This window comes from Triturus cristatus, chromosome 4_2 (assembly GCF_964204655.1).
Source record: "Triturus cristatus chromosome 4_2, aTriCri1.1, whole genome shotgun sequence".
Lineage (NCBI taxonomy): Eukaryota > Metazoa > Chordata > Amphibia > Caudata > Salamandridae > Triturus > Triturus cristatus.
In genome coordinates, this window is record NC_140586.1 from 719,984,060 (window position 1) to 720,272,417 (window position 288,358).

The 288,358-nt window shown below is 46.9% G+C and overlaps 1 protein-coding gene across 2 annotated transcripts; it reads right to left on the reverse strand.

Annotated features, from left to right (window-relative positions):
• Positions 1 to 34,274: 34,274 nt before the first annotated feature.
• Positions 34,275 to 240,076, reverse strand: LOC146834961 (enoyl-CoA hydratase domain-containing protein 2, mitochondrial-like). Of its 2 annotated transcripts, XM_085602605.1 has the most exons (10): positions 239,623 to 240,062; positions 150,731 to 150,798; positions 148,489 to 148,576; positions 140,794 to 140,880; positions 108,537 to 108,629; positions 74,567 to 74,623; positions 74,211 to 74,398; positions 66,729 to 66,779; positions 46,385 to 46,432; positions 34,275 to 34,771 (listed from the first exon to the last, which is right to left on the reverse strand). In XM_085602605.1, exons 1-10 carry the CDS (start codon positions 239,909 to 239,911, stop codon positions 34,694 to 34,696), a joined length of 1,047 nt encoding a protein of 348 aa, XP_085458731.1. In that variant the 5' UTR covers positions 239,912 to 240,062; the 3' UTR covers positions 34,275 to 34,693. The 2 variants fall into 2 exon arrangements, with proteins under 2 accessions (XP_085458731.1, XP_085458732.1); XM_085602606.1 differs by lacking the exon at positions 108,537 to 108,629 and having other exon boundaries at positions 239,623 to 240,076.
• Between the last annotated feature and the right edge of the window lie 48,282 nt (positions 240,077 to 288,358).

The following is a 288,358-nucleotide window of genomic DNA, read 5'->3' on the forward strand; positions in this document are numbered from 1 at the left end:
AGGAGAAAACTATCCCTGAAACTGGGGGATTGGCCTGCAGTGGTTGCCTTACTGCCAAAGAGGGGAGAAAGGAACTTTGTGTGTACTTTTGCTCCATTTGTGAAGGATCTCCAAGGGCTTGGAAAAGAGCTTGCCTTCTGCTGAAGTCTCAGGAACAACAGACTTCACCCCCCAGCTCCCCAGAGTTCTTTGGAAGTGCCTGCTGCTGTTGTTGGGCCTTCTCAGGGACTGCGTGTCGCAAGGAGCTGGAAGCACGACTCAAGAAGGAGAAGCGCGCCGCCGTCGGAACTGTTGTCGTCGCATCTCGTAAAGTGTGTCGCCGCTGCAGCATCGCATCGAGCGGAAGCGTCTCGCATCATCCAGGAAGTGTCTCGCAACGCCGAAGTGTGTCGCCATCGCAGCCATCGTAGCTGACGCATTGCACCGCATCAAGAGAAGAGTCTCGCATCGAGGAAGAAGCGTGTCGCCATCGCAGCCATCATAGTTGTCGCATTGCACTGCATGAAGAAAGGCGCCTCGCATCCACAGAGAAGCGTGCAGCCGTCGGAGCTGCTGTCGTCGCATTGCGTAAAGGGGTGTCGGCGCTGCAACATCGCATCGAGCCGAAGCGTCTCACAAACGTCGGAGAAGAGTGCCTCTGCCAAGGCCGCTGTCGACGCATCGCGTAAAGTGTGTCGCCGCTGCAGCTGAAGCATCGAGTCGAGTCTTCTCGCAACATCGGAGAAGCGTGCCGCATCTGGAAGATCTTCACGTCTTTATTTCTTTGCACCAAAATCTTCAACGCATCAACATCGTTGCAACGCTTTCATTGCCTGTAGCATCTAAAAGGTACATCGACTTAAAGTGTCGCATTTAAGATCTAAAGAGAACTAAGCAAAATTCTACCATCTAAAGTAACAGTATTGTGTGTTTTTGTTGTTTAATGGTCTTGTGGTAAATCTATATAAAGAAAACGTATAACCTGTGTGGTGTCCATCTGTAGTGTTGTCACTTGGTTACTGTATGTGTTCACAAATGCTTTACACACTGCCTCTGAGATAAGCCTGTCTGCTTGTGCCAAGCTACCAAGGGGGTGAGCAGGGGTTTTTAGGAGTGTACCCCCTTACCCTGACTAGAGGCGAGGGTCCCTATTTGTCATAAGTGCATACCTGTGCCAACTAGAGAACCCAAGTCTAACAAGTATCTTCCTTGTGGGAGTCCTGGGGACATTGATGAGGACGGCTGGAGGCCTCAGTGTTCTGGGTGGGGGGGTATTCTCTTCCAAATCCCGTGATAACCTTGATTTTGGAACAAGTGTTGACCATTGAAGAAGCGTCATAAATGGGGAATGCCAGACTATACTGAAGAATTTGTACTCTTTTGTCATGAAAGAGATAGGTGTTGATTGTCTGTTTTAAAACAAGCCCATGGGGAGACTAAGCGCCCCATCGAATACTTCTCATTCACTCTTGATCCGGTGACAGCAGCTTTGCCTGGTGGTCTCAAAGTGATTGCAGCAGTGAGACTGGGTGTAGGGAAGGCTCCAGACGTGCATAGAGGTATGATAGGATATTGTTGATGCCCAGTATTGCGATCTCCAATTTATTTTCAAGTATCGTCAGTCTCCGAGTCAAGTTTCGAAGGGGAGGGGATGGTGGAGTTCAGGTTTTTGGTGTCCCCAGCGGGGCTATCCAGGGAAGGGGGGAGCTTGCTAGTGAGAGAGTGTCTCACAGTGTAGGAGTTGCCTGAATTGCCTTTGGAGGTGTTCGATGACGTGAAGCGTGGCGTCACCTGTCGTGGTTCAAGCATCAGCTTCTTGAGAGTCGTTTATAGGTAAGGGTTGGGAGTCAATGGCTGGGAGTTGATTACGTTCGCTGCTTGTTGTGGATGGAATTGTGGAAGGTGGGAGGGGTGGAGCCCTGCATGGGGATGGAAAGTCTTGGGAAAGATTTACTCCAGATTAGTACTGGATGAGAGGTATGTGTTGTGTGAGTCTGGGGAGGAGTGGGGGGAAGGTGGCGGCGGGGGGGTGTAGGTTGGGGTTGGGGAGGTGTGTCATGAGGTTGGTTTGAGAAATCGCCGTGGGGTAAGTCTGTTGGTGGTCAGTGGGCTGTTCGAGTGGGCATATCGGAGATGGGTGAGGGCATTGCGTAGCATGGGGAAGAGGGCATCAAATGAGTCTAGATTGTCATTGTTGGCTTGGGTCAGTACTGTACCGTTGCTGTAAATGGTCACCGAGGTGTTGTCACAGCGTTTCGGACCGTTAGAGGTTGATATCGTCAGTTTGCAGCTAAGAGGGGTGCTGGTTGTTTTGGATATGTGGAGGTGTGTTCTCACAATGGTATTCCAATCCACAGGTCTCAGGGTGTGGAAAATGAGATCCGTTTTCTGCTGCCCTTTTGAGGAGCAGTGATAAATATCAGCGAATAGTGTTTCCGGGTGCTGTCTAATCAGCCTGTGTTTGAAATATCTTTTCGCTTTGAGTGAAAGATTGGGGGGGAAAGATGATGGAGAAGGAGTTTGGGCCATGGGGTTTCATGTAGTTCGTTGAGGGGGCGTGGAGGGAGGTTGATGTGACAGTAATCATTTTGTCCTCCATTTATGGGTCGGGCACCCGGGATATTGAGACCTGTGTTTCGTCGTCACCGCGGGCCACACGTCGTGAGTATCCACACCGGGGATCCGGTGTGTAGCCCCTTGGCTCGGCCTTTCTGTCACTCCCCGAATCTGTTTAGGTTAGGAGTGGCGTGTGGGGGGGCACAGGATCCTTCATATGTCGAGAACGCTGGTCATGGGGCAATTCGGAACCTACTATGTGTGAATCGCTGGTCGCACCTCCGGGACTGCAGTTACCGACCTGGAGGCAACAAGCTGCGGATCAATGTTCTCTGCCGTTGTATGTCGTGAGCACACCACTTGGATTGTTCTACCCCCTTAGATTCGTGGTCCGGAGAGTCACGGTTGTCCGGTAAGGTCTCTGTTACCCCAGTGGTGGCCCTTCGATTTGTGTCACAAATAGGTGGCCATCTTGGGGTCAGGAACCAGGAGTTGCCCTTTTTGTAGTCACCTCACGAGGAATTGAGGTGTCTCCAGGCATGGTTAGTTTTGGCCAAGAGTGATTGTAGCCTGATTTTCAGAACAAGAGCCTATTTTTAGAAAAATAAGTGGCATCTCGCCGTTAAATTGGAGGTATCAGGTCACAGGGAGCCGCCATCTTAATGTCAGGCATCCAGGGTTACGTGAACGTGTCTCGACATTGCAGAGTCTAGCGCTTCTGAGGTGGATGTCAGAGGAGCCAGTGTGAGAAGGAGCATTCAGTGACAACAACGGAGCCCGGAGTCTTCAGAAGCCTCACCTTGTTTTTATTATGGGCTGCACGGTGGAGGTAACAGGTCACAAGGGGCCGCCATCTTGGGGACAGGCATCCGGAATTTCTCTATACCGCGTCTCATTTGTTGCAGAGTCCGGCGCGTCCGGGGACTGGGGTGGTTGTTAGAAGAACTGGAGTGACAGAAAGCATTCCACAGGGCTCATAGGAGGCCGAAGTCTACATAAAGCCTCATCTCGCCGTTGTGAGCTACACAGTGGAGGTGTCCGGTCATGAGGAGCCGCCATCATGGGGTCAGGCATCCCGGGATTTGTGGCCACGTCTCTTAGTCTGCAATGTCAACAATGTCGGGGCACTCTTAAGTCCCGTGCAAGGTTGCTCCAGGTCACCCGATGAGGAGTCCGCCAGTGCAAGGTTGCTCCAGGTCGCCCGATGAAGAGTCTGCCGGTCGCTCCCCTCCGGGGCATCTGTTCTGGTCCTGGAGGCAGCGAGGCATGGATCGACGTTTCCTGCGGTGAGGCAGACTTCGAAATTCTTTTCGCCCCCTTTGCCTTAGGCTCCAGGGGTCTTGGTTGCTGTAGGGATCGCTGTGGATGGGGCAGCAGGGATTTGCACTGCGGGGTGATTCCGGCGCCCAGGAGCTCGGTCTTGGAGCTCCTTCCCAGTGGCCATCTTTCTGTATGTATTCTCAACTAGCAGGGCATCTACCGCCTACAAGTCTTATTCCCCTCCACTGTTTCCCTCCCCCCAGTTCTTTCTCTCCTCCTAATTTGTGCTCACACTTGCTTTGATTCATTTAGGCTGTGCTGATCATATGTGATTTCTGCTATATTTTAATGCACCTATTTTGACTTGTTTCAATTCAATTCAGCTGTATTGATTATATGTGTTCACTGTTATAAACATGTACTGTTGTAAAGCGCTCTGAAACCCTTGGGTTTGCCAGCACTATATTAAACTCCAAAATAAGTTTTAAAAAAAAATAAATTTAAATCAAAAGATTCGATCCATGCAATCCATCTGTTGCCAATATTCTGCTTCTTTGGCAGTAACGAAAGAGAGGCAGTGGTTTAAGGAATGCTGCAGAATTATAACCAGTGGAACTTCTCGCTATCGCAAACGGAGCCTTCTCCGGCAGTGTCTGCTACTCACTTGGACCTGCTGCAAAAATGTAGGTTGTCGTGCCCGCTGTCTGTTTGTGATGCACTGTCTTCTCCTTTGGCGGTGAGTAGTGGCTTTGTTTCTTCACCACCCTCACCTCTTTGCATTGTACCTGGTTTCTACTGCCATTAGAGTTTCTTTGTGTCAGAAATGTCTCCACTTTTAGTGGTTCCTTGCACTTGACTAGCATTGCCTTTAGCGCTTCTCTGTACCTGGTTTCCACTGCCTTTGGTTTTGTCATACTGTATGAATAACGGTTCTGTGTTAGGCTGTAGCGCAGTATCTCCTGTCGCGACTTTACCAGCAAATTTCTAGCCGATGACAAACAAACTTTCTGTAAGGCCTTCACTTTCTTTTCAGGCCTTGCACTGGCTGGAGTGGCTCTTTGACCCCACATGTGCCAACCGTCGATTTTTCACTTCAACAAAGGCACAAGTGGAACGCACAAGCAGTTTGGTGGACCAAGGCAAACTCTCTGGGAGAGCACTCTCGGTTCTTCGGGTTACGTGATCCTCTATCTCATCACAAGTTGTAGTGTCAACCCAGCCCGGGGACATGCACATGATCAAGCAACACACGGAGCCCGGTATTACACATCTTGCAACCGTGAACTGAACGTACTAGATCATAAAGGTTCTGAACCAAACCCAATCCCATACGTCACTAATATAGAGAGTCCTTCAGAGACCAAAGGGGTCCCACTATCTCTAACACACACAAGACTACAGCAAAGAGTCAGTTTCTCTTTGCGTTTTGGTTCCAAGAGAAGACTCTCAGATGCTGTCGCACTACTCACTGATTTACCAAGAGTCTCTCATACTTCAATCAGATACTCAAAAAGAACCTGGGATCTTTGCAACAACTATGCAGTTCGACCTTGATTCAATACATCAATGGTCTTTTGATTGCACTGATGGCCAAGGAAGCTTGTAAACAAGACACAATTTCTCTGCTCAACCACCTGGCTGAGAATGGGCATAAGGATTCCCCCAAGAAATTACAGCACTGTCAGAAGGAAGTGATGTATCTAGGGCACCAGATAGAAAAGGGAGTGAGGCGAATGTCCCATGAACGCATTGAGACAGTCCTTAAAATTAAATTCCCCACCACCCAATATGTGTGAATGTTCTTTGGCTACTGCGGACAGTGGATCACAAACTTTTCCTTTGTGGCAAAGCCTTTACTGAGGCCGACGCGCACTGATGTCAGTAAACCTGTGCCAAAAGATGAAGAAATCATGGAAACCATCCAGGATCTCACATATTTACTTTAGTATAGTCTGGGAATGCCAGACTATACTGAAGAATTTGTACTCGTTTGTCATGAAAGAGATAGGTGTTGATTGTCTGCTTTAAAACAAGCCCATGGGGAGACTAAGCGCCCCATCGAATACTTCTCATTTACTCTTGATCCGGTGGCAGCAGCATTGCCTGGTGGTCTCAAAGTGGTTGCAGCGGTGAGCCTTAGCATTCAGCAAAATTTAGTGATAGTGGCTGGTCATTCATTAATTGTTATGGTTCCCCACTCGATTGAAATTCTCATCACCTGCATGCAACATTTGACAAACAGCCACTTAAACCGCTATGAGAGAATCATTCTGGCAGTCGAAAATGTTGCATCAGGAGGTGTAATACACTAAACCTTGCTTCTCTGTTGTCAACCCCAGAGGATGATTTTGACCATGACTGTGTGAGTGTTACAAAGTGTCAGGTTTGGTTATTCTCGAGATCGGATCGATGGGCCACCTCCTAAGAACTCCAACCTCTGAATACAGTGATAGTACAGACTGTTGAAGGGATCAAGCGATGGAAGGAAAGGAAGGGAACAGCAGGGAGGGAGACCTGTAGGTTACAAAGAATAGAATCACTATCTGGAGCTTATGGACACCGGCTTTAGGTATTTCTAATGATTCTCAATAAATACCTGTACAAGAGAGACTTTATCCAGGCACCTTCAGATTCCTTTACAAAACCATAACCATCTAGGCATGATTGTTCATTGCTGTAACATGGGGAAAAAAAACAGAACCAGCATTTATCAGGAACCACTTATCTCCATTGATTGCCAGGTAGGTCGCTCCCCCCCCCGTTGCAGCTCCACCAACGCTCTTAGTGTTTTGTGCCCTGTGATCCTCAGTGCCCTACTGACCATTGTCTTTTTCCCTACTTGTGTACCAGTTTACTTTTGTTCCTTGCTCCTCCGTGATTCTCTGTGCCCCACTGACCATTTTATTTTATTTCCCCTTTCTTGTGTAACCTTTTTTGCCTTTTGTTCCTCCGTGCCCATTCCTCGCAGTTCCTGCCGCTGCTGCCCCTGCGGCCCTGCCCCCGTGCCATTCGCTGCCCCCTGTCACCCGCCTCCCAGCTACTCCTCCCGCCTACTAAAATGGCAGCCGCTTTGCGGCCGCGCCCAAGGCAAGCCCGTCCGCACCTGACCACGCCCAGCGCCAGAACCCCTGACCCCCACACCAGCCATGAAGACCGCCTCTGATACGACACCAGCACCCTCATCGCTCTCAACCCAGGACGGACCCCCACCTGCTGCAGGGCCACTCCGAAGCGCACCCAAGGTCCCTTCACCTGCCAGAACTGCAGCTTCTCCTGCATCGAAGACACAGAGACTCCCGCCACGACAGAACACAACAAGCTCCGATGCATCCTGATCAACACCCGCTCCGCACGCAAACATGCCGTCGAGCTCTGGGACCTACTCGACACCGCATCACCAGATGTCGCCTTCCGGACCGAGACGTGGATGAATGAAGCCTCCTCTCCAGACATCGCCATAGCCATCCCCGACTGATACAAGATCGTCCGCAGAGACCGCACCAACGGAGTCAGAGGAGGAATCGCCATCGTCCACAAGAAGACCATCAGGGTCTCAACAAACACCGATGACACTCTCAGCACCGCCGAACACATGCACTTCCAGATCCACACGGACCCCAAGACCACCCTAAGAGGCACCCTCATCTACAGACCAACCGGACCCCGACCACAATTCTGCAACGTCATCGCCGACTTCATCAGCACGCACGCACTGACCTCCACCGACTACATCCTCCTCGGAGACGTGAACTTCCATCTGGAGAACAACAATGACAGCAACTCCTCCACCCTGATAGACAACTACGCCAACCTCGGACTGGAACAGCTCGTCACGACGCCGACCCACATCGCCGGACACACGCTCGACGCCATCTTCTCCTCAAGCCCCCACGTCTCCTTCAGCCACGTCTCCGAACCCACCTGGACCGATCACCACTGCATCCACTTCACCTTTCGGAAACCCGTCACACATCACCTCACCCCACAGATCCCCCGTCGCTGCTGGGGCAAAATCACCGAAGTACAACTACAGACAAACCTCGCACTCAACCCACCAACCAACCCCGCCAACCCTGACGATGGTGCGCGCGCGCGCCCTCAGATGATGGATGGATGACTGCGCCAACACCCTAGCCCTGCTGAAAAAACAAACCCTCAAAGACACCAGCAAGAGAGCCAATTGGTTCACCCCGGAACTCCTAGCGTCGTGGCGCACCTGCCGGAAGCTGGAGAACATATGGCACAGCGAGAAGTCACCAGGCAGCCGCACAGCCCGCAAAAATGCCATCCGCAACCACCACCATCTCATCAGGACCGCCAAGAGAACCTCCTTCAAAGACCGCCTCGACAACAACGCACACAACAGCAAGGAGCTCTTCAACGTCGTTAAAGAACTCTCCAACCCCAGCTCCAACGCCAACGACAATCCGCCGTCGCAAGCCCTGTGGATTCCCTCGCCACTTTCTTCCACCGCAAGATCACCGACATCCACAACAGCTTCAACCCCGGACGACCCCAACAGGCCGCAACACGCCAGACCCACCGCACCTCCAGCAGCTCCATCGTACTCCACCTCCACAACATCATCAACCTCTCCTTCGAGACCGTGACCTTCCCGGAGAGCTGGAAGCACGCCGAAATCAACGCCCTACTGAAGAAACCCAAGGCGGACCTGAGCGAACTCAAAAACATCCGGCCCATCTCCCTGCTTCCGTTCCCAGCTAAGGTCATCGAGAAGATAGTCAACATCCAGCTCACCCGCTACCTCGAAGACAACAGCATCCTGGACCCCTCCCAGTCAGGATTCCGCAGCAACCACAGCACCGAGACCGCCCACATCGCCGCCACAGACGACATCAGGATCCTACTGGACAATGGCGAGATGGGGGCCCTCATCCTTCTGGACCTCTCCGCCACCTTCGACACCGTCTGCCACTGCACACTACACACGTGACTTCACGACGCAGGGATCCGAGACAAGGCTCTGGACTGGACCTCCTCCTTCCTCTCCGGCAGAACCCAGAGAGTCCGCCTCCCCCGTTCCGATCCGAAGCCTCCGAGATTATCTGCGGCGTCCCGCAGGGCTCCTCCCTCAGCCCGACGCTGTTCAACATAATCTCCTACGGCGACGACACGCAACTGATCCTCTCGCTCACCAAGGGCCCTCTCCCCGCCACATCCAACCTCCACCAGGGAATGAAGGCAGTCGCCAAATGGATGGAGGATAGCCACCTTAAGCTGAACACAGACAAGACGGAGATCCTCATCCTCGGGCCCAACCCCTCAGCATGGGATGACTCCTGGTGGCCCGCGTCACTGGGGACACCCCCCGAACCCAACCACACACACAACCTGGGAGTCAACCTCGACTCGAAACTCACCATGACCAAACAAGTCAACGCTGTCTCCTCCACCTGCTTCAACACCCTCCGTATGCTCCGCAAGATCTACAGATGGATCCCGAGAGACACAAGAAAAACAGTCACCCAGGCCCTAATCAGCAGCAGACTCTACTACGGAAACGCCCTCTACGCCGGCGCCCAGCCAAGCTCATCAACAGACTGCAAAGGATCCAGAATGCCTCTGCACGCCTGATCCTCGAAGTCCCGCGCCGCGCCACGACCACATCACCCCACACCTCAGGAACCTGCACTGGCTCCCTGTGGACAAATGAATCTCCTTCATGATCCTGATCCACGCACACAAAGCACTCCACAAGACCGGCCCAGCCTACCTCAACAGTCGACTCTCCTTCTACGTACCCAACAGGAAACTCCGCTCCGTAGACCTCTCCCTGGTCACCGTCCCACGCATCCGTAGAACCACAGCCGGAGGCAGATCCTTCTCCCACCGTGCCGCCACAACCTGGAACACCCTCCCCCTCATCCTACGACAAACCGAAGACCTTCTAACCTTCAGGAGACAACTCAAGACATGGCTGTTCGACCAGTAGCAACAGCACCCCCCTTCTCCCCTCCCTCAGCGCCTTGGAACCCTTGCGGGTATGTAGTGCGCTCTACAAATTATTTGATTGATGGATTGATTGATCGAATATATATCAACCATAACAGGGGTAACGTCAAGTGCATGCTACACCTACCCTCTATGTTATGCTGCCGTGACTCACAGGGGAGAATAAACCGAAGCTGCAGAAACTACTTCCACCCCCTGTTAGAAAGGCAAAACAAAACAGAGCAGCAAATGAAAATATCAGATGTCAGTGCATATTAAATATCATAGCACAATTAAATCCAAAGCTTCTGTGGAAATTCCGCAATCTCTCTTTGAGCTCCTATACCATATACCCAGGGTTCGGTGTAAATGGTCAATGACTGATGCAGCACGTTTTCCAATTTGTATGGAGAGACTTTTCCGGTACTGATTTCAAAACCAATCATAGAGAATGATCTTTGTTCTTTTATCCCCCCACCCTCCACTGCATGAGACACACAAGGGTCTTGCCAACGGGGGTGAAATCGCTAGGGAAATGTTCCCTCCAAAGACTCCTCCCATAAGAGGCAACCGCACTCGGGCCTCACCAATGGAGGAGTCCTTTAAGATGCAGCGCTGATGCACGCTGGAACAACTTCTGACATGGGCCGTGAAACCGCCCGGCGGTGTCAGAAGCTAGGCGCAAACAAAGTTCCTAAAATGCATGTGGTGCATGAAGCACCCTTAACGGACCCGAGCGTCTAGTCCTCACTTCGCGCTTCCTGGAAATCCATAATTATCAGCCGCCTCCGCAAACGTCTATTTGAAGGCGTTTTGGCCTCACGCTGGCATGAGTGCGCACCTCCTCCCCTTTCTTGACGTCTGTTCATGGGACTTGTAGTCCCAATGGTCCCTTTTACCTTGGGGATTGCGATTTGGCATGTAATATCACTACCATCAGTCTGCCTAGCCTGGCAGTGTACAGGACTATTGAAGGACGTTAGTGAGTCGCGACCCAGAGTTGTACACAAAACCGAGACCCAATATGATGCATATACCCCTTTCTGCATCTCACCCTTTTTGTTAATAGGTCGGGCTTGAGAGACTGGTACAGCATTTTAAGAGCGGCCTCTGGCATGCACACACCAAGTGGTGTGGTGGAAGCATCCTAACTGCGTCTTGTAACATCTGTACAAGTAGCCAAATGTATTGCCCTTACTAGAACCTTTTGTACCTTGGAAGGTTCACTAGTTAACATTTACACTGACAGCTAGAATGGATTCAGAGTTGTGCACAATTTTGGGCAGCTGTGGTCTCAGCAAGGTTGTATGATCTCTGCTGTTTCTCCCAATCGAAATTGGCAGTATGTCTCGAATTTGATGGCTCTTTTACAGTTGTCAAAGGAAATTGCGGTAGTGAAGTGTGCCGCCCGTAAGAGTGGCAGTGATTCTGTCACCAGGGGCAATCTTTATGCAGATGAAATTGCCCAATATTGTGCTTTTGAGTCCAGCACCTTTCACATCGACGAGCCATGTAATAAAGAGGCAGAGATGAATTTCAGTATGCTACTGAATACAGCACAAACCTTCAATGAGCTAAGAAAATTGCAAAACACTGTCCCAGACGTAGAGAAGGCTAAATGGGAAAAGATGAGATGTGTGAAAGATGTGGGACATTTGGGTGTCCAGTGATAGGAACCCAGTTCTCACAGAATCTATATTACCGTCTATGGTATGGCACATGGAAGGCCCCAGGCATGTAGGTAGAAACAGAATGGTGTCTACGTTTAAGAAGTATTGGTATAATCTTCACTTTCCATCAATACTGGAATGTATGTGTCAACGTTGTGCTAATTGTCAGAAATAAAATGTGGGCAGTGGGTTTGCCTTGACCACGAGCCACATTGGAAAATCTTATGGTCCCCTCAACTGTCTATTCATTGACTTTGTGGAGATGCCTCTATGTGATCAATTGAGGAATATCCTCCTCATTGTGTATTAGTTCTCACGATAGGTCGAGACATATCCCACCTAGAGATGTGAAAGTCGGACAGTAGCTAAACTAATGCTGCGGGAGTTGATACAGCGATTTGGGATTCAAGTTCATCTTGAATCAGATCACGGAACTCACTTTAAAAATGAGGTGATGCAGTTACTTAAATGGCCTGATGCTCTTCCCTTGGTGCAGATGAGCATTTAAAGTACCTCTTGTAAGCGAACAGGATTATCACCCCATGAAGTGTTGATAGTGAGAGCCATGCACATTCCTTCTGCTCCTGCAGCTGCTCTTCTGAATATCACAGATGACCTGGTTCTTGAGTACTGCAAGGGTTAGCTGATGTGGTGCGTTCTATTGCCCATTAGGTTGATGCTGCTACTCCAGCATATAAGACTCCGGAGGACATGATTTAAACCCCGGTGATTGGGTTCACATTAAGAAACAAGTTCACAAGTTTTGTCTGGAGGAGCACTGGAGAGGCTCTCATCAGGTGATTCTAGCCACTAACACTGCTGACAAGTGTTGGGATCTGTTGAACTGGATACATACCTCCCACACCAAAAGGGTAAGTTATGACGAGGAAGAAGGAGAGCCAACATCCACTAATGCCTCAAGTCTCCCTAGGCTTGACGTTTCTGAGGCTTCAGAAGAAGAAGGAGACCTGTCGGAAGGCACACAGTCTCCACCACCAGAGTATCAGTCAGGACATGGACCAGGTGGCGACAACGTTATTCCAATAACCACTGTGATACCAACCAATGCATTGCAAATCCGCATTCACTGAGACAGGGACAACTCATGGAAAGCTGAAACCAACCTGCCAATGCTAAGATCACAGGAGTAAGAAGGAAGTTTCACCTCTAAGAATGAATCAGAACTAGAAATCTCAAGCATCTCCAAGGATCAATGCTTGTCTGAGGACTACAGCCACCCGAAAGAGACTCTTGATCACAAGGGAAACACCTGATATGACATGGGAAGATAGTGAGTTTGAGGAACCAGAGCAAGCTGATCAGCTTGACAATTTGGATGAAATTATTGACTTGACCACTTCCAAGCGACCCAGAGGAGAGAGGAAGGTCATTCGAAAGTATTCAGCCCTGTGTTGGACATACCTTGGAAAAGTCAACCTTGATGATTGCCTGACTGATGTCATTGTACCTCCCTGAGTCCAAGACAAGTTAAACAGCGAGGTCATGTATGTTAATCACTGACAAACATTGAAAAGGATGATTAGAAACCCAGGGGAACAGTCAGAGGACGTTAGAGCCTTATGCATCCAGTTGACGCACAATAAAAATCCCTGTAGCTTTTGCGATAGGGTAGTGACAGTAGGATAAGTCTTAGCAGACTAACTGCTACATCTGAAATTCTGATAGTTCCTTGATCTGATTCAAGCTAACATGGTGCAGCCGAGCTGCAAATTCTTGCTCATGATTCTGGGGGTTGCCATTTCTGTCATATGTTTGAATGGCTTTAAGATTTTTGTCTGCTGGGAGGTGAAATCCCTCATATTCTAGTGAACTCTAGAATTAAAGTTGCTGTCAGTACCCAGTACTCGAAAATAAGGTTTCACAGCAAGCGAGTGTTTACAGTTATGTTTACTTTCAAATGCTAGACGGATTTGTAAAAGTTATGCAAGTGGAAAACTGCTATGTGTGTTCCTACCCTCCAACCTCTGCAGCTAAAGGAGCAGCATATTTTCATTTACCCTGTCTTACTCGTTTTCATGTTCTGTTTTTCTAAATCTCTTTTACTAGCAAAATTCTAATAAACTGTTTTATTCTGATTAGGTTAAACCACTAAACGATGTTGAATTGTGAATGACTCTAAAATGTGTTTGTGGGCTACTAAACATGTTATTCAATCTTGCAAGACCTTTAAGACAAGGGATCAGAGTGAGTATATGATGACATTTTTTACTCGTGTAACTAACATGAGCGCTATTGACCAAAGCATGCATGACGTAACCTGTAGAATTTGTAGAGATGAAAGGGTATTTGTAAATTAATTGAATGACAGGATGAGATTGGACGAAGAGAAAGGGGAGAGAAAACAGGTTCAGAACGCATCACGGGGAAAGGCAAAGAGACTTTGAAGGAACCACCCACGAGATTGAGCACTGAAATTGCTAAGAAAGGATCCCGCAGTAAAATGAGAAGGTAAGAGGGAAATGAGATGGTCTAGAAGATGGGATGGAGCGAATGTGAGCATAATTATTTAGCTAAGGGAAGAACCTTTTCCGAATTAGAGGTATTAAAATTAAATGCATCTATTATGCATGTGGTAAATTGGCTTATTTCCAGTTACCACATAACTGGGAAGGTAGTTGTTATGCAGCCCTAGTCTTCCCTAGGATCTATCATACTAATTAACTAGATTTTTGTCTTGAGCGCTATATAAAGTGAAGTAAGCGTAGTTTTAAGCAAATCCTTAGTGACATATTTGGAACACTTATACCTCCAATAGGAATTGCATTCAATGATGTTAAGATTAGAATGCTATTAACCTTGGTAGATCTGATTGCTACTTACACCGAAGGAGCCTTAACCGTTAAAAATAAATTGTTGCTTGCTATGAGAGCTATGATTATGCAAAATTGCCTTGCACTGGACTTGCTACTCGCAATGAAAAGTGGAGTTTGCATAGTCATTCATGCTCGGTAATGCTGCTTGTACAAATCATGCATGGATTAGCAGCTTGACAGGTACATTACAAACATTACAAACATAACTCATGAACTAACTGAGCAGGAAGATTCAGGGCATGGGAAGGAACAGGTTCCGTGTTGGAGTCCATTGGGAGCGGTGTTGCTAATATAGGGGAATGGCTTGGTGGGATAGGTGGAGGCACTTTAAAACTGTTTCTAACTGCTGTTTTGGTTACAGTAATTAGTTTTGCACGGGTGATTATTGTCCTAACTGTTTGCAAAGAATGTCATCTAGCTTTAAAATGGACTACAGGCTCAAGAAGCTGCCAGCAATGAGAGGAAGAAAAAGAAAGACGATGTAAAAGTTGAAGAGATGCAAAGTGATCTCTATGATGCTCTGAAGGATCTGGAATAATTTAAGAAGAAGAACCCAAAGTTGATGAATGATGTAATGTAGTAAAGTGATAGAACGATGATTCAGAAATCATCGAGTGGGGTTGGGAGACCTGCTTTTCCTGAATTGCATTAGAAACCTAGCTAATGCTAACATAAGGCTGTGTTTACACTGTCCTCCATCTTGAACCACTGCCATAATACACCACGTGACGATTATTATTGTTGATTCCCTGCTCTAAATAAAGAATTTCGAGCTTCACAAAAATAAACAAACCGAGCATTACCAGAGACGTCTCCCACACCATTCTTAACCTAGGACATCCGAGCTCTCCCAGGCTAATGTTGTACAATGTATCCATCTGCATGCTTGAATAAAATGTGAGAACGACTAAACTCAATGTTCTATTACTGTGAGAGAACCCTTGAGTGTGTTCTGTAGTGAAATGTTTCTTCTTCCTTGTCCCTCATTGGTGCAAGCTCTGAGAACCTTATGATGGTATATTTCCTGGATTTTTCCCAGTTAATTTCTTATATAAACTTACTAAACTTGACCTAGTGTCTGTCATTCATATTGAGAATGTTGCAATATTGAATTGGTTGTGATGTATTAGAGACTTTTCCAATCAGGGAGCACCAAAGTCTATGTTGGGACTACACAGATCCCGGTTCTAGCTGTTGGCACGCCAATATAATTGATAATTTCACATGGGGTTGCGTGCTGACATGTGTGTATAAGAAGTAAGCACAACTGAAACAATATACAAAAAGTATGCAACAATAGAAGGGGAAACAAGAAGAAACCACGGTTAGAAAGTGAAAATAGCCAAAATAGAGCGAGAGCTGCCGAGAAAAGGAAAATGAAGTTAAAAAGTAGGCATGATCAAAAGTCTATAAAAATTCATGGCTTGGAAAGAGACAAAGAATGAGAGGAAAAGAGAAATGTCAAAACGAGAGACAGTGCTAGAAAAAAAGAAAAGGATCCCAATATGAGATTATATCCTTAGAGATGATAGGTCTTTACACCATACTACATAAGGAATATATTTCCCCAACGGTACTTAAAAGGAATAATATCTAACCATGTCGGTTCGCAGACATTTTTTCGAACCTCCCCCTCCTGGTACCTCTTTCTATTTCTTCTGCTCTTGCTTTCCCTATTCGTGGCATTCACTTTCAGATTATGTCCTTATCTCTGCTTTTGTTAGCTGTCTGTCCATTTCTCGCCCGCTATATTCCCCCTTCCTTTTTCCTCCCTCTGTTTCACCCTCATTCTGACTGTATCTCTGCTCTCCTCTCCTCCTTCTCCTGTCTATCACTGAATCACTCTGTCTTTCTTGTCCTCCATCTTCCATGGGTGGTTAGTCCTCCAATGTATTTATTTGTTTACCCTGGCTGGTCCCCTCAAAGTGAGTCCACTCAGATGCTTACTTGAGGAAGTTATTTTTGAGGCAACACTTCCTCTCTCCCCCCAAGATGGCTTTCCCAAACCCCACCTTAGCATCAATAGTCACCAAAAGCTCTCTTTCTCTCCCTGAGAATGTCAGTCAGCATGGTACTCCTTCCATCCCTTATGGGCTGCAAGTCCTCAGTGGTGTTCACTCTCTCCACTGGGCAGTCATCAGGGGGTGTTTCCTTCTTCACTGTTAGCAGTCCTCCGGGATTTGTTCGTATATAATAATAATACAAAAATAATAATCTAAATTTCCATAGGTCATCTTCAATGGCTGCCCCATTTTTGACTGACAGCTCTCTTCAAAGGCGCTCCCTCAATGGATGCCACACTCCAGCAGTTGTCCTCTCTCTGTTTCTCTGGAGAGGAGGGTGTGGTCTGGTTTCTATTGCGTGCGTCAGACTTCACGGCCTGCTCTCCCAAACTGAGAGATGGGGAAAGGGAGGGGTCAGTGTCCTTGAGAAGCTGCAGGTGCCTGAAGTTCATAGTTCTGGAAGGTCTCTCTCCCTCCCTCACTGTAGTCCGTCTTCAGTGGCTGCACTGAAGGCCATGGGTGAGAGGTTTCAAGCTACGTCTTTTCTGGGCTGGGGGAGCCGGGTGAATGACCTACTGTTTATAAGAGATGTCTGCTGTACATTAATCCATGAACTAAAACATAAAACCTTTCTATACCTTTGGACATTTGCTGCTGTTTGCATTTACACAAGTTCTAAGGGCAAACAAACATTTGTGTTCGTGTTGAAGAATTAAAAATTTGCGAACATTCGTGACAAGAATTTTCAATTCTATTAAGGACAACGGAGGCGTACGTCAGATACTCATTTGCAAGAGACTAGACATAGAAGCATCGTTAATTTAGCAGAGAGTTGTTTACGGGATAGGTACTTGTTGGAAGGCCAGGCTTCCAGAAATTTAAGGACAATGGAGACATCCCACAACTGAGAATATTTAGGACATGGAGGTTTAACCATCCTTACTCCCCGAAGCAGTTTGCAAACTAATGGATGTTCGCTTATGGGTTTACCATCTAAAGGTAAATGACCTGCCAATATGGCGGACCGAAAGATGTTGACTGTTCTGTATGCCAAACCCGAGGATGCAATAGAGGCCATAAAATTGACAACTAAAGAGACGTGCTGTAGAGGGATCCACGTCCCGTTGAGAGCACCAATCACACCATCTCTTCCAAGAGGAAGCATATCTCTTATGGGTAGTGGCCGACCAGGCCTCGCTGATAAATCTGTCAGCCTCGCGTGAAAGGCCCGAGATTTTCCAGCGGTCCCTGAAACCCGCCATGCCACTAGGGGGAGTTGGCCCAACCTCACCAACGAATGAGGATTCTGAAGAGGGTCCAGCAATAGGTTCTCTATCCGGGGAAGAAGAACTGGGACCGCACAACACATTTCCAAAAGTATTGGGAACCATGCCTACGTCCTCCATAACGGAGTGATTAAGATGAGTTCCGCCCGAAAGGCCCTGGCTCACGCAAGAACCCTGGGTATCATCACAGATGGAGGAAATAACACAGGGACGTTGGCCATTCCTGCAGGAATGCATCCGATGCTAGAGCCTCTGGGTCCGGCCTCCAACTGAAAAAGTGGGGAACTTGTCTGTTGAGGCGGGATGCGAACAAGTCTATCTGACAGGGACCCCAAAGCTGGATCAGATTCCGAAAAACCTGGGGAGACAGCATCCAATCGCTGAAGTCTTGCAGATGGCGGGAATGCCAGTCTGCCACCTCGTTGTTGTAGCCCGGGAGGTATTCCGCTATCACTGAGATCCTGTTTTGGAAGCAGTAATCAGCAAATAGAGAAAATTCCCTTGATTAAACAATTTCTGAGAGCATAAAGTACTATGTCAGAAAGGGGAGTTCTATATAAGGGTTTTTTTATTTAAAAAAACATGTTTCTCGCTGTGGATTAGCACAATCAAAGAATCAATACAGATCAAATTATATACGGATTTATCCATGTATAACAAGCTGTATCTTAGAGCTCATTTTGATGTGCACTTGTAAAGAAGAGTAATTGGATCTTACATGTTGTGTCTGTCTCCATGTTATGCTGGTCATAATTGGGTTATACTGTTTCATATGATTGAGATTGAATTGACTTGTACTGTATGAAGTTTTTAACATATTTGATTTGATGTATTATGAAATGTTTTAGGATTGTGTATGTTTTATAATGAGAAACATGTTTTTTTAAATAAAAAAAACCCTTATATAGTACTTTATGCTCTCAGAAATTGTTTAATCAAGGGAATTTTATGGCGGTCATGGTTTTAGATTTTCTCTCAGCACAATCATTCCTTAGATGCATTGTTATCTATAGGAATTATTTTATCTTCAGACTGACCATTGGCATATGCGAGTGGTTCCTCTTTCTTATATGACTATAACAACCACCCACGGGGCCCATTTTTTGATAGGATCCCAGGCATATGGTCAATAATATACCTTAACTGCTTCTCCCATGATCATCACCACTTAGTGGTTGATATTTATTCACTAGGTGGTGATTGCCCTCGAGATTCCGTTTAATTATATTTCAATTATGCTTAAATGGGCCATTATGGGACGGAAAGTCTTCGATGTCCACAGTATCTATACAAGTATATGTTTGAGCATTGTGACCACTGTCATTGACAAACGGATTACAATTATATGTTTCCCAGCTCCTCTCGCGGTACTCATAGAGTGTGGAATCATGAATCAGAATAAGTCATTTATTCTTTCCGCTGTGCACTTTGCATAGAACTGTTTTTTTATGCCTCCTCTAATACGGGTTGCTCAATAATCAATAATTACTATTTACTTATTGGTTAGATACTCAGTCTTAATTTTTTTTTATTTTTTGTTCAAATGGCCGTTCTAACCAATGAATGCACAGAATCCGTTATATAGTGGTTTCTAAGACAACCACTTACGTGAATTGCCTTGTTCTCGTTTGCGGTTTTTTATAGACATATATCACATAATTATGTGACAAATATTTCCCCTACTTTGAGCTTCCGCACTTATATCAACTGTCCATTTCAATTATTATAGACTTATACATTAGTATGTGATAGATTGCCCATTGTTGAGTTTACATACAGACATTAACCGTCCTCTTCAATATGTTGATTTTTAATATTTTCCGATGGCCTACCTGATCTTACTTTGATCATAGACTGATATTACTTTGTTTTGGGACACTTCCTAGAACTATTACAAGCCATTCCGTAATGGCCGCCGTCTTTGACAGTGATAGATCAGTGCGCTTGGTTACCTTGGAAACGACCCACGTGGTTCGTTTAACCCGCCACCCGTTTCACTATTTAAAGTTTCCGGCATTATGGTTAAGGTTATTCAACGCGTTATCAGACGCTGCCCCGTTCCGGTGTTGGATGCCTGCAACCTTGCTTATCGGCAATTCCTCATATACGGTGAGCACATTATTTAGTTAGTTTTTAATTGATGCACTCGCGCACACTGTGCCGGGCGCCGCATTCCTTCTGACTCGGGCCCCCCCCTCTTTCTGGGTACTACTATATTTACAGTCTATACACATGCTTTGGTGGCTCCGGGTCTTGTTTTCTACTTTTTTAATCACGTTACGGTTCCGGGTCTTTTGCTTCTTTGTATCACTTTTCAAATAGGGCTTTTTAATTGTATATTCACGGGTTCTGTTTTCCCTTTTACTCGGGTTTTCTCACCCCTGGGCATTTCGCCTTTGATGACAAATTATTGTTTATTCCGTGATTTTCTGCCTCCTCGTTCCATTTGGGAAGTAGCTTTCAGTTAGACATATTCATGTTTTGTCTCATGTAATCACTTGACTTTGTTATTTTACTTTCTTATACATACACATTATTCGTTCCTTTTCTAGAAACTTGAAATGATGTTTAATATAAACATATTGTCCGCCTGAGATCTATTTTGACTGTGGAACCCCTGGGATTATTATCCCCCAGATGTTGGCAGCTACATTGCTTACTTTGACGTGGCGGTAGTTTGTAAGTTGCACTTCTCTTCTTCCCTTGTATATATTTTTTACAATGAGGGCTTTTTTAAGTCCGCTTGCTTTTCTTGCGTCATTCTTTTGTTTGATAGTTATATATACGTGTCTCCCCCTCTTTCTTCCTTTTTTCTTGTTTAGTAATTATCTCAAGCCATGTCAGTACAACATTTCGATCTATTACAAGAGGCTTTGGTATGATACATATCCACGAGGAGCGTTTCACTTGCTTTTGACGCATTTAAGTAAGTAATTTCTAGCCCTATTGGTTTATATTTATCATAATGATAGCAATAGCCCCTTACCTTCAACCTTTTTTGATAAACTTCTTTTTATTGTGTTTTGCGGCATAAAGAACAATATCAGGAATAATATACAGCAGTGCAGTGAACAAGGCATCAGTATCTGCAATCAGGAAAGCATCAACAGGCAAGTGCAAAAACCCTCCCGTCCCCTCCCATCCTCTGTCCCCCCCCCCCTGTGCACCCACCCCTCAAAACAGGCCCCCCAACCATTTCCCCCATATCTTGCGAAATTTTTTGGGACAGCCCCGTGCGGCGTATAGCGACCGCTCCTGAGCCGCACACCAATCCACCCCTTTACTCGAGGTAGCCACTCTGGGCGGGTCTGGCTGTGACCACATTGCCGCTATATCTCTTTTGGCCACCATAAGGGCAGTGGTGAGGAAGTACTTTTCATTACGGGACCCGTCCATCCCGTCCATGATGCCCAGCAGGGCCATTCTAGGCTCGTGGGGGACCTCCCAACCCAGGACCTCCGCTAGATCGGCCTCGATCGCTGCCCAGTAGTCCCCCAGACGAGGGCAAGACCACACCATGTGGAAAAAATCTGCCGGAACCTCCCCACAGCGAGTGCAAGAGGCGTCCACGCGGAGGCCCGCACGATACAGGCGGTCCGGGGTCAAATAGGCAGTGTGGAGGTAATAAAGTTGGATAAGCCGCAGCCTAGCGGAGGTGGTAATCGACCGAGGACCCATAAGAGCGTCCCTCCAGTCCGCCTCATCCAGGGGTCCCACCCAAGCCTCCCATCGCTGCTTTAGCCCACTCCAATCCACCGGTGTATTGTTAATTAGGGATTTATAAATGCGGGATATGCCCCCCCTCCCAAGATACCCCAACATCACCTGGGCCTCAGGCGGACTATGGGAAGGCAATCTGGAATCTAAAGGGACGTGAGCCCGAACCGCGTGGCGCAGTTGAAGGTAGCGGTAGAATTGAGAAGGCTGCAGCAAGAAGCGGGTCCGAAGCTCCTGGAAGGAACACATGCGGCTTCCACGCCATATATCGCCCAGACAGGAGATACCGAGAAGATCCCACTGCCGAAAGCCCGTTAGTCCCACCACCTCCCGCAGCCACGTCCCGTGCCAAAGCGGAGTGAGTTGCGTGGACGTCCCCGACCATCTGGTGTGTCGCAAGGCCGCTCGCCACGCGAGAAAGGGAGCCCGCACGACGCCGGGGAGCGACAGGGGGATCGTTGTGCCATAGAGCATGTTTTGGATGGAGGAGAACCCGAGGCAGTTCACCTCGAGTCGATAAGCCGGGTCGCCCCAGCCCCCTGAGAACCAATCGTGGACCACCAGTAGTTGGGTGGCCAGGTAGTAGAGGTAAAGGTTGGTCATGCTTAGGCCGCCGTCGTAGGAGGGGACCCTGCAGCGGTCCAAGGCCAGCCGAGGTCGACCACCGCCCCAAAGGAATTTGGTCACCATCTTATCCAGGTCCCGGAACCACGGGCGCGGAAAGGGGCATGGAGTGTTTTGCAGCATGTATAGAAACTTGGGGAGGATCATCATTTTATATAAGGCGACTCTTCCTAGCGGATTCAATGGGAGGGCCTGCCACCGGAGCATATCTGATCTGGCTTTGTTTACTACTGGAGCCACATTGAGAGCCCAGCAGAGTTCCGGGAGGAGAGTGACCCAGATCCCCAGGTACTTAAAGGAGAGTCTCCGGAGGGGAATATCTGATTGCCAGTCGAAACATTCCCGCGACGGGTGTAGCGGGACTAGAACAGATTTTTTGGGGTTCAGGTGGAGACCCGACGCCTGGCCAAACCGATGGAGGATCTGGCGGACCCGGGGCCCCGAGGTCGCTGGGTCGGAAAGATAGAGGAGGACATCGTCCGCGTAGAGGGCAATCTTATCGGGGGCCACAGCTGGCCATTCCCATCCGCGAAGAACGGGATCCGCGCGAATCAGCGTCGCCAGGGGTTCCATGGCCAACGCGAAAAGGAGGGGCGAGAGCGGACAACCCTGGCGCGTCCCCCGACCTATGGGAAACGGGCGAGAGAGAGCCCCGTTGACCAACACCCGGGCCCGCGGGTGCGCGTACAGGACCGCTACCATGGCACGGAACCGGGGGCCGAAACCCATGCGTTCCAGGACATCGGCCAAGTACGCCCAACCCACGGAGTCGAAGGCCTTTTCAAAGTCAACCAGGAGGAGGGCCAGATAGGGGGAAAGGCGGCCGCGGTGCGCCATCGCAAGATGCAGACGCCGCAGGCAGTGTCTGGTCCCCCGCTCCGGCATAAAGCCGCATTGATCCGGGTGGACCAAGGAGGCAAGCGACGGGCGCAACCGCTGTGCCAGGACCGTAGCATAGATTTTGAGTTCGGTGTTGATAAGGGATATCGGCCGATAGTCGGAGCAGGACCGCGAGGGAGGCTGAGTCTTGGGGAGGGCAACTATGGTTGCCGTGTCCGTCTCGGGCCGGAACGAGCCCGCCTCCACCACGGCTGCAAAGAGGTCCCGAAGCCTCGGGGCCAGCATCTCACAATAGTGAGCGTAGTACTCCTGGGGGAACCCGTCGGGACCCGGGGTCTTCCCAGGCGCCAAGCGGCCAATGGCCTCCTCGACCTCCTGCAGCTCGATCGGGGAATCAAGGGTCTCGGAAACCTCAGGTTGCAACCGCGTAAGTGTCACCGCGGTCGTCCCCAGCAATTCCTCAAGGGAGAGCGTGGACGGCCTGTGGCGGTATAGCTGGGAGTAATAGTCAGCGAACGCCTGGGCTATCGCCACCGAGGCTGTGTGAGTACCACCCGCTGGGTCCGCGATGGCCGGAATGATCCCTCCCGCCCGGGGATAAGTCGCCAGTCGGTGGAGAAGAGTGCCGTTTTTGTCTCCCCACCCGTAGACCCGGGCCACCGAGGAGCGCCATAGAGTCTTCGCCGCCTCCAGGGAATGGAGGCGAATCTCTTCCCGCAGGAAGGCCAATCGACGAGATCGGACGGCATCGTCCAATTCCCCCAGACCGCGCTCTAATTCCAAGGCTTGGGCTTCGCAGTCCGCGAGCTTCTGGGATTGGGCCCGCCGTTGGCGCTGCAGATGCCCCTTAGCGGCGCCCCGGACAGTCGCCTTGCCGGCCTCCCACAAGACGGCAGGGGAGATGACAGAGCCCTCGTTATGGGAGTAGTAGTCGGCGATTTCGCCCCCGACCGCCTTCCGGAAAGCTTTGTCGTGGAGGAACCAGGCGTTCAGGCGCCACATCGGACGGGCAGAGAGGGGTGGGGGACCAAGAGCGAGGAGCACAGGCGAGTGGTCCGAAAGGCCCCTCGGAAGAATGCGTACATCTCGCACCCCCGCGCAGTCGGTGGATGGTACGAAGATGAGGTCGATCCGGGCATGGGAGTGATGGGCCGCCGATGTGTGGGTGTATTGGCGTGCCTGCGGGTGCCAGATCCGCCAGACATCGCAGAGGCCTTGCGATTCAGCCCAGGTTGAGAGCTGTTTTGCGCGGGCGACGCGGGACAGGGAGACCGGGCCCGTCGAGTCCAGGTGAGGCGAGTAGACGGCGTTGAAATCTCCGCCGAGAATGAGGGAGCCCGCCGGGAGTGTCGGGAGTAGACCCGCTGCGTGGGAGAGGGCCGACTGCAAGAGGGATGGCGCCGCATAAAGGGACATCAGGGTAAGGGGTCGCCCCTCCAGACTGCCAGAAACCACCACTACCATTCCTTGGGGGTCCAAATGCACCCGGGACAGGACAAAGGGGAAGGACTTGCGGAGCAAAATGGCCACCCCTCGGGATCCCCGTGCAAAACCGGAATGCCATACCCTGTCATAACCGTAGCGGCCAAGGAAGGGGCAGTTGTTACCCAACAGGTGAGTCTCCTGGAGGAGGAGTACATCGATCTCAGCGCGTTGCGCGTATTTGAGGACCGCCATACGTTTAAAACGGTCCAGAAGACCATTGACGTTCCAGGATAGTATGCGCATGGCGGCCCTAGGGACAGGCGGGTCAGCCATGGTCTAGGACAGGAGAGGGGGCCAGTAGGGGTGCGGCTGAGCAGGTCCCCAGAGAGGAAGGACAACGGGACATCGGGCAGGAGAGCAAGCCAAACAGCACACGATGCCTTAGTATAACAATTAAGAGGGAGTCATCCCCCACCAACAAAGTCTTCCCAACGGGGAAGAAACAACCCCAAACCAACCCCAAACCCCCCCCCCCACCCTACACTTCGAAAACGGAAGCATCTGTCGCCCGAACCAAATGAAAGAACCACCAAGCTAAAACGCTTGGGCTTGAGCGCTAGTGGACCCCTGATACCGATAAATTCAAACCTGAGTTACCTGCCCTGGCCAAGAGCAACCCTGATAACGGAGCATCCCACCCCCGCCCAGGCATCCCCAGCCCCCCTCCCCCAAAAGAAGCAAAGAAAGTCAAATGTTGGGGCTGCGAGAGAGGTCTGAAGAGTCCACCAATTCGACAGGCTGAGTTGCAGGGCCCGTGGGCCGGGGCGGCACGGTCCGCCGTCCATCTGCCCCGGGACTGGCGTGTGCGGCCGAGGAGGCAGAGGAGGCCCTCGACCCCCGGCGTGACCTTCTCCCAGAGCGCGTGTTGATCACTTCCTCCGCTGTGCGCTCCCGGGGTAACGTGCGATGCCGCCGACGGGTCTTCGATGTCCGGGGCCTTCCTCGTCCCCCCCGCATACCCGTAGGCGAGCCGCGTCCAGAGCACTGCAGGGGGTGCTCCTCCGTCAACCAGGCCCAGGCCGCCCGCGGGGTATCGAAGAACAGAGTCTTGTGCTGGAAGACGACCCGGAGGCGGGCCGGGAACTGGAGCTGATATTGGAGTCCCAGAGAGCGCATCTTTTGTTTCATCTCCGTGTAGGAGCGGCGTTGCTCTTGGACTTCGCGGGTGTAGTCCGGAAATATCATGATTTTGTGGTTCTGGTAATGGAGGGCGCCCTTGCAGCGGGCCTCGCGGAGGATGGCGTCCCGGTCGCGGAAGTTCAAAAGTTTGAGGATGAACGGCCGGGGGGGCGCACCTGGGGGCCTGGGGGCCAGGGAGCGGTGGGCCCTCTCCACCACGAACGAGGGGGATAGGCTGTCCGCCGGCATCCAGGACCGGAACCATCGCTCCATGAAGTCGTCCGCTCGGCCCGACTCAACTCCCTCCGGAAATCCCACTAAGCGCAGGTTGTTGCGCCGGGCGCGATTTTCTGCATCTTCGACCCGGCGGTGTAGTTCCTTAGAGTGGGTGGTCAACTCCCGAACCTGGTCCTGTAGGTGGCGGATGTCGTCCTCGGCGGTGGAGATCCGGGACTCGGCCTCGGAAATGCGGGCAGTGGCATTCCGCAGATCCTGTCGGAGAAGAGCAACGTCCACTTTGACCTCTCCCACCATGCCCTCGAGGGAGGCGCGGGAGGAGTTGATGGCCTGCAGGATGGCAGCAAGGTCCGTGGCAGGGGCCGGGGCCGGCGCGGCCGCGGAGCCGGGCCCCTTGTCGGAGGTCGTAAATTTGTCCATCCTGGTTTGGGTGGCCCCGGACGCTAGCTTGCCGGCTTTGTCTTTACCCATATCTGCGGCGGGCGTCCGTGAATCGGGACAACGAGCGAACGTCACACCCGCAGAGCGTCAGGGGGTGTTCGAGCGGACAGGAGCCCAGCAGGGGGGCGGCGGGGGGAACCCGCGGCCGGAAAGGGCCCGACGCGGCCAGCCCCAGCGGTCAGTCTCCGGCGGGCTCCCCAGCGGGGCAGCGAGTCCGATCCCCCGCCTCAGTCGTGGCCGCGAGCCTCTCCCAGCGAAGCAAGGTCCAGCAGCGCAGCCCACAGTCTTCGGGCAGCGGGTCGTTCCTCAAGGGCACCGCCGCCGGGAATCGCCAGGGCCAGCCCTCCGGAGCATAGCCCACCTCTCCAGGGGGGACGCCTCGCCCGAGCGGTCCCTCCGCCACCCCCAAGGGGGGGGCACGGTGTCGCCTGTTGACTTGCGTGATCCGGGGCCCCAAACGATGATGAGAGGGGGGGGGGGGGGGAAACAGCAGCGACACCCCCCCGACCGCCGACGTGCGGCCCGAAGCAGCGATGACCCCTCCACCCCCGGGACCGGAGGCCAGTCTCTGAGCCACGGGGCCGGGGCAGCGCCGCGGCCAGGAGGAGAGGTTGTAGAGAGGGAGGGGGGGGGGAGCAGGGGTACAGGTCTCCCCGGCCGCCGACACACGGCCCGATGGGGGGGGGTCTCCCCTCCGCCCCCGGCCCCCGCAGCCGCCCCGGTGAAGCGATCCTCCGCCGCCGCACTCACCGCCTGTTCCTGCTCTCAGGGGGGGGGTCCCAGCATAGCATGTCAGGGGGCCTCGGGCTGCATCTACGAGGCAGGACAGCACCCCGCCAGCGTCTTCAGCCTCCGCGGCAGCCGCGCGGCCGCCGCGTCCTCGTCTCAGGCCGGATCAGGCCTGCGCCCCTCGTGGGCGCCGCGGGCTGGATTTGTTGCCTGGCCGGATCTTGGTTCCACAGTCGTCCGCATCCGACGCCGGCCGGGCTGCACGTCGTCCAGGCAGACCCCCGGTGGTCACAGCGTGTCAAGAGCCGGCATGGGGCAGCAGGGCAGCCTTACACACCCCAGCGCCCAGGTCGTGGCCGGCCAGGGCAGTCCAGGAGGGGATTAGGCGGATTTGCGGGGACCGGCGTCGGGAGCCTCACGAGAAGGCGTCCATGACAGGCAGGCGCCACCTAGCGCTCCCACCTTCAACCTTTTTTAGTTATTATTCTGTGATTATGACTGACTTTAGTCATGTCTCTTTCTCTTTTTCTCCTTCCCTTTTCCACTTTCCTCCACTTCCCCCCCTTTTTTCGTGTTTATTCCTTTTTTCTCTTTTTTTTTTTTTTTTTGTACAGCTGATAGAATCTTACACTGGACCCTTGCTTATTCTTCACAAGGATTATACTAATCCATAAGGACGTTGCCATTTATGAATTACATCATCAATCTATGGTAGGTGAGGTTCTCTCTTCCGTTGCCCCTCTTCTCGTTCTCCTTGTCTTACCCTCTTCCCTTTTGCAAATTTGTCTGGACAATCATTAGAACCAACACGTCGCTCGGGCTACCTCAAGCGAATGATCTATGTTATAATAAATTACAATGTTCAATAGGATTGAATATACCCCATATCGGAACTATCTTCCATACACTTTAGTAAAAATGTCGTTCTGTCTTGTTGTTGCTTTTAGGGTGTTTATATTTATGTATTCAGTGTTTTTATAAATGTATATTTGTGTATTGGTGTATATATGTTATTTATATGTATATATCTTTGTTCATTGTTTGACAGCCCTGAAGAAGTCCTGTTACAGGACGAAACGCGTCGGCTGGACTGTTCACTAAATCACACTGATGGATTGATTAAATGTTTTGGAATTTCTATTTAAATGAAAATTAAAAATGTTTACAATAAGTGACCTCTGAAGAAAATTGTTATTTACAAAGGACTTTCTTACTCTTATATTGTATATGTGGTGCACCTTTGGGTTTTTTGTTATATACTCTGATTCCTACGGGAATAGGCATTGTTGCAGTGGGTGCCACAGAGTGTGCACACGTCTTTCCCAAATATATAGGGCTTTGATAGGGAGAGTGATACAGGGTTAGGTGCTGGCTTAGTGAAGGTTCCACTGTGAGTGTTTTGTTTTCCAAGGGAATTTTCTCTATTTGCTGGTTTCAGTACCCTATTTCCCTTGAGTTTCAATGGGTCCCTCTCAAATCTTTTTTATATTGGAAGCAGTAATGCCAAAAGTCTTTGGCTATCTCCGCTAACATCCGGGACCTGGCCCCACCCAGTTTGTTGACATAGCGAACCGCCGAAATGTTGTCCATCCGAAGAAGGATACAACAATCCGTCTTCTGAGGAGAGAGACATCGAATTGCAAAGGAGCCAGCTAACAGTTCTAGACAGTTGATATGTAACTGTAGTTCCTCCGGCGACCAGCGACCACCCGTGGACAAGTGGCCGCAGCGGGCTCCCCAACCCCACCGGCTGGCATCGGATTAGATTATCACATCCGGGGCTGATCCGAATGATGCTCGGCCGTTCCAGGCCTCCATGTGGTTTAACCACCAGACCATCTCCAACCTCGCCTCCTCTGAGAGAGGAATCTGTTCTGAGTAACTGAGGCCTTTCCGGAGGTGGCGGATCTTGAGCCGTTGAAGAGCCCGGTAGTGAAGGGGACCCGGAAGATCGCCTGAATGGATGAGGCCAATAGACCCACTGTGCGGGCTAATGATCTCAAGGATATCATCTGTTTGTGCAGTATAGACCTCTGTTCCCGTTTGATAGCCCTGATCTTTGGCATCGGGAGCAGGAGCTGGCAAGACACAGAGTTGACGAGGAATCCCAAAAACTCTATGGATTGAGTCGGGGACAGCACCGATTTGTTTGGATTGACTATGAACCCCAACTTTTGCAACAGACTGATAGCCAATTGAGATGCATCTGAGCAAGTTGGGGAGAAGTTGCTAAAATGATAATGTCGTCTAAGTATATTATGAGACGGACTCCCCGGGCTCTGAGCGATTCTATCACTGGTCGCAGAAGCTTCGTGAAGCGCCACGGTGCTGACGACAGCCTGAACGGGAGAACTTTGTACTCGTAACAAGCCCCTTTCCACAGGAACTGAAGAAACCGGCGATGAGGGGGAAAGATGGGGATGGATAAATACGCATCTTTCGGGTCTAGCCGGACCATCCAGTCTCCTTCCTGGAGTAGATCACGCAAAAGATGGATACCCTCCATTTTGGGGTGCCTGTAAATAATCCATGAATTGAAATCTGAGATTTAAGACCAGTCTGGACCCACCCACTTTCTTTTCTACTAGAAAGACATTGCTTAGAAAACCATGGGGATGAAGAGTGTAAACCACTATTGCGCCTTTCCGTAGTAGGGACTCGATTTCTGTTGAAATAAAGGTCTGATCTTGTTGGGGAAAAAACAGGGGAAGAGGATGAACTGTCTGTGATGGGGAATCGTACAGTTCTAGCTTGTATCCCTGAACCGTGTCCAACACCCAAGCATCTTGAGAGATCTCGCGCCAGTTGTGGAGAAAACAACCTATTCTGCCCCCCAATATCACCTCGGAACAAGGGATCAGGCTCACTTGAGCTTCCGGCGTCCTGCTGATTATTGGAGTTGCCGCCAAATCTTTCACCTTTGCGGAACCTGTTCCGGGATCTTGCCAGGATGTTGGTACCGCTGCACCCAGTGCAATAGCATTCATGAGGAGATGAATGTACTTACACCAGCGCTCTTTATCATTAATGAATATGTCAGCTGGGACACCATCAAGACCAGGGGCACATCCACTAGCCACTGAGCTAAGAGCCATTATAATTTCATTGATACTAAAGAAATTATCTTGAAATTGATTTACACTTATATCTGACCCTTGCACAACATTATTTGGCTCAGCATACTGGTTTTTAAATTTTTTTACCCATTCTTCTTCTGGTACATTGTTATCTGGGGGATCGGGTGAACCCGAACTTCCCCACTTGACAATGCGCCAGAATAACCTGGAATCCTTCCTATCACTAGCTGCTTTTAGCTCGGACCAGTGGTGCTCGTCCCAGGCTTTCTTAGCCTTAGATATACTTACTTTGTAATCCTTTCTAGCAGATTGGATTACAGTAGCTTGCCCACCCTTAATGGCATTACCTAAAGCTAGTCGAGCGTCCCTACACTGGTTGTTATACCACATTGCGGGCTTAAAGGCTCTGGATCCTTTGTTTTTCACAGGCTTAAGGAAATGGGCTTTAATTGTACAAAAAAGGGCGTTATGTATTCCTACTACCTTGTCCAAACCGGTGCTAAGTGAGTTGGAGTGCTCTATGGCCAGTATTGCTTTATCGACCTGTCCACTAATATTAGCAATAACCTGTTGATTGGTTGCTATGTTTACCCACCTTAATCTACGCATGTCATTAGTGGGAACAATCTGGGGAGGAACGATCTCAGTGGGGCCTGTGGACCGGTTGATATGGGACCACCATTTGTGGATTGCGCAGACGCATCACTAAAAGCTTGTCCCCCCAGTTTAGCTCTTCTGACCAAAGGTACTTTCACCCAGTTAGCTGAGGAGGACTGAAGACAGCAAGTGGGAGCATGCCAGCTGAATTTATTCTGCAATGGTATTGGCCCTAGACTGTGCAGTGCCTTGAACGCGACACAAAGTGATTTGAAGTGAACCCTCTGCAGAATTGGGAGCCAATGAAGGTCTACAAGGGCCTGGGAGGAGGAGGACTGACGAGGTCTCATCAAGGCCAGCTTGGCCGCTGCATTCTGGATTCCCTGCAGTCGCCCAAATAAATATTTGGGGGACTCCAGCAGCAAGACATTGCAGTAATCTAACCTGCTCATGATGACACTCCTTACTACCAGTGCGCGAGTATGTATGGGGAGCATAGAGAGAATTTTCGAAAGGGCCCTGATGGGAGAAAAACAGCTCCCAACTGTCTTTTTGACTTGATTTTCCAAAGTCAGCTTCTCATTAAAACAGATTCCCAAATTGCGAACAGACTTAGTAGGTGCCAGCGGTGGATCGGCAGGAATAGGCCAAAAGTCGGCTGGGTGAGGATAGGACACACTCCCACCTGCAATATAAAGGAGCTCTGTTTTATCTGCGTTAAAGTGCAGGGAGTTGTTTCTAAGCCAGTATACCACGCTCTGCATACAGGCATGAAAGTTCTCCACAGTGGATGACTGTTCCCCCTCCAAGGAGAGAATAAGCTGGGTGTCATCCGCATAATTTACTAGGCCTATGCCGTGAGATTTAATAACATCCACCAAGGGGCGCATATAGGCATTCAATTAAATAGGGCTGATCGCAGGACCCTGCGGTACTCCATGATGTATCTTGGTGAACTTAGACTGAAAAGGGGGAGGGCCACAGCCTGACATCTGTCAGACAGATCGGAATGAAGCCACTTCTGAGCCAGGCCCACTACTTCCATTACTTACAATCGTTCTAGGAGAACCTTGTGATTGACTGTGTTGAATGCGGCGGACAGGTCCAACAGGATCAGAATAGCAGAATGACCCTTGTCCGCGCGCAGACGAAGATCTTCCAACACAGCCAGCATTGCAGTCTCTGTCCCATTTCCTGGGCGGAAGCCAAATTTCATGTCATCCAGTACATTATTTACCTCCAGAAACTGGGAGAGTGCCCTGCTTACAAGGCTCTCAATGATCTTCACCGGGTGTGGAAGGAGTGAGATAGGCCTGTAATTTTTAAGACAGGCTGGGTCAAGCGACATTTTTTTTAATAAGGGGGTTACTACTGCATGCTTCCAGCAGGAGGGGACCATCCCACTACCCAGGGATTGATCACATCGCTGTCTTAGCAGAGGGAACAGCTCGGAGCCTAACGCTTTCCAGATCCTATGGGGTAGAGGGCTCAGTGATGAACTGGAGGAGATCCCTAGAGCTATCTGATTAAAATCCTCCACCGAGGTAATATCAAAATGATCTAGGAGATGCCTCTGATCCGAAGCTTTACTCAGCCCCTTCCAGTCCTCCTTCCTATCCTGTGGGGAACCACTAGCCCCAACAACTATGCTATCCCCTTCCAACCCTTCAATGATTTTGCAGATCTTATCTTCAAAAAAGGCAGCCAAACTGTCACAAAGTACCTGCGTAGGGAGAATCTTATTTGTTGTGCAAGCGGGGCTGGCGATATCATTCATTATTTTGAAAACGCTTTTGGTGCTATTGGGAGCCTTCAGGATTACATCTGCAAAAAATTCAGCTTTAGCAGAAGCAAATATTTTCTAGTAGCAGAGGATTTTCTCATTCCAATCAGCTTTGTCTATATCAGAGTACCCCTCCTCCACCGCCGTTCTGCTTGTCTGCAGCCAAGTTTTAACTTTTGCAGTTCAGCATTGTACCAAGGAGCGGAGGATTTGCCAACTTTTTTAACCCGCTTTCGTGGAACAAGGTGGTCAAGTTGATCATTTATATATAGACAAAAGGTGACGTAATTATCCTCCACTTGTTTTCCAGGGTCAAAAGATTCTTCCAGATGGAATACTGGGGCAACACTAGCTTTCCTCAGGAGACCTTTCCAGTCCCTACTAAGAAGACATGTAGTTTCCTTCATAGCAGGGCTGTTCTGCTTAATGTAAAACACATCAAATTGAATTAAAAGATGTTCGGTCTAACCAACCAGCAAAACATTCACCACTTCCATAGAGCGAAAATAAGGTCCAGAATATGTCTCCTCGTATGTGTAGGTTCTACCAACCATTGAAGAAGATGCAAATCCCTACAGGATTTTAGGAGATTATTATACCCGGGGGTCCATGCTCCCATTGGCCCACAGGTTAAAATCCCCTAATATAGATAGTCTGGCGTGTGAAAGAGCCATATTACTAAAGACATCAATCACGTTTTTCTATTGAAGGAGGTTGGCCGTCCCTGCGGGCCTATAGCAAATAATACCAGTCAACATCTGGTTCCCTTGATCTTTTAGAGCAAAGCCCAATAACTCAACCCCTTCAACCTCATCAATATCTATAGGGGAAAGATTCCATGCCTCCTTAAATATAATACCAACCCCTCCACCTCTACCGCAGTGGTGCACAAACAACTAATAACCATGCAAAAATGTCCAAATCAAAATGTAGAATGTGTCATATCTTCTTTATTTTGCCTGTACGGTAACCATAGAAGTTACAGCCAAAAACAGAGCCAACGCGTTTTGTTCGCCACTGTGAACTCCTTCAGGGCATTCATATTATGCATAACCAACATGTTATAATGCAAATCTGGTGAATATATGTTCCATCATGAAAGGATTTCCATATGTCCCTGTTCTGTTTCAAACCCTGCATCCTTTATATTGCAGGCCAGGCTGCTCCCGTATTTGGCACCTCAGTCCGTGTCCCAAATGATACACAAGCCTCAACTTGAACTGTGTAGATCCAAAAAAGGAAGATGGACCGGATTGAGGCAGATTTCACACTGCAGCTTGGAAGGAGGTCCGCAAAGTTGCTGCATTTACAGGACTTGTGCGCCCAAGAATACTGAGCCGACCCTTGAGGGCCCAAGCATCAGGCATCATGCCAGTGGTCTGTTAATTATTTCTGCTGCAGGTGTAAACATGAAAAATCTTATGCACCGCATTGCTGGAGCTCTTCCACTAGCCCTCAGGACAAGCTGCACGCAGGCGTGGATTGATAGGCCCGGTTATACACTAAATACCTCTGACTTGACACAGGCTTTGAGATTTCCACCATTACTAAGACCACATCTGTTACTTTATAGAAGCAGTGCTTAGTTTGTAATAGAAAGAGTGCCCAAAGCTCTACCAGAAGCCCGCGACAGGTGCTTTTAAACATCGGCACACCGAATACCAAGGCTGCATAGTCTTGAATCAATCTCATGGTGTAACATTGACTACCAGACACCCCCGTCACACACTTTATCTATCCTGAAGGTTCTTGCGTTCTCCTTTTACAAAGGTTTATCCATCTTTCTCTTCCTACTTTCTTCTTTGTGTTTTCCCCTCTCTTACTCGCGGTCAATGTCTAATGTGGAAAAATGAGTGTCCCCAAAAAATACACCACCAAATTAAACACTGTGAGTAAGCGAGAAGTTCAAAATAAACTGCAAGTTTTGTGGTTTGCACATCTGCAGAGAACTGGAAAAGAGATCTGCTCTGACTAGTCACCAGATGCACAGGGCTGAACAACCATGTCGTGTATGGCTTCTCTACCAAGCCTTCAGAGTGGACAGGAGTTTAAAACCCCAACTTCTAACTGCTTACACATCACAGCTCTGAAAGAATGAGAATTTTATTTTCCAAGTTAAATTAACCATGTTTTAGATAGCTGAAGATGGAAAACGTACACCAAAGTATTTTCAAGAGAAGTAGGACACATTGTATTTGGTATCTCTGTACAAACTGTTCAAAATGTTCAGAAGCATTTGTAAACATTTACATTTGGTTTGTCAGGCTGCAAATCAGTTGCCAAACCTTGAATTATATTTATTATATTGTGTTTAAGCACTTTACAGTATTAGGAGCTAGGCAAGCTTTATTGTTTACGAAAAAAACACTACTGTAGTGCATGGTTATTTTGTGTATTTTAAAATATACACTGTGCTTTAAGTTAAGAATGTTAGACTATAAAAGTTGTGTAGTTGACTGATTTGCGAGAGCATCTGTAGGTCGTCTCAGCCAGGCTTCATGCCCTTACTCTCCCGTGAAATGTGGAAGTCGTCTCTCGGAAAAAGCAGCCATTCCTTCGATACGGTCCTTCGTAGGAATAACCTGTGTTTTGAGGAGAAAAAAAAAATAAGGTGTTACTATTCTGTGGGGGAAATCAAAATGTAACTTACAAATCATTAATTGCATGCAAGCATGACAAAAAAGACATTCCTGGGACAATTCTGATAATGCTGCAGCTTCAATTAATTATTTCAATTTCTGCTGCGGTTGTACACATGAAATAACTTTGTTATGCACCCCTTTCTGGAGGTCTTCCCCTGGCTGCTGGGTCCTGATGTGCCAGACCAGTGCACAGCCAGAGTGATGGGGCTTTTATGCACAAATAACTAACACAGGCTTTGTGCCTTCCACCACTCCTGAGACTACTATTGTTAATGGCAAATGTGACCTTGGAAAGTGAGTAAGAGCGCAGCACAAAAGAAACTGCCCCTTTTGCAAACTGTGACGCCTGCAGAGAATCAGAAAAGAGGGTAGTCGGACTTTGTGGCGGGTTTATTTTGCCATCCAACATTCTGGCTCCTGCACAGCAGCAACTGTTTAAACAGGAGGTGGCAAAATGCCAGTGGACAGGGTAGGAATGGCGGCAGCAGCATGGTTGGCAACCCCAGCAAAAAGAATAAAAAAAGCGACAATCGCCACGACTCAAACACCAGCGCCAAGAGTGTGCCCTGTGGTGAAATGACCACAAATCGGAAAAGAGAGCTGCTCTGGCGTGATCATCTGTTGCACAGTGCTGGACAACCATTCATTGTATGGCTTCCATATGAAGACTTTAAAGCAGGCTTCTCCAACAAGTTGCTTGTGAGCTATCAGTAGCTCTCCAGCCTACTATATTGGAACCTTTTGCTTGGTTGAATTATTGTCAGTAGCAGCCGATGTTATGGACGAGTGGCGGGAGAGGCGGTGGGGGGTGGGTGCATAGGGGTCGCGGGACGGCAAAATAAAAAAATTATGAAATAACAAAAAAACTTGCCTGCTCCTCTTCTAGCAGGCACAGGCTCCCAGACTGCCCTGCGGCCAATCCTGAAGCTGCTCTCTGAATCATGAAGCTGCTCTCATGCATGAGAATTGGCCTGAGCACCGCAAATTTGTTCTCCCAGACAGACTTGTGGAAGGTGCTAATTTCAGTACAAGGGGCCTGCCTTTGGAGTGGGGGGGGGGGGGGGCAGGACTCAGCGTGAATCAGAGGGAATTCTGGAATCCCATTGATTGAGATAGTGGTAGCTGACTGGAGAAAAGTCCCACTGAGGTCAAAGCCTGTGGGCATGTGAAGAACAGGAGAGAAGGGACAGACAGGAGGGAGGACATTCATTGGCTGGTACCGATTACAATTCGGAGGAGCTCGATGAGGCTGTGTGCTAGAGTTTCGGTGGTGGGTCAAATCCTGCAGTGTTGGCACCTGGGTTAGAGTGCAGCAATGAGGGGGATCAGGACGGGGGACTGGAAGACGCCTAGTGGTGCATGGCGGTCAGCTCAGGGGAGGCCCCCTTTGAGGGTGTATGATAAATTAGGAGAGGAAGGTGCAGGGAAGGGAGTGGCAGTGGGAGCGAGGGCTGGTGTTCCCCTAATCAGGACACAATCCGTTCGTAGTTTTAGACTATAGGTTACTCCAGGGCCAGCATTTATGGAGTCACGAGCGGTCGAAGTTAGTTTGCATGAGTTTGCAGAGTCACAGGTTTTTTCAGAATAGGGATTAAACTAGCGACAGTGGACGACAAGATCACCACTCCCAAGAAGGTCTGGTGTGGCCTCGGCAATGCAAAATGTGGGATGGGTTTAGTGCAACCGGCACTAAAAGCCAGCGGCAAATTGGATGAGTCTTCCTGCAGGGTATGGCGCCCCAGCGTAAGTTGGTTCATGATGCGTTGGTGCAGCATGATATCCGCACACAGTAGTGGGCGAATGAGGATGCCCAGCGAGTGGTTGAAAAAGACACTGTAAATTATGATTATGATGAAGAGAGTTTGGAGGAGAGGGAAGTGAGGGATGAGGATGAAAGTCTGATTGTAGAGTTGAGAGGGTGGCAAGAAAGCTTGGGCGGGGGGGTGCCACTTATCAATCTGGCTGTTTCTCGCAGGATACAGGTTCTCTGCACTTTCAAGGCGGATGTGCTGGCACCTTGCGGCAAGAAAGGATGGCGAGGTGGAGGGTCCCAGAGCAAGCACCAACCTTGGTGCCATGTTAGGTAGCATTTGGCAGGGTGAACACCACCAAAATGGTATCCGGTGGGGAGGAGGCAAGGAAGCCTTAGGTGAGCGGGGAGGCCTGCCAATGGAAAGGTCTTTAAGTAAGGGATACTGGTGTCGATACCGAAGAGCATAACCTAGGAGTGGCACTGGTGCCGAGACAACGGAAACACAAACAGGAGGTTCTGGGGGCAACAGGAAAAACTGGATCGGACAAGTTACAGCCTGGGTCTGCAACTACAGTTTCAGGGAAGATTGCAAATATGGACGGTGGAGGTGAGAACCGGGACAAGAAGACAGAGTGGCCAGGGAAAACAGACAAGCTGTAGAGCAAAGAGTTGAAAATCAAAAAGCTGCCTTATATGGTGATGTCTAAACCATTGGGGGCTCACCTCATGCTGGCCACTAAGGAGAGGATATAGAAGGGGGAGTATGGTGAGATGCTCAAACTCTTACATAGGGAACTAAGGGCCAAGGAGGGTGGTGGAATCAAAGAATGATCCTCTATAGGCAGGCCACGTAGGTTTTATGATGACATTTATTCGAAGATAATAGTCTGTGTTACAGGTTACAGATGTCATGTAAATGCTATTTCAATGTCCAACAAGGAGCAGCTTCCTGCTGCTCAGCCGGCTCTCTCTAACTGATCTCTCAGGCATACATAAACCTACCATGATATCACACACAGAGGCTGAGCAGGAGGTATCATGGCAACTAGGGAGAGAATGCAATTATATCAAATACAGGATAGAACAGAGGATTCAAAGGAGGAGAAATTGGAGCTGTACAAGTGGCCATAGGTGGCGGTGACCATGAAGAATTGGATGACAATATTTATTTATGCTAGTGTGTACTATGAGAAGTACCTGTAGAGGTTGACGACACTATTAAAGTATATGGACTTCATCCAAATAAATTACGGAGGTTACACATGAGTGCAATATGGTTAATACTTTTGGGCCCGTATGGCCATGGATCCAGAGGCACAATGAGGTGAGCTTGAAACTGACTTATGGAAGCACACTATGGGGCCCACAAAATTTGGTTAAATGATTTTTACGGCCAGCAGTTTGCCAATAGTCTATCAGCCCTTTCAGTGTTGCTCCACCCAGGGAAGGGTGGGGGGTGTCCGGAAAAGGACAGGGCTGGGATCTCAACAAAGGTCTCTGCACTGGGGAATATTGTAAATTTTGGCATGAATGTTCCAAGTGCATTTGGAAGACAAGCCTTTGTCAATTGCTTCGGGGATGGAGTTCAAGCAGGCTACCAGGCAGGACATAGGAAACAGGGAACCATAGGGGCAAAACATCAAAGTCAGGTGAAGGGTTTACAGGACAGGGAAGGTTGGACACGGATCTGCTGGCAAAGGTTTATACGCCAATTAAGTTGTACAGGTTAGAATTTTACCTTTCCCAATATGACTGGAAGGATGACGCCAGGCTATTGTTACAAGGATTTACTTGGGGTTCAGGCTGGATTATGAGGGCCCGAGGGTGCGGCGCTGGGTGGCTAACTTGAAAGCAGCCAGCGCGCACAGACAAATGGTGCGGGACAAATTGGTCAAAGAGATTCAGAAATGCAGGATGGCAGGCCCCTTTGACGATTGACCAATGGACGACCTAATTGTGTCCCCTATAGGAGTGGGACCCAGGTGCGCAACACCCATTGGACTCACAGGGCTTCAGCCCCCCCCCCCCCCGTCGTGTGTGGCAGCCCGGGATGAGACTCCTTCCCGGGCAAAAAAGCAGCCGCACCCGAGCACTTCACAGGTCTTTAAAAGACCATTTGCATGTTAATGAGGCCTTGCTGTTGTTTCACCCCTTCTAAGAGCCCTTGCAGCTCCAATCTGCCTATTGCTTAAATTTCAGCCCCCCCCCCCAACATTTTTGCTCAGCCCCTCCCGAAATTTGGCTCTAGTTGCGCCTCTGGTGGGACCCAGAAAGAAACCAGGTCAGTTCCTCTTAATACAACGCCTATCATGGCCGAATGGCCAATCAGTTAATAATTTTATACTAGAAAAGCAAGTTTCAGTGTCCTCAGGTGATGTGGCCTTATTCTTGGTGGAAAGAGTGGGACGGGGCTAATGACTTAGAGCGGCATTAACTCACCTCTCCGTTTGCTTCTGGTACACACTGCCAACTTTCAGCTTTTGGGAATGCAGTTTGAAGGAAAATGGTTTGTGGATATGGTGCTCCCCATGGGCTGATTGATTTTGTGTGCTCTCTTTGAGTGGTTACGCACATTCTTACAACGGCTCTTCTTCACGTGGCATACAGGGAAGAGTATATTACTCATTACTTGGATGACTTCATTTTTGTGGGGAAGCCCAGTTCCGTAGACTTCCAGCGTTAGCTGGTAAGTTTCCAGGCACTCCTGGGGGGACATTGGGTGCCGCTGGCACCAGGAAAGATAGTGGGACCCAGTACGGTGCTATCTTTTCTTGGCATTGGGATCGATTCAGGGCTGTGAATGCCAGAGTGCCACAGAATAAAAAAACTGCCCATGCAGCAGCTGTTAGATGCAAAGCTTGCATAAGCCAAGGTCAGGTGTTCCTGGGGCATTTTAATTTTTTATGCTGGGTGGTGAGAGCTGGGAGGGCTTTTTGTAGGAGGTTGGCTCTGTTACTGTTGGGACTGCCTTTACCACATCATCATGTCAGGCTGTCAGCTTGTGTCAAAGAGGACCCAAGGATGTGACAAGTCTTTGTCCAATCCTTTAATGGGAGTCCATTGACTGCCTTGACGGAAGTAGACTTGTATGCACAGATATTTTCAGGGGCAGCAGGAGGGCTGTTTTGGAGGGTCAATTGTGCACAGAGTAATGGCCATTGGAATCAAAGCGGGGTGACTGCAGCATTCGTTTTTGGGACTTATTTCTCTTGGTGGCAGCAGTGACAATATGGGGAGACCAGTTGTCACATAAGAAATGTTTATTTGAGATTGATATGTGGTACAATTGGTCAGGTCAACAGGCAGTCTGCTAGGGATGCACAGGTTGATGAGGGTCTTTGTGTGGAGATACCTGATAGCTTGTTGTTACACTTAGGAGAAAACGATTTGGTAGTGGAGAAAGGTTTAGCATTGATAAAGACAATGAAGTAGGACTTAAAGGAGATTCGGAGGCAGTGGGCTGGATGCCATGTGTTATGGACACAGTTTGTACCCAGGAGGGTCTGGCATGGGGCCCTTAGGCTGGCAGCAATAGACAGGGCTTTGCGAAAGCTCAACAAAGAGATGCGCTAATTTTGTAAGGATGTTGGTTTGGCTGGAGTGGAGCATTCGGATCAGCATTATTATGACCGGGAATATTCCGTGGGGATTAAGTACACTTGTCTTTCATGGGCAGGGAGTTGTACTTGTTGCAGTTAGTCAAGTATCCCAAGGTGGGGGGGTGTGCAGAAAAAGTTGCGGCGGGGCCCCGCCCCCTTTTTTCTGGGGGGCAGTTTGCAAGAAGTTGCCATGGTTTACCGAAGTTTATTGTTGTTGAGAGCTGTAATTCAGGCTGAAAGGGTAGGCAAGTTCACAGCTGGTGGAGGCGGGAAGTTAAAGGTTATTTAAGATATTTAGTTTGTTAGAGGGTAACAGTTGTAGGAAAGAGGGCGGGGAGTTTGAAGGTCTCAGTTGATCAGCTCTGGAACAAGTACACAATTACAGAATTAAGTTGTTGTGGAGGGGATATTTAGAAATGGAGTTAGCTTAACATAGGTGAACAACTTTGAACAATTTTATATAGAGAGGTTTGTAGTTTTATAAGGCAGGCCCGGGTTGTTTTGGCGATTGTGCACCTGTTCCAATAAAGGGGCCTTTTTCAACAAATCTGGTGTCAGTGGTAGGTGCTGCTCTCCCTCTTACCCAGCCACTCTCACAGAGCGACAACCAAGGTGCACTGCCTCTAATTTGTATAGTGGAGACAGCGGCATCCATTGGTGGTGGTGGTATGGGGGGGGAGGTGAATGCACAGATATGGTGTAGAGATGTAGCAGGATACAAGAATTCGCTTTCTTGATCATGCTTTTAGGATGCCCTCAGCTGTCTAGGCAGAACTGCTTTCTAAAAAAAAGAAAATCAAACATAATATCCATACAGAGAGGGGCTTTTGCTGAGTGGGCTTCACACAATGGTCTGTTAAAAGGTCATTCACATTTTACTACCACCCACCTCAGCGCACAGCAAGGGACAGTGGGTCCGTCAACTTTTTCCATTGTCTCCCATCTCTTTAAATGGTTGCACAAAGCCTCTGCACATTGTTCACAATTCCTAAAATAGTTAATTTCTCTTCCCTGACAAATCTGGTTCAATGTGTATTTTTTTACATGATTTATTTTACTTACTAACTTTAAACACTGTATTTTGTCTGCACTTCGGGTAGCCAGTAAAACAGCAATTTAGCTATTGGAAGTGATAAATAATTAAAAATATATTAATACAAATTCACTGAAAAAACAAAAGGGTAAAGCAAAGCTGAGGTTAGCTTTGGTTATAACACTTAAATGTAGGTTTTAAAAAACTTCAGAAATACACTTGAAAAAACTATATTAAAATAGAGTTATTGTTACAAAGTTGAACCGAAAAAACACTGAAATTCTCAACCTATGGTTAGGATCACAATTAGTAACTCACACCAACCATACAAACCACAACTCACACACCAAATGCAATGTTTATGTCCTCATAAAATGTATGAAAATAAATAACAATACTTAAAAGCGCCATGTAATTACATAAAAACACATACTCAAACCAACAAATGATAGTACCGTCATATTTGTCTCTTTCATTTGTCAAAAGTAATGTGGTATGTAATTTCATCAGTAAGATTACTTCTGAGGTTTGTAATTGAATCAGTCGCCTCCATTGTAAGGTCATGAGCATTTGGTGTATGAGCTGTGGGTTACGTGTTCAAGTTATGAATTCTATTCTCAACAAACAATCACATCCCAAAGACAAAAATGAATTGGGTGAAAAGTGTCAGTCATTATTAAACATCTTTGAGAGATGTATTATTTTGTTGACAATGTCACATTTAAAGTGACACTGCATATAAAACTATTTACATAACCCGAAGATTTTGTTAGAGGATACTGGTCTTTTCAATGTGAATGTCTTTTAGCTATGTTGTCTAGCAGCACAGCTGCTGTGCAGCATGGCTGAAAGACCCTGAAAGCCCAGAATCCCAGGATGTTGAGCCGACGCAGAGTCTCATCGCCTCAAATATAACGTTTATTGCCCTGTCCCTTGTAACACATTAAAGCGCTGTGACATGGCCTGCGCTGGCAGCATCATAACTCTTTTTTCAGTGACTTTCAGCGCTGCTGAACAGCAGATGTGCTGCTAGAAAACATGGCTAAAAACATTCACATTGACAAGGCCAATAGCTCTGGCATGGCCAAATTCTATTGGCTTAGCCAATGCTTGTTTGGTGTTGAGGTGACTTGCTGAACAAATGTGGAAGTGATAGTGAAAACAGTTGAGGAGCAGTGTAAGGAGACATGTACTTGGTCCATGCGCTATGAGAGGGCCAAACAAGAAGAGGGCATGACGCCCACATGCCATCACAAATGCCATCAAAGAAAATTAGAGCGCCGCTGAATTATACCAATGGTATGAGATGGGCACCCTTTAAGCTCATAGATAGAACACACAGCATGTCTGTTCAAGACAGCGCATGAGCTGTCTAGTCGTGCAGCGCTTGCGCTGCCTAGCAGAGACCTAAAAACAATAGATTTCGCCCAGGTGAAACCTACTGGCTTTGCCAATGCTTGTTGTGCTTAGAAATTACGAGATTAACTGGTTTATCCATAATCACAAAATGTGGAACTAAGACTGAGGCTAGGGAGATGGCATGGCACTCTTTCGGGAGAGGATGTGGCGTAAGGGCCAGAGCTGTCGACTATGGAGCTGGTAAACCAGGTTTGAGTTTTGGCGTCAGCCTAACATCCTTGATTTTGGCAAATCACTTAATCTCGTCATGCCTACAAAAATGAATGTGACCTTGTGTAAAGTAACTGGTGCTAATGCAAAGCACTCTAATACCTTCGGGTGGTTTTGGTGCTATTTAAAACTGCACTCAAAAAAGTAGCTACCACTACTGTAAAGAGATTCAATACCTTCCGGTGGTGTTGAACCTATATACAACCGCACAAAGAATAGTAACTGGTGCTTATGTAAAGCAGTCCAATACCTTTGAGTGGTGTTGGCGCTACATAAAACTGCACAAAAAGAATGTGAAAACAGAGTCAGTGGAGGAGGGGATTTGTGCAATGGAGTTCAACAGGGGCATGCAGCGACAGGCGGGAGGTGAAAGGGCAATCAACAGCAAATGCGGGCAGCCATGGGGAAATTAAGTGTTCTGCCCGTAATCACAAAATGTGGAACTGAGGCCAAGGCTAGGTAGACGATGTGGCATCCTCTTTGGAGAGGATGCGGCTCATGAGCAGTAGCAACCAACTATGGAGCTGGGAAAACTAGTCTGAGTTTTAGTGTTGGCTTAACATCCATGGCTCTGGGCAAATCACTTAATCTTCACGTGCCTACAAAAATGAATGTGTCCTTGTGTAAAGTAACTAGTGTTTATGTAAATGCTCCAATACCTTCGGTGGTGTTGGTGCTATATAAAACTAGATACAAGATACAAATGTGAAAAGCAGAGTCAGGTTCGGTTGGTGCATTATCAAACACACTTAATCACAAAGAAAAAAGTAGTGCCATAAAAGGAGGAGGAAAAGTTCAAAGCGAGAACTTGGTCCAAGCTCCTCTGATAAGAAAACACACAAAAAAAGAAACACAACAGGAAATAGCATACTTCAACCAACAGCAAGCAAGGAAAACAGAGTGACAAGCATGCAAACAAATGTAAAGTAAAGGTGGGGTGTAAGCCCTTTTAAAGATTTTTTTAATAAAATACAAAAGACTTCCTTCTTCCATACAATCTGGGAGTGCCCAAAGGTTCAGCCTTATTGGGGGAAAATTATCTCTATTTTGGCGAGGGTGAGTGGGATGAGTATTGTTCACTCCGCGCGGTTGTGTCAATTGAATGTGTGGGAGGCCACAGACCTCACTAAAACAGAGCATACATGGGTGTCTCTGGGGTTTGTCCTTGCTAAAAGAAACATAAGCTCAGGGGTTGGGGACTGGAGATCTACCTTTATACACAAAGTGGGCTAAAGACTTGGACAATGCCATGATAGCGGAGAAGGATGTTTTCAAACATAGAGGTTGTCCTTCAAAATAGGATCACAAGTGGGCTCGGTTTTCTCACCATTGAGTTTGAGGATGCAATCAAAGTTCCTCAAACTCAATGGTAAGAAAACCGAGGTCCTCATATTTGGGAAGAACAAGGAACTCTGGGGCCCTCAACACTGGCCCGGTGAGATGGGTGTTCTTTCTCTGTCAAGGTAGCAGCCACATGCTTTACAATCCTGAAGTGGCTAAAAAAAGTCATCTGGATGCTACCAAAGCCCACTCAGAAAACCGTTGTCCATGCATTGATCACTTCAAAGCTGGACTACGGCAATGTTCTCTATTTGTGCTCAAACAAGGAGGTGACTTGCAGGCTGCAGATTGTCCAAAACTCCGCGGCAAGGCTTTTGTGCTGGGTGCCTAGAAACACCTCTATTTCCGGCCATCTAAGAGACCTGCGCTGGCTCAGGGTAGAGATCCGCATCAAGTTCAAAGCCCTGAGCTACATATTCAAAATCAAAACAGGAATTGCCCCTTAATATCGCCAATCACTGGTCCGTCCTTATGTCCCGCCTCGCAATCTCCGTTCAGCCACTCAGGGGAAGTTTTTTGTTCCGAGAATTAAATTATCTCGGGTAGGTGGAAGGTCATTCTTGCACCTAGGCCCCTCACTCTGGAATGCCCTGCCCATAGCTCTCCGTAACGAGACAGAATACGTCCAATTTCGCAAATCATTGAAGACGTGGCTTTTTAACCAATAGCATGTTGCCTGTTATACACTTTCTCTGATCTGCTTTTGCGGCGGGAAACCCTTTTTGAGTAGCTGTCGTGCATTATAAATTTAATTAATAAATAAATAAGTGGGCGAAGTGGAATAAGTTCCAGGGTGACATATGCATCCCTCCCTTCGGTTGAACTGCAGAAAAATGATCTGGATATTGACCTTCCCATCGTTTAACAATGTATTGTGTACTGACTTGATCTGTGAATGTATCCATGTGCCTTTTCATTTACTATCAAAATGTGGCTTTGTGATTACTCACTGTACCATCGCAACTGTCTAATAAAAGAAGAGAATAAAAAAAAAATAATACAAAGACTTTGCAAGCTCAGCGCAACCGCTGTACAGGTGAAACCTAAAAAAGGGGGGTCCTAAAGCAATGATTTCCCATGTTAATTCCTACAGCAAACTTCAATCACAGATACAGAAAAAAACGGCTGAACACAATATCAAATCTGGCAAAAAGTTAGAACTGTACTCAATGTGTGCGTTTTGTAATTTTGTGTAAAAAGGAGTGTTGGGTCCAGAGCCTCACCAGAGCCTAGCAATGAGTGAGTCCTATGTGTGTTCTGGCTATGACTGAGATGTTATGTTTGGTGTCATTTAACATGTCATAAGTGATGTAATATGTCAGGTCATAAACAGTGCATGATGGAGGGGCAAGTTCTATTTAGTTCACTAAACTAGAACTGTCGTATTTCAGTGTTTTTTGTTTCACGTTAGGTTGTGCCTCATTCCTACACCTAACTATAATGTCACTTTAACCGCTGGGATTTTCATTTTTAAACATTTCATTTGTGTGTGTGTTTCTATAAGAATAATAAGAATAATAACGCCCAGCCCAGCACTGCAGTTGAACTGGATAGATGGTTGACAGATGGTTAGGTCAGAGTCCTAGACAATGGCTAAAATCTCCCCTACCTCAGAACCGCACAATATTATTGACTCCATTTTGCCAAAATAAACACATAAATAGTAATCCCTCTCCCATAAATATTTCTGTTCCACAAGCAGAGGGATCTGTGTGTTGGCTACAAACATCTGGAATTACAGTTGGCGCTATTTATTTAACAACGTCAGTGAATGCACAAGGCGCTAGATAAGAAGCGGGAGATGGAACATAGACCTAGCACTTGAAAGAGCCAATGGACTGGATGCCTATGTTACTTGGCTGCAGTTCTCAGGGAATGATTGGGCCACCTCTAGGGTGCTCCTGAAATCCCATTCAGCATTCAAGGAACATCAGAGCTATACGTTAGCTTTCATCTAGGGGGTCCTCCATATGTTTAAAAGCAAGTTGCCTGGTCCGTGCATAAGAGTAAATAGGAGTGAACATAATTATTCAACAGTACAGAAGTAAAGGCATCAGTTGCATGGACTCAGGCTAGCAGCATCGTTCATGGACACATATTCAGCTGCCTTCCATGCAGTGAAGTGCAGATGTAAGGTTGCACCTGCAGAAAAACGATTCCATGAGCATGAAATACCACATTGGTTTAGGATTACATACCTGTGCATAACACATTCCTTCGATAGACATTCCTGAAGCAATGTCAACCTACAAAAAATGATGAAATGAAGTTGCTCGCATTAGTTCCAATTACGTTTACATTCTGGACTTATGAAGCATAATTTACGACACAGCTCGTATGCCAAAGAAAAACCACCACCGGACAATTATTCTTTCAAATGTATTCTTCAGTTCATAGTTCCAGATTTTTTTAAATTAGTGTCAGTGTGTATATATGTTTGTTTCATATAGTAAAAATATAATTGTGCTGTGCATTTCTTGATGCTAGGCACTCAAATATAGGTTGGAAATTAACAGCAGTTACGGGTCTGTATCCTGTGCCTTACAGCAGCAACGGCTCTTCCAAGCAGTAGTTAAAGGAAAACTAAAATGATAATAACCAAAGTTATTATCATTTTAGTTTTCCGTTTCCTGGGGCGGGGCGGGGCTGGGCTGCCAGACCAGGGGTAAGGGGGAGGACTGGTGAACACACTCAAGTGCGCATGACGGTTTGCCCGGCCGTCTTGGCCCGGCCAAACCGTCATGCACACTTCGCATGTTCCCCACCAGGTTGTAACATGCACAGACTTTCACTCCCTCTCTGAGCGCCGAACCACGGCGCTCAGACAAATCACAACACTGCTTTAAGGCACTGTTGTGATTGGCTAGGGGAGTTAGGAGTCTGGGTGCTTCCCGGTTCAGTGTCTCAGCAACTTCCTCAGCATGTGATATGACCTGCTAGAGTTCTCCTGTTTCCCAAACCGGTTGCTGCCTTTTACTGAATAAGTAATTGGACCTTTTACTGACTGTGTTCAAGTTCCTGCCTTATTATGTTTCCCCTTTGAGAATTGTCTTGGTTGTTGTTCTTCACCACTTTACACCATCGCCTGCCCCATTCTATTTTGACCATTTCCTCCTGATCCAGTGACTCCATCCTTTGAGGGTTCCCTTTGACTGAAACTGCTGTACTTTTGCCAGCTTCCCATCTTTCACAGGCAGGAGAAGTCATCAATTTCCAGACATTTCTCTTGGGGATCTAGATTATAAGCGGAGTGCATTCTGGATGAGTTGGTATACTTGGAAGTCTGGCAGTCGGTGTTGGAACTGCTACTTTCTGGTTGGCTCAGGCAGTGCTACTGCCAGGCAGAACCTACAACTCCTGGTAGGGGTGGGTGATAACACTCACTGTATAACCTGCACTCACCCTAGGGTAGCTTGGCACTGAGCAGTCAGGCTTATCAAGGAGGAAATTTTTAAAGCATTGGCACAGCGCTCTCACACAATTAATACACAGTCACAAAAGAGACTTCACATGTGCTGTATGTAAATAAAGTTTGTATTCAACACACACATTAATTAGCACAACATGAACATCATGTATTTCTGGGCATAAATCGTAGTTGGAATTATCACTAGCAGTACTTGGTCCAACCGTGTTAAAATGACATTGGTAATATGCACACTTGGGAAAGATCCTACTTTACCTCCAGCATCCTTATGCAGTGCGCAATACGATTCGATTCATAAACTTTATTCGATTCAAAAAGAAAGAATCATAAAAGTATACAGAACACCACTAGAAAATCATTCTACAATTTGTACATTAAAAGAATAAAAAGAAAAATGTGTACAATTTTACATAATTTGTCAGAAAGCAATGGGAACCATAAAAGGTTTTTAGACCAAACTAGCTATACCGTTTCCTGATCTGGAGAGACAATCTTATAAAACTTAACATAGCACAACATACTCCAGGAGATGATAATGATAACAAGTAGTCATAGCCTTCTTTATAATTACATGGTTGCTGTTCTTTTAGAATAGGCTTAATAAACCTACTCCTTGGTTCCTCATATAAGGGACAAAAAAGAACAATATGGATAGTACTTTGACTAACTTTGTTAATACAAGGACAAGGGGACAGCCTCTTACACCAACCCCCTTGTTTTGGAAAGGCAAAAAGAAAACGAAGTGTGTTTAGTCTAAACCTTGTCAGGTAAAAACGCCATTGCACATGAGTGGTAAATGTTAGATAAAATTGGTTCTGTAGTGTGCCCAAGCAGTTTATTGACTGGTCTAGACATGACATGCTTAAACTTTTACGATAACTTGTTTTAATTAGAGTTTTCATGTCTCCCTGTATTTTTTCGGGGTTGTCATAAAAGTGGCCCAGACCTATTCTGTGCAAAGTATCGCTGACGTATGAAAGCCATGGGATCTGCATTGCATGGTCAAGGTTTTTGCAGTCTTGGAGGATATCTTTAGAGAGCTGAAGGTCTTCTGATAGCCATATTTTACCCCATAATAATAAGGGCGAAATGCGAATGATGTCAGTCACATATTCCATTCCCATCTCAGTGTGACAGAAACTGTTAGATGAACCTGATGGGATTGACATCAAACGCTTCATAAATTTGTTTTCCATGACCTGGATCATGGCTGGGCTTTCTGTACCCCAGACCTCTGCCCCATAAGTGGCCACAGATAAGCATTTTGCTCTATACAAGCTTTTTAATTGTGCGACCGGTTGTTGCCCTAGTTTACTACAAAAGCGAAAAAGACCCTCTATGGATCGACTAGTACTTTGTACTCGCGCCTTCATCAAGGGGACCCAACTCAATTTACTGTTAAAAAGATTTCCCAAGTAATTAAAATTATCCACTTTTTCAATGGTGTTGTTGGTTACCATAAACTTGCGGGTTTTTGTCCCTTTTGGACCACAGCCCATTGCGAAAGATTTTGCAAAGTTTACCTTTAGGTCCAGGTCCAACATGAGGTTATTAAATGCATCCAGACAAGTCTGCATGCTATTTGCTGTGAGGGTCATTAATACCGTATCATCGGCATAAGATAACATAGGTATCTTCTTGCCGTTTACCTTTGGGAAATCAGAGCAATGATCCAACAAGTACTTTTCCAAGCCATTTGTATAAACTAGGAACAAAAAAGGCGCTAAAATGCAACCTTGTCGCACACCCTCAGTTGAGGGGACAGATTTTGTTTTTCCCCCCCCGGCCCAAACCTTATTGCCACGGTTGTAGCTGCATGTAATCTGCGGAGCAGGGTAACCAAGGGTTCCTCAAAACCCATATCCTCCATCATTCACCATAATTTGTTTCTGCAAACAGTGTCAAAGGCACTGGATAAGTCCATGAGGCCAGATGAACAGAAGAATTCCTGGCCTTCATGTACTTACTCATAATCAGTGCCAAATTTAGACACTGTTCGATTGTTCCCTTTCCTCTTCTGAATCCATATTGGGAATCTACAATTAGGCCCACAGAGTCTGCCCACGTCTCCAATCTAATAAGGATTATCCTTCCCAGTAATTTACATGATGCGTCAATTAATGATATTGGGCGATAACAACGAGGGTCGCTCTTATCACCCTTCTTGAAAATCGGCACCACCACTGCCTCCTTCCAGGATAGGGGAATACGACCAACAATAACCGCTTTAAATACATTCAGCAGCAATGGGGCCCATACAACAATGTTATGTTTAAAAAAAGTCCAATGGCACTGCATCTGGGCCAGGGGCTTTTAGTGGGACACCTTTCCTCAAGGCCTCTTCAACTTCCTGCAATGTAAGCGAAGAACTAAGCAAAGAAGCTGTCAGCGAGAACTCCATATCCTTTGTTTCATCCTGCAGCCCTAAGAGCGCTAGTGAATTGGGATTAAAAATTGCCCCAAAATGGGCCTCCCATGTCTCACCTGTTATCTGCATCACCATATTATCCTTATCATTGCTAGAAAATAGGGGGCGATTTACCACTTCCCAAAAAAGCTTGCTGTCTATTAATTCCGAGGCCTTCTCTAAATCATCCCAAGCGAGGTTTTTTTAAGTCCAACTTCCGTTTTCTAATTGCCTCTTTGTAGGCGCCTCTAGTCGTTTTTACCAGCTCCTTATTCCTTGGTTTTTGTTGCAAAGCCATTTTTAATGATTTTAGAGAGGCAGAACATACAGCATCAAACCATTTAAAACCCTTGATCTTGTCATTACCAATAAATAACCACTGGACACAATGGCAAAGTCAATAACACTCATCGAGCCTCTAGTTCCCTGGAAAGTTGGTATTGGGAGGGGATTTGGGGCAACCCATGGTTCCATTATGCATAAATCGTTAATTACAATAATGTTATTTAACGCATCACCATGGGGTGTGTGCTTAAAGTGTTGCACAGGGTGTTCATTTAGATCTTCCAAGCCACATACATTTGACCCACCAAATTTACACAATGAGCAGTTGAAATCACCAACCCAAATGATAAAAAGTAGGGGTAAATCGCTACGCACCTTGGATATAGCTTCCTGCAAGCTCACAATTACAGATATTTCATTTTTATCAAAGACATTGTGATACCAATTAATCAACAATAAGGGCACAGGAAACAGATTGTAGCAAAAGTAATTGGTACCAGGGAGTGTCCACTATTTTAGATGTTGTTAAATTATTCAATTTTAGGGAAAGTGCAGTCAGTATCCCACCCTTTGCCCTGCCTGCCTGTGATGGCACAGCTAGTACACTAAAGGACTGAAAACCGTCAATATCCTGATCAGTTCTACTCCATGTCTCCTGGAGACACAAGATATCATGGCTACCCGCATAATCCAGCCATGCTTCATCTTGTAGTCTCCCAGAAAGGCCTGCAATATTCCACGAAATCAGGCGGAACCTTGTTTCCCCTGACGGATTACCTGGATGTTCGATACGGGTGGCCCCATCCAACCTAGGGGCAGGCAAGGTCAGCTCATAATCTACAATATCACAAACCTCTGATTCCAAGAGATTATCCCGTTGTACATTACAAGTTAATACCACCTCATTAGTATTATCCCTCGATCCATCATAACTATGTTCCACTAAGGAACTAGCCTTTTCGCTGAATAATTCAATGGGCTTTTGACTGGTTGGTAGTCAGTCTATCCCCTCCATCCCCATGAGTGGGTCAAAACGATTACTTAGGGCAATATTATTTGGCATCCACCCAAGGTATTCCTCACCCCGAAATCTCATTCCGTGATGATTTCGCGGTGGTTGTAAAGGAATATTACTTGGTGTCCACCGAAATATTTCTCACCCTGGGGTCTCATCCTAGGATAATTTTGGGATTGTTGAAAAGCAACATGCTTTAGATTGGGGTAAAAGTATTCTAAGCCTATACATTGTATATCCCCCAATCTACCAAACCTTAGTTTACAACAAATAAAATCTTTAACCCAATTGTCCCTAAAGTTTATGAGGATACAATCCCCCTCCAAATCTTTCTCACTTGGCCCCACCCAAGGAACCCTTCGGACACTTAATATTTCTGTTCTAGAGGCAGGGGGAAGTGCCCTATTTTTATTGAGCCAAAAGGTTACTTTATTTCTAAGATCCATGTTTGACTCCAATTGATTTGGCCTGACTCCTGGGACTCCTGTCAAAATTGCAATAAAAGGAGCGCAGTCAGGGGGTAGATCTACACAAACCGGCTTCTTTAGTGGAGCTTTTTCTCTATGATTTATAAGTCCCTGTTGTGGTATTACCCTAAGCCCAGAAGTGACTGCCTGCTTGGGTGCGGATAACTTTGATGTGGATGCAGCGGCCACTGCGGGCTTTTGCTGACAACCCATAGCAACCACCAAAGTAGAATTATTTGAGGCAGTTTGTAAGGGTACTTTAGCAAGAGTAGCAGTTGCGGCCATTTGCGACACTGCAACTTGATTTTTTGGTCCCACTTTCTTTATAGCATTGGGGTTACCCCCCATGGTTACAGTAGGTTTACTGTTCTTAGCCAATTTCTCAAGACAACGAGTATTGACCGATATAAGATGTTCTAATTGGTCCAGTTTCAAATTTACTATTTGCGTTCTTTCTACAAGAGGCGTCAGAAGCCCTTTAACCAGCTTTTCAATATTAAGCAATAATTCATCATTATTTGGGCAGGAATGATTTGTATGTACATAATCCCCAGATGAAATCCCCCTCTGTTTTGCTGATTTCGATGTTACTCTTAAAGTATTTATTTTTACTGTTTTGGCTCTACTACCCTTATTGTGACCCCCTCCTTTTTTCCGTTTACTAGTTTTTATAATTTCAATTCCTACTGGCTCGGGTTCTAAGACCTGGGGTTGTGTTAATGTGGGCACTATAAGGCTCAAATTACAGTTTTGGATGCTATCCCCACTAGCAGTGCTTGATGATATACAGTCTTCGTTTGGGCAGTCCACCAGGTCACTCGAAGAAATTAAATAAGAATTAGAATTCATTACAGGAATTGGGCTATCTACCAGATCATTTACTAAACTTTTTTCAGGGGTAATTATAGAACCAATACGTCCTAGTGAAGAGCGTTTCCCTGTTACCAGATCTATTGAGAGGCGCTTTTCTGTAAGAGCGATTTCTTTTTCCAATATCCCTGTTGCCCGAATTATAAAATCATCCAAAGTTCCAGTTGCTTTAACACTACTCGTTTTCAATGTAACCTGCCTACCCTTTCCGGAACGTAAGGCCATCATGGGGAAATTCTTTTGAGAGGAGTAATACAGGACAAGATCCCAACTGAAGAAAACAACCTATAAATCAGACCATTAAAAGATAATAATAACACTTAAAAATATAAAACAAATACTTCAGGCCTGTGATGAAAGAGGATAAGCCCGGCCCGTCCTTATTCATCCTTGGACGGCCTTAGACGGCCCGCCCTTTGCCCGGGCGCTCCCGCGCACTCCCGCGCGGTGGGCGCGTGTCCTTCTAAAATAGCAAAAGGAAGGAGTGATGGGCGGGGGGGCGGGGCCAGCAGGGAGAGCAGCCCAGGTGAATCAGATTGGGCTCGCAGGGACTCCTGGGCGATGGAGTCCCTGCTAACGTGCTCGCAGCCCTGCCAGCAACAACACGCCCCAAGTCCTAGCACAAGAGACCGCCCCTCTCCCGACAGCAGCTCCCGCTGATGTCACACGCACTGCGGGACCCGCGGAGCGGGTCCGGTGAGTTGCTGTGGCTTTTCCAAAGGGCAGAGGGTGAAGAAAGAAACAGCAGCAGTCCGGTGGCAGGTCCAATCAAAGGGCAGGTAAGCGTCCCACGAACAAAGTCCTGGAACCTGTTTTTACTCCGTGGGCGGGAGGGCGGGGTCAGCAGGGAGAGCAGCCCAGGTGAATCAGATTGGGCTCGCAGGGACTCCTGGGCGATGGAGTCCCTGCTAACGTGCTCGCAGCCCTGCCAGCAACAACACGCCCCAAGTCCTAGCACAAGAGACCGCCCCTCTCCCGACTGCCGCTCCCGCTGATGTCACACGCGCTGCGGGACCCGTGGAGCGGGTCCGGCGAGTTGCTGTGGCTTTTCCAAAGGGCAGAGGGTGAAGAAAGAAACAGCAGCAGTCCGGTGGCAGGTCCAATCAAAGGGCAGGTAAGCGTCCCCAACGTTTATCAAATGAGTCCTCCATCCTGCACATTCTGGGTCTAGACTGCTAGAAAGCGATCAATGGGAAATGAGACAGGTTTGCAGGTGAGCAAAACAATTACACATTACCTGAGCAGAAACCTGCGCAGACATGTAGGCTCTCTCCTTCCCCTGGGGCGGGAGCGGGGGAGGGCAGGGGCAGATCTGAGGGGGCGGAGGGGGGGTCTGTGAGGGTCTGAAGATGAAGGTAACTGCCCAGACAGGGCTCCTTCCTCCTTTGCAGCACAAGAAGAGGCCGGAAGTGATGTCAGCCACTTCTGCTGGTGCTGTCTCTGCCGCCCCCAGTGCGCAATACTATTTGAACTATACCCACCCTGGCAATTATTATAATTCAATACCACAGAGTTATGGGGAGAACCCCAGTTCACAATGATGTCAGAAAGGTGTTAATGTTAATGTGCAAGTGTTACCCTGCGCCCACGGGTTGGAAATTAAGAAACCCCTTCCTCTGATACTAAGCTGATCGCTCCCGTAGTCCCACTTAGTCAGGGTCCCAGGGTAGAAGGTGGGGGTAGGTAGCAGGGCTAATTAGGCGACAGTCGACAAATAGGAGTTTGGCCACTACTCAGGAAGTTCACCCATGGCATCAATCAATCAATCAATCAATCAATCAATCAATCAATCAGTGACACTTATAAAGCGCGCTACATACCCGTAGGGTCTCAAGGCGCTGGGGGGGGGGGTGCCGCTACTGCTCGAACAGCCAGGTCTTCAGCTTCTTTCTGAAGGAGAGGTGGTCTTGGGTCAGGCGCAGGTCGGACGGGAGGGAGTTCCAGGTCTTGGCGGCCAGGTAGGAGAAGGACCTTCCTCCTGTAGTCGCTCTTCGGATGCGGGGGACGGCGGCGAGGGCGTGGTTGGCTGATCGGAGGTGGCGTCTGGGAGCGTAGAAGTTGACTCGGCTGTTGAGGTAGCTCGGGCCTTGGTCGTGCAGGGCTTTGTGTGCGTGGGTGAGGAGGCGGAAGGTGATTCTCTTGTTGACGGGGAGCCAGTGAAGGTCTCTCAGATGTCCGGAGATGTGGCTGGATCGTGGGATGTCGAGGATGAGTCTGGCTGAGGCGTTTTGGATCCGCTGGAGTCTCTTCTGGAGCTTGGCGGTGGTACCGGCGTAGAGGGCGTTACCGTAGTCCAGTCGGCTGGTGACGAGGGCCTGGGTGACGGTCTTCCTGGTCTCTGTGGGGATCCACCAGAAGATCTTCCGTAGCATGCGTAGGATGTTGAAGCACGCCGAGGAGACGGTGTTGACTTGCCTGGTCATGGAGAGGGAGGAGTCCAGGATGAAGCCCAGGTTTCGTGCATGGTCTGTCGGTTTGGGTGCGGTGCCCAGGGCGGGAGGCCACCAGGAGTCGTCCCAGGCGGAGGGTGAGGAGCCCAGGATGAGGACCTCCGTCTTGTCCGAGTTCAGTTTCAGGCGGCTGGTCGTCATCCACTCAGCTACCTCTTTCATCCCTTCGTGCAGGTTGGCTCTGGCGGCGGTGGGGTCGTTGGTCAGGGAGAGGATCAGCTGGGTGTCGTCGGCGTAGGAGATTATGCTGAGGTGGTGTTTGCGTACGATGGCCGCGAGGGGGCTCATGTAGACGTTGAAGAGGGTGGGGCTCAGGGATGATCCTTGGGGGACGCCGCAGATGACTTCGGAGGCCTCTGACTTGTACGGTGGTAGGCGGACTCTCTGTGTTCTTCCGTCGAGGAAGGAGATGATCCATTCCAGCGCCTTGTCCTGGATTCCGATGTTGCTGAGGCGCCGTACTAGGGTGCGGTGGCAGACCGTGTCGAAAGCCGCGGAGAGGTCTAGGAGGATGAGGGCCGCTGTTTCTCCATTGTCCATCAGGGCTCGGATGTCATCGGTGGCGGCGATGAGGGCGGTCTCGGTGCTGTGTTTGGCTCGGAAGCCGGACTGTGAGGGGGTCGAGGGATCCGTTCGTCTCGAGGAAGGCGGCCATCTGCTTGTTGACGGTCTTCTCGATGACTTTGGCTGGAAACGGGAGAAGCGAGATGGGGCGGTAATTCTTGAGGTCGGTGGGGTCCGCTGTTGGTTTCTTGAGTAGAGCGCTGAGTTCGGCGTGTTTCCAGCTCTCAGGGAAGATGGCGGTGTCGAAGGAGGTGTTGATGATGTCTTGCAGGTGGGGTGCGATGACAGCGTCGGCCCTGTTGAAGACGTGGTGAGGGCAGGGGTCGGTCGGTGATCCGGAGTGGATGGAGTTCATCGTGCGGATGGTGTCTTCGGTGCTGATCGGGGTCCAGGCGTGGAGGGTGGTGGTGGGGGGGGGTGGTTGGTCGGTCATGGTGTGCGTTGGTTGGTTGTTGAAACTGCTGTGTATGTCCGTGATCTTGTTGTGGAAGTATGAGGCGAGGGAGTTGCAGAGGTCTTGCGATGGGGTGATGTTGTTGTTTCCTGCGCTGGGGTTGGAAAGCTCTTTCACGATGTTGAAGAGTTCCTTGCAGTTGTGTGCGTTGTTGTCCAACCGGTCCTTGAATGCTGTTTTCTTGGCGGCGCGGATCAGCTGGTGGTGTTTCCGGGTGGCAAGTTTGTAGGAGGTCCTGTTGTCCGGTGTCGGTTCCCTTTTCCAGACTTTCTCGAGGGCTCGGCAGTTCTTCTTGGAGCTCTTGAGTTCGTCGGTGAACCATGGGGCCTTCTTGCTGCCGGGTCTGCTAGGCGGGGTCCTCAGCGGGGCGAGTTCGTCCGCGCAGTTGCTGATCCACTTCGTGAGGTTGTCGGCGGCCTGGCTGGGGTTCGCTGAGCTGGCAGGAGGGTGCTGGCTCAGGGAGGTGGCGAGCTGGTCTGCTGTGATCTTGTTCCAGCTTCTGCGGGCGGTCTGTTGCTGGTGATGGTGGGACGTCGTTCTCTTGAAGGTGAAGTGGACGCAGCTGTGGTCCGTCCATTGAAGCTCTGTGGCGTGGCTGAAGTCGATGTCTCTGCTGGATGAGAAGACGGCGTCGAGTGTGTGACCGGCGAGGTGGGTGGGGGTGGACACCAGTTGCTTGAGTCCCAGGTTGGCGAGGTTGTCGAGCAGGGTGCTGGTGTTGTGGTCGTTGTTGTTCTCCAGATGGAAGTTGAGGTCTCCCAGGAGGATGTAGTCGGCGGAGGGGAGGGCATGCGGGCTGATAAAGTCGGCGATGTCCTCGCTGAATTGTGTGCGTGGTCCAGGGGGTCGGTAGATCAGGGTGCCTCTGAGGGTGGTGTTCGGGTTGGTGTGGATCTGGAAATGTAGGTGTTCGGCGCTGGTCAGGGTGTTGTCGGTGCTGGTCGTGAGACGGATGGTGCTCCTGTGGATGATGGCGATGCCTCCTCCCATCTGGTTGGCGTTTCGGTCCCTCCGGACGATCTTGTAGCCCTCTGGGATGGCGATGGCGATGTCGGGAGCTGAAGAGGCGTTCATCCAGGTCTCCGTGAGGAAGGCAACGTCTGGAGCTGTGGTGTCAAGGAGGTTCCAGAGTTCGATGGCATGTCTGTGGACGGAGCGGGTGTTGATCAGGATGCACTTGAGGTGGGTGCTGCTGGTGTTCGGCTTGGCGGGTGCTGGTGCGAGGCAGGTCCGGATGCAGGTGAACTTGCAGGCGTGGCAGCTGAAGGGTCCGTGGGTGCGTCTTGGGGTGGCTTGGTGGCATTCTGGGAGTCGGCCGGTGTTGAGAGCGAAGAGGGTGGCGGCAGAGTACGTCAGGCGGGTAGGTCGGGGTCTTCGAGGTCGAGGTCCAGGGGTCCTGGCGCTGGGCGCGGTTCGGTCGCGGACGGGCGCAGACGGGCTTACCTTTGGCGCGCCTTCGGCGCACAATCGGCGCGCCCGCTGCGCGTTACCGCTGCGCGTTCGCACGGTCGCCATCTAAGGCGAAGTGCGCGGGTGGGCGGGGCAGCTGGGAGGCGGGAGCGGGGAGGGTTACAGAAGTCAAAAAGGGGCGGGGACAAGCGGCGGTGGCGGGAAGGGAGGGCGGGGGGCGACGAGGTAGGCGGACAACAAGGAAGGAGAGCAAACACGGAGAATACAATAAAACAGGCACAAATAAACGTTACAACAGGGGAAAAAAGAAGGTTAAACTAAGCAAGCACAATATACCGTCAAAACAAGGCAAAAAACACTCGCAGCGGCGGCAGCCGGCAAACGAGGCAGCAGCGAGGCAGAGGGCAGGCAGGGGGCACACGCAGCAGCTGGTGGCCGTGCGGCGCATGTGGAGCAGAAGCGGGCTGAGGGCGATGGAAGGATTTCAGAATAAGTATTCCGGCACCAGACCAATTCTGCGGAACACGGGGGTGGTCACGCCATCTCTTGACACGCTTTCTGAAGCATTCCGCAACTACTCTCACCACCCAGACCTGATCCGGGCAATACTACCTGGCAATGCGAAGTAGACGGTGCTAGGTGAAGAGAGGGCAGTTGGTCTGCCCCAGTGAGGGCACAAAAGGAACAATCGATGAATGGGGAATGAAGCAGGTGAGCTTCTCAGAAGAAGAAGGCACCAGTCAGTAACACGTCGATTAAAGAAGCACCCAGGCAATCCAGGCACCGGAACAGAAATCTGCTCCTCCACACCTCCACGGAAATGAGGCACAATGTCAAGTGTGCATTTATACGACCAGCACCAGGCAGTTCTGGTCACACACAATAAAGAGTTGCAAATTCCATACCTCCCTGGAAATGAGGCACACAGCCAGCTGCACATTGATTCAGGTCGCACCAGACACTTCCGGTCACAAGCGCTAGTTCAGCAGTGCTGCATGAGGTAGAATGAGGCACTACTACAGATACACCCTCGCCTCAGATGGTCTCAACTTGTGAATCGGACACTGCACACAATGAGCATGCATTCGGCATGTTGCACGAGAGAGATGCGGCGCGATCGACAAAGCAGGCCACATGTGGTCCCGCAACTGGTGAATTTGCTGACCACCCACAAGACAATTAGATTTATATTTAGCCAATGATTGTTCAATTTGAGGCAACGGTTGTGGTCTCATGGGATACACCCTCAGTGTGTGGAGCAGATGTGTGCAAAGAGGTGTAGGTAGGGTCATCATTTTCACCAGGTTTATCAGTAGTTTGCATACAACACATCACTCAAGGTACTCGATTAGAGAAAATTATGATGTGGTTGGTGTCAGGAAGGGAGAGGAAGGACACAGATCTATTGGTAATGCATTGGTTTTGTCTATGAGATGACTAATAAGTGGTTTTTATCAATCACCACCCTGGACGAAGTGACGAAGGAAAGAGCTCCCAGACAAGTATCACAGGAGTTGAGAGGATGAGGGGCTGTGGCCGGAGCTGCTGACTTGCGAGCTGGGGATCCCGGTTCGAGTCTCAGCGGCGCAACATCCTGTGATTCTGGACAAATCACTTAATCTCTCTGAGTGATAAACAAGGCTATATAAATCTGCTAATTTAATTTAAAGTATCATGCAAGCCAAAAAAGCAGAAAGAGGAAAAACTTTGTGAGAAAAAAGTTCCACGAAAGCGGATGCTAACAGTATTTTGGCTACGGGAAACTGATAAAAGTAAATGCAGGGAAATATGCTACAGCCAATAGAAATGGAGGAAAAGTAATTGGCAAGCACAGGAACCAATGAAAAGCCAGGAAAGCGAGGGGGCAGGATGTGAGCCCCTTCTAAGATACATATTAAAAAACAATAGTGACATGAACCAATAAGTGTGTGGGATTTTACTGCCACCCCCGTTCCCAACTGGAGAAAGAAAAAGGTGAGAGCAACAAGTAGCATAAGGGATTTCCCAATGCAAGAAAAAGGACAAAGCTGAAATTGCAGCATTAGAGTTGCATATACCAGTTACTTCACTCTGCACCAAACTGTTTTCCCAACCAAAAGACACTTCAAACAGCACGGTTTATGTAGATATCGGTTTGTGATTTGAACTAAGCTGACATGTTAAGTAAACAAAAAAATCAGAATACTTGAGAAGACTCTGCCTTGAGCACTGCCTAGTATACATTTGGAAGTAGAATTCCAATGAAGGGTTCATGCAAACGTAGTACAGAGGTGTGGCGTAAACAGTATCACCAAATGAATTTATAATAAAATACGAACATTAACCCAAGAGTGTTAGATTGAGAAAATCCACAAGTTTACCACCTGAGGCCTACTGTCTTTAATGTTCACGCTATCACACCAGATGCACACAACTTACCTTTCACTAAATAAAGGCATAGCGAAGCAATTATTCTAGCGCCAAAAAGAATGCGCATCAGTACTATGTGCACTATACACTTCCAATGCTTAGTTAAATTAAAAGCCACATCTTGCACCCTTTTTGACACTGACTGATCTCAGAGGTAAATAGGTTGGGGAAGTAATCTATCATTTGATTGCTTAATGCTTGGATTACTATAGGCAGTGCATGCTTTGGTACTCTCATAAAGGGGAGGATTGAATTGTTAATGTCTCAGGCTATGCCATATCCTAGACAGAGGGTTGAACTACATTTGCGACCCTGAATGAGTAATAATTTGTTAAAGCCTACCCTAGGCACTTGATACTCCCTCTATCAGGAATGCAGACAGGGATGAGTAGAAATCTTCATCAAGCCATGCGTAAGAAAGCCAATAGTTGCCTTCATGGTACCACTGGTCTGCTGAATAAACTGCATGGTATCGGCTCTCTTTCAAAGGGTATGTCCCTGTACACTAAATATCCCACACGTGGGTGGAATGGCAGTCTCTGAAATGCCCCAGAATTTCAGAACCCACATGCCGATTTCAGAACTAATTCACTGACTTTATTGCCAGTTCAATATAATTCATATTGTCGCACTAGTATCTCATTTTTGAAATATACACATCACCTCCTTCGTGATGGGATTCTACTGGTTCATCCTATTGGTCCGCACCATCTTCAAACTTAGATGCATGATCTACCAATCCGCCACAAGTGCCACCCATGTTATCTGGCTGACACGCTCACCATCTCTGGTGACTCCTGCTGGCACACCTGCTACCAGGACACCATCAAATTAGAGATGAATAAGTGTAAAGAGGGGGGGGTGGAAGCAAAGTGCCTTCTTCATCTATTTACCCAGGATTTGAAATGAAGTTCCTCTACTTAGCAGGACTGCCCAACCTTGCTCCAACTTTAAAAAGAGCAGAAGATACATCGCATTTTGTTGTTGTTAAACTGTTTATTGAAATTTATTTTACAAATAATTTTCAACACAGTAAGTTACCCATCCAGGTCATCCCATGTCAAAGGACATATAGGCGTTCAATTTCCGTTGTTAGTGTTGACCACAGAAGGGATCACTCAAAGAAAAATGTACAGCCTAATCCGAGCTAACCGTCCCCAATGATAGTCTTTCCCCCACCCATCCAGAAAGCAAGAAAACAACCCATGGTCTCATATAGTTGGTCTGAATTTTGCAACACTACTTCCCTGTTAGCCTATCACCATCGAGGGTGGTCTGGCGTCCGCTTCACATGAAGACAATCATGTTAGCGCATTCATTCAGAAAGACCTATTACTAGTTAGCTGTTCGGGTGCTAGCATGAACCTAATTAACTGATATCACTGAGAAACTGGAAGTAGGACCTTTTTCTTCCAATTGAATGCTAGTCTCAATTTTGCAGCCCCCGCACACTGCAAAGACCAGTTGCCACTCACACTTAGCTATTGCGTTAGGGGGAAGTGGGGGAATCCCTGGATATTACCACCAAGTGTGTAAGAAGTCTCCTACGGCATCACACCCCTTCCAGCATCTGGGATTTGCATTAGAAAACATCCAGTAAGGACAGAGGGGGAGGTGTAATGCCACCCATATCATAATTTCCATGGGAGTACCCTGCCTGCTATGGATCTGAAAGTCCTCAGCCCTGCTAACTCTCTTCAATCTAATCGAAGTCCTGCCTACTCTGTATCCATTCCCATTCCCTGTTGTGTTGTCAATGTTGCAATATCTAATGTGCAACTAATTCCAGATAAAAACTTAAAATGCTGTCTGTGGTACCTATTAGTTATGGGAAGAGTATCTCAAAAGCCATCTTCTCTTTAGTAGCTGCCTGTCGGAGGCATGGATAAGGGATTCAGTGTCTGATTTGTGCATATTGTAGGCATTCCTTTTAGGGGAGGCATAATTCAGCTTTGGATTGTTCAAAACGTTTAGGATAGGTAAAGCAATACATGCCAGACATTATTCCACACCCCCTCCACCATTGCTGGAATGACTGGCCCTCCAAAGCAGGGGTAAGGTCCCTTGATTACCCATTAATGTGGATGGGGATAGGAGACCACCGATGTCCACACTATCCCAGATCTCTATGGTGCTAATAACTGGTGTACTAAGATAGGCATTGGGAGGCCTGTGCTTCTAATCTACCCATATTAAGTACCATAAGGGCCTGTGTATTATTGCGTGGTCCATATGGATACAATTCTTCCCAGATTCTGCCTTTGACCACACCACAGCTATTCTCAATTGGCCGAAGTGTAATAATGGGGAATACTAAGCAGGACAAGCCCACCATTGTCTCTTGCATGAAGGAAAACATTCTGGGAGAGTCTAGGGTTCTTATCCCTCCACGCAAGCTGGGAGACAAGCTTTAGAATACGATTCAGATAACCTCAATCTAACCAAACCAGGAGGGCATGAAACAAATATAAAAGCTTCAGGAGGACATTTATTTTGATAGTGTTAATCATTCCTAGCCAGGAAATCATAAATGATCTCCAGGCCTCTAAGTCTCATTCAATGGCCGCTATTAGAAAGGGGTGGTCGGTGTCTAAAAGAGCTGTGCGAGATGGAGTAATATTGTCCTCTAGGAATTTAACATATTTCTTGTCGCATCAGAAAGGAAGCAACTGTTCTAATTCTGTAGCTTCATCTTCTGGAAGGGTTAGATTTACAGCCTCAGACTTGTCATAGATAATCTTGTAGCGTGAGACGTCTTCAAAAGATTTAAGAAGATCAGTCACTACCAGGAGAAGAGTGTGGATTCCAGTGCATGAAGATCATCATCGGAATACAGAGTAATGTTGTCTTTTTTGAAGCGCACCTCTTTAAAGAACAAAACAATGATGAAGTAACAGTCCACTTTTGCTCTTGGAAATCAGCTACCACTCGAATCAACACTTTGGCTGTGAGTCTGTCTTTGACCCTGTGCAGTGCTCAGCTGCCTTTTGCTAGGTTTGTGCTGTATGAATTCCAGATACTTACACACACACAAACACGTGCATGATATGTGTCCAACTGAAGGGAAATGTTCTTGAAGGAAAAGTGTTTTGCAATACAGAGAAGTGTTTCTGACATGAATGGAGAGGGATTTCTTAGCAACCTGTGTAGCAAAGCTGGATGAAAACACGTGGGTCTTAAAAGGGGACTTCATACACCAATGGGACGATCAAAAACAGGAGCAATCTCGAAGTGCAGAACAAGAAAGGAAACCCAATGTCCCACTTCTTGTCATTTACAATCCAGAAAAAGAGCACCAACACAGTCAATAAATCAAACAGTTCTTGTATAGCACAGCTTATCACCCATGAGGGTATCCAGATGCTGTGCTGTAGGAGTTTATTCGAAGAGCCAGGTCTTGTGTCCCTTCCTGAAGTTGGTCAATGATGGTGCGGTTCGGAGGAGAAGGGGGAAGAGCGTTCCAGGATTTGGCGTGAGGTGGGAGAAGAAACGTCCTCTGGTGCAGCATAGATGAATGCGTGGTGTCTGGGTGAGGTGAACGGAGCGGAGGTTTCTGGGTGGTTGGTAGAAGTTCAGTCGGTGGTTCATGTATGCAGGTCATTGGCCATGGAGGGCTTTGTAGGCTTGAGTCAGGAGCTTGAATCGGCATCTCTTCTGGATTGGGAGCCAGTGGAGGTCTCTCAGGTGTTGGGTGATATGAGTCCTTTTGGGCAGGTTGAGGATCAGTCTGCCTGCTGTTCTGGATCATCTGGAGTCTTCTTATGAGCTTGCTGTTGGTTCCTGCATAGTGTGTGTTGCCGTAGTCGACCCGGCTGATGATGAGGGCATGCATCACTGTTTTCCTGGTGTTGATGAGCAGCCATTTGAAAATTCTATGGAGCATGTGGAGTGTGAGGAAGCAGGCTGTGGAGAGAGAATTATCCTGTTTCATGTAGAGTCCGCTGTCCGGGATGGTTGCGGGCATGGTCTTTTGGAGTGGGTGCACGGCCGAGTTCTGATGGCCACCAAGAGTCGTCTCAGAGAGTGGTGTGTCTGCCGAAGATCAAACTTCAGTCTTGTCCATGTTGAGCTTCATGTGGATGTCCTTCATGCAGTTGCGGAAGTTGGCTTTCATTGCAGTGGGGTCAGCTGAAAGCGAGAGGATGAGCCGATTGTTGTCGGCATAGGAGATGATGTTGATGTCGTGGGTTCTGACTATGTCTGCTAAATGCGTAATGTAGATATTAAAGAGGGTAGGACTGAGGGATGAACCTTGAGGGACTCCCTAGATGGTGCGTTTGGGCCGTGATGTGGAGGGAGGCCGACGCTCTGCTTTCACATAAACACACAGTTTTCACATGGACACACACTTTCCATGGATTTACAAGCCTTTAAGCAACAAGATAAACAACTTCAAAAAGTGCCCCCAGGTAGGGCCCAATTTGCTGTTCGACAAGGACCCGATCACACAACAAATGACCAATAATAATGGGACTATACCATATTAATACAAGGCGGTTTGCATTTGCCTACAATTAAGTGGTATAATTACACATCAGTGACAAATGTTTTAGTGTGGGCATTATGGGAAACAGCTCAAGAAGTACATGAGTGAATGAATCACCACAGCTTCAAGAAACAAAGAATATAGCTCGAGGGGTGAATATTTCTGAGATCTGAAGAGTGCAAAAGATAAAATATAACTTAAAGACAGACGGAAAGAAAAATATAAGGGCATGCAACTGTTCAATATATTTAAAGATGGCTTGGAACAGAAATGGCAGCTTCGTGATTAACTGCCTTCAGTATTAAAAGTCTACCACTCTCCCTCACAGGCTGCAGGATTCTGACCTGGCAGTTTATACCTTACGGTCTGAGGCACTTCTCCAACATCATTCTGACCCCAGTGCTACAGTCTCATACAGACACGGAAGTGACACATGATTGACCCCATCCAAGACTTGCATTCTCCTAACATAACCTAGAACAAGATCAGCCCTATTATTCTAATCTTCAGACTTACAGGGCTGCTTGAAGACTGATGCCACCAGATGCAAGATTCAAATTGCTCTATCCCAATCAACCATCTAGAAGCTTTCGGCCAACAGGTGACTATTTGTGCCTCTGCAGCCTTCCAGAGCCACCGATATGACATGTGACTAACAGACATAGCATAGCCAGCCTTGAAGACGGATGCTAGATGGAATGTGACAGTCTCCACCCTAACCCTGTCCTCTCTGGAACCCCTGCCTGGCAAGCGATTGACCTCCCTTAGACTTAGAAGTCCCCCAAAGGCTTTGGCCTGACACATGAACGACTTTGGCATAAGACCATAGTTTCCTACTGAGACTCATTGCGCCTCAGCAAACAGGTCCTAAATTGGCACAGACATGACATAACAATAACTACACCCACGTAAAGCAACCTTTTAGAGACCTCAAGTGTGCATGCAAGTGACACTAGAATTTAGAGGTGCTAACCTGAAGTGTGACTGTCTGGCTAGAGATCTCAGTGGTCTTTCAGAGAATCAACCACAGATGTGATCTGCTCTGGCCCATCCTTTTGGGGACCTCACATAGATAATTGATTGACTCTGCTTCTCAGAGGTGGTAAATCGCTCTACTTGTAGCCTTCATGACAGCCAGAAATGCCTCCTAATGGTTCTCTTACTCCACCACATTTCAAGACACACTCCACTTGATTCTATCCTTAGCTGTCCAATTGAAAAGTTGGATATCAGGATGTTTACAAACCTCATACAAACATGTGATAATGTTATGTAAATTGATGCATTTATTAGGAGCCAGCAAATAGGAATTACACCATCATAATGGGTAATGGGAAAGTCTACCTCAACCTTACAACATTAAACATGCCCAGCTTCAATTTCTTCCTGTGAATCGCAGGCTTCAGAGAGAAACAGAAATAAGACATCTTACAGTATAAAGCGGTACATATTTTTTTCAAAGATCATTATTGCGCTACTACGTGGTCTAATTGTCAGCGACGATTGCAAAATTCTTGTAGCCTAAACAGGGTAAACGTTATTTATTTTCAATTAAATTAAATGATTACCTATGTCTGCAGATGCACAAAGATTTCACCTCCAGAAGACATTCCTTAGTCTCCAAACAAGGTTCTACACTATTGAACAACCATTGTCTTCTCCATCACTCTATGCTAGCCACTTGGGATTCGATCCAGTTATCCAATAAGTGATCCTTGCTTCATAAAGACTAGCCCAACTATGTGGTTTGGAGCTTAGGAGTCAATATTCTAATTTCTCCACAGGCTAAATATCTGACAGCTTTAATTTTATTGCACAATCCAAAGAAATTTCCACTGTGAAACACAAGAACCATCTTTCTATATCTTTCGTAAATCCTTTTTCAGCCCCGTAAGCGCCTAAAACAGATTATGACCGGAGTATAAATTGTGCACACAGGAGAATTTGCTGGACAATTTTTGACCAGATAAAACCTGAAACCGGGAATAGGATGCACCACTAGCACATAAAAAATTCCCCATTCCAAGGTGCATTAATCATGATAATATACAAACTGCAAAGCCATAAATAGAGACCCCCATGCCATTGGCATTTATTGGGTGTGTATTTGCACCCAGGATTGTGCCACCATAGAATGGGTCTTATTATGGTAAGAGTTAGCTAAAGATGTGTCTGCTTGTCACTCAAAGTTAAGATGGGGTGAAGTAAGAACGAACTGTTATCCGAGGTGTGCAATTATCAGTTGCGTCCTAGGTCACTTGTTTTACTAATATCCGGACATCAGACATAAATAATTACCTCAATGCCTTTGTTCATGGAAAGTTTTGCCATTTTCACTGCCACTGGAGCCTATTGGAAAAAAGGAGAAACAGGCATAAATATAAAAAAACAATTCAATGGACTTAAAAGTGTTGATGGGTAACGCAAATACCTTGAGAAATTACTACATTCTTTCAAATGCAATGCGGGGTGCGGCTAGAATTCAATCTACCCTTCCTCAATATATACTAAAGTGCTGAATTAAATTTAGGCAGACAAAGTAATTACCATCACCATGGCGGAGTACTCCATCCGCTGTATTCAGAGATGCCGCGGTACCCCTACGGCCATCTCTTGTATTTCCAGGAACCGCGGTTCCTGGGAATGCACTGGAAGTTTGACGGGCCGCTCAGTCAAGGTCTACACACTGAAGGTCTACCCCACTCTAAATAAGGCGGGTGGAACTTTTGGTTGGCGGAAAGGGTACTCCGTCATCATTGAGGAGTACCCCCTTCCGCCAACCTATAAATCAGCTCCGAGTGCACCTATGCAACTATGCACCAGATTGAGAGTACGTGTCTGTGGATTTGCATGGATAGTGAGCTGGGCCTTACACTCTCCTTTCACCTGGAGTACCCCAGCATCAGAGCCCCTCTGCCACTAAATGTCCCCATGAGGTGGCTTTATCCACCTTACTTTGCTGTTCATTCAACAGTAGCGGGGGTGCCTGGGCGGCTCTCGGTGAGGGTCGGCCGCCTGACTTGTTGCTGCAGCACCAATGCGAATGTTCCCATCATGAGCAGTTTTATGTACTCTCTAACATATATATTGCTTCAGGGCTCCACTTTCTCCACCTCACGCATATTAATCCTGGAGGGGCTCATTTTATTCAAACTATGAGCACATATTATACATGATTTAAATCATATGCTCGGCGTCACCAAATATCTGTGAACATCGTTAAACCTGCAAACAAAGTTCATTGTTTCTTAGTAAATAATACAAAGTCAACATATGTAAATGAAGAAAAAGATAAACGCCCATCAGTGTGTACTGTGCTTCCATGCGGTCACGGTAGTGGAATACATTTATGTGAAGACTGCCTCCGTACATATCTGATTTGTTTTTTAAAAGCGGTAACGTATCAAGGAATTTATTAACTATGGATGCACCAACATTAGGACATTTTCCTCTCTGTCGTTTGTTTTTTATGGCGATTCGGTTCAGCTAAAGCTTTCTTGTTACAATAGAACATCATTTATACCCTGTCAAATCTGTCGTGTTACAGGAGAAAAATGCTTTTCGTTCTGCAGGAGCTGTTGTGTTATAGTATAAACATGTACGGAATTAAAGTGAATTAATAAAACATGCATTAAAACCTCCTAAAACATCAATATACTCCCGATATTAAAATTACAAAAAATAAGCATAAACTGGTTTCTAAAAATGAGAAATCCAAAGGACAATGACAACTTAGTCCCACCCGTGTTAAGGGTGGGACTAAATTGCTACACAGCGCAGAGAATTCTGCATAATACACCTATTTGCACCTGACCTGGGGAGGGTTACATAAGCGCTGCTATACAATAAATCCCCTATTTGATAAAGCAATGTCAAATTACTTACTCCACCATCATGCACGGCCCATAATGGACAGAATGAAGGGCAGAAACAATGCAGGTAAAGAGGCAAATTTTTATGTGATGCTGCGATTTTGTAAGGAACAATTTAAAGCTAAAAAGTGAATTTTATGAGTGAGAGAAGTTAAAATTAGGAAAGTTATTAATATGTCCATATGATCTTTTGGCCTTATATCATTGCCAAGTTACACAATTGCTTGGTATTTAGCCATGTGATGAAATCTAAACAATGCTTCCGCCGCCTATGAGCACTCTTCTCTTCCTAGCTTTTTAGAAGTAACCACCCTTTGATCTTCTAACCTCCTGCTCCAAATCACTGACATGAAAAGACAAGCTTTGGTAAATGCATAGGTTTCGCCTATGGGATTAATAATGAGAGGTATGGGAGCAGTGTATGAGTGCAGGGAGAATGGTGCAGGGTGGGTGGTGCATGCATGAAGGTTAGTTAATAAGTGTGTGAGTGCAGGGTGAAAGTGCCTTGTTGCATGGTGATTGATGTGTATTCAGTGCAGAATGAGACTTGTGTCAGTGTACATTGTTCACCTAACTATAACGTTACTTTAACCTTTGGTTTGTTCAATGAAAAAATAAATAAATACAAAAGCAGTTTCTTGAAATACAGCTTTCATTCAGCAAGCTAAGCGGAGCGAGACTGAGACAGAAAGAGAGTGAGGAAGAGGAAGAAAGAGAGAAGGGGGCAGCTGACAGCATCAGAATAGGAGAAGTAGACAGAGTCCTTTTCCTTCTCTGCTCACCCGGCTTCCCCCGAACGGCCGAGCCTTATGCCGAGGCCTCGGCTATTTCTGCCGTCCTGGGACCCATTACAATAAAAAAGTAGGGGAACAGATTCTATCACATTGAAAAGGTAGGGGTATGCGGTGCCCTGCCGATCCCGCCCACTTCGATCACTGCATATATATGGTGATAATAAAAGCGAGCGATGAAGGAAGGGTTTTTTTTTAAAAAATAAGAGAAAATCTACAAAGGATGGACCCCGGAGGAAGAACATGATTCAGTGGAATGTATGCCTGAGAGTGGCGCGGTGGGGTAACGAGGGAATGTGTTGTTAATGATGATGTAGAGATACATCGAGCTCAGACTTCTAAAACCACAAGGATGACGCTCAGTCTGTATACTGATGTGATGTAACAATCAATGTACCTTTATAATTTGTGTAGCCGCTGTATCTACCAGCGTAGAGGGGCGAAAACAGGTGTGTACAGCTGAGATTGTTATGCTAGCCTGTTGTCAAATTTAACTTTAAAAAAAAACATTTGTTTAAACGGTTTTGAAGCAAGACCCTTTGAAAGGATGCAGTGTAGGTGTAATTTTGGTCAAGGGAACTTAAGGCAAATACTTCATGTAGGGCACTCGGGTACTGCTACACATTCCATGCAATCATTAAGTAAGATGCAACACTACGTAGGTACAAGGGTACTTCGATGATATCAAATCTATGAATTACTCCCTAGATCTTTGATTCAAAGGACTTTTTTAGTGTAGGCTGTAGTGCCACTTTTATCGCACAACGTGGCAGGATGGTTGGGTTTCTTTTCAATGGGCCATCCGCCTTTCAAAACGTATTTACCTTACCTTTGCAAAGTTTCACAATAAAAAACATCTTCCGTATGTATACTTTACTTTATCCCTAAGCACTTCTTATTTATGCTGCTCACCATTTTGTGGCCTGGCTTTATCCTATGAAACTCGAAGTAACAAAGCACGATCGGAAGTGTCTCTTCTAGCTCCATTGGAGCAACAAAGGTGCAGAAGAAAAAAATCTAATTTACTGGCTGACAAAGTAAAAGAAAATGTGCTCTTTTCCGCTGCACTTTGGCCGCTGTTGGAGATGTGAACACTGAAGCGACCCTGATTTCAGGTAGGTCGCCCCCCCTCTGCCGCCTCACGGTCCTCCTGTGACGCTGCCTGTGCCTGCCCCGCTGCCTGCTTCAGCCGCTTCCTGACCTCGTGCCACCGGTATACTTGTACTCTATTGTGCGTCTCTTTTGCTGTAATAACGTAATATTGTGCCTCTTTCTGCTGTAATTCTGCTTTAGTTCCTCCACTTGTTGTTTTGCCCTACATTGTACCCCTGCCCCCCGTTTTTTGCCTTCTGTATCCCCCCTCCCGCTCCCCTCCCTCGCACTCTCCTGCCGCTGCGTCCCTGCGGCCCCGCCCCCCTGCGAGCCCATTCACCGCTCCGCTCCCGCCTCCCAGCTGCTCCTCCCTCCCACTGCCCTTCTTATGGCGGCCGCGCCAAAGGCAAGCCCGTCTGCGCCCTGACCGCGCCCAGCACCAGAACCCCTGGCCCCCACAGGAACCAGAAGCCCCACCTGAGATACGACACTGCCGCCCTCCACGCTCTCAACACCGGCCGAATTCCCGCCTGTCATCGAGCCACCCCGAAACGCACCCACGGACCCTTCACCTGCCAAGCCTGCAAATTCACCTGCCTCCGAACCTGCACCGCGCCCCCCAGACCAGGCACCAACAACAACCACCTCAGGTGTATCCTGCTCAACACCCGCTCCGTCCACAAGCACGCCGTCGAACTTTGGGACCTCCTCGACACAACAGCGCCAGACGTCGCCTTCCTCACGGAAACCTGGATGAACGCTTCCACAGCCCCCTGACATCGCCATAGCCATCCCGGACGGCTACAAGATCACCCGGAGGGACCGCGTCAACCAAACCGGAGGAGGCATCGCCATCGTCTACAGGAACACCATCCGCATCACGACCAACTCCGATGACACCCTCACCGCCGCTGAACACCTTCACTTCCAGATACACACCGACCCCAAGACTACCCTCCGAGGTACCCTTATCTACAGACCCCCGGGGCCACGCACACAATTCAGCGAAGCCATCGCAGACTTCATCAGCCCGCATGCCCTCGCCTCCTCGGACTACATCCTCCTAGGGGACCTGAACTTCCACCTGGAGAACAACAATGACAACAACTCCACCACCCTGCTAGACAACCTCGCCAACCTCGGACTCAGGCAGCTGGTAGACACCCCCACCCACTACGCCGGCCACACGCTTGACCCAGTCTTCTCCTCCAGCAACCTCGTCACCTACAGCCACTCCACCGGACTACACTGGACCGATCACAGCTGCGTCCATTTCAACTTCAGGAGGACCACGACTCACCACCACGCACAACAGGCTCCCCGAAGATGCTGGAGCACCACCGACCAGCTTACCACTTCCCTAAGCCAAAACCCCCCTACCAACACTACGGACACAAACGACGCAGCCCGCAACCTCACACAGTGGATCACCAACTGCGCCGATGACCTGGCACCACTGAAGAACCCTCGAAGCAAACCTGGCAGCAGGAAAGCCTCATGGTTCACCGACGACCTCAAAGACTCAAAGAAATCCTGCCGTACCCTCGAGAAAGCCTGGCGCCACGAACAGACAGCAGATAACCTGACTGCCCTCAAGAACGCCACCCGAAAACATCACCAGCTGATCCGCACAACCAAAAGGACATCATTCAGAGAACGACTGGACAACAACACCCACAACAACAAGGAACTCTTCAGCATCGTTAAAGAGGTCTCCAACCCCAGCGCCAGCAGCAACGACATCACGCCTTCGCAAGACCTCTGCAACTCACTCGCCACGTTCTTCCACCGCAAGATCGTCGATATACACAACAGCTTTGGCGCCCAGTCCACGTACCCCACCACTGCAACAACGCCCCCCACCACCACCCTCTGCGCCTGGACCCCCGTCAGCACTGAATTCACCACCCACGTGATAAACACCATCCACTCTGGCTCCCCAGCCGACCCCTGCCCCCACCACATCTTCAACAAAGCCGACTCCATCATCGCACCCCAACTCCGGAGCATCATCAACAACTCCTTCGCATCCGCTACCTTTCTGGAGAGCTGGAAGCACGAGGAGATCAGCGCCCTCCTGAAGAAACCCACCGCGGACCCCACAGACCTCAAGAACTTCCGGCCCATCTCGCTCCTCCCCTTCCCCACAAAAGTCATCGAGAAGACCGTCAACAAGCAACTGACCGCCTTCCTCGAGACGAACGACTCCCTTGACCCATCGCAGTCCGGTTTCGGAGCGAACCACAGCACCGAGACCGCCCTCATCGCAGCCACCGACGACATCAGGACCCTGCTTGACAACGGGGAAACTGCCGCCCTCATCCTCCTCGACCCATTGGCCGCATTCGATACAGTCTGCCACCGCACCCTAACAACCCGCCTCCACCACGCCGGGATCCAAGGAAAGGCCCTGGAATGGATCACCTCCTTCCTCTCCGACAGAACACAGAGAGTCCGTCTCCTGCCCTTCTGCGCCGCGGCCACCAAGATCATCTGCGGCGTACCCCAAGGCTCCTCGCTCAGCCCTACCCTCTTCAATGTCTACATGAGCCCCCTCGCAGCCATCGCTCGCAACCACAACCTCAACATCATCTCCTACGCTGACGACACCCAGCTGATCCTCTCCCTCACCAAAGACCCCGCCACCGCCAAAACCAGCCTCCAGGAAGGAATGAAAGACGTCGCGGAATGGATGAAGCTCAGCCGTCTGAAACTGAACTCAGACAAGACGGAGGTCCTGATCCTCGGACCAGCCCCCTCCGCCTGGGACGACTCCTGGTGGCCTCCTGCTCTGGGCATCGCCCCCAAGCCCACGGACCACGCACGCAACCTGGGCTTTATCCTTGACTCCTCCCTCACGATGACCAAGCAAGTCAACGCCGTCTCCAAGCCCACGGACCACGCACGCAACCTGGGCTCCATCCTCGACTCCTCCCTCACGATGACCAAGCAAGTCAACGCCTTCTCATCTTCATGCTTCAACACCCTTCGCATGCTCCGAAAGATCTTCCGGTGGATCCCCACCGAAACCAGAAAGGTGGTAACCCAGGCCCTCGTCACCAGCCGGCTGGACTACGGGAACGCTCTCTACGCTGGAACCACAGACAAACTACAGAAAAGACTCCAGCACATACAGAACGCATCTGCACGACTCATCCTGGACATCCCTCGTCACACCCACATCTCCGCCCACCTGAGAGACCTGCACTGGCTCCCCGTCAGCAAGAGGATCACGTTCAGGCTCCTCACCCACGCACACAAAGCTCTCCACGACATGGGCCCCGAATACCTCACCAACCGCCTCACATTCTACTCGCCAGCCTGCCAGCTCCGCTCCACCAGCCTCGCCCTCGCCACCGTCCCACGGATTCGCAGAACCACCACCGGAGGAAGATCCTTCTCCTACCTGGCTGCCAAGACGTGGAACTCCCTCCCCACCCACCTACGACGGACCCAGGACCACCTCTCCTTCAGGAAGCACCTCAAGACCTGGCTTTTCGAGCAGTAGCAGCCCCCCCACCCCCAGCGCCTTGAGACCCGCTCGGGTGAGTAGCGCGCTCTACAAATATTCTTGATTGATTGATTGATTGAAGCCCAATTCCTTCTCTGATGCCATTTTATGTTCCAATGGTTGAAGCATCCAACTTGGCAGACAACACTTGCAACAAATACAAAACAGGATGAGTGGAAATATCCTTGATACTCCTTTAAGTAAAGGCTGTTTTAATCCACCTCATGCAAAGGGAAGCAATGCAATGCAGTCTAACTGGAAAAGAAAACCCTTATTTTGTCCAGAACTAAACTGTCACAGATAAAAAATGCTACAATTCAATATAACCAAATCCACGTGGGTATGGCTAATTGCATATATACTAAAAGACTATTTACATAGATTGATAGAAAGACAGCCCATTGTACATCTCACAAAGCATTGATCAGAATTGAATGTAGTGATTTATTCATTCATTCATTCATTCAGTGCTCTTTGGGTAAGCAATTAAGAACCAAAGAGATAAGTCACTCACCCGAGGAACGATCTCCTCCGCTAAGGCCATTGCCTTGTGGTAAGCGGCGTCGCCTGACTCATTCTGCGCTACTGCGTGGTTAACGAGCCCAAGGGAGAGTGCCTGGTCGCCAGTCACCTGTCTTCCGGTGAAAATGAGCTCTTTGGCAAGACCCAGTCCTATGAGACGTGGTAAACGCTGACTGCCCCCTGCAGACAAACAACACACAGCAGATAGTACGTCACAACGCCTGTGATGTCATTACAATTCCATCAACTCTAGGGAAGAGATGTACCATGTGACTAGGCCAGGATGGAATCCTGCCCCTGTCATGTGACTAAAATCTACAAATAAAGAACCAGGTGACGGTATATTACCTGCACCAGGGAGAAGTCCTCTTGTCGTCTCAATGAGCCCTATTTTTGCTGATGAAGCTATTTGGAAACAAAAAGTGCCCATAATAAGCATAGTAACGTTTCAGTTTTTTTAACACAATTTTCAGTAAACCTATTGAGTGTACACTTCCTATGAACTGACTAAGTGGTTTACTCAATAATAACATTGACCAGAAAAACAGCATGTGCGATAGTGTACAAAGTTGTGGTTACAGTTTGTTCACATACATGTCAAGGATTACAAAATACAAATCCTGAGTGTGATCACATACACTGTCTGACTCAATATAAAACAATTGAACTTAAACAGCTTTTCAAGAAATTGAAAATATGCATTTCAAGTCTTGCCTTAAATGTTTCATGAGAGGCTTTTGCCGGTTTGAGCAGGAAATACAGTTCAATACGAACCCACCAGAGGAAACCAACGAGATAGGCGTGTTTGTTTTCTAGTTAAAGGAGGCACAATAAATATTCTGAGGTGTAAAAGAAACAGATTCCACTGACAAATAATACATTTTTGAGGCAAGTATTTCGGGGCATTAGTGTAAAGAGGTCAGTGAATTATGCAGGCCATTCTGAAGATACTGAATTGTCAAGAGGACAGAGTTGGGGTGCTTGAAGTATCATAATAATTTACATTAGAAACTTCAGACTACAAAAGATCATACCACCACAACGGGAGGTGGTACAGCTTTATTAACCCCTTGATCGATATTGCTTACCACCACGTCCTCCCAATTTGTCAATGCTCTGAGGTACTGCCGATTAATTTTGTGCTTTCTACTTTTACTATTCAAATTATCCTCCTCTATCATTTTCTGGGTCAGAACCTCCTTATTGCCTTATCTTTTGATGATTTTATCACACTCTATGTATTCAAAGCCATGTAAAGTATCTAATCTAACAGCTAATTTGGAACTAGCGACACTTAAGCTCGTCTCAGGTGCTACATACTCTTGATATGCTCTTTGCTCTGCTCTTTGCTCCAAAGTGTTTGGCAGCACTTGAGCAACCTATTATGCTTGTGTTTGTGTTTGTTGCAGTGGCGGCTTGCAACATTAATTAATGGTAATTAATGGTGAGGCACTCAAAATAAATGGTGCTGGGCACTCCAAACAGAGCTCCTCTCCCCATGCCGATCCTGGGGGTTGCGTGGAGGGACTTAGTTTCTTATTTAACGCAAATCCAATCAATGCTGGAAATCCAGTCCTCTTCGGTCCAACCATAGGCGCAGAAAGTGTTCTGATAAGCTGGAGATGAGGGGCTACATTTGTAGGACTTGCTAGCCAGTGGGTGGGGTTGACTCCTGCAGACTCTCTAACAATTGAGGAAAAAGTTCCCAAGCGCCAACCCTCCAACTTTTGCAGCACATCCTGTTTGACTTACTACAACCTGTCCTATAGTGCCCTATTCTAAGTAAAATCCAATATAGCAGAATCCTTTTGATCTTGAGGTGGCTGTTGTCCAAGCCAGGGGAATGTCTAGAGAAAAGTTGAGTTTCCTTAATCACAACAAACTGTTTCGAGGACCAGATCCCTCTCCAACGGAGCTGATGCCATGCTGGCTACACTGAATCCTGGGATCTAAGGTGTTTTCTTCCCCAAGTTTTACTTTATACTTAATTACTCATGGGTATGTCACATCGTTCTTGAACGCTTTGTAACTGCTATTCCTGAGCGGAGAGGAGTCACATGCCTCACACTCGGGTCTTTCTACCAAAAAGCCTTAGCCATTGTTTCTGCTCTGGAAGTAGTTTTCATACTTTATTAAGGGAAAAACACTAAAAGGGGGCAACTACGGGCAGACTTTTTTTTTAAAACAATTTTTATTAGTTTGTCCCCAACAACAGCATCGTGAGGTCAGCGTTACATACAGTAGGCCCGTGTAGGAGAACTAGGCAATTAACGACAATACAGGAGAAAGTAGTTCTGCAACAGTGCCATTCCTAACACCCCACCCCGCTCCCCCTCTACCCCCACCCCCCCGTCAGTGTGCCCACAGCGGTCCCCCCCCCTGGTAATGCGTAGAGTGTCCCACGTAGCCAGGGAGCAGAACTCAGAATCATGGGATGAACCCCAGCAGCGTTCTCAAAAGTACCAAAGGCTGCACTCTACCGCTCATAGGCATACCACCCCGGAGCTCGACCACCATGTACATCCTAATAAAGTTGCACAAACAGCGATTATTCTCGGAGAATATTCAAGCGGCCTCCTCCTGAGTAGTCTCCCCGTCAGTCCCAGCAGGTCCCTCCACACTCCTCCCAGTCCGGGCCACTCGCACCTGATCCCCACCCTCCTCTTCCTGTTCCCCCCAGCGACGAAGCTCCTCCACCAAAGCCCCCCACGCCCTAGCAGCAGCCTGCGCTTTGTCATTGGAAGCACGCCTGGCCAACTGTAGGCGAAGTGTCCCCTCAGTCCCCGCCCAAACCAGGAAGCTCGCCCTCCACCTTCGAATGCTCGGCCCCGTTCTTGCCTAGCAGTGCATGGTAAGCTCCCTCTTCGGCATTATCAGCCCAAGATCGATAAATTTGCTCGTGATTTTTATACGGGGGGTGTGTGGGAACCAAAGCAGAAGGCAAGCTCCCATGTCCACTGCCAGCACGCGCTCAGTCACTCGATTCAGACACGCCACCACATCCGTCCAGTAAGAGCCCAAACCCAGACAGGACCAGAACATATGGCTGAAGTCAGCCCCCTCCGTATGGCACCGAGGGCAGCCCGACGAGGAGCCTCCAAAATATTGCAGAATCTTTGCCGGGGTTAAGTAGGCCCTGTGGAGAGTATAGAATTGGACCAGTTGAAATCTAGCGTTGCGCGTGCCCTTCCAGGGTCGCCGCAACAGCTGCGACCACGTCGTCTCCGGGATAGGCCTACCAAGGTCCCCCTCCCACTTCTCCCGTAGGGTCGCCAGGGGCGTGAGCCCTTCCGTGGACAGCCGTCCATAGAGACAGGTGATGGCCTTCACGGTGCCCGCCGCCATAGCGACGTACTGACATCCCAAGGACGTTGGGGGTTCCGACAGCCCCATCCTCCAGTGTTTCCGAATCCCAGCCACCAGGGCAGAATGAAGGAGATAATCCCCCCTCGGCAAATCGAAATCCCTCTGCAACTCGTGGAACGGCAACAAAACCCCGTCCCTATATAGATCCCCAAGCATGTGAACCCCACGGTACTCCCAGCCCGCCAAGGCCGACCAGTCTCCGCCATGGGGGAGAGCCGTGCACATGCCCAAATGAATTTCCGGGGCATATGGGGCCACGAAGCCCGCTCGTTTCTGACTACGGAGCCAGCAGAGCCGAAGCGTGCGCTCCTCGAGCGTGAGCTGATCCAACCGGAGCTTTTGCTGCAACATAATGAACGACAATACATGTCTAGGGATAATCCTACCCTGCGGGCCCTCCGGGCCTCTGAACTCGCGTGCCACGGCCTGTGTAAGGCATTGCAGCTGCGCCGCCAGATAAAACCATTCGAAGTCCGGAACTGCCAGCCCCCCCTCCACCCTCGGTCTCATCAGGGTGGCCAACGCCACCCGACGCCTGCCTGTGCCCCAAAGAAACCCTGTCATCAACGCCCGAAGCTTCTTAAACAAGCATTTGCAATGCAATAGGTCTCGCTTTTACACGAGTTTAAGCTATTGGCATTCTAAATGACAATGCTTTTTACATCTGTTTTAAAAACAAAAATAAAAGGCATTGTTATTTGCAATGTCAATAGCTCAAACTCGCGTAAATGCGAGACCTACTGCATTGCAAATGCTTGTTTTTTTAACCAATGCCTAAATAGCATCGGCAGAAAACACTGGCGAGACGTATGTGCTTTGCCAATATTTGCTTCTTACTGCAGTCAGAAAGGAAATGGCAGATGCGTGCAAAAGATGAAAAAAAATTGCTGAGGCATGAAAAATCAAACCCATCACCCGATCGCCTGCGTGCACCAAGGTCTGTGGTGTCAACTATAAGAGTCGATTGACGGAGAAAGAAAGCAGCTCAATACCGGGCCTGAGCAGAGGAAAGGCAGGCTCTTTCATTGTGCTGGCAATCAACGCAGAAAAAAAGAAGACTAATAACACCAGCAGCTAGCCCCCAGAGAGGGCAAGGGGAGCAGACAAGCTTCTCGTGAAGAAGCACGTGCTGACGAGTCATCTTTGCTATAGAAACAGCAGCCCGGAAGATATGACCAAATGGGCGGTGCTTAATTCGTTAAAAAAACACGTGCAGAGAGCCCAATAATTCCTGTAGAAGCCTGATACCAGTGCTGTTGAGTGCTGGGTTTGCTGAATACCTGAACTCTCTACTTTTGATTCAACCGCATGCAACTTTCTTCAGTCACCCCCCTTTGCTGCTTCTCACGCCTGCAGGTTCCTTTGTATCCCTGCGTTTTCCCTTTGTCGCTCTGTTTTATTGATAGAGTTGCTGCAGCCTCTGGTTTCATTGTATATATGCACGTCAGGTATCTTCAGTTTTCGAGCTAAGTTGTCTCTAGGCTACTATAGGCAGTATACCACACAAGAATCAACCCAACATTGTAAACAAGCTGTCGCCATTGTGAGGGAAGTGGGATAAGGGAGGGGGTGGCAAATGGTGAGCACTTTCGCGGCAGCTTTGATGTTCTCATCAAAGCGGCCGCGAAATGAGCTTTTGTAAACTGGCGATTTGAAAGTGCAAACTAGTGCTTTCAGGCTGCCAAATGGTGCGCGCGCCCGGCGCACATGCACTGTATTTGGAGGCCTGAAAAGCACTAGTTTGCACCTCCAGATCCCCCTTTTACAAAAGCTCTCGCGAGAGCAGTGCTAAAGCGCTGGCTCACGCGAGACCTAAAAAGAGAAGCAACCCTTTGACCGTGACCGCTCCTGTGACTGCTTGCATTAGAGAATCATGCCAGAAGGCTTCCTAGTGACTGGAAATCGTGCTAGAGGATGCCAATTCTCACTCGCCAGCTCACCTATTGGAGGCTTGGATTGTTCCTGTTATCATCATGTTGATCGAAAAGGGAAAACATTTCTGCCATGAGGCGATTAATGGAATTTTGCTGGTACTCGCCACTAAATTTCTCCAATTCCGCAAGAGGAATAAAAAATTCCATCCGGCCCTGAGTAGTAGCACCAATGTCTATCAGGGATGAAATCATTGGCAGAGTCAATATTTTCTCTCTATTATCCAACACTAATGTCTTTGGGTGAAATGACGCCGGAGAGAAATATTAGTACATGGGCTTCAAGTTTTTTTTCGGTGAATAGAGTTATAATATGATAGGTGAGGGTCATAAGGAGCAGGTGAGGTTAATAAAGGGTAGATGCGGTTTGTATGGAAGAGATGAGGTGAGGTTCATAAGAAGTAAATGAGGGTCCTGAGGAAAAGATGAGGTTAATGTGGAAGAGGTGAGTCTTTTTAGGCGTAGGTGGACTTCATAAAGAGCAGCTGACCTTCATAAGGAGCAGCTGAGGTCATAAAGCATAGATGAGGATTGTACGGAAGAGGTGAGGTTTGCGAGGGGTAAGTGAACTTCATAAAGAGACAGTGAGGTTTGTGTAGAGTGTATGAAGTTTGTTAGGAGGAGGAAAAGTTTGTAGGGAGTGAGTGAAGTTCTTAAAGAGCAGATGACGTTCATAACCAGTGGGTGAGCTTTGTATGAAAATGTGAGGTTTGCAATGAGTATGTGAGGCTCATAATGTGTAGATGGGGTTCATAAGAGGTAAGAATGGTTGTAAGGAGTATCTAAGGCTCATAATGTGTAGATGGGGTTCATAAGACCGCTAGAATACAGGAGATGAGGAGTGGGTGTGTGAGAAATTTGTGTAATTTGTTTTGGGTAATTATGTAAAATTCTGTAAAAATGACATGAAATGCTAAACCGGAATTTAGGGCTATATTTTAGCGCAAATAGTGTCCTTACGCCCCTTTTGGACAGGAGAATGCATACCGCACTTTAAAAAATCGCACAAAAGCAAGTGCCATAAAGAGATCGAATAAAGCTGTGTGACTGACTGACAAGTGTCATAAACAGCAGCCACTCACATGCTGGTCGTTCGCATTTTTCACATTTTCTCGCGCCGAATTTTTACCGTGATTGTGTCTTAATTAGGCCACGTGTCATAATAGTGTCAATCCGGGAATTTCACATAATGAGCATAATGCAATAGTTCTGAAATTATGAAAAATGTCCCTGGTGCAATAGAAATGTGACCAGGGCCTAATATAAGGTTGAATGGGCCCATTGGCAAGATCTGTGTCTAGGCCTTTGGGGAAAGCTGGGTGATCGCCGCAACCGTTCTTTAAAGCGTGTCCCTTTATCCTTGCTCCGGCTTCCGGTAGGAAATGGCAAAGGTATTGCAAGTGTGTGGATGTCTTGTCTTTGCCAATGCCTTGCAATCTGTTAATACGCCTACAGTAGATGTATTTCATGCCGTGGCTTACTCTGTTTCCCTCACCCCTGTGCTAAGGCAGAATGCTTCGGGTCCGAACTATGCTTCTACAACCCTGAATGACCACAGTGCAAACTCGTCTATCTCTTCAGTGTGGAAGTGTGCCCCCCCCCCCACCCCGGCACACACCAAAGGGAAAGAAAATGACGGAAGTGCAAAGACAGATAGAGAGAGTACAATAGACAGAGTGAGACGAGAGAGTGAGAGATAGGCAGCGAGAAAGAAAAACATCGTTAGATAAGGGAGCTAAAGAGAAGGTGAAAAAAAGTAAGAGAATGAGAGGGGGCACGTTGTAGAAAGGCGATAGATGTATGCACGGAGCGACTACGAAGGCGAGTGGACGAGAGACATAGTGAGAAGACAAAAGGAAACGAGACTGAAAGAAAGACGGAGAGAGGGGGGGCAAGCGAGATGTACAGGTGGCAGTGCAAAAGAGTTAAGGAAAGCGGGAGTAAAGCGAAACAAAACAAGAAGGGCTGGGCGAGAAGAGAGGGGGGAATGCCAGCAACAGAGGAGCCCGCGAAAGTGAAAGTGATCGTGATTACGATCGCTACGGAGGAAAGACACATGGCGCTGCGCGCGTGCTCGTTCACGTGCACTGTAGCTTTAGGCCACGGCAGCACTTTGAAAAGGCCAGATATAAAATGTCTCTTCGAGCCTTTGGCTCACGAGACCTAAAAAGGAGGCCGGGATCCAGATTGGCAAGGTGCGGAAGAAATAAAGCAAGCGCGGTAGTGCTACCATTTTCAGCAGCGCTATTCGACCGGCCACCGACAGTGGGAGGGTGCGTCAGAACGCCATACTCCCCTTGAGCCCCCTTAGCGCTCCCCCCACATTGCCCTCGAAAAGATCGGCAGGAGCGTGAAATATGCGGACACCCAGGTAAGGCAGGCAATCAGGTTCCCAGCGGAGGTCGGCAAGCGCCATAGGAGCCCGGACCCCAGGAGACTGAGGAAAAAGGCAAGTCTTAGCCCAGTTAACGTGTAACCCTGAAAAGGAGCCGAACTCCTGGAGCAGGAGTCTAGCGCCTCGCAGAGAGTCCCGCGCATCCGCTAGATACAGCAAGAGGTCATCCGCGTACAGGGAGATGTAGTGTGGCTCACCACGTAACTGAACCCCCTCATAAAACCGTCCCCGAAGGGCATGCGCTGCCAAGGGCTCGATCGCCAGAGCAAACAAAAGTGGGGACAGCGAGCAACCCTGTCGAGTGCCTCTCTCTACTTGACAAGCAGCCGAGATAGTACGCCCCGTGCGGACTCTAGCCGTAGCAGAGCAGTATAACAATCTGGTCCAGCGCACAAAGTGGTCCCCCAGGCCGAACCCCTGCAGCACCCGAAACAGATACGGCCACTCCACGCTATCGAATGCCTTTTCGATATCCACCGACAGTACTACGGCTTCCGATGGGCCCTCCTCCCGGTCCCCCATGATCTGCACTAACTTGCGAATACCCGCCGTGGTATTCCGCGTTGGAATGAAACCCGACTGGTCCGGATGTACCAGTGCGCCCATGTGGGCCATGAGCCGCGTGGCCAAGATCTTGCTAAGGATCTTATAATCCACCGAAAGCATAGAAAGCGGGCGGTACCTGGAGGACGGGGCCCCATCTTTCTTCAGTAACGGGATTATGATCGCCTCCCTCAAGGTACCCGGCAGCTCACCCATGTCCCATGCCTCCCTGTATATCGCCTGCAGGCGCGGAGCCAAGGCGCCCAAATACGCGGCATAAAACTCCACTGGGAGACCATCCGCCCCCGGGGTCTTTTTCCGGGCCATGTGTTTAACCGCCACTCTGATTTCTCCCAGGGAGATCTCCGCCCCCAGGGCCGACCCCTGCTCCGGATCCAATTGTGGCAACCCAGCAGCTGCTAAGTAAGCGTCCAGCCCATCAGGCAAATCCAGCATTCTACTCTGATACAGCCGTGAGTAATAGTCCCAGAATTGGTCATTGATCTCCCGTTGTGAGTAGACCAGGTCCCCCACAGGGGTAGCCAACGACAGTATAGGGGTGCCCCTAAGCGCTGGGTTAGCCAGCCAGGCCAATAACGACCCTACCTCATCCTGCTCAGCGTGCGCGCGGACCATGTATTCCTTATAGTCATAGCAGCGAAGCCGCTCCACCTGCGCGGCCACCTCTTCCCGCGCCGCCAAGACCTCCCCCTGCGCGTCCCCGTCAGTGTGACCAGCAAGTTCCGCTTGGCGCAGCCGCGCCTCAGCGCGGTCAACGTCCCGCAACAGAACCTTGCGCGTCCCAGCGACGGCCGAGATACAAATCCCCCGCACCATCGCCTTGAGCGCATCCCATTCAAGGGCTCTGCTTGTCGCCGTCCCCGCGTTATCCGTAAAGTAGCGTTCCACGCCCTCCCCGAGTTCCGCGTGAAACACAGGATCCTCCAGCAGCGTCGGATTCAAGCGCCAGGTCGGAATCACCTGCCGCTGCTGGGACCAGAGGACCGTTATCAAGCAGGGGTTGTGGTCTGAGAGTGTCCTTGCCAGATACTCGCTGTGACACGTAAGCCCCAGGGCTCCCGGGGTACACAAGAAGCCATCCAGCCGAACATGAAGGTCGTGCAGTACAGAATAGAAGGAGTAATCCCTGTCGGACGGGTGATGCACCCGCCAAGCGCCTACGAGTCCCCAGGCTGCCTGCCAGTTGCGCCTCGCCTTGGCCACCCTATGTACCGCTGATTGAGCTAGCGGGGGATGAGAGCGATCCAATTCTACATCAGTGACCGAGTTAAAGTCCCCCCCAAGAAACACCGTGCCCACCAGAAAAGACGCCAGCCTCCCAGATAGCCGCGCAAAGAAAGCAGTGTAGTCAGAGTTTGGGGCGTAAATACTGCAGAAGGTCACATCCCTGCCATCTAATCGACCAGATACCGCCACAAACCTCCCCTCCGGGTCTACCAGCGTGGCTGTAGGTTGAAAAGGAACCCCGGATCGGACCCAGATCAAAGCCCCCCTAGCGAAAGCAGAAAAGGTAGTGTAAAACAACTGTCCCCTCCATCGCCTCTGCAGAGCCAGCCCCTCAGCCCGATCCACATGCGTTTCCTGCAAGAAGGCCACCTGTATCCCCCCTGCGGACCAAGTAGGCATGTACCTTATAACGTTTTCTCATGGAGTTCAGCCCTCGCACATTCCAAGTGATACACTTCAGTTCAAGGCGGGTCGCCATATGAATATATACCACAAATCACATCCCAAAACAACCTAGCGGGCACACTGACACATCCCCCCCACATAAACCTCACCCAACAAACCCAAACCCCTCCCATCCCCAGAACAGGCTCTAAACCACAGTTACCCATCCAAACACCCACTGAACGAAAAAGAAAGCACCCTGGTAGCCACCAGGGTCTCACAATATGTGTGAGGTAGAGGGGGTGACCCAACACCAGCACGGTCCGGACTGCAGTCCAACAGGCTAGTCCGTATGTCGGCCTCAGAAGTCAAAGTCCCCTTCTCCCGGCAGCGTCCCGCCCCTAGCGGCCCCCCCAAAGCAAAGAGCCCCGTCCCCCCACGGAACCCAGGAGCGACACCCCTCAACAGCAACAGCAGAACCACACTCGCCCCTCACTGGACCACAAAGCAGCACTAAGTGCGCCACCCTGTACAACATACAGTTCATAGTGAGGCTGCCTCACGTGTCCAGCATTCCATCCGCAGTGGCCAGCGTGACCTCCAGCAAGCGCCCACCGGCACCCTCAGAATTCACCGACTCCTCTGACGCCACCGACTCCTCTGACGCAGAACTCCGCCGGGATCCCGAATCCGCAGTCGAGGTCGCAGCCGCCGCTCCAGAGATGACAGAGACCGCCTTCAGAGCCGCCTGCCTCTCCAACTCTGTCTGAGAATGCGGGGGAGACCGGCCTGTCACCACACGCCTCCTGTGTCGGCGGGCCCGACGAGGTCCCGTCGGGGCCCAAGCCTCCGAGGCTCGCCGTCCAGCTCCGCCCTGGCCCTCGCGGTACCGCTCCAGCCAGCCCCATGCGTCGGCAGGTGCATCAAAGAAATGAGCAGTCCCATCCACCATCACCTTCAATCTGGCCGGAAAGAACAGGGCATACAGGATCCCCTCCGCGCGAAGGGCCTTCTTAACTGCCATGAATGAAAAGCGACTGCGCTGAACCTCCTGAGAATAATCAGGGTAAAGTGAGACTAGGGCATTGTCAACTTTGTATGGGCCAGATGCCCGGGCCCTCCGCAGAATGAGGTCGCGATCCTTGAAATGCAGCAGGCGGGCGACCACCGGTCTCGGTGGACGACCCGGAGCCGGCTGGCGGGCCGGCACTCGATGGGCCCTTTCAAGGGTGTAAAACTGCGACAGGCCCTCCGGCGCCACCACCTCCCGCATCCACTTCTCAAGATAGCCGACCATGTCGTCTCCTTCGATTCTCTCGGGCAGGCCTACCACCCGAACATTATTGCGTCTGTTACGCCCTTCCGCCTCCTCGGCCCTCTTCTCAAGTAGGTGCACTCTGCGCGATAAGTCTCCCAGCGAGGCCTCCGTCGCCGTCTGGGCCGGCTCCAACGCCACCAGCTTAAGTTCCGCAGTTTCAACGCGGTCGGCCAATTTGCCATGGTCAGCTCGCAAGAGCCCGAGGCTCATGGATACCTGGGCTATGTCTCGGCGTAGCGCCTCCCCCGAGTCAGAAATGGCCTGGAGGATCCGGTCCATCTGTTGCTGCCGCAGTCCCGCCACTAGCACTCCAGCCGGGTCCTGGGCCTGAGGGTCCGGCGGGGTCTCCGCTCGATCCAGCGGGGTAGCCCCCATGCCGCGCCGCGGCTTCCCCATGGGCCGACCACAAGAGCCTCAACACACCCCAGCCGGGAGGAGCCGCCCACGTCCGCCTCGTGTCAGCCGCAAGTCGTCCACCACAGGCACCCTCCGCACTCCCAGGGCGCAGGTCGCAATAGCCTCGGGCGCCTCTGCAAAGTGAGCAGTCGCCAAACCAGGCACGCCATGGTTCACCCACCAGGGTCCACCGCTTCCGCAGAGGAATCCAGCCAGCACCCAGCTTCCCTGCTCAGTGCGCTCCGTCAGGCGGCAGCTCGGCCGGGGGACAAAGGGGCAGTCCACACCACGTCTCCAGGAGAGTTACGGCGTCCCCAAAGCAGGTATCACAGGGCACTTCCCAGGGAGCAGTCCCGCAGGGAAACGCGGGCCAGACGGCACGAGAGCAGAGTCCCCCGCGGCAGCACGCCCTCCAGCCCCAAACGTCCTGCAGCCAGGCCTTCCCCTAGACCATGTCACCAGGGGCGGTGGGACGAAGGGGGAGAGACCCACAGGCCAAAGTTCCTGGCGCGCCTGCACACTACCTCCGTCGCTCGCAGTCCGCTCACCAGGTCGATCCGCAGGGCACCCCCGCTAGGCCCGGTCCGCCTCGGTCGCCGACAGCACCGCGGCCGCTCCCGGGCCTCCGCAGCCGGCACACGCAGCGGCGGCAGCAGTCCGCCAGCAGTCCTCGACGACCTCAGGGGTCCACACAGGTCACTCCGCCTGCCTCCGCAGTTGGGCACCGCAGCGCGGGCCGGATGCCGCAGCAGCCGGGGCAACGGTCCCCTCCGCCGGCCACCAAGATACGCGAGGCCGCGGATGGCAGGCCCCGCGCAGGCCCAAAGTAAGATGGCCGGGGCTCTCTCAGCCGGACCCGCCTCCAGCGCCGACCAGCACAGCCTCCCGGGGCTGACACCCCGCACGAGCCGCAGGCAGGCGATTCACACGCACGGAGGGACCACCTCGGAGTCCGCAGCGCCGCCAGGGAAGTTGTAAAGCAGGATAAATTCAGAGGCCGACACGGAGCTCCCAGCTCACGAGTCCATGCTCGGCCGAGTCCAAGCCACGCCCCCAACTACGGGCAGACTTATGCTCATTAGCCTACTTGTGCTGCAGGAAGGCAAAGTTTAGCTTTCTAAAAAGTATGTTTACTGAATATTTAACAAAAATGCAACTTCACCATTTAATTGGATTTAAAAAATAATAACTATTAACAACAGTGGTTGGACAATTTCTGTAGCTTATCCCAAACCAAAATGAAAAATACAATTTTATTTTAACTTTAGTTTCTCTCATATCATCAGCTATAGCCCTTTACAGTGCAAATTGCGTTTGGGGGCTTGTCACTTTAAGCACATGCCACATTCTTGCACCTACCCTGTGGGCTAAAAGGCTACTTGGAGGCTACTTACTTAATATTTTTAAAAATAGGATCCCGGCCTGTTAAAAAGAGTTATGTTGAGAGGTTCGTCTGCAGATTTAAAAGCTGCAGCCATCAGGCTACATATAGACCTCAGGCTACATGTAGACCTGAAGCCAGGATTTTCCTCATCAGCCTAGCGGATGGCACACTAGGTGCTGCAGTGACGTTTAACTTTTCTTGCCATTGGTGAATTCTCCTGCACCAATTACTATTGCCTTACTGTAAAGTTAAATATGCCAATTAGGGAGGTTACCATGTTGTAGTAGTCAAAGCAGATACCCTGTGTACTGGACAGCAGTGTCCCAGTGTGCTGAGTTAAAAACAGCAAGACCAGTTAACAAAAAATGGAGGTGGGCGCACAAAAAAGGGTTTGCTCACAAAAGGGATCAATCAATTCTATCTATTATGTCACCTTGTATAACACCATTTTTGGTCTTTCACAACAATATAGATTTTAAGGCTTTCTCCCTTTTTGCGTTCGCCTCTACTGCACACCCTAAATAGCACGTCATTCTTCATCCCTGATGCTCATGCAAGTTTCCCAAATTAAGACAACCAGAATGGGAGGAATGACTTTCTCCTACCTATGACGGCAACATCCTCTCAAATTGAGATGCACTGATAAATATCTGACCTCTTCCAAACTCTAAAGGCAGGAAACATAATATGGAATATTGAACGCCTTTGGACAGGCAGTGTCATTTATCAAACCAAATACAGTGAAACAAACATTAATTTACCAGCTCCTGAGATCGATTTGTCATGATAATAAATGTGACAAGTAATGGAGCCTAGCACATTAATAGGAAAGGCCTAAGAACCAACATCAAAACATAGGTACTAAGTTCATCTCAGAATCTGTGTCCTATTTTGGGAATTATCCTGTTTTCAACTCTGCCAATTAATGTTATAGGCAGTTTGTTCTGCCAAAGAAAGGCTTAGCAGTTTCCATTATTTGTATTTTAGTGACATGGTTTAAGAATGTTTTCTTTTCTGTGGTCCTCTTCATCACCAAGGGATTTAGAAAGCTGAAATGGCCACTCAAGTATCTGTATGCTAGAGGGTTACTCTTTTTTGCCTGGAATACATACATTGTCCTTCCGGTTAAATGGCAGTTGGGAGGTTTTTACATGTTGCTCTGAAAGAGAAACACTATTTGATTATTTAAATTAATGTTTTTATACATTATAAGTTGTATTATATATATATATATATATATATATATATATATATATATATATATATATGTATCCAAAAGAAGAGATGCCCACATGCGAAGACGCACACAACAGCAGGCGGATCCTATCTTTGCAGAATCCTTTATTCAGGCAAAAACATCATGTCACTGAACATTTCCTTTGCCTTTCCCCAACGCGTTTTGGAGCTCCTGCTCCTTGCTCACGGGGCCGGTATGCAAATGGACAGATACGCGCTGTGCTGGTTCCCTTGTTTGGATCTCCCGCCCCCTTTTTGGTCTTGAAAAATGATGCGGACTGCTTTAGGAAGGGATACTCTGTTGTTTATTGGTCAGCGCTTTGTTAGGGTCACACGCGCTGTATGTAGAATCTTAGCAAGTCTTAAGGCCACCAGGAATGGAATAGAAGCTTCTTGCTTGACTACTGACGTCGTCTAGGGTATAGGGTCCTTCTTCTCCTAGCGACCAGCACTCGAGGACACCCAAAAGAAAAAGTTAAACAATAGAATACACTTAGGCTGGCTTCTACGGCACAAAAGGGGGGGGGGGGGGAGGGGAGAGAAGTGCACACCGTCACCAACCCTGCTGTCTGTGCTGTGCCTATCGTGTAGGGGAGTTTGTGCTCTACTCAGGTGTGCCCCTCATGCGCGACCACAACCCCTATAGTATTGAAGAGCATACGCCCGTCACTTGCCTGCTTCCACGACCCCCATGGGCCGTGGCGAGGGGAGACCCAGTCTCCTTGGCGTCCAGGAGATCAGTGGTCCCGGGGGCAGCGCTCCTTGAGCTGTCTTTTTCGGCGTCGTTTCCCTCCCGATCCGGAGGTCGATTCTCCTGGGTGGTCCCTCTGCACCAGGCGAAGGTCTCGTCTGTTCCGCACTCTCTCTCGCTCGCTCTCCACTCTTCACCGTTTTCCGCTCCTCCTGTCCACTCGTCGTGCGCGCTCTCCTCCTCTCTGCTGTCCGCTTTTGTCGGCACGTCCGCCCAGCCACCGGAGTCCGCTAGACCGCTGACTCCATTTCCGGGTGTGTTGGCGGTGGCCATCTTGGGTTGGTCGCCGCCGCTGTCGGATGGTCGCGCACCATCACACGCGCGAAAACAAGTCTTTACATAACATATCACGCCCTCTGTTGGGCTTTAGTAATCAAGGTTTGCTGGGACTTGTAGTCTTTGCGTTGAAATATTACCCTGATGGGTTCTGCCTTATCCATCATTCTTGTCAAAACACTCGATAGTGCTTTCAGTGTACGGTCAGTTCAATTAAGCACAAAACCTGCCGTTCTGCTTTACGATCGTGAAAATCTTCGATCAGCAGCCCACCAATTGCTCCAGGTGGCGGTGCTGTCTTCTCGACCTGGACAGGCCGGTATATTTCCAAAAGAAGAGATGCCCACATGCGAAGACGCACACAACAGCAGGCGGATCCTATCTTTGCAGAATCCTTTATTCAGGCAAAAACATCATGTCACTGAACATTTCCCTTGCCTTTCCCCAACGTGTTTCGGAGCTCCTGCTCCTTGCTCACGGGGCCGGTATGCAAATGGACAGATACGTGCGAAAACAAGTCTTTACATAACATATCACGCCCTCTGTCAGGGTAATATTTCAACGCAAAGACTACAAGTACCAGCAAACCTTGATTACTAAAGTGTCAGTCAAGTTTATTTTATTTGCTTAGTTACTTGAAACCATTGCAATAAAATACAGCAGACAGTAAAACAAAAAACATCCCACAAATAAAAAAATATGACAACTTGCATCAGGTATCTACAGCAGATTTTAATAGATTTGAGAATCGCCGCCATCAGATAAACTATGAGCAGGAGTCCAGCGAGTTTAACCACACATATACATATATATATACATGTGATCAAGGCCGAGGGATGGCCGAAATGCGTCATGGCGGACTAACTGGTGGTGTGTAATCAATAAACGAATTTGAAGCACGGATTTGGGTCCACACTCGTTTTTTTCTGGAGAAATAGTGTAACGAGGAGATCAAATATATATATTATTTTATGATCTATTTTGGATTATGAATAGCCTGTTTATGTGGTATTTGTTTTACGCAAATGTATTTGAGTAATTGGCTCTTTAATTAGATCTGCACTGTGTCTGTATTAACCAATTAGAGCGGCAGTAACATGTGCCTGTTTCAGTTTTCACCATATATTTGCACTGATAGGTCCTGCGCGTCATGTGATCAAGACTGCCGTGGGGCAGTCGAAACGCGTCAGGCTGGGCACTTGCTTGTAACAGCAACGTTTTTATCTGCAACAATAAACATAAAAACCTTTTCTCTCATCGTGTGATCCGTACCTGTTTTCGCGCCCGTGACTGGGATTGTTTCAGGATTGTGGATCTCTTATAATTCAACGAAGTACGGCTGTCTTCGTTTTACGGACCCTCCCTCCATGTTGCGGCTGGTAAACTAACGGCTGATATCACGGAAGTGATTCGTGTTGAAATCCGCGAAGGATATTCGTAGCCAGCCCCCCGCAAAGTGATGCCGGAAGTCAGAGCGGTGTCTCACCGATTAGATTGAAGTGTGAAGGTCCTGGAGAGTCGGAGGACGCTTGAGGTTACCGGAGCCGATATCTTTGGAGGTGAGCAGCTCGGAAGGTTAAAGCATTAACAATAGCGGGTAGGAGGGATAGAGAAACATTGTAACTGCACGGAACGGGATATTACATCCGTGAGTTATTGTTAAGAATGCAGAGCTATATAACGCCATGCTATCAACAGCAGACGCGCTGAAGGACCGGGAAGCAGCTGCAGACGCCCTATTTTCGAATATTGTAGAAGTCGAGATATCACAGAATGTTGATACTGCAATCATTAATAACGGTGCCAAAACTCTTCTAAAAAAGCTAGAAAAACTCCATCGAACAGAAATGACTAAATGGTGGGAAAAGAAATCTTTAGAAAAGTATAAAGAAGTTGGTAGAGTGCCACGAGGACTAAGGGTGATGATTGCTCCTTCCTTTGAAAACCCAAATCCTATGATGTTAAAGGAGTGGGCCACTAATAATCGGGACGCCTCAATGAATATGGTGTCAATTTTGATTAAATATGCTGAAATTGATCGAGTGGGAATTCTCAAAGAAATCGAAGATGTGAATGCTATGTTGGAAAGATATGAACATAAAGAACAAATTAAAAAAGGAAGGGAGGAAATTACAGCAAAACTGAAAAAACATGAGGAAACAATAAAAGAAAGGAAGATTTACAAATTTGCACGCGATAAAAGAGATTATGAGACGGGCGTGTTTTTACTTTTTGAAGAAAATTTGATAATATCAAGCGTCGAGCGCTGGCAAATGGAGGCAATAAAAATACTGCAAGTATAGCAAGCACTTCGGTCGCACAAAATGATGGGAACGTTTCCTCAGTAGATTCCAGCAGTATAGAGAGTAGCAATTTTGATTCTGAGCTACGACAAAATGTATCACGAGTACCAACTAATCTGGCACCAGGAGAAGAGTTCTCATTTTTAGTGGAGGACCGCCGGCAAACTCTCAGACCACGCAACCAGGCACTGAAACCAGGTCAAGAAGAAACCAACGGAGAAAACAGAGGCGGAAAATCAAACTTCAGAGGCAGAGGAAGAGGCAGGAAGAATTTCAACAGAAACAAATGAATCAGGTATCTAGCGATATAAATGACAACACAGTGATTAATTTGTCGGACATCACTTTATCTTTGGCAGAACAACAATTATTGTCTTTAGGTTTGTCATATTGTCCTATGAGTTGCTTCAAATATACTCAAACGCGAGTAGATGTTTTTAAATTCATCCATAAATTAAAGCTTAGAAAGCATTTTCCACTTAAAAAAGCGGTGAATAAGGCATCTCAGAGCAAGGATACTCATAGTTTGTGTTCCAATCTTCAAGTGGCAGATGTGGGTACTCTGATTGTAGCACAGGATCTGGCAGATCTTAATAACACACAGGGAATTTCAACACAAGAAAAACTTTTGGAAGTCGGCATAGTCTGTAATACACCCATTACCAGCCCATTTAGACCTCCATCGTCCTTAATACCATTGATGCCAAGGGATGCAATCGATGTATTCAGTGAGTGCATGATAGAGGATTTAAAGAAGCTGAATCGGGAGGTCATGCAACAAAATAGACAACGCAAGCAAGTGAAATCCAATATACTAAACTCATTCAAAAATTACAACAACATACAGAGGTCATTATAAACAAAGCAGATAAAGGTGGAAATATTGTTTTATGGCCAAGAGTTATGTACATGGAAGAAGCAGAGTTGCATCTTAATGACATTAATTGTTATCGAAAAGCCAGCTTCCAAGATTTAAGACTAAATAAGGAATATGTCTTCAGTGAATTGGCACGGTGGAAACGTTCAGGGTTATTATCTAAAAAAGAGTACAGCTTTCTGAAAAATGAACATCCTATGACTCCCTTTTTATATTTTATTCCAAAGATACATAAAAATGTGGTTCCAGTCCCAGGCAGGCCAATTATTTCGGCTCAGAAAAGTTTGTTGGAGGCAATGTCGAAAGATGTTGATCATTTTTTGCATGAATTTGTTGAAAATGTGCCATCTTTCATCAAAGACACTGGTCACTTTCTATGTAAATTGAAAACTGTTAAATGGGATGAGGAATATTTATTAATTGTGATGGACATTAGCTCATTGTACACCAGTATTCATCATAGTGATGGTATTAATGCAATACGTTACTATTTGGATAAAAGAAGTATACACATGTATGAACATAACAAAATGTTAATTGAAATGATTGAGATCTGCCTAACCCGTAATTACTTCCTTTTCAATAAGGAAATTTTCCAACAATTGCGCGGCGTGGCGATGGGAGCATGCTTCTCCCCTAGCTACGCGTGTTTACACGTGGGCTGGTGGGAGGAGCATGTACTGAGAGTTACCCATAAAAATAATTTTGACCAACATGTTCTTCATTGGTGGAGATTTATAGATGATGTCTTTCTAATTTAGAGAGGTTCGATAGAAACTGCTGAAAACTTTGTTAAAGACCTGAATGAAAATACACTTAATTTGAAGTTCACATCGGATATTAGTAAAGAAAAAGTGCAATTTTTGGATGTGGAAATCTATATAAAAGAAAACAAAATTCAGACTAGATTACACAGAAAACTAACGGCAGGAAATTCCATACTTCATGCTAATAGTGCACATCTTAGACACCTTATACGAAGTATTCCCTACGGTGACATTTTAAGAATTAAACGTATTTGTAGCCATGATGATGACCTAAAGGATTGCCAGACAGAAGCCTTCAAGAGATTTTTAAATAGAGGATACAATGCTGGGGAGTTGACCAAAGCACAAGATAAAGCTAATGAAACCGGTCACCCATCTAAAGTTTCTGAGATCCCAACTACTGTGATGCAAATTGAGGTTGATGAAGATATGACCACTATTGAGCCAGTTAACAAGATAAGATTGATAACCAATTTCTGCAGACAAGAGAGAAAAGTCCGCAAAATCTTATATAAGAATTGGCCAATTGTTCGATCAGACATTACAATGTCACGGATCTTGCCAGAACTCCCAAATCTTACTTTTAGAAGAGCGCCCTCTATGAGGGATGCACTTGTAAAAAACAGCCCTGAGGTTATAACCTCTAACACCTGGCTATCAGCTAGATCCGGATTTTTCAAATGTAGTTCATGCCGTGCATGCAAATTTGGCAAAAACACTTCAGAATATATTACAGCTTTTAACTCTGAACCTGTTAAAATACAAGGACATTACACCTGCAGAACAGATTATGCAATATAGGTTTTAGAATGTACATGCCATTTACTGTATGTAGGAAGTACTAAATTGCAGGTGTTTAACCGGATACTACAACATCTCAGAGCAGTGGTCAATTCAGATCCTAACTATCCAGTAGCGAGACATTTGAAACTGGTTCACAATATTGAGCTAAATGATCTGAAGTATTTTGTTATTAGTTCAGTGCCCAAAAACTTTAGGGGAGACAATAGAGAAAAAAAGATTACGGCAAGTAGAATCCGAATTTATTATGCTACTTGATTCAAAAATGCCAAATGGACTTAACAGCGATGATTTGCAAACATTTTTATTGGATTTTAACATCTAACAATTTGGATCTCTATTAGGCTTCTTTTATGGATCTTAAAATGGGTCTTATCATTGGTTAGTGGCCGGTAATTTTAGTCTAGTTTTATCTGGATTTTATTTGGTCAGGTTGGGAATATTGCCGAATTTTAATCTGGTGATTTTTTGGCACAACTGCAATAATTGTTTTTAAGATCAATAGCTGCTATATTTATTCTACTATTTAAATATATCTTAGAAGAAGTTATGGATCTTTCGGTGATATGCCCATTTTACTTAGTTTTATCTGTATTTCGGATTTTATTGAGTTTTATGGGATTTTGTTACCGGCAGATTTTATCTTATTTTAGATCTACACTATATATGATCAACTATTCAAATCAATTATTGTGCCAGTATGGTTATAGGATAAGGATTATTTTGCCTTATCTTATAAAGTTATGTATTATGATATCCTCCTGTTTTTCTTCATCAGATATATCCGACGACTAATTCTTGGACAAAAAAATGGAACACGACATTATATGATTGCTAAATTTATCATGTGACTTGAAACGAAAGAAAAAGACTCTGAAGGGCGTCTCTGAAATATGCTGCGACCTACTGTATTTATATTTATATTTTGTGTGTGAATATTTGATTTTTTTGGCACTTGCACAAATGCACTTTATTTGTAAATCATTTGGCACTTAACAATGTACTGACGTAACTTAAATATGAGTAAATATTTTCATAGTACCAGTGCTTAGATATTATTGAGGCCAAATATTACAATGTATAATATTTTGTACATAAATAGGAGATTTTAGTGAATGAAGACTAAATTCAGAACACTATTCCTGCCATGGAGCACTATGCAATTATTTTATGATCTATTGTGGATTATGAATAGCCTGTTTATGTGGTATTTGTTTTATGCAAATGTATTTGAGTAATTGGCCCTTTAATTAGATCTGCACTGTGTCTGTATTAACCAAATAGAGCAGCAGTAACATGTGCCTGTTTCAGTTTTCACCATATATTTGCACGGATAGGTCCTGCGCGTCATGTGATCAAGACTGCCGTGGGGCAGTCGAAACGCGTCAGGCTGGGCACTTGCTTGTAACAGCAACGTTTTTATCTGCAACAATAAACATAAAAACCTTTTCTCTCATCGTGTGGTCCGTACCTGTTTTCGCGCCCGTGACTGGGATTGTTTCAGGATTGTGGAATATATATATATGCACTCCAGAGTTTAAGTTCAAGGATTTAATCCAGCAACACTCCACCAACGCGTTTTAGCCTTACCACGGCTTTAACCGTGATCAAAGCCGTGGTAAGGCTGAAACGCGTTGGTGGAGTTTTGCTGGATTAAATCCTTGAACTTTAACTCTGGAGTGCTGCGTCGTTTGTGTGCAAAAAAACCCCAAACATATGCATATATACACACATTAACATATATACACACAAATACACATTTATACACACATATATATACACACACATATATATATATACACACACACACACATCTACACATATACATGTATACAAACATATACATATATAAATATACAAATATATACACACACACATATATATATATATATATATTCACTGAAAAAACCATAGGTTTCACACACGTTATAGTTAGGAATTAGCATTTAAAAAACCTTGCAAATTCACTTAAAAAACCATAGGTTTCACACATGTTATAGTTAGGTGGATATTTCACTCGTAAAAAACCAATGAAATTCCCCCGTTGTAGTTAGTTCAGATAACTATAACTCGCGCGCCCGCAATCCACTGCTCATGACGTCACATATTACATCACTCATGACATGGTCAGTGGCATCACTCATGACATCACTGATGACATCACTGATGACATCATCCTTGTGATAGAGTGGCGGTCGCGCGAGTTATAGTTATCTGAACTAACTACAACGGGGGGATTTCATTGGTTTTTTACGAGTGAAATTGTGAATTAGTGCATAGTCACTTCCGCAAAGAAAAGAAGATACCCTCAAATTGGTTAAAATTGACTGGTTTCTACAAATGCAATCATTGTAAAGTGTGCCAAATTGCCAAACAACAGAAACATATTACACTGGTATACAACAAAGTATGGAAGATCAGTCAATACATCACATGTAAAAGTCAGTTTGTGGTATATATAATTGAATATCCATGTGCGTTGAAATATGTGGGAAGTACTGAATGCAAACTTAACAATATATACTTGCATACATGCATATTTACATACATACATACATATATGCATTCATACACATTCATATATATATATATATATATATATACATTCATACATATACATTCATACATATATACATTCATACATACATATATACATACACACATACATATACACACACACAATAAAAGAAAATACAAATTGAGTATAAGTTCTAGTTAGGAAATCTTAATAATTTGACTAGGAGATAGCTATATGAATTTGTGAGAAAGTTAAGACTACAAAAGTGCATATTTTGAGTGAAAACAAAAAGGTAACTATGGGAGCTGAGCAATTCAAACACATGGATATTCTAACAGGAAAGGATTTACAAACTCTGATCAACTTAGAAAATTTCAACAGCAGTTACCATTTGGAAAGTATCACGAGAATGAACATGAGGGTACAGCACATTTCCTGGAACAAACTGGTATTCAACAGTAGCCAACTTTAATCCAACAGCTGGGGCTGTCCCTCAAACTCCACACGATGCCTACGATGACTTTCAGGAGGTAGTAACTAAGGAATTGGTGCAATTACGATATAATCACAATCCATGTTGAAAACACAACATGAGCAAACAACAAGTGCAAGCTCTTTTGACTCTTGAATAATGACTGCAACATAGAAATTAAATCATCAGACAAAGCAGGAAGCACTGAGACAACTTTCAGATCAAGACGTCTATGAAACTATTAAAAGAACTGACAACATGTACAGTATAAAACATTTTATGAATTACTTGGTGATTGCAGGGATAAGGAAACTTTGGAATATGAAGAATATCAATTATTAAAATGTGAATAACTTTCTACCTGTTGGACTTGGCCCTTTTGCAGGGTCATGCCAGAACTTTTTGAATTCCCCCTGTATTTTTTCTGACCTGTGGTCTGGGCACTTTATCACTGCTCTTTAGTGCTAAATTGCATGTGCTCTCTCTTGTAAACTAGGTAAGATTGGTCTACACGTATTTGGCATATGTAATTTACCTGTAAGTCCCTTGTACAGTGGTATCCCATATACCCAGGGCCTGTAAATTAAATGCTACTGGTGGGCTTGCAGCACTGCTTGCGCCAACCACCGAAGTAGCCTTTCAAAACCGTCTCAGGGCTCTACCACTGCTGGGCCTGCGCCTGCAGTTTACTGCTGCAGTGATGTTGTATGTAAAGTTGTTGCCACATCTGCAAGTCCCTTTTACTACATATAAATCATCCCTAAGGTAGGCTCTAGCTAGCCCAATGGGCAGGGTGCTGTGTAGGTAAAAGGTAGGACATGTGCCTTAAGTAAGTGGCATGTCCTGGTAGTGACAAACAGCCTATTTGGTTTCTCACTGCGGAGAGGCTGCCCGCTCATAGGATTGCACTGGGGATTCCCTGATATGTGCTTCAGTGGTAATGTCTGATCTGAGGGGGGGTAGCGTGACCATGTTTGGTATGTTTCGAATAGTAGTGATAAATCCTGCTTATTGGTGGAAGCATATTTATTATTACTATTTTAGAAACACCATTTTTAGAAGTGGGCATTACTGTGTGCTTATGTGTCTTTGTGCCCTGTCTGAATGTGTACTGACCTTCTGCTTTTGACTGACAGCAGAGAGGGGATGTGCATTCACTCTAGACAGTCATAAGGGGGTTTGAGGAGTGTCCTGGGTGACTCAACGCTAGGCGGAATAGACCTAGGCTGAATTTAGAGTAGCAGGGGAAGTTTCCCTTGCACCTGAATAGGCCTGGTCTGCATTTGGAGTGGTGGGAGGACTTATACCTACACCTGAATACGGCTGTGCCTGCCTTCTAAAATGCGGTCTCCGCCCCTGTGGTATGTGTGGGGCTAGGGCTTACAAAGTGAATAGGGAGTGTTGTGCACTTCTACAATGTGTCTGAAACGCCCCCAGAACAAAGACTTTGGCACTATAAGTATAGGGACTCTGACTCCATGAAAGAAAGGAAGACACTGAGTGGACTGCACCTGGCCAGAGGACTGCCAGGAGGAACCACCATTGGACTGGACTGCTGGAAGGGCTGCCCTGCTGCCTGTTGGGTTATGGGAAGGCACAGTGCTATGAAAACAAGTTCCGTTTCAAACAAGGTGCTCTTCCTGAAACATATAGCTAGTCCATTTTCACATAACCACTTTAATATTGTGTCTCACAGAACAAACTGAAAGGCACATGCATCAGTGTTTTTATTCAGCAGTGCTGACTGAAGATGAGGGCATTTCCTTGTAGTTAATGCCTTGGTGGTCGTTAGACTTCCCTGGGTATTAACAAATGATAAATGCCTGACCATAAGTGCTGGTATTCATACTGCATCCATATGAAAATGAGCATGATCAAAAGTGTTTTTCTGATACTTAATCTTTAAATGACTGAGTTACGGCGTCATTTTGTATTCAGAGCTATGGCTCAGAATAGGGTTGTTTCCATTAGCCCCAGTAAATGCAGATTCAAAAAACAAAATGCCGTACTGAAACGGAATGAATAGGACAAATACTATTTAATTTCAGAAGAAGCCACAGAATAACATTGCGAAGCTTCCTCGAAGTGGTAGGGCAGAAACCTTTACGTTGAATATAAAGTGCAAGCAGAGCGAAAATGAATCATATATGGGTGGCCAGCGCAGGGAAGGGATTTATTCCCCCACAAGAAAATTTGAGGAAAAAAATGGGTGAGAATGATGCATTTTCAGCATATCTTTCAAGAAAATCTGCTACAATTATTATTTTTTCAAAGGTGCGAATGGGTTCACAAAGAGACACGTGTCTCCCTGCACTCAGATACATCACTCAACTTGCACTCACACAAACTCGTGGTTCCTCTCACCTTGCACTCCCAGACTCACACTGCTTCACTCACCCAGCACTCACCAAGCATAGCACTCATCCGCCACTCACAAGGGCACATCACTCATCCAGTGTACTCATACAGTCACACAACTTACTCTGGGCTCACCCAGGCACACCATTCATAACACTCACAAAGGGACACCCTTCACTCTACACTCATTCTTACCATTACTCACCCTGCATTCATACATGCTCACCACTCACCCGCACTCATACAGTTAAACAACTGACCGTACAATCATACAGGCACGTCACTCACTAGCCACCCTGAACCCACATACAGATCCCATGCTGCAGCAGCGCTAAGCTCTACCTGGCCCCCACCTACTCGAGCAGAGTTCAATGCGTTGTGGAGGAGGTGTTGTCTTGACCAGTGCAAAAATTAGGAAAATGACCGAAAGCTGGCTCTTTTTCTCCACTACAGGATCACAATCTCCAAGTGAATGTATAATTCAATACATAGGCAAGTATTTCTGCGTTCCCCGTGCGACATTTTGAGATGAGAACTATTACTACGTAGGTCACATCACAAAATCAGAGACAGATCGCAAAAAAGTGGTGGGCTATTTGCTGCCACGTTTTGCAACCTTTCTCTTAGTCCATCAGGTCACATCCCTGCGCAAACCATGTTGTATCTGTGTCATGAGTCCTGTTTGTAAACGTCGTCATTTGAACTTTAACATTCAGTGTACAAGCCACTACCCTCAGGCCCGACTCCTTTATTGCGGAATACGACCAGCCTAGCAAGCCATCTCACTTCCTTGGTGGGTACGCGGTGACCTCGGCATGCTTCAACACTCTCCGCATGCTCCGCGAGATCTTCCGCTGGATCCCCACCGATACCAGGAAGACCGTCACCCACGCCCTCGTCACCAGTCGCTTGGACTATGCGAACACTCTGTACGCCGGCATCACCACCAAGCTGCAGAGGAAACTTCAACGAATTCAGAACGCGGCCGCACGGCTCATCCTGAACATACCCCGCCACCACCACATCTCCGGACACCTGAAGAAACTCCACTGGCTCCCAGTCAACAAGAGGATCACCTTCAGACTCCTCACCCACGCACACAAAGCCCTGCACAACCTCGGACCAAAACTCATCAACCACCGCGTCTCCTTCTACACTCCTCCTCGCACCCTACGCTCGAGCGGACAGCCGTACCTCGCATTCGCAAAGCCACCGCCGGAGGCAGGTCTTTCTCTTACCTAGCAGCGAAGACCTGGAATTCTCTTCCCAGCTACCTTCACGCCATACAAGACCACCTCCCCTTCAGAAGGCAGCTCAAGACCTGGCTCTTCGAGCACTGATCCCCCCATCTCCCCCCCTCCCCCCAGCGCCTTGAGACCCATACGGGTGAGTAGCGCGCTTTATAAATGCAATTGATTGATTGATTGATTGAATCCTAATTAAAGACTTTGGGTTTCTCACAAAGATCGAAATGTGCATTTTTCGAAGGAAAGAAGTGGGAGGTGGGATAAGCACGACTGGCTTCGAACAAAAGGGTAGCACATACATACACAGGAGGAAGGACACTGAGAAAAACATGCAAATATGCTAAGAAACAAACATACTTAGACATCTCTACTCGCAAAGACCAACAGACCTGCAGCCAAGAACACTAACTTACCACCTAATATGCAGGGACTTTGTGGGCTCGTAGTTCGCCGCATGCTCAAAACTTTCATCCGTCCATCAATTGTGTGTCTTTTGCTTTCTCGCCCTAGGTGCGCCGGGTATACCTAGATGTAGGTCCCGGGCTCACTGTGCCACTGGATTCAAGCTATCCTGGCTGAAGAGGGGTGAAACCCCGAAACCGGTCCTAGGATGCTTGTGTCCAGTCCAGGGAGGACCTGGCTTGGCAGTTCGGGCTGGACTGTTCCCATGAGGCACAGGGTCAAGACTGATTTGCATATGGCCAGGTCTAAACTGGGGTGGCATGGTGAGCAAAAGAATGATGGATTTAACCCAGATCTCTTGACTGGGTGAGAATGTTTTGATTTGTTCTGCATTCCGTCTATCAATTGTGTGTCTTTAACTATCATCCAGCACTACTAATGTGCTCCAGAGGCTTCAATTATAGCAGTGAGTCACACAGTTCTAGAGACTACGAACAGGATCCCGCTTCACCATAACCAAAGGGCTGGCGATTGTCCATAAAGCATCTCCAGACAGCACAAATAGATGTGCAGACGCATCTGAAGCACTTGCAGCAATGTGATGCTGAAGACACAGCAGCCTGTCCTTCGGTGTCGCCCAGGAGCAAGCCATGGGCTGAGCCAACTAAGGGCTGTCCCGTGGACGACTAACGGGAAGGGGTCACCTTAGAAGCCACAGGCACCAGCACTTTATTGAGTGGAGTCGGAGAGCTGTGCGGCAGGCCACCCCATCCCCCTGAGGTCCCGGGCCATCACTGCAAGCAGGGTTGAGTCAGGGTGGGGTTACAGAGGAAGAACACCGGATGCTTTGAACCCCCCACCCATAATGCCCTGCGACCTTTCAAAGATGCTGTGTTATTACCAGATTAAACAGCACTGACTGGAAAGAGCCACTGTAAACAAAATTAGATTTAAATTTCTGTGCAATTTCGCACAAATTTCAATGTGGCCCGAAAAGAAATCAATCGGCGCATATAATACTTAAAAGAAATAAACCTTATGAACATGACAAAACAAGCAATGACTGGAGAGGGAAGGGTAGGAGGGATGGACACGGTGATAGATAGGTGAAGTAAGGGCATGGAGATGTAAACAACATTGGTAAAGCTAAAAGGGAATGGGATGGAGCAGCCATTGTGCTATTCGACTACAATTAAAGTCCACGAAGTTGGTTGGGTGAAAAGCACATGTGTTGCAGCTCCGAGCAAGGAGAGTATGATGCGGACAACACTACGGCTTGTGTGTCTGTTGTCAGTTTGGGGCATTATGTGCCCCTGACCCTCACCACTGCGAAAGAAGTCAGAGAATTAAATTCATCAACGTGCGGGAGGTTGTGTAGGATGGCGAGCGAGCGGAGGCAAAAAAAGAAAAGCAGCATGAAAGGCAACAATGGATGGGAGGTGGTGTAGAGACGGCGAGCGAGCGGAGGCTAAACAAAAACAAGCATGAAAGGCAACAATGGGCGGGAGGTGGTAGAGGGATGACAAGCGAGCTGAGGCTAAAACAAAAAGTAGTGCTCCAAAAGTGCATAAGTGGCTAAAAGTAAACTAATGCATGTAACTGGGTCAGTCGCCAGGGTGGAAACAAACAACCAAAAGGCGGGACAAAGACAACAAAGGGACCATTGAAAAGCAAGATTTTAGAAGAGGTACTGCAAAGAACCACTTACAAGTGATGGGTGTGGCCAAACACCACAGATAAAATACACCATGCCTTGCAGCGCATTCGCACTGCCTAGGCTTGACCTAAAAAGGACCCTTTCAACACCATAATCTATATCCCTGCCAAATTTAATGTAAATCTGTTCAGCCATTTTGTCACTATGTCTGCTTAATTTGTCTATAGAAAATCCATTGGTGGAAAAACGTGTTTTGAAACCCCTTCTTTCTTTGCAACTCCCTTAACTAATTACCACACAACTTTGTATCATCAGCCAATGTACAAAGTTTTGTGATAGGAGATTCCTCAAACGGTGACAAAGTTATTATCAATCAAATATCACGAGAAAGCCTAACTTGGAATCCTAACTGCAACTACAGAATGGCTACATCTGTAAAAAAATAAGTAAATAAATAATACATATTGATTTTTTTTACAGAGGTAGCCACTCTGTAGTGTGTGTGTGTAGATATATCTATCTATCTCAGTTGCCACTCTGTAGTTATAGTTAGGTCAGAGTTTCCATTGTGCAATAGTACAAAAAATAACATTTAAAAACAAAGAAAACCACTGAAATCCACCAGGTGTATTTTACCGAGCCAACTAGAACTTGCACCCCTGTCATGCCCTGCTTATGAACTCACATATTACATCACTCATAACATGTTACATGACACCACTGATTAGATCATTGATGACATCTCAAATTATGTCATTAAGGCATGACTGATCACATCAGTGGTGACATAATCCAAGCTCTCATTATTTATGGTAACATTTATGTGGTGCACTCTTTAGCTACCTGTGAATTTTCAAGTGCAAGCACGGCTTAAACAAAAGTAAGTAAGAAACTCCGCGTAAGAAATGTCAGTTGCAGTAATACCTTACAAATAGGTTGTGTTTTAATTGAAGGCCTCTTACTAGAAATATATAATGAAAAATTAACGGTTCTCTTTACAATTCATTATTTTCTGTGGATGTTTGTGTGCAAGCTGACATAAATGAGTTGTCATGTAGTGCTACAGACAGTTCCAATAAAAACTGGAGATTTTTAATGTGGAAATACTAATTTCTAAATGTTCACAGGTAAAACTTTAATAATCTATCCATTTCAAGAAAAAAAAGATTTGTATGTTTGTGGGCTCTAGAGAAATTTGGCGGGACACGAAATTTACAAATGTTGACTGACTGCAAGCCACCTGTCTTTATACTTATTCGAGAGCATGTGAGGAGTTACATGCCTCGCATTGTTTGCTTGGCATTAATGATGGTTCAGTATCATTTTGACATTCAACACAATTCGGGTGGTATGAACCGCAAAGCAGATTATTTATTGAGATTTCCTCTTCAGGGTGAGGGGGACATTGAAGACAACAAAGAGTATAAGATTTGTTTTATTGTGCCTGTAGCTGCTAAGTTATCCTTTGCAATATCTGAGAATAAGTGGCTTGCTGCTGATAACAATGTGGTGTTACAAGCCATCATTTTGTGCGAGGTGGTTGGCCAAAGGGAAGAACTTTCAAGCAGGCATGCAAACGTATGTAAACGTTTCACATAAACAAACTGTGGAGGATGGGTTACAGATGCGAGCTGACAAGTGGATCCTCTAGAACATTTGAGACCCATTATTCTCAATGATGTTTATGAAGGATATGTGGGATTCTCCTTCACTCAGTATTGAATCCTATCTGCCTTTTTGTGGCAAGGCTTGGATATGGACGTGGAGGAGTTGGTGAACGATTGTTTAGTGTGCGCTGGGTGCGAGATGAAACTTTTCAACCTATTAAGTTACTTTATGGGCCTTGAATTAAAAACTAATTTGATTTGCAGGGTCCTCTCATTCTGTTATCCACACACTAATGGTACGCGGTTACCTTAGTGGATTACTAATAAAAGTGGCCAGAAGTGCGTGTATCAGACCCTAATACCATGGTGGCTGTGTGAATTTTTGAAAGATGTATTCTCCAGAGAGGATTTCCCAGAACATTTAGTTTCAGACAATTTCACACATTAAAAAACCCACTCATATTTGTAAAGGGAATCCCAAGTTTGATGATCCTATCGTCACTGACAAGTGTGTATGAGTGCTGTGTGCATCACAGGTGGACACTGGTGGAATGCAGAGAGAGTGGTCAGGGTGAATGAAATACCAAAAAGCAGACAGAGGAAAGTTCTCAATTTGAAAATTGTTCCTGTTCATTGTAGTGTGCAGAAATGAAATCTTATAAGGTTCAGACCAGGGGGCGGTGTCTCCATTAGGGCTCAGGGGCTGCGTTCCTCTGAATTCCTACACATTTACATAAAAAAATATTAAACAGATCGATTTATTTAGAGATACGATCGTATCTTTAAATAAATTGATGTATTTAAGTCTGTGCTATCTGTTTCAGGCTGCCTGTCCCGCCTCGCTCTGAAGCAGGAGACGGAAGCCAGGCAGTAAATCAACATTCTTAATGGTGATGCACGACGCATGGCTTTCTGTTTTAAAGCCCTTCATTGTCATTGTGGTCTCTGGTTGCATGCACTCTGAAGGCTGGTGACGCAATTAGCGTCATGGTTTCGGGCATGCGAGACTTCATCCCTTCGTGACTTCAGACGTCTGTCATTCAAACTCGTAGATCCCACCCTTTCGTCATACGTGAGAGTGAATGCAAGCACGTCTTATCCGGTGCCTTGTTCTTGGTAAGGGTAAGTGTTTGCAAGCTTAAGAGGTGTTATGTATATTGTGCTGAGACCCCTTCATCACGTTAACCTCCACCACTGTGACACCCCACGCCCTCGCTGTACATTGCTCGCTCCTTTAAAGGTGAAGCTGCAGCATTTGCTCTTCCGCGAAATGGATTCAAATAAGGAGCAGGGTTCGATCTTGTTCCCTTGCAAAATGGATCCAAATGTCCGATGCAAGCCCAAAGTGAAAGATATGGGCTTACTGTGGAACATGTGCTTACAGTGGCCAGTTCTCTGATGTACGACATAAAAACTGTCCCTGTCTTCATGCCCCGAAGTTAACCCGGATGCCAAAGACACGGATTGACTTGCAAATGAGTGTTAAAAATGTCAAGGGAATGCATTTCAGCAATTTAGTTCCTCTCTTTTTTCACATGCTTTACTTAATCTTGCATTCCCCAAGAGTTAGCTATTTTATAATATTTTTGTTTCTCTGTATTTTGTTCTGTGCATACTTTGATGCTTGAGCCATATCAGGTGTTTATGAGAGGCTTTGATTGAGCGCTAAGGCTGAAGCCAAACAAAGTGCCTGCCAGTGGGTTGGCCTCTCTGCAGAGCACACAGAACAATGTTTGTGTATTCCATTTGCAACTGAAATTCTGTGGATAGGAGTGTGAAGGGGATATATAGATGTCGCAATATTTGCAAGGCAAAAGTAAGGGAAATTAAAGTGCTTAAATTTGAGGGTGTGCAGTGCATGTTGGGGGCAGTGAAGTGACCGAGATGCGAGGATGTGCATTCGGGGAAGAGTGGAAAGAGAATGCTGAAGAGGAAAAAGAGGGGGTTGAAGATGTGCAAATGGACAAGATATGCAGAGAAAAAGAGGCTGCATATCTAATATATAGCACACATAACTGAAGGCCAAATTCCTTCCACAGGCATCAATGCTATTTAATTCCCAGACTCACTATTTCAGAATTTCAACATTTCCAATGTTAATTATTTATAAGAAATCATTGTTGTTTCTTGTTATTTATCTTAAACAGCTAATACCCAGTGACAAAGCCAATCACACTGACAGGCCTTAGGTGTATGGCAGATGTTGTGCCATTTATCTGGATAAAATTACATCTCAGACAGAAACCAAAGTACCGGTTAGGTGGCACACTACGGGAATCATAGAAATGTATTTGACATGTTCCTTTATAGAGAGCACCCGCTTTTTTCATCTCCAATAAAGGCTTTCACTGTCACATGGAAACAAGGTAACTTTGTCTCTTGTCCCACATGTGGGTATCGTCAGGAATCAGTGGAACACTTGGTATTTTTTTTGCCCACAATATGGCTACGCATGCCATGAATGGCTAAGACCGATTTGCCTCAAACTTGGAATCAATCATTATCTGTCAGCTTTAGGCGGGTTAAAATCAGATACCACAGAGTATATAGTTTTCTCTTTATGCAGATTTCCGCACTCTGCATAGAAGGCTGAAGGTTTTGAAGATCATGTACGACCTGATGAGGCAGCTGGTCTTCTATTAAAACACGAAGGGATAAAGGAGAGAAAAAAGCAATTCTGTCTTGTGGGGGGAGCTGCTTGAGGAAGAGTATGAAATGAAATGAATTTGTACTTGTATAGCGCACTTTTACCCCGGACCAGGGTTTCCTGGCGCTGAACTCATACCGCTGTGGAACCCTTCCTGGCTTTTTCCTGTGAAATGTCCACTCCTGGGCACCCCCAAGGAGAAGCCAGGCATCCTAGCGCTGTTGGGGCCGTTGTGGAGATTAAGCAAGCTATTGCCCAGAGTTGCAGAGTGGGACCCATGATTAGAATAGATACCGAGGCGAGAATGATCAGGTCCGAGGAAATTGAGCCCAAGACCCGCCGAGGCGGGAATAGAACCCTGGTCCTCTGCATCAGGGTCTGCCGCTCTAACCATTGAGCCACACTTCTCCGTATGGCATTCAACAATGGGCACTAACCTGGAGTTGATAACATTCTTGGCACTGACTCATGGAAGTGGTAGAGTGTACTGCCATTCAAGATCCCCGATAGGTTTTCAAGCAGAACCCATACCTGAAAGAGACAACTAAATACTGGAAAGTTCCAAGAATTCCCCTTAAAGGCTGCCCTGCATGCACAGGAGTTGGGGGTGGGGGGTATCCTAGGAGCTCCACGGTGTCCAGGGGCCTTAGGGTACTATAGGAATGGAAGAAAGACCTTCTCTAGGGTAAGCATGCACCACCAACAGAAGAGAAATCCCATTGATTCCTTTGCCGGTAACACACTGCTGCAGCACCGAAGGGTACCCGTGGCTGTGGATGTCCCTGACAATGCAAGGTGGAGAAATCCTGATAGATGGGGAGAAGGTGCACTAACACCAGCTCCGAGCTGCCAGGCCCCACCATCACCCCGCTGCCACCCTTCGTCCTCCCAGCCAAGCCATGTAAAAACCGTATGGAAAATGACGTAACCCCATTGTAACATACTGGGGGGTTGGCAGGGCGCTGCAGGAGACAGACACCGACATATTATTGCCACAAACCCGCCTCCAACCCGGTCTTTTAATTAGTGACTGAGAGACAGTGGCAATAGACGAAGGCTCATGCCTCCTTTTGCCACAGTCTAAATATGACTCGGTTGGTTGGCTAGGCAAAACAAACATATTTCTTTGCTGCCATATCCATTTATTCAATAACATTAAATTGGTATTTGTGGCTATTTTCAGTTCAATTGCTGATTTCGATTTAAATGCCAAACGTTTACTCAATATTTTCAAACATAGCAAGATGTTGTAATTCTGCATTACTGCAACAACATTTATGCCACAGTTGTTTTCCTACAAAAGTTCCCTTGAAATAATCTGTGCATATTCAATTATTTGCATCGTGCTGTTGAAGCCAAACGAACAGGAAAAACGAAAGTAATTATTCTGCAAAAAATGATTTGGAAACGTGTTTTTGTTATATTCATTCATACCTGCTGTCCTGAGATCACAGGCTAACGCCAGCTCCAAACCTCCGCCCAGTGCGTGGCCATCAAGAGCAGCAATTGTAGGCATGGGCAGTGCAGCTAATTAAAAAGAAAAAACACAAATATACCATTTTCTTTAAACCTTACCATGGAATTTTTTTTGCCAAGAAACATGCGAGTGAAGTTCATTGGCTTTCACTAGCAATTGCCTTTATGACTTAGAAGCCACAAGAAATAAACATTGCAAGGAGTCACCAGGATATTCTATTTGCAGGGCTGATTCTACTGGTCTATTAGAGCAAAGATTGGACTCAGGAAACTCAAGGACGGTTGGCCCAACAAGATCAATCAAACATGGTCTGTTCTAATGTTGCTTTGAAGGCTGAAGGAGCAGCCACGATCCAGCCCTGAAAAAGCCCATGACCCCATTCTAGCCACAACCCTCTGCCCGTGTCCACATATGGCAGAGCAGAACATGCACTGCTGACTCCGAGCAGCTCACTTTTACATGTAACTGGTTTAGCTGGCTTTGAAAAACAAGAGACATGTAACAAAAGTTACCAAAGCCAATAGGTCTTGTTTTTTGGAACTATTGGCTTTGGCTAAAGAAGAACCCCCCACCCAAAAAAGGTAAGAAGCAGCCACAGCAGCCGTGTAATAATTGCTTGACAGGGGTAAGATGAGGGTTGCTTTTATTTAGTGATCCGAGTTGGATTGGTTAAGTAAAATAAAATAAAAAAAGTTATGTCAACGTTCTTTAAAAATGTTTTTAACAAAAGGGAGCTGGAAGAAAGCAAGAAGGAGAGCTTCCGTGGAAGCAACATGGAGGCCACTGGTGGGGTGGGGGGGAGTGGGGGGAGGGAAATCACAGAGGACAGGGTAGAAAGCAACATGGAGGACGGCAGGATAAGTGCACAACACAGGAAAAGAGAGCAACATGGAACAAAGGGGAACAGAGGCACGCGGGTGAGAGAGTGCAATGTGGAACAGGGAGAAGCATAGGGGCCAAAAAGCAAAGCAGGGGAGAAGCACAGAAGTGCAAGCACAACACGGAAGGGCATGAGTGAGAAGCTCAACATGTGCGATAAACATGGAAGGTGATGGAGGGCAGAAGAGAAGTACATAGGGGAGACACTTGAAAACCACATGCACTCTCATGGAGTGCTTAATTAAAAAAGAAAAAAAGGAGTGTCTGAAAAGTAAGCAGTGGAAGGGCACAAGCAATGAGGATATGATCCAGGGGAGGGAGAAACACAAGAAAGCACACACAACCAGTGTTCGAAGCAGGACTGTCTGGATTTGTCAGTTGCTTTATTAAAATCATGCCACGTAATGCGATGAACACTACATTTTCTTAATCCCACTGCAAAGCAATTAAAATGTATAAAACAATCAAATATGAATTTTATGCAAATGTGAATCTGCTCAGCGAGCACTTGCACTAGGGTTTACAGCAACATCTGGCCATAAAGTTCCTTCTCAACTATCACATATTGATTTCCATAACAAGTTGATAGATATAGACAGTATGTAATGGTTCTTAATTACCTACTGGCGGTCGCCAGTAGGTAGTTATAGTTAGGACCACGTTTCCATAGGAAATCCGCAACATTCTATTTTGAATAACTTTGGCGCCGGTCGACGAATCCTCGCGAATTTTTCAAAATAGGTGGGGCGCTACGCTCCGCTCCTACCCTGAAAGTCTCGGGGGGATTCGTCAAGCGGGGGCTGAGATAAAAGGGGGGTCCCAAAACGCGTTTTTCCCATGCATTTTTCCATAGGACCTTTAGACAGGGCTACAGCCCGAACGGCTGAACAGAATTACTAGAAATTTGGCAGAGAGGTAGTCCTCAGGTCAAGGAAGTGCCTTTTGTAGGTTTGGTGTAAATCTGTTCAGTAGATTCTGAGAAAATAGCCTTTAAATCAATATATATATCTGAGCCAGCTTACGGTGCGCTTACGGTACGCTTACCGTACGCGTACGGTGGCGTGCGCGAGCACGATTCTGATTGGCTCTTAGATCTAAGTAAACATTCGAATCGGCCGAAACCAGGAAGCGGCGGCCGCCATTTTCTCTCTCGCACTGAGAGTGATTTTTAAAATATAAAGCCCAAAAACATGTAAAGGGGCTGTTTAGACAGCTCCCACACACATAGCCATGTTGAGGGAGTCCCCAAAGATCCCCCAAGGCCAAAAACGGAATTTTTATTTTTTCGGTAATTTCGCCGATTACGCTTACCGTACGCGTACGGTAAAAAATTAAAAAAAAAAATAAATTATCCACACTCTCTCCACCCTGTGTGCAATTGGTGCCCGCAGGTGGCTTATTACACCTGAGATAAACTAAAATATTTTAAAAAAAAATAATAAAAAAAAAAAATTATCCACACTCTCTCCACCGCGTGCCCACTGTGCGTGCACGGCACTAACTGCGTAAAGTGGGCGTGCGGTGCGCGAAGCGCACCGCGTGCTCACTGTGCGCGCACGGAACGAACTGCGTTAAGTGGGCGCGCACGCCACGAATGGCGTAAAGTAACTTAGCATTTAAAAAAACGTACAAATTCACTGAAAAAACCATAGGTTTCACACATGTTATAGTTAGGAATTAGCATTTAAAAAACCTTGCAAATTCACTGAAAAAACCATAGGTTTCACACATGTTATAGTTAGCGGAAATTTTACTGATAAAAAACCAATGAAATTCCCCCGTTATAGTTAGTGCAGGCAACTATAACTCACGCGACCGCAATCTTCTGCTGATGACATATGTGTCTTTATGAAAAAAAAATATTTGTAATATATGTATAGCTAAAAATGTATGGAAGAAGACATGGGCAAATAAGTGTCTAAATACAGTATTAGCATCAGCAGAGGATTGCGGTCGCGTGAGTTATAGTTGCCTGCACTAACTATAACGGGGGAATTTCATTGGTTTTTTATCAGTAAAATTTCCGCTAACTATAACATGTGTGAAACCTATGGTTTTTTCAGTGAATCTTGGATATGAATTGGCTTTACTGAATACTCGGATGCATAGTTTCAGATGTGAACAAGTCACTCAAGAGTAAATAAACGCAAACATAGACCACAAATGTCCATGAAAACAATATTTAAGTAATGAATTTCAAATGTTTGGCATAAAATGAGGAACTGAGAGCCATGTTTAGTGAAAAGGGCTGGTGGTTTTCGTAAGGAGGTTCGGGTTGTGGTGGTGAGGTGGTGGTGGTAAGGCTGGTGGTAGGGTGATGAGTGGTGGTGGTAGTTAAGGCGGTGGTAGTCAGGCTGGTAGTAGGGGATGGTGAGGGTGGTTAGGGTGATTGTGGTGGTTAAGGTGGTAGTGGCTGTAATTAGAGTGGTGGTTCGGGCAGTTGTTAGCTGGGCTGGGTGGTTGTGAGCTGGGTGGTGATGGGGTGGGTGGTGTTTATGGTGGTGATGGGGATGTTTGGTGTTGGTGAACAGGGTGATGGTTAATAGGTTGGTGGTGGTAGCTAGTAGGGTGGTGGTGGTGGTGGTAACTAGGGTGGTTAGGGTTGCGGTAGAGTGGTGGTGTTAGGTTGCTAGTGGTGAAGAAGGTGAGAGGTAGTGTTGGTAAGGGTGGTGGTGATGTTGGCGGTAGGGTGGTGAAGGTAGTGGTGGTGGTTATGGTAGGTTGGCCTGTAGGGTGGTGGTGGTTATGGTGGTGGTAGGGGGATGATGGTGGGGTAGGATGTTGGTGGTAATGGGCTGGTTAGGGTGGTGGTAGTTAGTGTGGTGGTTGGTTGTGGGGGTTATTGTGGTGTTTAGGGTAGTGATGGTGTTTAGGGTGGTTGTTAGCATCAAGAGGTGGTTGTTGTAAGGATGGTGGTTATTAGGGTTAGGTGTCAATGATGAGGGTGGTGATGGTTAGGTGTGGTGTTGGTGGTTAGAGTGGTTGTGATTAGGGTTACGTGGTTGTTAGGACTTTGGTGGATAGGGTAGTTGTAGCTAGGGTTGGTGATAGTGGGTGGGGTAGGATGGTGATGGATACTAAGGTGGTGGTGGTTAGGGTCGGGTGGTGGGGGTTAGGCAGATGGTAGTGGTGGTTATGGTGTAGTAGTGAGGGTGGTGGTGATGGGTTGGGGTGGTAGTTAGTGTGGTGTTGATGGTTAGGGTCGTAGAAGTTAGGGTGGTTGTTTGGGTGGTGGTTAGGGCTTTGGTTATGGTCGGATGGTGGTGGTGGTTAGGAGATGGTAGTGGTGGTTGCAGACTGGTGGAGGTGGTTAGGAGGGGGTGGTGGTGGTTAGCGTGGTGGTGGCTAGGGCATGATGGTGGTGGTTAGTGTAGGGTGGTGTGGTTGGTGGTGGTTAGCATGGAGGTGGTGGTAGGGGTAGTGCAGCTGGTGGTGGCTATGGTACTATAGCAGTGATTAGGGTAGTTGTTAGGTTATGGTGGTGGTGCTTAAAGTAGGGTGGTGGTTACCATGGTGGTAGTCAGGATGATGGTGTTAAGGGTAGGGTGGTGGTAGGCTGGTTAGTGTGATGTGTTTAGGGTGGTTGGGGGTAGTGGCCATTAGGGTCTTGGTTTTGTTTGGTGGTGTTAGGGTGGTGGTGGTTCAGGTGAAGATCATTAGAGTGCTGTGGTTTAAAACGGTAGTGGAGGTTAGGATGGTGGCTAGGGTGTTTGTGGTTGGATGGATAGGGTGACAGTGTTTAGGGTAGGGTGGTTGTGTTTAGGGTAGGGTGGTGGTAAGGTGTTCATAGGCTGGTTACGGTGGTAGTGGTTAGTGTGGTGGTAGTTAGGGTGGTTAGGTGAGGGTGGTGAAGGTGGTGGTGAGGGAGGTGGTGTCGGTTACAGTAGGGTGGGTGAGACTCAGGGTGGTGGTTAGGTGCCTATTAGGTTGGTGGTGGTTTAGGGCGGTGGTAAGGTGGTGATTCTACAGTGCTTAGAAACAGAGAAGTGTAGTCAGAGCAAGCAGTGAGTGAAATGTCAGCTTCATCACTGAGAAATGGCCTCACACAGCGACACCTGCAAGGCTTCCATCCCTTGGAAATTGAAAGCACACATGACGTGTTTATTTATTAGTTTTACTACCTGCTTAGCTGGGTTGTTTGAGGAACATGGGCCTATGCACTGTGGTGAGCCTATCAACTGTATTCCGAGGAGATCATGTTATTGTCTGAGGCAGGGGTCTGAGGACTGTTGCGCACAACAGCTGACCAGAGGCAATTAGATGAATTTAAAGACAATCACTACATACTGTATGGATTAAGTTGTATTTTTGTCATAATTTTGTCAAAATTGTCTTGTGATGGCAGGCAGCCACCGTGGAAATCTTTCTGACTAGGATCATTGTGTTTGCATGGGAATCAATTGCTTAACCTAGGGACTCTTTAAGTAAGGTTATCCTGGCTTTACTGTTCGCTACAATAAACAACTGAAAGGCAGCAGAGAAACTCATGGAAATCAGAGAGCAATATGGGAGAGGGGGGTGAAATCTCATGGGCGAAACAGTAATGTGGACATGGGAGTGCACAGAAGCACACAAAGCTTTAGACAACAAAGTGTAAGGAGGGGAGAATCATACAACAGACCTAACTGAAAAACACACTCACTCGCTTGGTGAGCTGCATAACAGTTAAAAAGAGTTCCAGAAAAGTGAACAGTTATGGAAGAATAGACGGAGCCAACTAGAGAGTTGGTAAAAAAGCTATGCTCCCTCGGAAGGACATAAACATGCTTGAGGAGCTAAAACAAAGAATACCAATCAATGGAAAGCAAGGAAATGTGAGTGACAAAACACAAAGCCAATGGTAAATAATGTGCTGAATGCATTCCAGGGTCAGCTTTCCGAATGTCCATAAAAAGTATTTTAAAACCAGACAGCTGTACTGTATGATAGGCTTCCACCTAAAAAGGTGCTAAAGCAATGAATGGTTACTCTGCGGGTGGCTGGAGTCTTGAGAAGGAAAGGCATGCTCATTCTACTTCTAATAGATGAGTCATAGAGAGGGAGGAAGCATTCATTTAATTTGTCAGGTGTTGCACCTGGCCCTCTCTGCAGGGTCACCCCCAAAATTGTTGCCTTCACCTCCACTTTTTGCTGAATTGTTTTTATTGGTCTTAGGACTCTGTGAACTTTACCACTGCTACCAGCACTAAAGTGATCGTGCTCTCTATCTAAAACATTGTAGATTGGGGGCATACCCAATTAGCATATTTAATTTACTTTTAAGACCCTAGTAAAGTGGCACCTACATGTGCCCAGTGCCTGTACATTAAATATTACTAGAGGGGCTGCAGCACTGATTGTGCCACCCACTTAAGTAGCCCTTTAAATATGTATCAGGGCTACCACTGCAGAGCGCGTGTGTGCTGTTGAAACTGCAATTAGACCTGGCAAAATAAACCTTTTGCCATCCCCAAACCTTCCTTTTTAATACATATAGATCACCCCTAGGATAGGCAACCAGGTCCTAGACAACCTAGGTCCAGACAGCCCAGAGGGCAGTGTGCAATATATTTTAATAGAAGAACATGTACTTTTAAGTTTTACATGTAGTGGTAGTAAAAGAAAACTCTTACATTTGTTTATCACTAGTGCAAGGCCTATCTCTCCCACAGGACAACATTGGAGTTGCCTTATTACATTTTATAAGTGTAGTTTCCAACTGGGAAGACTTAACTGGTTCATGGTTGGTGTCTCTGGAATCGATGATCCAAATTTATGGTGAAGTTGGATTTGAAATTACAATTCTGAAAATGCCACTTTTAGAAAGTTGGTATTAACTTGCCTTAGTCATTTGGTGCCTGCAGCCTGTCTCTGGTCAGCTGACTGGGTGTAGTTGCAGTTAGGCTTTGTATATACCTTCAAGACAGCCACACACAATGGGAGCTTAGGTGTGTCTGCATGGGCCATCACCCGAAGGATGGGAGGGAGGAGCTGGGCCCAGCCTCATTGACACTTGAACAGGCTGTGTCCTGTCTCCACACAAAGGGCTGCATACCCCCTTTAGTAAGTCTGGAGCCAGGGCATCTGTGCACTTCAAAGGCATACCTCTAGATGTTTCTACTCACTATAAAGTAAAAAAGTGTATAAAAGAAGGACCTCTGAGACTACCACTTCAGAACACTTCTGGACCAGCGGATACTCTGCCAGAAAGAAGGACTACCTCTCTGTTGGACTCCTGGTTTGCTATGCTGACCTGCTGCCTTTCTGTCTGTGTGGAAAGGACTGGACCTACATCTTTTGAACCCAGACTGACTCCATGGGCTAGTTCGCTGGCCTCCTGATCGGCAGCCTCAGAGAAATAACAGGCTTCCAACAACTTTGGAACTGCACCTGGACTCTGCCATCTATAGGTCTACCCTTCCAAGTGGGGTCATCCTAGTCCAGGACCCATGGAAGTGGGGTTAAGGTAATTTGTCATCCTCTGTGGTTCCAGAGGAACCAACACATCTATTGCATCTCTGCTGCTGAGTGAATTGGACCCATCACAAAAACCTGCATCGCCACCGCGACTTGCAATGCTTTCCGAACCACCACTGCAAAACGTAGCCTTGCTGCAGGCCCTCGCATCTCTCATCGATGGCAGCCTCGGCAACGATGTCTGACTACGTATCGCAGCCTCACAGTTCTTCAGAACCAATGCATTTCCCGGGCTGCGCCACCACAGCTTCACTCTGCGTCACCACAGCTTCACTCTGCGCCACCACAGCTTCACTCTGTGCTACCAGAGCATCACTCAGTGCCTCTACAGCATCACTCAGCGCCACCACAGCATCACTCAGTGCCTCGACAGCATCACTCAGCGCCACCACAGCATCACTCAGCGACACCACAGCATCCCTCAGTGTCACCTCAGCATCACTCAGCTCCAGTGGCGTAATGCAAAATGATGGGTTCCTTGCACAATGTGAGGAGTCTCCTATATCTCACATATATTCATTGGCCATTTGCTGAATGGGGACCCCCTGACGGGTTGCTGCCAAGGCTGCAGGGGCCTCCATTAGGCATTAGTTTGCTCTGAGCCATCTGGTCAAGAACACATCACTTTGCGATAAAACAAGTGTTTATTGGATAGTATTTAAGAGGACTCCAAAAAGTTTAACCTGTGAGGTATCATTTCCCCTTACAGATCCATGACCAAAAAGATCTGTGCTGACTTTGGGCTACTTTGCACTTGAAACCAGTTCTCCTCATTCTGGGAGACTGGTTAATTCCCTTAAATTTGCCTCTCACTTCCCCCATACACCTACTTGGTCTGCGTTTCAAAATAATGAAGTCAGAAGTGTGATCTTATGCAAACAAATCTACTGATCCAGTGTACCCCAGGTCTGAAAATTCAGGTCATTTCTAATCTGTGCAGTTGGGTAAGCGAATTTACACAGTGTCGATTGTCTTGCCCCGCCGTCTGTACTGACAAGTAATTTTATTACACTGTGGTTGTTTTCAGATTAATCGATCTTCCAATGACCAAAAATTGCTCTTCAATTCTTCACTTCCACCGTCACCAAGCAGTAAACCTTGCGGTCCGGGTGGTGCTAGCTATCCATCCTACTCCATTCAGTAACCCTTGCCAGTGTTCATATTCACCTACATTCAGGAGGCTTACTTGCTACCAACACTCATTACAAGTTAACTATTTATAAATCTCTATTGCCCGAATGTATAACTGTTCATGCAGTTTACTTCATTTGGGTGCACAGAACCGAATAGGTGGCTGGATATTGGAGATTTGGTTCACATAATGAGGATGTGTGGACATTAGCAAATAAAACATAGTGCCAATAAACACCTGTCATTCTCAGGTCTTTTCTTTGAGAAGCAGTCATGGAAAAAGTTGTGCTTCCATAGAGAAGCAGAGGGTGGCCCCAGTGAAGTCTGTAAGCAATGAATTTCTACACCTGCACTTGGTGCCAATAAAGGCTGGCAGACGTGTGTCAATTGGAGGGGGAATAAAGGAAAAGAAAGCCACCAAACCTTTTGTAGAAGTCTAGGAGTGGCAGAGTATATCAATAAGGTTTCAAATACAACTCCACAGAATTTGTAAGAACCCCACAAAAGTCAGAAAAATAGATTTATATTTTCTTAAATATAGTTTGAGAAATATTCTCCTGAAGAGCAGTAAAAGTGTTGCCTGGAGCACCAATACTTGCATGGCTCAAAGTAGTTGGTTTAAATGATTTCACCCTCTCTTTAGTAAGGCAGTGACACTGGGTATATCTAGGTACCCAGTGACGAATTTGTTAAATGAATAATATGTATGAGTGCAAGGCCCTAGTGAATTTCTTAGGATCATGGTGCTGTTGAGTATTAAGGCTACTCTTGATGCCGTTTCTTGCCTCTTTATTCCACCACCCTCTACTTCATGCCCCATTCCTGACTCCTCTCTCTGATAAGGTTTTCCTACATTTAGCTTCCTCCAAATTTCTCACTTTTCTGCCTTTCTCTCTTGCTTCTGGTCAAGGTCTCTTGAAAAAAGGGCTCAGTCCCTAAACATGAGTTTGAAGGCTCTCCACCTGCAACCACTAGTACAATTTAAGCACTTTGCATAACAGGGTGGTGGGTAGAACTATAGCAGATTTCTGTACATATGCAGATGTCAACATGCATGCTTTATTTTTGTCAACAAAATGGGATTGGGGGGATAGAGTCAAGATGGCGAATGGAATGGACGTGGAGTGAAGGCGCTCCATGCCTGTAACCTGGCCAACAACATGCTGTAAACTTCACACTACCTAAGGAGGAACCTGCAGCCACTGCGAACCTCCGGGAGTCCAGCTTGCCACAATCCAGGAGTCCTGCACATTTTGCCCTGCTTGTTCCCCTTGAGTAGTCTTACATGCCGAGAACCCGAGGCACTGCTTCTTTTGTCTCTGGGATGACAGTGCAACACATTCAGATATTTGGGGATAAATATATACCACTCTGAGGAAGAGTTGGTACAAGGGAACGTGGGGAAGGTGCTGATCAGCACGTGCAACTCCTTGACATTCTAGTGATCACTGACCCTCTCTCCCATGGGCAGAGTGGCAATAGCCAAAAGGCTAGTATTGCCGAGGCTATTGTACCATTTCCAACGCTGCCTGGCCAGTTCTCAAAATTCTTCTTTCAAGACATGAATTTTACCCTCACCAACCTGATAAGGAAATCAGGCCGGAGGAGACCAGTGCTGCACAAACTGTATGCTCCGCTTGAACGAGGGAGACTGGGAGCCCCCAACTTCAATCTCTATTACACCGTGGTCCAATTGCAGTGGCAGACTTGGTGGCTAGCCAGACCCCGACACCTAGTGGTCAGTTCTTCAGAATTTAAGGAGCTGTCAAATAGTGGATTGGCTCCTAGACCCCGGTGAGACCCCCACCTGCATCGGCCATGACGGCTAAGTACTGATGAAGGACATACATCCAACCTAAGCATGATCATGCACCATACTCACCAGCTCTACTTTTTTGGGCACACACCGATCTTTACACCTTTAAATAACACCATAATGTTGGCCCACAGACCAAAGCAGGTCTAGACACACTGGAAGAACTGTACACGCACAAAAATCGACTGATGTTCCAGGAACTTATAGAACAATACGATATAGACGGGGACAATTTCTCTGACTCATTATGCAACGGTTAATGCAATGGGCACACTATGAGGACCAGATTGAACCAGAGGCTCACCCTCTCTTGCCTGCAACATTAACACATGGGACGACAGACGAGCGATCATAGTCCTTTACACCGCCCTCTTAGACTAAAGAACCACAAACATTTCCACCCTGAAAGAGAAGTGGGCCGGCATTGTAAGTCAAGACATCACAGACAAACAGTGGTTCACAGCGTGGACTATGTCCGTGGGGTCTCCAGGAACCCAACCTAAAATACCATCAGTTCAACTACCTAGACCAGACATATCTCTCACCCTTGCACATACACAGAATGTTCCCCATAATTGACCCCAAATGCTCCCACTGTCTGTGCCTTACGTCAGACTTGTATCTCACGGTGGTGCGGACCTGCCTTGTTACAGCCGAATTTTGGGCATCAACACTATAACTATTGGTTAAAATCATGGAACAGGCACAAACCCCTGGCCCTCTACAGTGCATATTAGCAGTTCTTGCATGTGCATTCAAAACCAAATATGTGGTCAAATTGATCAATATAGCTCTTGTACATAGCGATGGCTTAGCAATCGGCAGAGGCCCCCCCAACATACTCCTGTAGGACCTACTCACATGGGCAACTGTGGAGGTCATGGCCTGGCACTCATTGCCTAATCGCACAGAGGAGACCGCACACAGTGATGATGTCGGTGATACATACCGGGAAAAACTAACTGCAAAAACAGATGACAGGCCACCATGAGCGACCACACCATACTCACCATTGCCACTGCAGCACAAAAAAACTGGGTCAACAGGCAAACTCATTCCATCCCCTTCTCCATCTCCCCACCCCTCCCCGGACTCACACCACCGATATCGACCGCATCATCCTACCATGCATGCTACTGGTACGCACACAACCGCACAACAACTCCAACTTGACAAAGGAGAGCGGGATACCCCAGCTCATAGGGACATTAAAGCAACTTCAAGGACACGCTGTTCTCTTGGTTTCAGTCCCCCCAGACTCCCCATGGGCGGTTCATTATATTACTAGTTCCAAACTTCTTATGCATGGTATGTACAGACTGCTTGTCATGCAACAGAGACCAATACATCTTTCTTACTTATAATCCATAGTGCACGAGCTCAGGTATTCTCACATAATGCATTAAGCATGTTATGCTATCATGGAATGTTTTGAAAGAAATACTGTGTATTTTAAATGTTACATCACTGTTGTACCATGAGTATTCTATAATCTAATAAAAACAAAATGTACTTACAGGAAATTCAGCAGCTTCAGCATTTTAATTTAGCATGTTTTATTGAGGGGACATTTCTGTAGCAAAGCTCTATATTTGACAGGTAATACAGCCATGGTATCAAGATCTCGCCCCAGAACTTGGGCAACATCCGATTTCACTTCTGACAGAGCCAGGGCCAGACTGGTCGTAGAGGCCATCGGGCATTTCCCTGGGAGGCTGGAAGGGTGGGGTCAATTTTACAGCGGCGGGGAGCATTTTTGTAACTAAGGGCCGATTTTGCAGCGGTGTTACTATATCGGCCTCCAGTAAGAAAAGCAGCAGGGGGTTGGTCCGTCAACATTGCCAGGGCTGCTTTGGGTTCCCAGTCCGGGCCTGGCTAGAGCACACCCGCCAAGCCTTTATTACATCTGGTGGGGCACATCTCATATTTAACCCTCCTTTTCTTACTTAAGGTGAGTATTATATATTATTATCGCATAAAAACGAATACCCTGGAGGCATCTATGCGTTTTGTACAGGTCCAGGAATCTTTCTCCAAACGGGTCAGTTGGGGTCTCCGAAGGGGCAGCTGAGCAACTACTATCGCAGGAACCCTCGCAGGTTACCAAAGCCTGGGCTACAAAAGGAACAGTAAATGGGTTCAGGTCAATGGAACCAGTCAAAGAATTGAAGTCAGATACTGTAGCAGCACAGGACACCCCCAGGGCTACAAAGTAGTACAGTCTCCTTGAAAGCAGAGTCAGAGAAGCTGAAGAATTACCAGGAGCCAATACAGAGACGGGTGACTTGCTGATTATCCCCTTCCCCTAGTCAGATGGCCGACATTTGTCCTGGACAAGGAGAACTTTCTAAAAGCTTCTTGTCCTTTCTACATTTATTTTACAAAGAATGGAAAGAGCTTTCAGGAGAATGCTCAGATAAAAAAGCATTGTGTGTTGAGGTCTGAATTCTAGAAACCGGAATATGATGTGGCAGTGGGGCGGGAACATGCAATTTGGACAGTGGAAGGAACTTGTGGTACACTATGTTTTCGCAAATTTGCATTACACCTCTTGAGATCTGAGGAACAGAGAGATAAAGTGATTATTTAGCCAGAACCACACAATTGCTGTGGTCCAGTCTGAAGCTGGAATTAAAACACGTTTCCGGGTTCCATTCTTCACCAAACAAAATCTCCATCACAAATTAATTCTATGAAACTGCAGGATACGTATTTGATATGCAGGTAAATGTGTATGGTAGGTGAGTAGGATTGTAAAGTGCATTGCCTTAAACTCGGTCCACGGGAGTGTGAGCAGGCAAAAGGCAAGACTAGTAGAGTTCAGAGAAGGGCACAACGCACATGAATTGTAAACTTATGTAACATAACGCCAAGGGAGGGGCTTTAACAAGCAAAACATCCATTACTCTGCCTAGTGCTTCTGTAAATATGTGCCGCTCTCACAGAGGACCAACTTCCATCAAGCGTTCCTTGATGATACTCAGATGTAATGGTAAAAAAAAAATCACCCAAAATGTGAACTTCTTAAGTATGCCCCTTGCACGTTCTGCACAACGCTGATAAGGAAGTAACGCCTGTTTACTGACTTTTTCTTTCAAAGTCAATTTGCAGATGTTTTTAAACGCTTGCTTGGCTAATAGAACCTTCTTGACTCCCTCTTTATATACATTTAAGCTGTTTAGTTTCTATAACTTCAAATGGAATCCAACAATCTATAAGTGAACGTCAGGTCTGTTGCAGTAAAAGTGGAGTTCTTTTAGTACACCACTGTAACAAACCTACCATTACCTGGCTTTTAGCGAGTTCCCGTACAGGAGTAATTTCTTTGTCAGTGGCTGAGGTACCTAAAGTTGGGAATTGACGGCAGTCATAACCACAAGGAGTTTTAGAGAGTGCAGATTTAGAGGTATTTTTTACAGGCTTGATTTATGATGAGGTACAACCACAGTGAATTAGCTAAAACACAGCCATCAATTTGTATCTCTACTGTTTGTCACTGTATAGATGTAGCAACCGTTGACTTAGCAATGCAGAGCTTTAAAAGAGATTTTCTGCCCTTGTTTAAATTAAAGTGCCCTCTACTATATGCACTGTAAGGTAACAGGAAGTTTATTCAGATTAAAAACTATGAAGCTATTCAAACTTGGGAAGTCTTCGGACTTTTATATAAAATATCCTTTGTATATAAATAGGTATGGATAGCTTGATCTTCTCACGGCGTGTGAACCAATATGAACTTGTTGTGAAAATAATGGGCAAAGCCCATCATCTTTGTTTTTGCAGATTAAGATCTTAATAGCGTGTCCTACAGTCTGTCTTCGTTAGGGGTGGGCGGAACGCGCGGAGTTACATAAAAACTCTGCGGAATTCCGTGGAGTTCCACCCACCGAGCGTAGTGTGGGAAACGGGCACTAAACAAGCCCATTGATGATCACATCAAGCGATGGCCCGTTTCACTCCACTCAGTAATTAGCCCCAGTACTGGGGGAAATCATTACTGCTAATTAACTTCATTTTTTACTGGAAGTATCGCCATTGGATGCAGCCTGGCTGGCGCTTTTACCTGCTGTGAATATGGGGGGGGAGGGGAGGGACTCACCTGCTCTTGAGATGCACTCTCCCTCAAAAACTGTGGTTTCATCCTTTTAACTGAATTATGTCCCTACTCTTTATCTGCTCCTGTTCTTTGGCACGCTTCCTTGGGTGTGGGCCCCCTTCCTGTTAATCCCAGTTAATTGTCAGCCTTGCCGTTATGGCCATAGCTAAAATTAGATTGTTTAATGAAGGGAGGAGCAAACACCTGGCCAATACTGTTTCAAGGCGTTAAAATTTGTACCCCGGGGGGCGTGGCCGGGCAAGATGGCCGGTCGGACATAGTCTGTCTCGGCTACCGGTCCACGCGCTGTTCCGGGCTCGAAAACGGCAGCTGGGTGAAACGAGGATCGCCACGATTAGCACCCACCTGTGTCGGAAGATGTGAGGCGTCGGCGGGGGGCCCCTTCCTGCCTCCGGTGCTGCGAGATTGACCCGTTTGCGCTCTGAACTCGCTGGTGGAGAGGGGCCGACCGCTGCTGAAATGGCGCCTGGAGTCCCGCCGTAGTGGATGAGCGAGCCCTGCCCTCCGGAGGGCGCGCGGAGACACCGGAGCACACCTGGGCGGCTCACCACCAAATATGAGGTACCACGCGGAGCGGGACCCCTCTCCCTGCTAGCAGTAATGTGCGGCCTTCACCGGGACCTCCCGGGCCATGCGTGCCTGACCTAAACATGGCTGCAGCGTTCCTGTCACTAACGGCTGCTGGCGCCTTCCACGATTTGGGGCCCGCTTTGTTTGCACACAGTTTATGGGAGCTGCTACCTCCACTCCATGTTGCGGACCCCTTTCTGCAGCCCTTGAGAGGGCGCCACACACCCACAACGGCCCTTGGGGCACTGCTCCTCATCGCTATTTTAGTGCAGTTCCGGTGTGCCCCATGCTGCCATAGACAACGTTGGAGTCCCACTATCTGCTGGCCGTAGGCCCGGGGTCTGTGGCCTCTACTGGACACGGAGTATTGCTATGCTGGTTTGAAGGCTACGCTTGTGGGTGATCCTGTCTCCTGCTCCTTCCTCTGCGGCTTTCTTTGGACTGACCCCTCTTACCTACGGGAGCTGGGGAGTGCTCCGAGTTGCCTGCTGGGCCATCCACTCTCTATCTGGTGATCCCGCTCCCAAGTCCAGCCTACAGTTCCAGCTGCTTGCGCCACGGCTTGCCCACTGTGCTCCTCGCTATTCTGCAGTCTGTCCCTGCGCACCGCTGTCGGCCATATAATCTCTGGGTCCCGGCAGCTTCGCCTCCTCGGCTCCCTCCATATGCCGCCAAAGGAGACAAAGCAGACAACAGATAAGACACCTCACAAAGTATCGGATGTTTTCGCATCTGCGGAAAACCGAACGCGCTACGCAGCGCAACGGGTTCTCCCGCAATGGCTCTCACGAAGGCAGACCTCCTAATCATGTTCCAAGATTTTAAATCTGAACTGCGCAAAGACATTAGCCAAGATATCAAATCCTCTATAGACCAACTGCGGTCAGATGTGATGGAGTGTTTGTCCTCCTTACAACAAGATGTGGATTCTGTTGGCACTAGAGTTCTGGATCTCGAGTCACAACACCAGGAGCAGAAACAATTCTCTACCGAGCTGAGGGAGGATGTCTGTACCATCAAAGACCAGCTGCATTTGGCGCAATTTAAGACTGAAGATCTTGAAAACAGAGCTCGAAGGGAAAACATACGGGTCTGGGATTTGGAGGAGGGCGCAGAGGGGCACGATCTAGAGGCCTTCTCAGTGGGTCTTTTCTCAGAGGTGCTGGCCCCACAGTCACTTAAAATAAAGCTCAATAGGGTCCACCGGGTCGGTTCTCTACAGCAAGGCGACAAAAGGAGACCGCGTGACATCTTGGCGAAGTTCCAATCGTTCAAAGTCAAGGAAGCGGTGCTTCAGGCGGCTAGGTCCAAGGGCTCCATCTCATTTCAGGGTCACTCCTGCATCATCTATCAGGGCATAGCGCCATCTACCTTGGCCAGGAGACAGCAGCTCCGGTCCGTCACCACTAAACTGAGAGACGATAATATCAGATACTGGTGGACCTACCCCTTCGGACACAGCTTTGACTTCCAGAATAAATGCAGTCACATCACCGATCTTCAGGAGGGGTTGGACCTCCTGGGCCTTCCTACTGGCGAGAAGGGGCCTTCCCACAGTAACGATGGAGAGACGGCTCGACGATCAGCTTCATCATCTGCCTGGACAGCGGGATCGCGTAGGGGACATCGATGAACTCTCTTGGCCCACGCCTCATAACTGTTCTTCACAGGCTACGAACTGAGTCATACTGAACCGCTGTCTTCGGATGCAATCATTAGCGGCCGATGAGCGCAGGTCTATATCTGGTCTGCCCTACCCTCGGATCCCTGACTGGCCTCCTCTAAGGGACTTTGGTCACGTGCCGGGTCGGTGGGCGTCTGCGGACCTTGGTGGACCCTTCCGTGGGTCCGGTGCTCCTTCCTTACTTCTATAATAGGCCGATTTGAGGGTTGAGTCTGTGGGTGCCTTTGGGTATCTTGTGTACACTGAGATAATGCTATGCGCTATGTTCCTCATTGTGGATATCTTTCAGCTGCGGTCCCGTCAGGTTTAGATAAAGATAGAGCCTTCTCTTTCAGCCGCAATGTATTGTTTCCATACAATGTTTTCCCTGGGACGGGCGTGGACGGGGTCCTCGGACCTGTTGTCCCCCTTGCTTCCTACAGGGTCGCTTTTAGCCCCTCCAGGGAACGTTTTTGTAGGGTACATTTTGTATCTGTTTCATGTTTGTTCTTATTTTTTTTGTGGTTGAGGGGGTGTGGGAGGGTCATGGTGGCGGCTTTTTAACAGTAAATTCGAAGGGGTTCTGGGATATCTCCCCTCACATGGTGCGCTGGTTCTGGTATTCCACATTATCCTGGGGAAGGACCGAGGTCAGAGATCTGTTGGGAACACGTCAGATTTCGGTGAGTAATGCTCTTTCCCTTACTTCCTGATGCCAATCGTTGTTGGTACTTGGAATGTAAAAGGTCTTAACTCCCCCCAAAAATGCCATAGGGTATGGAAGTACATTACGGACCACCATCTTGACATAGTTGCTCTGCAGGAGACGCACTTAACCCGAACGGATGACACGCGCCTCAAGCATAAACACATTTCCCATTGATTTATAGTTCCTCCACACAGACAAAACACAGGGGAGTGGCGCTCAGGTTTCGCTCCTCCATTCAATTTCAGCCACTGGGAGTCCAACATGATAAAGAGTGCCGCTGGCTTGTGGTCAAGGGTCGCCTACGAGGAAGGATTTGCACCTTTGCAGCAGTGTATGCCCCTAATGTTGGCCAGACAGTTTTCCTGCACACATTCTTGGGGAAATTGGAAGACTTTGCAGAGGGCCCACTAATACTCCTGGGGGACTTTAATTTGATCTGGCAGAAGGAGCTGGATAGTACATGTGCGCACCGCTCGGACATGGGCTCCTTCTCCCTGGACACACAACAGCGTCTTCACGACATGGGGCTTATAGACTCTTGGCGCACTCTCTACCCTCAGACCCATGACTTGACATTCTACTCACATGTTCATCATACATTCTCCCGGCTTGATTACATTTTTATTAGTCAATCCTTGCAAGGCGCCCTGCAGGAGGCCAAGATATTCCCCCTATCTGTATCAGACCATAGCCTGCTCTCGGTTAGTCTCAATTGGGGTGGGAACGCCTCGGCTGTCCCCAGATGGTATTTCCCGGAGTCGCTCATCAGGGACAAGGAATCTTGTACTAAACTCCGAGAAACTATTGCTGAATTCTTTGCTATTAATAAGCCGGAATACACGTAGGAGTATACCACTTGGGACACACTTAAGGCGGTTGTTAGAGGGAAATGTATTGTCCTTAATGCAGCTTTGAATAAACAGAGCAATAGGGAGCGGGAGGCACTTGAGACGGAACTTTCTTCTCTTGAACTTGCCCATAAATCGAACACCACCAGGCAAACTCTTTGGAATCTCACAGCGATCCGTGGTAAACTCCGGGCTATCTATAATAACAGAGCAGAATTTACTCTCCTTATACTTGGGCACCTTTCATATACTCAGGGCAACAAAATGGTAAACACCTCGCCAGACAGCTTAAAGATAAAAGGGAGAGGGAGTACATAGGAGGCATTCAGGGCCTCTCTGGAGTCATCACATATAAAGACGAAGACAAGGAAGAGATATTTGGCTCTTTTTATGAACGTTTATATTCTGGAGATCCACTAGACTTGGCTACTCAACAAGCCTATCTCCAGAACCTATCCTTGCCCCGGGTGTCTGAAACGTGGAACGATTTGCTCACCGCCCCTATCATCACGGACGATGTTACCGCTGCCATTAAAGCCCTAAAAGTTCACAAAGCCCCTGGACCGGACGGCTATACCGCTATTTTTTATAAGACGTTCTCCCCTGACACAAGCCCACATCTTGCACCACTTTTTAATAGGATGGCAGAGGACGGTGCGACTTCCGGCTCCATGACGGAAGCCGTAATCTCAGTGATACCTAAGCCAGGGAGGGACCCTCACCGGTGCGCCTCTTATAGGCCTATCACCTTAATTAACCTTGACGCCAAATTGTATTCCTCTATCATAGCCTGATGGCTAAATTACCTCATGCCCAGCCTCATTCACCCTGACCAGTCTGGATTTTTCAAGGGCCGTCAAACACACGACAACACTCGTCGCATTATCCATCTGATTGAGAAGGTCAATAGGCGCCGAATCCCTGCAGTTCTCGTGGGACTAGACGCTGAGAAAGCCTTTGATAGGGTCGATTGGGGGTTTATGTTCCACATTCTTACCGCGTTTGGCTTTCCCCCGAAATTTCTTCGTATGATTCGTGCTAACTATCTCCTTCCCCGCTCTAAAGTGGTGGTGAATGGGGTCCATTCACCCCCCTTTGTTCATTCTAGAGGCACCAGGCAGGGGTGTCCCCTTTCACCCCTGCTTTTTGCACTCAGTTTCGAACCGCTGGCGCTAGCAGTCAGGGCTAATCCAACCATCCATGGGCTACCATTCACGGGGGAGTCTCATAAAATGTCCCTGTTTGCAGACGATGTCCTTCTGTCTCTGTCTGAACCGGCTATGTCACTCCCGCATGTGCAATCCGAGCTAGAACGCTTCGAAGCGGTAGCAGGCTTTAAAATAAATCTAGATAAATCATATATCCTCAACCTCACTCTACCGCCGGAGGAAGTTCTTAGACTTCAGTCTCTTACGCCACTCCCGTGGGCCACTTCCTCCATTCAATACTTGGGAGTCCAGCTGACGCCCACGTTGGAGAAGCTTTACGCTGCCAACTTCCCCCCCTGATCGCAGGAATGCAAGCAGAACTCACGAAATGGAAGCCCCTCTTTCTGTCGTGGCTGGGTCGTATACACGCCGTGAAGATGACACTTCTTCCTAAACTCCTTTACCTATTTCAGGCCTTGCCCATCGAATTAGATAGGGATTTCTTTCGTAAAGTGAAGGCTCTGATCTTACGCTTCATCTGGCGGGGGGGGGGGGAGAGCACGCTTCTCTTTCTCCCTACTGCGTCGTTCTCGCAGGGAGGGAGGGGTGTGACTCCCAGACCTTCACTTATATTACAAAGCTGCCCAGTTGAGAATCCTGGTGGAATGGTCGAAACCATCTTCCGATAAGCACTGGTTACATATGGACCGAAGTGTGATGGGACGGACAGTTTGGGACCTGGTGTTGCGGCGTAGAGAGGACAGACCCAAGAACACATACATCAGCACTCCTACACGCACCACCCTGGGAGTATGGGACTCTGTGTCGGGTGACGATAGGTGGACTTTGTTCCCCTCTCCCTTTACACCACTTCATTTGAACCCGGCATTCCCCCTAGCTTTACATGAGGGACCCTTTGATGCCTGGCCGGAGGGAGGTTGCTTGGCCTTGACACACTTATTCCACAACTCTGACCCTCTCACGTTTGACGATTGCAAGCGAAATTATAAATTAGGTGATGCGGAGCGGTATCATTATGTTCAACTTATGCACTGGGCCCTTACTCCTCAGATACGGGAGGCGGCTACCTGCCCTCTCACCAAATTTGAGGTCTTCCTCACTAAGACTTCGGCTATGAAAGGGGTGATATCCTTTAGCTACGATTTTCTTATCAGGTCTGCATTGTCCCCACGCCCACGGTATTTGTCTAAGTGGGAAGACTTACTGCAGCGAGTCATCTCTGAAGAAGAATGGTCTCATTTATGGACCGACATTACCAGATTGAACCACTCCTCGGAGCTCCGGGAAGCCCATCTGAAGACTATGATGGATTGGTACCTACATCCGTCTAAACTAAAAAAAATATATCCTACTGCCTCTGATAGGTGCTGGAGGAGATGCGGGCTCCTTGGGGATTTCCAGCACATATGGTGGGACTGCCCGACGATCCGGCCTTTTTGGGAGGAAATTCTAGCGCATATAAAGTTTATGTTGGGCTACCCCATCCCCTCAACTATGGCGAGTGTCCTTCTGGGGCTCCGTAATTCCTCCCTAGAACACCAGTCTCGAGCGGACAAAACTATTATGTGGCTCTGTATTGGCGCAGCCAAGATCACTCTGGCAGCCGCCTGGAAGACAAAGGAGGCCCCGGCTATCTCCCTTTGGCATTCACGTTTATGGAAGTCACTTAGCCTAGAACGCATATCTGAAATCCTCAGGGATAATTATAAGAACTTCCAATTCAAATGGGGCCCTTTAGTCACCTTTATCTTACGAGGCCTCCCATCGGCTGTCTATCCGTCTTCCATTCGAGCCCTGCATCTGTTCCAATTTTGAGTTGGGATCTATGTCTCATGACACTTCCATTACGTACTTGTCGCCGCCACCATGCTAGGGGTGGGTTCGGGGGGGGGGGAGAGGGGGGGGGGTTTGGGGGGAATTACTAGTTTTTGATTTGTTTCCAAATCTAGCACCTTCCAGCTGGAAGGCTTAGACAAAATGGCCATCACAGGATAAAGATATACCGGTCATACTGTTCAGTGCACGTCTTGGTGCCCTTTGCTCTTGCTCTATGCTCCAATTCCACTAGAAGCTGTACCTTACAAGTGAGCTCCCCCTTGTGCTGGGAGCGGGATATATGTTGGGCAACGCACTTCAGCAATTGTATTTATTGTTGGGTTATTCTGTCCCCCTGCGAGGGGTACTGTGATGGTACAATCTTTGATTGTATGTTCGAGAAAATTCAATAAAAATACCTTTGAAAGAAAAAAAAAACTTGTACCCCTAGTGGCTCTTGGAGCACTTTATGTCGGCATCAGGCCTGCATTAGGCACTTTACAAGCCATGTCATACATGCATGACGCGGAGTTCCTTGTCATGCGCTATGGGACCGCTACCAGCTAGTCAGTTTAAAGTGTTACAAATGTATCCTCAAGTCGACCAAAACACCACTCTGTATCGCTCGGCCAGAGGAGGTGAAATTGTTTTTGTTGTGGGTGTGTAGATAGCACCTTACAATGCAGCCACATTCACATTGGTGGTTAGCATACAGAGCGATGCCAATAAATAAAACACAATCCTGCAGTTAGCATTCTATAGAAGGTAACAATGAGATGGGCAAACAGATCAAATAGATACCCTCTTACATCTTGGGTTCCAAAGTTCTAGAAAGGAGGGGGGCTATAAGAGAAACTTTTAAGCAATAAGCAAGGAACAATGATCTAACCAGTAGGAGATGGGACCACCTGTTGAGCTGTAATAGCGGTAGCCGCATCCTCGGCAGCTGGTAGAACATTATGTTGGGGCACGACTGCAAGCTTTGCCACAGGAGTTGCTGTGTGCCCTAGTCCAGCATGTGAATGAAAGACGGCAGTAGAATACCAGTTGTTCAGCTGAGGGCGAGGAAAACAGAAAAGAGACTTAAAGTGCCACGACCATAGGTGCGATTTGCACCATAGGGGTGGTAGCAGTGCAAGCTTGGATTGGCTGAAAGCATGCTGCCAATTTCCCCCATTACTTGCTGCTGAAGTAAAGTAGCCTCGGAAACACACCCATTGCTTATTTTATTCAGCCACTAAGTGAGCCACTAAGCACTACCAACTTTGCAACTGGAGAACCAGGCTGTAGTGATGGTGTCGGCTCAACTTCTTGTGATTCTGGAGAAATAAATCATTTAATCTCCGCAGGCATAATAAATGTTTTAAAAAATAATAATAATCCAACCTTGTGTAATGGAAGATTGGCAACTATACATGTTAGCAGTGCTGCCAAGTATACTGATGCCACATGTAACAAACATCTTTAGCTAGCCCAGGCTATTTCAAAAATAATAATTTGCATTCTGGGGCTTGTATTTTGGGTTTTACCACTCCCAGTATGTGCTTAAAAAGGCACAGTACTGTGGGCGACAAAAGCCCAGCCTGGTTGTAGGTACTTTACGCGCCGCAGGCACTCACGCTGTACACAGCTGCAGTCGTGCATAGGCCGTGCTGCACGACAGGACTGAGGAGAACTGACATTCTGCTTTAATTAGAACTCTCATGAACTGCAGCTGGCGCTTCCTGCATTCTGGGAGTAGTATTTGGTTCCTGTCATGAGGTGAGGGCCACGGTTTCTTCTTGGGAGGGGTTTCCTTTAAGCCCTGCCAGAAGCCCTAGAAGCTTGTTGAGTACAGAATGACATGTATGCATTTTCAGTTTTACTATTACTGCGGGAAGATCACTTCCGGAATGTTCTTCTGTTCCTCATTATAGAGGGCTGTCACTGAAGATGGAAGGTAAGAATGTGGGGGGGTTTCGAAGGCAATATTTGCTTTTCACCTTCGGACACTAGTGAGTAGGTCACGGGGTGGGCAAGCTGTTTACCTCATGGTGGGGTCATAGTGGCCAGCAGTGATCAGCAGCAGAGGCAGCAAGAGCCCGAGGCCAATGGGTGCCATCCATGGTTAAATAGAATATGCAGGACTAAAAGAGATCGGATCACGCAACGTCTATCACAAGTCATAAACAAATGCAGTGTTTTTCGTTTCCCTTCAGGGTTTGCTGACAAAGGGTTTTCCTAAATAAACGAGGCATATTTCTCATTATCAGTCTCATTATCAGTCTCCTTTTTCTACTTTTCTAAAGTAGGGCGCCAGTAAACTCTTTAATATGGGCCGAGATGTCGGATACCACCAGAAACGATTGATTGTGTGTTATGTATTGTCTTATATGTTACTGTATGCTGGTCTGTCTTGGCACTTTGTAAGTGATACACTCTCCTATTGTTATTTCACAGTGGTGACAACAGAGTATGTGGATACAGGTGGCACTTCTGATAAAGAACTACTGATAATGCTTACAAATTAGAGAATGACATTGCACTATACAACGAAAGGTTTAGGTAACTCTCCATTGCGAGTGTCTTTACCAGGTTGGATTGTGATACATGATAGGGTGAGCATATCCCAGGTACTCCTATGACCACATGCTGAACCACTAGAGCATGTTATATATTAACAATTCCACACCCTTTTTCATTCAGAATAGGGTCTACACTTTATTTCTGGTCCTAAAATGCCACGGAGCCTTCTGGACCATCAGGGCATGAAAAATGTCGACCTGACCGAGTATAAACCACTGGGTATTTACACCGCACTCACCAGACAGTCACATTTTATAACTCTGCATCGACTGCCATAATTTTACCTCCTTTTTAACCTTACCAAAGGGACCCCTGATAAACTTGTCATGGGCACCCTTTAGGTCGTTTTAGATCACAGAACCACTCACTTGTTGGCTCCGCACATCCCATGAATCATCACAGCTGTTTTACTATAAAGATCTCCAACAAAGGGCCCTCTCGCAGGGCCCAGGGGGCAATGCAGTGCCGGCCCCACGAGAAGCAAAAAGCCTGATGATGAAGCATGAAACCTACATGGGTGTGTAAGGGCATCACTTCCTAATAAGGATGACAGCCTCACATTTTTCTATTTCCAACTGCTTTCTTTAATCTTTTCCAGACAGGAACAAGTACCAAATTTGGTTGATACACATGTTAAACCTTTCTAAGGAGCATGGGTACTGGATCTTGATCGCGCTCCTTGTCCCTCTCTTATTTTGATAAACGCCAGTAAACTCCGTGATGCGGCGGAGGGTGGAGTTTTTTCCGAACTCCATGCTCTAAGCAGAGCACGTAGTGGCAAAACTCTGCAAACTCCGCCAGTGGAGTGGATTTTCCCACTCACCCCTAGTTTTCATCAGATTAATCTAATATTTTAGAGGGAACAGTATTTAGTTCAGTAAGTCACCACTGTCAAAACGCTTCACCAAAGGACAACAGCCATTAAGGATTAATGCTGAAATGTTGATCTTGTTGAATGTGTTTTTAAACTCAATTAAGAAGGTTCCTAGTTTCGTACACCTTTGTAGACTACGTAATAAGTGGTCTGTCCCAAAAAGTCAAAGTGTGCGACAAAGGCAGCAGAATTGTTTTGCTTCATCTACAGTGCTCAGAAATTTTATAGCATAACAAGTACATTGTGTTTCGATCAGCAATCAATGAGGCTTTTTACTTTTAAGTGGTTGGGCACAACTCCATGTCTATTGAGACAAGGCTAAGTGATGTCAAAGAACAGCTGCAAGTGGAGGCGAAACATGTTAGCAAAACGAAAAAAAACAACAAGCTGAAGGATGAACTAATATAATTCTGAGCGTATGAGAATGGACTTCTTTTTCCACCCTGTAAGAGATCGTTTTGAGAGCCACACTATCTTGAAATTATGTTTTACAATGTGAACAGGAACATATTTTTTATGGATAGCCTCACCGATGTTACACAGGCTATATGCAGTTGGTCACGATTTCCAAAATGATGACTGTATTGATGGCCAAGCTGTACACAGCTGTAACCACAGGCTAAGAAATGGTCATTGTCCTAGGACTTCGATCTGATGTACAATCTCCCTTGCTGTATCGCACTATCTGGGAAAAACTTGGAAAAAAATGATAATGCCACTTTACAACCAGAGATTAGTTTTGTCAGAGAGGTTAGTAAAGAAAGATTTTAACCGAACATCAATGCTTTGAAGGGCCTCTTATACGATGAACTTAAATACCCTTGCCCTGGTCCTCTACTCTTTGCTGGATTTACAGGAAGTACAATTAGCTCAATTTTCAATAGAGGGATATGCATCAGACTGGGTCTTTCCTTGCTTGCTAGCTTTTTAGAATCTTTTTGCACCACAATGCTGGAACCTTTCATCATGAGGCGTCCAAGACCGACGCAGCAAGATGTTCAACCCCCTTCCTTGAACATCTTGAGCATAACCAAAGAAGTTTATCACGTCAGCACCTTCAAAATCCTTGGAGGACTACTAGCACAAGCATTGTTACTTTACACAACTACAAAAAGAAGGGTGTTAGATAGCTTAACATTGTGGGTTGTACCAAGTGAAGCAGAAGATAGACTGACAACCCACATGGTCATAATTACTAGTCCTGAAATCATAAAAAAACATTTTAGTTCAACGATTGCAACCATCTTTCCAAATGTTGTTTAAAGAGAAAATGCTTGTATGCAGTAAAATTGCTCAGAAGCAAACCCAGAAAGGTTCTGATTCATAAAACTAAATTCAGTCGTAAAAGTTAGTTTATGACAAAATCGAACTTACTTACACCTTTGAAGAATTCACAAATGGGATTTCTGCCTGGCATAAGCCCATTTAAATGCATGGAGATCTCAGCCATTAGTGCAGAGAACTCCACACCTATAAACCCCACTTTTTGTTGTGAATATGGGTGTCTAAAGCATTCCATGTGGTGGTGAACTTTGAACGTTTGAGAACACCCACAAACAACTATCTGTGGGCATTTAAACACTTTTCCCTTTTTCAGAATGGAATCGGTCTCTTAGCCCAACAGAATATTGACCCTAATATGAAGACATTAATAAACTTCTTATATATGCACATATTACTGAAGGCTACTTTGGCAGAAACAAGAACTCTCCAAGTGCCTTCCAATAATGTTTTTGCCCCCTCTTTTTAATATGTATATCCTTCCTGGAGCTCTAGCAAGATAGATGGTTTCACATACCTCATTAGGAAGATTCATTATTGCAAAGTTGCACATCTATAACCTTACTAAGAGCACTTACACCTCTAGCTGAACATACTTCAAGAGTAATTTTGAAATAAATTACACCAAAACAAAAGTTGCAGATATTTGAAAAATCTCTGAGCAAATTTACATGATCTGTTGAGGAGGTCGACAAATAAACAACATGAAGTAAACAATTTGATTTAAATAGGTCTTAGAAACATTGTATTAGTGTCTAACCTAGTTAAATTGTCTGTTTGAAGGATCAGACGAATTTAACATGAAAATAATGGAGTATCTGTCATCCCACTGGTCACATCTTAAAATGTGAAAATTATTTCATTACAAACTTATGGTGTACCAATTCATCGGTGATTCCTGCTTAAGTGATCAACGTGGCTAATGACAAAACACTGTCAGTGGTCCTTGTTGCCCACATTGGCTCCCACCATTCAAGTGTTCCATAATAATAATAATATGAATGAAAGACCAATCATACTTATTTCCTTCTTTGGTTTAAATGTATGAGATATGTTTATCGCAAAAGGTTTGTGTTGGAGGGAGCTTTATTAAGGGTCAAGAGGGCAGGGGGCTGAGCACAGAGCTCTTGGAGCCTTCACGGAGTGATCGAGGGAGTGAGTTAGGGACAAAAGGGGCACCTTAATTTGAGCCGGGGTGTCTGGGAACGCTCGCTCTAAAAATTAAGGAAACAGACATGTGAGCCATGGAAACTGATACTGAGAGTTTTAGCAGTTTAATTAAGAAGGTGCAACTTCAAAAACTGCAAGACAAAGGCATAAAAATACAAAATACAGAATCCAGATAGTCACATGGATAAGATGGCATTTCTGTATTAAAACTATTGTACTGCCTGAGAGAGAGAAAGACTAAACCTCAAAGACACATTTATAAATGCATTATGAAAAACGTAAGTTAAATCAAGGAAGATGTTCTCAGAATGCAAAACACACTTGATCTATAATACTGAGAATACTCGCGTACGTACCTAAAACCTAAAAGAAAGCAGCTTTGTAAATGTAATACAAGTATGAAGTGCTCAATAAGAAAACACCACTTTAGGGACAAAATAGCATAGCAAAATAGCATACATAGCATATACAGCAAATATATTGGCAAGTTAAATTGTATCTTAAAAACAAAAAACAAGAGCTCTTGGGAAGTACCCACACCCGCCTGCCATCTACTAACAGACGGGTGGGGTAGTCCAAAGATGTCTCTGTGGTCTCCCTTCTTATACAAATCAAATCAAATCAGCTTTATTCGGTAAGTTGGTTACAGACCATAAAAGCAAGTACAATGTTACATTTCAACAATTATACAATAAAGATCATATGAGTTAAAAACAAACAGAATTTTAAAAGGCTCTAATGAGAGCAAACATTTAAAATATGTGCAAAGTAGTGACCTTATAAGGTGTAAAGAAACAAAGATCATTTATGATTGTGTATTTATAAGATAATAGGATATACATAAATAGCCAGAAACACAAGAATTCATTAAATAGTATCGCTATAGTTTAAGGAATCATGAATAATAAAGTTTATGAATCTTTGAAATAGGAGGAAAAGATAACCCCCCAACTGCAAAACTAGGATGCTTTGGGGGATATACCCAAAACAATGTTTGGTATCTTATGATTACAATACTCCATCTTGAAATCTATAGTTGTAATAAGTCTTCTTTGCACAGTTTTGAAGAGGGACAAGAAAACCTTGTAGAAGAATATTAGCAATAACATACAATTTGATAAAAAATAATTCCATATAAAAAATTATCATCAATACAGTTTAGAAATATATTCTGGCATTTAACCTCAGATAACCAGCTGTACATCCTCAAAGATTTTTCCTGTGATAAAAGATACATTTAAGAAAAGTACTAACAGATAGGCAGACAAATTCAGAATCCAGGAATTGCAGCCATAACATGGCTGGGCGACACTTCTTGAAACCTAACCGTTTCAGTACGGGGACTAACCAAAGTTTGCGATGTGGGGTATAATATTTGCAAAACAGAATAGTATGCATTGTAGATTGCTCTGCTGTTTCATCGCATGGGCACACCGGCAAAAATTTCTCCCACGTATTTTTAGAATGAAAGGCTACCATCCTATGGAAGATGTTTAGCCTAAATCTGGTCAATAGGAATCGCTCAAACTGTGACTGAACATACGTCAGGTATGGTTCAATCTCCAAAGTTGTCATCTCTAGCATGGAGTGGCGAACCAAAGGTTTCTGGACCTCTGCGCACATACGTGATTCTTCGACGTGGGACAGTGCCCTTATTTTTAATTCCTTCTTAGGTATCTCAGAAATAAGTTCTGGTGCCAGATAGTATTTACCCAATCCTAGGTCTGTTAGAAAATGTTTTATGTGCATCAGCCACTCAATCTTCCCCACGTGGTCCAATGACATGCAATCTACCAGTAACTTCTTTGTGAAGGTATTTTTAGTCGAAGTCCAAACGCGATACCACAATAGGAGTGGTTCAATTTTTGCAAGGTCCTCGATGTGAGAGATACCCAATTCAGAATGGGAAGCGAAGGTGGAGACTCGTTTTGGAACCGCCAGAATAAATCTCAAAAAGTTATTTTCTGCCACCTGAAGGGAGCCAGTATTTTTATGACCCCAAAGGCCTGCTCCGTACAGTGCTGTTGAAATGGAACTTCACTTTGTAAATTCGAAGAAGCTCTACAGGTGGTCTCTTGCCCAATTTTTGTGAGAATTTTATTAGGGCAGCATTTGCCCTAAGAAGGTGGTGTTTACGGGCCTCTATGGCTGGTTTCCAATTTAGCTTCGCGTCCATCATTACTCCAAGATATGGGTATTGGTCCGTTAGTTCTAGCCTTTCCTTATCTAAATAGATACTGTTCCCCCTTTTTCTGCCCTTCCCCGCCACCATGACGAACGTTTTTTTTATGTTTATTCGAAGATCTAATTTGGCCATGAAACTTGCGTACCGTTCCGTTGCTTTTTGTAATTCTAGAGGGGTACGTGCAAGTATCACGGCGTCATCCGCATATAAGAGTGCTGGTATAAAGCGTTCTCCAACTCGTGGGAGGTCCTGAGCCCCCTCTAACATCTCCATCTCAAGACCATTAGTGTAGAACGAGAAGAGGAAGGGGGCCAGGACACAACCCTGCCTTACACCACGCTCTACAGCGAATGAATTCGAGAGTTCTCCCCGGACTCCAAATCGTACCCTGGCAGAGGCCTTCATGTATAATTCACGGAGAAAAGATAACAAGGTCTGGTCCACGCCCATTTTACTAAGAACTATCCATAACTTTGAGTGAGAAACACAATCAAAAGCCGCGGACAGGTCAACATAAACCATATACAATCTACCCCGCTTTGCAGAGACATATTTCCCCATAATTAGGGATAAATTTAGGGCCTGCTCTATTGTCCCAAAGCCCTCCCTGAAACCAAACTGGATATCAGAGAGGACCCCGTCATCGTCCACCCACTCCTGGAGTCGCTGGAGAACCACTCTGCCCAGTACCTTCCCCAGAGAGTCCAGGAGTGAGATTGGACGATAGCAGGAGACATCCTCCCTGTCTCCCTTCTTAAAAACAGGGACCATAATTGATTGTGTCCAGGATTTAATTAGGCCACACTTCATTACTGTGTCAAATACCCTTTTTAGGATGGGAGTCCACAGTTCTAGATTAGATTTAAAAAAATCCACTGGCACGCCATCCGGGCCAGGGGCTTTCCCACTTTTGCTTGCTTTGACTGCATTGGTAATTTCAGTTAGTGTAATATCTATTGAAATTGGAAAGGAGTTGGGCTGGGTACTACAAACATTGTCTTCTATGGATTCCACTTCTGGAGTTTTGGCAAAGATTTTTGAGAAGTGGTTTACCCACGTTGGGCCATCAATTGCCACATCTATCATTGGATGATTGCTATTATCTTGCAAGAATGGCGCCATGAGCAGTTTCCAGAAGGCATCAGTATTTCTAGTCTTGTACTCTTTAAGGCGGTTAGAAGTGCCTACGGTATCGGTATCGTCATCTCATGCCATGTCTACCTCGTGACTTACGGTATGGTTCTAATATTTTACCATACATGGGGACGCCCTTTCCAGTAACTGAGGTACGTGAGCTACGTGAAAGTTCATATCTCAGGCAATGCGCTTGCCGTAAATTGGATGGGCAAGTAGATTGTAAAGGGATTCGGCCTCAGCTTGACACATCTGCGGTGGCAACTTCCCTAAAAGTATGTACCAGCCCAGGATTCAGTCTGCTGTATTGTCGTGAGAACAGGGGGATGTTGAACCTTGAGACAGTGAACTTCGCACACGAGTAGGGTTGGGGCTCTTAGTTTGGAGCAGGAGGCCTCACAGAGAGAGGGGCTGGATATGATTGGGATCAGACCTGCCTTTAGCCTGTTATACAGGAAAATGGCAGAACTATGGCCAATTTAACAAAGAGGCCTACATATTGAACAGAAGGGCCTACACAGGGGTTTTATGCTGGCTGAGTGGTAAGGATGTCCCAGGGTATTTGTTATATAGAAACACAGGACCCTCTGGTCAATTTAACACGGCCTACAAATTAGGCTGGCAGGGCAAGGACAAGGGTCTCATCCTTCAGGTGTGGACAGAACGGGCCTGGGGCACGCTATGATACAAAATCGACCGTCTCTCATTTGGCAGAGGAGCACTATACAAGGGCAAAAACAAACCAAGTCAACGAGTAAAAGGGGACTTAGGTGGTTATTGGAGTGTTATTGCGTTGTGATGTGTTGTGGTTTAAAGAGGTTCTTCTTCAAGTCTTTCCCCAAATGAAGCAGCATTGGGTTGGTCCTGATTGACACAGGTATGTTGTTTCAGATCCTGGGTAAATGGAAAAGGCCCGATACCTTGTTTTTTTCCTTTTTTACATATCTTGGTCTCCAGTCTCATAGTGTTCTGTCCATGGGTGTGGAGATGGTCAGCTTGTCCGCCAGATAGGCAGGAGTGCATTAACGGCTCCATTTTTTTAAACTATACTCTCATTTATTTACTTGGACATAAAAACAAAGGGAGATCAGAGTTATGCAATTCAAATAAAGTGTCTATTGTTTTACTTTTCACAAACGCCAGTGGTTATGGGCTAAAGGGATTGGGATGTCTGGCACCCAAGGAAGAAATTGAGTGCTATGTAATACTGGACTTTAATTCATTAATCACTTTTTTTGTGTCGCAATGAATAACAAGTTACAGTGCTTACAAAAATTCCTTATGATGGGTAGGAAAAGCGTTCACAATTTTTCAGACTATTTTAATTATGTAACGAGTTGGTTTATAATGTGTTTAGGAAAGGAGATTTACTCACAGTAAAACTAAATGTTTTTTCTGTTTATAATCTTTAGATTCAGCACGATGGCTAAGCGAGTTAAGCGCTGGTGTGATTTGAAGGTCTTGAGTTTGAAACCTTACAAAGCCTATGCAGACATTCATCCTACCAGCATAAATAATTTGGGTATCATTAAATTGAATAGCAGCAACTCTGCAACTTACAGCTCTTAGAAATTAAAAAACTGCACAAACAAAGCGAATTATTGTTCCTATATTTGGGTCTTGTGGCTCCCATGGCCTACTCATAAAGTAGGTTTCAACTTGAAAGATGGACCCTTCAAAAACAAAAACAACTTAGCAAGTTAAGCAGCAGCGCTATGAGGAGGAACAGCACATAGGAAACATTATTATAAATCACACTGAGGGTATCTAGATGGGGATTTGCATCCGAAATCCCCATTTGTGCCCTGCACATTTAGAGTTACAGAACTCACCAATCTCATTCATCAACTTCCTGAGCCTCTGAACAAAATGTCCCACTTCTTCATTGCTCATCCGTGCCCGTTCTTTTAAATCAGCACCTAATAAAAGAAAAAAAGAAATCTTTTACATAATTTGTATAAAATGATGATTTATTTGTGATTTATTTGATCTCCTCTCTCTTCCTGGACACATGTAGTACTCCTCCCTATATATCAGAGAAGGAAAACCAAAGGGCCCTAGTCAGAAGGCAGGTGTTGTTCATAGAGTGGTAATCCTGCAGTGCACTCTCTTACGCACCCTGACAGGCCTTGGCGAGTCGGCTCAAAACTGCGAAGTCATTAGGAACAGTTGGAGAATATTCATATACAATTAGTACAGGCAGAAAGGACGGTGCCCCGTTTACACTTTTACTATCAGGGAGTTGGAAGTTTCGGTGCATTTTCACAGATGCATGCAAGGGTATGATTAAACAAGCATTTGCATTGCAATAGGTCGAGCATTCATGAATGTTTGAGCAATTGGCGTTGCAAATGTGATTTTTTTTTTAAATATACTAGCAGTAGCATAAGTAATAAATACAAATGTATGAAGCAATAAAAGGTAAAATAATATAAAATTAATGTTCATTGTGAGGATGACTGCATAATAGGGAGGCATGCTGCATTTGTGTTGTTGCAGGTGGGCACGGAGTGTTGTGCAGGCATGCTGCTGGTGGTGTGGTTAAATGCAGCGGGGGCGTTGGGCTAATTACTGGCATGGAGAGGGTTGAGGGGGGGGGGTTAAAGATGCCAGTGTATGTGCTATAAACAGAATGGGCTTCAAATTAGCGCCCAGATATGCTGGACATGAACGGGCAGCATGGCAGTATGCCTGAAGTGCGGGTGCCACAGTGGGAAGTAGCCGGTGCAATCATGCCCAGTGCGCATGCGCGTCAATAGACATTGGCAGCAGGTTATATTGTCTGAGGCCCACATTTGCTTCGTATTGTAGGAGGGCTTAGATAACATAGGAGCATGCTGTATTGATCATGTTTCTGCGAGTGAAAGGGGTGTGTTTAGTTTGCCATTGTGGACAGAAAACCAGGGCTATACAGGCACCATTAATTAGAAACGCATAATGCAAGAAATATAAATAAATACAACTATAATCCCCAATGTATTGCTTGTAAAATGTCGATTTAAATGTTCCTATAGTCCCATATTAAGTCTGGTTCAAAAAGCAGTAAAAAAAATACTACCTTGCCCACATGTATATCGCAAAATGTATTTGTTTTAAAAGTTCAGCAAAAAGACAAATGTAAGAATTTAATAAAACGCAAAATCATCCCAACCGTTGTCAGTTTAACATACTCTGTAAATAGTTTTAAAAAAGTGAAAACATTTGCTGCAGGTGGTAAACAGCACAATTCTGTGAGTTAACATCTGAAGGGGACATTTACCACCTCAGCAGATTTACAACCATTTACATCTTTTGTTTAGAGCTGGCGCCAAGATGGAGACAGACGTAAGACAACATGGAAGAAGACAAACAGCCTTTGGTTCCAGCTTTGATAAATCAAGCAAGACATCCCCATAGCAGTAAAGATACATACGGCGTTTACAACCTGTATATGTGCAGTGTTTAGGCAGGAACACACAGTTAATTAGTGCACTTCACAGGATTTAAAGCTGCCAAAAAACAAAGATGAAATGATTTGCCCGAAGTCACTACAGCTTTAGCTAACGCCCAGACTTAAAGGTGGTTCCCCAGCTTTAAGGCTGACACCTTTGACCGTGGCCGTTACCACACCCTAATCCCACACTCTAATATTAAACAATAAAGAATGATTCCAACGGTGCATCGCTGCAGTGGGCTTGTATAACTTCATGTTATTATGTTTTTATATATACTGTATCAGTATTATAAGCTTACATTAGGTTTCTGTTGCCGTGTTTTTTTTTTTTTTTAACATGAATATAATTGCAGGCTGCTGTTGAAACATAACCACGCTGTATTATAGTGTAAAAAAGAAATGTACCCATAAAGAAACCAATGCATCGGCGGAATAGGGGATTGTTTATATTAATTTAGCTGGCTGCATAGAAAGGAGGCTTGCTGCATTAGTATTCTTGCCGCGTGGAAACGGTGTGTTGGGGAAGCTTGCAACTGGTGTTGGGTTTACCGGGAGTGGCAAGGTTATTATTGTGGAGTTTTCCTTAGAACTTATCTTGGCCATGGAGAGATGCAGCGAGTTCATTATGCTCGTTCTTGCATGGAGGGCTGGGTATAAGGAAGGCATGCCGCACTCATGGGGTTGCAGCGTGGGAAGAAGTGGGTTTTGTTTGCTGGTGTGAAAAGAGAACCCAAAGAGGCACTAGTAAGAAGCAGTGCAGAAAGCAAGACATATTAGTAAATAAAAATATAAACCGATTATACGATATATAATAAAAATATAAAACTTAAATGCTGTGTATTTTGTTTGAAAAATCCACAAATATGGAAATATAAAAAACTAATACAGCATATAATAATATGTTTACAAGACCTAACTGCACACGTTCGTGGCTTAGTGGAGTAATGCTTCGACTGTATGGGCCTGTGTTTGACCTTATGGTCACAGGTTCAAATCCAGTCATGTTAACTAAGCCTTTTATCCTTATAAAGTAGATAAAATTAGGCGTTCAAATATCAACCGTTTGAAAAAACCTGTTATCCTTCAAAGGTCGATACAATAACTACTGTTCGTTAATAATAAATATGCTTTATTTGGCTTACTATGGTCACAAATAAATATACCTTTTATAAATAACAATCATATAAACAGTGCTACTACAATTTGGAATTTAATTTATGGTTTAAATTGCCGATATTTTAGAATTGCAAAGGGTAATATTTGTGCTTTAAAGTGCGGATAGCTACATAACAGAAAAGCATGCTGCATTACTATCGATGCAACATGGGAACGGACTGTTGCAGAGGCATGATGCTGCTGTTGTGTTTGCCCGGAGGAGCAAAGGTGACAGTTCAACGATTTTTAATGACGCTGTCTGTACAATACAAAACCCAGAGCACATAAGCCCATACAATGCTGTGCTCTGAGAGATAAAATGCTAAGTCTGATACTGGGCTAATAATAAAAATATATACATTACACCATTTATTAAATTATTCTGCTTAAAATGTTGTACAATCACAAAGCTAGGGGAACTAGTAAATATTAAACTAGCACTAGGACGATAGAACTCTGCAGCTCAAAAAAACAAACATACTCAAAACAAAACAAAAGTTACGTGTACTACAGTGAACAGATATAAATCGTTATATTCCTTATAGCACAAAATACTAAAGCTATGTCATTTTAAAGAAACATACAGTAAAATAGATTCAAAATAAAGGTGGTAATATTCCACCAGCAGCATAATCGCTGGATTCAACAATTACTGGCCATTGTTTGTATTCCTTATTACAGCAGGCACATTTAAAATAAAATAAACATCCGGTGATAGTTTCAAATAAAAGCAGGATAAAAACAAATTCCACTAGCAGTTTAACCTCTGGGTTCAAACATGGTCCTTTGTTCTGCAAATAACATCCGCACGGAGGAGGGTTTGGGGCCTGGCAATGTCATGGATATACCTGTGTGCGTTAATGTTGTAGCTACATAAAAGCACTGAAACAGTTAGCGCACAGCGCGCTCTCGTCCCTGCTCGTCCCGGAGTCAATGCTCCATGGGAGTTCACTTCTATGGAAAGCTAGGGCATAAAACACTAAACAGCCATTAGGACACTGGCATTTTCAAAGGACAGACACTAAAGCCAATTGTATGCAAAGGAGGAGTCGGATTACACAAACTAAATATAACAGATCGCCTACAGCGCAAGCGCTGTTTAGGCTCGACCTAAAAAAGTGTACTCCTATAGTACTACTTGCTATACTCATAAATGCTTTTGTGAATCAGCACCAAGTTTATAGGTTGGAGCTTTCAACCCCAGAGAATAGCTGGTAGCTACTAGGAAGAGAGAGATACGAAGTAGGAGCCCCACAATCATAAGCCCTGGAAGTAGAGTGCTGGTGCTGTGAGTTCCCTGTAGGGCAATCTGTAGTTTTTCCCCTATGTTAGCCTAACTGCACTCGTAGTAGACCGCTTTTGCTTTCCGCATGTTATTGAGTAATACGCTTGTTTGGGTGCCACACTTACTTTTTAAATAGGCTGCACATGTTTCGTTATTTAGCTTTTCTGCTGTGATTCAGTCTCAACATTTCGTGCAAGGCCAAACAATATTGTGCCCTGTTTTTCTCTGTGGTTGGACACTAACATCTAGATATAATAGAGAAATCCAGCTGCTGGTTTCAAAACAGATAATTCTTATGATATAAGCAGAGACGTGTTGTATAAACAGAGAGGAGCAAGGTTTGCAGAGAAAAGGTCCTTAGATGAAAGAGCTGTAAGTCTGAAATGTAGACCAACTCATTATGACCGTAAGGTATGAGGGCGGCACTAATCCCAGAGATCTCGAACATATCACTGTGCTCCCAAAGTGAGGGAGGGCTTAGGCAGATTTGTCATTCGCTATGACAGGCCTTTTCATTGTGTGCAGTTTATTAATCTTGCTAATTGCATTGTTCACTTGTATATGTTTTCTAATTGCAGCACAGCTGCTTCATGATAGAACACAATAGTTTCAATAAATATTGTGAGCTTTCTTCCGGTCTCATTTCTGTTTATTGTGGACACTATTGTGGACACGTATGGGTGCGAGAAAGGTTTCCGCGATTCCTGAGAGGATTCAGAGTGTTGTGTTCTGGGATGCCAACTTACCTGTCACTCTGGAAGGTAAGGAGGGCAGGTAAAGCACTATGTGTTAGTCTGGATTTGGACCCATAGGTACTGAGATGGGATGGTGACTAAGTCCTTACATTCTGATGTTCCGTGATCCCAGGCATAGTTCCATTTCTAAGCAGAATCCCTGCAACACTCGGGGTGCGGAAGTAACTCCAAAATAAACAGGCGGGAGTTCGGAGGGTGAATGAGCAATAAAGATGCCTTTGACTTTTGTTTTTATTTTGTCACATTTGCTATGTGTTCAAAGACAGAGGTCAGACATGCTGCTAATTCTATGAGCATGAAGCACATTTTTTTGTAATTCGGAAGTACAATAAAAAAAAGGTTTTAATAGGATTAAGACCAATCAAGGCACTTTAATTGGTGATGTGCAAATGAAAAATATTTGCTGAAACCGGAGTCCCACATAATATCGTTTGTGCACTATATTGTTTTATCAGTAAAATTGCCTGTCAGTGCAAATTCTGTTGCTATTTCAAAGGAAATGAGCGGTCTGTAAATGACAGTGTGGTATTACATCATTCTTTACTAATATATTTGTGCTTTAAAATGCACCACTGGCTACATATCACACCCTTACCACTCTCTTGCTGTATTGGTGTGGCTCATTTGCTATGCTTGTTGTTTGTGGGGCACTTGGATTTTTCACAATCCCTTGACTTCAGTGATCTAACATTGATGGCAGCACCCCCACTCTGAAAATTGTTTCAGCGCCACTGCCCTCAATAGGGCTTTTAGCTTTATAGGGGAACATGCAAGGAGGAATGATCTACTTCGGGGCTTTTTCTCAATGTAGTTCCTCGCAGGCTGCTGTTACACTATTGAAGAGCCTTCAAAAGGCAGCAACCAGTACACACCCCTTCTGCTGAGAGGACAGTCACCACCTCATCCTGCTGGCAGCACCGGAACCTACTGACCCAGAGTTTATCAACCTGTCTACAGCAAATGTCCAAATATATTGGAAAGGCACTCAGCCCATTTTGGGAGCTCCAGGAGATTAGGAAAAAGGAAAGAGCTATGGAAACCCATGGTCGAGCACTATTTGATCAGGTGGATTGGCCATCATCCCATGGGTCAGCAGTAGAACTCTTGGCCCAGTTTCCACTGTTTCAGTGATTTTCATTAATGAGCCAAAGTTAGTTGGGTACAGGTTTGCTCCTTCACACATTTTCTGCACGTTTCACTCCAGACCGCAGTGTGTTGGTGGTACTTCGGGTATCCCGGAGCGGGAGGCTCCACAGGAAGCCATTGATGTAAAGAATGGTTCGAACATCAAGAGTGATCACTGCTCTCTTGCGTTCCTACTCACTGCAGTGAGTTTTTCTGTTGTATTTGCCCACTGAACCCATGATCTTGAGCAAATCTCTATCTCAAAGACAAGTGACCTCATTCTGAGGGCCACTCTAACTTCACAATTGAGTGCAAATTGATTTGAAATCACAACTTGTGTACAGATTGTGCCCTGTCTGGAAGGTCCTGCATGCACCATACCCTCCTGGTAGGACTTGTGCATTTCACGGAATACCGGTTATAAACCGTCCCTGCACATTTTTCCCTCACCACTCAAGGTAACCAACAGTATACTGCATGCTTGGTGTATTGATCTTGATATGTTCACAGCGCTTAGAATGAGGCCAAAGGCAGTAGTGCCATCTCCAGTACCACTGTAGGGGCAGAGAGGATTCACCTCATCACTGGAGTAATCATCCTGTGAGCCAAAAGATCTTTCACAAACTGTTCCACCTCTCAACCTCCCCAAGCCCTGCATTACCATCTGTTCCAGAGTGCCCTTTGTGAATGGGCTTGGGACTATATCAATAAATTGTGTACAAAGAAGTAATCTCAGTTAAGTACACTACAGTGTGCACAGTTGTATTTATTTGTCTAACCCCGTTTTACCCCACTATGTAAAGTAAAAAATGGTTTACGTTTTAATAAGACGAGTGTTTATTTGCAGGAACTGTGTTTATAGTATTACCCTGCAGTGTTGTTCAATTTACTTGGTTTACAGATCACCTACTCGATGTTCTCATGAGTCCCCTCGCTCTGAGTGTAACTTGTAGCTATCTGGTGAGGACAGTGCTTAATTTGTGCTGGTGTTTTCCCGGTACTCAGCACCAGCACTTAATTTTAAATGGTGCACTTTTTTATGACAGTCATCCACATGGTGGCCCTGTCTGCCCATTTCAGCAGAGCACGTTAGTTCAGAAATTCAAAATGCACTAAAAATTATTAATAGCAGCGCATCCATCTCCTAGATACTGGCAACTTGAAGCACTGGAAGGGGCAGTGAGTGGTGCAAGCTGCAGTCCCATCCTAAGCGATACCCTGGGCCCTGGCACGTATTATTTTTGTTTGAAATTAAACACCTACCCCACTCAAAGCCCCCATTTGTTGGAACCAATATTCGCAAATTCCCATGGAGGTATCTTTGTTCAACACATCTACTTCCAAACCCCGATCTTAGGAAATATGGTCCTCTCTGGATCTGCAAATCCCAGAGTTAACTGCACCCCAGGAGTTTCGTGTCACTTGAGAGGTTGATATATTCATTCAACTTGAAAAAAGTAATGGAGAAAGGCAAGCTAAAAATCAGGGGTTTTCTGTCGCACTCCCACAGGCCTTGTAAAATCTCTCACAGACAGAGCTGGCCCCTAACCATCTCTTTCAGAAAATCCCAAAATGTGCTGTTGAAAAAATGGCTTTCCCACAACATCTACACCTCTGTCTCATGGGTGTGGCCGTCCATAGACAGGCAATTTATGTGTTTTTTGCTGTGCAGAAGTGTTCAAATGTAATGTGCCATTCAATGAAATGTATAGAACAGCATTACCTCAGGTTCTTACTAAATAAATACTTAAATAAAACACGTTTTGCTACTCACCTGAACAGAAGACCCCTTTAATTTCACTTTTTACAATCAGCACTCTGACGCGGGGGTCTTGTCGCAGGCTCTCCACAGCTTCAAAAAACTAAGACAAAAGAGATTTGATTTTAATCATGATCACCCAAAGTGGCCAAATGCAAATCCTCTAGGTTAGTCCCCAATGTCAGGTTCACCCAATAGATTATTTTACAGCTATATTTGCAGAAACAGAAATTGCACTGATGTTTACATTATAAATGAATAGGGTTTTTTGAATAGGGGTACATTAAAGGAGGGGTCACGGCATGTGCGTTCATTAGGTGCAATGTGGGAGGAGGCGAAGCTCATACACTTCAATGTTTCTTGGCGCTAGCAGCAGGGGAAATAGTAGAAAAGCAGAAGACAATTATTAGGAGATTAAGAACTACATGTATCAGGCTGTTTTCCAGTCGCAAAAGGGCCGATTAGCAGAAAATCGTAATTAGGTAAATCGCTATTCCTAATATTGATACCTCTGGCCCTAAGTGAGTACTCAGATTGTTTCCTAAAGCGGATGCGAGAGGTTGGGGTCTTCTGACACCTAAGCACACTATTCCAGGGTCAAGGTGCGAGAATGGAGTAGCACATCCCAGCAAATGGGTTTTCAATCATGGGGTACAATAAGGAGGGTGGAGTAGATGAGCGGATTCATCATTAAGGCGCGTGTTTGGAAGCTGCAGTCAGAATGGATCAATGAGTGTGCGACAGAGATGAAAAGGTGAGAGTGAGGAAGAATGAACATATGTGTGAGGTGGGCGGATTGGCAAGTAGATAAAAATGGAGATAATGGATTATTGGAAGACGGTAAGGAAGGATGTGCCATAAATAAGACTGGGAAAAAGTATCAGTAAATGATGAAAGAGTGAGGATGGATGAATGTTGGTTGAAGATGGATGGGAGTGTGAGGACTGATGAAGGCACACAAGTCCTCACACTCCCATTCATGAGGGAATGGGTGAAGGTGCAGATAGATGATAAATTGGAAGTCACAATAAATGAATGAATGAGTGAATGGGATGGATGATGAGAGAACACAAGGATAGATGAGTGAACAACTCTTTATCTCCATTACCTACTAGAACGTATGTCGAGCCTACTGCCACAAATGTGCAGCCATAAAATGAGTATCTTTCAGTCAATTAAAGAGCAACACATATTAGTCAAAGAGATACAAAGGCACAATAATTTAGCTGGTAAAAGGTAATCCTTTCTTAGTACTGGTTTTACAAGGGTCCAGCATAAATGTGGTCGCGTTCGAAATAGTTAAACATTAAAAAATAAGAAATTATCTTTGTTGTTTATTTTATCAATATTCTTTGTATTTTATCTATCCCAGGTGGGTGCCCAATAAGGTACTGTTGGCAAAGTTCAATTGGGCTCCTCAAGAAGCATCTTCTCAGCAAGTCGCTGGAATGGGCGACCACTAAAAGAGAGACACATGCTAATCACCATGACCACTACGGAGATTAGGTTTTCTCAAACTAGTTAGAAAGGGATCCTAGTCAGCAGTAAGCATGATGTGGACGCCTGTCTGTACCAGAAGGACCAACTATAACACAACTCAATTTGTGATGTTATAATATAGATTGCAAAGGGCACTGTCCTGGAGACCCTATGTAAACACTTCAATCCCTTTTCTATTGAACCTAGTGTTTAATTTACTTCAATGATTCAAATGTTCACTCTTTTTCTAAAATACAATGACTGCATGCCAAATTACACATATTGAAGAAGGGAAACATCATTTACCACACAGTCTGAAACACGCAGTGTCTTTACAACGCGGGCACTACAACGAGTGCAACGTTATCACACTTTCCTTTAGCACACAAGTCATTACAACAACTTGCTTTAGGAAACGCGGTGTTGGATTTAAAGTCCAACCCCTTCCCTACTGATACAGAGACTGGAGTTCAAAGAGTAAATGATACTATTCCAAAGTCCAGCGCGCACTAAAGCGAGTCGTTGTAACGACTTGTGTGCTAAAGGAACACATGGTAACAACACACTCGTTGTTCAGACTGCATTGTTAAGGCATGCGTAGTTCTGTCATACAACCGTTTAAGAACGCCAGCAGGAAATTTGTGCTTTTGTTATGAAGACTAGTCAATACAGATCACGTGCAGGGCCAGCAAAGGACAACTAATCTGTTCTTGTAAACAAATAAACAATAAATGGCAGTGGAAGACACCAGTTAAGTAACAATTAATGTAACACTTACCTCGTTAATAAATATTTTCCCTAGTGCATTTTTGGCAGATGCTCGGTGCATTAGAAGTTCGGCTATTCCTGCAAACAAAGAAAGTAAAAAGGTAAATGCTCGGCTCACCATCAGATGGGACTTTACATCATTCATTACAAAACTATGTATTGTCCATCACAGACGGGAGCCTTGGGCCTGCTCCTTCAACAGAGAGCTCCTGGACAGTCGAGGCGGTATGGTCAGGCCATTCACAAGATGGCCGTCTTGTGCCTTTTCCCCTTAACTGAAGGAACAATTTGATTTTAATTCAAGTAGCAGGGTACCTTTATTAAAATTTAATTTTCACCTCAAATCAAACAGTCACTGAAATCTACTTTCTGCAAATTAGTACTTACACCATAGCCATCTCTAGACATTTTCAGGTAACCTCACTCCACGAGGAGAATATACGCTATTCATCGAATCCAATGCAGTTTACAGTAGAACCTTCTGATACTTCACACAAGCTTCATCTGGAATGCAATACACTGCCTGTAACACATCTGCGTTTTCTTCATATTCACACTAGATCTTTTGTCTTTTTCTGTATTTTACTTTTGCAGTTTTTAAAATTTTCTTTAACACTGTGCACTTTTCCCCGGTAAACAGCAGTAACGTGCACTCCTCCTTTAAACATTGTTCAACTGGCGCACCCCTGATTGACATATTTAACTTGTCTATATGTCCCTAGTATATGAAGTAGGAAATACTCCCAGGTCCTAGAAGTTAAATGCCTCCTGTGGACCGCAGTACCCATCATGCCATCCATAGGGTTGGCGTGCAAAACATAGCTTCAGGCCTACCATGCGTAACCGGAGTACAGCAGCCTATAAACCCGCTTTCAAACCTGTCAAAATTACCCTTCTTGGCAGACAGCTTTGCCTACTTTTAAATATGAACAAGCTGCAGCAACAACAAAATGATAGGTGGAATGCTTGAATTAATCTCTGCCACTGGCAATTGCTGGGAACCGCATCCCAGTCCATCGTTTCTCATGCACTATGCTACTCCAGACAAAGGCCCGCCTTATGCAATCAGTACCAACCCTGCTCCTCATGGGAACAGTCTGTCCTGAACTACCAGGCGATGCCCCTTTCACAAGGGACCACAAACAACCCCAGACCAGTTTGAGCTGGACTGTTCTTATTGGACAGAGGAATGTATGACGATACATAGCATGCCATTACTACGCATGCTTTTAGTGCGATGTTTTTACATCGCAAACGGCATTAGTACGCATAATATTACTACGCTTACCATAACTTCGTAAAAGCATGAATAATATAACAAATATATTTTAATGCGCAGACCATTACTTCGCATTCCACTACTATGTGTACATGCTCCTACACTACACATACATCACGACACTACACTGAAACCTTTAACACTACACACCACTACTCTTCCCTAAAGCCTAACTCACTACTCCCAGCACAACTCCCTTCTACACTACAAAAACACAACACTACCCTGAACCCTAATATGCTACTCCCAGCACGACCCCACACACTACATATACACCAAAACACTACCCTAAACTATAATACTCTACCCCAGTATGACCCCCACGAGCCCCACTCCTGTCCCTACATTCCCACACTACCCAGCACGACCCACCTACACTACCCTTAACCCTAAAACACTAACCTACACTACACATACACCACAACACTACCCTAAACCCTACACTCAAACCTTAAACACTACACACACCCCTTAACACTATCCTCAACCCTTAAACTGTACCCCCAGCACGACCCCCTACTCTACAAAAACACACTACATCCCCCTTACCTCACTCTCCTCGTGGTTCCTCTCTCCTCCTGGGACCTTCCTCACGTCGTCTCCGAGGGGCGGTGCTCGTCGTTGTGAGGAAACAGCCTCAGTTCCCTTACAACGACATGGATCGTTTTCTTTTCAAGCATACCATTACAACGCATGCGTAGTAACAACGCTTGTGATGTAACAACTTGCGTACTAATGGTACGCGTTGTAACATCGCAAGCGTAGTAACGCTTGCGAAGTAATGGTATGCGCAGTAGCAGCCGCGCACTAAAGGCTGTTTACCGGAACAGAGTCAAGGCTGATTTGCTTGTGGCTGGATTTATTCTGAGGTGGCATTGAGGGTAAAAAAGAATAGACTGGAATGCAAGCCAAAGTAATTACCAGTGGCTCAGATTAATTTAAGCATCCCACTCATCACTTTTTGTTAACTTCAGTGCGACGCCCTAAGTGCTACGGTTATACAACGCAATGGGTCCCGTGTTTACTTTAATACTGGAACCAAGCTGGACTCAGCTGTAAAGCTGATTTGCACATCACTGGGTCTAATCTGAGGTGGCATTTTGTGCCAAAAAATTATGGACCGGGATGAGGCTACAATAATTAGCAGTGGGCGAGATTAATTCAAACATCCCACCATTACTTTTTTGTTTGTTTAAATATTAATAAATCAGCTCTATGTACACCTTGCTGCCCACAAGATAGGCTGCCCGATACTTAAAAGTGTAACACGTGCAAAATTGATGCTGGCATGTTCTTTGAGTGACTAGCCCTCAAAATCTATTTTCACTGGCAGAGTTGTGGCTGGATCCTAGAAAATTTTAAATACAGATTATAAACTTTAATCTGTAACTTTGACAGGAAATGGCTAAAATGATCAATTTAGGACTGTTGCTTCATGTTTATTAAAAGTCCAATTCGTTAGTGAAGTAGGATTTTTAATAAATACGTAGAAAATTTAACTGTGAGGAAGCTTTCTCTGTCTGAAACTCCAGCGGGTTAATTTGAATTAGCCTGCCAGCAGCTGCCCAGCAAGTGTTTGACCTTACATAGGAGTGAAAACTGCCCCCGAGTAGAACAATGGCTTAGGCCTGGTGACAGAATAAACTGGATGCAGAGCATGTGATCTCTATCAGCCCAGGAAAGACAGTTGGAGGGACCCCAGGAACTTCCTTAACTAGAAAGGGACAGAGGTGAGGCCTGCCAATCACAGTATAGTGTAAGTAGAGACCTAAAGAGGGGAAAACCTTTGCCCTCAAGGTCCACGCTAGCCACGCTGACTCCTAACCCAGTGAGAGGGAAGCTACCCCAGAACTGGCTTGTAGTGAACACAGGGGAGGGGACTGCTAATTTCCTTGATCACCGGAAACAAGAGCTCTGTACAAGGGAGAGTGGAAATCTTAGTAGTCGGGCAAACAGGAACTACTGGAAAAGAGGGAAGGATTACCCCCGGGAACATTTACTCCATTGGTTATGGAGGAGCCAGAAGTCAACCTAACCCATTTGCTGGTGCCAACCATAAACATCGCATTCTGGGGAACCCTCCTCAGAACACTTTCTGTACCTGCTGACGAACAGAAGAGAACTGGACAATGCTGTCTGTGACCTCTGAGAAGCCCTGGAGAACCTGTTCCCTCTTGTGACCAGAACAAAGGAGTGGACTGCAAGGGTCCGTGGGCTACCTATGGTGTGGCTACAGGCACACAAGAAGCTGCAAGAAGCCTTTTTCTTGAAGTGACTAGTACCAACTGGACCACACTGGATCTTGCTGGTCATCTCTGTTGGAGTGAGTCGTGGCCCCCAAGTGCTGTCTTAGGTCCTTGGAGTTTCAGAAGTGACCACAAAGAGTTGAACCAGAAAACCTGAAAAGTTGGAACTCAGAAAATGTTGGGATTTCAAGGACCTCTACAGCTGACCAACCAAGATCTTGTGGCAAGGATGTCCACTTTCATTGCACTATCCTCTGACAAGATTCAGGGAGCTTCACTAGAGGATTTTGAGCTCCATAAAAAGAAGATGAAGTTAAAAGGTATTTTTCCTTAAAACTTTAAAAATTCATATCTCTGGCTCTCCTTGCCGTTTTTTTGTCACTTTGGCGTTATTTTGTTTATTAAATTTACTCCATTTTTATAATTAAGATTTTTCATTGTGATAACTGATGTAGTACTTCATTAATACTTTACATAGTGCCTTAAGTTAAGCCGGGTTGTTCTGTGACATAGCTAACAGGGGGTGGAGCTCAGGTTATTTTATAACTTCGGGGCATTGACCAGGACAAGTTAGTGTCATTATTCCTTGAGGTGGGTGACTGTCCACCCAAAATAATAATCCCATTTCTTATATTGCCATTCTGCAACAGGTCAAGACATGTGACCAGGTGGATTACTAACAAACTCTGACTTGACAAACAATCCAAAGGAAGATCAATACTTGGTGTCGAAAATTCCTTGAGGACTCCCAAATTATTAACGATAGAAGCAAACAAGTTCATTTTACAACCAAGAAACGGCCCTGAAAATGTACTTCAGGTTTTACTTCTGTACGTCTATCAAGCTTCTACAAACACAGCATAGACTTCTCCCAAAATTATACAACAAAATAGCCAACTTCTTCCTATCAAAAATTGATTACTAGAAACAGCACCACAAGATCAACAATACCACCCTTTACACTACCGCCATTGTTTATGTTCATGGAATTTGTAAAGCGTATGGCTACCCAAGGGCTTCCCAGCGCTACCGAGAGGAGCATACAGTTGGTGCGGCACAACCAGGTTTTGAGGTTTTTTTCTGAAACACCGTTTATTTTTGACCCGTCTTACTTCTGCAGACATTGAGTTCCAGAGTTTTGGGACCTGGTGTGAGAAGGACAAGCCGAACACCCCCCCCCCCCCCCCCCCCCCATCTTGATTTCTGATGTGGACCTGAGGAGCCTGTTGGGGACGTATAGGGTGACGAAGGATTGTAACATGGCCGGGTCTCTCCTCTGCAAAGGGCCTTGAATTTAACCCTGGATTGAATGGGTAGCCAGTGCAGCTTTTTCAGCGAGGATCTCACTGTCTCGTGTCTGGGGATCTTCAGGAGCATTCTAGCTGCAGCGTTTTGGACCACGTGCAGCCTGCCTGTCACATATTTAGGAGTGCCCAGGTACAGGGAGTTGCCGTAATCCAGCCGCGAGACCACCAGGGCCTGGCCACAGTCTTTCTAGCTTTTTCTGGGATTAGATCCATGATTTTACCGATCATGTGTAGCATACCGAAACAGGTTGCCAATGATTTTTTGGCTTGTGTTTCCATGGAGAGATTTTGGTCTAGCCAGATACCCATCTGCCAGGCCAGCTGGTCCCGGCCTGCGGACCAGGGCCACTGCCCAGGAACATTAGCTCTGTTTTGTCGCCATTCAATTTTAAGCTAAGTTAGCCATCCATTTTCCTTTTTTTCCCCAGCATGGTACAAGCTTGCAGATGGTTCGAGTTCAACTCTTCTGACACAGAGACCACCAGCTGAGTGTCATCAGCATAGGAGACAATCGACAGGCCAAATTTCTGTACAATGTATGCTGGAGGGCTCAGAAAAATGTTGAACAGGGTCGGTCTTAGTGACTAACCCTGAGGTACTCTGTAGGGAGCCATGAAGATATCTGAGAGGATGCATGATTCCAAACACTGGAATGATATATCCCTGAGGAAATTGATTGGCGTTTTCCTTCACCCCTATCTCTTTGAGGATAAGAATTAAAATATTGTGGTCCACGGTATCAAAAGCCGCGTTTAGGTCCAAGAGCAGAATTGTGGCGGCTCTGCCTTGGTTGAGTATAATTTTTAGTTTCTCGGTGAACACTAGCAGGGCTGACTCAGTACTGTGTTCCAGGCGAAACCCCATCTGAGTCTGGTGCAGGATGTCATTTTTCTCCAGGAACTGGGAGATGGTGCTATTAACGTGTTATTAACGTTCACCTCAAGAACAACAGTATACTCTACCAGTCACACTTCTAAGCTCTTACGCAAATGACAGAGATCAAACACCCTTTACTTGGTAAAAAGCAGGAGTGACTCCAGCCTCTTTAGATCCTACATAGGCCTTACAATATTGTTCATGCACAATCACCCGCAGATCAAAACATAGGCTAATTTGTATGCAAACACGGCCTAGTTCCTGACCATTCAAAGTCACATCCATCATCTGGGTTAAAATCTTCAAAAATATCAATGGATCAGAAAAATACCTGCCAAAAGTGAACACCCAGCGCAAGTCATAGATCTGAAACACTGCTGTTAAACATTTGGAGTTGCTCCCTCCGCAGATTTCTTCAACGTCTGTGTTCTGCTTCACTTAGAATTGCCTGCAGTGTTCAAACTGGTTGACAATGCCGCCACAGCAACATGTAAATAAAGTGGTGGCCTGATGACTCACAATAGTTAGGGACATTCTTTAAAATGCAAATACACCTGCTGCATGCAAGTGACTGCAGCATCCTAACAGTGCACCTCTTGGACACAGCAATGATTTGCAAGAAGATAGCTGTATATGAGGGCACCCACTCTCTCTGGAATCACATGGCTACAACTCAGCAGCAAGTAACAGAGCCCTTTCAGCACAAGCCCCCAATCAGAATCTACACAAGAGGAGATACTTTATCTTGAAATCACACTGGCATGAGCCACAAATCAAGTCAGAGAGCCTTATGTAAATCTGAGGGACAATACACTGATATCACACTATCCTGCCCTGCTCATGCTAACTACGTATATCAAAACAAACAATACTTAATCAGTCAGCCATTAAAAAGCAAATGATGTGCAAAGAAAATATCAAAATAGCGGCACAAGGTTCTTTGAGATCAAATGGTGTAGAGCAAGCACAGTTGAGCATAACACCCTTTGAGTATGGACCGTGAATTCTGAAATCCAATTGCTATGACCCAGTGATAAAATAAACGGAAGAGATATCTATATAGAAGCATAATAATAATAAAGTATTCCGTATATAGTGCTTCCGACTGGACATTTTGCTTTTACATAACAGTGTACAGAAAGGCTCAACTACAGCTCAACACAGGATAATGCATCAAAGGAGCCATCAAGAGTAGCGAAGAGAAACCTCTCTTTACCCGGCCCTGCTGCACCACCAACAGGCATGCGACAATGCTGCTTAGTTTGATGATATCAACAGGGGTTTTGTGATATCATTCACAGGGTAGCCTCTTTAATTTGCCCAAGAAGGACATAAAGTTGTAATCGGTTTCAAATAGCAGACCTATTGGCTAACCAAAGATTTCACATCCTGGACCTGTCTTCTTGTACTTGCTCGTTACAACATAAATTCAGAACACGATACACCATCACTGGTACATAAAATAAGCTACAAAGGATGGGTCACTTTTAATAATAATCTTACACCTCTGACCCAGCAATGATGTGGCACATGTTATAAAAGATTCCGACGCCGAATTAAGTTCTTTAGCTAACAGCACGTTGAATACTTGTGTTTTGGTAGGTGAGTGAAAAGTTAGCGACCTCTCGATTCTACCAACTTTTTGAGGTAAAAAAAAATCCTTGAAAGGTTCCTGATTTTTGTTAAATTTAGAAAACAGGTTTTACAGGGTGGAAAAACAGAGAAACACAATTTTTGTAGGGAAAATATCTTACAAAGAATAGTTTGCAAGGAAAATCTCCCACCAAGAAAAACGTTATTGTACAACATCTTCACCTGAAAACAATGATGTGCAAAGAGGACTGATTTAGCAACTGCAAAATGTGAACTTTGCGCAACTGCAGACAAATCTTAATTTTGCAAACTTCTTTTAAACCTACACTCATGATGAAGCAAGCAAATTTTTTTTTTCTTCAATTGGGAAATTCCCTCCAATCCCCTCCCTTTTCATTATTTAAAAAATACATATTTTCTACTGGGGGAGGAGTGGGTGGATCAAACTCCCCTCCCTTTTTTATAACCTTTCCATCCTTAATCTTTACATACCCTTAAAACCCTAAAAAACACCCTTACCACCCAAAACCCTTACCCAACCTTAAAATTCCTAATAGCGATATCAATTCATAGCATAATTTATGCAGTAGTCTAAGCCTGAAAGGATATTGTTTTGATGTGTGTGTGATTATATATATATATATATATATATATATATATATATATATATATATATATATATATATATATCTCCTACTGGCAGTCGCCAGTAGGTAGATCTAGTTAGGACCTATTTTTCATAGGAAATCGCAACATTCTATTTGGAATAACTTTGGCGCCGATTGATGAATCTTCGCGAAATTTTCAAAACTTTTGGCCAGCTCCGGTCCGCTCCTATCCTGAAAGTTCGTCAGTGATGTCATTTGAGATGTCATCAGTGATGTCACTGACCATGTCATGAATGATGTAATATGTGACATCATCAGCAGTGGATTGCGGGTGCGCGAGATGTAGTTAGTACAACCAACTATATCGGAGGAATTTCAATGGTTTTGTTCGAGTGAAATGTCCAGCTAACTATAACACCCCTAAAACCTATGGTTTTATCAGTGAATTGCTAAGGTTTTTTAAATGCTTAATCCTAACTATATCAGGCCTGAAATCTATGTTTTTTTCAGTGTATATATAGTTATTAAAGATCTGAAAAAGCTATATTTTGCAACCAATCGAGCTCGCCATAGTATAGACAAGCAAAATATCTGTTATAAACAACTTATGAAGAAGCTACAATCCGACAATAACATCATTGTGAGGCAAGCCGACAAGGGTGGGAATGTGGTTCTATGGCCAAGAGAGCTCTATATCGAGGAGGCAACACAGCAATTGGCGGATCTTGCGTGCTATAGAAAAAGCAATATTCATGTTGTTAGAACTTCTTGGAATGAACATGATCATAAACTGTTGGCTTGGAAAAGTGCAGGACTAATAACCAATGATGAATATCGATTTTTAAAAAAAAGAACATCCGATTATTCCTACCCTCTATTTAATACCGAAACTCCATAAACGTAGTGATAAACCACCCGGAAGGCCCATTATTTCTGCCATTGGTAGTATAATGGAGAATACGTCTAAATACGTAGACTTCTTTTTACAAGATTGGGTCAAGGGGTTAGCATCCTACGTTCAGGACACTTCTGATTTCCTACGAAAAATTGAACAAGTAACATGGGGTCCTGGGATGTTTCTAATTACTTTAGATGTAACATCATTATATACTTCTATCAGGCACCTCGATGGCTTGAAAGCTGTGGAACACTACTTGAATTTACGTCCATTGAATTATTCTTTGCACAACAAGATGTTAATGACTATGATACAGGGATGCTTGGAACAAAATTTCTTTCTGGTCAACAATCAGATTTATCAGCAAATCAGAGGAGTTGCGATGGGGGCCTGCTTCTCTCCCAGCTATGCCTGCTTACATATGGGGCTGTGGGAGGAGCAGGTCCTCTGGGGAGAGAACAGAGAAATTATGGATGAACATGTCATTATATATCTACGATACATAGATGATTTATTCTTGATATGGAGAGGCGCAGAGTTGGGTGCCAAAGACTTTGTAGAGTCTTTGAATAACAACTGCTTCAATCTTCAATTTACTTCAACTATTAGCACCATGTCGGTTTGCTTTTTAGATGTGGAGGTTTATATAGATGGAGAGATGTTGGCCACTAAATTATTTAGAAAGCCTACAGCAGGCAATACGATCCTTCACGCATCTAGTCACCATCTATATCACCTAATACGCAGCATCCCTTATGGGGAGATGCTGCGTATTAGGCGGATTTGCAGTACTAACTTGGAATGTGAGGTGGCACAGGAAGCTTGTAGGCAGAGATTTTCGGCTAGGGGCTATGCGAAGAAGGTGATTGATGGGGCCATCAATAGAGTCAAGAACCTATCCAGAAGAGAGGCACTCACCCCCAAATCTAATGTATCAGTGGGCAACCCGACAGACATCACAATGCAACCTAGAATTATTCTGACATTTAACAAACAGCATCAGGAGCTTAGGAAAATCTTCTACCGAAACTGGAACCTGATACAAGGGGATCCAGTTATCGGCAGGATAGTTCCAGTAAAACCCGCATTGACTTTCAGGAAAGCACCGTCAATGAGTAGCTCCTTAGTTAGGAATAGCCCTGAAGTGATAGCCCCTAACACTTGGTTGGCACAATGTAAGGGTTTTAGAAAATGTCCCACGTGTAAGGCATGTCAATTTGGCTGCAACAAGACTCAATATTGCAGCCCATTCAAGCAAAACCCTATTCTAATAAACAAAAGACTGACTTGTAAGACCGAATTTGCGGTCTACGTGCTGGAGTGTCCCTGTGGGCTCAAATATGTTGGAAGTACTAAACTTCCAGCCCACAAGAGGATACTCCAGCACGTAAGAGCAATCAACTGCAAAGATCAGACATACCCAGTCGCTAGGCATTTTGAGCAACAACACGATAGCAATCCCACCTATCTTCAGTATTATGTAATTGATACTATATTCTATCAAGAACGAACAAGGGGGGCGAAATGGGCTTTATGAGTGAGGTCCAGCTAAGTATGCCCTAAAGTGTACAAAAAATAACAAAGCTGTTCCTAAAGGTGGGTGAGACAGACCATGTAATGTTCAAAGAAAGTTTTTGATTTATGGATATTGTAGCCCTCACACAACCATCAGGATGTCGTGAATCACGTACCCCTCAGGATGTATCGTGTCATCATCGGGCTGCTCCTGCGTCGAGTCGGCTGGTGCAATACCCGACGGGCTCTTGTTTAGAGAGCACTCTTGTGGAGATCTTTATATCCAATGAAGCCGCTGGGTGAGGTGGGAGTGTGGGGCTCTTTTAGTAATGTAGATGAAAGACAATAATTAAAATAGGATTCGGAGTGCTTATCTCAAACAATTTATTAGGAAGCCTCCTCGCCTAATTAAAACTGGTGAGGTTGAGTGTTGGTAACTTAGAGTAATAGACTAGGTTATATACACTGCCTCATTTGGGTCGACATGTTTCTCGCTCTAATAGAGGAATACTCTAGCGATTCTTCAGGACCAAGAGTTATTCTATCTACATTTGAATCTACACTGAGTATCCTAAATAACAGTGAGCATTCTCAATATTAGCTGGTATTTTACCTGCAGCTCGGTCTACCCTAAGGATTCCATAGGATAGTCCTCTGCAGTTCCTGGTAGGCTATGCAAGGAGTTCCTCGTGTTAGACACGCCGAGTCCGTGTCTCTACCCCACCTACCCCGCTCTACCAGGTCTGGTTGATACTATATTACCACTTAAACGTGGGGGTAATCGAGAAGCTAAATTGCGCTTACTTGAAACCCGGTACATCTTAGAGCTAGATACGAAACAACCTTCAGGATTGAATGCCAGCGAAGATTTCCATACTTGTCTCTGAGATAGTTTACATCATGGGATTCCGTTATAAAATGTGGGCTCACATTTTACAAAGTAGGTTTACAGCAGCGATCTAATGTATATATGATTAACCATGTAAATAATGATCATTTTTCTGGTATTGGACATTGAAGATGTAAGCTGATCCTCTTTTGTAGAATTTGTAACATTTTTATCAAAAAAATCTTTTTTGCACATTATTTTGCACATATTTAAGATTGACTAAAGGGCTTTAAATATCATGGTAATAGATGACAGACAAGTCCAAGAAGGCCCACTTGGGCAAGATTGTTCAGCATACAAGCAGCACAAATGAATTCACGCATTAACAGCTGGTTGAGATCAACAAAGACATGAATTGACACATTTACAAAACATGAACAAGCAATTTTAGCTGTATTTAGAACCAATTGGTAGAATTTACAAGATTTCAATTGCTATGTAGTCTTTTTTTAATTATAATTATGGAATTATTTCCAACCATTTAACCAACCATGTCTGTTGCTGCTTTCTTTTTAACATATTGTGATTTTATAGCAAATGTTTTTAGTATTTAACAGCATATATATTGATATATTTATATATTTATTCACAATTTAATTTACTTATGGATTGTGTTTCCATGCGTGATATTTGTATATACAATTGAATACCATTTGCTGCTTGAAGTAACTTTTCAGTTACTATGCATTTGCACTTTGACATTGTGTCGTCATATCCTTGTATTTATCCCTTTAAAAGTCATGATTTCATTACGCAATACGTCATGTGATCAAGACCCGAGTTAGGGTTGAAACGCATAATGGCAGATTTGCTTGGCACAAAATAAAATTGGAATTTGCACTGACTTTTGGTGGTCCGCTTTTCGTCCTTTGGTCCGAGGGAGACTGGTGTTGGTGGCGAATTTCGTTTATATATATACATATACATATATATTGTTGGACAGGCCACACAGAGGGCTGGCTCCCCCCCCCGCACGACAGGGCCCGAGCTCCGGCCCACCCGGCATACCCCCGTGACAAGCCCCTGTACTCCGTCTCCCGACGGACCCTCTGCCCTCGGACCCCTACTCATCACGGGGTCCAGCCCCACCGGCTTCCCCGGCCAGGTCAAGCCGCCATCTTGGGCCCTGCACCACGCGGCCGCGTGGCCTCACCTCGACCCTAACCCCGGGCCTGGCCGGCCCCGACATCCCGGCACCACCATCCACCCAGGAGGTGAGCGGACCACTTGGCAGGTCAATGGGAGAACGAAGCGTCAAGAGCTCTTCCCCCGCCAGGTGCCGATCGCCTCCAGCAGCCCCCAGGCGCTGGCTCCACCCCCTGCTGGGTGTCTGGACACCTTCATCCCGGACCCTCCGACCTCCAAGTGCGAGGGTCCGGACATCAAAGGGCACCAGCCCTATAACTAAGACAGCTCCGGAGCAGGAAGGCAGTTGTATCCTGGAGTCGAGAGACACCGAGTGAACTCAACCCTGACGGTCTACTGGCGCTGCCGTAGCCCGCTCTTGTGAACCATCGTCCTGCCTGCTGGCGCTGCCGCGGCCTTCTGCAACCTTCATCTTCCTGGGACCTGCTGGCGCTGCCGCGGCCCGTTGTACCGACCATCCTCACCGGGACCTGCTGGCGCTGCCGCGGCCCTCTGCAACCTTCATCTTCCTGGGACCTGCTGGCGCTGCCGCGGCCCGTTGTAACGACCATCCTCACCGGGACCTGCTGGCGCTGCCGCGGACCGTTCATCTTCCAGGGACCTGCTGGCGCTGCCGCGGCCCGTTGTATCGACCATCCGCACCGGGACCTGCTGGCGCTGCCGCGGCCCATACCACCTAACCACCAAGCTCGAGGATTGTGAGCTCATCACCATCTCATCCGAATTACCTGATTGGTAAATAGACTGTCCCGCTACCCCCTTCCCTACCTTACGAGACTCTAATCGAGGGGACCCCTGAGTCCAGACCTCCTTGTACCATTTTACCGTACCTTAAATAAGTGCCGATAAAGATCACTGAACCTTATCCGTGTGTGATATCTGTCTGTGGGGGGGAAGTTACTTGTCTGTACGATCGCTGGAGACGGCTCTCCCCGGAGACCTCTCCTCCTGACCCCGGCCGACCCTCCCGGTCCATCTACCTTTTCTAACATTGGTGGCCAGCGGCGCGATCCGAATCAACGCGTAATCGTACAGAGAGTAGCTCACCCCACGACAAAGCACGATGTCGACCAAAGATAGCAGCTCCACCGAGAAGTTCCAAATGGAGAAACTAGAGGAGTACAACCACCGCGAACTGAGACAATTTTGCATAGAACTTGGCATTGCTACCACTGGCCTGAGTACCAAGGATGACCTAAAGCACGCCCTTGAGTCGTGGACAGAAACGGGGGTCGCAAGACCCTCCGACCAAAGCAGCGTCACACCAGACCAAAACAGCGTCACACCAGAGGGGAACGCCACGACTCCCGAGGAACGGGGAACGGGCCTCTCACCGGAGGAGATACGAGAAAGAGACAGAGTCAGACTGCACGAATTAGAGATGGCACGACTCAAGATGGATGGGGAGCTCAAGTTAGCTGAACAGAAACTCAACCTCGAGCATATGCGGATTCGAGAGGAGCGAGAAGAAAAACAGAGACAGAGAGAGCTGGAAGAGAAAAAGATAACGCTCGAGCACGAGCGCCAATTGGCAGAGATAGAACTGCGCAAACAGCATAAGGACTTGGGGGTGCCTGAAAGACCACACACCCCGGGACCAACTGAGAAAAAAGTTCACATCCCCAAGGATGTGGTCCGCGAGTATGTCCGAGAAGACGACATACAACAATGGTTTAAGGCCTATGAGATCGCAATGACCTCCCACCGGATCGACCGGAGTGATTGGGGAGCCGGACTTTGGGGGAGATTTATCAACGAGGGTCGCGATGCCCTGCTGCAGCTCCCCGATCACCAAATGTCGTCCTACGACCACATGAAGGCTGCCCTCCTCACCCGCTACGGCCTCACGCCCGAGATGTACCGCCAGAGGTTCAGGGATTGCACCCGGATCCCAGGTACCACTTGGGTGGAATACGTGAACTATTTCAGCCGGGCCTTCGAGGGTTGGATCAAGGGAAGTCAGGTCACCACCTACGAACAGCTCTTCAACCTCATGGTATGGGAACACCTGTCAAACAACTGCTTCGTCGAGCTCCGGCAGCATCTACTCGACAGTAAGCTGACTGACCCCCGGCAGCTCGCCGCCGAAGCTGACCGGTGGGAGAGCACCCGAGTGGGCCGGAAAGGGCCACACGACCAGAACAGAAGCAACCAAGGCCAGCACCGTCCTCGGGGAGGAGGAGGAGGCCAGGGGCGGGGGAGAGACGCCTTGCCAGCAACAACCGTGGCCAGCACCCCGCCGCCGGCCGGCCGGGGCAACCCCCCGTTGCGGCCTGGGTACCGAGCCAACGTCACGTGCCACAGATGCCAGCGACTAGGCCACTACGCCAACGATCCGAACTGCCCGCTGAACCAAACGCCCAAACCCCGCCAGGTAGCTGCCGCTGCCCTGGGGGAGGAGCAGTCGTTGGAGGGTCCCGAGGAGTATGAGCCGGACCAGCAAGGGTGGGAACCGGCCGCCATGGTCCTGGCATGCTTAGGGGGAAGAGACATGGTTCCGCGGGCTCCCCTACCCGCCAACACCAGGAAATACGGTCAGTGGGTGACCATTAATGGACAGAGAGCTGAGGCCTTGCGCGACACCGGCGCCAGCGTGACGGCCGTCCGCTGTCACCTGGTGAAGCCCGAGCAGATCTTGCCGAACATTCTCTGCCCCGTCCGCTCGGCAGATAACTCTGAAAGCATGTGCAAGATGGCCTGCGTCCCGTTTGAATGGGGAGGGGTCTCCGGCCTACTGAAAGTGACGGTCCGGGACGATGCCCCCGTGGACTGCCTCCTGGGGAATGACCTCGAGAGTTCCCCGTGGGCCACCGTCGAGAGAAGAGAGCACTTGGGGATGCTGGGCCTCCCGGACTGGGCCTGCATAACCACCCGATCCATGGCCGGCCGGGCCGCCCCCCGATCAGAAGAAACCGAATGGCCGGCACCTCCGCCCCCGGTTGCCCCTGTAGAGGACAACGGCGAGGCCGACCTCCCAGACCCGGCCCCCGAAGAAAACGCGCAACCCCAGGACCTTCCGGATCTGGCTCAGTGGCGGCAAGAAGGGGGGCCCACCCAAGAACAGTTCCGCCAGGAGCAAAAGACCTGTCCCTCCCTCGAGGGACTTCGCCAACAAGCCAGCACCCAAGCCGCCGGGGACACCACCGGAACCCACTGGGTCTACTGGGATAACGACCTGCTCTACAGCGAGCAAAGAATCGCCGAGCTGGGGGCCAGTCGAGTTCTGGTGGTACCGCTCCGCTTCCGAGACTTTCTACTCAACCTAGCCCACGATGTCCCCCTGGCTGGGCACCTGGGCCAAGATAAAACGTACAGTCGACTGGTGACCCACTTTTTCTGGCCAAAAATGAGGGATGACGTCCTGAACCACTGCCGATCGTGCCCCACATGCCAAGCAAGCGGGAAGAGTGGCCGGAAGCTTAAGGCTCCTCTACAACCCTTCCCGGTGGTCACCACCCCGTTCGAGAGGGTGGGGATAGACATTGTGGGGCCGCTGGACCCTCGCACGGCACAAGGACACAGGTTCATCTTGGTACTAGTGGACCATGCCACCCGCTATCCCGAGGCGGTGCCCCTACGGACCGTGACCGCTCCAGTGGTTGGCCGGGCCCTGATGGGGATCTTCTCCCGGGTAGGCTTCCCCCGAGAAGTCGTCAGCGACCGAGGTACGAACTTCATATCGAAGTACATGAAGTCCCTCTGGCAACAATGCGGGGTCACATACAGATTCACGACCCCCTATCACCCCCAAGGAAACGGACTAGTGGAGCGGTTCAACCGCACTCTCAAAGGGATGATTGGGGGATTGGAAGAGCCTCTCCGTCGCCAGTGGGATGTACTGCTCCCGTGCCTCCTCTTCGCCTACCGAGAAGTACCCCAGAAGTCCCTCGGCTTTAGCCCCTTTGAACTCCTATACGGACACCCTGTGCGAGGGCCCCTCAGCCTCGTGAAGGAGGGCTGGGAGTTGGCCCCCCTAACGACCCCTCCAGACGTCTTCAAATACCTCCTGGCCCTACGAAACCAGACCCGGCGCTTCAGGGAGATGGCCAAGGCGAACCTCGAGGCCAGTCAGGAGGACATGAAAAGGTGGTATGATCACAATGCCTCCTCCGTTGAGTTCGAGCCTGGGCAGCAAGTATGGGTGATGTCCCCCACCGAACCATGTGCCCTGCAAGACAAGTGGACGGGGCCCTTCAAAGTGGTCGAGCGTAAAAGCCCCGTCACTTACCTCATCGACATGGGGTCCACCCGGAACCCCCTGCGGGTCCTCCACACCAACCGGCTCAAACCACACTTTGTGCGCTCCGAACTAAGCCTCCTGATGGCGACCGACAGTGGTACAGAAGAAGACTCCGAGCCCCTCCCGGATCTCTTAAAGACTCAGGAGAAGGACGGCTCCGTGGATGGGGTCCGGCTCTCCGACGCCCTCACTTCGGAGCAACGCCAGGACTGCCGGGACCTCCTGCTGCAGTTCGCTGCCCTGTTCTCACTCACCCCCGGGGTCACCCCTTGGTGTTTGCACGACGTAGACACCGGGGACAGTCCCCCTGTCCGGCACCGGGCCTACCGCGTACCAGATCGGGTACGGGCCTGCATACAGGAGGAAGTGGCCAAGATGCTCACGATCGGGGTCATCGAGCCCTCGGACAGTCCCTGGGCCAGTCCGGTTGTATTAGTTCCCAAGGCCGCTGCCCCCGGCACCGCCCCTGAACTGAGATTCTGCGTCGACTACCGGGGCTTGAACGCTGTCACCCGGACCGACGCTCATCCCATCCCCCGAGCAGACGAGCTGATCGACCGGCTGGGGGCCGCCCGCTACCTTAGTATCTTCGACCTGACGGCGGGCTACTGGCAGATCGGCCTCACACCCAGGGCTCAGGAACGGTCAGCCTTCTCCACCCCCGATGGCCACTATCAATTTAAGGTCATGCCCTTTGGCATGAAGAATGCCCCCGCCACATTCCAACGTCTTGTGAACCAGGTCTTGGCAGGGCTCGAAGAATTCAGCGCTGCCTACCTGGACGATATCGCTGTATACAGCCGCCACTGGTCCGACCACCTCCGTCACCTCCAAGAGGTCCTCCAAGCCCTCCAGCGGGCCGGCCTCACCATTAAAGCCGGCAAGTGCCAAATTGGCCAAGGGTCTGTGACCTACCTGGGGCACCAAGTGGGAAGCGGGCTGGTGGCCCCACTACAACTTAAGATTGCTGCCATCCAGTCCTGGCAGCCCCCCGTCACCCAGACCGAGGTCCGAGCCTTCTTGGGGCTCACCGGCTACTACCGGCGGTTCGTGAAGGACTACGGCAGCATCGTGGGGCCCCTCACGGGACTCACATCCAAGAATCAACCGAAGCGGGTCCACTGGACTCCTGATTGTCAAGCGGCCTTCGAGGAGCTGAAGGCCGCCCTGTGCACCGCCCCGGTGCTCCAGGCCCCCGATTACAGTCGGGAATTTGTAGTACAGACCGACGCCTCCGACCACGGCATCGGGGCCGTCCTCTCTCAGCTGAACCCCGAAGGTCATGACCAGCCGGTGGCCTTCAACAGTCGACGTCTCCTGGCCCGAGAACAGCGTTGGAGCACAATCGAGAGGGAGGCATTTGCAGTAGTGTGGGCCCTCAAAAAGCTCCGGCCCTATCTCTTCGGTACCCACTTCCGGGTACAAACCGACCATCGACCCCTGCAATGGCTGATGCAGATGCGGGGGGAGAACCCAAAACTCTTGCGCTGGTCCATTTCCCTGCAGGGAATGGACTTCACTGTGGAGCACCGGCCAGGCCAAGACCACGCCAACGCGGACGGCCTGTCCCGCTTTTTCCGCCTCGACGAAGAGAGTCCCCAAGGAGATGGGTGACTCTCCCCGCCTTCAGCTGGGGGGGACGCATGTTGGACAGGCCACACAGAGGGCTGGCTCCCCCCCCCGCACGACAGGGCCCGAGCTCCGGCCCACCCGGCATACCCCCGTGACAAGCCCCTGTACTCCGTCTCCCGACGGACCCTCTGCCCTCGGACCCCTACTCATCACGGGGTCCAGCCCCACCGGCTTCCCCGGCCAGGTCAAGCCGCCATCTTGGGCCCTGCACCACGCGGCCGCGTGGCCTCACCTCGACCCTAACCCCGGGCCTGGCCGGCCCCGACATCCCGGCACCACCATCCACCCAGGAGGTGAGCGGACCACTTGGCAGGTCAATGGGAGAACGAAGCGTCAAGAGCTCTTCCCCCGCCAGGTGCCGATCGCCTCCAGCAGCCCCCAGGCGCTGGCTCCACCCCCTGCTGGGTGTCTGGACACCTTCATCCCGGACCCTCCGACCTCCAAGTGCGAGGGTCCGGACATCAAAGGGCACCAGCCCTATAACTAAGACAGCTCCGGAGCAGGAAGGCAGTTGTATCCTGGAGTCGAGAGACACCGAGTGAACTCAACCCTGACGGTCTACTGGCGCTGCCGTAGCCCGCTCTTGTGAACCATCGTCCTGCCTGCTGGCGCTGCCGCGGCCTTCTGCAACCTTCATCTTCCTGGGACCTGCTGGCGCTGCCGCGGCCCGTTGTACCGACCATCCTCACCGGGACCTGCTGGCGCTGCCGCGGCCCTCTGCAACCTTCATCTTCCTGGGACCTGCTGGCGCTGCCGCGGCCCGTTGTAACGACCATCCTCACCGGGACCTGCTGGCGCTGCCGCGGACCGTTCATCTTCCAGGGACCTGCTGGCGCTGCCGCGGCCCGTTGTATCGACCATCCGCACCGGGACCTGCTGGCGCTGCCGCGGCCCATACCACCTAACCACCAAGCTCGAGGATTGTGAGCTCATCACCATCTCATCCGAATTACCTGATTGGTAAATAGACTGTCCCGCTACCCCCTTCCCTACCTTACGAGACTCTAATCGAGGGGACCCCTGAGTCCAGACCTCCTTGTACCATTTTACCGTACCTTAAATAAGTGCCGATAAAGATCACTGAACCTTATCCGTGTGTGATATCTGTCTGTGGGGGGGAAGTTACTTGTCTGTACGATCGCTGGAGACGGCTCTCCCCGGAGACCTCTCCTCCTGACCCCGGCCGACCCTCCCGGTCCATCTACCTTTTCTAACATATATACACACATACAAACACATCAAAACAATATCCTTTCAGGCTTAGACTAATTCATAAATTATGCAAAAAAGAAGCAGAGATCTCTGGGTAGTTCCCAATTTTAGGTGGAGAGCAGCGAGCAGCTCCTGTATAGGACACCCTACAACACCAGCAACACTCTGAATGTGCTCACCTCAAATGTCGGTTTTCTAGCATTTTTTAAAGCATAGATTAGCACAGTGCCATCCACACCGAGCTGGAAAGGGACAAAGTATTTCGTCATTTATACAGCAAAGTCTTTGAGCATAAGATTAGCACAGTGCTATCCATGCCGAGCTGTAGAATACCAAAAGCCCTTTACCACTCCTTTGTCCCGTTCTAGCTCGGTGTGGATGTTCATGAAGTTTGGCTACGCATACACCTGAGCCAATACGCATGAGCATTGCAGATGGTTTGAAAATATACTCAGCCGTGCATGTATGCAGTATACATAGAAACAACTGCTTCATAAGTATCATTGTGGTCCATTAAGGTATATGAAGCTTACCAAGTAGCATCAGGAGGCTAACAGTCTTTAGAGGTACTTTTAAACTACCAGAGAATATTAGATAAGGTCTATCTGGAAACGATGAGGAGTAGCAGAATAGCAACCGACTGGAGGTGCTGTTTAAACATCAAAGAGTGATGCATAGCATGTACCCAGGAGCTACAAAGGAGCAACCCGGTTGCGGCACGATTAAGCCATTCAAGGAGTATTATATAGGGTCTACCCAAGAGTGACTCGGGAGGAACAGAAGGGCAACCCATTGGAGGGATTGTTAAACCACAAAGGAGCGACAGTGAACCGATCCATTGGAGGAATGTATGAAGTACACCTAGGATCGAATGAAGTGGGGTTTGGCTAAAATAGGAGAGGGCAAGAAGGCCCCGATTCTGGCCCTAGCCTCAATCTCGCCCGAACAAGTTGACCTTGCAAAGAATCATACCAACAACCTTCAGGTCAACAAAAACTTGGCAGCAAGTGCCTAAGGGCCAGATGTACAACCTACCAATTTGGGAGTCGCAGATTGCGTTGCATTAGAGACTCGCAAATTGGGATGCACAACAGTGTCTGAGACACTGTTTGCAATTCCCAATGGGGTCGTAAATTGCATGCCTTATGCATATTAATGAGGCTGTCGCAATTTGCGATCCCATTGGGAATGGCTGGCACTAGTAGGGATGGTGGCCTGCTGGGGTCAGCAGACCACCATGTCTGGGACTGCTTTTAAATAAAGCAGTTTTTTTTTTTTTTTAATGCAGCCCTTTTTCCTTAAAGGAAAATGGGATGCATTTAAAAAATAAAAATCAAACTTTTTTGTTTCATTTTTTAAGGGCAGGCAGTGGTCCCTGGGACCTGGAACCTGGGGACTCAGTGGCGTAGCTAGAGCTTGTGGCGCCCGGGGCTATCCCTCAGATTGCCGCCCCCCCCCCCCCGGGGGGGGGGGGGAGGCGGGCATGCACTTCAAAGAGGTCCGAGAGACACGTAGTATAGCCGCTAATAGTTACCTTGATCATGCAAGTTACATGCACATACATGACACGGTCCAAGGCTACACAGTTGAAAACACCGGTGACTGGCAGTACAAAAGAGAACACACAGACTGCATGATCTATCTGGGGACTCAGAAAAACTGCATGTGACATCCATCAGAGAGCTGCGTGAACAATTACCTGGTAATCCCCTCAACACAATGCAAACATGCACATTCATGACACTGTTCATGTAACCTTCATCTACAGCTGACATTAAATGACCATTCATCATGGTCCCCCCCCATTAAAGCAGTCGGGACCTGCACAAACGTGATGTGCTCTGTGGACCCAAAACCAACTTAACAGTGTCGAAGCCTATGATTCTTTATTTTTCAAAAACAGCAAATTAATTATTCACAGGGAATGACTCACTGTGTGCCCTTAAAACTAAACGCAGCACAAAGGGGTCAGTCAGCTCCACCTTGCCAACACAGACCGGATACAAAGCCCACTCTGGTGGCCCAAAGGCAACATCCAGGGGTCGCTCCCTGTCATTACTTCCAAGCAGCAGCAACCAACTCCCTTGGAATGAAAAGACATGTGCTCTTGGTACCCAAAACCAGCTTGTAATAGTGCATCTCTTCTTCACAGCAGCCTCAGCACACACATGGTGCACAGCCTGCCTGGGGGCCCAAAGCTAAAATACAGGGAGGGGCGACACATTATGATCACAATCCTTAAACACAGTTGTGAGGGCCATGGGAACTTGTTCAACTCTATCCAAGACCCGGGACAAACTGTTCCGGCGCTGCGGCACTCCTTGAATATTCAGAAGAAACCAGAAAAATAGGACCAGTAAAACTCACTCTTTTCCAAATCTCTTTCTAAATATTATCACTTTCCATGTAATGTTCCTTTGATGGGAAGAGGAGGTTTCTGATGTGGGAGTATCAGGCAAGTGATACTACTCAGGCTCCATCTGTTCGAGCCTTCATGGAGGATCCCTCTTCATTACTACCTCCACCTGACCACGGACTCTGCAACGCACTCCCTTACAGGCTCCCTCTGTGCGAGCCTTCATGGAAGATCCCTCTTCATTACTACCTCCACCTGACCCCGGACTCGGCAACGCTCTCCCTTACAGGCTTGATTATCCACTACTCCTCTCTCCAGTGCACCTTATCTCACAGCTGACCTTGGGCCCCCAGCCCCATATCAGGCCCCATCGGGCTCCACTTTGCTTTTTCCCGGTAAAAACATTAGTAAAATCACCTTCAAACTTAAAACATTGAATATAGCAGTAAATATAATTAGCATGCACTTTAAAGTATGTTCCACAGTAGCCCTTATGACCCGACTGCTAATTAAATAAACAAAAACAGAAAGGCCATAACAGGGCCGGCTTTAGCGCTGATGCGAAAGTCTTTTTTGGCGCCACACTAATAACCTCTTTCACCATAAATACCTATACTACCACCTTCCAACAGTGCCCCTCATCCCTCCATGGCCCCCCTAGTGATCTCCTCCTCAGATTCCCTCACTGCCTCACGCCACAAGTGCCCCTCTTCTCCCCATAGCCCCTCCCCCTCATGACCTCCTCCTTGGACTCCCTCACTGCCACCATCCACCAGTGCCCCTTATCTCTCTGTAGCCTCTCCCCCTCATGACCTCCTCCTCAGACTCCCTCACTACCACCCTCCACCAGTGCTCCTCATCTCACCCTAGCTCCCCCTCCACACCATGACCTCTTCCTCGGATTCCCTCACTGTCACCCAGGGCACAACTCCTAAAAAAAGAAGTGGGGGGACGCTGACGTCACAACAGCAAGTGATGTCACGAAAGGTGGCTTGCACCATCAGACTCATTGCCTCCCCTCGCTCACCCCTTAGATGCCATTGCATCAGAGAAGCCAGCGCGTGAGCAGCGTTCTGAATGAGCTCCGATCTCGCCCCAGAGAGGCCAAAGAGTAAATGTGTGGCTCCAGTAATCGAGCTCCCGTAAAAATAAGTGAGGGGGCGCCATCCTCCCGCCTGGTACCCCGACTCGAGCCCTGCAGTCACCCTCCACCAGTGCCCCTCATCGCTGCACAGCCCCTCCAACTACCTCCTCCTCAGATTACCTCACTGCCACCCTCCACCTGTGCCCCTCATCGCTCCGTAGCCCCTCTCTCATATGCATTTGTTGTTTAGCGCTACTCATATCAGTGTAGTGTGTCTGCACTTTACACCACGAACACATTATACAGAGACAATGAATCATACAAGTATGTAAATCAGTCTACAGGGAATGTCACATAAGCCAATGAGGATTATAAGGTGTAGGAATCTGCTGCATACGTAGAAAGAGGACACAACAACCATAAATAAAGATATTTCTCCCCGTTGTGCCTCTGGTGGGGAGGCGTACAATTCTGATACATTCCCAGGTCTACTAATGTTGGTGAATCTGGGAATGTGTCAGAATCCATGGTTAAATGTGCTGGAACACCTACACTCCACCTGAGGCATGCCTCCCTGCTGCAGATTAACGCAAGGCAGCGATGGCGCTGCCTTGTGTTACTCTAGATTCCTCAAACCAAGGTGGCCTTGCGGGACTAGATAAATCTCATTTAGGTTTTGTGACGCCGTTTTGTGCCCTTGCGACGACGCAAAACCTTGATAAATATGCCCCTGTTTGTCTTTTCTTGTCTCTGCAAAGCGCTCACATTTCAATTCATCCACACCCTCTTTCATCTTGTTTCATTGCTACAGATACAATGATTTCGTTGTAATGTTAGCAAAATGGAATTAAACATGCCGAGGAGGGAAGCAAAAGTGTGATTTGTTATGAAAGGTCTCTAAAAACCTCCCCAATAAAAGATTATTCGCAGCAAAACACTCCAAGTGTTGCTTTATGTGTATGCTATTTCAACTGCACACACTCCTGCTTGCTGCAAAAACCTAATAGCATTACCGGTAGCCTTTGCTGGACTGTATTCAAAGTAGGTCCGTGTCATCCATACTGGTGGGCAGTATATTTTGAGAGGGTTTGGTCTGGGGAAACACAACCTTAGGATTTAAAAGAGTATTCCATGGGGGTCAGCTTTACTGATAAAAATGTATCTCTGCCCAAACATACTCATTTTAGCAACATTAGAATGATGAAAGACTGAGGAAGTTCTAACTATATCACAAAACAAATCTATACCATTCACGTTTGTATGCAGCTCTTTGGTGACAGACTCAGTTCATTGGTCACTGTCCTAGGTTAGGATTGTAACTTCTGAACTGCAAGTAACACAAGGATCTCTGTGGCAAAGGCAGCAACCCACTGAGCTTCCACACAAAATACAGTTCATCTGCATTTAAAAACTACTAACAGACAAATAATTGCTCTCAAGCGAATCATTAATCACCAGCGTTATTGGGGCATCTTTTATTGTCTTATTGTTGTCCTGCATCGGCCATGATAATGATAAAAACTTCAGTATCAACTATATGACTTGTTGCACCCCTCTTTTCGCTCCATGAGATGGTATCCATTCTTTGTTCACAAGGAGTATAAAATAAACAGTACACCCCCCCCCCCCGTGACAGAGAATGGAGATTCCTAGCCAAACAGGCATATAAGGATAAAGTGGTCAACTGTGATTTCATGTGAAATGTGATGCGAGACACAAGATGCTCATCAAGATGCTGAAATCGCCTAGAGGCAGCCATCCCATCTGAGGCAGGTGTTTGCAGGGTCGTCCTACAAAAACATATAATTACCTGACGCCTCCTTTTCTCATGGCCTTCAGCCGATCATGCATCCCGGCCGCTTTTCCAGTACCAGGTCAATGACAGCAGGTCTTTGTGACACTGCACACTGGCATCCTGGAAATAGTAATGTGGCTGGACACAGAGCTTTATACTAAACCTAGAACTGGCAGGAACCCCGCAGGAAAAATACAGACATGACATGACGTACATCTGCAACCTCATTGACAGGGTTCGAGGTTCAGAGCGCATAGACCCAGGCATCACGTCATTGCCACAGTAAAGTTTGAACCCTTGCCTTGTTTACTCTGTAACACACAAAAGTATTTTAATACCAGGGCATGCTGAGCCAGGTAATCACTGCTTGAAAGAAGGACTATAGGGAACAACGCATCCTACCCAAGAGTAGGCTCGAGCGAGATTTCAGTTATGGTCAATTTCACTTTATACACGGAATCCTTCACAATCCTTAAGGAAACCTTCTGAACTGCAAGTAACACAAGGATCTCTGTGGCAAAGGCAGCAACCCACTGAGCATCCACACAAAATACAGTTCATCTGCATGTAAAAACTACTGACAGACAAATAATTGCTCTCAAGCGAATCATTAATCACCAGCGTTATTGGGGCATATTTTATTGTCTTATTGTTGTCCTGCATCGGCCATGATAATGATTAAAAACTGTTTAAATGAAGCGCACACGAAGTACGTGTCCTGCTGGACCTGCGCATATTTTAAAAAAGAAAAGAAAATCACTCTCTTACCTACTACTGCAGTCTGCACTAAACCGAATTATCCACGCAGCAGGCAGACTGCCCCAGGCCACAAGGTCCTCACGAGAGTGCGTAGTGGTGAAGCGCGTGACGCGTCACCGCTACGTTCTCATCGCGAGGGCCGGGCAAAAATGTAGCCCAGGGCCGTCATTGGTAGCGCTGGCGCGCGCTCTCCAAGATTGACGGCCCTGGAGTAGGCTGGGATGGGCGGCGCCGCGGGCAGAGAGTTTAACGGTCATCATGGTGGCGCACTCATAGCACTACAGGTTAGTGCGTGCTGCTTGCCCGGCCGCGGCGGACTTTATAATTTATTTAGTAACACTGTGTCCCTAAATAAATTAAAAGGCCGCCGCCGCCCTAAATATAGTGCCGCCTGGGGCGGTCCGCCCCCACCGCCCCCCCCTAGCTACGCGCCTGTGGGGACTCCTTCCCGTTTGCAAGTGGTTTACCACCCTGCGACTGTTATACATAGCTTCAGGAGTCGCTATTAGGAAGGGACACCTTTGGAACACCCCTTCCTAATAGCGAGTCGCTAATCCTATTTTGCGAGTCGCAAATTGATTTGTTACTCGCAAAATAGGATTAGTACATGGGCCACACGTTTTTTGTGGTCGGAAACGGGTCTAAAATCCATTTGGGCCCGCAAAAAGCTTTAGTACATCTGGCCCCAAGTTACTAAGCTATCTTACAAACCTTAGTAAATGAACCAAAAAATGTTAGCACCTTAGGGCTATCAAGGACCCTCCAGCATTTGTTTATTGCAACAGATATCCAAATTCCAAAGTAAATGTTTTGTATGCCTGCTGGGAAGTGCTGGTACGGCACACACAACTAGGTACACCAAGCTGAGGAGTATTGATACATAAAAGCTCTGAAAAAAAGTGTTGCACTGCCTGTGAAGGTAATGGTAGGAATGCTGAAAGATGCTGGTTGCAAAACGTATGGCATTCTTTCTGAGAACTGTAGATTCTGTCCAATACAAGTATGACAGTCCTGCTGAAAAGTTCTGCTATTGTTCCTTGAAAAGGATGTCCTCCCTGCAGACAAATATTGTTCATGTCCTTGAAAATTAGAGCAACCCTGCTAAGTAGTGTTATTTTTATAACATTAAAGGGAAAATCGTGTTGGGAGGTATTGGTACGGTTAGTCAAACCTATGCAGGCCTCTTGAGAAATTAACTTTTGTCATGTAATCAGTCATTTGATAGCAAAAAGCAATTCAGAATTGTAAGCCTACACACTTTGCACCATAATTGTGAATTTCTAAAGTATTTATTTGTTTATTTTTAGCACTAGTGGAAGGCCTTTGCCTTCTGTAGTGACCTTCTAGGCTCATCAACAGCATGGTTTTCAAAGAAGGGTAGGCAGCTGCTGTAGGAAATAGGGTATTAGTTGTGTGGCAAGCACAAATAATAGGACCACAATTGTCCTTACTGGGAATCAAGCACCTCATTAAAGCGCTGGATTCTCTCAGGGTAGTGAGGCAGAGCAGTCCAAGGCCTACTCAGGCGACGTGGTGTGGGCTAGTAACCGCTGTTCACTGGCATGCAATAAGAACACTCAATAATTAATGATTTCTCAGTCAGTGCCTTTTCATTATATAAAGGAAAAGTGCATTTATTACACATCCAGTACTAAATACTTCACAGTAATTTGCAAATATATTCATTGGTGGATGTAAAATACCATTATCGACACTGCATCATCACTTCTGACCCGCTGAAGGGGTCATATAAACATCTATTGCAAGTCTATAGGCTTGGTCAAGGATTCAAGAGTAGCAAACCACATGTTTAAGACAACATTTAATACTATGTGTCTGTGTATTTTTAAACATTTTCCAACCATGAAAATGCAATCATGAAATGGAATCATAAAAGCAGTCCCTAAAGGACATCAAGTTTTGATTATATTACATGCAACCGTAGACATTAGCCCCTAGAGGATGCTGTCTATACAAATATCTTTTTTATACACCTTCAAGCTGCTATCATTGTATCCATAGAGTAAATCTCTAGAGGGCACAGCAATTCCAGCTGTAGAGCAGAAGCTCCAGCCTTAGGAGTGCTTTGAAACATTGGAAAATCCTGGAGGAATCCTGGATTCTCGACCCCCAGAGACAAGGGGTCAGTGCTTTAAAAATACTCTTTAGGGGAGAGCTGCTGCACTTCTACAGCCCCCGCCCCATGCTTCCTGTACAGCCCCCGCCCCACGCTGCCTGCAGCTTGTTGGTGGTGCCCCTGCCATCATGGGTGCCACCACGAGTGGAAAAACATATATAAATTGAAGAGCCCCGCAGAGCATTATGGGGAGCTCCTCTGGGAGCAGTGAATATTAGAACAGCCGCTCTTCCGAGCCACAAAGCTTTCATTTTGTGTTATCTGCCTGTTTTTAGGGGGTGCCGGATCCCACCCAGGCAACCCCATGCCTGGTCCCACCCAGGCACCCCCATGCCTGGTCCCACCCAGGCACCCCCATGCCTGGTCTGCTGGTGCCTAGTTCTGATGGATTAACCCACATTGACATGAAGAGAAAACTAGTCGCTCTGGAAGCATACAGTAATAAGAACCTGCTGAAAATTGAGTTAGCGAAGACCAAGGTGTTGGTCTTTGATAAAAAGGTGCAATACTTTAAGTGGTTTCTGCATACTCAGGAGGTACAGATAGTGGATACTTAAAAATATCTTGGCCTGTCCTTTAACAGGAATTCGAAATGGGACACTCACATGGGTTGTATTAAGCAGAGGTCATTGCAGCAAGCCAGTTGCCTGATCAGGTTCAAATCGAAATATAGAGGTCTGGCCAGCGGCAGATGCTACTTAACGGGGGTGGTGGGGTGAGCGGAGGTCACTTTTTTTTCAAATCACTTACCTGCAGGCCGGCTGCCGCCTCTCAGTGCTCTTTGGCTCTTTGGTCGACTCCAGAACTCCAGGAGCAAGAAGCGCACAGGCTCCCAGACTCCCCTAACCAATCACGATGCTGCATGACAGCCGCATTGTGATTGAGCTGAGCGCCGTGGTTCACTGCTCAGACAGAGTCTGGGAGCCTGTGCATGTTCTCCGCCTATGCTGTGCCATACAGCTGGGTGGAGAACATGCTAAGTGCGCATGACTGTTTGGCAGGCCCAAGCATGATCGCTGACCAAACTGTCATGTGCATTTAAAAGAGTGCTCACCACTCTTCCCCCCACTCCTGTGACTGCCCAGCCCCACCCCTCCCTGCCCCTAACCAGCTGAACCACAACAGAAAAATAAAATAATAATAACATTGTGTTATCATTTTATTTTTCCTTTTTGAACTGCTCACAGATCATTGGGGCGATGATTCTCCACCTTAGTGTAGGTGCCGCCACTGGGTCTGGCCCCTACTCCAGTGATGAAGGAAAACAAAGGTTAAATTCCTGTCGTGATTAGCGCGCATCAACGCAAGAGTGCAGCGCGTAACAAGTGATGCCTCCTTTTTGCCCCCAAGAAACAGTACGATTTGCGGTATGCGTGGCGCGTAAGGGGTCGCTGGGGAGTACGTGAACACAAGGCACTACACATTCCAGCATGCCTATGGCGGCCGAACCAGAAGTCGAATCCGGCTTCGCTGCCTGATTTGCTACTATAAAGCCCCTCCCTTCCTAGGGATTAGGGCTTGACAATCCTTCCTGTTTACAGCCTTCCTGGAGATAAACGCGGATGGTGTTCCCCGCGGGATTAGTACTTGTCCGTTGCTTTCCGATGGACTACGACGGTCCGTTTCCCATGGCAGGAGACATGGCAGGAGAGCTTTTGAACATTGCGACTCTCAACCTACCATCGCGCTGTGCTGTACGTGATAAACTTTAATAGCGAAGGTGCAGTGTGGCGAGACGCCCTCTCCGGACAACGAGAATTCCAAGCGCCGTACATGTTGGTGAGAGAGGTGCGCAGGAGCGCTCCTCCAGGTACTCCGTTTGTTTCTCTGTGACCTTCTTGATTTACATTACTATTGTTTTGCACGTTTCCTTGAAACACCACTGCTGTGATGCAACAGCACTGGGAGTTTCGTTTGGCAAGGATTCCTTTCCTGTTATAACTCAGGGCTAGATCACTGCGTGACATTATGTTCCTTGAAGGACAAAACCTTGTTAAAGACCTGCTACCCAAAGCGGATAGACTTCCTCCGCTCTTCGTTATCCAGTGTTTGCTGCTACATGCTCATGTGAGTGGCTGGGTGGAGTTTTGGTTGACATGACAAAATGTTTGTGTACTGTGAGTGGTCTGGTCTGGGGCAGCGTTTACCTAAACACTTCTTGTTTGTTTCCTTCATGTAGTTTGTGCCCAGGGGGCTCCCTCTGCATCTGTGCGGAACCCTGAAAACAGAAGCAGGACTACGGGGCGCCTGGTTGGCTAGCAGCACTTTCTTGTTTTCTCCACTTCCCTTTTCCCCAGGGGGCTTTCTCACATAGCAGTGTCTCCTTCACTCTGCGTGGGGCTGCGCCTCAGGGTAGAGGGGGGATAATTCTAGGCTCCATCGTTCCCACTGGTGATCTCCCGAGGTTAGTGGCAATTCAGACTTGGTGCTGCGGACATCGTGACAATTCCTCCTTAGGGGTGGTATGGCGCTGAGGTACTTGCCCTTGACCCGTCCTGTGACTGAAATCAATTGGATGGGGTGGTTCTTAAAATGCTCTGGACGTTGCCGCCAGGCACCATGGTCCAGGGTATAAGGAGGGAATTGAATCTGACCTCCTGGAATCTGTTGGCGTATTCCCGGGCTTTAAGATTTTTCAATAAGCTCTCTGTGGACAGCGAAACCTCAAAGGTCTCCAAACTGTGTTGGGCTGAGACCCAAGCCAGTGAAAGGAGGTGGGCTAGGGAAATAACGAAAATGTTAATGTCTCTCAAAAATAAGCAATTCCAGTGGGGTTAAATTGTAGCTTGGTCCCCTTTACCCAGCAAACAAGCGTTGAAACATTCTGTGGGAGAGGTTGCTAGGTCTCTTGACCTGGCATACCTGAGGATTAACCTGTCCATCAGCTTCTCTTTAAATACTCTGTGCCTCAAAACGGTTTTTGCTTCAGTGGCGGCTGGTGACATTTGAAAGTGGTGAGGCATAAAGTTATGGTCATACTGCACCCCATCGAGCGAGCGAGCCGCAACAACCTACAGGGGTTTCAGGGGGTTTTCCTTTCGCGAAAATTTTGTAAAAAGAGTGGACAAATGGTGCATTTTCAAACAAATTTGAGAAAGCAGGAAGGTTAATAAAGCAATGGTGAAAGTGCAGTTTTACATTAATAAAGATCCCTCCCAAAGACATGTCCAGTACAGAGCCACAGGTGGGCAGGCTGTTCGGTATAAACTTCATAGATATCCCTGAGGCTCCTTCGCAGGGTCACCACATGATCTGACTTCTGTCTAGTAAAACCACAGACCGACCACTCACTAAGATGTCAGTTCATTCAGTCCTGCGTTGATCACTTATACTGCACTCCATCAAATACCTCAGGTTGTTTAGGTAAAAATGAAATAACTTCTCTTCAAAGTGGTTCATGCTAGTCTAGGTTTCCTGAGGTAGGCAGGTGGCCAGTCCTTTCCAAATCCAACCACACTCAGACGTGGACCAACAAATAGCATTAAAATTAAAATAACATAACTAATGTTTCGGTAATGCAACTTTAGAAACAGAGGTTTACATGTATATCTGGTCCCCTGACTGCTATTTATTTTTTTAAATCAAACAACTAACTAAAAAGATGGATAAATCCTTTTGGGAACCATAGCTGTCACAACTTGTTTTCACTCTCACCCCGTCATATGGATTCGGCGAGATTTCAACATTACGAGCAGTATGGGTTTGAAGGCTGGCCTATTAGAGGCAAGGGAGTCCTGGGACAGTGTAATCCATCAAAGGCTGACAGAAAAGAAAGGAGTCGGGCAGTAACCGCTATAAATATGTTCTTACTCACTTTCATCATACTAATATTTATTTTTATTTAGAGGCCTTTCCTTTAAGTTAAAACTTTACTGTGATTCATCTTACCAGGTGCGGGATGAGTTCACCATGTATGGCTTGTTTCCACTGAAGCATAGTTTTCCCAGAAAAGAATCAGAGGTGGTGAGCGGGACTGCCAGGGAAGAGCCTTTTTACCCCAGTCACCCCTGGAATGTGGAGGTGCGCTCATTCAGCCTGCAGAGCAGCATTAATAGGCATTCATTTACATCGCATCAGCTTTCATCTTAACGCTTGACTCCCTGTTCCATGTGAACTGTCTGAAGACCATCAATCATATTGTCACTTAACTGAGGCTAATACTAGTGCAGGTGCTCCGTGTTCTAAAATGACCCTGCACGAGCCCATCTGGAATATTAATGAAGGTGCGCGCTGTACCTTTTTGCAGCCTGAAAATATATTGGTATGACAGCTATAAGCACAGGGTGGAGCAGCCGCCAGCACAGCAGTCACTGAGACCTGTCTTACCTGTCGCAGGTTTAGCGCTGGCTCTCCGGTTCCTCCAGTTCCCGGCGCTTAGTGACCACACCGTCATCCGCTTCATTCAACACGCATGCACAGACGTCACCCAAGGATTACACTGACAATTTCATTGTGGGTGAAGAACTGCTGCAGGTTTATTTCATACAACATAAGTATGACGATAAATGGGTTATCTTACGGGCGATGCAGGGCAAGCAGCCCCTCGCTGCTCCGCCCGCCTGGTGAGCCAGCACGCACGGTGGGTCGATGCCCGGCAGTGCGGCACATATTTATTTTCAGATCATCCACTGGGTCACGTGATCTGTCTCCTACTCCCGCCCCTTCTGACAGGGGCGGAGCGTGTTGTGGCACACCCCCGGTTGGTCAGGCCCCCCAACCGCCCGAAGGACTAACGGGGCACCGTCGCGGTCTTCCCAGAACCCCCTTCGGCTCGTGGACCTTGGCTTGGGCACCCTTACTGTGCCGGACAGGGGTACCCTTACTGTACCGCCTGTCGCAGAGGTACCCTTACTGTACCCGTCTGCCTCCAGATCGCCCTGTAACTCCGCCACAGCTCTGGGGAGGCTACCGTCGCTGCCAGAGCCCCCCCTTCCTCCCTTTGCTGTCTGGGCGAGAGGGACGCCTATGTAGGGGGGGGCTAGCCTCGCCCCCCCACGGCCCGCCTCCACCTACACACTCATTGGGAGATCTCCTCCCTGGGCGCGGCCTCGCACGCGAGGCAGAAGGAGGGGGAAGGCTGCGACGGGCGGCCACTAGAGAGCTGCCCTGCTGATGTCCCACTGCGTGGGACGCGGGCAGCGGCAATCTCTAAGCTCCTGCAGCTCCTCTCTTCTCCTCCAACCAGGCTCCGGCCATCAGCAACGTGAGGGGGAGAAAGACATGGAGAAAGGGCTGGAAACCACGTCTGATCCAAAAACAGCCGGGCTAGAGCGGCACTGCAGCCGGACAGGGCCAGGCCTGGGCAAATGCCCATCAGACCAGGAGGCGGGGAGGAAAGTCCAGGGCAGAAGGCTCGGGTCCGCAGGCTCTCAGGGGCAGTCAGTCGGCCGTGCAGCCTTGCACAGTTCGAGCAGCACTTCTCAGAGCAGGCAGTGTCAGCTCAGAGAGAAGAGGTGATTTTTGGGGGGCAGTCAAGGCCTGGTGCTGCTGGGACTCCTGCTAAACACCCCCACATACGGGTTCCCTCACTCTGAAATGCACCAGCTCCTCAGGTGGCGCTTTCAAACCCTCTCAGACAATACGGACGCTGCTCCAGCGCCAGGATTGGCTTAGCAGGGATACTAGCCACCCGCCTGCCCATTAGGAGACCACGGGTTGCGGCGTTGAGCAACCCTCGCTCTCCTAATGCGCAGCCACCAGCCAGACTCAACACTGGTGCGCATAACTGGGCTGGTCGGAAATATTCTCTGACCTAAACCCAGCATGCATACTTGTGCTGCTGCCTGCTGTGCGCTGCGCGCCACCCCCTGGCCTGGCGAGTCTGACAATGCATGTCAGTCAGCATGACACCAGACCACCCACCCCCTTCAGAGTCTGAAGGGGGTGGGTGGTCCGGCGTCATGCTGACTGACATGCATTGTCAAACTGAGCAGGCCATTGAGACAGAGGCCAAGGGAGCTGCGAGCGCGCCTTGTGGTTCAACGCCCCAGCGCCCTTATGGACGCACAGCCACTGTAAAATTCCCTTCCTTGGCTCAGTTTCCAGACCCCATGTTGAGGAACGAAATTCCAAGGGTGAGAGTGGGATGCAACCCAATTTACTCGTTCTGCCTCCAGTACAATATGATTCGTAATGGTATTTGTCCCTGCCCTCTGAATGTAAAATGTTCCTCGTTGCATGTGCTTATGGATTGTATTTTTTATATTGCCTTTCACATTAAGTTTTTAAGGCCCTTTTAAAAAAAAAAAATACAGAACATTTCAAAGATTGGAGGCGATACAGCTGCTGTCATAAATCCGCTATTTTGATGAGGCAGTAGGAATTGCTTGCTTTATTCTTACTGTTAAACAGAGTCTCAAGAGGGAGCGCGCGGCGGCAGCGGCAAGATGGCCGCACCCTGAGAGGGCTCCACAGCATCGGAACGAACTGCGTAGCGAAGGGACCTTTCTTCTGAGCCGCGTCCGCTCACAAGTGGATGTGAGTGCGTCGGAAACCGCCCGGATTACGGAGGCGAGTTTCCGACCAACTAAATGCTTTCCTGCTTCTGTTTTTTAGCGTGCTTTTGACTCTGCCTCCAATGCGCGGCCGCCATTTTGTGAGCGCTCGGAACAGCGCTTCACAATTCCCCCTCAACACGACTTTTCTTCCGGCCGCTACTGTATGTCTTTGCTTGCCACAGCCTGCGTGTTGGAGAGTTTGAAGGAGAGAGAAGGGGAGAGAAAAAGGGTGAAAGAAGGAACAGGAGAGAAAGGAGAAGAAAGTAATAGAGAAAGGAAAAAAGGAAACACTACTTTTATATATAACCTGCCTATATTTCCTCTGCATAACAGCTGCTGCTGCATTTCCACCTGGGTTTTGATTTTCACTTTGCCTCAGTCGATTCTGCATCTTGGCTGCCATCATGTGGTCACTTGTAAACGTGCATATTAATTCACCTCAGCTTCCCAGACATTACAGCTGATTCTGTTTGTGTCCTTACATAATGTAATTATCTATACAGCAATTTATTACATTATTGAAGCTGTTACTGTATGCGGGTTTTCTGTGGCGCAACTAATATGACTTTTTCCTCAATTAGCATGTTTGCTGTCATTCTATATGCGCAGATACTGACCTTTGGTTGCTTGTAATGCAGCTCACCTTCTCTATGCACTTCTACAGTAACTCCCTCCTACGTACAGCAGGATTAGATAATGTTACAGTGGATACCGCTACAGTGTTAATGCGCATAATAATTAGTTAATCTCATCCTCTACTGGATTTTGGAACCTATTTACCAGTAGAAAGGCAGTAATCCTCTCTTTACTAATTTTTCTTTTGACTGCAACTGGAACCCCCCCCCCTTTTTTTGACCTACTATTTGCTCCTGGGTAGCCTTCTATTGCTACTTGCTTTATTCTCCAAATACGTATGGTCACCTCTGACAGTATATTAAATGCTTTTCAACGTTTTCTGTCCGCACTGCACCTACTTATATACTGTCTCAGTGCCATCCAGATTCTGTTCCTCACCGACACCACCTTCAATAATGATGGATCCTCCGCAGTCTTACAAATCTCATGGAACTTCTGGGACTGCTTCTGGTGGTCGTAAAGATTCTACAGTTAGCAACAGCGAACGCCTTAAGAAGGACCCCTCCTCTCCAACCAAGTCTCCTCTTCCCATCACGTTAGTGGACATTATGGATGAGCTGCGTCTCTTTCGCCCATTCATGTCAGACACCACCACCACCCTCCAAAGAATCGAGGAAAAATGGTCTGGTCTTGACATGAGCAACCTACGCATTTATGGAATTCCAGAGGGTTCCGAAGGTTCCGACATGATCTCCTTCTTGAAATCTCAGGTTCTGCAGCTGGTTGGCCTCCCGAAATCAGTCGACTTTAATATTCAACGAGCGCATAGATTAGGGCCTCAAAATGCATCCTCTGCTACCAAACCAAGAGGTATCATCGCCTATTTTCTGTTGTACTCTGACCTTATGGCAATCCTCACTTCAGCTAAACAACACAAGCAGTTGTTTTGGTCAGGCCACAAGATTTTTTTCAGTAAGGATGTGTCTAAACCAACTGCCAATAGACACAAAGAATTCCTAGATCTCAGACCGGCCTTAAAATCCATGAACGCTCGTTATGGCCTTATACACCTCTGCTTCTTCAAAGTGACTTACAAAGACAGAACATTTTCCTTTGATGATCCAGCTGATCTCCGGAAGTTTATCCATACTCATCGAGAGGAACATATGGAACTTGGCAAACATTGATTGTCTTATTATTGTCTTCTGATTATGTCTTTATTGATTTCCCGTTTATTTTTATTATCTTTATTTTATTTTTTAATTTAAAATTTAAAAAAAAAAATTATTTTTAGGTTATACATATGTTGTAAATCATTGGTAGCTGTTCCTTTGTCTGTTTTAGGTTCCTCTTCTTCTGTGGTTGAAGATCCCTGCTTCCAACACTCGTTTGTCTATTTTGTTTGGCGTACTCAGTTGATTTGTTCCCTTGTGTCTGGTAAGCTCCCTTTCTCTTTGTCTCATTTGTTTAAAAAATTTCCTTTTTGGAATATTTCATCCTTTCCTTTTCATCTGATGCTATTTTGTTGATTTCTGTTCTCGGTGCCCCTCCCGTTGGTGTGGTTGTTCTGGTTATTTGCTGTCCCCCCTCCCTCAACAATGTTATTTGTTCTCTCCTCTCTGATCTTCATGACTAAAGCCTCTTGGCTTTTCGTCATCCTTTCTTTTCTAATTTCTTCGGGACATTATGCTCCCCATTCCTACTGTTGTTTTTGTCTTTTTTTTTTCTCTTCTCTATATTTTCCTTCTCTTTCGCATCTTCTTCTCATCCCTCCTTTTTGCCTAAATCTTTTCTTGTCTCCTTAGTATACGGTACTTCATTTTTTTTTCCTTTTCTTCTCCCTATGTGGTCTGTATACACAAGTTCCTCCTTCCTCTATGCTCCATGTATTTTTTTTCAACCTTTACTGTACTCCTTTTCTCTAGGATTTTTCCTCTCTCTTTCTTTGGCTTGTTTTTACTTTCAAGCCTAACAACAGTTAAACATTTTAGATGAAAGGTTTTCGTGTTGTATCCTGGAATGTTGAAGGTATTCACAACCCAGTTAAGAAGCAACGTGTTTTATCTCACTTAGCAAGACTCAAATGTCAGGTTGCATTGTTACAAGAGACACACCTTAAGCTACAAGAATTGTCTTCATTACGTAAACAATGGGTAGGAGAAGTTTTTTGTTCTCCTGCAGTGAACAACAAAAATGGTGTGATAATATTATTTCACAAATCTTTGTGCGTTCAATTGCAAAATGAGTTTCATGATGATAATGGTAGATGGTTGTTTTTAAATGCTACTGTTAATAATGCTCCACTTTCGTTTTGTAATGTTTATGGTCCGAATGGTATAGACTTACTATTTTGGAATGACTTTTCCTCGTTCCTTTCCTCACATGCTGTAGATGATTTGATCTTGGGTGGTGACTGTAATCAACTGATGGATCCTTTCTTGGATCGCAAATCACAAACCAAATATGTCCCCAACAAAATGCAAAAGCTTTTTCACAGAGCAATCTCATCTAGAGGCCACATTGACTCATGGAGAATCTCTCACCCTGACACATTGGAATTTTCTTTTTTTTCTCCCGTTCACAAGTCTCACTCCCGTATTGACTACATCTTTCTCACTCAACACGCACTACAGTTTATGACCAACTCGGAAATTGGCTCCATCCTAATCTCCGATCATGCCCCTGTCATCCTAGATATGGACTTTCCTTCACCTCCTCCTACTTCCCGACGATGGCGTTTTAATAACTCTCTTCTCTTAGATGCCCAGTTTGTTGAACAATTCACACTTTTTATCGATGATTTCTTTCTCCACAATCTCTCTTCTACTTCTCAATTTCATTCAGTTTGGGACGCCTTTAAGGGCACTGCCAGACGTTTTATTATTGATTTTGTATCTCGTAAGAAGAAGAAAGCCTTCTCTGATTCTTCTCTTATCCTTAAACAAATCAAAGATCTTGAACATCAATATTTCACTACTAATTCTAATGATAATCTTTCCTCTCTCATCAAGGCTGAAATGCAATTTAACAAATATTCATGGGATTCTGCATGCAACAACCTTCTAAAATGTAATGCTAAAATGTACGGTGGGCGTAATAAAGCTGGCAAATCTTTGGCCAATTATCTTAAAATTAAGAAACAGAAATCTAAAATTATTGCCATTCTCGACAATTCTGGTGTTCGTCAAACTGCTGATGACAGAATACTTGATTGCTTTGTCCAGTATTATTCTTCTCTTTATACTCCAGAGTCCACTCCCTCTTCCGTTCAAATTGATTCTTTTTTTCAATCTCTTCCTCATGCTCCTGATGTTTCTGTAGATTTTAAGTCATTGGATACCCCTATTTTGGAAAAGGAAATTCTCAATTCTCTTCATCTTTTACCCAAAGATAAAGCGCCCGGCCCGGACGGTTTCACTGTTCGGTTTTATCTCCAATTTAAAAAATCTCTAATACCTCATTTACTTTCATTAATCAATTACTTTCTCAAAGAAGGGAAATCAATGGGAACCTTCACCCAAGCTATGCTTTGTTTGATCCCTAAAAAGGATAAAGATCCTTCCTTATGCAAAAATTATAGGCTCATCTCTTTAATTAACACTGACTGTAAAATCTTCGCTAAAATACTGGCTATCCGCATTAACAAAGTGATTCCTGATCTTATCAATATTTATCAATCTGGGTTTGTCAAAGGGAGGTCTATAACTGATAACTCAAGAACCTTCCTTAACATCATTCACCTTGCCTCTCAAATGGATTCTCCTATTGCTGCCATCACGCTCAACGCTGAAAAAGCATTTGATAGGGTTAGCTGGGACTTTATGTTTGGAGCACTGAGATGGCATGGTTTTAGCCCCCCATTCATTCGTTACATTCAATTGCTTTATTCTGATCCCTCTACTTCTATAAGGGTCAATGGATTTCAATCTAAATACTTTTCGCTTCATAGAGGAACAAGACAAGGGTTCCCCCTTTCTCCACTTCTTTTTATTCTTGCTTTAGAGCCTTTTCTTGAAAAAATCAGGCGCTCACCTTTATACACAGGTTTCCAATTTCAAAATATTGACATCAAGTTTACTGCATATGCAGATGATATTCTGCTTTACATCTCTAATCCTCCCACTTCTTTACCGGCTCTTTTTTCCTTATTACAAGAATATTCATCAGTCTCCGGCTATAAATTGAATATAGATAAATCTGAAATTTTGCCCTTAAACAAATTTTGTCTATCCTATATGTTTCATGGCTCTGGCTTTGAATGGAATCACAAAAACATCAAATGTTTAGGCATCCTTTATGCTAACACTATTAGGGAAACCGTTAAGATTAACCATATACTTAAAAAACTTTCTGCCCTTATTGAGAGATGGTCCCCTCTTTTTTTATCCTGGTGGGGTAGACTAGCCACTATTAAGATGATGCTTCTTCCTATTATCAATTTTTATCTCTCTATGCTTCCTGTTTCTCTCCCGCTTTACTTCTTCAGCACCATTAATCGTTCTTTAACAAAATTTTTATGGAATAACCGTAATGCTAGGATTTCTCTATCTCGTCTCCAGAAACCCAAGGATGTGGGTGGAGTCAATTTTCCGAACATCAATCGATACCACTCTGCCTTCACATTAAAACAAATTCGGCCTTTTTTATCTGATTCTCCTTGCCCTCCCATGACGGCTTGGAGTACACTTGAGCTCGCTCAGCTCCTACCATTTACATTTCTCACAGCTACTCGTCTATCGCAACAGCCGAAACGTTTTTCCACTTCCATTTTTAACCATTCCAAAGCTCTTGCTCTTTCTCTACTTCGATCTCATCTTTCTCCTAGGGACTTTTTCTCCCAAACCCCAATATGGTATAGTACATTTTTTTTTTTTTTTTTTTTTTTTTTTTTGAAAAAGTTTTTATTGAACAATAATTCGGTTACAAGTATGGGCCTACAACCACCCGGGCCGGCCGCTAGGTACATAAGGAAATATAGACATATCAAAGCTGCAATCCGTTCCCAGGGCACTGCCCCGCAGTGGCTCAAGATAGTCCTCGAAGAATAGCAAGCGTCAGTCCAACAATAACAGAAACAAAAAGAAAAACAATAAAAACAAAAGGCGAGTTACGAGGGATACCAGTGCGGTTCAGGCTCCCCCCGGGAGACTTCAGTCAGAACATTTGAGCAATCCGCTAAAGAGAGGAGTACCGGGAGGCCGGGGACGGAGGGGGGGGGGAAGGGGGTCAAGGGAGATGAACGTTCATATGTGGTTGTTACAAAAAGCGCCAGGAACCGTCAAGGGTCAGGGGGACATGGCGATATCAGCGTCTACCAGGGGGGGCGTACAGATGCCTCCGCGATACGCATTCCATTGACCCCAAATTCTACCCCATGCCCCCGGCTTGCCACGGGCCACATACACTGTCTTCTCCCGAAACATACACCAGTCCATATTCTCCTTCCATACTGACACGGTGGGCGGCCGTTGAGCGCCCCAATGTTGCGCTATATCCCTCTTGGCAATCATGTTCCCTAGGGCCGCCCACCGAGTCTGAGCCGCGTTGTAGTCATTGGGCTCCCACACATTCAGGACACAGCGACGCACCTCCGGCAGCAGCACAACCCCGGTGACCTGTCCCATAACCGTGTGGACCCGGCGCCAGTAGTCCGCCACCTCGCGACACTCCCAAAGGATATGAAGAAAGGTGGCGCTGAGCCCGCAGCCTCGTTTACAGAGTCCGTCGTCGGAGAATCCCATCGCGACCAAGCGCGGACCCGTAACATACACCCGGTGGAGAATCTTGAGCTGTACCAACCGGAGACGAGCCGGAATGGCAACCTCCTTGGGGGACGACAGTGCAGACTGCCAGTCTTCGTCGTCCAATTCAACCCCATCCCCAGTCCAAGCCTCCCGAAGGCGCACCAGGAGATCCGCCCGGTGATTAATCAATTTTTTATAAATTAAAGAAATAGTACTATCAGGGACATGTCCGTCAAGTACGCGGTCCTCGAGGGGCGAGGAAACAGGGATCTTGGTCCCCTCCCCGAAGACCGAGAGCAGGGCGTGTCGAACCTGGGCGTAGCGGAAGAACTCCCTGTCGGTCAGCTCGTATTCGGCCTGGAGCACCGCGAAAGTCTTGACCACGCCCTTGTGCCACAGGTCTCCCACTTTGCTGATACCAATCGTGTCCCACTGGTCAAACCCCTTGGTGGTCCACAAGCTGCCCAGGCGGTCGGAGGCAAACAAGGGAGTAGCACATGTCATTCGCTCACTCCAGCCCGTGGCCGCAGTGGCAGCCCTCCAGGTCCGCACAGCAATCTTAGTAGGACCCGTAAGGGTCCGGTCAGCCAGGCGGGAATAAAGTGCCCTGTTGTAGTTCCCGCCGGGAAGCAGGAACTTGTCCATCTCATACGCCGGATTCAAGCCGGGCGCATACGTGGCGTGGTTAATGGCAGATAGCTGCGAGGCCCAATAGTACCTGCGAATGTCAGGAAGCGCGATGCCCCCGTCATACCAGGGGAGAGTGAGCTTGGCAAGAGCAATACGCGCCCGGCCGTTCCACACCAGTCTCCTCTGCAGGCTCTCCACCTCCCGAAAGTAGGCCACTGGGATAACGTCAAAGGAGTTCTGGAGTGCATAGAGGAACCTGGGAAGGGACATCATTTTAAACAGCGCGGCCCGACCCAGCGGGGACAGGGGCAGCCTGCACCACCGGGCCGTGTCCTCCCGCAGCCGCCGAAGTGGACGCAGAAGATTCTGCTCGTAGCGAGCCACCGGGTCCAGCGAAACGTATATCCCCAGGTACTTAAAGCCGCTCAGAGATATTTGAATCGGGAGCCGAGGCGGCAGGAGAGGAGGACCACCAGCGATGGGATAAACGCAGGATTTAGACCAATTGATCGTGAGACCCGAATTGTTCCCAAAGGAGGTCAGAACGTCAAAGAGGACGTTGAGTGACTGCCGCGGTGAGGTGAGGTACAGGAGAATGTCGTCCGCATACAGCGAGACCCGATCTTCAAAGCCCGGGCCCCACCGGATCCCTCTAAGCGAGGGCTCCCAACGGAGCCAGGCAGCGAGTGGCTCCAGGGCGAGAGCAAAAAGCAACGGGGACAACGGGCACCCCTGCCTCGTGCCCCTGCCAAGGGCAAAGGGCCGAGAGACCCGCCCATTCACCACCACTTGAGCCATGGGTCCCGTGTAAAGGAGCCTCACCCAGCCAATAAATCCCTCTCCAAAGCCGAATTTATCCAAGACGGCCCAGAGGAATGGCCACTCAATAGTGTCAAATGCCATCGTGGCATCCAAAGAAACCAGCACGGCCGGTTCGGAGAGAAACTCCGCCCTGGCGAGGACCCCGTGCAGACGCCGCAAGTTAAGAGCGGTGTTGCGGTGCGGGATAAAGCCGCATTGGTCCGGATGAATAAGGTCGCACACTACACTCAACAATCGATTGGCCAGGACTTTCGCCAGGATTTTAGGCTCCGCATTGAGCAGTGAAATAGGCCGGTAAGAGGTACAGCGGTCACGAGGCTTGCCCTCCTTGGGAATAACGACTATAGTGGCCAAGCGCTGGTCGGCAGGAAGGGAACCCGCCGCAAGAGAGTCGCGGAACATGCGGCCGAGGAAGGGCGCAAGCTTATCAGGACGCAATTTGTATAGTTCAATGGGCAGACCGTTAGGACCCATAGCCTTGCCCGAGCGAAGGGAACGAATCGCGGTCGCTATTTCATCCGACGATAAGGGGGCGTCCAACCGCTCCCGGTCCTCAACGGACAGGCCGGGCAGAGCAATATCTCTCAGTAGGAGGCGAGAGTCATCCTCGTCCCTGTCAGTCACCGGGGAGTACACCGCCCGGAGGTGATCAGCGAAGCATTCCACAATCTCATACGGCTCAGTCACACACACACCATCCGTAGCACGCAACTCGGGGACCACACGATTCACTCTCTCTTTTTTGTCCAGCCACGCAATCAACTTACCCGCCTTGTCCCCCGCGTCATACAATCGGCCCTGCCGCTCCCTATACATAGTTTTGGCCGCGTCAGTGACCAGGGACCTATATTCGAACTGTTTCAGGCTAAGGGCATGTAGTCCGTCCGGAGTAACATTCGCCTCCAGGGCCGACTCCAGCCCCGAGATGTCAGTCTCCAGCTTTACCACCGCCTCGCTCCTAACCTTCTTGGCCACCACTATCTGGGCGAGGGCGTGTCCGCGTAGCACAGTTTTAAAGGCTTCCCAAAGGGACAACGCAGACGACACCGACCCCTCGTTTTCACTGAAGTATTGGTCCATGGCCTTAACCAGGCTGTCACGAGTCACAGGGTCCCGCAGGTACCAGGGGTTAATGGGAGCTATCCGACCTGCGGACCGCGACCCGGTGTCAAAGAGAAGCCACAGCGGAGAATGGTCGGAGATACCACGCGCCAGGTGTCTGACCTCTCGAATCCGACCAGTCTGCGCCGCGGGCATAAGAAAGTAGTCTAACCTGGAGAGACTCCCATGCGCCCCCGAATGAAAGGTGAACTGACACTGGGTCGGATGCAATAGTCTCCAACTATCCACCAAGCCGAAGGTCTCCAACATCCCACCCAGCCATGACTGGGCCGCGGGGAGGGTCCTAGGTGGGTGACGATCCAGTTCACCCGAAACCACAGAATTAAAGTCCCCGCCCATGAGCAGGAGGCCGTCCGGAAGGTCAAGCAGCATTCGACCCAGGTCAGTGAAGGTGGAGTTCTGGAGGCCCGGGGGGACGTAGACTGAAACCAGGGTAAGGGGCTGCCCCTCCCACCTCCCAGTCAAACACACATAGCGCCCCCTGTCATCAGAGGCTATCCTCGTGATCTCCACCGGAAGGGAGGTTCGCAGGAGAATGCCCACCCCCCTGGAGCCAGTTGTGAAACCAGAATGGGCCACGAGGCGGTATCCCCCCCTGTTCATCGCATGGCAGACATTGCCGACCAAATGCGTCTCCTGGAGAAACACCACATCAGGAGTCAAACGACGCAAATATTGCAGTACAACACCCCGCTTAATACGGTCCCCCAACCCATTGACGTTCCATGACATAATCCTCAACCCGTCTCCCCCCCATCCCATCCAATAGCTCAAGAGGCCCCCAGCCCGCAGCACCGCTCCCAAATATGGATAAAAATCAATACCTCGCCCTGTAAACAAAAAACACACAACTAAACAACCCCTCTTCCCCCCCAACCCCACCCCAAGTCCAACGCCCCCCACCCTGCACCCCTGCGGGCCAAAGACCCCCCCCAACTTGCAGTGTGCCTGTCGCCCCATTAACCCCATTCTACAAAAAGACCCCGGAGGAGGAAAGGGACCCGTACCCGCCCGCACCCCTCACGGGTCCTGGTAAAGCACAGTATGCAAAAGAAGTAAGACCCAACTGTACAGTGCCAAGCCGCAAAAAGTAAGGACCAAAGGTCAGTCTAAGGGGACCCGTCACCTGCGGTGCCCCCAGAGGGCCCGGGCCGGCCACCCCCGTCCGGCAGCGAGTCCAGCCAGTTACTTGCGGCCACAGGAGAGTCAAAAAAGGCTGTCCGCTCTCCATGCTCCACTCGAAGTTTCGCCGGGTAGATCATTGAGTACTTTAGGCCTAGCTCGCGGAGACGGCGCTTCACCCCTTGGAATCCCATCCGCTGTTTCTGGACCAGTTGCGTGAAGTCCGGATAAAAGTTGATGGTCGAGTTCTCGTAGCGGACCGGGCCACGGGTCCGTGAAGCCTGCAGAATAGCATCGCGGTCCCTGTAGTGGAACAGTTTAGCCACGATAGGCCTCGGGGGGGCCCCCGGCCGCGGCCGGCCGCCCGGAACTCGATGGGCCCGCTCCACAGCGAAGAATTTGCTTAGGCCAACCGGGGACAGCTGTTGCAGGATAAGTTCCTCGACCACGAGGTCCACCGGGCGGCTGTCGGAGGACTCCGGTACCCCAATGATGCGGATATTGTTGCGTCGGGCCCGTCCCTCGAAGTCCTCAAGCCGCCGGGCCATATGGTCGTTGACCACTCTAATGTCCCCAAGCGCGGCCCGCAGATCAGACACCTCCGCACCCAGGGTGGAGGTCCGTGCATCAAGGGCCTGGACCTTCTCGTTGGTTTTAGAGAGGTCGGCCCGAATCAAGGTGACGTCGATCGCGACAGTGTCGATCTTACGGGCCAGGGCCTCATATTGCGTCGCGATAGTTTCCCTGATGCCCTCGATGGCGCCCAGAATGTCCTGCAGGGAAGGTTCCGCAGCGACGGTCGTGCCTCCCCCTGCAGCATCCGGGGAGAGGCCAGCAGCGCCAGGGGACCTCCTGCCCTGGGTATAGCGGTCCATGTTGTTACTCTGGACCGCTCCCCCGCGCAGTGAAGCCTTGGTCTTGCGCCCCTCCGGACCCCCTTTGCCCGCCATGTGAGCGCAGTCACTCAATGGGACCTCCGATCAAGGGGTGCGCGGGTGCCAGCGAAAGGACCACAAACCGTCGGTGTAGGGGCCGGAGGCGTCAGACCCGCCAGTAGCAGATGAAAGCAAACCTCGGGCAGAGGCCCAGGAGGCACCTCGCCACCCTGAGCACGCACGCCAGCTGATCTCCTGAAGGCCAAAACCGAAACCGAAAGTGCTGAATCGGTAACTGGCACCGCGCTGAGGCCGCTGTTGTTCAATTGCAGCCCGGCCCCACGGGTCACCTTCACCCCGGCCACCTCCGTCGGGTGGGTCCCAAAAGTTCCGGCGACAATAACTCAGGAGTCCCAGGTCCGATTAGAGTTTTGAAAAGAGATATATGATCAGCTGGTCTTCATCTCCCAGATTCCATACACCAAATCAGGATAGTCTCAGGATATATTCCGAGGAGCAGAAAGGGTCCGGGGAGCCCTGTGCTCACGCGACCATCTTGGATGCGCGCTGGTATAGTACATTTTTAAAGATTAATAATAGAGCGCTCTTCTGGAAAGAATGGATTGATAAAGGTATCATTACTCTTGCTCAATTAATAAAGGACAATTTGCCGAGGGAACTTTCAGACATTCAGGAATCTTTTGGCATTTCCAACACTCACTCTTTTCACTACCCCCATTTGACTGTCTCTCTCATTCACATTTTATCTCACTTATGTCCTCCAGCTACTCCTGTTCAGGCTGCTTCATCTCTAATTGATTTTTCTATCCCTCTCAGAGCTGCTGCCATTTATAAATTGCTCTCCGGTCCTTCAGTAGATAGATCGAAGTCGCCAATAGAACTATTATGGGAACAAGACTTAACACAAGAATTTTCACTACAGCTCTGGGAATCTGTTTGGTCCAAAATACATACCTCTTCCCGCTCTGCTAGTACTACCCAAACTCTATTTTTTTTTTTACAACTGACTTTTTTTTACTCCTTCTGACTTATACAACTTTAAACTACTTGACTCCAAAAAATGCTGGTCATGCTCATGTGAAGACAGTGATCTTCTCCATATGTTTTTTCATTTGTCCAATGATTAAATCCTTATGGCTTCGTATTTGGTCCAAATTAAACGATATTCTTTCCACAAATTTTACTTTTGACATTACACATATATTTTTAGGAGGCTCCTCACCAATATGGGATGCTCATTGTAATGCACGAAAATTCATAGATCTATTTATTGCTATTTCCCTCAAAATTATCACAACCAATTGGAAAGATACTTCAAAAAGTTCATAAACGGCTTGGTGGAACTTGTTATGTCATCACCACCGATCGTGCGTTCGCCACCTCTGTCCCTTTATTAATTAAAAGGGATTTATTATGGTCTCCTTTTACTGCATACCTCTCTAAGCATGTTCCCTGATTGTTTTTGCTTTCTTTTAATGTGCCTTCTGTTTACTTTTAACTCTTGCAGAAGTTACAAATATTGTGTTGATATTCTTCCTTTTTATTATCCCCTCTCTCTTCCCTGCTATCTTTAATTTTTTATTTTTTTTTCTCTCTTCTCTCTCTTTCTTTCTCTCTTCCTCTCTCTCTTATTAAAAATTTAAAAATGCTCTTTTCTCTTAGTATAGTTTTATCTCCCAGTTATGGGATTCATTTTGATAATATTATAATGTAATACTGCTTGTTTATTTTTTGCATTGTAATTTTTTTATTTTGCAATGATGTTTTACTATGTTTACAATTTGCAATAAAGCTCTTTAAACTTAAAAAAACAGAGTCTCAAGGATGGGTCTTAGTAGGGCATAATGTTGGAGGAAGGGGCAATAGGTTTTAAGTCTGTCTTGTACTGTATAGGTGTTTTTATGATTTTTAGAATGTTTTATGGCTAATTGCCCCAAGAACTTTGTTTCTACCTACCTACTTCGCAATAATTTGCAAATATATCCATTGGCAGATGTAAAATACCAAAAATGACACTGAATCATCACCTTAAACACTCTGAAGGGGGTCTTACAAATATTAAATGCAAGTCTACATGTTTGGTCATGGGTTAAAGAGTAGCAAATCACATGTTAAAGACATCATTTTGTATGTAAATGCAATCATCCGTAGTAATAATCATGTGTAAATGCACTTATATTTATATATAAAACTTTATTCGGTTGTTTTGTTTTAAACGATCAAATTATACAAAAAAATCAAATTACAGAATAAACCATATGCACCTTGTTCAATATTCATTGTCAACATTATCGCTCACGTGTGAGTATTTTTTCTAAAATTTCCAACCATGGAAATTTAATCATAAAAGCAGCCCCTAGAGAGCATCACAATTTGATTACATTACATGCAGCCATAGACTTAGCCTCTAGAGCAGAGATCTTTAATCTGTGGGGCGTGCCCCCCTGGGGGGGCGCGACGCCATCTCAGGGGGGGCGCGCACTCCTCTCTAATCTTTCCTTACGATCCCATGCTTTTGTTTTGCTAACTCTGGGGGGTGGGAGGGGGGGGGGGTTAATTCATAGAGCTGAAACGCTTCAGCTGCAGTCGGAGGCAGGATGTCTCCTCTGCTAAAACCGAAAGAACAGACAGTCCTGTTCCTTCTCGTTGGATATCACAGCAGAGGAGACCCCTTGCCTCCCACTGCAGCTGAAGCATTTCAGGTCTATGAATTAACCCCCTCCTGAGAGAGATAGCTCTTCCCAGAAAGGAGACAAAGTTTCCAGGGATGTTTTAAGGCATAGGCAAGGTGGGCTCTGGCCCAGGGCCCCAGCCTTTTAAAGCGGGTGGGGTGGTTGGGGGTGCTGAAAGAGCCAGCTCTGTTCTACAGAGTCTTGCCCTCATGACCTTAGCATTTTTTTTAAACACAATGTTGTAAATAGCGTTTTTCTATCATTCATTTTTAATGTATAAGAGTCTATAACAGACATTTTGCAGCCAAAAGTTGTTTATGCGTCATGTAACATCCATATAAAAAGTTATTTTAGATCAATACAGGACCTCGCATATGAGAAATGGGAGGGTGTGACAGAGATTATTTGCAGTAATATTAGTGAAGTGCTGTTGTGTTACATACTGAAAACACACATCACTATCCCTGAATATCATATGTACACACATTTAGTATTTGACCAAAGAAGGCATGAAAGAGCTGAGACTGGATCATAAAATCAAAGCTGGTCCGAACAGGGGCCCCCAAAATACATTTGGCTCAGGGCCATCAAAATCCTTAAAACATCCCTGAAAGTTTCTTTTAAAATTACACAGGCAGGCGCGCAAAATGCCAGCCAGCCATGTGTTGTTTAAACAGCATGCAAATTGCTTGTCTTGACACTAAATATGGTTATAAATAAAGTAGTATGTATTCATTTGTAATGTGACTTTTCTGTTTTTGTTCCCTTTTATTATCAGTCATGGATCATTCAGGCAGCCCTAGAAAACAATTAAAAGTTCTTTCTATTTATATTTGCTGTTCAAAGTATGCACAGACAAGTGCTGAAAATACGGCTTTAGGTGACTGCTTATTTTTATACCATCTGTGACATCAAAATAATGAGCTGGCTACCCTAATCATAAACCTGGAAGTTTGTTGAGGGATAAGCACACTATTTCTTTCCTCCACCGTGATCCCTGGTTACTGCCATAATAGCAATAGTTTAACACATTTGAAACCCTACGCTGCGGTCAATAACATGCTGAGTTACTTCAAGTGTCTGGGATTGCACCTTGCATTCAGACAACTCGCTCCTCATTCTCGCCCTTCACTTTCACCCTCACCCTGCACTCACACTGATCCGATACACTCACACCATTCACCCACTTACCCTCCACTCACACTGATCACCATGCACTCACACCATTCACCCGCTCACCGTGCACTCACACTGATCACCATGCACTCACACCATTCACCCACTTACCCTCCACTCACAGTGATCACTGCACTCACAATGCGCTCACACTGATCACAATGTGCTCACACTGATCACCATGCACTCACACTGATCACCATGCACTCACACTGATCACCATGCGCTCACACTGATCACCATACACTCACACCATTGACCCATTTACCCTCCACTCACAGTGATCACTCTGCACTCACAATGCACTTGCACTGTTCACCCCGTACCTCACCCTGCAGTCACACAAGCCCACGACTCAACCTGCACTCATGACACTTCACTCAACTGTCCCCCTCACTGTTCAATCTGCAATCTCACTCAAATAAGCCCACCACTAACCATACATTCATTCGTCCCACTCTGCACCAACAAGCGCACCCAAATTAATATGGTCACCTCACTCATCCCTGTACACAAGTATGGGCATGTCCTGCCCCATCAAGGTTTTCGTCCTAAAGTACAAAAGGAGACATCTAAATGCACTGCAATCCAGCCTTCCAGGGGCTCCTTGATAGAGACAGTTCTGTTTTTGCCTTGATAGCCTGGAATAATTACTAAACAGATTCTTGCAAATACCGTTTTGTTTAATCTCTTTTTAATGTGATTGATGTGAGGGAGTCTATTACTATTTGCAGAGAAATGTGTTTGTTTCATGCAACAACCATAAAAACATTAACCATAAAAAAGTTAGCTCCAAGCAAGTCCTCACATATGAGAAATTGGAGGATATCACAGATATTATTCACTGTAAAATTAGTGGGCTGCTGCTTTGTTACAACAGTGAAAACACATCTCTATCTCGGAATATTAGATGTAAACGCTTTTAGAATTTCGACTACAGTGCCTGTGCACCGTTAGTAGCCTGGCTAAATAGGGTATGGCAGAGCTGAAAGTAAATCATTTAAACTCAAAGCTGTACTGAACAGGGGCCCCCAAAATAGTTTTGGCCCAGGGCACCCAAAATTACTAACATGTCCATGCCATCACAAAGTCTGTCAGACAACATTACCCTGAAGTAAAATAGACAACATCATTAATTTATTATTAGTTCTATTTCTTTTAAACATAAGCCCGACGTGTCCTAAACTCCCACTGCTTCAGGAAAGCAACTTATCGTACTACTTAGGAATTCTCAATTAGGTGTTCGTTCAATGCCCTCTCTGTGGACTTTCAACTGTCTTCGGATCCATAACTGGTTGGTGGGCAATTATCCCATTATAATGCAGCCTAAAATGTTTGTTAATGATTTCTAGAGAAGAATTGTTTCTCATGTATGAGCTCTGAGCTAGGGAGTGCTCGAAAAATCTAACACTGTCTCCCTTACAGTCCCTGTCTTGGCTGAAAATGTCTGCAGAATATTCAGCTTTGGGAGAAACTGCTATCAAAACTCTCTTGCCTTTCAGCTCGTCCTATTTATGTGGGATTGGGTTTTCAGCACTTGCGGTGTTAAATACTAAGTACCATTCAAGACTGGATGTGGAGCACAATCTAAGGATGGCAGGAGCAAAAATCCATCCACAGATTGATCGTCTCTGAAAAACAGGCACACCTTGTCACATTTATGTTGAGGGTGTTAATATCAATCTATGTCATGTGTAAAACAAAGCATCCAAGTAAAAACAATCTGCGCACATTTTATCTTGAAAAGTGGTGTTTTGAGCTGTGTAATAAGCCTCTGTCATTTCACCACACCCACTCACAAACCTGCAGTTTACTAAACACTCTTATTGTAGTGAACATTATTTGCTGGATATGCCCGGAATATGCGTGTGGCGGTCGATTCCATAAATTTCTTTCAGGTGGTGGGGGGGCCCAACATCTAAAAGAATTCAGCTGGTGGGGCTCAACGTACAAAAGTTTGAAGACCTCTGCTCTAGAGGATGCTTCTATACATCTCTCTCTTTTGTACACCTTCAAGCCACAATCATTGCAACCATGAAGTAAACCTCTAGAGGGTATAGCAATCCCAGTAGTAGAGGAGAAGCTCTAGCCTTAGGAGTGCTTTGAAACATTAGGGAAAATCCTGGATTCTTGATCCCCATAGACGTAGGGTCAGTATTTTATAAACACTAATTAGCGGGGAGCTGCTGCACTCCTACAGTTGCCCCCCATGATTCCTGCAGCTTGTTGGTGGGGCCCCTGCCATCCCAGGGCCACCACAAGTGGAAAAACACATCTAAACAGAAGAGCCCTGCAGGGCATTATGGGGCGCTCCTCTGGCAGTAGAGACTATTATAACAGCCAAAGCTTTCATTTTGTGTTTTCCTGTTATCTGCATGTTTTTGGGGTGCCAGCTCCTACATGGCCTGCACCTCCATATGCGGCCGCGGGAGGCAGCAACGTGTCTCTCCCTGACCAGTGTAGCCTTCTGCAGTGGCAGCTGGTAGCGTGGGGAGTGAAGACGAGGCCACCATATTGGGGGAGGGGCGGGGGGAGGGAGGGGAGATGACACGACAGCACTTTCTCATACTACCTTTGCTTTCGGAGGGCTGGGGTCCCGGCCCCTACCTTTTAGCAGAAATGATACAGGGAATGGGGTCCCCAGAACAGTAGAGTACGTGGAGGAGGCCCCAGTCATGCCCCCTCCCTGCAAAAAATGTATTAAATAATTACATTCCATGCTGAACCCCAGGCCCTTACCCACCCCAGGGGTAGATTAAGAAAAGGTGGCGGAGCCCTATGCGCTTCGCCCCCGAAAAGGTCAACGGTCGCCAAACTTCAAAATGTCATAACACAGGCTCAGTTGACCCTATTTTGATGACCTTGGCTCAATTTACTCCTGGTGGTGAGCTCTAGCCACCACAGGCAGTTACAGTAGATCTCATCACCACCAAAGCAATGCAGTCCTCAGGGAGCTGGTTCTCCTTGCGTCGTCCTTACTCCTGGTCTTGGTTTCCGGGTGCAGACGTCTAAGGCTTTCCCTCCCAACTGGTCCTCTGGGGGTGTAAGGTGACCAGCCTCGCTGGCCCATGGGGAGACTCACTGGTCAGAGTCCTTGGTCCTTTCAGGGCATCAGGGGGTTCTTCCTTCCAGTTCCTCGTGGCGGTCTCAAGGTCCAGCAGTGAAGCACAGAGAAATCACCAGGCAAGAGAGCTTCTCCCTTGTGCAAGAGTTTTTTAAAGGGGAGTGGAGGGTTCCACAAGCCAGGAACCCCTGTCCAATACTAGGGTGCCACATCACCTCTCCACCCTCATCCCAACCATCCTGCACAGCATGCTTATACAGTTCAACATGGTATCACCCAGGAGTCACATCTACTCTGGGTGCCTCAGCTCTGCCCTTCGCTGACTTCACTTCCAGGGCCTGTCTAACTAGATTTTCAAAAGGGAGCCCTCCTCTTGTGTTGGTTCCAGATATCTGGGTTTCCTTCTTTGTTCAGAGGGCTTGGCAGGCCCATCCCTGGCACAACATGACTGACAACATGACTGAGGCAGATCATTCCCCCTCACCACTTCCCTCCTCATGAGCCGGGTTAAGTACTATTAATTGCTTCCTTTGGTCCTGCCTCTGGGGAGAAATGTAATTAACCTGGCAAAACAGGGTGACAAAAGGGTTGGGCTCTGATCCTGAGCTGAGCCAAAGAAATAGGTCAATTCTGGATGACCCAGATATCTTTTTGGAGCTTGAAGATTTGATTTTCCCGCTTAGGTTACACCACAATTCGATACGTCATTGATTTCTGTAGGCCAAAGGGAAGCAAAACTGCACTCAAAGCAGTTTCCTCCCCATGTATATAATAAAGTGTTACTACAGACAAAACAGTAAATCACATGGACTCTCCCTTTAAGTGTACACTAACATTATATGGCCCACCCCAGGTCAGAATCTAGTCCTGCAGAATCCCCACTGCGCCAGGCTACCTGTGAGAAGTTACCAGGCTGCGAACAACTGTAGTCTTGCATGTGCAGCCCGCACACACGTGCATTTTTGTTCACATGTAACCAGTAAAGTGCCCATTACCTTTGCTGCATCGCAGCAGCCTTACCTTAAAAGGCAGACACTGGCGGTAAATATGCACAGTCCGTTTACCATGTGATTACCGTGGGTGAGAAACATGTAGTGAGACTCACTCACAGTAAAATGTCCAAAACTGGGTGATCGAAAAAGTAAAAAAATCCAGGCGTACCAATTGAGCAGAACCCAAATGCAACAGCTGCCTAATGGACACAACCATTACACATAGTAAAGAAGTGGAATTCTTCATATTGTTGGCCCACAGGCCTCCTTTGCGATTTCAATATCTCTGCAAGGTATCCAACCAGCCATGGGCAAGGACCATGGACACAGCAAGAGAGACAGAGTGCCTATAAGGAGTTTACCATGGAATTCAACCACTGCAATGTCTCTGTGAATTACTGGAGTGATTACCAAGCTACTGCTCCTGTGATTGGAAACATAGATAAAGTCAGTGTTCACAAACCTGGCTAAAGTAGAGGTGGGCGATGCACTGAAAGATAAAGGCAGGTTCAAGCCAAATGCTTGACTCTGGCTCCCCACCAGGCCAAAGCCAGCCGAACTTTCATGGGAGGCCACATGGCTTACTGGTTACTAAAACTGGCCATGTAACATGGGAAGGGGGGTTTGAAACCCAGCCTGGGCTACTTATCCTGTAAATCTGACAAATCTCCCTTTGTCATTAAAAAAAGATTGTAAAATAGTGTGTGTCTGTTGTAAAATTATATATATATATATATATTCACTGAAAAAACCATGGGTTTCACACACGTTATAGTTAGGAATTAGCATTTAAAAAACCTTAGAAATTCAGTGAAAAAACCATAGGTTTCACACATGTTATAGTTAGCTGGACATTTTACTCGTAAAAAAACAATGAAATTGCCCCGTTATAGTTAGTTCAGCTAACTATAACTCGCGCGCCCGCAATGCACTGCTGATGACGTCACATATTACATCACTCATGACATGGTCAGTGACATCACTCATGACATCACTGATGACATCTCAAATGACATCACTGATGACCTCACTGATGACATCATCCAGTGAATGTGTGTTTTTCTGAAAATTAAATATGTTTTATATATGTATATCTCAAGGTCAATGGAAGAATAAATGGGTATATAAGTGTCTAAATGGATGCTTTGTTTTTGAAAAATTTATTGTGTAACTGACTGATTAAGTGTATCATAGTGAATACATGGCTTACTGTGTAATGTTTAAATATGAAAATATCTGTATCAGTCTCTCACTTTGTGTATAAGTGGTTGCATGGGTTGGTGAGTAGCTACATGGGTGTCTATATAGGTTATTAGTTGTTTTTTGAGTATCAGTCTGAGTGTCTGTATGGTTCGGTGGGGGGTATTATGTAGTGCATAGGTGCATGAATGAATGATTCACTCTTTGTGTGTGTTGAACACAGCATGTGTGCAGGACTGTATGGGTGGATGAGTGTGTGTATGGGTGTGTTAGTGAGTGAATGACTGTCTCAATAGTGTCTTTATCAGTAACTACATATGTTTAAAACTAGTATATGTGACTATTGGTGTATATATGTGAGTATATGTGAGAGATTGAAAGAGTTCCTGTATGAATAAGTATGTGTTTCTATAAGTGATTGTTTAAAAGACTTAGGTGCCAATTCCGATCCGGTAAAAACCGGGTACGAACCGTCGGACGGAGCCTTTTCTCCGTCCGACTCGTACCCGGTGCGAAATCCATCCGAAAATGCAAGTACGATTCATACGGAAACACCATTTCCGTACGATTCGAACAAAACACCGACCGAACAGAAACTAAACACAATTCCGATCCTGAAAGGAGCCGACGTGACGTCGGTACGCATCCAGCCTACGTTTCACGAACCAGGAAGTACGATTCGAACCGACGTCATCCCGCACGGAAAATATTTACCGGCTGCCAAAAACTGCCGGGAAATCAGGACGACACACGCAAGGAGCAGCTGGACGCGACGAACAGACATGGACCCGAACCTACGTGCCATCCCTGCCCTCCTAGCAGTCCACCTGGCGTACAGGAACCGACGCAGACGCCGCAGAAGGTCAGCACAACAACCAGGGGCAAAGGGGGGGGCAGGGGCAGGACACACAACACCAACACATGGTACCAAATCACACATGGCCTGGACATACCTGACCATCAGGGCCTGGTCACTTCCAGGGGGTGGGGGCGAGGCCAGCAACGCAAGCGTCCGCCACAACGGAAGTGGATGGTCACGCGAACCGGTACGTACCCTACCCAGGCCGCAAGAGCGTGGGTACGGAACGTACCACGCGTCCCCCTACGTCACTCCAACAATAGCGGTACGGCCCGTACCCACGTCAGAAAGGCCTTGGTACAGCTCGTACCAGCATTGCTGGGGTCATGTAGGGGTACGCGTGGTACGACCCGTAGCCACGCCCCCAAGGCCTGTGTACGGTGCGGACCCCACGGCCCCGCAACAATGGTGGGACGCACCGTACCCACCCACCAAAGGCATGGGTACGGCCCGTACCCAGGCACGCAGAGCGTGGGCAGGGGTATGTACGGACCGTACCCCCACCCGTGGAAGTACGGCCCGTACCCCCACCCGTGCATGTACGCCCCGAACCCCCACTCGTGTATGTACGCCCCGAACCCCCACCCGTGTATGTACGCCCCGAACCGCCACCCGTGTATGTACGCACCCAAGCGCCACCCGTGTATGTACGCCCCGAACCCCCACCCCACCCTGGTATGTACGCCCCGAACCCCCAGCCGTGTATGTACGCACCAAACCCCCACCCGTGTATGTACGCACCAAACCACCACACCAGCCGTGTATGTACGCACCAAACCCCCACCCCAGCCGTGTATGTACGCACCAAACCCCCACCCGTGTATGTACGCACCAAACCACCACACCAGCCGTGTATGTACGCACCAAACCCCCACCCCAGCCGTGTATGTACGCACCGAACCACCACCCGTGTATGTACGCACCGAACCCCCACCCCAGCAGAGTATGTACGCCCGAACCCCCACCCGTGTATGTACGGACCGAACCCCCACCCCAGCCGTGTATGTACGCACCAAACCACCACCCGTGTATGTACGCCCCCGAACCCCCCCCAGCCGTGTATGTACGCACCGAACCACCAGCCGTGTATGTACGCACCAAACCCCCACCCGTGTATGTACGCACCTAACACCCACCCCAGCAGAGTATGTACGCACCGAACCACCAGCCGTGTATGTACGCACCAAACTCCCACCCGTGTATGTACGCACCTAACACCCACCCCAGCCGTGTATGTACGCACCGAACCACCACCCGTGTATGTACGGACCGAACCCCCACCCCAGCAGAGTATGTACGCCCCGAACCCCCACCCGTGTATGTACGGACCGAACCCCCACCCCAGCCGTGTATGTACGCACCAAACCACCACCCGTGTATGTACGCCCCCGAACCCCCCCACCCGTGTATGTACGCCCCCGAACCCCCCCCAGCCGTGTATGTACGCACCGAACCACCACCCGTGTATGTACGGACCGAACCCCCACCCCAGCAGAGTATGTACGCCCCGAACCCCCACCCGTGTATGTACGGACCGAACCCCCACCCCAGCCGTGTATGTACGCACCAAACCACCACCCGTGTATGTACGCCCCCGAACCCCCCCCAGCCGTGTATGTACGCACCGAACCACCAGCCGTGTATGTACGCACCAAACCCCCACCCGTGTATGTACGCACCTAACACCCACCCCAGCAGAGTATGTACGCACCGAACCACCAGCCGTGTATGTACGCACCAAACTCCCACCCGTGTATGTACGCACCTAACACCCACCCCAGCCGTGTATGTACGCACCGAACCACCACCCGTGTATGTACGGACCGAACCCCCACCCCAGCAGAGTATGTACGCCCCGAACCCCCACCCGTGTATGTACGCACCAAACCCCCACCCGTGTATGTACGCACCAAACCACCACACCAGCCGTGTATGTACGCACCAAACCCCCACCCCAGCCGTGTATGTACGCACCAAACCCCCACCCGTGTATGTACGCACCAAACCACCACACCAGCCGTGTATGTACGCACCAAACCCCCACCCCAGCCGTGTATGTACGCACCGAACCACCACCCGTGTATGTACGCACCGAACCCCCACCCCAGCAGAGTATGTACGCCCGAACCCCCACCCGTGTATGTACGGACCGAACCCCCACCCCAGCCGTGTATGTACGCACCAAACCACCACCCGTGTATGTACGCCCCCGAACCCCCCCCAGCCGTGTATGTACGCACCGAACCACCAGCCGTGTATGTACGCACCAAACCCCCACCCGTGTATGTACGCACCTAACACCCACCCCAGCAGAGTATGTACGCACCGAACCACCAGCCGTGTATGTACGCACCAAACTCCCACCCGTGTATGTACGCACCTAACACCCACCCCAGCCGTGTATGTACGCACCGAACCACCACCCGTGTATGTACGGACCGAACCCCCACCCCAGCAGAGTATGTACGCCCCGAACCCCCACCCGTGTATGTACGGACCGAACCCCCACCCCAGCCGTGTATGTATGCACCAAACCACCACCCGTGTATGTACGCCCCCGAACCCCCCCCACCCGTGTATGTACGCCCCCGAACCCCCCCCAGCCGTGTATGTACGCACCGAACCACCACCCGTGTATGTACGGTGTACGGACCGAACCCCCACCCCAGCAGAGTATGTACGCCCCGAACCCCCACCCGTGTATGTACGGACCGAACCCCCACCCCAGCCGTGTATGTACGCACCAAACCACCACCCGTGTATGTACGCCCCCGAACCCCCCCCAGCCGTGTATGTACGCACCGAACCACCAGCCGTGTATGTACGCACCAAACCCCCACCCGTGTATGTACGCACCTAACACCCACCCCAGCAGAGTATGTACGCACCGAACCACCAGCCGTGTATGTACGCACCAAACTCCCACCCGTGTATGTACGCACCTAACACCCACCCCAGCCGTGTATGTACGCACCGAACCACCACCCGTGTATGTACGGACCGAACCCCCACCCCAGCAGAGTATGTACGCCCCGAACCCCCACCCGTGTATGTACGGACCGAACCCCCACCCGTGTATGTACGCACCCAACCCCCACCCGTGCATGTACGCACCGAACCTGCTATAAGAATGGGGTGTGCAAAACACCCCCAGCAGTGCCCAGACACAGGAGGGGTGGGTGCAGGGTCCTCCCAGCAGTGCCCAGACACAGGAGGGGTGTGTGCCTATCACTCCCAGCAGTGCCCAGACACAGGAGGGGTGTGTACCTATCACTCCCAGCAGTGCCCAGACATCGGACAATATACCCCATCAACAAGTTCAGTGACCTACAAGGGTGATACCCCAGATGCAGGCGGAGCCATCGCTGAGCCAGCATGGCTATATTGAAAGGCAACCCTCACACATCCAGGAAATGTAGACACAGCACAGCACAGCATTTGGGAGACACCCTGCAGGAAAAATGGCCTGGGCCACAGAGGATGGAACACACCTTGGGACAATGTCACCATACAGTGAGAGCAAACATGACCAAATACCATTTGCAGAGACCTTTGTGATGGCACGCAGATGGCAGGGTACACCCCATGAGCAGCACACTCCAACATTTCACAGACCCCTAACACATTATCACCACCCCAACGCAGGGAGCACCAGCACCAACAGCAAGTCCAGGAAAGCATCAGTGTGCAAAACAAAAAGAAAAGGCTTTATTCAGCAGGAAAATATATCAGAGAAAATGTCCACTATGTACAAGGGCCATGGGCCAGCCCAGCAGCAATGTCCGGGGGGGGGGGTACACATCGGGACGTGTGTCCCCTAGCTTACCTGCACAGTTCACAAGTCTATTTCATCCACAGAAGAGGGGGCATCAGGGGGGAGGGTGGAAACAGGCACCGCAGGGACAGGAGGGGAAAGGGTAGGTGTTGTGGGTGCAGGGAGGGATGAATCTGCCACAGGGGGGGTGCCAGCGCCAAAGGTGGAGGACAGAATGGCGCTGCACACGTCGGCAAGTTCCCCCAGCGACTCCCCCGTACCCAAACCAACCACAGGCCCCAAGGAGGGGGGGGGGGCAAAGGGATGGGTCGCAGCGCCACTGGGGGAGGGTGTGGACAGGGTGGGGGACTCAACTCCCCTGGCCGGGTCCCGCCTCCACCGCTTGCGGGGTGGTGTCATCCTGGGGCTGGGGGGCACACTCGCAGTGGATGATGCTGTCACTGACTGTTGGCCAGGAGAGCTAAGGGGAGTGGATTTGGAGGGAGTGGGTTGTGTGGAATGCGGACTCCCACTGTGGCTGCGTGTTCTACGTTTCTCCCCCGACCCAGTGGGTGTGCCTTCCTCACCCTGTGTGTGCGTGACAGGAGGTGTGCGCTTCGCCTTCCCTGGTGGTGTGGTGCCTGTGTCTGTTGGGGTGCGTGCACGCTGACGTCTGGATGTGCGTGGGACAGGCACGGGAGTGGGAATTGTGGATGGGGCAGGGGTAGGGGGTGTTACGCAGCGCTGCAGGAGATCCAGTGCTGCAGTCAGTGTGGAGTCTATGGACCTCAGCAACTGCCGTTGGTCAGACTGCGCAGCCGACATGCCCTCCATGTATGCCTCCATCTGGGTCAGCACCTGGGTGTGGGCATGGAGGACATTTAGCATCGCAGTCTGACCAACCTGCAACTGCCTCAGGATGTCCACAGACTCCGCACTCACCGCAGCAGTGGTGACAGGGGCAGGGGGTGCGGTGCCTGGCAGGAAGGAGACATGTGGGGACCGAGCACGGAGGGAAGGGCCACGAGCATGTGGGAGGCCGGTGATGGAACCTGAGGTGGCGGGGGGATGTGGAGGGCTGCCATCAGCTGGGGGGGCAGACTCCGCCACCTCTGGGAGCTCAGCCTCGGACCCGTCTGCGTCATAGTCTGTGTTGGCAGTCAACAGGTCCTCCGCCTCACTCCCTTCGGCCTCCGTGCCACTCCATGTGCCAGACAGGACAGCACTGCTGGTACTGGTGCTCAATCTCTCCTCCCGGTCCGTGCTAGTGTCTCCTTCCGTGTCCCCCGGCGATGCTGTGGGCAAGGTGAAGAGACAGGAGAAAATCAGACACCTGTACACTTATGTCACATGAGTCAAATATACATAGGTCACATTGCATAGCCTGAAAAGCAACAGGAGTAACACCTACAAAACAATGTACACATGTAGGCCATGGAAAACACAGTTTTTCTACCCACCATGCCACTGAGACACAATGGAGAGCATGACACAACAGCAAATCACTGCACCTGAAATTTTAGAGAGGAGTCAGCCTCTGGGGACAAATGTGCACAGCACCTGCACCACACTGCGTCGTCAAAAAGGGATGAGCATGAATCATATCCATTTACTCTTGCCGCATGCTGCAAAGGCAATACATGAAACCAGGCCACACATGACAGGGTCACTGCACCTTGAGCGTATGTCCAGTCAAACATCACACACAGGCTAAACCCAGCAAGGAGGATGAAGCTTCTGACATGTAGGCCTTGTACGCACAAACCACCCACACCTGAGACAATCTCATTGAGACGGAGGAAGTATGTACACCTCTTACTCTGGGATGGAAACACATGGCCTCCACTAATTCATGACTGTACACACACAGCCCCTGGTGGCCATGTCCACACATCATTGACAGGCAAACATCATCAGATTGTCTCAACAACACACACAGGTAATGCCCACTATGAGTATGCACAAGCAAAATGGGTCCCCCTGTACAGTGGACACATGTAGCAACCTGTAGGTCCTAACAGTTGAGCCCAGGGTACAATGCCACCCTACGCAACCCATGGCAAAGACACAGTGAATGGCCATATTGTTGGATGACGCACATGATACCTAGGAAGAGGTGCCCCAGGGCACAGTAGTGCCCACACTCCTCCATGGTCCAGGATGGACATGACTGCAAATTAAGCAACCGTCCCTGCACTTAGCAGGCCTCCCACTCAGGCACATCATGTCAGAGGGCACACAATTGGACATGCATGCTGGAAGGCTGTACAGTTTGGAGACACACCCCTATGTCGTGATTCACAATCAGTGCCAAGTGACATGGACACCACAATGACTGAAATTGGCCATGGCACACGCAAGGTCCCCATACCTGTGGCACATCACCCCCACACATGATGCTGATAGCATAGGGCACCTGCATGAACTGCCTGCCTAAATAACCGTGTGCAAGAGTGGCGACAGACCAGGGAACACATTGCAAGGAGGGGAAGGGAGGGAGTGAGAACAGCACTGTGCTACTTTGTGGAGAAGTTGACGCACTGCACAATCAAACCCTGGCAGTGTATCCATGCAACTGCACACTTACATTGGCTGGGGACACACACCTGACACACATGTACCTACCCCCTTCCTGCTGCTGCCTCTCCTGTAGGCGCCTGTCCATATCGGGGAAGACCACCGCCAGCACACGCTTCTGGATGTGGGTCAGACGACGGCGGCCACGGTTCTTACGGCTCTCAGGTGAGTCCCCCAGCAGGAGCCGTGCAATCCTCCTCGTCCAGCACCGGATGTCCTGCCAGCGTTTCCTCACCTGAGACAGGCTCCGCCTCCGACCCTCTGTACCCCTCACGGCACTGACGGCTTCCCTCCAGATCTCCCCCTTGGCAATGGCGCCTACCTGTGAGGATGCAAAAGAGAGAATACATTAATCCACATGAGCAAAGACACAGAGACACACATATAGAACAATCCTCATTATGAACAGGCCATGGTATGCATGCAACTAATTGCACCTTTGTCATAGGGACATTATCCACTGTGGAAGGCCAAATGCACTACGTGCCAGTGGAAGCACACGGGTGGCATGAGGGGTACCACACACTCACTGACCAGGGATCACACTGTGCCTCACAGGCTACACCAGGATTATGTACAGCACCTCACAGCAGTCACCTGCCCCAGCACACTGATGCTACCTCAGCAGAGTACACAGACACACACAGGTACAAGACAATCACATGGCATTGCCAACTGCGGGTACACACCTCACTCTGCCCATGTGCCAGTAGACGGGGGTGTCACAGGTGTGGGGCTGGCTCAGCACGGCATGCACACAGCACTGCTCCCTGCTCACATCCGATGGCCAGGCCATATCCATCCCTCATGCTGCTTGTGTGCAACACTCCCCATATGCACTCACCCACATGACAGGGGACTAACACACACACCAATGTGCAGGGGACGAACACGGCCTTTGGACACTCACAGCACAGGTACACTGAACAAACACACATCCATGGGTACTGACACCTGTCACACTGGGGGGAACACAGGATCACATCAGGACTGTGGAAACAACATCCCCAGGAGGAGTATGCAGGCAGAATGTGGCATGCACCTTGCATTCATTGTCACAGTAGGCACTATGCAAGTGAGGAGTGCACACAGGAAACACAGCATGCTCTGCATGGGTGACATGAGGCCTTCCACACCCTGGGACCCACTCCAAACAACAGTGCATGTCTGTCACACATGGACACAATGCCAGAAGTCACTGTCACACAAAAGGGGCACAGTCTAAGCTAGTGGAGTCTGCACTCACCTGAACCCCTGGTCGACCATACAGGCTCTGGAACTGTGGGAGGATCACATCTATCAGGGCAAGGTTCTCCTCCTGGGTGAATGGCTGTGACCTCTCCACAGTCCTGGACATGGTGCCAGAGGAATCACTATCAGCAGCAGTGGTCATGGATGAATGGATGTGCAGGCAAGTGCTCTCTCATGGGACCTGGCTGCCTTATATATGCCTGGCTGGCCTGTTCATGTATAGGAGTACAGATTGATTGGTCAGTCACATTAGCATCCTACGTTTCATCCAATCCCTTCAAACCTACCCCAGTGTGTGGCTTTGCATGGTTTCAGTTTTGATAATGATGTCAAGTCAACATCCACATTGCAACAATGTAGATGCTTTCAAACTGACTTCTGCTGTGCACCTGGTGCTCAAATTCAAAAATTTAACTCAGTCTCCATGGCAACCATCAGGCATTTAGGCCCTTATACTTGTCCCTCATGTGTCCCCTATGTGTTTTCATACATTTACACACAGGTACGGTGCGTTCCACGCCCTAGGCACCCCACAAGCAGTGATACCGACCGTACATGCGCTTGTACGGTCCGGATCACAATATGGGCGCTGGCGTATGCGTACGCCACAGTAGTACGGACTGTACACGCGCTTGTGCGGTCCGGATCACAATATGGGCGCTGGCGTATGCGTACGCCACAGTAGTACGGACTGTACACGCGCTTGTGCGGTCCGGATCACAATAAGGGCGCTGGCGTATGCGTACGCCACAGTAGTACGGACTGTACACGCGCTTGTGGTATCCTTGTCGTAGCAAAATGTCAGAGTCCATGCCACAGTCTTCGTCAACATAGGTCAGACAGTGACCAGCAAGTCCATGTGGCAGAGAATGTCATGTGCTGCTATTGGGCCAGAGGGCCAGGTGCCAGGCCAGGTGACCTGGGAGATGGTGATGTTCTGCTGACTCTCACAGTCTTTTTCGTGGACGACCCACCTTCCTGCGGGGACCCTCGGAAGCAGTCCGTGACGATGTCTGTGACGCTCCGTCGGATGAATCCTCCTCCTCCTGATCCCTCCCTGTGTCTGGTAATGGCCTTCGCCTGGTGCCACAGGGAGGGTTGCCCATGTTGTCGGCAATCCGACGGAGTACACCGGTCATTTGGGTTTGCACCGCCACGAGCTCAGCCTGTCTATCCTCCATCCTTCCTTGGTGTTGCAGTTGACAGGCATGTTGCTGGGACTGCAGGGTCTTCATCTCCTGGAGGGTCCCCTTGATGTCATTGAGGGTGGACGCAATCTGGTCCATGCCCCTGGTGTCACGCCGGTATGTATCCAGGATGTTGCTGACCTGGGACACTACCGGGTCCTGAGCTGCCTGGTCAGGTTCGCGCCTCCGCCGTCCTCCACTCCCGCCACCCCTGCCCACGTGCACCTGGCCTGCCGTTGTGGGTGCATCGGGTCTCCGGGACCCCTGAGGGATGGCATCTGCGTTGCCGCCTGCCTCCTCCTGGGTGCCCGGAGGACCGTGTCCCTCCTGGGCAGACTGGCTGGGTGGTCGTGTGCGGGCAGGGCTCCTGGACGTCTCCTGGGATGTGGCAGGAATGGGGGTGGTGGTTGGCACAGTTGTACCTGACGCAGGTGCTGCAGGTGGTTGGACACCAGAGGGGCCAGGTTGGTCTGGGTCATCCACGGAGTGGTGAGAGTCATCGCTGGCGGTGGGGTCATCATCCCGCGGAGCCTGGTCCTGTGTGACTTCCCCCCCAGTGTTGGGGGGTGTTCGTCGACGTTGACCTGTGTGTGAGAGAGACAATGTTAACAGTGTCACATGTGGCATCCATGTTGCATGCATTTCTGATTTGGCACTCTTCCTCTGGGTAGTTGGATCTGTCCTGCATTCCTCTCACAGTGCACTTGTGCATGGCTATGTCCCTTGGCCACAGCTGTCAGGGCTTTACGCATGTGTGAGACACAATCTTAGTTGATGCATCTATTTGGGTACACAGTCAGCAGTGTGGTGTGCGGGCGTAGCGAGCCATGCAGAGGCGCCTTACGTGTTGCACTGTACGTGGCCAAATGGTGTTTTGGCAAGGCAATTTGATGTTGCAGGTAGGGGACTGAAGCATTTGTGACAGGGTTCTTACCGACACGGTGGGTGGGTATACTGGGTGTGTGGTTAGGTCTGTGCCTGCAGCACGGATGGACTCGTGCACAGATTGACCGGTCTTCATCTACGGAAGGGGGGGTTGAGGCACTGCCAGACCTGGTCTGCATGCACACAGTCCACCGGCTGACGAGTGGACATGGCCACACCACCCAAGGGTGATTTAGTCTCCCTGTGTCTCCCTTCCTCCCTCCCTCTGTCACCCTCCTCCCTCCCTCTGTCGGTCTCCCTCTGTCACCCTACTCCCTCCCTCTGTCTGTCTCCCTGTGTCCCCCCTCTGTCTCCTTCCCTCTCATTCCCCCTCTCCCTCCCTCTCTTTGTCACTCTCTGTCACCTCAGGCCAGCTTCCTGGGCACACACAGTTAGCCGGTCTTTGAATGGCCATTGGCTTGTTCATGTGAGTTAGTCCCTGTTCTCCGGGCACCCATTGGGCAGTGTGTCTGAGTGTAGGCTGCTGCTGTGGCGGTGTGTGCTGAGACTCTATCAGAGCGATGCATCTTCATTGTCTGCTGTTATGTGCAAATTGTGCCTTCAGACCCATGGCATCCTGCATGGCAGCCATCATTTGCAGGCAAGACAGTACTGTGTGGGTACACACAGTTTGTATGGCTGTGCCCTGGGCCATATGGGCTGAGGGCATTGTTGTGTGCTTGTGAGTTGCTCAATGTTAGTTTTGCTGCCCCCACTCCCAGCATCGACCACATCCTGTGTTGTGTTGGTGTTTTGTGTGGCCTGTGACTTGGCATGGCCCTGATTGATGCATGGGGCATGGAGGCGCCAGTGGCATGTGTGTGTTTGTGGAGTGTTGTTGTGTCCGGTGGTGGCTTGGGGGGGGGTGGCATGCATGATTGATTGTGTATGGCATCCCCCCCATGTGAGGTGAGTTGTTTGTGTACTCACCAGGGTCTGGGAGTCCTGGCAGTCCGTGTAGTCCCTCCACCGCCAGCGTGGACATCACCTTCTCCTCCCAGGGATGGTATTGTACCGGTCTGGGGGGCGGCCCTCCTCCAGTGATGTTCCCCTGGTTGTGATTGTCAGTCATCTTCCTCTTGACCGTCCTCCGCAGATCGTACCACCTGGATTGGCACTCGTGCCTGGTCCTTCTGGTTGTCCCAACAGCATTCACAGAATCGACGATCCTCTGCCACATGGCGGTTTTTTCGGATATGCTGGTCTGTCTGACCAATGTCCCAAAGAGCTGTGGCTCGACTCTGAGGATTTCGTCGACAAGGATCTCCAGCTCCTCCTTTGTGAACTTTGGATTCTTGGTGGTGGACATGGCGTGGGGTGTGGTTGTGGGGGTGTGGGTGTGGATGGCTGTGGGTGTGTGGGTGTGGTAGTGGAGGTGTGTGTGTGAATGTGATGAGGGGGTGTTTGTGTAGGTGGTTGTGTGAAGGTATGCAAGTGTGAGGTTCAAGTATGGTGGTGTGGGTCGTCTGTGGGCTCTGGCAGCAGTGGGTCTGTTGCAAAGGCTCATGGTTTGTGTGTGTGGTCCATTTTTATTGGTCCATTTGTGGGTGTGGCTGTGTTTGAAATTTGTGTGGGTGTGTTATGAGGAGTGATTGAGTTTTGGGCCTCTGTTTGGCAGTTTGGCAGTTGCAGGTGAGTGTATGTGATGTTTGTGGGGTTGTTGGGCCTGTTTGGTGGTGTGGGGAAACTCTACTTGACTCTCCTTGTGTAAATATGGTTTGTCCGGGTTCAGTACGTGTTTTTTTGGCGTCAGTACGGTCCGTACATGCACTGGTGGGGGTGCGGTCCGTACATTCCCTGGTGGGGTGGTGGTTCGGTGCGTACATACACGGCTGGGGTGGGTGTTTGGTGCGTACATACACGGGTGGTGGTTCGGTGCGTACATACACGGCTGGGGGGGGTTCGGGGGCGTACATACACGGCTGGTGGTTAGGTGCGTACATACACGGCTGGGGTGGGGGTTTGGTGCGTACATACACGGCTGGGGTGGGGGTTTGGTGCGTACATACACGGCTGGGGTGGGTGTTTGGTGCGTACATACACGGGTGGTGGTTCGGTGCGTACATACACGGCTGGGGGGGGTTCGGGGGCGTACATACACGGCTGGTGGTTAGGTGCGTACATACACGGCTGGGGTGGGGGTTTGGTGCGTACATACACGGCTGGGGTGGGGGTTTGGTGCGTACATACACGGCTGGGGTGGGTGTTTGGTGCGTACATACACGGGTGGTGGTTCGGTGCGTACATACACGGCTGGGGGGGGTTCGGGGGCGTACATACACGGGTGGGGGGGGTTCGGGGGCGTACATACACGGGTGGGGGTTCGGTCCGTACATACACGGGTGGGGGTTCGGGGCGTACATACTCTGCTGGGGTGGGGGTTCGGTCCGTACATACACGGGTGGTGGTTCGGTGCGTACATACACGGCTGGGGTGGGTGTTAGGTGCGTACATACACGGGTGGGAGTTTGGTGCGTACATACACGGCTGGTGGTTCGGTGCGTACATACTCTGCTGGGGTGGGTGTTAGGTGCGTACATACACGGGTGGGGGTTTGGTGCGTACATACACGGCTGGTGGTTCGGTGCGTACATACACGGCTGGGGGGGGTTCGGGGGCGTACATACACGGGTGGTGGTTTGGTGCGTACATACACGGCTGGGGTGGGGGTTCGGTCCGTACATACACGGGTGGTGGTTCGGTGCGTACATACACGGCTGGGGGGGGTTCGGGGGCGTACATACACGGCTGGTGGTTAGGTGCGTACATACACGGCTGGGGTGGGGGTTCGGTGCGTACATACACGGCTGGGGGGGGTTCGGGGGCGTACATACACGGCTGGTGGTTAGGTGCGTACATACACGGCTGGGGTGGGGGTTTGGTGCGTACATACACGGCTGGGGGGGGGTTCGGGGGCGTACATACACGGGTGGGTGTTTGGTGCGTACATACACGGCTGGTGGTTCGGTGCGTACATACACGGCTGGGGGGGGTTCGGGGGCGTACATACACGGGTGGTGGTTCGGTGCGTACATACACGGCTGGGGGGGGTTCGGGGGCGTACATACACGGCTGGTGGTTCGGTGCGTACATACACGGCTGGGGGGGGTTCGGGGGCGTACATACACGGGTGGGTGTTTGGTGCGTACATACACGGCTGGTGGTTCGGTGCGTACATACACGGCTGGGGGGGGGTTCGGGGGCGTACATACACGGCTGGTGGTTCGGTGCGTACATACACGGCTGGGGGGGGTTTGGTGCGTACATACACGGCTGGTGGTTCGGTGCGTACATACACGGCTGGGGGGGGTTCGGGGGCGTACATACACGGCTGGTGGTTCGGTGCGTACATACACGGCTGGGGGGGGGTTCGGGGGCGTACATACACGGGTGGGTGTTTGGTGCGTACATACACGGGTGGGGGTTCGGGGCGTACATACTCTGCTGGGGTGGGGGTTCGGTCCGTACATACACGGGTGGGGGTTCGGGGCGTACATACGCGGGCGGGGGGTGGTGGGGTGTTCGGCGCGTATGCGGGCACATGTCTCCATGGTTGCTATGGGAGTTCGGTTCGGACGGTGTTTTTTGCGTACGGTTGTGAAATGGGGAGGACGGGAGGGATCGTACTTGCGCAGTCGGACTTTATTTTTCCGCACGGTGGGTTTCTCGCCCGGGGACGTGTCGGTGACTTTTCCCGACCCGAGGACGTGTGGGGAAATCTTCCCAATGCGATTCGTATGGACTTTTTTCCGTTCGAATCGTACTTGGCAGTTTGTACGCTACTTTGACGATTCGGACGGAAAAAAATCCGGATACGAGTCGGACGGGGAATTTTTTTACCGGATCGGAATTGGCACCTAAGTATGTGTAAGTTTCTGTAGAAGTAAGTGTGGTGGTGTGTGTATAACTGTATATGTTAGTAAATGTATGTTTGATTCTTTATTAGCATGAGTGACTATGTGTGTGAGTAACTCTGTGGATGAGTGGCATTGTGTAACAGGATGTATAGGTGTATGAGTACATATGATGAGTGAGTACATGTATGAGTGACTGTATTGGACTGTTGGTGAATGAGTGGATGTTTATGTGGATCTTAGAATTACTGAATAGGTTGTTGTAACTGGTATTGGTATGTCCATTGTTTTGAAAATTTTAGTCTCTATTTTTGAATGTGTGTATCAAAGGTTATATTAGGGTGAGAGGAGGTCTGCCACTCTATCACAAGGATGATGTCATCAGTGAGGTCATCAGTGATGTCATTTGAGATGTCATCAGTGATGTCATGAGTGATGTCACTGACCATGTCATGAGTGATGTAATATGTGACGTCATCAGCAGTGCATTGCGGGCGCGCGAGTTATAGTTAGCTGAACTAACTATAACGGGGCAATTTCATTGGTTTTTTACGAGTAAAATGTCCAGCTAACTATAACATGTGTGAAACCTATGGTTTTTTCACTGAATTTCTAAGGTTTTTTAAATGCTAATTCCTAACTATAACGTGTGTGAAACCCATGTTTTTTTCAGTGAATTTGTACGGTTTTTTAAATGCTAATTCCTAACTATAACGTGTTTGAAACCCATGGTTTTTTCAGTGAATTTGCAAGGTTTTTAAAATTCTTATTTTTTTTTTTATTCTTCAATTTTTTCTAACATATTTTTAATTTAATTTTCTTACCTTTTATAAAGACTATGCTTAAATTTTTAAAATTCTTTAATATGTTTTTTTTATATATTTTTTAAAATAAACATGTAAAATTTATTTCCAGTTTTTTTTTTTTTTTTTTTTTTTTTTAGTACGCGTACCGTAAGCTCACGGTAAGCGTACGGTTTACGCAACGTCCGTAATCTTTCTACGCTGCTTGCGTATAGTTACGCACTTTGCGTAGCCGCGCGTACTGCGCGTGGGACGCGTGCGCGCTTACGCCACGCGCGCACTTTACGCGGAAGTGTCGGGGAGTGACTGTTATGCACATGCGCGCAAGCGCGTGTCTTTTTTACGCGCATGCGTACTTTTTGCCGTAAGCGTACCGTAAGCGTACCGTAAGCGTACGGTAGGTCATGTGATCATGAAACACAACTTTTGATTGGTTGAAACTACTTTCAGTTCTAGAACTCTCCTACACCACACCCATTCCCCTCATTTCTGCTTGTGATCCCTTGGGAGAAGGAGCTGGTTTGTCTTTGGGATACGATGGCAGAACAGCAGAGCCCTTCTGAGAGTGAGGCTAGCACCAGCAGCACTGTCTTGAGGCAGAGAGCGAGGAAACAAAAGCCTTCTTATGTTTGGGATTATTTTACTTTTCCTGAAGGCCAGCAAAAGGTGAATGCACCCTTAGTTACATGCAGGCTGTGTCAGCGTGTACTTTCTAGAGGTAATCCTGACAGGAAGTATTCCTTTGGGAATCACACCATGAAGAGACACCTCCAGGATGTACACAGAAGGACACATGGTCATCTTTTTGGAGGTAACTCTTCAGAAAGACGAGCCAGTACATCCACAGCAGCTCAGCCTGGACCATCATCTGCAGGGCTGACTCCTTCTTCTGCAGGTCAGGTGAGCCCTTCATCTGTGGGGGGAGAATCTCCTTTTGCTGGCCCTCTGGAAATTAACCCTCGGTTTGCGAGGGTTGAAGTACGGTGCGCCACTTGTCACGATCTAATTACTTATAGGGAGACCAGTGTTTCCCTGGTGAACAGTAAAATAGATCAGCACAGTTGTCGTACCGTCTAATATTCCCAATCTTTCTTTCCTCTGTCCCTGCATGAACACAACGGTTCTTTTAAGAGCCAACCTTATCTTTCATCTTTTTTTTACTTATGTTTTTTAAAACTTTTTTTTATTTTTTTTTACCGTACGCGTACGGTGCGCGTACTTTTTTTTTTTTTTTTTTTTAAAAACACTAAAAATCATTTATGACATTACATTGACCTTGAGAGACTACAATTATTATTATTGACTTACCATACTCACTGAAAAAATATTTATTCATTTCTTTTTTTAAAAAATAGTTTTAAAAATGTTTGTAGTTTTCGTAAATTTTCTATATCTATCTGGAAAAAAAGGAAAAAGTATTAATATTTTAAAAACTTTTTATAATACAGTACACATATTTACATTTTTTCCCAAAAAATATTTTTGCCTTATTTTTGCTGTTTTCAGAATATATTGCATTTCACTATAAATTGTGAAAGCAATTGCATTCATCATTTTACAGCGGGCAAAAAAAAATACCAATCACAAAGATTGTATTAAAAAAGCCCTGATTCTTTTTTTACTTAAACTTAACATTATAGAAATGCATAATATTGTAAAAAAATATCATCTAATACCAATACTTATTCCTTTAAAATACCGTCTGATATGTTTGTTTCAGAAGTATAATCACAATATTATATCTCAAATAACTCCAAAAAACATCTGATTTCATTTCCTTTAGGCCAAATAGTAATTTTAAATTTTTGTTTGGATTAAATTACCAACGGTAATCCAATAAAATTCTAAAGTTTAATTTGTCCAGATCTCACAGATTCTCTGTAACATTTTGGTTCATGAAAATTTTTTGATTAATTTATTTAGTCCACAATAGAATTGGTTACTTTTCCACATGGCCAAATAGTAATTTTTTAAATCATTTTTGAAAAAATTTCCAATGGCAGTCCAATAACATTCCAAAATATAAAATGTGCAGAAGTTACCGATAATCTCAAAATTATTGGTTTTTCAAAATTTCATTAAAATTTAAAAAAGTCCACATTACAATTGGTTATCTTTCCATTAGGCCAAATGATAATTTAAAAAAAAAATTTTTTACAAAATTGCAATGGTAATCCAGTAAAATGGTAAAATTGTTTTGTCCAGATCTTGCCAAGTCTCTCTAAAATTTAGGTTTCAGGAAGATTAGATATGAATTTGCTAAATCAAAAGGCAAACGTTGTTTGAAAATCAATTGAGAATCATTACACAGTGTCCAGCCTTTTTCACATTTAAGATAAACTGTGTAATGTCCAGAAGTAACAGTAGGTCCATCATGGAAAATTATTGCAACAGTTACAAAAGTTTTTCCTGAAATTGATAATTGCTGTCCTGTAAACTTCTTTATTAAAGTATCCAATTTTGAACCATCAGCTCTACATCGTTGCATCATTAAAATTACATACTGTCCGTATTCCTTTAAAATTAATGTTGAAAACATGTCAGAATTACACTCACCACATTTCATGCTATGATTAGCATCTTTAACTAATTTTGCAAAAGTGACTGTTTTACTCTCTGGCAATGTCAAATAAATAAACCTTTCATTATCAACAATAGAGCCACTTATATTATAACAATTATCACAACTATGTTCCCATTTATAAGAGAGACCAAAAAAAATGTCAATGGGAACTCCTTCTTCTTCCACTACCTGAAGAAAATACATCAAAAATTCATGTGCATCTTGCTGTTCATTTTGAGAAAACTGTGTTCGTCCTGAACATACATCTAAAAGTTTTCTAATGTCAGTAGCACTTTCTATTTGAGTTTTATCTTTACTCAGCTTTTGAAAAAGGAGACTCAGCTCTGAACAGAATCTTTTTCCCCGATTTACTATTATCTGCTCTTGCAAACTTTCCAGATAAAATGCTACATTCAGCACTACATTTGCGTAGCAGTTGACACCAGAGCTATTTTCAAAATGACATCCTACAACCTGTTCTTCATTTTCCTTTTTCTTTTTGCTTGCAATTACATCACTCCTCTTTTTTTTCCTCTTCTCTACATCTTCACTACAGATATTCTCATTTTTCCTTTTACGAGAAACTACACGTTTCTCCAACACAGGATACTGACCTAAATGAGGAGCATAGCTTCTTCTTAATCTATTATACTCCTTTACAAAATTTGTATCAGCACTAACTTTTGATTCTTCAAAGTCTATCATGAATAAACCTGATAATGTTTTGACTCGTGACAAAGCAACATATGCCATACCTTCTTTGAACACAGTTGAACCAATGTTCACAAATGCACAATCTACAGTCAATCCTTGAGACTTGTGAATAGTTACAGCATATGCTAGAGAAAACGGAAACTGCTTCCTACGTACATATAAGTCTTTCACAAGCATAAAACGAACTGTACAACGACAAATATCTTTAACTTCATCTATCTGATCAAATTTTATTTTTAAACATTCAATTCCTTCTTTTTTCTGATAATTAATAAAACCCACAACTCTTCCCATCGCTCCATTAACTAAACCTTTCTCAACATCCAAATTTCTCCTTAAAAACACTCTACAGTTCATGCAAACATATAGATTTTTTTCTAATCCAGCTGTTTTGGAGATGTTCTTCTCTAGTGAGTCCAATGTATTTTTCAGTTTGCCTGTTACTGTGACAGTAATTCTTCCATCCTCAATTTTGTCCACTGCTTCCAATTTCCTGATCTCTTCCTTTTCCAATTTCAAAAGCTCCTCATTAAATATTGAGCATTCACGTAGAGTTGGCATTAAGCAGATGACACTTTTGTTTTCTGCAATATTCTTGTATATTTTCTCTGCAACTATTTCTTCCTTTGGAAATAAATTATGTAGCAGCCGACTCTGTAATGCTTTTTTGCCAACTTCTGTGAGTAGTCCAATTCTGATATCTTTCAGAATACTTCCATATTCTTCATCGTTTGCTTGCCTCATATTAGTTGTAAGTTCCTTGTACTCAAAGAAGGACCAAATATTTGTATTTCCGATGCTTCCCAATGACTTCTTCGTGTCTTCATGTGTCACAGTATTAAACACTGGTTGTCCTTTAACTGGAGTAAGTTGCAAAAGATCTCCAAAAACTATGACGTGTTTTCCACCAAATAACACGTCATAGTCTGTCTTCAAAATTTGCTGCATTCTTAAATGCACAAAGGCAAGCATTAAGTTTGATACCATGCTCACCTCATCAATAATGAGAACTTGCATCTTCTTCAATACTCGTGAAACTTCCAAGGATGCTTCTCCAGTTAGCTTGTTGAATTGTATTTTGTTCTCATGCTCCACTGGTAACATTAGCAAACGATGTAAGGTGATTCCTTTTATGTTATATGCTGCTAACCCAGTTGGAGCAGTAACCACACAAGACAAAGTAGAATCCGTTTTTTGCTTTAGGTAGCTTCTGATAACTTTAATTAGGAAACTTTTTCCAGTGCCAGCTTGTCCGCTTACATACATCCTGATTGGATGAAATGATGTGCATGAGCACTCTTTTTTTACATGTAGAAATCCGTGATCAATTTTGTTTTTGATCTCTTCATAAATTTGTTGCTGCTCTTGATTCAGTTGTCTTTCCAAATTTTCTAAGTCTATAAATTCTTCTTGAGCTTGATTCATAGCCGTTTCCACTTCATTCATGGCTATTGATGCTTCATTTTCAACGATTGGTTGTCCTAGGGGATCTTGACTGTGTGTTCCTGAACTTTGGCTGTCCTGAGAACTGTCTCTAGCTATTTCTGCTGCAATTGTAGTTTCCTGTTCAATTTCTTCATTTAACATTTGCAGATAAGTTGTGAATGTATTGCATTGTATGCTGTCTTTGCAAGCATTAAATGAATCCTCATAGCTTTGAAATTCTCCCAGTAGTTCATCCTCTGTACGCCATGGTTTAAACAACTGTAAAAGAGCCAAGTAGTAAAATTATTTCTTGTCGGTAGTGTCGCAACTCAGCTTCCGGTGATTTATCAAACTTCCTTTGGTTTGCTTCACCAAACATCCTTCTTCACCAACAACTTTATATTTTCCATTATTAATGTCTTCTGCAGCTTTCCGTGAATAAATGTAGTTCTGCAACACTTCATAGAGACACATGTTCTCCAGATGATGACTTCTCTTGGGATAATATGTGTCCAACATGTTTGTTTTCAATATATCTGTACTTTCTGGGTCATTCTCAGCCAAATATTCAATTTCTCCAACAGATTTCAGTACCCGATTTCTCATTGCTGCAAGGCCTAAACTTGCCCAAATTATTCTTCTTGACTTCGAGTAGAGACTTGCAGAAGATAACCTATCTGAACATTCGTAGGATCCAATTTCTCGATGCGATAACATCTTCAAACTGAAACTGTACAGCTTCTTACTGACAGTCTTCTCGTGAGAAATCTCTTCCCACATTTCCTTCAATTCTGTTTTTTCTGATTTCGTAATGTAAGACGTTACATATCGTGCAACAGCAATGGAATTGTCAGCTACATACTGTATATCCATGTTAGCGTTCCACATGGATAAAATGACTGGGTTGTAGTCATTTATATTTTTTGATTCTTCTTTTCTTTTAAGGTTGTAGGTATTCTTAGGTGATTTTCTTGTGATAGTATGTCTCACAGCTGACATAAAACTGTTTACTCTTCCATTTGAAAGAACAGGTCTAGGAAATCCAAATCGACATTTAGAGTAGTATTTTTCTTTGCTCTTGTATTTCCGTCGACAGTATTTTCCACACCGATGACTTTGGAAACGTAAAACTTGCTCCTTTAACTTTTTCTCTTCTGTGCTTTTTGGTATAGCACATGTTGCATATTCTTCAATGTAAGATAACACTGCTTCATCAGTATCTGTTCCAAACTTTGGGGCATCCTTGATCCACAACAGCATATGAATATGAGGAGCACCTCTTGCCTGGTACTCTTTTCTCCAAAAGAAATCCACTACTTCTCCAAGGGGTGGATTTTTTTTATTGCAGATGAAGGACATCATAGCCTCAAATCTATGATTGAAATATCTGCAAACATTAACCGGATCCAATGAGCACAGTTCTCCTGCTGTCTTGTATTCGATGTTTTTAATGTTTGAATTGGCCTCTCGTAGAAAATCCAGTAAATCATCCCAAGCGTACTCGGCACAGCTTAGGGTAAGGAACCATGTTGGTGTTCCTAAATTGCGTAACATGCATTTTAGTTCACCATGGCGTCGGTACCAATATTCATTTGTCCCACGCTGACAAGCCATCAGATTGATCAGTTGTGTTTCCAAATGATCATCTCGGTGCTGCACTTTCTCCATAAAATCCTTAGCAGACACATTTTGTAAATGTACTCCACTTTTTAAAATGTGATTTACTGCATAAGACAGTGCAGACAAGTCGCTTTCAAATAAAAGATGGAACAAATAAGGAATACTTTGTCGAAATCTGGGATCTTCAGCATATAGTCTTGTAGTCCGATACTCTGAAGCTGGAATCTGTTCTGGACGTTCATCGTATCGTCCTCCTTTTCCCGTAGGAAACAGCTGGGGAAAACATCGAGCTTCCAAGCTCTCCTCCCATACACTCACGGGAGTTCCTTTTGCTTTCTTCATCTGAAAGAGATCAATATTGTCTCCCATAACTTCTTTCGAATGAAGAGGATGTATGCTAAAATGTTCATAAATTTCTTCTTCCTTAGTCTTGTCCACTTTTTCAATTTGTCCAGTTGGTGTTTCTGTGTCTTCTTGAAAATCTTCGTCTTCTTCTTCTTCTTCTATATAAATTGATTCATACCATTTGTTATTTTTTTTCAAATACAAATTTGCTCTTTGTACTTTCCGCACATCTACCAGCTCCTGCCAAATCTTCTTATTCTTTGTAGGTACACCATTAACCAGAATAATTAATGGTTCAGTTTCCAAAGTATCCGCATCAATAGTTTCCATATTTTTTTTCAAATCCAAGGGCAAATACACCACTCTACCTTTTAAACCTCTCAGTAAATCTGAAGGAGGTAATTTACCAGTTTTGGGCTCCATACGTACTATGGTCTGGAACGGATGAACACATTGAATGAGTATAGACTCATATGTATTTAATTCAGAAAGTTCAGCAGGAATAGCATCCAATTCTAAATTATTATGTACAGCTCTGGTCGGCATTCTATTTTCCTCTAACTTGTTGTAACAGTATTTACAAATACGCTGATCTTCACCCAATTCAAAACAATTTTCAAGAAATATATATGTGGCAAAATCCTTCCACTTATAATTATCTTCATTTTCACTCTTTCTGTAGAGATCAACATTCCTAGTTTGTTTTCTATAATGAGTTCTGCGGCAACAAATACAAGTAACATTTGGTCTTTCATTAGAGACTATTGCAAATTTTGTTATGTGATCATTAAATGTCTTACTTACAGAAGGTTCTACATTCTCTTCCACTTCTTCCTCATTTACGGTGTCCTTCTCTGCACTGTTTTGTTCAGGACCAAAGTAACAAAACTGAATTTCATCAACAACCTTCTCTACATCTGATACCGTTCCTCGGAACAGAGCCCTATTCAATTCATTTAACTTTATTGCTGGACTTTTGGCAAAATACAACCGTCTCACAAACTTTCTCATTTCAGTATGATGAACAGCCAGCATCCTAAAATGATGGAAAACACTATTGCACACTTTTCTAGATAGACAAGCCAGAGAATGACCCTGCAAACCAGTATTCTCTCTCACTCTGCATGGATCCAGACTTTGAAGCACCTTAATCTTCTGTTTTACACTTTTTTTGCTATATTCTCTTAGAAACTCTCGAAATCTGTCAATAGATTCCTGACGCACAGTGCAAATACTACTACAATTCCAAGTGTACACTGGGGCTTTAGGACGTCTCCCCATTGCCTCATCTGCCATCACTTGTACCTCATCTCTTGGAACCATTATCTCCTTCTCCATTATGCAACCATTTTTTACTTCGTATGAACGACCTCTGGTGTCAACTGCATGCAGCAAACTATTACTTTGAAAATAGCTCTCTTCATTAAAAAAAGGTTCACTACTTGAACTATGCATCCACTTTCCTAAAAACACTTTACAAAAGTTTGTTCTGTTCACTACTCTTTTGCTTTTGCTTTGTGATTTCAGTACATTAACCATTTTATCTAATGTACGCATCCTATTCAAAATTAAAATGAATAGTTTCCTTTTTAATTCTAATGCTTTTGCTGCAATGGCTTCAATTTCTTTTTTTCTCTTATAAAATTTAGCCTTTTGCTTATATTTCTTCACATCCTTTATCAAATTGGACATAACTCTTCTCTGAAACATTTTTCTACGTATCTCTTTAAACGCTGTTTTTCTGTTTATGTAAAACTTTTCAGTTGCAGAAGGTATATTTGCATTAACTAAATTCTCAATTTTTTGCTGTTCTCTTCGTTTTGTTACATTCTTTCCAGGACAGACATTTTGTACATTTTTCTTTGTTTTGAATATTTTTTTAAGAAATTGTTTTTTCTGCTTACCAGAAGATTTTTTCTTTTTCCCAACATGAGCATCTTCTACTAACTTTGGTCCTCCAGTTGTCTTCAAATATAGTTTTTTTTTTAGCGTTTTTTGAACTCTAGATTTTGTAGGCATCTTAAATTTTGTTCACTGTTCTTCAGCAATACCTGAAAAAAACTAAAAAAAAATCCTTTATTGTATTTAAATATATTACTACATTTCTTTTCACAACAGTCACAAAACGAAATTTCTTTGCCAATTTGAATGCACACAAACTGCTCTTTTTTTTGGGCAAGTGAAAATCACTTTTACAAACTGTCACATTATGAAACCACTTTTCAGATTTTTTAAAAAGTCCATGTCCAGAGTGCTACACTCCAGCAAGGGCAACCAGCCTTAGTGAAGCTGAATGTATTTGCATTACAGACTGAAACCTGAAAACCCCACTCGCTTGTAAATACTGTGCATGACTATACATGGCAAGCACATGGGTGTGTGCTAAGACTCTGCTTCTTCCCCCAAAAATTCGCTCCCCCTTTCCATCTAATGCAACTGTGAAATCACCAGAGCAAGACGCAATAAATCTCTGCCTATAATTCCTCTCTGCACACAGAGTCATGTTTTCACATTAGTCCCAAAACGAAATTTCTTTGCCAATTTGAAAGCACACTTACTGCTCTTTTTTTTTCCGGGCCAAGTGAAAAACACTTTTACAGACTGACACATTATGAAACCTTTTTTTTTAATTTTTTTAAATGCACATGTCCAAGCTGTTTTTTCAGACCACCACCATGTGTATTCTCGGTGACTGTCTACACTCCAGCAAGGGCAACCAGCCTTAGTGATGCTGAATGTATTTGCATTACAGACTGAAACCTGAAAACCCCACTCGCTTGTAAATACTGTGCATGACTATACATGGCAAGCACATGGGTGTGTGCTAAGACTCTGCTTCTTCCCCCAAAAATTCGCTCCCCCTTTCCATCTAATGCAACTGTCAAATCACCAGAGCAAGACGCAATAAATCTCTGCCTATAATTCCTCTCTGCACACAGAGTCATGTTTTCACATTAGTCCCAAAACGAAATTTCTTTGCCAATTTGAAAGCACACTTACTGCTCTTTTTTTTTCCGGGCCAAGTGAAAAACACTTTTACAGACTGACACATTATGAAACCTTTTTTTTTAATTTATTTAAATGCACATGTCCAAGCTGTTTTTTCAGACCACCACCATGTGTATTCTCGGTGACTGCCTACACTCCAGCAAGGGCAACCAGCCTTAGTGATGCTGAATGTATTTGCATTACAGACTGAAACCTGAAAACCCCACTCGCTTGTAAATACTGTGCATGACTATACATGGCAAGCACATGGGTGTGTGCTAAGACTCTGCTTCTTCCCCCAAAAATTCGCTCCCCCTTTCCATCTAATGCAACTGTGAAATCACCAGAGCAAGACGCAATAAATCTCTGCCTATAATTCCTCTATGCACACAGAGTCATGTTTTCACATTAGTCACAAAACGAAATTTCTTTGCCAATTTGAAAGCACACTTACTGCTCTTTTTTTTTTCGGGGCAAGTGAAAATCACTTTTTACAATTGGAAATCACTTTTACAGACTGACACATTATGAAACCTTTTTTTTTTATTTATTTAAATGCACATGTCCAAGCTGTTTTTTCAGACCACCACCATGTGTATTCTCGGTGACTGCCTACACTCCAGCAAGGGCAACCAGCCTTAGTGATGCTGAATGTATTTGCATTACAGACTGAAACCTGAAAACCCCACTCGCTTGTAAATACTGTGCATGACTATACATGGCAAGCACATGGGTGTGTGCTAAGACTCTGCTTCTTCCCCCAAAAATTCGCTCCCCCTTTCCATCTAATGCAACTGTGAAATCACCAGAGCAAGACGCAATAAATCTCTGCCTATAATTCCTCTATGCACACAGAGTCATGTTTTCACATTAGTCCCAAAACGAAATTTCTTTGCCAATTTGAAAGCACACTTACTGCTCTTTTTTTTTTCGGGGCAAGTGTAAATCACTTTTACAGACTGACACATTATGAAACCACCATGTGTAACTACAACAAAAACAATTCCCATTTCTATTATTCATTTCTTAAGTTACCACATACATCCCCTCTCAAACTGTAAACTCACCTTTAAAATTAGTTAGTTGTGAAAGAAATGTGACACTCAAACAGCAGATTATCAGAGCCAGGATCTCTGTTGTGTTCACCTCTCTCCTCTCAGCAGAACCAGATAATGGCAAACTTTCCCTCTTTTTTTCCACACATATACTTGTAAGTTTCAAATCTCAGTGCTTCCCCCTTTTTTTCAAATGTAATCACACATTTCTATTGGTTGAAAACCAACCCTTTTCCAAAAGTACCCTTCCCCCAACTTGACTTCTGCCTAGTACCCTTCCCCCAACTTGACTTCTGCCTGCTACCATAGCAACAGCTCATGGAACACTGCTGTGTGGAGTTAGGTCAGAAGTTCGCCACACAATGTTTCAATTCCACAGAGCAAGAGTGCTTGACTTTTCAAACCTTACAGCAAATCCATAGTACTGTTCTTTGGTTACACATTTTTTTGTACCAATACAAAACATGCTTCTATTAATTTACACATACAGCCTAGTTTTTTTTCTAGAATGGTATGAAACAGCCAATCAGTTCTTTTTGTTTTGTTAAAAATATGTATGCCTCCATTTCCAAACTGTCTTTCTTTTCATATTGCCATTCTACTGAAAGACACCTCCTGAGTGCATCCAGTTCTCCTTTGAAGATGTTCACAGTGTGGATTGTAGGGCACAGCTATGTCTTCTGGAGTGAAAAGTTTGCAGAGAAAACAGGTATGGTGAGAGACCTTGCTTTGCCAAATGTAGACATTAAATGGATTGTTCAGAGAGGGTTAAAGTGGCACCAATTGATGCCATTGGTGAAATACTTCATTCAAATCCAACACCCTGACCTCATAATAGTGCACTGTGGTGGCAATGACCTAGGCACTTTGACTGGGGTAGGTCTGGAAATGCTTATGAAGGACACCTTTGCACAACTGTTTACACTTTTCCCTAAAACTGCCTTTGTGTTTTCCAACATATGCCAAAGGCAAAAATGGAACTGGTCCAATCATTTCTGTCCGCAGATTGACAAAGCAAGAAAGCACGTCAACAAATCTGTTTCTGCTTTCCTCCATGACTATGGTATGGGTGCCATTTACCACAACAACTTGCGTTATGACATGCAAGACATTTATAGAGGAGATGGTGTGCACTTCAATGATGTAGGGAACAGAGTCTTCCTCTTGAACCTTAGACTCTGCATCGGTACTTACTTGTAGGTACCACTAAAAAAATGACTTCATAAACACAACAGCTCTTTTTAGAGCTCCCTAATTTCTAAACTCTTAATTCGTCATTTCATTTATTCATTTTTATTTTTTTTAACCGTACGCTTACCGTAAGCTTACCGTACGCGTACCCCGTGATTTTTTAAAAAATCAATAAATGTTTTTTTTGTACTTTTCTGTCCTTCTTTGACCCCCTTACAAATGTTAGGGGGTCTGTAACTCTCCTCCTTGCCCCCTTTTCTTGTTTTCACTCTTTTTTTTTCAGAGTGAAACACAGAAAATGGCGGCCGATGCTTCCTGGTTTCGGCCGATTCGAATGTTTACTAAGATCTAAGAGCCAATCAGAATCGCGCTCGCGCACGCCTCCGTACGCTTACGGTAAGCGTACGGTAAGCGTACCGTAAGCGGGCTCAGATATATATATTGATTTAAACGCTATTTTCTCAGAATCTACTGAACAGATTTACACCAAACCTACAAAAGGCACTTCCTTGACCTAGGGACTACCTCTCTGCCAAATTTTGAGTAATTCTGTTCAGCCGTTCGGGCTGTAGCTCGTTCTAAAGGTCCTATGGAAAAATGCATGGGAAAAACGCGTTTTGGGACCCCCCTTTTATCTCAGCCCCCGCTTGACGGATCCCCCCGAGACTTTCAGGGTAGGAGCGGAGCGTAGCGCCCCACCTATTTTGAGAAATTCGCGAGGATTCGTCGACCGGCGCCAAAGTTATTCAAAATAGAATGTTGAGGTTTTCCTATGGAAACGTGGTCCTAACTATAACTACCTACTGGCGACCGCCAGTAGGTAATATATATATATATATATATATATATATATATATATATATATATATATATATATATATATATATATATATATATATATATATATATATATATATATATATATATATATATATATATATATATATATATATATTCACTTAAAAAACCATAGGTTTCACACACGTTATAGTTAGGAATTAGCATTTAAAAAACCTTGCAAATTCACTTAAAAAAACCATAGGTTTCACACACGTTATAGTTAGGAATTAGCATTTAAAAAACCTTGCAAATTCACTTAAAAAAACCATAGGTTTCACACAGGTTATAGTTAGCTGGACATTTCACTCGTAAAAAACCATTGAAATTCCCCCGTTATAGTTAGTTCAGATAACTATAACTCGTGCGCCCACAATCCACTGCTCATGACGTCACATATTACATCACTCATGACATCACTGATGACATCATCCTTGTGATAGAGTGGCGGTCGCGCGAGTTATAGTTATCTGAACTAACTATAACGGGGGAATTTCAATGGTTTTTTACGAGTGAGATGTCTAGCTAACTATAACATGTGTGAAACCTATGGTTTTTTAAGTGAATTTGCAAGGTTTTTTAAATGCTAATTCCTAACTATAACGTGTGTGAAACCTATGGTTTTTTAAGTGAATTTGTAAGGTTTTTTAAATGCTAAGTTATGTATGTATTATTATATTTTTTATATATTTATTTTACAATAAGCTACCTATGTATATAGTTATAGATTGACTGTATCCTGTAATATGGAATGGCTCGTTTAAAATGTTTTGTTTTTTTTTTACGGTTTTTCACTGTGCGCGCACGGTGCGCGCACCCCGCGATTTTTTGAAAACAAAATAAAATGTTTTTTTCACCCTTCGGGGTCCTTCAGGGACCCCCTGACAAAGGCTAGGGGGGTCAGGAACTCTCTACCCTGCCCCCTTTTCACGTTCTCCACCTTTCTTTTTCACTGTCACACACAAAACAGACAAAATGGCGGCCGACACTTCCTGATTTCGACCGATTCGAATGTTGCCTGACATGTAACCACCAATCAGAATTACGCTCGCGCACGTTATGGTGCGTGCACCGTGCGCGCATGGTGCGCGCCTATAGATATTTATGTACTTTTAACTGCAATTTTCTCAGGAACTACTGAACAGATTGACAACATATATGCAAAAGGCACATGCCTGACCTGAGGACTACCTCTTTGCCAAATTTCAAGTAATTCTGTTCAGCCGTTCGGGCTGTACCTTCGACTAAAGGTCCGATGGGAAAATGCATGGGGAAAACGTGTTTTGGGACCCCCTTTTTTCTCAGCCCCCGCTTGACGAATCACCCCGAGACTTTCAGGGTAGGAGCTGAGCGGACCCCATTAGTTTTGAAAATTTAGCGAGGGTTCGTCAACCGGCGCCAAAGTTATTCAAAATAGAATTTTCAGATTTCCTATAGAAACTCGGTCCTAACTATAACTATCTACTGGCGACCGCCAGTAGATAATATATATATAGTTCACATCATGTGAACCTGCCTAAAGCACATGTGGATTCTGTCTGTCATCCACCACTAACTTCCTCTTCCAAGAAGAGTGAGCAAACCACTAACCTCTTCCAAGAAGAGTGAACAAACCATTAACCTCGTATGTCAGAAAGAGATACCCATCTAGTAACTGAATTGCTCAGCATAAAACTAGGCAACTTGGGATCAATTCCAGCTTCCCAACTTGACCAAATTGTGTAATCCAATCCTAGGCAATAAGTTTGTCACCAAGCCTCCTTTTTGTTCATCGCCGCACATCACAGTACCTTAATATACATAAGTTAAGGATGTAGGCTTTACAAAAAAAATCTCGTGTTTTATAATAAACTGTAATGTTGACCAGGTTATAATCAGAATCTAGACCACATATAGGGTGCGCACGACAACTGACTTGCCCCCTATCTCACTAATAGCATTGTCATCATTGCGGGAGCAGAAATGTTTCTCAGTTTCTGTTTAACAACTACCATTTTCAGTAACCACTTCTCAATGCACAGATACAATCTGATCACGTGGTAAAGAAATATGCTTTGTTTGAATTTTGAAGGCAACTTGCCAAATCCGAACATGATGTTTGTAGCATGTGTTGATCCTTCTTAGGCAGGTCGCGCCCCACAGCACCACCTGTGTGCCCGTGCCCTCAGCCCAGCTGCCGCTGCCACTGACTAGGTGCGAGGCCCTCCTCCACCCGCAGGCTTTCACCTGCGCCTCATCCCTGGTGGCCAGTGTTAGGCCGTAGGTTTGTTCTGCTGTTGTCCTGTTCTGCTGTATTTGCATTGCCTCTATGTTAATTGTGTATTCTGTCTCTTGCCCCCGTACTCTGTTATTTCTGTTATTCCTGTGCCCTTTTGCCTTCTGTACCCTCGCCGTTCCTGCTCCCGTTCTTCCCGCCGCTGCGTCCCCTGCGGCCCCGCCCCCCCACTCACTTCACCTGAGCGTATTTGTGCTGCTTTGTTGACACGGTTTATTTTGTCTGCATTTTCTTCCCCCTTTCCCCCCTTGTGCCATTCTGTGCCCTGTGCCCATTTTGCCTTCTGTACCGCTCGCCGTTCCTCACTACCGTTTCCCACCGCTGCGTCTCCTGCGGCCTCGCCCCCCCGCTCTCCCATTTATCCGCTCCCACCTCCAAGCTGCTCCTCCCTCTCACCTCCTCTTCTTATGGCGACCATGCGCAGCGGGCGCACCTAAAGCAAGCCCGTCTGCGCCCGTCCGCGCCTGGACCGCACCCAGCGCCAGAACCCCTGGCCCCTGCAAACACCGCAACACCCGTCTCCGCTACAATGCCAGCGCCCTCCACGCACTCAACACTGGACGATCACGCACCTGCTGCCTGGCAGCCCCGAAGCACAACCAAGGGCTCTTCTCCTGCCGGGACTGCAGCTTCACCATCATCTGGCCCGCCGACTCACCGACCAGGAAAGAACCCAACTACCTCAGATGCATTCTTCTCAACACCTGCTCCGCCCGCAAACACGTCTATGAACCATGGGACCTACTCGATTCCACCTCCCCAGACGTCGCCTTCCTGACGGAGACCTGGCTGAACCCCTCCTTGGCACCCGACTTTGCCATAGCCATCCCGGAAGGCTACAAGATCACCCGCAGGGACCGCGCCAACGGAGTAGGAGGAGGAATCACCATCATCCACAGGAACACTCTCAGAGTCTCGACCAACACCGACGACACCCTCAGCACCGCCGAACACCTGCACTTCCAGATCCACACTGACCCCAACACCACCCTCAGAGGAACCCTCGTCTACAGACCCCCCGGACCCTGACCACAGTTCAGCAACTCCATCGCTGACTTCGTCAGCACACACGCCCTCGCCTCAACGGACTAAATCCTTCTCGGGGACCTGAACTTCCACCTCGAGAACATCAACGACACCAACTCCACCATCCTGATCGCCAACCTCGCAAATCTCAGACTCCGACAACTCGTCACAACTCCCACCCACTCTGCCGGCCACACGCTTGGCCCCATCTTCTCCGCGAGCCCCCACGTCTCCTTCAATCACACCACCGAACTCCACTGGACTGACCATCACTGCATCCACTTCACCTTCCGGAAACCCGCCACGTACCACCGCACCCAACAGATGCCTCGCCGCTGCTGGAGCAAAGTCACCGAAGACCAGCTAACAACCACTGTCGCCCAGAGCCCACCCGCTGACCGCACCGACCCTAACAACGCAGCCCGCAACCTCAGACAGTGGATCGTCGACTGCGCCAACACCCTCGCCCCACTCAAGAAACCCTCCAACAGCGGCACTAGCAAGAAAGCCAACTGGTTCACTGAAGACCTCCAGGCCTCCAAGCAAACTTGCCGAAAGCTAGAGAAGAACTGGCTCTGTGAACGAACACCTGACAGCTACGCAGCCCACAAGAATGCCACCCGCAGACACCATCATCTCATCAGAACCGCCAAAAGGGCCTCCTTCAAAGACCGCCTAGACAACAACGCACACAACAGCAAAGAGCTATTCAACACCGTGAAGGAACACTCCAACCCCAGCTCCAACACCAAGGACATCCCACTTTCGCAAGACCTGTGCGACTCGCTGGCCATCTTCTCCATCGCAAGATCACAGACATACACGACCACCCCGACAACCACTGAGACCTCCGCCCCCACGACCACCAACCGCCTGATCTCCTGGAACAACATTAACGACGACGACACCATCAAGATCATGAACATCATCCACTCCGGATCCCCGTCAGACCCTTGCCCACACCACATCTTCAACAAAGCCAGCACCGCCATTGCACCCCATCTCCGGAAAGCCATCAACATTTCCTTTGAGACAGCAACCTTCCCGGAGAGCTGGAAGCATGCCGAGATCAACGCCTTACTCAAGAAAACCAAGGCAGACCCCAAGGACCTCAAGAATTTCCGGCCCATCTCCCTGCTCCCGTTCCCGGCGAAGGTCATCGAGAAGACCGTCAACAAACAACTGACCCACTACCTCGAGGAGAACAGCATCCTTGACCCTTCCCAGTCCGGGTTCCGCAGCAACCACAGCACCGAAACAGCCCTCATCGCCGCCACCGATGACATCAGGACCCTGCTAGACAACGGAAAAACCGCGGCCCTCATCCTCCTTGACCTGGCAGCCGCCTTCGACACGGTCTGCCACCGCACACTACACACACGCCTCCACGACGCCGGGATCCAAGAGAAGGCCCTGGACTGGACCACTTCCTTCCTCTCCGGCACAACACAGAGCGTCCGCCTTCCCCCCTTCCACTCCGAAGCCACCGAGATCATCTGCGGCATACCCCAGGGCTCATTCCTCAGCACAACGCTGTTTAACATCTACATGGCACCGCTTGCCCACATCGTCCGATTGCACAACCTCAACATCATCTCTTACGCGGATGACACCCAGCTGATCCTCTCCCTCACCAAGGACCCCCACACCGCCAAAACCAACCTCCACGAAGGAATGAAGGCCGTCGCCGAATGGATGAGGAACAGCCGACTGAAGTTGAACTCGGACAAGACGGAGGTCCTAATCCTCGGATCCACCCCTTCGGCCTGGGACAGCTCCTGGTGGCCGACCGCACTGGGAACAGATCCAACACCGACCGACCACGCACGCAACCTAGGTCATCCTCGACTCCACCCTCTCCATGACTAAGCAGGTCAACGCCGTCTCTTCCTCCTGCTTCAACACCCTCCGAATGCTCCGCAAGATCTACAAGTGATCCTCACCAAAACGAGAAGAATGGTCACCCAGGCCCTAGTCAGCAGCAGGTTGGACTACGGAAACGCCCTTTACACAGGAGCCTCGACCAAACTCCTGAATCGGCTTCAACGCATCCAGAACGCCTCTGCACGCCTGATCCTCGACATCCCTCGCCGCAGCCACATCACACCCCACCCCACCTGAGAGACCTGCACTGGCTCCCCATCAACAAGAGGATAGCCTTCAAGCTCCTCACCCACGCGCACAAGGCACTCCACAACACCGGACCAGCGTACCTCAACAGACGACTCAGCCTCTAAACCCCCACTCGCCAGCTCCGCTCCGCCGACCTCGCCCTAGTCCCCCGCATCCGAAGAGCGACCGCCGCCGGCAGATTGTTCTCCCACCTCGCCGCCAAGACCTGGAACACCCTCCCCACCAACCTACAGCAGACCGAAGACCTGCTCACCTTCCGAAGACTCCTCAAGACCTGGCTCTTCGAGCAGTAGCAGCATTCCCCACCCCAGAGCGCCTTGAGAAGTTCACGGGTAAGTAGTGTGCTTTACAAATGTTCTGATTGATTGATGATTTACATGACAAACATTTTCAGGGCTCGACTCGTGCAGGAGCTATAAGACCCTTGGCTGGTCTCTCCCTGTTAATTTGTTGACTCACCTACAGGCCTTCTGGGAACCCTTACAACACTCCCCTAAACCTACCCTCACTGCCTACACTGGTGACAGAAGTCTTTACAATGTAACCAAAATGTATACTTTAAAAAAACAATCTGGGGAGAAAGGTAATTCCCACAATCATCCAATGATGTTGTAATTACGCGGGGGGGGGGGGGGGGGCGGGGGTGTCCCCTCAGAATATTTGTTCCTGCCTACAGGCTTCACCTCAACTACGCATCTGTCGGCAATGTACCTGTGAGAAACGCAGGCGTCTGAACTTCTTAATTTGCAAACATGACTGCTACACATTTTTAAAGAAGTACGTTTTGAAATCAAACTGCCTATAAGGCGAGGAGATAAAGTATCCTAAAGCCGCCCTTTCTTGTTAGTTCAAAACGACACGTATGTGTGAGAGAGTGAGACACATTATCCGGTAATCACGAATAATTAAACCACTTCACCTTCTTCCAATTCTTTCTTTTAGCCAACAACACGTTGCATGCTGGAACTTGAAATTCTGCTTTCTCGTCGTGCAGGGTGATGCCGACCGACCTAAGTACCAGAACTGAATAAGGAGACTGGAGACCCTCGTGACACGATACCTCAGGTTTACTTACCTGAATTCTACAGTAAACTGCATCTGGAATCATATTGCCTTCCCTGACATGTCAGAGTTGCTCCACTACTGTAAGTTTCCACTTCCCCCGCCTCTTTCTGGCTGCGTCTGTGTGCTGCTGCCAAGTGGTTCCGTGTTCCAGCATCAGACAAATCTGGCTTTTCGTCAAGCACGTTTATTGCTAAATTATAAAGCGCCTGTTCACGGTTAAAGCAACATTTCAAGTCCTTGAATACACAGCCTTGGTTAACTAAAAATGCCGCGTTGATTGCAGCGTTTCACGTGGCATGAGGCCACTTGTAGCGGTCTGAAAGTCTCTATTATTGAAAGTGTCTCCGCCGCAGCTCCAGTCAGGTACTCACCCGCATGGTCCCCCGTCAGGTGCCGGACCTTGATCTCTCTGTCCCCGGCGCTGGACGAGTGTCGCCGCTGCCTCCCGGCGGTGCTGAACCCGGAGCCTTCAAGGGGTGCGCTGGACTCTCTGCTCCTGCAGAGCCCTGGCAGGATGCCACAGACCGGCCCCCTGCCCAGTATGCCCGCCGCACGCAAAGCCCGGGCCCCTGCTGCTACAGTCCCTGGGACCACGGGATGCATCACTGCAGACGCCGATCGGAGACCCCTGGTCAGCAACAACATTGACCCCGCAGACATGTCCTTCCGTTCTTTCTTCCTTCTTTCTGCCAAACTAAGAGACTGTGTTCGGGCGCCCCCTCGCGGCTTCAATGTATGATCTTCCCGCGGGTCTTTCTCCAGTCTTTCGGGCACACAGGCAACATGCCTCAAGGGGACATTGGCAAGTGGCGGGCACCAGGGACTTCTAAAGGATTTTTGGGGCTCTGGGCCGAACATATTTTGGGGGCCCCTTTTCGGAACAGCTCCGAATTTATATAATCCAGTTTCAGCTCTTTCATGCCCTTTTTGGTCAGGTCACTCACTGACGTGTTCAGGCACACTTGTGCAAATTCTAAATGTATTTATGGGTAATATTTAGGGATCGTTACGTTTTCAATATTGCAATACAGCAGCAGCACACTATTATTACAGCAGATAATGTCTGTTACTTATGAATATGCACGGTCCTTTTCTGATCTAAATGAAACTTTTTTTATGGATGTTGCATGAAACTTAAACACAATATTTCTCTGCAAAATGTCTGTCATAGAAAACGGTATTTGAAACAATGTGTTTACGAATTATTCAAGGTCATCAGGGCCAGACTCTCTTTTAGGGGGCCCCCTGAAAGGCTGGGGACCTGGGCCAGAGCTCCTTTTGCCCATGCCTTAAAACGTATTTGCACCAATGTACATATTTGCAAATGACTGTGATGCAAAGCTTGGGTATGGGTGTGTCTAGAAGCAGATGTGTGTGTTCAGCTTTGATCAGTGGTTGAAATAGAAATATGGAAGTGCAGGTACTCGCTTCCCCGAGATCCCTTTTGTTATTGAGAACTGACATTAGTCTCCCATAGAGAATATTGCAAATCTGCGAAGGACTACTGGTACTTGCCTATTAAAAGTATTGCGCCCCATGCCGAGAAGTGCTGATTTTCTTCCATTGTACATTTTGATCTCCTGCTTAGAAATATTGGTACTCTTCCATTCAAAGTATTGCATCCTTGATCAGATTCTCGATTGTACACAAGAAAGAACTCCGCAGGATCAGAGTGACGAATAATATGGTCCACCTCTTGGCATCCCCAACTCTGAGAATCAAATATGAACAGATTTTTAGATCAATCAAGCGAGGGAAAAGGTAGTAGGGAAAGGGAGACCTGAAAAGAGAAAATAAACGAAGGTTAACACAGGAAGACTTCCTACTCTCATGAAATCTAACGAAATGAATGAACTAGTTGAATTTGAATTTATTTATTGACTGTACAATTAATTAAAATCATTACAATAAAAGCAATCGACAAATAGAAAGCCTAAAAATAGTAAAAACATCTGATTATGTTCGGTAAATGTGCCCCCCCTCCCTCCCTCCCCTCCCCGGCGCCAGCTCGATCAGTCGGCACCTGGGTTTGTAGTCATAATCGTGTGCCCTTGCACAAGTTTGTGGAGCTCCCAATGGTCGATAAAAATAGTCTACTTAAAAAGTTTATAAACCGTTCACCCTGGCACTTCAGTTAAAGTCCATAAAATAGCGCAATCGAAATGGGGCGGGTGAAGAGGGGCAAGAGCCTCAGTGCTTGTTGGGGGCCAGACTGCTTTCTTCCACTGGATTTGCAGTGCTCGTCACTGAAGTTTGATTGTATTCATTGGCAGCCTTTAGGGCGATCCTGATCTGATGTGTGAATTTCCCCAGTCTTGCTAGGGTCGTCGCGATTGTTGTGGAAAGCACAAGGCTGACGCTTCACTACAAGACTTTATTCCATTGGTGATACAAATCGGGCGCAGGAGTCGCCGGCGTTCGTTGTTGAGGTTGGGCAGCAGCATAGGAGGTGCAACCAAGATTCCCTCATGTAGGAGCACAGTCTACAATTTGTGGTTTCCACGCTGCGGGCCCATATAGGGTTAAAATTGGCGATTCCTAGTGTGCTTAGTCTCATGAAAATAATTTTGCTTCGGGCTTGTGGTGTGAGGGCCTCTCTTAGGTAGGGTTGTGCGTTACCTACCATGTAGGAGTTGGTAAGCGGGTCTATGTTGGAGCTTGAGCGGAGAGATTTGAAGTCAAGATCAAAAGATATTTTGCACACTTGTCTATTTATAGCTTTTTTCCAAGCGTTCAGTGGGATTTTCAGCAGCGGTATACTCTCTTCCTCGATCTTCGGTATGTTAAGCGCTTTGCAAAGGCTGGTGTGCCAGGCCGAGCGTGGCCCCTCGAAGATAGATCTAAATTGTTGTCTTAGAGAATTGGCTGGAGCCCTTAGAATCCTTAGATATAGCTTTATGATCTCCCCGTGGCACATCAAGTCTGGCCTCGCCAAACCTAGCTCCAATCTTAGCCTTGATTTCCTCGCTGACCTCGGAATGAGGAGCACTGATTTATATGCTTTGGCTTGGGCTGAGTTGAGGAGGGCGTCCTGTGACCCAGGGAAGGCCAGGTGGCCATAGCTAATGGCTGGCAGCAATTTCCCTTATAAGACAGTCAATATTGGCCCGGCAGAAGGGCTTATCAGGTTTTGGCTCAGTTGCTTTAGCAGGTGTGTAACCTTATTGGCCTTGGAGGACTGCTGTTTAAGGTGGATGTTCGCCTTGGCCCGTTCCGTGAGCCAACCCCCTAGGTAGTTATATGAAGCCACTGTGTTAATTTGCAGGTTTCCCATTAGCCACTGTGCTTTCTTTTTCAGATGATAGCTCCCAAAGATGATGACCTTGGTCTTCCCCTGGTTAACTGTCAAGTTGTTTTCGTTACTGAAGCAATTCAGTGCGTTTAGGGCTCTTTGTAAGCCCACCTTCGTGTGGTCCATTATAGCTGTGTCATCGGCGTATTGTAACACCGGCAGCCTCACGCTTCCTAGTCTTGGTGCTACTAGGCTGGCTCCTTTCAGGGCGTCCCCCAAATCCGCAGTGTACAAGTTAAAAAGGATGGGGGCCAGCACGCATCCTTGTTTCAGCCCATTGTTCGTTGTTATTTTGGGGGACACTGTGCCAGTGCTTGTTTTAACCCGTACCCAAGTGTCTTCGTATAGCGATCTAATTGCCTTCAGGAGGTTTGGTGGAATGCCCCAGTTTTCTAGTTTCCACCATAAGTTTCTGCGTACAACTTTGTTGAAGGCTGTGCTATAATCAACAAAGCAGCAGAAGAGTGGAGGGTTTTTCTTCTTTGCTGCCTGTGCTGATAGGTGCACTAGCGCCAGTACATTGTCCATGGTCCATGACTTTGACCTAAAGCCGGTCTGATAGAAGGGAATGATACTTTTTCTTCTGCCCAAGTCTCCAGATCCTTCAGTAGGAGGCGTGCATAGGCCTTGGCTTTGAGATCAAGCAGGGCAATGAGCCTGTAAGTTGATGGCTTTAAACAATCCCCTTTTTTTAAAAATAGGGCCCAATATGGAGACCCACCAAGAATCAGGGGTTTTAGCTGTCGAAAAAGTATAGTTGTAAAGAGGAGTTAAAATTGTTGCCCAAAAGTCGGGGGCCTTTTTGAGGACCGGTGCAGGTATCCCATTGGGCCCGGGAGCTCAGTCGTTCTTCATGTTCTTGATGACCATTTGAGGGTTTATCTGGGCTGGCGGTGTGCAGTGCACATCAGCCTGGACTCTCTGACCCATGGGGGAGTTGCCAGGGCTAGGGGTGGTTTCTCCTGGCTTTGTACTGGATTGCTGAAGCTGTCCCACCCCGCGGCTGGTCTCTTCTGAGCTGCCTTTGTGTAAAGGGGCGATTGAAGATAATTGCTTCACGTGGATTAGCTAGTCTTGCTCTGCTACTCTGTTTTCTCTTAGGACTCCTCTGCTGCTCAGCTGATTTATGTGTGTCCATAATCCTGATGGATTCTTCAGCTTAAACAGGGAGAAGACTTTGAGCGATTCCCTCTCTGTGTGAGCTTTTTTGTGTTCCCACAATTTCTTCCTTAGGGCTGCCCTCAGTGATGCGACCGAAGGACCCTCCATTTGTCTGCCCCCTCTTTTCTTTTTTACAAGGGACTTGTGCAGGAGCCGTTTACCTTTGCATATATCTTTAGTTGGGCAAATGCTTCCAACAGTTGGTTGCACTTTGGACCTGGGGCATTGTGACTGGGGGTGACCCATCTTCGCTTATAGGTCCTCTACAGTGTTCTCCCAGTCCTTTATGGGTGAGCGCGGTGTTGATGGGCTCTCTTCCTGTTTCTGATCCAACCAGATTTGGAGCTTCTTGCCTATTTTGTCTGAACATTGGATCCTCCTCAGGACAATATGTTTTACGTCCCCTCTTGACTCTCAAATGGCTTGGAGAATGGTAGCTGACGGTACTTCCAGCTGAAACACTGCTCTTAGTGGCCTGTGATTGCTTTCCGTCCTATCCTCGACGTCAAAGTCTTCCAAACTAGCCGCCATTGCTTCACTGACCATGATGCAGTCGATTCTTGAAATGTCCCGGAAGGTCGGTTGGGGATGCCAGGAATTTTAAGGTGCTTCTTTCAATGCATGGGTTATGGTCAGCTTGTGATTATTGAGGAGGTCGTGAAAGGGGGGGAAAAAGCCCTGCCCAACCCCGAGGGGGAGATTCGGCTTTATCAAGATCCTTCAAGTTGAAGTCCCAGCTTGGATAACCTGGTGATATTTGTATTTATTTAAAAGGTCATCTAATTTCCATGACAGTGCCTCCATCTGGTCTTTCATAGTGGTCTGTGCTGGGTTGATATAGCAGTTTATTATCGGAAGGCGCATTGGATGTAAGTTGAGATTCAGGCCTGCGATCTGTGGAGCTTGCAAGCCGGATGAGTTCAGATAGATATCTGTCGCAGCGAGGGTGCTTGCATGTTTTATAAAAACTGATAGACCACCAAATGGACGGCCAAAAAGATTCCTTTTTGTTGCTGGAACATAGTGTTCGTGGTATCCTGCCAATGGAGTGCTAGACAAAGCCGACGTCTCTTGAAAGCAGAGTATGTCTCCAGTTTCCAGGAACTGTGTTCGTGGTATCCTGCCAATGGAGTGCTAGACAAAGCCGACGTCTCTTGAAAGCAGAGTATGTCTCCAGTTTCCAGGAACTGCTTCAAGTTTTCATTTTCACTGATTTTACTAATCCCTGCAATGTTCCATAAGATTATGGTTAATTGCTGCTTAGAAGGTGTTCCTCCCCTGGCCTCTCCCCTGCCAGGCCTGGTGTCGTGGCTGTTAGGGACGCTGCTGCCATCTTCTTGAAATTCCAGTTTGGTCCGGTACGAGGGGGGTTGCGCAGATGACCCGATGGTTGTTAAGGCATGAAATCCTGATTCCTATGGGGTCCTTGGAGCCCGTCCGTCTTCTGCCAAGGGATCCTAAGCTGTTTGTCCGTGCAGGACCGTCCAAGGACCCCTGCCCCCATTATCTGGTGCTAAGACGTGTGGATATTTTGGGTGCGACAGAGTCTGAACATCAATGCCCCACTCAGCGAGTTGTGTGGAGTTATTCAGGACGGCTTGTTGTATTTCCTTTTGCTTCAGACTCACCACTGTTGAGTCGCTATGTGTGTCCCCCTTGATACTCAGGAATCTCACCCATTCTAGATCCCCAGGTTGTATCTGGTCTAGGGTGGCAAGGTGTTTAAAAAGGCCAAGAATGTTGCTCCGGTTCAGAATGTTGTGCTGTTCCGTGCTGTGGAATCTCTGGGTGAGGACTACCTCCTGGACAATTGTTGGTGTGTCCGAGGTTTGGGCCGCTTTTCCCCTTACTAGGGCGTGCTATGCCGAGATTGATCCAAGGCTTATGCTTCCTTGTTTGCTTATGGTAAATCCTACTTGGGACCTCTTGCTCTGGCCTTGATTGCTCCTTGTGCTGGACTGGTGCACGGGGCTTAGCTGGAGTGATTTTGAACCATCCGGCTGAGGTGGTGTTCTGACCATCGCTGGCTGGGAGGTTTTTCCAGCAGGTGCAGAACTTGTTCCCGCTATTGTTTCATTGCCTGTGGGCAGGCCTGAACTTGCAAGTGGCTTTTGGCCCTTCACAGTGGGATTGCTTGGTAAAATTGGCTGTGTTTGCTGGTCTCCAGGAGGTGGGGCGATGGAAGAGTCCTTCTTGTTCCAATTTTTGGCTATGAAGATTGGATAGAGCTGGCTGGCTTTGGCGTCCCCTTGTGGGGGTTGGTCGTCGGTCTTCTATAGCTGTGATTGTCTCCCTCTTAATTATTTTTTTCTGTTGTTTCTTCAGCTTCTTCTTTGCTCTCCTTGATAGAGTAGGTTCGGGAATGTCCGTTTTGCTGGGAGTAAGTTCTTACGAGTCAGTTGCCAGGACGTTGCTACCCCTACTTCCCCCACTGTTGGAGCTTTGCGTACCTTGGTCTGCTTTGGATCTAATGGCGGAATGCTCAATCCTGTGTGCCACTTTTTGGCCCGGTCCGACTGTTGTCTTCGGGCCAGATAGGGCTCCTTCTGTCTGTCTCACCACCTGGAACTAGCTGTTAGCAGTCGCCCTATCATCCGTGTTGCTCGAAGTTGGCTTCTCCCTGCTTCCTTTGGCTATCTCTACTATGTCCGCTATGACCTCAGGAAGAGATGCCCATTTTCCCATGAGGATTGAGCAGGAACAGGAACATTCCCCCGGGTTGGAGACCAGATACTGGGCGATCCTATTTTCCAGTTTTTCCACCCTGGAGCTTCTGTTGACTAGGCGGCTTGCAATCGATTGCAGGAGATCTATTTGGACTTTCATCTTAGATGACTGCCACAGTAGGGTTCTACTGGTAGCGCTGTTTATTTTGGTCGTATGATTTCTGCAGATCTGCGTCTATGCTATAATTGAGGGTGTAGTGGTCTGCTTTTGTGTTGGAGGCCGTGGAGGCACTAATAGCCCCAACCCCAGCAAGTTTGGGGTTAGTTCTAAAGTTCTTTCAATCTTTTGGCCTACATTTTGGAGGAGTGAAGCTGTGAGCTCCCCTGCCGCTGGGGACTCTAGGCACAGGTCAGCTGAATGCGACCGTGGGCTTGTAGGCATTGGTAGGGGCACAGTGCTCTCCGCATTCTGGAGGTCTAGGCCGTGGCCTTTAGAGTGGTGGATTTGCGCCCTTGTCACTGCGACATGATCCTCTTTGATCAGAGCTGTTTCATAGTTCTTGCCAATTGTGGAGTTGTGCCCCTTATCTATGGGTAGAGAAGGGGTTTGATCACTGGATAATCCATTGGTCTGCACGGAATCAAGTTGCATGCAGGTTGAGTCAATCGTTTCCTGCTCATTGCTGGGCTCCACGCAGGGGGGTGAGCCACCCTTGAGTGTGAAAGCCTTTGGAACTGCTCTCTTGAACGATGTACGGGTCGTGGCCATGAGATGATGTGTCCTGGGCTAAGTGCACTTGCCAGCACTTGGTGGTGCCCTGGTTGGTGCCGGAGGTGCCCTTTTTCTTGAAGAAGTACCGGATCCCCCTTTGTTCTGCTTCTTGAGGCATTTCGTTTAGGCTTTCTGTTAGTGATTTGCTTCTAGTAATCCTTTTGATAGAAGAATGACTATTGGCAATTTCCTCAGGGGCCGTATGCAGTCAGCCCTTTCTTTTGGGACCTATTTTGCTGAGTGAAGCGCTAATAGGGTTTGGCTGTTTGGCTGAGAGACTGACCGGCCAAATGTACTGTGGAGTGATTGGTCACAGTGGGTTAATTGATTTGCTCGGCTTGCCAGGATCTGAAGGAATAGCAGCGGGGTGTTGGTGGGAATCGTCGCACCCCCGAATCGTGTCTGCTGTTGTTGGTCCCCACCTTAGACTGCTGTCGATACGGCTGAACCGGGACTGGTGCCTGGGGTGCCAGAGTGCTCCAGGGTGCTCCTCCAACTGCCCAACTACTCCACGCCACTCACTTTCCGCTTGTGTACTTCTGCTGATGGAGTTACTTCGCTAGTTAATGCTGGGATATTGCAGGGATATGGCCTTTGGAGGAGGACGTGGTTATGCGCTATTCTCAAGGTGTGGGATTATCTCCAGCCGGATAGCAAGGGAGCAGGGAGCAGGTGGAGGGGAGGCAAGCAGGGTTCGTAGGGCAGGTAACAGACTGCGCCCGATCTGATCGGGCCGCCTCCGTGAGACTGCCGAGGGCACACACTCACTGCGGCCTCCGACTAATGCCGGCTGCGCTTGCCATTTGCTGTATACCGCTTACCGCAGTAGTGCCTGTCTGCCTGCTGCCGAGCCTCACTTGTGCTCCACAGTACTCAGCCATGCAGGTGCTGCCGCTAATGCGGCGGTTGTGAGTTGAGGCGACATGATGCCTGCTGTGGAGAGAGAACCACGCTCTGCCGCACTCGACCGCACTTAGCACCCTGCCGGCCAGCCGCCCGTGGCTTGCAGGTGCTGTGTAGGGACCCCCGCTCTGTGGGGATCAGCCGGGGCAGAGGGCTAGGGAGGGTGGCTTGGAGCCGGGAGCCGGCGGCGTCTTCCTCCCTCGCTCGTCTGCAATCGGCTGCGAGGCCGCAGTCAGCGTGAAACCATGGACTAGAACGATCTCAGGTTGAGTTCCACACCTCTCAGATTGAGTTCCACACCTCTCAGGTGCTAACTAGTTGAGTGATTCCACTACTTGCCTTTTGAAGCAGGGGGGTACCCTTTTGTACTTCAATTAGACACCAGTATTTGAGAAAAGTGTTTGTAATGGAATTATTGTCCATCCTCTCTCCAGTAAATTACAAAATCAAAGAGAGAGGTGAGAGAGGCACAGCACAGACCACTGACCAAAGTTTGTGTGGAAAAGGCAGCTTTTATTGAAACAGATGCTCAGCACACATTTTCCTGATCATTTTGCCTTACAAAATGAATGCCTCACTATACAAAACTTTACCTACATTTGCATATCTCCACCTCTATATATCTTCCCCCCCACATAACCTAACCCAGTAACTATACACATTCCTACCGTAACTGAAACTCTGGAATTGTTACCTTTAACGTCTCCTACTGATTATCAATGCACCTAATAATCTTTAACTAAACTAACATCATATATTATAATCTTTCATTTCCTGCCCCATTCAGATGTGAACTTGTTCACAGTTTACTTTTCAGCCTGGTTCTCCGATGGCAACAACAATAAACTTATCTAAACCCATGCAAACGTCTCGGCCAACCGCCACTCAGGAAAAGGCCTATCCCCCAGACTTTCTCTGTGAACCCCCTCCCTCCAATGAGCGTTTCTTCTTCTCTTTTTTTTAACTTTTTATTTATAACCTTATGTTTCAGGCATTAGCCAAGACCTCCCTCAACTGCAGCAGGTACAGATCCATCCTGTACTGGGAAAGACACACACCATCCCCACAAAAAAAGGCAACATTCTCATATCTGAGATCTGCATGCTCAATACTGCCAAAATGTTGCTCTCTTCAAAAATACCTCATTGGTTTATTTATCTTGTGCCTTGCTTTGCCAATGGTGGGCAGCCTATAAGGCCACGCCAAATTCGCCTAGCACTAATCACTCTCAAATCCTTATTCATGGTTCCCAACAGTGCCAAACCTTTTCCACCACCAAATCAATCTCCCCCAGATGAATCACCAGCACATCCAGACACCGCTTACCCTTAAGCATCTTGTTCAAACATATCAACACACCTTTCCACCGCATATCCCCATGTCACTCCAATGAATTGGAATCAGCCAGGTATCAAAACCCAAATTGACCTTGTGTCCCTCATTGCTGCTTTTCTCTGTCCACCTAACAAAAGAGTGACCCATGATCCGAATGGCAAGATCCTCGCATTCTGGACCCAGAACCAAACCTGTAACAAAACAATAACAGTAAAACAGGTAAGATCATGAAACCCAGATCTCAACATCCTTCATCGTCTGTTCTTACATACCTCCTATAACAATCAGAAGACCAGTGCCCCAACTGCATAATGTTCTTCTGGAACCAACCCCTCCTACCCGCCACTGTTGCCACCCCAATTAGAAAAGAATGAGTGCTATACTCACCCGCTGGTTCCCTAACAGCACTAAAGCCTTCTACAAAGGTGAGAGCAGCTGGAATGCCTACACACCCAGACTGCCCCAGTGTCTAAATATCCCTCCACTACTCCAGTCCTCCAGGGCCCACAACCTGTCCTCCCGTAACACTGGGAAAAACCTCTCAATTGGGTAAGACCTCAAGGTAGCCCTACAACCTCCCAACCTCTGATCTGTCACTGTGCTCCACATTTCAACACATTGCCCCAGCACACCCCAGTACACCCCCCAGTAATTCAGACACCCGAACGGCCCCAAATAACACCCACGTCATCAGTGTGGTAAACAAAGCTGTTTCATCGGCATGCCTACACACACCTGGCACAATTAGAATAACCTTGCAGAACAAATTCCATGTCAGTGGCTTCCTTCTCAGACGTGCACAATCCCGTTCCCTGGCCCAGCCTTCCAAAATGTTACCCACTGCGTTATTGTTCTGCTTGGGTTTTCGGATCAGATAGAACCCGCTCATCAGAGCCTCACTAACCCAGCCAGAACGTTACCCCCTCCCTAGAACCTATTTACAATCCTGCAACCACATATATCTATCACCTAAGGACAGGGGATTCCTACTATACATACCAAGCACTTACAATCGGCGGCCTCGCGATCCCATACGGATCCAGACCTCTCTGCCCATACGACAGTATCACAAGTGGCGGCCTCGCGGTCCCATACGAACCCAGACCTCTCTACCCAGACGGCAGTCTCAGCACAATCGGCGGCCTCGCGATCCCATACGGATCCAGACCTCTCTGCCCATACGACAGTATCACAAGTGGCGGCCTCGCGGTCCCATACGAACCCAGACCACTCTACCCAGACGGCAGTCTCAGCACAATCGGCGGCCTCGCGATCCCATACGGATCCAGACCTCTCTGCCCATACGACAGTATCACAGCACAATCGGCGGCCTCGCGATCCCCTACGAATCTAGACCTCTCTGCCCATACGACAGTATCACAAGTGGCGGCCTCGCGGTCCCATACGAACCCAGACCTCTCTGCCCAGACGGCAGTCTCACAAGTGGCGGCCTCGTGGTCCCATACGAACCCAGACCTCTCTACCCAGACGGCAGTCTCAGCACAATCGGCGGCCTCGCGATCCCATACGGATCCAGACCTCTCTGCCCATACGACAGTATCACAAGTGGCGGCCTCACGGTCCCATACGAACCCAGACCTCTCTACCCAGACGGCAGTCTCAGCACAATCGGCGGCCTCGCGATCCCATACGGATCCAGACCTCTCTGCCCATACGACAGTATCACAAGTGGCGGCCTCGCGATCCCACCCGGATCCAGACCTCTCTGCCCATACGACAGTATCACAAGTGGCGGCCTCGCGGTCCCATACGAACCCAGACCTCTCTACCCAGACGGCAGTCTCAGCACAATCGGCGGCCTCGCGATCCCATACGGATCCAGACCTCTCTGCCCATACGACAGTATCACAGCACAATCGGCGGCCTCGCGATCCCCTTCGAATCCAGACCTCTCTGCCCATACGACAGTATCACAAGTGGCGGCCTCGCGGTCCCATACGAACCCAGACCTCTCTGCCCAGACGGCAGTCTCACAAGTGGCGGCCTCGCGGTCCCATACGAACCCAGACCTCTCTACCCAGACGGCAGTCTCAGCACAATCGGCGGCCTCGCGATCCCATACGGATCCAGACCTCTCTGCCCATACGACAGTATCACAAGTGGCGGCCTCGCGGTCCCATACGAACCCAGACCTCTCTACCCAGACGGCAGTCTCAGCACAATCGGCGGCCTCGCGATCCCATACGGATCCAGACCTCTCTGCCCATACGACAGTATCACAAGTGGCGGCCTCGCGATCCCACCCGGATCCAGACCTCTCTGCCCATACGACAGTATCACAAGTGGCGGCCTCGCGGTCCCATACGAACCCAGACCTCTCTACCCAGACGGCAGTCTCAGCACAATCGGCGGCCTCGCGATCCCATACGGATCCAGACCTCTCTGCCCATACGACAGTATCACAAGTGGCGGCCTCGCGGTCCCATACGAACCCAGACCTCTCTACCCAGACGGCAGTCTCAGCACAATCGGCGGCCTCGCGATCCCATACGGATCCAGACCTCTCTGCCCATACGACAGTATCACAGCACAATCGGCGGCCTCGCGATCCCCTACGAATCTAGACCTCTCTGCCCATACGACAGTATCACAAGTGGCGGCCTCGCGGTCCCATACGAACCCATACCTCTCTGCCCAGACGGCAGTCTCACAAGTGGCGGCCTCGCGGTCCCATACGAACCCAGACCTCTCTACCCAGACGGCAGTCTCAGCACAATCGGCGGCCTCGCGATCCCATACGGATCCAGACCTCTCTGCCCATACGACAGTATCACAAGTGGCGGCCTCGCGGTCCCATACGAACCCAGACCTCTCTACCCAGACGGCAGTCTCAACACAATCGGCGGCCTCGCGATCCCATACGGATCCAGACCTCTCTGCCCATACGACAGTATCACAAGAGGCGGCCTCGCGATCCCACCCGGATCCAGACCTCTCTGCCCATACGACAGTATCACAAGTGGCGGCCTCGCGGTCCCATACGAACCCAGACCTCTCTACCCAGACGGCAGTCTCAGCACAATCGGCGGCCTCGCGATCCCATACGGATCCAGACCTCTCTGCCCATACGACAGTATCACAGCACAATCGGCGGCCTCGCGATCCCCTACGAATCCAGACCTCTCTGCCCATACGACAGTATCACAAGTGGCGGCCTCTCGGTCCCATACGAACCCAGACCTCTCTGCCCAGACGGCAGTCTCACAAGTGGCGGCCTCGCGGTCCCATACGAACCCAGACCTCTCTACCCAGACGGCAGTCTCAGCACAATCGGCGGCCTCGCGATCCCATACGGATCCAGACCTCTCTGCCCATACGACAGTATCACAAGTGGCGGCCTCGCGGTCCCATACGAACCCAGACCTCTCTACCCAGACGGCAGTCTCAGCACAATCGGCGGCCTCGCGATCCCATACGGATCCAGACCTCTCTGCCCATACGACAGTATCACAAGTGGCGGCCTCGCGATCCCACCCGGATCCAGACCTCTCTGCCCATACGACAGTATCACAAGAGGCGGCCTCGCGGTCCCATACGAACCCAGACCTCTCTACCCAGACGGCAGTATCACAAGTGGCGGCCTCGCGATCCTATACGAATCCAGACCTCTCTACCTAGACGGCAGTCTCATACGACAGTTCATCCTATGATTACCATAACATACAAAAAGGGAATCAGTCTCACTATTCATCAGATCACACAAGGATTGCCAGTTCGAGCATAGCCTGTTCTCAGGTTCGAGGGGCTCCTCTTTCCCTTATTCAGTTACCACTTACCTGATCAGGGTTAACATCTGTTCATGTAGCCGCAGCTGACTAGAAGAATAGGCTACCCTCTTATACAAGAACACGCAGCACATGTTGGTTCACTACAAACTGGATACTTTATTACTCATTACATACACAATCACATAACATTACGATATAACACATAACCTGCAAAGAAAAGTGAAAGATTAAATTGTACACTCTAATAAGAAAGGGTCGACATCACCTTAGTAGTATGTAGCCTGCACTCAGTGGTCATCTAGGTTCCCTTCTCGTCTGTGTCTCGGCTCGCCTGGAATCACCCTTCTCCGAGTCACTGGGACCTCTTCCTTATCGGCTACTCTCTCCTCTCTGGCTATTCTGCTAGGAAAGCATCTGTCTCTCGGTTCTTCTCCGCCTTCAAGATGGCGTCTGTCTTCCCTGGAATAAGTAGTAGCTTTACTTCTAACGGCTAGATGCCGCCTACGGACTGAACATGTAACTGCCTCAGACTTTCACTAATATAGAGGTGCGTTTCCTCATGGAAAATTCCGGCCCGTAACCTGCCGCCCACCAAATTCTTGTACCTCCCCGTACCAAGGACACGTTCCCAGCCGGCCGGCCTGATGTAGTGTCTTCGGCATGAAGAAAAATACAATCCTTCGATAAGGGCCGGCCTGAACCGGTTCTCTCCAAGCGAATAACACCTCATAACTAAAACATTACATTTGACCTAGAAGCATCCCAAGCTGCCGGAGCAGAAAGAAAGATGGAGTCTCTCCCGTTTGAGGCCTACCAGGCCTGAATTCAACACAGCTCCATGAAGTACCCTCACTACAGGACAGATTATCCCTAATACTAACGAATCTATCCCCTAGGCTATGTGTGCAAGCCCTGATCTATGGGGAAGAGCACAGAATCATGTCGAAGTGCCTAGTAAATAGGCTCCATTCACTACTCTAACCCTTAGACTTGAATGATAAGAGACTGAAGTCACATTCCATCATGGTGCCTCACAAGAAGGCCGGGAAAATCGAGCAGAACAGTTATATGGAGCCAACAGGACCCCAATGTTCTCAATGAGCTCTTGAAAACTTACCAGCAGCCGCTGGCAGTCCACCGAGCCAAGTAGGCTGACAAAGAAAAAATTGTCCCAGTAATGTGTCACATCTGCATGCCCCATGAACCAGGTAAATAGCCACTGCAAGAAGGGAATAAGGAACTAATCCTCTCAATAAGTCGCACAACATCGAGCATCCCATAGGCAATGCTTTGCCCACATACCACTGTCCATTAAAGTGAGTTCCTAGGAGCTGGAGGCCCTCTGGATGAACCGATAGGAGGCAAAAAGCCAACCTAAAGTCACACTTAACCATTTTTAGCTCCACAGGCCACTCTCCCCACTATTGCCACGTCTACTAATCAGTAGGACAGTAATGCCAGTTCCCTTGAGATAAAATCATTCACCAAACCCCCTTCAGGCCAGGACAAATGCTGGATTATTCAAAATGATCCATTCTTAGGGACCACCGCTAAGGGTGATACAGTCAAATTGTCCATGGGCCAAGTGTCAAAAGGCCCTGCCATTCCTGTCCTCCAGTACTTCCTTCAGTTGTTTCTCATGCACCACTTGTGGATGTTGTCGAACTGATTTCAGATTGTTTGCCCGCCTTCTCACCTGTAGGCCATTGTATCCCAGCCTCAACCCCCAACAAAACCCCTCTAATAATAACCTGGCATCTTACCCTTGACTATAAAACTGCAACCAGTATGCCAGCCTGTCCAAGCTAAGCGGCATCTGAGCCCTGTCCAGAAAAGCCCTGGGCACACCGATCGCTCCTGTGAGGGCTGCTGATCCGAGTGTCTCCACTGCTGCTGCCACTGCCCCGTGTGTCCCCCACAAGCTCCTCCCACGGCCCCACCCATTGTGTCAACGTGCCGACCTTTAACATGTCAACATCAGCCCCTCCTGCACTGTTCCCAGGGCCACCTGTCTGATCCTTTGTCCCCCAACTCTGAGCCTAAAGGTTCGCCAGCCAAAAATGTCTAACAAAGACCACTCACCTGTCTGGCTCCGACATGCGATGAGCCCACCGGTGTCTGGTCTTCTATGCCCACCCCTATATGTTTGACATACAGGCCCTTACACAACTTCAGCAGAAACGCCCAGATATTCCTTTTTAAAAAAAAATATCTTTATTGTTTTTTTTTATACATATACATCATCCTCCCACCCTTTTCAGACTTTACCCGTACCCTAACAGAGGCACAATTTACTTAGAGAATTCATCATAATTAAGAAAACAAAACTTAGAATTCAGAGATGCAGAGCAGTTCATCGATTATACTTTACAGTTCCATCTCATGTTAAGTAGTTAATTCTGGGCTAACATTCCTCATCATTCGAAGGGTCTATCAGAAGCATCTATCCATCCCCAGTATGGCTTTGTATCCACTGTAATAGTGGGTCCCATTTTATCATACCTCTTTTGCGTTTATTACGCCCTTTTCTTTTATAGATAGCCACCTCTAGGCTGCATGTTGCCCAACAAACGGGCCCTCCATTGCAAGAACACCGGTGGGTTCAGGTCTAGCCATGCTGAAGCAATGCACAACCTTAAAACAGCCATTGCCACGAAAATTAACCCTTGCATATGTTTTGGCCACCTAACGTTTGCTGTACCCAACAGTATTTCCTCCGTTGTGATAATTACTCCTGTTTTTAATATTTCTGATAAAAAAACAGATATTTCGTGGATCAAATTTGTTAATGCATTGCATGAGGCGAACATATGCACAATATCAGCCTCAAACAGTGTGCAACGTGGGCATGTTGTTCCTTTCCCGGCCCCCCCATTTTGCTATTTTATTCGGGGTGTAATACAGTGAGAAAGGTTTTATAAAATTGGGCTTGTAGTTTTATCGACATTAAGCAAGTCTGAGATAGTTCATAGGAGCGGTGGGGAGTTTGGGGCAACACTCCAAGTTTAACCTGCCAGTTAGCCATTTGTTTCTCCATATCATCTGGGTACTGAGAGTTCATAGACTCATAGACTTCCCCAATAGTTAAGGTAGATTTTTTACGCAGGTTCTCCATGCTTTAAATTGCCTGAAAGTTTATCCTACCCCCCCTTTCTTTGTCAAAAAATCTCTAACCTGTAGAAATTTGAAAAAAGTCCCTATGACTAAGTTCATAATCATTGCGTAATTTCTCAAATGTTTTCAGCCCACTCGACGTATAAAAACAGCCAAGCTGTACAATCCCTACCTCTATCCACCTATCCATGCAACTATCCCTGACAATCTCTGGGAGATCTTCATTATTAAATAATGGAGTATAGTGGGAATATCTCTACGTGGCCTCTTTTATCCCCGTATAAATCTGGGAAAACATAGATTCTATGGATTTAAACAATTGGGGTGGGATTTCCAAGCAAATCGATCTAAAAAAATATAAAAATGTGGGTAGAAAGAGCATTGTGATCACATTACATCTGCCCACTATAGTTAGCTGTAGATTATTTAGCTGGACCAGTTATTTTTGTGTATGTTGTATTAGTGGTTCCACATTATTACTAACTATACTTTTCACTGTTGTAGTTATACTGACCCCTAGGTATGTAGCTTTATCTATGTCATCTCTCATCTTAATTTTATGATTAAGAATAATCTGGGTTTTACCTTCATTTAGTTTATATCCGGATACCACTCCGAAGATTATGGCCTCCTGTTCTATTGCGTTTATTGCCTTAATGGGATCACTAGTAACTAGGGCAATGTCATCCGCATACTCCAGTGTTTTTGTCGCGTGATCTCGTGCCCAAATTGGTGGTATTAACATGTTATTTTCTAGTCTGCGGATTAAAGGATCAATATAAATTGCGAATAGAAGAGGGGAGCAGGGGCACCCCTGCCTCGTCCCCATAGTAATGATTATTTTTTCTGATAATACCCCATTTACCATCACCCTAGCTGATGGTTCAACATATATCATTTGTACTGCTTTAATAAATCTCTCTCTGATCCCACAATTCAACATCGTAGCTCAGAGGTATTTCCAGGAGAACCTATCGAAAGCTTTTTCGGCATCGAGTAATATAAGTGCCATAGGGTCTCCTGCCAGCTCCGTAAAGTCAAAAAGGGAGATCACCCTTTGGACATGATCAACTGTAGATCTCCCTGGAATAAACCTGTGTTGACGGACAGATACAATTTTATGTATGATTGGTGCTAATCGGCTAGCTAACAGTTTAGAATATATTTTAGAATCCCCATTTATCAACGTAATAGGGCGATATGACCCGAGTTCTGTAGGATCATTGTTTTTTTTTAAAAAGACCACGATCTTGGCTGAGGACCATGAGGCTGGTGGCCTCCCCCGATGAAAGATATGGACAAATAGATCCCGCATTATATCTTTTAGTTGGAATGAAAATTTGACATAAAACTCCGTTGGAATTCCATCCATACCCGCTGCTTTGCCTGTAGCTAGATTATTCATAGAGAGAAGGCTCTCCTCCCAATATGGAGAATTATCTAAACTTTCTTGATCCTCTTCCTCAAATCTTACTGGTATATTTAGTTTTTCCCTGTTGAATCTCTACCTCTTCATAAAGTTCCTGATAAAGTCGTTGAAATGTGGCTCTTATTTCAGTAGATTCGGTCTTTTGGCCAAATTCTGGATCCTTAATTTCTCTTATTACATTAGCTGAATTTTCTTTTCGGGTACGGACCGCTAATTGGTGGCCCACCTGTTCATTCAATTCATATATTTTCTCTTTATGCTTTTTGCCTTGGCTACCGCTTTTTCTGTTAAAATATCGATAATAAGATTTTTGACAGTCGCCACCTGGCTTAATTCGCTATCTGTTGCTCGCCCCTCCTGAATGGCCTTTATCAATTCTCCCTCAGCTCTACCCAGATTTCGTTGAAAAACAGCCATCTTTTGTTCAGCCTTTTTATTAGAGCTAAGAGAGAATTGTAACATCTCCCCTCTGATACCCGCTTTTAGAGCGTCCCACACCACATCTATTGCTGTGGTACCTAAATTATCCTCTAAGAATCCCGGTATACATCTCCTCATGTGTTGACAATATTTCTCATTAATTAATAGTTTTCTTTCAAACGTCCATATCGTCGCATTGGGTTTCATTATTCCACATACTAAATTTAACACAAGAGGATTGTGGGCCGATAACACTCTTGGCAATTTTTCTATTGTGCTGGCAGATCTTAAGGAGCTAGAAACTAACATATAGTCTAGTCGCGCATGCAGAGTATATGGATTGGAGTAGTACGTATATCCAGGATCCCCTGAATGCTCTATTTGCCAGCCATCAATCAACCCATGCAATAAGCACATATTTTTCAGTGCCTGAAAGACTTTCGGTTTCCTACCCTGATATTTGAAACCTGGGTCCGACGACCAGTCACCTGGCAGATTTAGATTATAATCCCCACACACTATCAACGCTAACATTGCCATAAATTGTACATAATGTCATTTTACTTTCCCCATTGTCATAATGGCATTCTGTAATCGCCCACCATCCAAAATTATCAGCTAAAGATCGTGTAAATTGTAAACTGCCCCCTTTTGCCAGGATAGCCACCTCCCTGGTTCGCACCCCCTGTGTTGTAGCAGTAATAAGCCTATACCCCAATGTATTGAGCAAATATTGTTGTGAGCCCTTGATATGTGTCTCTTGTAGACATATGATATTAGCCCCAGTCATCAAGTAATCCAACAGCTACTCTCTGTCTTTTCTTCGTATCATTAAGACCACATATATTGGCAGTCAGAATTTTCAACCTAGCCATGATAGTACTTAATAAACCCGTCCATACCTATCTGTTATTATATCACTCAATTTAAACCGCACTTGCCCTTCTTCGGTATTTCTATATTCCTGTTGACCCCTCCTCCCTGCACCTTTCAAGTACACCTTGTGTCTGAAATCCCCCCTGCCTTGCCCTCCCCCTTCCTACCCCCACCCCCCAAAATTATCTAGGCCGCCAGGCTCAATCCTGAGCTTGTGTGATAGCGTCTAAACCAACCTCACTCATTCTCCACCCACCCTTCCCTCATATATATACAAATTCCAACCCCTTTATGTTTCCCCCCCCCCGGTTTACCCACTCGACCCAACTGCATAAGAAAATGAAGAGATTACTCTACACACAATCATCTAAATGATACAGAACAACAGGGGCAACTATTGGTTACTCTCGGAAGTCCCAGATTTCCCTGCTGTGATTTACTTCAATGCATTCTCAGCTTGTATTTTCTGACGTGAAAAACAGAGTTCGTCCTTGCGAGATTACTATCAGTTTTGCCGGGTTCTGGAGAAAAGCTACTGCTCCTGTTTTTTGGAATGGTGTGATCAACTGCTGAAACCTCCATCGTCTCTTCACTGTGGCATGCGCAAAATCGGGTTTTGCAAAAAATGAAAAATTCTCCCAGTTTCGTATTTTATTAGGTCTTGCCAGGTCATAAACCGCCTGTCGGAGCAAAAAGTTTCCAAAGTATATTAATATAACTCTTAGATATGTTTGATCATTTTGAGGGCGCTTTGAAATTGTCATCGGGAATCTTTGCACGCGTTGGATGTCTTTATCCCAGTCCCATTGTATTATTTCTCGGAACGCATTTTTCAACAAGTTAATTGTAAATGCACGAATATCGCTGCCTTCACTATTCTCGGGGATCCCTAGAATCCATAAATTATTACGGCGTTGGCGGTTTTCTGCCTCTTCAAGTTTCCACATGATGTCTTTCACAGAGCTCTCTTGTGAAGTCGCCTGCGTTTTTAAGGCATCAACTGTGATTTCTAGAGCTTCTGTCTGGTTTTCCACCATACTCATCCTTTCAACAATTTCAGTGCATATCTTCCCAATTTTGCGTATTGAGCCTTGTAGTTTTTTTGCAGCTACTCAGGCTTGTCGATTTTCCGTTTTTACCTCGTTTTGAAATGAACTTAGAGATTGTAGGAACATGGATAATGTGGGTTCAGGTGACTGATCTGGTTTCTTATTTCTCACCATGCCCCTTTGCGGTCTCCTATCTAACCTCTCCATTTCATGTGACCCCAACAAGGAGAGCGATTGCGTGTCTGAGTAATCCCATCCGAGCTCACCCTCTTCATCGCCCCCACTCCGCTTATTAGCATTCTTTTTCCCTTCCGAAAACTTCTTCAACTTCCTGGGCACCCTTCTCACCCCTTGTTGGCTAAAATTACTTGTCAAGGTCTCTGCACAATCATCATCGCTGCTACCACTGTTTGAATCCATAGCTCCAGATTCGCCGGATTCCTCATTCAGCGAGAAAAAGTTTTCCATGAGGTCGGGGGACAGGTAGCCCATCTCGGTATTTTCCTGTATGCCTTCTTCCGAAGCAAGTGGAGGTTGCCTCATTTCTTGGTTCGCACATGAGTTGCTTAACTCCTTCTCCGTTTTTTCTGTCTCAGTCTTGTCTTTATTAGGAGGGGTAGCCTGCAGCAAATTGCTTTCTTTACTTTCATCCCTTTCCTCTTTCTCTTGCTGAGCAGTTACGAGTGTATCATGTACGCTCAATATGGTATTCTCACAGCTTGATCCCCATGACATTCTCACGTTATTTGGATTAGGTGTGCTCTCCTGTATAGTCGTCTGAGCTTCTCCAGCATTCTCATTAACATCAGGGATATTTGTCTGAACTTCTCCAGCATTCTCACTAACAGCAGGGACATTTGTCAGATCATTCGTCTGCCCTCCCACTTTAGTATTCATACCCTTCGTGGAGAACAGACTCGTAATGACTGTCTGCTTTTTCTCTGATTCTCCTGCAGTTATGCTGTTTAGGCCGTAAGTCTTATTATTTTTTGCGTTATTATTCTTGCCCTTCTTACCAGTACATTGGTCGGACTTCCTCAGTTCTGTGTCCGATTTCAGGTCAGGTTCGTGCCGTACTGAAGCTAAATTCGGCTGTATCATTGAGCGCATCTTGCACCGCGCTCCTCTCGCTGCCATAGCCTTCCCGCAATGCACTCCAGTGAATCCAGCGTCTTGGTTGGTAGGAGATCCCAGCCGGCTCCCGTCGGAGCTTCCCCAGCCAGAGACCGCCGTCAATAGCAGCCGAGCCAACGCTTCCCAGCGCGTACAACAATCCTTGTTTCGCTCGGCCTTTCCAGTTACTTGCTTCTTGATCGGCGTTTGCTCTCCTTCACGCCAGCCGGTCCAACGAGACCAGAAATCAAGACCAACACGCATTCTCGGCCACACTCGGCATCGGCACTCGTCGAGGGTTTGAGGCGAGGTGGAGGTAGGCAACCGAGGTCTTACTCAGACGCCATCTTGGCCGCACATGAAGCACCCAGATATTCCATCAGGGATTATTTGTTGCGCTATAGCAAGAGAGCATAACATAACATGACCGCTCTCCAGTTCCACCAATTCATAAACACCTTGTGAAACCATATGAGGGTGTGCTCCCCCACCCTTTCAGGTTTATCTGGCGTCAAGATCAGTGCCCGCACCAAAGCCTGACACCTAGCCAGCAGACCACTTCTTCTCTCTAATTGCATACTGCTGGGCACCATCTGCTTTCTGACAGGACCCTGAAAAACATTAGGCATGGACAGGTTACCGGATCATCCCCCAATAGATTATGGCTGTCACCACCTCTGTTCCACTGCAACAGGCGACTCATTGTCCACAATCTCTCCGACCTTCCAAACCTTCATCATAATCCAAAACCCTATGGTCCCCGACCTCCATCAATCTGCCTAATCGGAGCAAGATGGGTCCTGGCACTGGCGCCTTGCCATGAGTGTGTAAAGCGAAATAGGGTCTGAAATTTCTTTCCGGGCTGCTGAAGACCCTCCTGACTGTTCTGCTGAGGCAGGCCGTCCCGACCCGTACCTCCGCTCGCAGTGGGTCGTCCTTAGCCTTCCCTCCTACTGTACCGGCGAGGTCTCACCAGACTTTCTTCTGCCAGTGAGCGCCCTGTCCCATGACGCCATCTGGCTGGCCCCATCATGCCCTGCCTTCACTTCCCCTCAGGGCATCCAGGCCACACTGTGTCCTCCCAAGTCCATTACTGCGCTGGACCCAGCTGCCTGAAAAGGAAAACTATGTCTGGTGTGCTGGCTCCTGGTCCCCATTGGCAAAAATGTGACCCTGACTCAGGCAACAAACACCACCTACCTTGCTCCGCATTTCCAGATGCCTGCAGGCTGTCTGCCTCCTTGCTCACCTTGTCCTGTGCAGTGTCCTGGAAAGCCTCATCTAAGTCTGGCACCCACCTTCCTGTATGCCCCCCGAGTAGCTGGCTCTGCCCTCCTCACCTTCTCCTTCCGGGAGTAGGCCCTTCGGGGTCAACTCCCCTGTTTTAATTGGCAATCTACCAGCTGCAACCCTTGTTCATCCCCCTGCCCATCTGCTGCTATCCTATCCACCTCCTCATCACTCCATTCCAACATTGCAGCCACTATTGCAGAGACTGTACCTCCGCCCCTGACTGGGGCTCAAGTGGGCAGTAGTCGCCTCTACCCCTACCCTCTGGGCCTGTGCCATTGATGCCCTCCCCGCTCCCTCCTCCCATCCAAATATCCTCTCCCATTGTTTCAAAAGGCCTGGGGGGCCCTGTCCAACCATCTCTTATTGTCCAAGGGCCCCTCCATAAACCATGTGGGCTACCCAATCGCAGCCCCCTAGACACCATGCTGGTCTCTCTGCCCGGCTGCTTCTCTGGTTGAGCTCACCGAGTGGCGTGTTAAGCTCCGTCCACCACCTGCTGACCCCGTGCACTCCTCGCACTGACAGAGGATGCGGGTCACAAAGTAGCTAGGCCCACGCCTCCCTGCTGTGTCTCCACTGGCGCCGCCACCGTGCCGTGCAGCCTTTACACACTGCCGCTCCCTTCATGCAGACTGAGCACAGCTGCCTTCTGCTGTGCTCCTCCACTGGCTACCTTTGCGGGAACCACCTTCAATAGGCACGTTCGGGGCACTGATGCAGATACCACTCCCACCTCTGCGACCCCGGACCCACCCGCCTTCAGGGCCACTCGACGATCCGGGAGCAGCCCCATGTGGTGGGGAACATGCCCACACTGCGACTGACACTCCCTCTAAGGCCCTGAACATAGGTTGGCCAGACTCTGCCTTCCTGCCAGCCGCCAGCAAATCAAGTTACCCTGCCTTGTTTCCCCCCTTTTCAAACCCTACCAGCCACCAGGTCACCTCGAAGAAAATTGTGATCTATTGCCAAAATGGGCTGAAGGTATTAACAAAGGGGGCTACCTAACGAGTCAAAAAATAACCCAAACCTGGCAGTCTCAGACTGTACCACCTCCCCCAATCCTCCCAGGGGGCACACCTCCCTATGGTCTGCTGCCCCAAAACCCTATTGTGGTGGTGCTGTACGTGGAGTCAGAGACCTTTCAAGACTTTTGCAGCCAGAGAGCTGATTCTGATGGCAGCGAGATTGGTGGCAAGAGAGCTAATGGGGCATTTGCACTCATAACAGCTATAAATAACAAATTCAAATCATCTTGGTACAATAACGCAGCAGAGGTACACAGTACCTCACGAAAACAAGTGGCTTTGTACTCATCATGTCCAGGTTGGATTACGGTAATGTCCTCTACATGGACATTAATAAGACTGTCCTTGCCAAACTGCAGCTTATTCAGAACGCTGCAGCCAGACTGATTCTTGACATCCCAAATTTTCAGTCTATCTCTGAAGGGATTCAGAAACTTCACTGGCTTCCTGTGAACAAGCGAATTACCTTTAATGCTCTTTGGTTGGTTCACAATGCCTAGGACAACAAGGGTCCTAAACAACTCAGGAATCTATTTCAACATTACATTCCCCTTAGACAGCTGCAATCCTCAGGCAAACATCTCTTAATTACTTCTATGTATAGGAAATCGAGATGGGGAGGTAGAGCTTTTTCGGTGGCTGCATCCAAGTTGTGGAACTCGCTTCCCCTTTTGATTTCCTGTCTTCAATCTCACGCCTTATTTCGCAAGGCCTTAAAGACCTGGCTGTTCACTCTGTAATGGGTATCAGTTAGCTCCTTCTTATTCTCTCTGCCCTCCGCAGACTAACTACTATCAGCGCATTGACTCCATTAGGCATTTGTTGCGCTTTACAAGTTTTTTTTCATTCATTCATTCATTTGTTCATTCAGTTCCTGAGCTTGCAGAGAGAACCATAAGGGTGTGGAGACACATGGAACCTCACACTCAATCAGCTCTGATCACTAGGAAACATGCAGAGACCATAGCAGTTTGCAGCGGCACACAGGCACTGATTAGTGCTGCTAATGGGAGAACAAAGAGTGCCAGAAGCAGGGTGAGGAAGCACACGAGTCTCCTGGTTCGATCAGCGCCGCTAGTGAAGAACACAGTGAGACAGCGGCAAGGTGCAGAGGCAGACCCTCACACCCCAGCAGCACCCCTCACAAGTTGTGCTTTTTATTCCAGCTAAGCAGTAGTCAGAGGCCACCTCCTCACAGCAACACTCTAGATCTATGGAAAGTCTGAAGTCAGGCTAATTCTCTACATGCCAAGCATTATACTGCATTTTTATTTATTTTATTTATAGAGTTTTATATAGTGCAAACTTGACCCAAAGGTATTAGAGCGCTGTACATACTGAAAGAAACCACAAACCCATTGTGGTATATGGGATCGATCACTCAGTGCATTGCATGTCGTATGGTAAATCGTATTTAACAAGGCGGAGAACCAAGATATACCGCCTCACGGCCTGGATACGTGAATGAGGTTTTTTTTATTGAAATACGTTAAATACACCAAACCCTGGTTACTCAGGTACAAGGGATCCATTCCCCATTGATATTTTGTATGGTAAATCATAGACATCACAGGGAAAAGCCGGATAAACTAAATTTTCATTGACTTCGAAACAACACCTATTTTGACAGCAGGGCCGCAAAACACAAGTGCTTCAAGAAATGTCAAGGGTGCTCTTCTTGACCTATTCATTGAAGTTGTGGGTCGCTGGGTTTGACTGAATCGTGAATGGTAATGAATTCCATATTTGCGGTGCAGATTCTGAGAAAGTGCGGGTGTAGTTCTTTATTGGGGGGGAATCTTGAGGATTTCAGCAAGGAGGAATAAACACTCTTTACTGAGTGACTGCCTCATGAAAGCGACTTGAGAGACCGTGTGATGTGATTGAAACTTCTTCTGCCTGTTAGCAGTCTGGCTCCAGCTTTAAGGGTAGCCTTGTATAGTGGTAGGCTTGATTTAGGTACTCCCATAAATGGTGCGCTTCCATAATCCGGTTTGGAAAGGATCAAGGCTTGCACGATAATAATAATAATTTCTATGTGTAAAGCGCAAACTTATCACCCCTTAAGGTTTCAAGGCGCTGGGGGCCGTTGGGAAATTAAGTGAGCTATTGCCCAGAGTCGAAATAATGCTGAGCTGCCACCGGCGCTGGGGATGGAACCGTAAGCCACTCTGGCCACTGCACCTCACTTCTCCCACTTCATTTTTTGAATCTGGAGAAAGGATGAAAGGTCTGATCTTCTTAAAAATGCTCAGTTGGAAAAATGCATTGTGCATGGATGAGTTGATGTGTGCTTGCATGTTAAGGTTCTTATCAAGGGTAATTCAAAGAGGTTCCCTCCTGTTACCTCCAGTAAGTCCCACACATTCAATGTGATTGGTTTACATTTGAGAGCATCAAGGTGTGAGATCCAATCTTGAAGCAGAAGGGTATTGTGTGGTGGGGAGCAGAGAAGAAATCCGTTTTATTGAATGGTTAAGTTTATGGTTACATGCCAGCCAGGAATGGGATTTCACGCGCGCGTCATTGAGTCTAGTGATATGTTCATGTGTTCATGGGAGGTGATCCTCTAGTATAGTTTTTTTTTTTTTACTTGTTTTTATTTAGTAATCGCACAGCACAGGATTGTATAGAATGGCACACAGAGGAACAGCACATAGATGAGGACCATATAACCCTATACAGCCAACAGCATACATTACAGTGAGCCATTGTCATAGGCCACGGCGTACCGCCTCTGGAAATCCCGAGGTACCCCAATCATTTGCAATAAAAGGACAACTAGTACAGCGTATGTGTAAAATAGAAAGAAAATACAGTGCCATGACAGAATAATAAGCAAACAATGCTCCATTTGAATGAATAAACCTCCCAAACAACAATGCAATAACTAACAGCAGTGGCAGCAGCGAATGTTCATTCATCCATGGCAGTCGGGCGGGGTGTGATTTGCCAGAAACGGGGATCCAGGGGCCCCCGTTGGGGTCCAAGTAAGCCCCCAGAAGGGGCGATCGTCCATGAGGGGAGAACCAGGAGGCCAAGGCGATTCAGAGTCTAACCCATCAAGGCGGTCGCACCCCCACCGAGGCACAGCCACCGAAGGAGCAGTGGGGGTAAACCCATTCATTTTCAAGTATGGTTGGGTGTAACAAAATACATAAGGTATGACGGTTAGCTTGTGTGAAGATCTCTGTAAGTGGGCCAATATTTTGGTTGAAAAGCGTGGGGGATATGGTGGATCCTTGTGGGACTCCCATTTTGACCAGGGATGCGTTAGATAAAGTGTTACCCAACTTGACACATTGCTGGCTGTTTTGAAGAAACAAAGTGAAACAATTGAGAATGGTGCCAGATTGCCCCATTCCCTGTTTCAACACCTCTAAAAGGCAGTCATGATTGACTGCTCTAAATGATGATGACAGGTCAAGCAAGATGAGAAGGCAGGAGTCGATATCATCAAGATTACTGAGTGCGTTATCCATGATGTTAAGCATGGCCGATTCAGTGTTGTGGCCTGGTATGAAGCCCGATTGGAGCTTGACTAGGAGTTTAAATTGTTCGATGTGTTGGCATAGTTGGTTGTGAATGCATTTTTCCAAACGTTTTGCAAGGTAGGTGATGTTCTTCATCGGGGAAAGTTATTTAGGTCTACCGGATCCGCACCTGTTTTTTCCAGGAGTGGCAACACTTGACCCATCTTAATGCAGTCTGGAATGGTTCCTTGGGTTAATGGTGCATTCACAGTTTTTGATCGAATTGTTGCGACTAGATGATTGACAATTTTGCAACCTCACTGGCTACTTGACTCCTTTGAGACAAGATGTGTGGCTTAAAGGTTGATCAAAAATAGAACCAAAAATCAAAACCACGATATGTGGTTGCATCGAGGTCTGCGCTAAAAACCAGTGATGTACACCAATCACTGTGAGTGAATTTGCAAATACACGTTCCAATCACACCGCTGCCACCAATATTAGAACTGGGGGTCTCTAGTTGGCTGAGGCAGTTACCTCAGTCCAAATAGGGACCCTTGCTTCTAGTCATGGAAAGGAGGAACACCCTCTTTGATAACCCCTGCTCACCCCCTGGTAGCTTGGCATGAGCAGCCAGGCTTATCTTCAAGGCAATGTGTAAAGTATTTGCAACCACACCCCCAGTGACACAGTGATAACACCACAAATGGACACCACACTGATATATGAAAATAGCTGTATCTTTATCAAGAAGAAAAATACGATAAGACCAAACAATAAGAATCCAACATATGTGTATTCGTAATATTTCCCTTTGCTGGTTATTAGGCCAACAAACACTTGTAGGTTCTTGCGGTATTAATGAGCAGTCCACGATGTTCAAATGCAGTCCTAATGCAATGCTATGCAGTTCGTAATGCAGTTCGTATTATCAGAATAAGGCAGTTTGTAATGCAAGAATAATGCATTCCTCAATGCAAGTAATCAGGCAGTTCGTAATGCAAAAATAATGCAATCCTTAATGCACGTAATCAGGCAGTTCGTAATGCAAGTATAACGCACGTCTTAATGCAAGTAATAACGCAGTTCGTAATGCGAGAATAATTCAATCCTCAATGCACATAATCAGGCAGTTCATAATGCAGGAATAAAACAATCCCTAATGCAAGTAATAAGGCAGTTCGTAATGCAGTAATAATATCAGGACAATCAACGCAATTAGCGCGGGCACCACTGGGCCCCAAACATAGACAACAGTCCTGAACTTACGAGGGCAGCCACGGTTCTGCTGGGCAGGTCCAGGCCGCTCGAGGACTCAGCACGTCTAACACGATTACTTCAGCAGAAGAGAATCGTTTTTGATATAACAAAAACGATTCTCTTCTGCTGAAGTAACCGGAGGGACACAGCGGGGATACCAGGAGAAGTACTTTATTAAAAGCAATGGCATGACGCGTTTCGGCGTGTATGCCTTTCTCAAATGCCATTAAACAAGAGTCTCTCACCAGCTGCATTTAAATGTTCACTCGCTCACACGTCGATAGCGACAACCCAGCTGATTATGAGGCCTCGCTGCAGTCTGCATCGGCGAACTGCAGTGCCCAGCAAGCACTTCCCTCGCTTACTAGGTGAGTAACCCATCACGGCTGAATCCCATAGCGAGTGCTGGAAGATCGAAAATTTTGTAAAAAACTGGAAAAAAACAAAGGTTACAGAGACTTTATAGATAGGTTCAGATTTCACTCATACAAAACCAGGGAAATTCAGCAGTGAAAGTAGCCTGATCTAAGTCTAACATATGCCCCCCACAATGTACTGCTCATGACCTGTTTAGTGACATCACTGATGACACCTCAAATGACATCACTGATGATATTAATGATGACATTATCTTGTGAGTGTAAGTATTTTTTAAGAGTTTATGATTGTTAAACTTATATACTATACTACTACAAATGTTAAATTACTATACTAGGTGCACTACTACTGAGTGACACTACTTCTTACATATATTATGTGCGTGGCTATGTGACTGTATGTATCCTTGTGTTTATTGGCATGTGAGTTGCTGTATGGGTGTATAACAGAATGTGTGAATAGCTGTGTGGGTGAGTGAGTTGCTGTGTGAGTGGCTGTATTGGTGAGTAAGTGGGTGTGTAAGTGGCTGTATGGGTGAGTGAGTGGCTGTTTGAGTGGGTGTTTGGGTAGGTGAGTTGGTGTGTGAGTGGCTGTATTGGAGAGTCAGTGTCTGTGTGAATAGCTGTATGGTGAGTGAGCGGATGTGTGAGTGCTTGTATGGATCGTGAATAGGGAGTAAGTGGGTATGTGAGTAGGTGCGCTAGTGAGTGTGTAGGTAAATAAGTGGGTGTGTGAATAGCTGTAGGGGTGAGTGTGGGAATATGACTGGCTGTACGGGTGGGTTGTTGGTTGTATGATTGGCTGTATGGGAGAATGAATGGTTATATGAGTGGCTGTATGAGTGAGTGAGTGTGTGTGTGAGTAGCTCTATGGAAGAGTGAGTAGGTGTGAGTGAGTACTGGTATATGTCTGTGAATGGGTATGTGAGTGGTTGTGTGGGTGTGTGAGTGGGCATACAAGAGTTTGCATAGGATGTGAGTGGGTGTGTGAGTGGTTCTGGGGATGATATCATCAGTGATGTTGTTTGAGATGTCATCAGAGATGTCACTGACCATGTCATGAGTGATGTAATATGTCAGGTCATAAGCAGTGCATTGCAGGGTGTAAATGATAGTTAGAACAAGTAACTATAACTGCTGAATTTCACTGGTTCAAGTAACTATATAACTGCTGAATGTCACTGGTTTTGTACGAGTGAAATCTGAGCCTAACTATAATGTCCCTTTAACTTATGGGTTTTTCAGTGAATCTCTCAGGTTTAAAAAAAATATATATTTCCTAACTGTAATGTCCCTGTAACCTTTGTTTTTTCAGAGAATTTCTATGTTTTTTTTACTAGTAGTTGCGTTTTGAGAGTGGTAAAGAAAGAGAACAGGGCCTCTGACCAGCTCTCAAGAATCCACTGTGTTGCACTTACTCGAGATAACAGGAGAGCTTTTTGGCCCCCAAGGACCCTCAGCATCCAAGGGCACTTAATCCCTCAACCAGCAGTGCGTCAGGAGGTGCATTTGCAGAGTGGTGGAGAAAGGGGGCATGGCCTTCAAAGACCTCTCAGCAATCCCGCTGTGTGGGACTTACTGGAGGTAACAGGAGGGCTTGTTGGCCCCCAAGGACTCTCAGCATCCAAAGGGGCTTCATCCCCCAACCAGTAGATCGCCAGAGGCATGTTTGCAGAGTGGTGGAGAAAGGGGGCGTGGCCTCTGAAGAGCTCTCAGCAATCCTGCTGTGTGGGATTTACTGGAGGTAACAGGAGGGCTTGTTAACTTCCAAGGAGCCTCAGGGGACCCCATCCCCCAACCAGTAGGTCGCCAGGAGGCGCATTTGTAGAGTGGCGGAGAAAGGGAGTGTGGTCTCTGACGACCTCTCAGAAATCCCCACGGACCCTCAGTATCCAAGGGGACTTCCTCCCCAACCAGTAGTGCACCAGGAGGCACATTTGCAGAGTGGTGGAGAAAGGGGATGGGGCCTCCAGTGACTTGCCAGGTCTTTTTTTTGTATTTATTAGGGGAGGTGGGCAGTGTGGCGCCCATTCCTTGGGCCAATTTCAGCCTAGAGGGACCCTGTTTCCAGGCCATTGCCTATTTATTATTATTTTAAAAGGAAAATTAGGGGGGGTGCGGCCCCTCTACCGGTCATGTTTTGGCCCCGGGGAACTCATCCCCCAGGTCCTGGCCTTTTTATTTATTTATTAAAATAAGGGGAGGCGGCTGCGGGTCCCCACTTCTCGGCCGATTTCAGCCCCGGGGACCCCAACCCCCGGGGTCTCTCCTTTTTCTTTCCTATTTTAAATTAAGAAGACCCTCCTGGGCCGATTTCAGCCCCGGGCACCCCAACCCCAGGGACCCAGCCTCTCTTCTGAGTGCCCTGGTCCCACCCAGGCCACTCACTTACTTTTGTTGGGGGTCATGGTGGGAGCCTCAATGACACCATGGCCCCTGGTGACTCCCCGCCTTCTGCGGGAGCCAGCATTGCTTTCACAGAGAGGGAGCTGCTAAAAATGCACCTCCCTCTCTGTGAAAACAATTTTGCTCAGCTTCCAGCAAGCAAGAGCATATTTAATGCTCTTGCTTGCTGGAAGTAGCATTAGCTAAGGCTTGGGGGGAGCGGTAAAACTCCTGCCAAACCATAGCAGACAGCTATGTCCCGAGGGTAGGCACCCCGGAACATAGCAGGAGCCAGCCCTGGATGGTGGTGGGGCCCAGGGCCATGCATGGCTCATGGAGGGGGGCTGCGCGGTCCCCTTCATTCTTAGTTTTTGCTCAGGTAGGTGGGGGTACGCGGGGCTGTGGGAGGTCAGTGTGGCCCCCCCACATTTATTCAACCTAGAGCCCTGGGAAGGTGGAGGCCCCCTGCATTGGTTTCACATAAAGCCCCGGGGAGGTGGTGGTCCCAAGGGCTGGGGAGTCCAAGAGGCCCCCCCCATTTAAAAAAAAAGAAGCCCCAGGGAAGTAGAGGTCCCCGGGGCAGTGGGGGGAGGCCATACGGGCTGGACTGTTCCCATGGGGAGCAGAGTCAAGACTGATTAGCATATAGCTAGGTCCTAACTGGAATGGCATGGTAAGCAAAAAAAGAGATGGATTTAGGCCCAAATCTGTATACTGGGGTGGGAGGGGTATGCCACAGCATGCCATGCATGCTCACCATGCCACTGGAGTAAGCTTGCCTGGCTGATGATTGGTGATACCCCTAAATCGGCCCCAGGATGCTTGTTTCTGGTCCAGGGATGACCTGGCCAGGCAGTGCGGGCTAGATTATTCTCTGGGTAGGAGGATCAAGACTGATTGGCATATGGCTGGGTCCAAACTGGAACGGTGAGCAAAAAAACTATGGATATAGGTCCAGATCTCTATACTGGGGGTGAATAATTGACATTGTTCATCATTCCACCCATCAATTGATCTTTTTGCATTTGTTACCCTGAGTGGGACGGATATGCCCAGAAATGGGTGCCGTGCTCGCCATGCCACTGGAGTCAAACTAGCCTGGCTGATGAGGGGTGATACCCCAAAAGCGAACCCAAGTTGCTTGTTTCCGGTCCAGGGAGGACCTGGCCTGGCAGTTTGGGCTGGACTGTCCCCATGTGGAGCAGGATCAAGACTGATTTGCATATGGGTGGGTCCAATTTGGAATGGCATGGTGAGCAAAACATATGATGGATTTAGACCCGGATCTCTGTACTAGGGGTGAATGTTTGACATTGTTCAGCATTCGTCGGTCAATTGTTCTTTTTGCATTTGCTGTCTTGAAGACTTCCTCTGCTGTCCCAAACCGTTAGGATCTGCTGCCACAGTGGTGACCTAGACCTTCTTCGAAGCTGCTCACCAGGGATGCGCAGTGGCACCATTTCTTGCCGTCTGGGGGGCGCTCCTCCCATTGCTGTGGGTCCCAGTGAGCCTAGGTCTCCTAGCCCCCTACACTGCTCCACCTCAGACCATACTCACATGCCCAACCCGATGCTCCCACGGCCCTACCGTCTGTTAGTTGACCATACCAACAGTCCTGAACATTCCTACACATTTCCCTGCAGAGGGATCTCGCAGACACATACAATGTACTATATAGATGCCAACGTGCACTCTTTTGTAAAAACATTTTTCAATAATATTAGTTCCTTGTGCTCTAAACACCAAGACGATTGTCCAAAGCGTCACATAGATGAATATGAACGAAAGTGCATGAAGAGAAGGTCTCTCCTGCTGGTGTGAGCACGTTAACCCAGCAAACAATGTTGCTACCACTCAGATAAACCAATATTGGAGTTTAGTTATGAACGCTCATGAGCGGGTATACAGTCTTTCAAAACTTTTTATTGCATTAATTCCATGCAAATCTGATTCATTTGGAATCAAGTTGTGTGAAACAAACACTAATCATCCGAAAATGACATAATTCATCAAAACCCAATGCATTTCGGGTCAAATCCAGACCCTTCGTCAGGGGTCATTTCATCCATACTGAAAAATAAACAAAAAGGCAATTTACCAAACGGTCCTCACATCATGATGTCAATCTGTACTTACTGCTACCCATTATTAACATTGATGTGTGTATAAAGATACAATTGTGCCCTTAATAAACATTTGAATGAGTGATAAGAAACACGATAGCGAGATGTAATCTAGCAACTCGGTGAGCAAAACGTGACTAATAAAGACATGAAAATCATAAAAAACAGTGGCTCAAGCATGAAAAACACGGAGTGTTTACCATAGATTACACGAAGTAAAAAAGATAATTGCTACTGAGGCTCAACCGGCTTAAATATAGTGCAAATCACGATTAAACTGCCAACTCACCAAGTAAAGTGAGGTTACGCGCCAAAACGCCAAGAATTTAAAGAGCGCAGCGAACTTACCAAGAGTAATCATTGTGCATGGCTTCTCAGCCAGGAACGTTTACGTAGCGTGAATCAACGTGACTATTTAAAGATCCCATAACCATAAACATAGAAAACGGGTCACCGTGATTTGTGATGAACATAGAGAGCGGAAATGAGTAGAAACGCTGAAACAAACACAGGATCAAACAGCCTAAAACTAATAAAGATGCTGATAGTTCATCATGAAAAAAAGTAGCAAGAAGTTCAGCAAATATATATGTCACGTACAAGTTCTATTTACAAAAAACAACTAAATTCAATCCTGTCATTTAATCCCAATGGTTGGAGAGATTGCAATTTTTTGGTCCAAAAAAATTCAGAACGTGCCAATGATTTAACGGGATCATGCTCTCCTGTGGGTTTTTGCACTTCTAGAATAGTGAAACGCAGTTGCGCTATGTTATGCCTTGCTTCTTTCCAATGCAATGCTACTGACGATTTCTCATTCATCAGTCGAATATTGCTCTTGTGTTCTCTTATTCGTGTCTTGACTTTTCTTTCAGTTCGACCTACATAAATTTTGTCGCAAGGACATTTCAAAGCGTAAATCACGTTCTTGGTGTCACAAGTGCTTGAGTGCTGTAAATTAATTTTATACCCTTTAGTTGGATGATAAAAAAGAGCGCCTGTCATTACGTTGTTGCAGTGTATGCAATTCATGCATTTTTGCATGCCTTTGAATGTTGTTTTAGGATCCGTGGATTTCTCTGACAAGAGTTCTTTGAGATTTTTTGATCGTTGCATTGCAAAAATCGGACGCTGCGGAAAGAGATGATTGAGATCTGGTTCGGTTTGTATGATGTCCCAATGTTTTATGATGGTTGATTTGATCAATGATGATTGTGTTGAATGTTTTAAGACACAAACAGGGCGGTTGGTGTATGGTTTCTCAGTGGATGTTAATAAATCAGTGCGGTCAACAGTTTCCAGTCTTTGACAGGTTTGTTCAAGAATGTGATCTGGATATCTTCTTACTCGAAATTTATCGGAAAATTTATGAATGATGTCTACAGTATCTTGAGGATCAGAAGTTATTCTCTTTAGACGAATGAATTGAGAATATGGCAAGTGCTTTTTGAGTGTAAATTGATGGAAACTTCTGAAGTGCAAACTGTTATTTCTGTCTGTGGCTTTGACAAATACGTTGGTTTTGATGTGACCTTCGTGGATTTGAATCAATACATCTAAGAAATTGATTTGAAGTTTGTTGATCGTATAGGTGAATTTAATACGATCGTGAATATGATTGAGATCACCAATGTTGTTTTCAAGAAGATTAGGGTCGCCTTTCCAAATTATCAATATGTCGTCAATGTAACGCTTGTATAAGATCAGATGTTGAGACCATGTTTCATTGTGCAAGATGTGATCATGTTCAAGTTTGGACATAAAGATATTGGCGTACGAGGGTGCCCCCGTAAAGCCCATCGAAGTGCCGTTGTTCTGGGCATAAAATATGCCTTTCCATTCGAAATAACTATGGAATAATGCAAAATGCAGCAATTCTAAAAGAAACACTTTTTCAGCCTTAATGTTGTCATGCTGCAATAATGCCCATTCAATAGCATCAAGACCATCCCTGTGTGGTATGGAGGTATACAAAGCGGTAACATCCACGGTACATAAGTGCCATTCATTGATGTGTTCAAGGTTCAGGTTTTGAAGAGTATTCAAAAGGTCAGTTGTATCTTTGAGATACGATACTTGATGTTGCACGATAGGCTGTAGAAAATAGTCCAAGTATTTGCCAATGGGTTCAGAAAGAGAACCACATGCTGACACTATAGGTCGAAAGGGTGGTTTTGTCAAACTTTTGTTTATTTTTGGCAGCATATACAACTTTGGACGTCTAGGATACATAGTGTATAAAAATTCCTTGGTCCTGTGGTTGATCCAGCCCTTTTCTAGCGCCTGTGTGAGGATTTGATTAAGAAGACCTTGGTAACTCAAAGTAGGATCATGGTCAAGTCTGGTGTATGTGTCACTATCCGTGATGTGTTCCATTACACTTCGTTCATAAAAATCTGTATCAAGGACCACAAGAGCCCCTCCTTTGTCGGCGTTGGAAAACATCAGAGCTTGATTGTTGGATAGTTGTTTAAGAGTACTCCATTCTTTATTGCTGAAATTTTGTTTGATTTTCTTGCCAAAATTGATTTTGTTCATGTCTGCTTTCACCAATCTTTCAAAAGTGTCAATCGATTTGTGTGAAATCGGGGAACAGAAGGAGCTTTTGGGTTTGAATTCCTTTAAAGAACTATCTTCCATTGTAGATATAGGAGATTCAATGGTGCTGAAGAAATATTTCAATTTCAATGTTCTGACAAACTTGAAAAAAGCGATTTCACTCTCTGCAATGTTACTGTGATACGTTGGTACATACGATGTGCCTTTATTCAAGACTGCAATTTGTGCTTTAGTTAAGTCAACTTTTGAGATATTCACCACTAGGTTGCTCTCGTCTTGCTCCGAAGAGGTCTCTTTTCTGTTTCGTTCGTTGGCACTTTTTCTTTTGCTTCTCCTTGTTTTTGTGTGGATTTTTCTGGTTGATGATTGGCTGCTGGGCTGATGGCTAAAAAAGATGTCTTCTTACTATGTGCGATACCTGATGTACTCGGTTGAGTATCAGTTTGAATGTCAGATCTGTGTACAGGTGGTCTGTTCTGAGCCAAATCTGTATCGGAAACAACACTCTCTTCAGATGACCCTGTTTTTTGTTGTGGTCTTTGCCATCTGCGTTGGTTGTACATTTCAGCCCAGGTGTACACCTCGTCCAATTTATAATCGATTGTATCGCGGCGAAACTTTCTTATTTTTCTTTCATGTATTTCTTTGGCATACCGGTCTAATTTTTCATTCAGATCTTGTAAAAGTTCATCCCAGTTTTCTGTGTCTTTTTTTGATAGTTCTTCTTTAATTTGAGTTATTTCCATTTCCAACGTTTTGAGTATGTTAGATAGCTCTTCGACAATGAGGAGAATGAGATCCAATGAACATTTATTTAGAATCTGATACCACCTTTCCATGAATAGTTTATTTGTTTTACATAACATGGGTTTTAAAGCGATCCGTAACCCTCTTGGAATTCTTTTAGTTTTATGATACTGGATGAGAGTGGTTGCGTGTAATCTCTGATTTATCTCTTTCCGACTCAAATACTCAAGTTGTTTTAGAAGTTGCGTTGTGGTTGATATGTGAGGACTGAAGAGTCTTGCCTCTTGTATCAAATCAAATATTTCCGATGCTGCTTCAGGGGAAAATGCTAAAGTGTCTGCTTTATTTGACGTCAGTGAAGCAATTTCTTCAAACGACATGTTGCTCAGTGGTGCTCCGTTGGAGACTGTCGGACAACTGGTAGTGAATGTACTATATAGATGCCAACGTGCACTCTTTTGTAAAAACGTTTTTCAATAATATTAGTTCCTTGTGCTCTAAACACCAAGACGATTGTCCAAAGCGTCACATAGATGAATATGAACGAAAGTGCATGAAGAGAAGGTCTCTCCTGCTGGTGTGAGCACGTTAACACAGCAAACAATGTTGCTACCACTCAGATAAACCAATATTGGAGTTTAGTTATGAACGCTCATGAGCGGGTATACAGTCTTTCAAAACTTTTTATTGCATTAATTCCATGCAAATCTGATTAATTTGGAATCAAGTTGTGTGAAACAAACACTAATCATCCGAAAATGACATAATTCATCAAAACCCAATGCATTTCGGGTCAAATCCAGACCCTTCGTCAGGGTGGAATTTCATCCATACTGAAAAATAAACAAAAAGGCAATTTACCAAACGGTCCTCACATCATGATGTCAATCTGTACTTACTGCTACCCATTATTAACATTGATGTGTGTATAAAGATACAATTGTGCCCTTAATAAACGTTTGAATGAGTGATAAGAAACACGATAGCGAGATGTAATCTAGCAACTCGGTGAGCAAAACGTGACTAATAAAGACATGAAAATCATAAAAAACAGTGGCTCAAGCATGAAAAACACGGAGTGTTTACCATAGATTACACGAAGTAAAAAAGATAATTGCTACTGAGGCTCAACCGGCTTAAATATAGTGCAAATCACGATTAAACTGCCAACTCACCAAGTAAAGTGAGGTTACGCGCCAAAACGCCAAGAATTTAAAGAGCGCAGCGAACTTACCAAGAGTAATCATTGTGCATGGCTTCTCAGCCAGGAACGTTTACGTAGCGTGAATCAACGTGACTATTTAAAGATCCCATAACCATAAACATAGAAAACGGGTCACCGTGATTTGTGATGAACATAGAGAGCGGAAATGAGTAGAAACGCTGAAACAAACACAGGATCAAACAGCCTAAAACTAATAAAGATGTTGATAGTTCATCATGAAAAAAAGTAGCAAGAAGTTCAGCAAATATATATGTCACGTACAAGTTCTATTTACAAAAAACAACTAAATTCAATCCTGTCATTTAATCCCAATGGTTGGAGAGATTGCAATTTTTTGGTCCAAAAAAATTCAGAACGTGCCAATGATTTAACGGGATCATGCTCTCCTGTGGGTTTTTGCACTTCTAGAATAGTGAAACGCAGTTGCGCTATGTTATGCCTTGCTTCTTTCCAATGCAATGCTACTGACGATTTCTCATTCATCAGTCGAATATTGCTCTTGTGTTCTCTTATTCGTGTCTTGACTTTTCTTTCAGTTCGACCTACATAAATTTTGTCGCAAGGACATTTCAAAGCGTAAATCACGTTCTTGGTGTCACAAGTGCTTGAGTGCTGTAAATTAATTTTATACCCTTTAGTTGGATGATAAAAAAGAGCGCCTGTCATTACGTTGTTGCAGTGTATGCAATTCATGCATTTTTGCATGCCTTTGAATGTTGTTTTAGGATCCGTGGATTTCTCTGACAAGAGTTCTTTGAGATTTTTTGATCGTTGCATTGCAAAAATCGGACGCTGCGGAAAGAGATGATTGAGATCTGGTTCGGTTTGTATGATGTCCCAATGTTTTATGATGGTTGATTTGATCAATGACGATTGTGTTGAATGTTTTAAGACACAAACAGGGCGGTTGGTGTATGGTTTCTCAGTGGATGTTAATAAATCAGTGCGGTCAACAGTTTCCAATCTTTGACAGGTTTGTTCAAGAATGTGATCTGGATATCCTCTTACTCGAAATTTATCGGAAAATTTATGAATGATGTCTACAGTATCTTGAGGATCAGAAGTTATTCTCTTTAGACGAATGAATTGAGAATATGGCAAGTGCTTTTTGAGTGTAAATTGATGGAAACTTCTGAAGTGCAAACTGTTATTTCTGTCTGTGGCTTTGACAAATACGTTGGTTTTGATGTGACCTTCGTGGATTTGAATCAATACATCTAAGAAATTGATTTGAAGTTTGTTGATCGTATAGGTGAATTTAATACGATCGTGAATATGATTGAGATCACCAATGTTGTTTTCAAGAAGATTAGGGTCGCCTTTCCAAATTATCAATATGTCGTCAATGTAACGCTTGTATAAGATCAGATGTTGAGACCATGTTTCATTGTGCAAGATGTGATCATGTTCAAGTTTGGACATAAAGATATTGGCGTACGAGGGTGCCCCCGTAAAGCCCATCGAAGTGCCGTTGTTCTGGGCATAAAATATGCCTTTCCATTCGAAATAACTATGGAATAACGCAAAATGCAGCAATTCTAAAAGAAACACTTTTTCAGCCTTAATGTTGTCATGCTGCAATAATGCCCATTCAATAGCATCAAGACCATCCCTGTGTGGTATGGAGGTATACAAAGCGGTAACATCCACGGTACATAAGTGCCATTCATTGATGTGTTCAAGGTTCAGGTTTTGAAGAGTATTCAAAAGGTCAGTTGTATCTTTGAGATACGATACTTGATGTTGCACGATAGGCTGTAGAAAATAGTCCAAGTATTTGCCAATGGGTTCAGAAAGAGAACCACATGCTGACACTATAGGTCGAAAGGGTGGTTTTGTCAAACTTTTGTTTATTTTTGGCAGCATATACAACTTTGGACGTCTAGGATACATAGTGTATAAAAATTCCTTGGTCCTGTGGTTGATCCAGCCCTTTTCTAGCGCCTGTGTGAGGATTTGATTAAGAAGACCTTGGTAACTCAAAGTAGGATCATGGTCAAGTCTGGTGTATGTGTCACTATCCGTGATGTGTTCCATTACACTTCGTTCATAAAAATCTGTATCAAGGACCACAAGAGCCCCTCCTTTGTCGGCGTTGGAAAACATCAGAGCTTGATTGTTGGATAGTTGTTTAAGAGTACTCCATTCTTTATTGCTGAAATTTTGTTTGATTTTCTTGCCAAAATTGATTTTGTTCATGTCTGCTTTCACCAATCTTTCAAAAGTGTCAATCGATTTGTGTGAAATCGGGGAACAGAAGGAGCTTTTGGGTTTGAATTCCTTTAAAGAACTATCTTCCATTGTAGATATAGGAGATTCAATGGTGCTGAAGAAATATTTCAATTTCAATGTTCTGACAAACTTGAAAAAAGCGATTTCACTCTCTGCAATGTTACTGTGATACGTTGGTACATACGATGTGCCTTTATTCAAGACTGCAATTTGTGCTTTAGTTAAGTCAACTTTTGAGATATTCACCACTAGGTTGCTCTCGTCTTGCTCCGAAGAGGTCTCTTTTCTGTTTCGTTCGTTGGCACTTTTTCTTTTGCTTCTCCTTGTTTTTGTGTGGATTTTTCTGGTTGATGATTGGCTGCTGGGCTGATGGCTAAAAAAGATGTCTTCTTACTATGTGCGATACCTGATGTACTCGGTTGAGTATCAGTTTGAATGTCAGATCTGTGTACAGGTGGTCTGTTCTGAGCCAAATCTGTATCGGAAACAACACTCTCTTCAGATGACCCTGTTTTTTGTTGTGGTCTTTGCCATCTGCGTTGGTTGTACATTTCAGCCCAGGTGTACACCTCGTCCAATTTATAATCGATTGTATCGCGGCGAAACTTTCTTATTTTTCTTTCATGTATTTCTTTGGCATACCGGTCTAATTTTTCATTCAGATCTTGTAAAAGTTCATCCCAGTTTTCTGTGTCTTTTTTTGATAGTTCTTCTTTAATTTGAGTTATTTCCATTTCCAACGTTTTGAGTATGTTAGATAGCTCTTCGACAATGAGGAGAATGAGATCCAATGAACATTTATTTAGAATCTGATACCACCTTTCCATGAATAGTTTATTTGTTTTACATAACATGGGTTTTAAAGCGATCCGTAACCCTCTTGGAATTCTTTTAGTTTTATGATACTGGATGAGAGTGGTTGCGTGTAATCTCTGATTTATCTCTTTCCGACTCAAATACTCAAGTTGTTTTAGAAGTTGCGTTGTGGTTGATATGTGAGGACTGAAGAGTCTTGCCTCTTGTATCAAATCAAATATTTCCGATGCTGCTTCAGGGGAAAATGCTAAAGTGTCTGCTTTATTTGACGTCAGTGAAGCAATTTCTTCAAACGACATGTTGCTCAGTGGTGCTCCGTTGGAGACTGTCGGACAACTGGTAGTGAATGTACTATATAGATGCCAACGTGCACTCTTTTGTAAAAACGTTTTTCAATAATATTAGTTCCTTGTGCTCTAAACACCAAGACGATTGTCCAAAGCGTCACATAGATGAATATGAACGAAAGTGCATGAAGAGAAGGTCTCTCCTGCTGGTGTGAGCACGTTAACACAGCAAACAATGTTGCTACCACTCAGATAAACCAATATTGGAGTTTAGTTATGAACGCTCATGAGCGGGTATACAGTCTTTCAAAACTTTTTATTGCATTAATTCCATGCAAATCTGATTAATTTGGAATCAAGTTGTGTGAAACAAACACTAATCATCCGAAAATGACATAATTCATCAAAACCCAATGCATTTCGGGTCAAATCCAGACCCTTCGTCAGGGGTCATTTCATCCATACTGAAAAATAAACAAAAAGGCAATTTACCAAACGGTCCTCACATCATGATGTCAATCTGTACTTACTGCTACCCATTATTAACATTGATGTGTGTATAAAGATACAATTGTGCCCTTAATAAACGTTTGAATGAGTGATAAGAAACACGATAGCGAGATGTAATCTAGCAACTCGGTGAGCAAAACGTGACTAATAAAGACATGAAAATCATAAAAAACAGTGGCTCAAGCATGAAAAACACGGAGTGTTTACCATAGATTACACGAAGTAAAAAAGATAATTGCTACTGAGGCTCAACCGGCTTAAATATAGTGCAAATCACGATTAAACTGCCAACTCACCAAGTAAAGTGAGGTTACGCGCCAAAACGCCAAGAATTTAAAGAGCGCAGCGAACTTACCAAGAGTAATCATTGTGCATGGCTTCTCAGCCAGGAACGTTTACGTAGCGTGAATCAACGTGACTATTTAAAGATCCCATAACCATAAACATAGAAAACGGGTCACCGTGATTTGTGATGAACATAGAGAGCGGAAATGAGTAGAAACGCTGAAACAAACACAGGATCAAACAGCCTAAAACTAATAAAGATGTTGATAGTTCATCATGAAAAAAAGTAGCAAGAAGTTCAGCAAATATATATGTCACGTACAAGTTCTATTTACAAAAAACAACTAAATTCAATCCTGTCATTTAATCCCAATGGTTGGAGAGATTGCAATTTTTTGGTCCAAAAAAATTCAGAACGTGCCAATGATTTAACGGGATCATGCTCTCCTGTGGGTTTTTGCACTTCTAGAATAGTGAAACGCAGTTGCGCTATGTTATGCCTTGCTTCTTTCCAATGCAATGCTACTGACGATTTCTCATTCATCAGTCGAATATTGCTCTTGTGTTCTCTTATTCGTGTCTTGACTTTTCTTTCAGTTCGACCTACATAAATTTTGTCGCAAGGACATTTCAAAGCGTAAATCACGTTCTTGGTGTCACAAGTGCTTGAGTGCTGTAAATTAATTTTATACCCTTTAGTTGGATGATAAAAAAGAGCGCCTGTCATTACGTTGTTGCAGTGTATGCAATTCATGCATTTTTGCATGCCTTTGAATGTTGTTTTAGGATCCGTGGATTTCTCTGACAAGAGTTCTTTGAGATTTTTTGATCGTTGCATTGCAAAAATCGGACGCTGCGGAAAGAGATGATTGAGATCTGGTTCGGTTTGTATGATGTCCCAATGTTTTATGATGGTTGATTTGATCAATGACGATTGTGTTGAATGTTTTAAGACACAAACAGGGCGGTTGGTGTATGGTTTCTCAGTGGATGTTAATAAATCAGTGCGGTCAACAGTTTCCAATCTTTGACAGGTTTGTTCAAGAATGTGATCTGGATATCCTCTTACTCGAAATTTATCGGAAAATTTATGAATGATGTCTACAGTATCTTGAGGATCAGAAGTTATTCTCTTTAGACGAATGAATTGAGAATATGGCAAGTGCTTTTTGAGTGTAAATTGATGGAAACTTCTGAAGTGCAAACTGTTATTTCTGTCTGTGGCTTTGACAAATACGTTGGTTTTGATGTGACCTTCGTGGATTTGAATCAATACATCTAAGAAATTGATTTGAAGTTTGTTGATCGTATAGGTGAATTTAATACGATCGTGAATATGATTGAGATCGCCAATGTTGTTTTCAAGAAGATTAGGGTCGCCTTTCCAAATTATCAATATGTCGTCAATGTAACGCTTGTATAAGATCAGATGTTGAGACCATGTTTCATTGTGCAAGATGTGATCATGTTCAAGTTTGGACATAAAGATATTGGCGTACGAGGGTGCCCCCGTAAAGCCCATCGAAGTGCCGTTGTTCTGGGCATAAAATATGCCTTTCCATTCGAAATAACTATGGAATAACGCAAAATGCAGCAATTCTAAAAGAAACACTTTTTCAGCCTTAATGTTGTCATGTTGCAATAATGCCCATTCAATAGCATCAAGACCATCCCTGTGTGGTATGGAGGTATACAAAGCGGTAACATCCACGGTACATAAGTGCCATTCATTGATGTGTTCAAGGTTCAGGTTTTGAAGAGTATTCAAAAGCTCAGTTGTATCTTTGAGATACGATACTTGATGTTGCACGATAGGCTGTAGAAAATAGTCCAAGTATTTGCCAATGGGTTCAGAAAGAGAACCACATGCTGACACTATAGGTCGAAAGGGTGGTTTTGTCATACTTTTGTGTATTTTTGGCAGCATATACAACTTTGGATGTCTAGGATACATAGTGTATAAAAATTCCTTGGTCCTGTGGTTGATCCAGCCCTTTTCTAGCGCCTGTGTGAGGATTTGATTAAGAAGACCTTGGTGACTCAAAGTAGGATCATGGTCAAGTCTGGTGTATGTGTCACTATCCGTGATGTGTTCCATTACACTTCGTTCATAAAAATCTGTATCAAGGACCACAAGAGCCCCTCCTTTGTCGGCGTTGGAAAACATCAGAGCTTGATTGTTGGATAGTTGTTTAAGAGTACTCCATTCTTTATTGCTGAAATTTTGTTTGATTTTCTTGCCAAAATTGATTTTGTTCATGTCTGCTTTCACCAATCTTTCAAAAGTGTCAATCGATTTGTGTGAAATCGGGGAACAGAAGGAGCTTTTGGCCCACAGCTAGGTTGGGCCCAGACGCTGCACCTGGATGCCAGTGAGGCAAGAGTAGCTGCATGTTAAATATTGCTTCCCCTCTGCAATATAAAGGGCGGTCCAGCTACTCCATGGGGCCTCCTGCGATCCCAGTCAGCTCCTTTATTGCAGCCCAGCCACCATTCTACTCCACATCTCACCCCACTGAAACTGTGGAACCTCTGAACTGTGGGCCTGCAAGGTTTCCCTGCACCTTTGGCTCTTTGATATATCACTGGTGATAGTGCACCTGCTCCGTAAGCAACCAGCCACCACACCGGAGGCCCTCCCTCATTTCAGCACCTCTGCAGTGGGCTTCCTCTGAACTAAACTGAGCAACTTCGGAACACTGTCAGTCTCTCTTCATCACACCACTTGCAGAGGGATGGAGACATATAAAGGCCACTGCCAATGCTATAGACAACCTGAGTCGGTGGTCCCCGTCTCTAACCCTCTGGCGAGAGAGCCAAACCTTCTATCCTAACACTCCTGCAGCATATGAATATGTCTGCCCAGCATTGCCAGCCCCCAAAGAGAAACATTCAGTACTCCCCTTGTTCCACCACCAAGAGCCCTTCCCACTCGCACACCAAAAATGATGAAGGGCAAAGCTCGGATGGAGACCTGGCAGACTTAGGACGCAGACCATCCAGGGAAAGGGGAACGGCTGCAGCAATGACCCCCTGTGAAATGCCAAAGAGGCCTCTGCACTCCCCATAACCCAAGGCTGCATAGGGAAATGTTATGTTATGTTACGTGGTTTTATATAGCGCATGGCTGCCCCAGCAAAGGGGCGTCCCAGCGCTAACCGGCAAAAAAAGGATGGGATGGGAAATACGATCTGAAATAGCCTCCCTAAATCTGACTTCAAATCTTGCATCACAGAATATCTGACAGTTCATCTGACTCCCAGATGGAGGACCAGGAGATGCTCTGGCACAGAGTGTAGGCACTGGAGGAGCAGCAGGCCGATCTACAGTTAAAGCGAGACATGGATTCGACAGGACAAGACAAAAAAAGGTACTGATCTTCAGAAACAAAAGCCCTCCATGGGACGCATCCTGGTGGCCCAACTCTGATCTACACCTACCCCCACTGACCACCCTGGGAACCTAGGCATCATTCTGGACAATAATCTAACCATGATGATGCAGGTCAACTCCATATCCTCCTCCTGCTTTTTCATCCTCCACATGCTTCATAGGATATTAAAATTGCTACCCCAAAGCTCAAGACATAGCGTCACCCAGGCCCTCATCTCCAGCTCACAGGACTAGGGCAATGCTCTCTACCCAGGGATCACAGCTCACCTCCTCTGATGACTACAGACCATACAGAACGCCGCAGCCAGACTCGTCCTGCATCTCCTAAGATGACCCCAAACCACCCCCTATCTCAGGGAGCTCCACTGGCTCCCTGTACATAAAAGATGCCAGTTCAAGCTCCTGACTCATGCATACGAATTCCTAGACAACCGTGGACCACCCCTACTTGCACCAAGCCTGAACTTCTATCAGCCCACCAGACACCTTCGCTCTGCTACCCTTCCTCTAACCCTCACCCCCACATCCGAAGTGGCTGATACAGATGTCACTCCTTTTCCTACCTAGCAGCAAAGACATGGAACAAACTACCCTTCATCTCAGGACCGCTCCATCTCTTCCAGAGTTCCAAAAGTGCTTGAAGGCCTGGCTATTTGGGTGATAAATCTAGACTCTATCAGCACCTGGATACCCTCAGGGAGACAAGAAGCTTTCCACAAATCTACTGATTGATTGAAGCAGGAAGACCTAAAAAATAGGAATAGATGCAACAACATCCAGATTTGCGGAGTTTCTCTAGCCGCAGAGGAAGACAACATCATGTATTTCACAAGGAATTTCCAGCAGCCAATTAGGGGGGACTCCGAAGCTCCACCTCTGGAACTGGACCATGCTCATTGAACCTTGACTGCGGTGTCCTGGACAAACGGGATCCCAGATATCCTGACGTGGATACACTTTTATTTACAGAGAAGAAGCCCATATTCAGGAGTCAGGGTTGCCCTACAATGCAAGGCCTATATCGGTTCCCGGCCTTTATCAGCCACAAGAGACCCTGAGTGCATCAACCTGGCACTCATCCTCCGATGGGGTACATCGCCTCTGACACTCAATAATTACTATGCCCCAAATGTAGCATAAAACACCATCCTTGAAAGGGTGCTGAGAGAGCAGCTGGGTAGATCGCAAGGAGATTATGGCAGCAGAGGGGACTTCAACCTGATCTGTGACCCCAATATGGAGAGCAGCAAAAGCACCTAACAGGGGATGGGAGTGATATCAGCCTTACTTAAAAAAGAAATCTCTGAGCTGGGATTGGTGGATGCCTGGTGCTACATAAACCCAGATCTAAAAGACTTCTCAAACTACTCCCATGTCCATGCATCGTACTTCCGCATTGATTACGTTTTTATCACCAACGCTCTTCTGCACACAATAGTTGTTGTCTCCATTTTGGATATTGTCCAAGATATCCCCCAGATAGCTTCCCATCTGACCAAACACATAGGGCCCTCACCTTGCAAGAGGGATCGCACTTGTGTGGGATTACCCTATGCTGGCAACTCCCCCCTCATATCCTCAGAGACTTGGTGGACAGGCACACTACATCCGAAGCAATTGCAGAATATTTCCAACTCAGGTCATGGTTTTGGGTAAAAATTCATCAGCACTGACCGGAGACTCTGGGTGCCCTTCCCGATTTGCTGTCCAAGGAAAAGAACCTCGGCTGTTGGTTGGAAGAGAGGCAAACCATGAAACCAAACTTAGCCAAGGTGACTTCTACCTGCTTCGCTGTATTGAGGTGGGTAAAAAAGATTATTGTGTTAATACTACTCTCTACCCAAAAAATTGTGAACATCTTCTATTAGGGGGCTATAAGTTGTTAATAATGCTGCGGCCAGGCTGCTCTTTTGCCTCCCAAAACATGCATCAGTGTCGACTCTGCTTAGAGAGTTTCACTGGTTGTCTGTGAACAAATGATCACAGTTCAAAGTCTAGTGCTATATGCACAAGGCTAGATTTGGCACAACTCCACGATATATCCAAGATCTGGTGGCACCTTATCAGCCTACACGTATGCACTGGTCATCAAACCAGTCCCTCTGTAAAGTGCCTAGAATTCGTCTAGTGCGCAGGGGAATTGTTGTGAAGCTTCTCCTCCCTATGTTCTTCGTTTGAAGAACTGATTATTTAATTAGGGGGCTAATTTCACCTTACCTGAGTCTAGCGCTGGGAAACCTCCTGAGGTAGCTGAGCGCTTTATATAACACAATAATAATAATAATAATAATTCAAAATACCCTCCCTGACACCCCTCCCCATTCACTCTAGGCCCCATTTAAGACCTCTGTAGATAATAGGATTTCCACTGTGGCAATCGGCAGGATGAAAGAATCATGACTCCATAGACAATTGGCGATCTTGAGGAGCCAGATCCACATGCATAGAACAAACCAAGTGGAGTGCTCCCTGCTGGTCCTTAAACAGAGGTACTATGACAAGGGTGACAAGATAGGTATGTTAATGGCACAGAAACTCCGCCTTCAAAGATCAAATCCCATACTGCATGCATCTGCACTAGCTCAGTGACTTGGACGATCTCAGAAAAAGTTAAACAGCCTTTTAAAACCTTTACCAGGAGCTCTAGGCAGCATAAAATGTCCCAGCAATTCAACATTACCTCGGGAGTGTGAGTCACTGCCCATCACAAAAATCACAGAGAATGTCTAGAACGACCCACAGGAGCTACTAAGTTGCGCCTATCCCTGAAGGCTACGCCACTGCGTAAGTCCCCGGAACCTGGTGGTCTTCCGTTATCCTTTTCTAAAGCTTCCTCTCACTCTTTCAAGACCACCTACTAGCTCTTTTAAACTCTGTTACGTATCTCACCAGCCTCACAATGTGCGAGGCAGATATATGGTTATTCCAGTGGCGTAACGAAACTTGAGGGGGCCCCCTGCAAATCACAATGAGGGGGCCCCCACAGCGCCCCGGCCACCACCTACCACCGTCCATTAATTAGTTATCACTAATCTGAATCTCACATGGGAGTCACGGAGGCCCATGAGAAGGGTGCACGGGGCTTTTTTACGGGGTCTTTATGGCCGAACAAATGAGCTGTGTCCCCCACCCAACAGAATGTGCATGGCATGTTAAATGTCACCCTCTTACAAACAGATGTTAAAAAAATAAAAATAAATCTCGCTCGCTTAAACACAAAGAGTGTCTTGTGTGT

What these genes read in the sequence shown, in the direction of transcription:
- LOC146834961 (XM_085602605.1), bottom strand. Translation starts at nt 239,911, where the DNA reads ATGTCTGCGGGGTCAATGTTGTTGCTGACCAGGGGTCTCCGATCGGCG. An exon ending in CTGTGATCTCAGGACAGCAG is followed by an intron (nt 74,624 to 108,536) that starts GTATGAATGAAT and finishes GTTTCCAAATAG; the next exon opens with CTTCATCAGCAAAAATAGGG. An exon ending in CGGAGGAGATCGTTCCTCGG is followed by an intron (nt 66,780 to 74,210) that starts GTGAGTGACTTA and finishes TTTTTCCAATAG; the next exon opens with GCTCCAGTGGCAGTGAAAAT.